Consider the following 257500-nt stretch of genomic DNA (forward strand, 5'->3'; position numbering starts at 1 on the left):
CTTGGAGGGGTTAACCGACGTCAAGTCCAAGGCGCCGATGTTACAAGGGTGAGGTGGTTGTAGCAGTGCGCTATGCTCCAATGAGAACACCCTCTGGTGCCTTTCTTCCAGACTTGGTGATTTGCGAGCCTGCTGCAGCACCCCCGCGGGGGATGGCGCCAGCATGGAAGAGGTAGATTCAGACACGGCTGGACTGCCTGCGCTTTGGCTTTCGATGTCTCCACCGAGAGATGAGGAGTCGTTGGTGAGACAATCCCCTTCTCCCACGCCGTTGGCGGCGGCTTTGAATTCTCGTAGCTCGTCCGCGTCCACGCCTTGGATGATTTCGCGTCCTTCCACGTCGAGGGCGATCGGAGAGTCGCACAGGCTATCGTGGGAAGCGTCCAACGACCTGGGTGTGTCAGGTACGCTGCTATCGGGACCCTCTTCCATCCCTTCCATGTTGTCGTCGGAGAAGTTGTCCAAGTCGTCAAAGTTTCTGTCATCAAACGAGCCAGTGTCGGAGACCATGGATTCTGGGTAGTTATCGGGTAGAGGGTTGTTGGGGATTTGTCCGCCCATGTGCATGCGGATGTGTTGCTGTAGCACTACGGCGTTGGTGAATTTCTTCTGACATATTGGACACGAGTGTTGAACACGAAGAGGAGGCATGGCTCTGTGGACACTGTAATGGGTCTTTAGGTTCCCCTTGGTGGTGAAAGCTCGGCCGCAAATCTTGCACTTGAAGGGTCTTTCCCCCGTGTGGGTGCGATAGTGCATCTTCAGTGCACTCTGGCAACTCAATACACGATGGCATATGACGCATTCGTTGGGGTCCGTCACCTTCCTGTCGATGTTCTCCACCAGTTGCTGTAGCTTGGAGGTCTCCGAGCCGTGTAGGGGGTCCAGGATTCCTCCAAAGGGGAATTTAGCCTTGAATTGGTCTGACATAAGCGGCATGAGTGGGTTGGTTAACATGGGTGGGCTGTTGGATGTGGCGTACTCGGCGGTATTCTCGGTGGCCGAGCCGATTCCGGTCACGAAGCCGGAGGAATGGCTACCTTCATCAGTTTTCCCGTTTGAGGTAGGCAGAGTTGCACCTTCGCCCTCTTCAGACGCACGGCTACTTTTAGCCGAGGGCTCAGAAGCACTCGAGTCACTGGCGGTGGAAGAAACGGGGAGATTCGTTATGGCTATTGAGTGGTCTTCTTTTTTGATGAAATGGGGCAAGCTGGGCATGGTTGGTGGAAGAAGCATACCGACTGAGGAAGTCATGGTAGGCATGATTGGTTTGCTATCAAGCCAACTGGTGACTGGCTTCTCGGGGGGCATGGACATACCGTAGGGGATCCCCGTGCTGGTTGGGATGTTGTCCAAATGCTCGGGAACTGGGTATGGGTTCATCTGGATGTGCGGGTATTTTTCTTTATGCCGTTGAAAGTGGACTTTTAGGTTGCCTCGTGTGGAGAAGCGGTTGCCGCAGATGTTGCACTTGTACGGCCTTTCGCCAGTGTGGGAACGCAGGTGTATCTGCAAGGCACTGTCGCTACCGAACACCTTGCCACAAAACCTGCACTTGTGTTTAAAGAACGCTTCTTCCGAGCTGCTCTTAGCCTCAAACGAGGCTACGTTGGGAACCTTGCCTTTTCTCTGCTGCACCAGATTTGCTAGAGAGTTGAGATCCTCCACTGTGGTTCCAGCGCTTGGAAGCGAACTGGAGAACATGGGGTTTCCTGCCGGCGGCTGAGGTAGAAGGGGATTGACCGCCGAGCTTAGCAAACTGCCGATCCCGAACACTGGCGTTGAGGACTTTGCCATTGGGGCGTTTGTGATGAGGCAAGGCCTTTTTTCAGGGGGTTGACCGGTGCTGGTAGATGGACCCAGGGTGCTAACGCTCTGAGATGTCTCACTGCTGCTCTCTCGGTTCGATTGAGGTAGCTGCGCCGCGGCGGCTAGCTGCTTTAGGCTGCTAATGCTGGCCGATTGGCTAGCCAGGTTCTGCGCCAGGCCCGCGGCGGCGGCTAGCTGTTGCGAGAGATGGGAGCTTAGCGTGGCTAGCGGGCTAGCAGCGGCGGCGGATCCCACGGCTCCCGGAGTGGAGGTCGTGGGCACCTGCCTTTCCGGGGATTGGGATGCCAGACGTAAGATTTGGTGGCGAATCTGCTCTATGAGTTGTAGTTGATGGATTTGCTGCTGCTGGAGAGCTAAGAGCTGCTCCATTAGAGCGGGAACTGCCACACGGGGTCCTCCGGAGGTCCGGGCTTCCTGGGAGAACTGGGCTACAGCCACTTTGGTGCTGTGCAGGTTTTCAATGATCACGTTGCTGTTGATCATGGAAAAGTTTCCCAGGTCGGTCAAGTTGCCCAGTTGCGGGAGAGGGGCGGAGATTGCCGAAGTACCAACGGCTGGGCCGGCTGTGGTCTTGCAGTTGAGGTTGTTTTCCACTAAGTCGCCAGGGGTCTCGTTCTCCACCTGGCTACCATCGTCTTCGTGACCGCTGCTCATCCCAGAGACGTCTACGTCCATGGATTCGTCTTTGTCCAGCGTGCAGGGTTCTGAAAGGTCGCCACACTCTGGGTGATCCGTGGTATTAGCGTGGTCATTCATTAGGTCGTCGGAATTAAGGGGAGGGGAGCCGGGAGAGAAGGTTCCGGCGGGGGAGGCTGGACTTTCATTGACAATCAGGACTAGCTGATTTTTAGTGCAATTCTTTTGGTGCTCCTCGAGCTCACAAAGTTCAAAGAATTCGGCACAACATCTGTTGCAGACGTGGGCGTCGGATTCCTTGCAGGGGGGCTCCTCGGAGCAAAGTTCAGTGTGCCCTGCATTAAAAAAAAAAAAAGAAAAAGAAGAAGAAAAAAAAGGAAACTGAGGATTAGTGACAAAGAAGTGATTTTATCTTTTACAGTTCCATTGTTTCAAATTGTAAATTTCATCAGATCTACACTTGATTTGCTCACAAAAATCAAAATTGGTGCAGTGAGCCTCTGAATGGAGATTCCAACTATTCACATATGGCTTTAAAAAAGTGATCTTTGAAGAGGTATATCACGTCAAAAGCAAAAGGTAATCATTTCCTTCAGATAATCCATTAAAAAAATAGGAGTTGGGATATGTTGAGAATCCTTTTAATGAAATTTCATAGAAACTCATTGATTTCCTATAGAATTCTTCAAAGTCTACTTGTCCAGTCGGGTACAAATCGACCATTGGATGGACTTATTACACACTTTCAATTTGCTGTCAACTTTGCTCATTTTCAGAACCGCGGACAGGTTATCGGCACGGCTACTAAGCTCATTTTAGAAGATTGAGGCAAAACAAGGAAAAAGCAAAAGGAATGGTGGTTGGGGGTTGAGAATAGCAACACACGGTATATTGTAATACTGTTAAATACTCCGAAAAAGGGGGTATGATTGAATTACCTAGACCGGTAAAACATGTCGTCTGAGAAATCACAAGACGTGTGTCACATGAAGAATGATCAGAAAAAATTAACTTAATACCCCCCCCCCCCAAAAAAAACTAAAAACATCTCATTAAAACTCCCCCCAAAAAGTTTAAATAAAGAAATAAAAGCCTCTAAAATATATGCCGTTTTCTCCTTTTAGGGAAAAACCTACTCACTGCTCACTTTTGTCAAATGTCTTCATTTGACAAACAAGTTCATTTACAAATTGCATTTTTCTATGAATCCCTTTCATTGTGACTACAGACCACCCCCCGTATACCCCCCCCCCCCCCCCCGCCTCCCTTCCATTCTAAGGACTTTCATCAGGGCCAAGAATTCATTTGCAAATGAAACCCCAACAAAAGTAGAGCCCCCCTACCCCACATCGAGACAGGATGCCTCCCCATTGTTCACGCAGCATGGGAGCGGCGGGGATGGTCGGAAGGCCGGTCTGTCGGCACCGGCTTCCCCCGAGCGAGCTCATCCCCGCCGGCCGGGGCCCGGTATCACGTCAAAGCGCGGTCCCAAGAAAAAAAAAAGGGATTATATCTTTACTCGGTGTTCTTCCGCACCGCCAGATAAGCATAAAGTTGCCATGACAGTAAACCCCCTGTCCCTAACGGCGACCAACTATGCGAGTACACACATTACTTTTCACAGGAAATCTCCCACTTTAAAGGAAAAAGACGGATATTAGCTTTTTGAGTTGAATTTAAAAGGATAAAAACAGAAAGTGAAAAGATGCCAGATTTATGGAAAAATCAGCAAAAAAAATGAGTTTTAAATAAGTTGCAAAACAGCAAGATTTTAGGGTTGAATAAAGATGAAACTTATGTAAATATACACTCAGGTAATGTGCTTAATTAATTAAATGAATGTACTTTTTTCTTATTAGAAGTTAACCCCAAGTAACTGTTTAATTATCATATTTCATTTATAGTTTCAGTTAAATTATGGAAGGACAAAATTTGTGTAAAAGTCATTTTTTAACAGCTTACAGAAAATATGACAAACATAATAAATAATCTAAATCATTTTTAAAAATCGTTAATGTTTCTCCTTTATTTTTGTCCAAGTTATGAAAAGATAGGGGCATTAAAATATTATGTACTTATTAAATTAGTAAGTAATAAGTATATAGTAATCAAAATTTAAGCAATTAAAAACACGTTTTTTCTTTCTACAAACTCATAGACCACATTTAATCTTTATTTTACATCAACGTATCGTCCTTGAAGGCAACTTTGCAATAAGCATTAATTAAATACGAAGTCAGGGCGTAATAAAAACAACATTTTAACATTTCTTTTCCATTACCAACCTTCATATTTTCGATTATCTTTCAAAATAAAACTATACAACAACATTTATCCTCCCCTTCCTACCCAAACTGTTCTACTTTCTCATCAACAAACAAAAATTTGAATCAATCTCTTTTACCAGCAAAAAAACAACCCAAATCAATAAAAAAATACAAAATAAATCAATGCTAAAGCACAGGACATGGCGCAGATGCTAGTATTAGGCTTAATTCCCAAAATAGGGAGGGATTAAGTCCGAATTAAAATTAAGAATCAAGCCAAAGCTGCAGCCAAGAGAGGATATGCTGCATAACATATGAATCATAGTCAAGAAGGCCTTAAAAATCAAGATTTTATAGATGCAAAAAACAAAAAATCCTACATTCTGTGTATTTTTTTAGTGGGAAATTTCATAGAATCGGCAGCATACCCGACCCCCGGACGGGGGTCCGGCAAAAACCCACTATGGTCTAGTCTGGCCATGTAGTAGGACCCTAGCTGAGCTTTTTTTTTGGTCCGGTGTCATGTCAAGTCAAAGGGAAGCAGGGGAGGGTATGGGGCTAACACCCTCGACCAAATGACAGCCACTTTGTTTGCAGGGGGCACAAAAAAAAGAGGACAGGGGGGTGGGGGGGTGTTTGAGGGGCTGCCCTTGCCAATTTCCCCCAGGGGGGCCACTTTGATAGGGGCTAAATATTGATAAGGGCCTCACTTAAACTCTTAATAGAAGAGGGAAACGTTGTTGTGGGGGGGGGGGGGGGGGTGTCAAGAAGGCCCCGGGTTGGGGGGGCCGCCTGTGGTTTTGGACGAGTTGGGTCAATGGCGACGTGGAGTGGCTCTCGCTGGGCTCTGAACCCTGAGCACCGCGATCCTTCTTTTACACACACACACACCCACACACACAAGGGGATGCGGGCCCTGAACCCTGGTCAACCCTCATGGAGGGGGGGACGCTAGGAAAGGTTAAAAAAAAAAGCACAGTGCAAACATACACACACACACACACACATGGGAGCACACACTTATACTCACACAAGCAAAAGCCGTCCTGATACTGATTAAAAAATATCCTTATTTCTTTAAAAAAACAAAATAAGAGCTGTGAAAAGTTATGATTTTTTTGGGAGCATGTTAAAGAGACCTAAATTAGTATGAAAACGAGCCAATTAAAACAGTAACAGGAATTTGTTTATTTTGCACAGAATAGTTGATGAAATGTTATGAAACATACGAGTGCAGTAAAAGCAACTTCAGAAAAGTGATTTGTATTCATTGCTTTAATTGTTACTTTTAGATTAACGCATTTGACATGTTTTTATTCCTTTTATAAATTACATTTTTAATGAGATGCAGTTTTCAAAAATATGATTTATCATTCATATTTGATCGAATATCCCTTCGCAATCAAAGCTTTTACTTTATTCATTTTATCCTCACAATTCTATTGCAGTTTTACTCTATGGAAACAAACTACAAGAATTATTAAACACACATTAACAGCAATATAAAACACTATATCGTGTTTTTAGTCCCTGAATGCAACATTTGACAATTTATTTCCCGATGATACGTTCACTGACCTTCCAATAAAATCCAATATTTCGTTTTTTTCACAAAGTTATTTTATTTGTCCTAAAAAGTAGTGTTAGTTGAGTCACCCAAAAATTATTTAACAATATCTGAGCGCATTTTATGCGTGTGTGACTCATGATGAGTAAGATATTTTTTAATATCTTGAAAAGACGATAAGCCAACTAAGCTGATTTACGTTATCACGATTATCACGAATGCAAGGAAATGCGACAGTTTTGCACGATTTCAAGTCGACTAAGCACTTAACTTTACTTTTTTTTCCCAATGTGTGTGTGAGTGTGTGTGTCTTCAGTCAGGGTGGTCCGTACCGGTCGAAAAAGGGGTCTCCTTTTCCCAAACCCTATTAAGTTGTATTTATCTCCAAATAAATCTATAAAGTCAACCTAAAAAAATACCAAAAACAACAAAAAAAGTGTCTAAACCAAAAGCGAAATAAATAAAAAGTGAAATCCCCATAAAATAAATACGTATAAATAAGTGTCGAAAAAGTGACAAAGTGTAAAAGGGATGTTGACGGAAGGAAAGGGGAGAGGGGGGCCGGTTGTACTCACCATTGTGGCCGGCTCCGGGTAGCAGAGGGTCGGACTGAAAGTGTTGCGGCTTGGCTTGTTTCCTCCGCGACATGCTGGCTGGCACATGGGGCAAACAGCAAGCGTAGAAAGAAGCGAAGAAGACCAAGAAGGATAAAAAATGAAACAAGAGGGGCCCCCTCAAAATTTCACGCGCATCGAGTCCATCCAACGCGCATGTGCCACGTTATGATTATCAATAATGCCTCGCGATTAATCATACGGGCAAGGGAAGGGAGGGAGCGAGGAGGACGAGGAGGGGCTGGGGTAAGGGAGGAGGGGGAACCAGGGGGGTGGGGGGTGGTCTTTGCAAGGCGATTGGCACCTCGCCAGCCCCCCTCCTATTCAAATGAAGTCTCTTTAATCAATTAGCTCCTGATTTGCTTTGCTGGAAGGAGGGACACTGGGGGTCTTCTTCGGCTTCTCCTCTCCCAGCCCGGAGGTTCCCAAAACGCGGCTTGAGGGAGGAAGGAAGGAAGCCCCCCCACTCCACTGTTAGTCACCCTGATCGCGTCCAAAGTGATAAATGTTCCAGAACTTTTTCCTCCTTAAGCAGGTAGGGATAGGGTAGTCCGATACCACCACCCAGGAAAAAAACGAGGCTTAAAAATCACCTCTTAGGTATGGAGAGAGGAAAAAAAGAGGTGGCCGGTCGCGAAAGTCCACGCGTGGCTTCGTCCCTTCACTTGAATGCAGTCTTTTTTTTGTTGCTTCGAAGGGTCTTTTTTTTTCGGGGAGGTGGTTTTTACACGCGAGCACGTTGTCATTACACACCGCAACGGCGAATAAACAAACTTTTCGAGAGGGCCCCGTGCGGCAGTGGGACAGATGAAAAGCCACGCCTACCAAAGATTGGATTGGCTAAGAGGATGTTCAGTCACCAAGTTGGGAAACGCCTACGCCACGCCCCCCTTTTTGCTTCTCTTTCCATGTCTCCTCGTGGTGACCAACAGTTTGGGACTTGAGTGGAGAACAAGGGAGACAGGTTAATTGGTTATTCAAAAAGAAAGTTAAAATATAGAAAATCATTGATAATATGACTTGGATTACTTACTTTTTGATTTTTTTGTCTGTATGCTGTTATTTGTGCATTGTGGTGAAAGCTTTAAATCTCATTATAGTTCTATAATGACAATAAAAAACATTGAATTCAATTCAAATAAAGCTACAGTAAAAACTTTGTACAGTAATAAGTCTGCATCCATGCAGTGTTTTTTGGTATGATACAGTCAAGTTTTATTTATTTAACTCTTTCAAATGATATATTTTTTTGTAATTAGGAGGAAAAAACAAGTTTGCCCAATAAAGACCTGCCATCCACATATATGAACATCATATTTTGAGTCATATAGGCCACAATATTGACATTTCTGGATCCACATTATTCATATGCATGTGGACACTAGGTCTGAATTAAAATGTCCTTATTGTAGATTTAAAATATTTTTCAATTTTCTAATGAGTATATATATGCATATATATTTATATATATATATTCATTGAAAAATACAAAAATATTTTTTTGTAAAAATAGATATCACGACCAATCGTTAAAGTTAATACAGAAGAAATCAATAAAAACAAATCAATTAAAAACTGAAAAATGATATGGTTATGGCACCCAAAACCCTAGTTGATTTAATTTGAAAAAAATAGTATTTAACTTATTGTGTGCCACTGGCAACAATGGATATCCAATTTATTGAAACTATCTCTGAACGCTTCTGACGTCACTGAACATCCCAAATTATTCGCTGACAACTTCAAATCAAAACAGATTGGACGTCCACAACCATCAATGGCATTCAAAGAGTTAAATTGGAGCTGTTTAAAGTATTAGTTGAAAAAAATACAGAGACACGTCGCAGAATAGCATTAAAAGCAAAATTCCCAAACCATCAGCTGGAGAGCAAACAACACTTTCCACATGATTGTTAAATAAAACTTAAAATATCATTATTAATACAAAGTCTGGGTGCTTTAAGCGGTTGCTTTAAAGGGTACAGAAGGGGGTGAAACAAGACAAACGGAGCACCTCTCTCGCTTACGCTGATGTTGAGAAATGAAGATAATAACGTTTCGAAGGCTGATGCCATTATTTTGCTCTGAATTTTTAAAGAGCAGCTGCGGGGCCCCCGATGGATGTGTTCCCCCGGCTTGTCAGCTATCTTTTAGTTTCGACTAGAGTCTTTACTTATTCATGAATCAAAAGGAAAGAAAAAAAGGGGGGTATGCCATGGAAATGTGGCTTAAAATACGGTTTTAAAGTTATGGGGTAAAAAAAAAAAGATATTTATAGACTGGTCTTTAATTGGTGTGCTTGTGCAATAATGGAGAAGTTAACGTTGCAAAAGAGTCCACATCGGGAATGTTCTGCAAAATTGTAATGTCTCAGGCGGGGGAAATCAATGTGCAGTTAATTGATGTGAGTGTTGGTGTGAGATTGTAAACAAGGTGATTTGCAGCAGAGTCTAGCCGAGGGAGGGACATGAACGTGTTAGTGTGTGTGTGTGTTTTTAATGGCCGATTTCAAGGGATAAAATCTATCAATTGTTTCCAAAATAATTCAAATTCATTTTTCAAACTTTGAGAAAGGGACATACAATATAGGAAACACTAATTTCTATCATATATAAGACTGTGGATTTGTTAAAAAATATAATTTTAACACGGAAAGGTCAAATAGATAAAAGCAGGGGTATCAGACTGAATTTGACGAGGGCCGGACCATTTTTGATATAATATTTAGATTTTTTTTGAATAAATGGATTAAAAGCTCTACATATTCAGTTTTTTTAATAGATCTAAAACAATGTTTATTTGAGCTTTTTTACATATATTTTTAGATTTTACAAAATGATTTTTGAACTAAAAACAGAAAAAAAAGATTAAAAAAATACAATTATAGATTTAAAAGGGGAAAAATCAGGAAATTTAATATACATCTATACTCTTCATTTTAATTTGATCCTAAAAACAGAAAGTCCCCACTCATCATTCACTTTCCCGGGCCACACGAAATGATGCGGCGAACCAGATTTGGCCCCCGGGCCGCCAATTTGACAAAGTATTCCAAGAAAAAAAGCTAAACCTCCTCCATATTTGCCAAAAACATTACAAATAAGTAAACACGAATGATATATAAGACAAATTTATGATCCTGAGTCAAAGAAACCCCGCTTGTGAGAATGTAATAAAATGCCTGGGGAACCTCATTAGTCTCCTCAATGCAAAGAAAAGTGACATTTTTCTTTTCTAAAGCGCAAACACTAAATCATGACCTCACACAATGCAACCAATGTTGACTCAAAGATGTGAATCCCTTAAACCGGACCCCCAATCCGTCCCCTATTCGTCCATCTTTGCTATTGTTTCTAACTGGAAATCCTCATTTTCCCCCTCCTATGTGTGATACAGCATTCAACACGTGGTGGGCTTTTTTTCTTTTAATGCGCCCCCTTCTCTCTTTATGTCAACTGTGCCTGCTGAATTAGAACGAGCTGGATCAGACCCTCATCTGGGTCAGCTGTGTGTGTGTGAGAGAGCGAAAGCAATAGAGAGCGAGAACAAGTGTGTGTGTGTATTTTACCGACAGCCAAGGCGAGAAAACCCAACAGTCCGTTTAAAAAATAACACCAAATCATCTTTTTCCAGAATACTAAACAGTTAAAACTTGATGTACTGAACCTGAAAAGCGTAAATTTGCGATTCAACTGGCAACATGGCCGACGCAAAGTCTGCTGTTTCCAGAATGGGCCGCTGTTGTTTACTGACACGATCAAAAGACAGTCTGCTACTGTTATTCCCCTGCTGGACGTGCCGGAACTGCCTTTAAATGTCTTGTTAAGATTCGATGACAATAAGAGGGCTGTAATCGCTAGCTTGCCCTTCGTCCCCATGACAGCGCTTCTCGGGTTGGCGTGTGTTATATGACCGATTCATCTTTGTCTTGCTCACGTTCCATAATGAGTTTGGTACATAAACTATACGCTGTGAAATGGGGAGACAAGGGAGGTGTGGAGTGGAATACTTTAATGATATTTCCAGGCTAGTGCGACTTTAGCGCAGGCTCCCACAGGAGGAAGCATGTGTCTACTTCACTTTTAAGCATGCGACTCTAACACTGGTGATGCTGACTTGGGATTACCAAGTTCAAAGTTGCTAGCTGCCCAAAGAAGCAAAGTTTGATGGGGATTTCGGTTCAAAATGCGCAAAACACAACAAGCAAACGTGGCCAGAATCGCAGGTGTTTTGGTCGCCGGTCAAACGTACTTAGATATTAAACAGTACTCAGATATGAAACAGTACTTAGATATGAGACAGTACTTAGATCTGAAACAGTACTTAGATATTAAACAGTACTTAGATATGAAACAGTACTTAGATATAAAACGGTACTTAGATAATAAACGGTACTTAGATAATAAACAGTACTTAGATATTAAACAGTACTTAGTTATTAACAGTACTTAGATATTAAACACTTAGATATTAAACAGTACTTAGATATTAAACACTCTTGTCGATATTAAACACTCTCTCGTAGATATTAAACTCTCTCATGAATATTATTTTTAGAGCTGGTTTCAACAGTAAACTCTGTCACCATTTGACCAGCGACCAAACGTCCGAGCACAGGCGAGAATACAGCACTTTGGTCTATCATGTTAAAACCACTAGAACTGATCATTTCCAAGCCCTTCTATTTAGCTATGGTCAAACCTTAGCTTGAAGCTTACAAAAATAGCAGATTTCTGCCGCCAAAAGTTAGCTTTCGTCTTATATTCGGGTACTAAAAGGAGAACTTACTGTCAATAAGAAGAATGAAATAAAGAAATCTCTTAAGTTAAACTGTATTTGAGTCAAATCTTTTGGAAAGTCAATAAAATCATTCAAGATTGTGCCAACCTGAGGCGAGAATTCTATTACTATAGCATTGTTCAATTGCTAGAAGCACATCTGCCACATAGTTCTGAGGTTTTGGTTTTATATCTTGGCTATGGCCATGTATTCATGTTTGAAAATTGCATAGAGTTGGTGGGAACGTGTGTGCCAATGTTTGTTTGAATGGGAAAAATGTCCCAGAATGGAGTGTGTGATAGTTTAGTAGTCTTTCCTATCCTTTACTTAGCCAAAGTGTATTACATCATAAAAAGGTCACAGATAGGGATGCCCGATTTTTCCAACAAATATTGCGATTTGATTTGCGATTCGGAATGAGAGAAGCTGCTACTTTTACAACGTTCTTGCAAAAATTATATTGATATAAATGAGGATATGTGATAGGTCACAACTCCAATGTGAGTGAGTGACAGTGTGGCCAATTTGGGATGTTAAAGCATTAAAGTTCTAGGACGAAAGGACGAATACTAAAATTGCACATGGTCTTAGACATTTAACATTCCACTCACTTCTGTTTTAAACCCATCTCATTTTCCGAACCCCTTTATCCTCATTATGTTCGCGAAAGAGTGCTGGAGCCTATCGTAGCTGTCTCCGGGCCAGAGGTGGGGGACACCCTGAATTGATGGCCAGTCAATCACAGGGCATGAAGAGACAAACAACTATTTACACTCACAATCACACCTAGGGGCAATTTATAGTGTCCATTTAGCCTACCATGCATGTTTTTGGAATGTGTGAGGAAACTGGAGTACCCAGAGGAAACCCAAGCAGGCCCGGGGGTGAACATGAAAACTTCACACAGGTGAACTGACCTGGATTTGAACCCAGGATCCCAAAGTAGTGAGGCCGACGCGCTAATCGAGAAAAATGCATGATGTCATCCAGTCACAATGCGAGTTTGTCAATGATTGAGTGAATGGCATTTAAAAAAAAAAATACATTTTATACATTTTTGTTATTTTTTTTATACTACAGGTGAACACAACCCTCAAAAACCTCACCTTAATACTCCCAAAGTATAGCATTGAAAAAATATAACCACCATGAACTAAGAGATCAAGCCTCTCTATTGTCCTTGAGCATCACCTCCCCTCTTCCCATTAACCCCCTTCTCATAGGACCGCCATTGTGCCCCTTAACAACTTCCTGTAGCATCACCTGGTATCAATGGCATCACTGGTCCCTATTTGTTGTTACATAATCTCTACCGCCGTTACAGACACTCAGTTCACCCCCCAACCCAAAACACACTTTACTTTCCATCCACTTTTTTGAGTCGAGGTGTTACAGGTCACAACCACACACAAACCACCACGCTAGGACACTAACACACAAACACACACTTGGCATGCAAACGATAAAGCGGAGGGTGTCCAAACTACGGCCCGCGGGACACCCAGAAAAAATAATTCAATATAACCCACAAAAGAATCTTAAATACAACCTACATGCACTTCCATTTTGGACTTTTAACAACAATAATACAAATTTCAGCAATTTCCAACATGATAAATTGACAATAATAACAATTTCAGCAATTTCCAACATGATAAATTGACAATAATAACAATTTCAGCAATTTCCGACGTGATAAATTGAGCTAATCGTCAGCGATTTTCTTGACTTTTTGAAGTCGATGGATATTTATTTGTTTTGCAAAGTTTCAGTGGAGTAAAAATGTTAATATATATTACTACTGTGTGGCTGTATTGACATTTTGAAGTTTTAACAACAATAAGAACAATTTCAGCAGTTTCTGATGTGATAAATTGAGCTAATCATTCGCGATTTTCTTGAATCTTTGAAGTCGGACATTTTTTACCTGTTCTGTAAAGTTTCAGTGGAGCAAAAATGTTTTTATATATATTACTACTGTGAGGCTATATTAATAATTTGAAGTTTTAACAACAATAAGAACAATTTCAGCAATTTCGATGTGATAAATTAAGCTAATCCTTCGCGATTTTCTTGACTTTTGGAAGTCGATGGACATTTTTTCTTTGTTTTGCAAAGTGGAGTAAAAATGTTTATATATACACATATATATATATATATTACTGCTGTGAAGCTACATTAATAATTTGAAGTTTTAACAACAATAAGAACAATTTCAGCAATTTCCGATGTGATAAATTGAGCGAATCGTTTGCGATTTTGTTGACTTTTTGAAGCTGATAGACATTTTTTATATTGAGAAAGCAGATTAATCTGCAGCCAGAGTTAACTTATGATTAGTAATGCTGCTTTTGATGGTTTTTAATGAAAAAGCAACATGTACTGGTACACATACGCACAGCCGGTGTGCAGACGCAGTGTGAGGTCCCCTCATGTGCGATCTTCACATCCTGGTGGCCACACACACTCGAATGAGCCGTAACTGTACATTTGGCAGAGTGAAAGAGTCTCTGCGTGCGTCTCTGTTTTTGCTAAAGTGTGTTATTTGGGTGACCGCGGCATGTAAAAGCTAGGAAGGGGGAGATAAATATGTCAGAAATGCAATGAAAAGTCGACGGTAATGGTTCAACAAACTTTTAAGGGAGGTGCAAATGAAACTATAGTTGTGCTCATTAAAACAGTAGTGGATTTAAAAAGTGTGTTACGTTTTTTTTAAACAGCTCTTATATCCATTACATATATATTATTCCAAGTGGAATCCAAATATTTGGTTGTTGAAAAAAATCACTGCAGTTAAAATTCCTATCAATCATTGAACCAATATTGAGGAGGAAAAACAAGATGTGAAAATGACTTCATAACTGTTAAGATTTTTATTTATAGTTTTTAAAAATATTTACAGTAGCAGTGGGAAAATGTGTTAAGAGTTTGCTTCTTTGTGAATTGCTCAAGTAGTTTTTTTTTTTATGTGGAAACAGTTTCCTAGATCTGTTTCCTGTTTTTTTTAAAGTGCAAAAAAGCAAACTGGATGCTTATAAAATAAGCAATTTTGTGTAAATTAAAATATTGATCATCATCATTAATTATGGAAATAATGGAATTCATTGAAATATGCTCCAGTATTCACAAAATTGAGTAAAAAAATTAGTTTCAAAGTATTGCATTTTGTCAAAAAACGTCCTACTTTTTAAAGAACATAGCTACAAAATACTGTTTTATTGTGCCAAATGAAATAATATTGATCACAAAAATCTTTAAAAAGTATTTTACGTCGGACATTAGGACCTAAAAAACAGCGTGGATTATTATTTGCCAACAAAAATCTTTAAAAAGTATTTTACGTCGGAAGTTACGACCTAATTTGGACCTAAAAACAACACATGGATTATTGTTTGCCATCAAAAATCTTTAAAAAGTATTTTACGTCGGAAATTAGGACTTGATTCTGACCTAAAAAAGACCGAATGGATTATTGTTTGCCAACAAAAATCTTTAAAAAGTATTTTACGTCAGAAATTAGGACCTAATTCGGACCTAAAAAACACTTAGTGGATTATTATTTGCCAACTAACTCACTCAAAAAAATGACTTAACATGAAAATGCGAGTTTGGTTAAGAAAACCAAAACTGAAATGTTTCAAAAAAGTACCCCACTCCAAACTAGTAAGGAGCAAGACAACACTTGAGTCTGATGGAGTGAAATCTCCTCAAGGGGGGGCTTGTAAAGTTAGGAAAGGAGGGTGTGGTGGGTGTTTGTCAGTCTTTATTTAGCCTTCTTGTACAGGTCTTGCCGGACGGGCGACATTAGACATGCCAGGGTCTCTGATGACTAGCGAAAAGATGACCCGAGGGGGAAGAACTCAATAAAGTCACCTCTCAGACACCCTTTGGTTTCTCCTTGGCCTGTCGCATCTCTTTTCCCTCTTCCAAATTCTGACAAATCTCTTGTGGCGACTACAGCGTCGACTTACGGGAAACAATCCATTAAAGTTTGCAAGGAAATTGTGGAGGGCATGCAACTTTTTTTTTAAAGGCAACATTCCACACCAGAGTCTATAAACCCCAATAGTGAGCTAAAGTACTGCTTTATTTCATCCTAAATTGAGCCATAAGGCATGACTTTGTGACAAAAACCTTCCAAAAACTGTCCTTTTCAGTCCAGTCACAACAATAAAGTATGACAATATAAAGTTGTCACCAATTTTCCAGTCATTGGTTAAAATAAAAACAAATACTCCATAACAAATAGTCCCATAGACTTTTTCCTAATACCATAAACATCTCCAAGAATCCACATGAACTTTTACCCAGAAATTGACCAAATTTTACAGTCATTTTCCCCCATTTTTCCTTAAATCTTATCTACAAACGACACAACCCAACTGCGCTATCTAAAAAATTAAATGCAGTCCTCCCTCACCAATGATTGTCTACTCCCGCGACATAAGTACATAAAGTCCATTTTTTGTGATTGCGTGCATGTTTAAACCAAACAGTACTACCCCCCTCTTCTTGTTGGTCCAGACAGCATGGCATCAGACTCGCCCAAGTGCCACTTTTCTTCCATTTTGTGGCTACTTTGCCTTTTTAAGCCCAAACAAATACCATCCTACCACGCCTTCTTTGATCCAATAAGATTTCAGCATCTCCCTGTACAACAGGTAGTCATACACATGAATCCCACGCACATATTTAATAACTTCCTTTACCATTTACCATCTTTAGCAATACATTTTTGTCCAAATAACTTCATTTACACTTTCCTCCCTTCTCCATTTCTCTTTAATATTCACATTAAGAGTCCTAGGCATTCACAAGACCACCCTGTCTCGCCTTATTAACACTCAAACGCTGGCCCCGTTAAGTGTAAACAAGCACAAGAGGCCATATTGGGGGGGCACATGTCCTTCCAAACATTTCCAAGGATGTGTCACCCCAACTCGGTTTAGGAGTAGAGCCGTTAACGCCAGTATGTGAGTGCCCAAATGCTGAGGGGTGTCCAGCGGCTATGCTTCCCTGAGACCCACGGCCCCCCTTTTTGTCAGAGAAGCAAAAAAAAAAAATGTACCCGGTCCTCACATCTGTTCGCCACACTAACAGGGTCCAGAACGCAAGGGTATTGCTTCATCAAAGCGGCGAATGCAAATCGGAAGCAAAAACAAAGATGTAAAAAACAAGTGACGTGTGTTTGGGAAATTAGTTCCTGGAGTACTGCAGGATTGAAAAATGCTACCCTGAGAAGACATGTTTCGGGTAGATAGTCTCCAATGGGGTGTTTATGTTACAAAAACTTGGTAAAACTGTTTTTGATAAGAACTAATTGATGGATTAGATTAAGGGTGTCAGACTCGGGTAGGTTCCCAGGCCGCGTTAACGTCAACTCGATTTTTATTTTTATAAATGGATTAAAAGCCCTGAATATTCAGTTTTTATAGACCTAAAACAATATTTACTTTAGTTTTTTAAATATATATTTTTAGATTTTACAAAATTATTTTTGATCTAAAAACTGAAAACATTGGATTAAAAAAATGACAATTATTGTTTTAAAAGTAGGAAAATCAGGAAATATAATATACATCTATACTCTTCATTTGAATTTGATCCTAAAACAGAAGTCAGTCATGATTTACTTTCTTGGGCCACACAAAATGATGTGGCGGGCCAGATTTGGCCCCCGGGCCGCCATTTTGACACCTACAGACTAGACAATACATTGGTATTTGAAACATTGAGTATTCGACAATTTCGTAACAAATAGATGAATTTTTCATCGACAATTCAGCAAAAAAGAGAAGCGTAATTTGGTTGACAGAGCCGCAGTCCCTTGTTTTTTCAGGTGCCGATCTCTTACTTGTTTTAAGCCATTCTCTCGTTTATGCGAGACTTTTGGTCCTTGTTTTATGATCATTACGCAGTGAACTTGTTCACAGTTTTGAGATTCCACATGACCCTTCAATGAACAACAGGTGCATGTCTCTACAGAAACATGCAAAAAAATAAGGTGGAAACAGTTCATTCTCATAACTGTTTCCATCTTGCGGTAAATAAAGTCTACCTCGAAAGAAACTCGTCATGGTTAGCAAAGTCAAAGTTTGGAGCACATGTCGAGATGACAGCTTTTAGCGTAAAACGATTCCTTTCCCTCCAAGTCTCAAATCTGATCCCCATAGTTCCACTGTATAAAACTTTTCCAAGCAAGACCCATTTGTATCTGACTGACATCCTCCTGAGACAAACGACAGGCACACGATGTGTTTTTAATCTCCTTCTTTAAGCCTCGTCTTTCAAGACCATGTTGAAAGTCTTCTATCTTGCCAATATAATCCCTACAAACGTCATTTGGGACAGATTCTCCGGCAATTATTGCACTTGGCAGCTAAGGTAATTCAGTTCAAGAACCAACTACTAGTCCTTTGTTTGACCAGGTGACTGCGACACTTTCCCAGCGCCAGTCGATATCCGCAGAACATCGTCATTAGTGTGAAGGCTCCTGCCTCCCAATAGCCTATATTTAAAACACACTCCAAACATTGATAAAGGGCGTCAGACCCCCCCAGCCGATGAATGCGCCCTCTGCTATTATCGCAGGTGCGATCGCTAACTGCTTTACATCTTAATTACCGGCTTTAATCGACCAGGGGCTGCACTTTGACTCCATTTATGAAATTCGGCTGCCAGATTCGAATAGAACAGTAGGATGGGGGCGAGGTAGAAACGCCCATCCGTGTATATAAAAGGGTAACAAACAACAAAAGCAGAGCGCTGATGTCTTTGGGGCGATGTCGAGAGCTTGACAAGGAGAAAAAGGAGATTTTCACAACAGTCTTTGCTTCTTCATTTTGAAAATGATAAGGTAAATTGGCATGTGGCAGGAAACCAATGGCAGGAGGGAAGGGAAATGAGTGGATGACAAACTGCCATTATGGCTCTATTGATGAAGTCAATGATCAATAGGACGATTGGTGGGAAAGAGGAAGAAGAATTTGAACAACTGAAGAGCAATTCTTGGGGTTGTTTGTCAAAAGCCTTTTTCAGGCTTTCTGGGCAACACAAAATAATAATGCAAATTAGAAACAATTCATTTTTGTTGGTTAGTCTTAATCTAGTTAGTTCCGATCTAAGACAAGTTGGGTAGTGTTCCTAAGTTTTCGCCATTTAGATTGGCAGAAAACATTATCTAAATTGCACATGCATGTACCTAATTAAAAATGAATTCACCGAAATTATAGAAAATGCTTATGCTTAGATAAAAATCTGAATACTATCATTTGATTTATATTTTTAGAAATACGAATCCGCCGACCAACGTCGACCTTGAGTGGCTTGAAGGCGTGACCGGACGTTTGGTCGCTAGTCTTTTCGTCGCATGGTCTTTTCGTCGCATGGTCTTTTGGTCGCCGGTCTTTTGGTCGCCGGTCTTTTGGTCGTCGGTGTTTTGGTCGCTAGTCTTTTGGTCGCTGGTATTTTTGGGCGCCGGTCTTTTGGCCGCCGGTCAAATGTACTTAGATATTAAACAGTACTTAAATATTAAACAGAACTTATATATTAAACTCTCTTTTAGATATTAAACTCTCATGAATATAATTTTGAGAGCTGGTTTCAAATATAAACTCTCGTTCACCATATGACCGGCGACCAAAAGACAGGCGACCAAACGTCCGAGCACCCTTGAAGGATGCTTAAAAAAAGCACTATAATTATTATACACGTTTGTCATTACCCTAAAATGTAATTCCATTTTTCTCCAACCACAAATGTGCAAACCTCATATTCTTAAAGGTAACGTCTGAAGCAAGTCAAAATCGTGACACTGTGCTCTCCCCGCAGAGTGACGGATGACGGCTAACGATGGATGCTTCATCTCGCCGAGCTTTCTCGCGACAGAGACAGATGACATCAGCAGCAGATGAATTACGGCGAATCCATTTATCAAGACAGGTCAATGGGAAAAATACAAATGAACGATTAACATATTTAGGCTTAATTAAGCGCAGGGCACAATAGATGAGCTTGTAACGGAGATGCACGTGTTCGAACAAGGCTTTTCAAAGCACAAGGTTAGCTAGTAGAATATGAACACTAATTAGGGTTAATTGGCTAATTTTGCGGATGTCCTGCCCCATCAAGGTGAACATGAATAGTAGAAATGTTTGACTAATAGGTTCCTGATTGAAATTGAATGGGAATTCATTCACAAGTGTCGTGACGTTTTTTTTTCCCCGAATACATGTAGCACAATACTTAGATTTAACTAATATTTTACCTTATTTACTGTTTCCAACCCTTAATTCTTTTTTTCTAGATGAATGACATTTTGAGACGTATAAGTCAAGTAGAAAACCAAAATGCAATACTTTGAAGATCCCCAAGACCAACAAATCAATCATAAACAAATGGAAATAACTCGGCACCACAACAAACTAGCCAAGAGAAGGCCGCCCACCAAAACTCACGAACCAGGCAAGAAGGCCAATAATCAGTGAGCCTGCACAGAGATCAAAGGTGACACCAAGAGATTTGCGAAAATAGACCCCACTATGAGTGGTCCACACCCAACACAGCTCATCTTCATTCCAAGAACAGCAACCCCAAAGCGAAACATGATTGTGGCAGAATTGTGAATAGTTATACATATATTTTTTGTATTTAACATTTACATTCATTTTCCCTAACACTTATCCTAAGAAAGATCGCGGGGGTGCGGGAACCTGTCCCAGCAAGCCCTGGGCACCCTGAATTGGTGGCCAGCCAATCACAGGGCAACCTTTCGCACTCATACATACCTAGGGAAGATTTAAAGGGTGCTCGGACGGTTGGTTGCCCGTCTTTTGGTCGTTGGTCTTTTGGTCGGCGGTCAAATGGTGACAGAGAGTATACTGTTGAAACCAGCTCTCAAAATTAATATCTAAGAGAGAGACAGTTTAATATCTAAGAGAGAGAGTCTAATATCTAAGAGAGAGAGAGAGTTTAATATCTAAGAGAGAGAGAGAGTTTAATATCTAAGAGAGAGTTTAATATCTAAGAGAGAGAGTCAAATATCTAAGAGAGAGAGTTTAATATCTAAGAGAGAGAGTTTAATATCTAAGAGAGTTTAATATCTAAGTACTGTTTAATATCTAAGTATTGTTAAATATCCAAGTACATTTAACCGGCGACCAAAAGGGACCAAAAGACTGGTGACCAAATGACTGGCGACCAAAAGACCAGTGATCAAAAGACCGGCGACCAAAAGACCGACGTCCAAAAGACCGGCGACCAAATGTCCGGTCACGATTTAAAGTGTTCAACCATGCACAAGCCAAACAGAACCTTTTTATTTTGATTTATTTTCCATTAATTTTGCAGCATTTACGGGTTCACTTTCTCTTGATTTTCAGTAAAGTGTAGATTAAATGTTAGATTTTGAGTACTACTTAAGCATGGGATTTTTAGGCCGTCTCCATTGGATTTAGGTGTACCTAATGATACGGCCGACGGCTGTATATTATTGGGGTGAATTGAGCATAACAAGCAGCTGTCGGAGTTGACATATTGTCGAGGGATATGGGGACGGCGGCAAAGATGAAGAAGAAAAAGCCGGTGGTGGACAAAAAAAAAGGTAAATGAATATATGAGACAAGAGAAAACAAGGGGGGGACGGATGGGTGAAGGAAGGAGGATGCGAGAGGGGGGTGTCTAATGGTTGGGGTGGTGTGTGCAAGTGGGGGTTGCTAAGGTTGCAAGCAATTTCTCTTTGTTATCAAGTGAAATGACTCCGCAAATATGACAATAAATCACGGTAGGAATCAATCTGAGAGGAAGCGACTGTGAGCCGCTGATAATGCATCAATCAATATTTAATGTTTGGACTTTAATTAATCCACACAGGCACCCGGCATTCTTTAAGTGACAAAAGGGGAAGGAAAAGGGAGGAGGTGAGGAGACTACGTGAGGAGACTACGTTTGCATAGACTAGCTCTTATATCAAATGGAGACACCACAAGACCTCATCAGTCGTTGCGCTTGTGCAGCTTTATCACCTATGCTCTTAGTCCCAGGTGCTTGAAGTTGAACAAGTGGGCTCCAAAATATTCAAATACCATACACTAGTAAGGTTTATTACAACATTGGTAGCAATTAAATCACCTTTTTTTGCCCCAAATTGCTGCATTTTACTGATAATATTACATTATTGACTGCTTTCGAAAAGCGAAAAGACCATAGCTGGACAATATTTGACACTAGTTCCACAGGGTTGGGGTTAAGATAACTAGAGTGAGTAATGATAGACTTTGACCTGAGTACTTATATTGAATAATAGGTACATACCTGATTTTTTGGTGAATAATAATAGGTACATACCATATTTTTTTTGGTTGAATAATGGGCACATACCATTTTTTTTGGTTGAATAATAGGTACATATCAGATTTTTTTGGGTGAATAATAGGTACATACCTGATTTTTTTGGAGTGAATAATAGGTACATAACTGATTTTTTTGGGTGAATAATAGGTACATAACTGATTTTTTTTGGGTGAATAATAGGTACATACCTGATTTTTTTGGGTGAATAATAGGTACATACCTGATTTTTTTGGGTGAATAATAGGTACATACCTGATTTTTTTTTTGGGTGAATAATAGGTACATACCTGATTTTTTTTTTGGGTGAATAATAGGTACATACCTGATTTTGTTGGGTGAATAATAGGTACATACCTGATTTTGTTGGGTGAATAATAGGTACATACCTGATTTTTTTGGGTGAATAATAGGTACATACCTGATTTTTTTGGGTGAATAATAGGTACATACCTGATTTTTTTGGGTGAATAATAGGTACATACCTGATTTTTTGGGTGAATAATAGGTACATACCTGATATTTTTTCGGTGAATAATAGGTACATACCAGATTTCTTTGGGGTGAATAATAGGTACATACCTGATTTTTTGGGGGTGAATAATAGGGACATACCTGTTTTTTGGGGTGAATAAAAGGTACATACCTGATTTTATTGGTGAATAATAGGTACATACCTGATTTTTTTGGGGGTGAATAATAGGTACACACCAGATTTTTTGAGTAATAATAGTCACATACCTGATTTTTTTTGGTGAATAACATGTACATACCTGATTGTTTGGTGAGGCTTTTTCTGGATATTTCCTTATCTTATGCCCAAATCAACACAGGAGACGTCCTTGGGGTCAAGATCCAAGACCCAATATAAATTCTGGGTGGGTAAAAATAAGGTAAAATAAGCCAAGAATTAGAAATAAAATGTAGTATGAGGTTTATGCATATAAAAATGGTAAGTATACACATCAGTGAATAAAACAAAAAATCTGTGTATTTCAGGCTAAATTCAAAACTATGTTTAAGTGCTGTGGTATAATAGTACAAAAAATGCCGAATGCACACAATCTTAAAATAATATTTAAACAGTGTTGACAATTTGTACATTTATGCTATAACTTATAACTTTCTTCTTTTTACCAATGCAAACCATACTAGCAGCACACCCTGCAGTAGTTAAACACTTCCCTCCTGGAGTGCTACTGGGAATGTGACTTAAGATAGAGCACCCACAAGGTAGTGTTTGATTTGAGGGGGTTTATTATTAGGAGTAGAAATCTCTTATGAAGCCTCTCTGATCACACGGACATATCCCACAGGTACTAATTATCCAATTCGCTTCACAAAAAAGGCTTGTGGGAGAAAAAAAAAACATGAGACACTCCTGACATTTGGATGCCAGCAGAGATAATTAGGACACTGCTGAGAAGGAGGTCCTCAAGTTGAGAAAATAATAAGACACCTTACTTGAGCAAAGTGTCCGTCCGGTATATCATCACAAGCGAGCCGGATGTGTTTTTGGACAATTATTTGGGAAGGTGGCTTATGAATGTGGATAAAAGGCTCATTGGAGTGACATTCTTGACCACATGTACTTTTGTTGTTCTGTCCCGTAGATTTAAACATCTTTTATCTACAAAGCCATCTGGATGTGGGCAGTCGGTTTCAAAGTCCTTCAAGGTACAGAGCACGAACTAGCAATTTGTGGGAATCGGCCTGTGAAATATTAGCGGAAGCCTTTACCCGACTTAATGACGACTTTGGTTTCGGTGATGATGTTGGCACTGTGGTCACTCTCATCTACTCAACAACTACGATACAACATCCAGGAAATACGATAGGCAAAATGTGTATGTTTGAAATTAAAAAGTACACAACACAGATTTGGATTAGATTGGATAACGTTATTCATCCCGTATTCGGGAAATTACCCTGTTGGCCATGTTGCCAGAGTCAGTTAGGTTAGTTTTACCTTGAAGGACTTTGAAACCGATTGCCCTGTTGGCCATGTTGCCAGAGTCAGTTAAGTTAGTTTTTGGTTGTGTAGATTTTTTTCACTTCAATTGTTTGTCCCATACATGTCAATCTCGGCCTAGCGCTCACGTTATTATGATTACAATTCCCCTTAATAAGTGATAATAAACCATGCAAATGTGGCATATATTTACTCACATACATAGGGCCATACCTGTCAACCTCAGCCAATTGCTTCCCTTATTGATGATTGCAATTCCCCTTATGAAGCGATAAAAAGTTTTAAAAAACATACAAATTCAACGTGGCAAATATTTACTCACATAGGGCGCACGTAAAAGTCTAAAATTTTCTCCAAAGTGGACGGCTTTCTGACTTACTATATTTATATAGTGAAAAGGCAAGGCATATTATGCTTAAAGCATGTCAATTCTAATAGCATGACGTTTTCGTGTGCTACCATTGGCCGAAACGACCTAGATCAGAGCCGAAATAGGTAAAACGGGATCAGTTTTACAAAAAAACGGACAAAAATTTCTGTACAAAAGTTGTTATATGGTTTACACAATTGGCATGACCAAAAAACATATAAAATACGGGCAAAACTTGTAGATTGACAGATATGTTAATCATCCTAACAAGCTAATTCTGTTGTTTTGATCAAAACATTTGACTGAAGCCTGATTGATAAATGACGGGTAGCCATTGAGGGGGGGGGGGGGGGGGGGGGTTGGGGGTATCACTTTCCCGAAAATAAATCAAATAATAGAAGCACCTTGGTTGTTTCAACATTGCAAATGTATTGCAAAGGAAGGCTGAATGGAACAATCCTATTTAACTGACGTTTATAACAGTTGTCAAGTCATTTCCTGCAGTCGTGGTTCATGTTTTTGCAATAACCTCCATGAATGATGTAAAAAGATATTATGATACTTCCTCCTGTTTTTTTATGATCAGACTTTTCTGTCATTTCTACACACTCAAATGGAAGCTCTATGCTATTTTTAAGCAAATAAACAACAGCGGCAATGTGAAATTAGTAATAATTTTTATTGTTGTTCAATTTTTGTTGTTGTGCCAATGAATTTCAATTTCTTAACATAATATTTATCCCCAAAGAAGAAGTAAAGTCTCCACCATGGAAGTTACATACAATGGGCCAGTGTTAGAGAAGAGAGAGAAAGAGAGAGACAGTTGGCAACTTAACATATCCCATTGGTCACGTTCATTAACGGAAAAATGAGACCCGATGTAACAAGCTTTACTGAAAGCGTTCCAGTTATTCTGTCTGATTTATTGGTCTGAAAAACTGCAGCAACAACATGGCCAGACCAAAAAACAAAGAGCAACACTGTCGGTCAGAACATTGTAGCAAGTGCGTCTTAAAAATCTTGCAAAAACTTCTCTTAAATGAAAGTTGGGGGTTGCACTTAAACATATTCAATGCCGTTAAGAGTGATAGGCATCAAATCTGTTAGAACTGAGACAGCTTGCATTGAGCGATCATGTTTTACTGCCATTGACAATCAAATGATCGCTGCCATGAGTTGAAAAGTGTGCAATTTAAAACGTTTTTGTCTATGGTGTGTCAAGAGAGGGGGAGTAAAAAGCAGGAAATCTCCAAATCGGACCACACACACCATTATGCTTCCCTTTAGGGTCAACCGAGTCAAGAACATTTGTCTAAGGGTCAAAGGTACATCCTGCAAAGTTGAACTTGGGGCAAGCACACATTTTTACGATGTTTCTATCAAAACTGAGATTTCTTATCTCGGAGATGTCTTACCAGTCTTTCCAATACTAAACAAGTCAAACTGTTTACCACAGGTGACAGTACACACAGTCAGGGGTTAAGTGCTGTCTAGCTGGACGAGAGCCCGACAAAGATTTAAAGCCACGGCACCCCCCCACCGGGCTGCCCCGACCTGCCACAAGCTGAGAGTTGCTCATAAAAGAGACAGGACTGGGGTCATGCTAAAACAGTCTGACAGAAACCAAGAGCACGTGTGTGATGATGTCATTTGCTTTATTGGACTGATGAATTCCTCAGTCCATGTGTAACAGATTGAAGAACTTCAAAAATGTGCTGGATAATTGCATGTAAATTCTTTATCCTACTTAGGTGGAAGTTTGGAACTCTGCAATGTTGTCAACTTTTTGGTAGCAGCTCAAAACCAAAATGGCCAACAGCCTATGTGATTTCAGATCAGACATGGGCAAACTATGGCCTGCGGGCCACATCCGGCCCGTTAGGCCTATTAATCCGCCCTGCCTGCGTTGTCCAAATGTTTTTTTTATTTATTTTCTCCCAAGATGGCGCCGTCACGCGGAAGCCAGTCCACTCTTATTTGTTTTTCGTGTTTTACAGCCCCTCTATCTTTTTTAAATTACATTTAAATACTTCTTAATACATTCCCTTTTACTTGACTTTGTACTTAATACTTTTTACTTTAAGGATGAATGATGAGTATGTTCATACTTTAGTCCTTTTTTTTCTGTTTGTTTCATATGTACTGTTAACGGATGCACTTTTTTATATGTATCGTATCTTGTGCTGACCCGGCCCATCTGTCAAATTTTTAAAGTTAATGTGGCCCCCGGGCCGAAAAGTTTGCCCACCCCTGTTTTAGACTGTTTTATATAGCTGTCAATATTGATTCTTACATCTGGCTGTGCAGTATTGGCCATTTTGGAGATGTACTAAAACATTTCAACACCAAATTACTGCATCCCTTGTTTTAGGTGCGACCCTTAAAATTATTCCGAACTCCCGCACAATTGCCAAATGATGACTTCCTATGCATTGATTGTTGTGTCCCGTCATGATGACCAAGCGTGCCAGATTACGTCTCAATTGGACATACTAACTGTCTGCATTTGATTAGTAATGCCTGAATATATTTTGATTTTCCAGATAAAAACACTTCCTAAATCTTCACATTAATCCATCTTGATGTGAAAAACATGGATGGTAAACATGATGCAAAACATTTAATTCCTTCTCTTCTTAAAGAAAAATGTGTATTTCCTCTGAAATGTCGTAAAGCAGATGGAAATGTGTCAGTCCGGCAGTAGGGGATAAATTTAATCTGACTAAGATTATCATGCTTTGATTTGACCCCAGATTAAGATTGCGGCCGGGCATTTTCAATAATTATTCTCTGCTTGAATTAAACGTATCCTCTTAACACGGAAAAACATACGCTGGTTGGAACATCTGCACCATCACGTCTTTTAATCTCAAAATATTCATTAAACTACGCAGGAAAGTTCGGCATGCACAGATAATGATGTCAACTGTAAACCGTTAAAGCTCAGTTACGATTCAAGGTTAATTTGATTTTTAATATTATAAACATATATATATAAAGCAGTATAAAAAGAATTACTGATATTACCTTGAAGTTGAAGTCTTGTTTTTTTGTCAATAAAGACCACATCTTTAGCAAATCCATCTCCATGGAACGTTGTTGTAGAAATGTTGTTTAGTAAAACTGAAAGAAAAATTTTTTATTTTATTTTTCTTATTTGTTATAGCAGAGAAAAACATCAATTCAAACCAGTATGTCCAGTAAGTGGCTGCCTAAGATAAGTGCATACATTTTAGCTGCTATTATTTTAGCCAATTAACTCTGATTATTTCAAATTGCCTACCCTTTTAGTATGTGTGGGTAGAACTGATATCCAAAAAATGGATGAGCCTCTAAGTGGTGTCATTTTCTGTTTAAACATTTTTCCATGATCAAAGGTCGAATAAATAATCTGATTGACCATCTTTTACATGAAGCTCATTTATACTAGTCTTTTTTTTGAAGTACATTTACAGAATCGGGTACAAATTCATGGAAAAACTATGGAATAACTGACCTATTTTTTTCTCTAGTGAAAAGATTCCTCTAGGTTTTCCCATCGTATCTCTATGGGGTTGAAATCAGGGTTTCCACCGTATCTCTACGGGATTGAAATCAGGGTTTCCACAGTATCTCTATAGAGTTAAAATCCGGTTTTCCACAGTATCTCTATGGGGTTGAAATCAGGGTTTCCACAGTATCTCTGAGGAGTCGAAATCAGGGTTTTCACAGTATCTCTATGCGGTTGAAATCAGGGTTTCCACAGTATTTCTATGGGGTTGAAATCAGGGTTTCCACAGTATCTCTAGGGGGTTGAAATCAGTGTTTACGCAGCATCTCTATAGAGTTGAAATCAGGGTTTCCACAGTATCTCTATGGGGTTGAAATCAGGGTTTCCACAGTATCTCTATGGATTTGAAATCAGGGTTTCCAGAGTATCTCTATGGGGTTGAAATCAGGGTTTCCACAGTATCTCTATGGGGTTGAAATCAGGGTTTCCACAGTATCTCTATGGGGTTGAAATCAGGGTTTCTACAGTATCTCTATAGAGTTGAAATCAGGGTTTCCACAGTATCTCTATAGAGTTGAAATCAGGGTTTGACCTGCGGAACTTAACTGAAATGAAAATAGCATAGAACACTAATATGACAATGCCTCTTAAATGATGCTTTACATTTAAATAAAAAAAAATACCAAATCCCTCTCATTATTTTGCCTTTTTTTAAACCCGACAACACAACAAACACCCAAAAAAAAGAACAAATTCTGTCTTTCTCAAGCAATTTGAAAAGCACTTTTTCCTTTAAAGACAACAGTCCGAAAATCGTGTAGTCAATTTCATCCTCTCTTTCATTTTGCTACCTTTTCTAAAGAACAGACAGATTGAAAAATGTGGGAAAACTGTCTTTCAGGCTACAATAGTTACAATCATGTCCGCTGCTTCCAGTTGACAGCTTGTATGGCCCTGCAGATGGGATCGTTATGTTATAGCATTGTTGGACCCTTTGGCTTGATTTAATTGGAGTGAGAAAAAAAAGCATCTCTTTGCAGCCAGGCCATCACATGGACAATAGCCTGGAACTTATCTACCATCCCGCCTGCCCCGCGTCAAACATCTATTGTCTTAATTGTATGGAGGACAATCCCAGCCAGCTAGCCTTGTTTGCAAACTGTATTGAACCTCCTTCTTTTTAGAGGTGGGCTCCTCTTCCTGTTATAAATTAGCCCCCCTTTACTTATACCCGGTCTAGTTAAGCTAAAGCGCCCAGTCTTGATTTTTTTCTTCTTCTCTTTTTATTGTAACACTTGGCATTGAAATAACTCTCACGTGATGACCCTCCTCTTTTCAGGTCAGGCACCACCAAATAAGCTGCGTGTAAAAACATTTACCTGCTTCCACAATGGTCCCACTTTATCTGATAAGTGCTAACAAAGACAGCAGGTCAAGCTTAATACCTTCTTCTCAACGGCAGCAGATTCGATCAACTCCTCCCTTTCTTCTTATCACTACAGAAATGACATGGTGTAATTCTATTATGCTTTCATAAAGAGCCCCAAAAAAAAGCGATTAAAAAAGGAAAACATATGTTTTACAAGTCATTAAGCCAAGATCTTTGCCGTGGGCTTGATTTGTACTAAAGCCCTTTGGTGGGTGTCAATGATGAATTCATTTTTAAAGAGATTCTATCTGGCGTTTCAATGGAAAGAAAGAAAAAAAAAACATCTCCATCTGGTCAAGTGTGAAGTAGGACAGAGTGAGATTAGAGAATGTACTACTGTGTTATCTTATCTCAGCTTAATGTCTGCACAATCAATGCTCCCAACAAGTGGTTCATTAAAAGGCAATGTTTTAATTCCCGAGGAACTGCAGCTCAAAAGTGGGTTATGGATTCAGGGTGCCGTCAAAATGGATTTGTGGAAAACTGCGAAATTAACTTCAGCTCACTCAACAAGAACATACATTAAGGCAAAGGTTTCATTCTTTATCTTGGCTGGTAAAGGACAGTCAGTCAGAAAGAAAAGGCTTTTCTTCGAGCAGTACAACACTTATCCACTGATTCTGGAAAACTACGAAGTTCATTACATTCTGTGTTAGCATTGTTAATAAAATTCAGATCCGGGTGAATGTTTAATTTTTTTGAGTATAGTGAAATTTTACAGGTTTTGTGGGCCAATCTGGCAAAAAAATACATGTTTTTAATATAGTCTGATCTTGATTGTTGATCATGCTTCTTCCCCAAGTTTTTTTGTCGTTGTTTTTATTAACTGGGAATTTTATGTAACAGTGTTGACTGTTGTATATTAGCATATAGCTAGTGGGTATGTACTTTGTATTTTAGTGCATAATAAAATAAATTTTAGCTTTACCTGGTATCAGTCAACTCAATAATAATTAGTTAAGTAGTTTGATTCTGCATATTCAGATCTAAAGTAACCAAATAAAGCATTTAGTGACACAAAATATGTTTTTTCTAACTGCTGGAAATGGCTAAACCTTTCCTTCAGATCTAAAGTAACCAAATAAAGCATTTAGTGAAACAAAATATGTTTTTTTCTAACTGCTGGAAATGGCTAAACCTTTCCTACTACTCTAAAAGAAGACCCAATCCACATTAATCAAGATGCTGTTTATCTGGTATTTAACATTTTTTTCAGCTAATATCAAAACCCCCTATTTTTTTCTACCTTAGCAACTTTCCTCCTACTGGCCTCAACTTTTAACGGTTAAAAAGTCAGTCAAAAAAGTTCAACTCTGCCCTGCCACCATCCTACGACAACGTTGATTATACTCAACAACAAAGGACAGTTATTACAGGTAGATCCAAGTGGCCTAAACATCTGCAAATCATGCCCTCGCCATTTTCCACCACCCGATTATGAATCTACATGAGCATCCAAACAGGTGAGAACCCCCCCCCCCCCCCCCACCTCCCATTTACCCTCCCGTCGCCACATCGCCATCAATAATTCATGGCGCTCCCGCTGCCGGCGGCACCGGCAGCCGCCTAGAAGGCCCGCAACGGCATAAAGCTGCTGGCTGCCAATACGGCGTCACGCTCGGAATCGCAATGGCCTGGGCCCTGGCTCCTATCCATCACGTCGAGCTTGTCGGGGTATGCCTCAAATAATATTAAAACCCAAAGCTGTAAATTTAAAGGAGACGGCTGGGGGTGTCGTGTAATTACGCATCGGAAACAAGAAGCGTGGCTGAGCATTCTGCTATGGAGTGAGAAGACTGTGTATGGAGTTAACTCCAAAGGAGGAAGTTGATTATAGGAGGAACTGCATTTTCTGTGGTTGTGTGGTGATGTTGGGGGGGAAACTGGGTGGGATTGCCTACCAAGCATTCCCACAAGAATGGCGTGCATACTCTTGAAAGAAGAAAGTCAGGGTATCAAAATGCACGAGGGTTTTATTATTATTAATTTGCCAGGTCAGGGCAACCTGAAAGCGTAAATGAAGAAAATGATGAGGAAGAAGAGGAGCATGTGCTGTTAAGTGCAAGCAGGCCGCCGCATGACATGTTTGCAGTCTTGTCCTCTTCAGATGTTTCACCCCGCGTTGATCCACTTCAAACGCTCTGCTGATAGCACTCGTTTTCTCCTTGACACTTCATTTCTTTTCATCGAGGCTAAATGCGGCAAAACATGATGGTTTCTTTCAAAAATATTAAATGGAATCATGTTTTTTGTTTTTGTTGGTGTTGGTCGCTAGCAAAGGACAGTTTTTTTTACGGTAAACTCTTTGAGGTATGTAGAAGAGTGGTCTGAAAATGAGCAGGAAAATAATGAGGGAAGAAACTATTTTTGATAAAACACCTGGATGGGGAAAACTTTCAGTTCCGTGATCGTACGTTTGGTCGCCGGTCTTTTGGTCGCCGGTCTTTTGGTCGCCGTTTTTTTGGTCCCCTTTGGTCGCTGGTCAAATGTACTTATTAAACATACTTAAATATTACAGTACTTAGATATTAAACTCTCTCTCATGAAAATAAATTTGAGAGCTGGCTTCAAAAGTAAACTCTCTGTCAGCATTTGACCGGCGGCCAAAAGACCGGCGACCAAAAGACCGGCGACCAAAAGCCCGGCGACCAAAAGACCGGCGACCAGAAGACCGGCGACCAAAAGATCGGCAACCAAAAGACTGGGGACCAAAAGACCAGCGACCAAAATGGACCAAAAGATTGGCGACCAAAAGACTGAGCACCTTTCAGTTCTAGTCGGTTTTCTTATCTCATGTTGGTGTTGTTTGCGAAGAACGGTGACTTCGTAAACAAGGCTAAAAATACATAAATAAATGACTTTGTAATTAATACTTTTCAGTGATAGTTGTCGATTCGAAAAGAAAGCCCTTTCAAAAAAGAAGAAAGTTGACAAAAGTACTTTTGTACGAATCTTTTGCCATAGCCCCAGAAGGTGAAAATTGTTGGGTCTTCGTCAACCAATCCCATTCTGTTCCAGTGTTGTTTACTTGTAAGTAGCTTTTTTTTTAAAATTTATTTTATTTTTACAGATTCCTGACACTACAACCTAAGTGGAAAATTGCAAGTTCTTCTATACAGTGTTGGTTCTGTTTATACACAAAAACAAAAAAACTTTTTACAGGCAATATATAAATAAATTGCTGCCCACGAACAAGGACAAATGCCAGTCTGACTTTGTCCAGCATTGCATGTTGGTGCTGTTTATACCGAACTGTTATATGGAAAAAAGCTGGAAATTATCAACTTTTATAGGCTTCCACTATTCCTGTCAGGGATAAAAAAAAGAAAGTTGGGTTTCTTCAGTCACCCAAACTGTGTTTTGACACCTCCGCCATAGACTTCAAACTTTTTACAAGAACTATCTGCCATCATTCCCTTCCCGGATGTATTTAGCAAGGCATCGCTTGCGTGCTGGCCAATGATGAGATTTGATCCACCATGCTGGATGATCCTCACCTGATATCCTGCGCCAAGGCAGACGCTTAAGCAGGTTAACTTCCTAAGTCCTAAGAGTCGAGGACACCCTACTTCCTCTTGCCCTCGAAAATACGGTGAAACTATGCTTAAGATTGCATTTTAACTGAGGGATAAACTCTTCAAAGTGACAGCAGGTGAGGATTCTGTCATTTTGATGTTGAGACTGGCAATAAAAAGATGAAATCATCCTTGAATTCATTGAGGGGAACGTTACAATTAGGGGATTATTATGGCTTTTCTTGAGAAAATGCGCTTGGCGGGCGAGGCTGGCATCGAGCAAGTGGTGATAATTGATGGGACATCTGCTGAGCTGCAGGTGTCCATTACTTCATCACCTTACTGGGATGACCTCATCAGGTGACAGCCGGGTGTTTATAGCAACAAGATAGAAATATGTCTGCTAGTAAGGCCCCCAATATGTAAGGCAAGGGTAGGGAAGCTATGGCTCAGGAGCCATATGTGGCTCTTTTGATGGGTGTACCGTATTTTCACGACTATAAGGCGTACCGCATTACAAGGTGCACCCTCAATGAATGACATTTTTTTCCATGTATAAGCCGCACTGCATTATAAGGCGCACTGTATTATAAGGCGCACTGTCTATTTTGGAGAAAATTTAAGACTTTTAAGTGCGCCTTATAGTCGTGAAAATACGGTAATTGTTATTGACTTCCAGGTATGAAGCACTCACTGCACAGTCATCTCTAGAGCCAGCCATTGTTGATGTTTTGGATTTTTTTGAATAAAATCTTGCAGTGGGGGAGGAGCTATATGATGGAAGATTTTGTAAACTAAGATGGCTCGACCGCCGAGTCGGCCCCTAATTTATTTGGCAAACACATTTTTCTAAGCAGGAAACGGCAAATGGCAAAGTTTAGGGAGTTGTGGCCAGGAGCCCAAATAGACTTCTACAAGGACAGCGTTGGCAAAAACGGGTGACTTTCTAGGCAGTTTAAGTCCTTCAATAAGCCTATTCATTGGGTATAATATATCGTGTGTAACGGGCCCTCCCTCGAAAGCCCACCGACCGGCCTGTGGGCCCGTAGTCCAATTTTAAGGGAAGTATCATTTGTTTTCAGTTTCCTCGGCGCTTGTAGGCCTGCTAAGAGCTCTGACTTGTGTTGATTTATGGCCTTTCAAGACACAACCACATCTGGGAGAGGAATAATTAGAAGGCTTGAAAATGCTACAGTTTAGGGCCCGTCGTAATGAAATTTGTAGGCCCTGAGCTATATTTTTCTAGGGTGGAGTCCAATGGGGGCAGATAAGGTGAGGAGGCCATTTCAACAAGATTTTCTTGGAGAGGAAAGAGGAATAAGTCATGGGAATATCATTTAGATCTGTTAAGATAATGGAATAAATGTATTTGGTGGAATCATTTCTTTATCTAAGACATGAATAATGACTTAATGAGCTACAAATTAATGTGTAAAAAGTGTCTATCATTAAAAATGGCATATTTTGATATTTGGTGCAATCATTTCTTTTTCTAAGACATGAGTAATGACATAATGAGCTAAAAATTAATGTGAAAAAAGTATTGATCATTAAAAATGGCATATTTTGATGGTCAGTTTTTAAGGGGCCAATCTTACAAAACAGTCACTTTGAATTTCCATAGCAAAGTTGTTTTTATGGTTTTAAAAGGTGGTTAATTATTTGTTTTAAAGCAGCTAAATACTAAAATGTATCATGTTTTTTTTGTTAATGACATCAATAGGAGTTTAAAACTTCAATAACTAAACATGTTTTTATCTTTTAGGTCTAAAAGCTAAAAGTGGTAGATTTTTTAGAAAATGTACAATTATAAATTGGATTTAATAGTTTAAAACGGTCAAGAATTGGAAGTAAAGGGCAGAACATGTGTCCTAATAATGCAATATAATATTTTGCAGCTTTTCCAAAATTTCCCAAGATTATTTCAATCGGACCAATTTGTCTTTACGGTAATATAATCCATCCCTAGGGTACGGCATCAATTACCGAGCAGCCGAGTGCCGCAAAGTGGTCCGAGCCCCCGTAAAGTGGGCTCGACTTGGCCGCTGTCCTGCTTGCTTTCAGCAACACAATCCAGGAAAAGTTCCAAGGCCTAACTGAGAGGTCGTCTTGCATCCAGGTCGGAGGTGGAGGGGCTGACATAGAGGGGGTAGGGATGGAGGTACTGAAGGGTCTACCCTTCCCCCCACAGCTGCTCAGGTTCTCTCTTCTATTTTGTCAAAGTACTTATCACAAGTGAAATGACTATGTCAGATAAGGCGGCAAAGACAAACAAAAACAAGAATAGCGGCTATTACTACTGACAAACAACTATAATCTTGCCCATGCCATCACAGCTTTTTCTATTTGCAGTGGATATTGTTATGTTTTTTGCACAAACAATCTTTGATGGTTGCAGAAACTACGCAAATTCGACAAATCCAACATTTACTGGGAAAGTAGGATGGGCAAAGTTTTCTCCAAAAACTTTTGGTGAATAGATTGTAGGAGAATTTTGATGAAAATTCAAGTGTATTCATGGGAAGAAAATAGCATGATTGATATTTTTTGTAATAATAATTATTGAAATATGCTTGGGTGACTGTATATGAATGTTTAAAAAGTGTATTAGCAGAAAAGTCCAATTAAACATTTTTAAAATTAAATGTTTTTAGTGGAGTTTTTGTTAAAAAAAGTTATTTTATAAATGTCAAACTGCATTTTTAATAATAAAACTTTGAAAAGAAAATTATAATAATTCCTCAAAAAAGCAACAAATGGGGTATTTTGATCAAATGAGACCGTCAAATAAATATTTTGCACATTTTTTAAGGGTCAACAGTTAAAAAAATATATATTAAATTTCAACATCACTTATTCTTGTCAGGTTGGTGGGCCATTGTATTTATTATAATTCCCCCAAAAATATTTTGAAGATTTTTATGGATTTACATGTGTTTTTAAATAAATTTAAAACCAAAACAACCAACTGCAGGCTACAAAAAACAGCACTAAAATCCAAGTGAGACAACCGAGTAAGATAGGCTAACCATAACACTTTAGAGGGCGGATTTTTTTCCTCTTACTGACGTAACCCTAAAAAATCTCCAAAAATAATAGCAATGTGAGCAATTTGAGGGCGACCTGAGATCATTAAGAAAATGGAGCTCTGCACCAAATAAAAAAAACAATGCAAAAACTAAGTCAAGCTAACCATATCATGTGTATTTATATTGTTGTTTCAATCTGGGTATCCTCAAACGTGGTAATTCTCAGATCGGCGAGAAAACAGTGCCACAGCCAAAGGGGAGACTTCAGGGTATAATGTGCTAACACCTTGAAAGCCCTTTGATGTCTCACATGACTAATTCTAACTCGAAAGAAAGCACCAAAGTGGCGAGACTGACGTGAACGCACACAAGTCTACTCCGCACAACAGTGTAACACTTCATTGGATGCGCAGAGACCCCCACTCCAAGCCCTTCCCCTTATTATTTTTTTCCCCCTTCTACATGCAGCCGGCCTTTTTCCCCCGCTCACTTTCTAATCAGGCCAGGGGAGGGTTAAGAGGAATGAAGAATCTTACTAGGATGTAATCCCGTCCAAGTGCCACTGGCTCATTCTTCTCTCTTGTTAAGAGCTCCTTTGTAAGGTTCCACAGCTCGGAGGCCCGGAAGGGAGGAAAGGATGTGCAGTGGATGTGGCATTCAGGGGGGACCTGGGGAGAGAGAGGAGAGGGTGGTTTGGGTAAGGATACATTTTAAACGGACAAATGCATGATGTCATTGAATGGGGAGTGACGTGCTAGCCCAATTCAATTGGAATCAAATTGCACTTAAAGTAATCCACTGTTGTCTTTTTAAAGCAATCAATGTCATTTCTTATCATTTTTTCCCACCATGGCTGGATTGGAACCATTAGCACACGGGTGGCTCTCGAGCCACATGCAGCTCTTTGCGTCTTATCATATTTTGTACATACTGTGGCTCTGTGTCTCGTGACCGGACGTTTGGTCGCCGGTCTTTTGGTCACCGGTCAAATGTACTTAGATATTAAACAGTATTTACATATTAAACTGTCTCTCATAGATATTAAACTCTCTCTCATGAATATAATTTTGAGAGCTGGCTTCAACAGTAAACTCTCTGTCACCGTTTGACCGGCGACCAAAAGGCCGGCGACCAAAAGGCCGGCGACCAAAAGACATCTTGTGTCCTTGTTTCATGTTTCTCTTATTTTTATTCGCGCTAAAAATACACTCAAATTCATCACAGTCCATTAAAACACAATACATTATTTTCATTCATTCATTCATTTTCTGAATTGCTTTATCCTCACTAGGGTTGTGGGTGGTATTGCGGCATATCCCAGCTAACTTTTAGGCACCATTCACGCTCACACTCATACCTAAGGGCAATTTAGAGTGTCCAATCAGCCTATCATGCATGTTTTTGGAATGTGGGAGGAAACCAGAGTACCAGGAAAAAAAAAACATGCAGGCCCAGGGAGAATTTATTCCTGGATTTGAACCCAGGACGCCTGAACTGCGAGGCCGACGCGCTAACCAATAATCCGCCGGGTTGCCCATTATAATAAATTATATTTTAAAACACTATTTGGCATATTGGATTTTTATATGCTGCCCCTGCACTGTCATGTGGATTTCCTGTCTGTGGCTCCAGTTTTTTTTTTAACTAGTTCTACAATGTCTTCTGTGTCTTGTGTCTGCCATGCTACTACAACCGAGAAATTTCCCCAATACAGGATGAAATAAAGTTCCAACCTAAAAAAAAAACCCCAAATAAATAAATTCTAACCTAACTAGCGGGCTACTTCCGGCCCCCAGGCCTCATGTTTGACCCCAGCTGTCTAATGTTTTGCCTAAGAGGAATTCACGCATGTCCAAAACGAGTGTAACACAACACCGTCTTATCATGTGGAACATGTTCACAAACCTTGTGATGAATAGGAATGGATCCAATTAAAATAAACAGACTTGGTGCCCCAAATCCATATACATGTTTTCCATTGCACATCTGTCCCTCCTCTAAAAAATGAATGACTTATGTATCCATATTGATACGCGTACATGTTCGTATATCTTCTTTATCGGAGCTTATTTGTATGACAGCGTTGCCACTTGGACCATCTGTGTACACGGAACGAGACCCTGTCAGCTCACCTCAAAGAAAAGCTGCCTCTGCTTAGACAGTAACGGAATGGGAGGGGTCTATGACTTGGGGTGGCTTGGCAAGAATGTGGGCCCTGTGTATTGTTTGTAAAAATAAACCATGTGGACAAAGATATTTGAGTCGAATTTATATTAAACAGCTGCAAAAGCAGGCTTCTGTGTGCGTGGATGACTGATCCGAGAGGACCACACCACGAGAACTTAATCTAATCATCCTCCAGAGCTCTCAATAATAAAAAGTCATTTACAGCACATTGTGAATATTATGGATGTGTTATTGTACTCTATTTTTTTGTTTTTTTTTTACAATTTCAAGGTGTGGTAAAGTGACTATGATTAACACAAATGCAGTGATAGAATATTGTTAAAGAGGTTAGACAGATTTAGAACTATTGTAATTGTTCGGTAGCGTTCTTAAATTGCGATGAGGTAAATGGGAGGATGTGATGCCGGAAAAATGTATCATTTCAGAACTTTTCAACCAAATTTCCTACTCCACGTTAAACGAGTCGAGATGCTTAAGTCGAATGCCTGCTCTCACTTTAAAAATATGCGAGTCTGGCCCAGAAATATGAAGCAATTATAGTCATAAGATCTCTCTTTCTTATTTGTATTCGACATATAACCAAACATACATAACTATCTTAACATTTTTACAAAAAATGAAAGAATTTGGTGGCTATATAAGCATGGTAACTGAAATCTGTGCTTCTAAAAAGGCATATCTATGTGGTTGTCCTCCTCAGAAATACTATTTCCTTTTCAAAGCACCTCCCATTAAAAGACAAATAATGACCCTCAACCGTGTCGAAAGCTATTCCTTTGTTTTAATTAACCATCTGCTGACCTATTATGAAAGGATACTTAAAAGCAGTAAAGCTCTTGTTCAAGAGGTAACAATCATCTGCCTCAAAACTTTTATTACATTCAACAGCCAAAAATGTTGGCACACGGTATTCGCATATATAGTATGCTGATGACCACTTCACATCTGAAAGTATCTCACTGATCACCTCACTATTTTAGGAGTGTAATAAAGTTTTTCCATAGACATTTTGGAATCAGGACACCAATGATGACGATCTAATGTAGTGTGTATTAGTGTAGTACAGACATTGGCAAACTAGGGCCTGCGGGCCACATCCGGCCCGCTTGGCCTTTTAATTCGGCCCGCTGACATTGTCCAAATACTTTTTATTTTTTAATTTGTTTTTATTTTTCCCAAGATGGCGCTCCTCTGTCCACTCTTATTTGTTTTTCATGTTTTACAGCCCAATTTTTTTTAAATTACATTTTAATATTTCTTAATACATTCCTTTTTACTTGACTTTATACTTTATACTTTTTACTTCAATGATGAGTGATGAGTATGTTAATATTTTAGTCCCTTTTTCTACTTATGTTGCATATGTACTGTTAACGGATGCACTTTTTTATATGTATCGTATCTTGTGCTGACCTGGCCCACCTGTCAAATTTTTAAAGTCAATGTGGCCCCCGGGCCCAGAAGTTTGCCCACCTTTGGTGTAGTATGTAAACTGACAACCACCACTAGCATACTTTATGGTAAAGTCCAAACTTATAGTAGTAGTAAATACGTGTTTCCCATGCAAGCATAAGCGGAGATAACAACCTTGTGTGTGTGTTTGCATGAGCGCTTGTGTGTCGCATATTGCAAAAAGACAGAGCTTTACAAAGGGACTGGATCCCATTTCCCAGGCCGGAGCCGGACCCCGAGGGCATAGTGTGGAAACTGAACTAATTGCAGGATATTGGTGCTTGCTTGATTAGAGGACAACTTGGAATGCCTGGTCTGTGATGTAAGCAGACCAAGGTGAGACTAATGATGGATACTTTTTTATGTTTTTTTTTTTTTGTCTTATGCCCAGGGAGAAGTCCCTACGTTAGTCTTGCAGCGCTCTGACGGGCCTGAGAGCTTCCTGTATGTCCTCAGAGGATGTTGCTAAGCGCTTGCAGGCTTTGAAATCGGTTGAATTAACGGCGCAAATGGTTGGTGTTGCACAGAACAAAGAACTGTCCTTGCAGACATCTTATCATTTTTGGATATTACATCAAATCACGTTGCTATTACATCAAACAGAATATTTCTCAATCTCTCAATGGGGAAATTCAATTGTTTACAGTTAAAAAGTGAACCAGGCAAGTATACAGAATGCTGTACTCGGACGTTTGGTCGCTGGTCTTTTGGTTGCCGATCTTTTGGTCACCAGTCTTTTGGGCGCCGGTCAAATGGTGACAGTTTACTGTTTACAGAGAGTTTACTGTTGAAGCCAGCTCTCAAAATTGTATTAATGAGAGAGGGTTTAATATCTAAGTACTGTTTAGTATCTAAGTACTGTTTAATATCTAAGTACTGTTTAATATCTAAGTACTGTTTAATATCTAAGTACTGTTTAATATCTAAGTACATTTGACCGGCGACCAAAAGACTGGCGACCAAAAGGGACCAATAGACCGGCGACCAAACGTCCGGCGACCAGACGTACGGCGAACAAAACGTCCGCTGACCAAACGTCCGGTCACGCAAATAAACGGTAAGAGTAAATACCGTAGATACCCAATACGTAACATTCATTGGTCAACATTAACTTTGTGTGGCAAAAACATCCCCCTAAAATGTTAGCTAAGACCCTAACATGTTGTATCTCTTATTATAGAGACTACATTTCTGTAGCCACATGCAACAGGTGGCAGTTATCAAACTACAGTTTGTCTTGAGTGTGTCGCGAAATGCTGAGCCCCGTTTTAGACCCATGCAGACGGCCATCCTTTGGTTTAGCGACCCTCTTTTGTCCGCACTTGTTTGTTTGATGTGACTTTTCAAGCGTCAGACACCATTGAGTGGTGGGAGTGTTGTTCTGCTGCGTGCCATTCACGCCTGCTGTAGAGCGCCGCACAGTCAAACACACATCAAGCCCAGGGGCTTATTGTTGACCACTGGAACTAATCACCCTGATGGCACCACCAATAAATCCCATCCCCCTCCATAGCACGACCCAGTCGACAGTGATTGGAGTGTACCTATGTGTGACCGCGGACAATACAAATGCGCCAAAGGCAAATAGAATGGGGGTGCGCTGAGGCAATATTTAGCTTGGCCAGATGGCCGCTTGCATGCAGCAGGCTGCTTGGCTCGCCACATCTGCTCCTTGTGGTGTGCCAGTAACTGCACTACAGTTGCACTTTTACTTGTTGGATCACTTTCTTGCAGGTGATCCCCTTTTTGACCTGGTTAAAATCGGCACTTGAGCTTGGAAAGGAGGGATTCTCAGCATTGTTTGATTTGTTTATTGTGGATTTTAGGTTATGAATGTTTGCGGGATAAAGTGTTTGTGAGGATAGTTTTAATACATAACTGGGAGTTAGGTGATTTACGAGGATAAGATACTTATTGAAATTTTGTTAAGTTTGGTAAGGGTTAAGGGAAGGAAGCTGCAACAGAGATGTGTAGCAGTTCGAAAAAAAATTTAACGAAATTTCAGAAAGCCATTGGAGCCATTCAGGACTTTTTTTTGTGTTGGCAGGAAAGTTTTGATTAATAAAAACGTTGCAAGAAAACATCTTAAACAACCAAAAAGTTGTAGTGTTGGTAGGAAAGTTTTGATTAATAAAAACGTGGCAAGAAAACATCTTAAACAACCAAAAAGTTGTAGTGTTGGTAGGAAAGTTTTGATCTATAAAAGCGTTGCAAGAAAACATCTTAACCAAAAAGTTGTAGAGCTACTAAAGTGAATATGAATTTCGTTAACCATTTGTTAATTATGGCGACAAAATACCTGAAGTACTTTTTCAAAAAAGTAGTTTTATTATTCAATTATTCTGGCGTCTTATTAAAAAGGAAGAGAAGCATTTCGCAGAAATCATGGCTAAATATTAACCAATGACTTTAAAAAAAACAACTGCATTTTCAAGAACTTTTCAGTTTGTACCATAAAGTCTCAGACAAGATGCCAATTTCGCATCAGTCTCGGTCCACTTAACAAATAACAACATCCAACCTATAGTAAAGGCATAGTTCAATGATTACGGCGGTTAATATGTCTGAGAACAGTCTGAGGCAAGTTTGACAGCAGATCCTTTGTGGACCATCCGCGGTTGGAGATTATGTTAGTTTGAAAAAAATAGAACACAGGCTCATGCTTGTTGCACCTATGAACAGATGCACGCATGTTCATCCCAATCACACGGTATCAATAAAAGACCAAGCTTGAGAATGTACTAATTGGTTTATGAATTCTGCCAATTGTGCCTTTGGAATTCCCTCACTTATGAGTCACCTTCACTAATCTGCTTCTGCCCCAACTGCAGTCAAAATTGAGTGTACACAACAAGTGTGCGTGCATGCTACTGTTGTATCGTGTGTATATATACTGTACGAGTGTGTGTGTGTTTCTTTGTTGTTCGTGTGCCTGGGAGATCATGTGAATACGGCCCGAGCCAATTGGATTAGCAGATTACTGCGAGATTTGCCCTATGGCCCCTGGAAGACACCCGGGCACACCCGCAAATTTGGCTGACAGACGCTGACCCAGTTTGGGTTGCATGACCTTGTCGTGTCTGGAAGGTCAAAAATAAATGTAATAAAATAACTACAAGGGGGACTAGAAAGAGGTAGGGATATTATGTAATAGTAATCAGCAGTAGAGTCACACTTCCTCAAAAGGTGACAATGTAGCGAGTTAACTGGTGAGGTTTTGGTTAAAGTAATGAATTATGGGTTAGTTGAACTAAATTTTGATTGCTTTTTGGTCTTTTAGAGTTTTCATTTCCAGAAATGTTCTAGTTTGAAGTTAGTTGGCGGAAATGTTCACCTATAAAATGAACGCAAGAGACAAAATTGTCTTGGCTTCACAGACAATTATAGTCTAAGTTTTAGGGGAAGCAAAGAAAAAAAAATGGAGTGAGCAAAGAAAAGTGAGTGATGTAAAGATGTAAACAGCGATTGATATTTGAACCATTATTCGTGTGACTACAAGTTTACGCAAGAACGTGCGTGAAAATTTCATGTGGTTTCTAAAGCTCTATGCTTTGTTAGACCTGCGGTTTTACTTTTTATTTTACTGAGGGATTGTCTCAGTCTGCAGAAGGTTCCCATTTTGTGGACTTGCTGTGTGTGGCTCCAGTTTTTGACCTAGGTCTACAATGTCTTCTGTGTCTTATGTCTGTCTTACTACTGCAACCAAGAAATTTCCTGAATACGTGATGAAATAAAGTTCTAACCTAACATAAAAATGTATGCTTTGTTAGAGCTGGGTTTTTTTTTGTGTGAAATTGAAAGTAAATAAAGTTCAACTGAGTTATAAAGTCTGTTTGCTATACATTGTAAAGCATGCATATAAAAATTGAGTCAGTATTTCCCTTTAATTTCAAATTTTAAACCATACCAAGCTACTAGTCCCAATTGGAAAGGGCTCTATAGTAAATCATTCATTGAGAAATCTTAATCCAACTCATGCACACAACGCAAATTCTCCCCAATGCTTTTGTTACCCATCTCGCACGTCCCTGTTTGCCGGTAGTTGCTCTATAAACAAACTGCAACCAAAAACCCTTTGAAGCAAATGACTTCCTCTCACATTCGCCTGTTTTAATGGTGTGTGGGAGGACATAAAACAGGTCAGATCATTTGTAGTAAGGGAAATAATATTTCCCTTGAAAACATGACCACTGATTTATAATAAGAAGGTCTAATGGGTATGTTGAATTTTTTTTTCTTCTTTCTTATCCATGGATCAGGTTGCGACTAATCGACGCTGAGCTGAAAGCACTAATTAGTTTTTGTGGTGGAGTGACGCGGGTAAAGAAAAGAAAAAGGTGGCATAATAAATAAGTTCTTAGTATGTAACTTAAAGCCTGTAATTTGAGACCCTGCTTATGTATTAGGTTGTGGGAATCATAAAGGTCTCTAAAAATGCACAAGAGTTATTACTTGCTATAAACTCAATCATGAAAAGTGCTTTGTGTTTACTGTGAGGCTTTTCTATTGAAAATAACGTTATTATCAAACATTTATGCATATTTTTTTGCTACATTTCCAATGAATCAGCCCAAAAAGAAGTCATTTTATTTTTTTCTACTCACTTTGTGTATTCTTGATGTTACCCAAACGAGTACAAACATGTTTCTGTTGCTTTTTGTTGTTGTTTTTTTATTGCTTTGGCGTTACTTATTTTATCATCGTTTCCCAAACAGAAGTTTCATCTGACGCAAATGTTGTTAATCCTGTTTTTGGTTCTTTTTTTTTTTTATCCATGTCCAGCCCAACCACGTCCTATAAATTGTTATTGTTGCGGTTGTCAGTTTGCCCTTACTTTTCATTGTTTCTGAACACTCTTTAAACAAGTACTGAGTGGTTCCACTTTAAATAGAATGTAAAATAAAGAGAGAATGCCAAACAAAGAGAAGAGGATTGAAACGTGTTGCAAAGGGAATCTACACTGACCAGATAAAACATGATAAAAGTGGTAAATAACTATATTTTTACACTTTTAAAACTATTTAGAATGGATAAAACGCAGATATCGAGATTCCCCGTGTTCCTCCTGTATGTAACAATTGAGATATTCCTAAAAGAAACCAAGTTGTAAAGACAAATTGTTCATACTTGTCTAAACATGACATAAATCGTGTAGTCAAATGTTGTTTTTCCTTTCTTGGTGCCCTAACATAAAAGCTATAAAATTATATAAACAGAGACTGTTACCTTATTCTGTCTGCTGTGCGCAAACAAAAGAAGTCTGATGGGTGACCTACGAGCTTCGGAATTTTCCACATCACCCCCTGCCTCCCGTTTTTTTTTTAAACAAAGAGAATTGAACGTGACAATCAGAGGTCAGATCACGTGACCAATCCGACCCTGTGGCAATCTGGCATGGGTAAACTGTGCATATTCACAAACTGGTCTTTTGGATGCTTTTCAAGATGTGGTCAAGGTTCTTCTCTCAGCACGTTTGAGCACCGCCACTGATAAACACAACAAACACGCAGCTTGCTCAACCTCATTGATGCTAATGGTTTATGTCACTCATGAGCTGGTGCTGTTTTCAGCTTCTAGTTGGCAAAGCAGCTGGGCTGGGCCAGGACACCTGATTGGTTAAAAAACTTGCTGCCAAGTACCAGCAGGGACACATTTTTTTTTTAATATCATTGGAGATGACAATGTACCCTAGCCTTTAAAGTTAGTCTTCCCCAGGAATAAACATTTTACACTTGGCAGTATTTGGAACTTGGTGTCAAAGTGGTGGGTCACGGGCCAAATGTGGTCCGACACATAATTTTGTGCGGCCTGAGAAAGTAAATGTTGAGTGCCTACTTTTAGATTTTTGGGAATCATGATGAAAATCAAGTGAAGATTATAGATAGGGAATAGATAGTATAGGGACTATTTTCTGTGTTTCCACTTTTTAAATCAAATGCAGATTTGTACTATAATTTGAATGTCCAAAAATGATCTATCAATCAGCACAATCGGAAAATAACTAACCGATTAATTTTTGGCAGCTTTGTTGGAAGAAATAACATCCCTCGGGATAAAATCGAAACTACAACGCTGTATTTTAAGTGACCGTTTAACTTTTTAAATGTATGTTAAGATATAAATATCTTAGGAACTGTTAATTCTCCTTCAATTCATAGGACATTCTCACCATGAACATCAAATCGAATTGAGACTAGACGGTAAGAAATATTTCGCATTTTAAGAAGTTTAAAATGGATGGTTTTCGGGCTAAAATGATACTTTATTATACGTGGTTGTAGCTAGTCTTTTTATATGAAAAATCTTGCAAAAATCAGCTTCTGGAATGTCTACCACTAACCAAAATGTCTAAATATTTCAAAACATTTTTTCATAGTGATTTTTATAATTCCTGTTCTGGAACAAGTCCCCATGATTGGTCGAGTACCATGGCAAAATATACTTAAAATAGTATTGATCCTCACAAAACAATCCAGGTGTTGTGTTGCAAGGGCGTGCGAACCCTTACAGCCAATTTAGTTGAATTCGGACGGGTTTAACGGAGTCATTGAATAGTTTACAAAAGCCCAGTGATGCAGACATGAGGTCACAGTGCATTAGAAGGTAAAAAGCATCCAAGCAGGACCAAATACTTATTAACCCACACTGGGGAGTTTTACTATTGTGTCTCCATCAACCACCAATGGAGGGGGGAGGCTTCAATTAGGAGGGAGGCCTTCATTCAAGTTTAACATTAAATAAAATAAATAAAAAACACTACAAAACAAAAAAAGGGAGAGATTACTAATTACAACAAGCCTGATAAGTCCGTAAAAACCTGAATTCCGACTCTTTAGGTGCATGATTGTGTTTTTTTTTTTCCGATTAGCAACAAGTACACTTAGCAGTTAATGTAGAGAGCAAAATATTTAACCCAAACAGCGTGTGAACACTAGCTCTGTACACACATGAACACACACGTTCATTCAAGCCAGGCATGCTGAGTCAGAGTGTGAGGTTGCTGGTCTATGAAATGAGGGGAGTACCTTTCATTTCCTTCCCAGTGTGCTTCTTTTGGAGCAGCATACACTTCCCCCACACACATTTCAGGACTGCTTCATGCCTGTGAGTCAGAAATGACAAGGAGAAAAGAATACAGTCAATTCAAGCATGGTCATACACACTAGAAAAAGTGTAGTCCTAAAAAAAGGTTTTTTGCTGGTCATTGTCAACAAGTGGGAAAACATTAGCCAAAAGTGGATGTTGCCATAGAAAATGGGCTATAAAAAAAAAATCATATTTGTAAATTTTGCAGGGCCATACTCCAAATTTAAAAGTAAAAATACAGTAAGATTTGTGCTATTTGTAGTAATATCCCCAATTTTAAAGTAACATTTGTTCTTTGAGAGTTTTTGACAACGTTGTCGCAGTGTAGCTAATCAATGATAATCAATGGAAGAATGTAATGAAGAAACAAATAGCCATATTAAAGCTAGTGTCGGCTTCACAATGATCAACGCTCCTATTGATGTACCGTATTTTGACGACTATAAGGCACACTTAAAAGTCTTAAATTATCTCCAAAATAGACAGGGCGCCTTATAATCCAGTGTGCTTTACATATGGCAAAAAATTAAATGTGTGATTCATTGACGGTGCGCCTTATAATGCGGTGCGCCTTATAGTCGTCAACATACGGTATTCAGGACTGAGCTATCTCAACAGCGGTTCCCATATTTTACCTAACAATTTAGTAGAGAGCCATATGCACCTATTAAAGAGCCACATATAGCTCCCGAGCCATATGCACCTATTAAAAGAGCTACATTTGGCTCCCAAACCACAGGTTCCCTACTCCTTCCCATAGAAGCAGTTTTATCGGAACAGCAAAAACAGCTCATTCATTTTACGTATCAGTTATGCTCACAATGCTTATGAGGGGTGCTGGAGGCTATCTCAGTTCATTATGGGACACCCTGAATTGGTGGTCAGCCAATCGTAGGGCACAAGGAGACAAAAAACTCTTTGTATCGTTATATTTCCAAAATTGGATAGGTTCTAATTTTCATGGTCGGAATGGTTTGCGCAAGGACTAGATTGGATAACTTTATTCATCCCGGATTCGGGAAATTTCATTGGATGATGGCAAGACAAGACGAAGGACTGTAACAAAGCTTTTGGTGATGTCCAAAATGCCTCAACCTTCCCACCTGGTCACATTTCTGTCACCTCCATCGCCATCACCTTGTCACTCGCCATCCGTGCCACCCTGTCACCTATCGCCTGATCCTGCCATTCTGTCAACCGTATTGTCATGCCATCCACCCCCCTCCCACCACCTCAAAACAGACCCCCAATCGACCTTTTGCCTTTGCAAAGACCCAGAAGGGAGGGCGGCGTTGTCCAGACATGCCTATCATTTAGGATCACAGGGACAGAAACATAAATACTATTAGGGGTCTTAGATTTATGATGCTACATAATATTGTGGTTGAAGCTACCCACCCTTTGCTGTTACTGACAAGGGGGAGGATGTCTATTCATGCTTTGAACACACAGGCAAAACATATTTCTTGTTTTTAACGACTATAAGTAAGTTAAAAACAGATTTATTTTCACCATAATTGATATAATTTTGTCTCTTAAGGTCAAAATGCCCCATTTTTTTTAGCTAATTTTCTAATTCCAACATTCTAGTCCACAATAATGCAATACCATAATTGTTATTTTTTTTTACTAAGCCACAAATGGCAATATGTAGACTATATAGACAGGCTAATGACACTACATGTAAGAAGGAAAAACATTCCTGGAAACAAATTAATTGACAGGTACTAACTACACAGTCTACGCAAAGGCAAAACTTGACTAAAGCAGAATGCTATGCTATAATTACAGTGTCATCTAAAATGCTACTGCTGTGTAACTGACGTGATGTCTAATTTAATATTATCACGAGGCATTTTATTCAAAATAAACCACTGCTAACTGAAGAGTTATTTCTCACGGAATCATCTCTGCTTGTCTTACATCACCATTTTACTTGTTCACTATGCTATAGTTTTATTACTCACAACATGTAAGAATGTTGCCCAATAGGCGGAGTCACAGGTATTAATCATTTCTATGAATGTGTGATACCTTCCTAAGGATGAGTTCATTACAAAAGTATGAGCGTTAGATCCGGATATTCCAGTAGTCCCCCGAATATTGCGGTTAATGTATTTTTTTCCGTTTCTTTCTTCTTCAGTAGTGAGTCCTAGTACCAAAAACTGGCTTCAACGTATCAGTTTGAGCATCTATTTTCATATTTTTATGAACTTTAAACAAAAAAAATATATATTTAAAATAATATTAATAAAAGAAGAATAAAATCACCAAAAATGAGTTTGCGCTAATCGAGGAAAGACTGTACAACACCTTTTGATAATCTTTTAGATAAAAACCCAACTCTTATTCAACATTTTCATCACCATCATAACACAACCAGAACAAGCATCTCAACCATGAGCTAATCCTAACGGTTGTCCCAACCAGAACGTTATAATATTTACTATAATGCGATCGTTAATCCACAAGATCATCGAATAGTTTAGCTTATCTGCGTCTATCTCAGATGTATTGACACAATATTTCATCCCAGGAGGAACCATTTGACTTTAAACTACAGCCTTATGCGATACTTTAAGTCAAGTTCTTGGGCTATGAAACAGTCAAACAAAAACACAAAATTGACGTGAGTCAGTTATTTTAATTCCACGTTTGCACGATTGCTATGTGTGGGGAAATCTGCGAGCACGCGACAAGGCGAAAGTGCACGGAACCTTATATAGAGCAGTCTTCTCAGGGCTCGTTCAGACTTGTCTTACTATCCGCCACGTCTCCGGTGTATCTAAAAATTTCATGTATGCGCCAAATTGTTCTGTTTTGAATGTAACTCTGCAAAGAGTCTAGTCTAGGGGTGGGCAAACTTTTCGGCCCAGGGGCCACATTGACCTTAAAAATTTGACAGATGGGCCGGCGGGTCAGCATAAGATACGATACATATAAAAAAGTGCATCCGTTAACAGTACTTATGAAACAAACAGAAAAAAAGGACTAAAGTATTGACATACTCATCACTCATCATTAAAGTAAAAAGTATCAAGTACAAAGTAAAGTAAGGAGGAATGTATTAAGAAATATTAAAATGTAATTTTAAAAAAAGATAGAGGGGCAGTAAAACACGAAAAACAAATAAGAGTGGACAGAGCTACTGCCACTAGCTTCCGCGTGACGGCGCCACCTTGGAAAAAAAACAAAACATTTTTTGGACAACGTCGGCGGGCCGGATTTAAAGGCCTAGCAGGCCGCATGTGGCCCGCAGGCCAAAGTTTGCCCATGTCTGCTTTTGACAGCAATGACCTGGTGGAGCATTGTCAAAAAATTCCTCAGGAATGAGTTTCCAAAGTATTATTTTCAGCTCCCCAAAACAAAGTCACATTGTAAACGATAAAGGTCTCTAGAAAAGTTTTTGCATTTTAACCCCCCGTTACCATTGTCGTGCAAAACGACCCCTGACTCTATTAAAGTTATGCTATATAGTAAATAGCCATAAAGAGCCATTGGGGGAGTTTCTCTTCTGTATATTACATCTAAACATGTCGAAAAGTTCCCCACGCAACATTACCCATAATCCTCTAGGCAAATACGTGCATGCGATACCATAACAACCTTATACCATCACTTGAGTGTGGGATGCATGCGTAGCAACAGAAGCATAATTACACATTGGCTGACTAAGTTCCGAAAGCCCACTAAGCAACCCTTCTAACCCCCCTCAGACCCCCCCTTTTCTCTTCTTCACAAGCTCCCACACTGATATTTAACAAAACATTAATCTTCTTGCCAGTGCCTCCAAAGAATGGGCACTGATCGAGTTTGAGCTCCGAGGCCCAGCTAATAGTCATTCCATTGTCGCGCCCTTTTATTTACGCCTTGGCTCAAGACGGCAGATGAGGTAAGTCTCCTTTTTTTTTCTTTTTTCATGTTATTATTCACAAGTGGTGATACATAAAGCCAGATTACACAAATGTCTCTCTGTTTCAGGCACCTCTCACCCCCCTCTCCTGCACCCCCCTTTTGCTTAATGTCCACCACCTTCTTCCCTCACTCTCTCCCCCATCCAATGGATTTCAATAGCACATTTCCCTTCCCTCCCCCTTCTTTTTTTTCTAAATCACCCTGTGCATTTGCATGTGAATCGCTTGTATATCTTCTTTTATATGATGCACCCACAACAGTGGCAAAAAAAAAAAAAAAAACACCCCCTTATCCAACCCATGACCCCCACCCCATTTCCAACACAGACACATACATACATGGACACACTAAAAAAAAAAAAAAAAGAAAAAAAAAGAAGAAAAAACAAGATGTTACTCTGCACCTCCCCTCTCCCGCATTGGGAACAGAGCAGGTTTTATGATATGGAGACAAGTCTTTTGTGCTGTCCTCAGAGACGAGGCCTCTGTCTGCCCATGTTACTGGGGCGATAATCCTGCTGGAATTTCTCCTAAGCAGTTTTTACTGACATTTCCAATTACTGCTATGCCAGCCTGCGCTAAATGCCATTTAAGAGGGGCCCCTCCACATCATCTGCATGCTGAATCATATTTGGAAATCAGACGGATTGTGTTTGGCTAAACTCCTATACCCTTGGATGGTTGGATGGTTAGATTGTTGGGAATTATGCTACTACTCATGAATACCAAAACTAAAATACAAAATATATATATTTTTAATTCTTTAGTACGGTAATATATACATGGCTTTGTGTGGACCGATAATTGTAGGAGCTAACTTGTATGGGACTTATAGCTCTTGACTTGGCCACCTATGTCAAACAACTCAACAAGGTGAGGGACCACAAAAAATTACCCTCCAAAAAAAATGAAATAATCGTATAATTTTGTTGCTTATTTTAATATATATGGCTTTGTGTGGACTGATAATTGTAGGAACTAACTTGTTTGGGACTTATAGCTCTTGACTTGGTCAACTATGTCAAACAAGTCAACAAGGTAAGAGACTACAAAAAACTATCCCCAAAAAATATAAAATGGTATAATTTTGTTGCTTGTTTTTAAAGGACTTTGCAATGGCGAAATATTAGGAGCTTTGAGTAATATTAGAGGAATGAAAATTGCAATGCATGGTTAAAGTCACGTAGAAAGGAAGCTGCTTAGGTTACGCAAACTTTAATTTTTGGCAACATTTAGGTCCGTCTGGACACAAAATTTCATTTGTGCAAGTGCTATCTATGTTGTTGATCTTTGTGAGGTGGCTGGAAAGCTCCTTAGTGTCTGGTCCTTGGGGACGGATATGTGGGACTTTAACAGAAACCCACATTGCAACAAGAGAACTGAGTCACTTTTTTATAGCACTTAACTACACAACTTTTTTTAGCGTATTACTGCCCCAGGTTAGCAAAGCGGTTACTCACAATCTGCCTTACAGTTTTACAACTTCGTCATAGCCCTGGTAGACAGAATATCCAAAGATTTAGACTTGGAAAAACTCAAAAGACACGCTGACCTCGACAGTATCCGCAGTTGAGTTTGTTTTCTGCTCTCACATCTACACCGACAACACAAAAAAGCACCCCTTTACAATGTTGTAATAACTCAAACATGGATCGCCATTTGCCCCTCATACGCTCCGTTTGGGTGGACGCGCTTCAAAGAATCCACCCTAACAGATTTATAGCCATTCAAGACAAACATTATAGATCATAATAGCTCACTCTAATGGAATCATTTGGTTTAAAAGAACCCAACTGCTGTTGTCCTCAAACTGTCAACACACTGGTTTAGAAGAATTGCGTAATGGTCTTGTTGAACTTCGAAAGCTCCAATTAAGCAGGTCAGACACACCGGCAATGGTTGTGTAGACATGTTTGATAAGAACACCCCCCCCCCCGCGCACCAATGATGATCCAAGAACAGCTGTTTACAAGCTTTTTTTTCTGCCTGCCGTCAAGTTGACATCATACACTGGAACCCCCCCTTCCTTCCTGTCTTGCTTTTCAGATGGGCTTTGTTATGACAGGTTTAATTGAGGGTTGTCAAGGCATAACATTTTTGTAAATATTACACACGTCAAGAGAGTGCATCGACGAGAGGAAACGGTTCGAAATACACATAGAAACACTAATGTAAGTACACACCCAGGCAGGTTTCGGTCATTGCATATAAGTGACAATACTTGCCATTGTACAGGTAGAAATCGCCAAGAGGCATTTTAATACTGAAGAGCCAACATAAAAATGAACGATTGAAAGATAACAATCCTATTTGTAGTCCATGTTAGTGCTTGCTGACTTTTATGGCAAGACCATATTTCTGATTCATTTAATGACAATGGAAAAAAAGTGTTTTTCTTTCAAGTATAAAAGCTTTCACAAGCTACCCCGAACTTTTGCACAATAGTGTGCATGTTTTCAATTCTTACCTTTCTTTGCTACTTGCAGCATTTGGAAAAAAAAAACATGTAATGACGCTCGAACAATTTCTTTGTGAGTGATGATGCACTATGACTCAACAGGTTACCCCGTCCAATCTACAAACCCTGCCCCTTTACCCCCTCCCTAAATTGAGTCAGCTCCCTAAGTGTCGCTTACCGGAACAAGCTTGGTCCCGACACAAAAGAGGACTCGCGGAAAAAACTGTTGTGCGCATGTTTACTTCCATTGAGGCGCTCGCTAATGACTCACGGGGCTACAATAATTCACGAAGACGGTGCATGAAGGGGTCGCAAAAGAGCTCAAGTGTGCAACGCTGTCCAGGTGCTCTTTGAAGCCTGTCAGATGCGTGACAATAACACAATAACACATACATCTTCACGCCTGTCATCGCTTGATGAATGCACACGAGATGAGCTCAGCTTTTTTAGGACACACACACAAACACACATACTTGCATTGTCATTATAACTGAATACTGAAACACAAACCACAAGTGATTAACTTACCGTGATGTTTGCTCTTTTTTCAACTTTCAACTTAGAAAATAGGAAGGTGACAGTACAGTACAGTCGTGACCGGACGTTTGGTCGCCGGTCGAATGTACTTAGATATTAAACAGTACTTAGATATTAAACTTTCTCTCTTAGATAATAAACTCTCTCTAATGAATATAATTTTGTGAACTGGTTTCAACAGTAGACTCTCTGTCACCATTTGACCGGCGACCAAAAGACCGGCCACCTAAAGACCGGCGACCAAAAGACCGGCGACCTAAAGACCGGCGACCTTAAGACCGGCGACCAAACGTCCGAGCACCCAGTACAGTAACCCCTCCAATATCGCGGATAATGTAGACCAAACATGGCCATGCTAATTGAAAAACTGTAAAGTACGATGCTCATTTTATTACTACATACTACGAAGTTTCAGTATTTCAAATTCTCTTCTTTTAGAAGACCAGTTATGCCACAATGATATTAAGAAACATCAGTTTGGAGGCCCTAAAGTATAATTTTGCTTACCCAACGACTTGTATAATCGGATTTTTTACAAAATGAACGCTATTTTGTCTCATAACAGTAAACGTAATCACCATGTTGGAATATCAAAGAAACAGCATAATCATATACACCCTTATTTACTGTTTGAAGTCACTTAACAACAACATCGTTGATGGGACACATCCATTTCAGAGTCTTTTTAACGAGATTCCAAGGTGATGATATAACGGCGCACCCCGGCCCCGCTAAGAGACGATGAAATATGAAAATTGACAGTGCCGCCAGGCTGCCGTTTACGAGAGGGCCCCTTAAACTGGACCCCTCTGTCCTCCATAAGTCATCGGGCACAGTGCTCATCACCGAGGAGAAGGGGGATTTTCGAGGCTGGAGTCTCTCATACGAGTCAAATGCACATCCGCCATTATCATCTGCATCTTGCTGCCATCTATTTCAGGTGTCATCATAAGATTTACAGACTCACTTGCAGCATATGGCTCAAGTATCCAGTAAAAAACAAGACCAACGACCAGCATGTGTAGTATGTTCCAACAGGTCCAGTCAACTAAATTGCACATTTTCATAGAAATTGAGTGCATTACTTGTTCAAAATGAGATAATGAAATATATAATGCGATATTCATTGTTGATTGACAGCTAAGGGAGGCGCTAGATGTCCAATCCATTTTGACTGGGAATGGCAAGTGAATATTCCCAGTCAAAATAGCTTTGACGTGATGTGATGCGTATTGCCTTTTAATGACTTAATTGTATTCAAATTGAATTGTTTTGGTACAGTCGATTTTGTACTTTACTTTGTATTTTTCTTACATACCTTTAATTGTGCAAAACTTTTCATTAAACACTATTATTCAAAAAGTTTCCTATTTTCTGGGACCATTTTAATTTTCACTCAAAAACACTACTTGGGCATGATTTATTTGAAGATTTAGAGGCAAGTTTTTCCCTCATTTACGGAGCAAATATACTACAAATCATTAAAATAAAGATACTCTTTGTATAATTTACTATAAAAGTTGGTTGATCATAAAATTCAGTTCACGTGTAAAACATCAACAAAAACAAAACAAAAGGAACAGTGAAAGAAAGACGTATTCAAAAAAAGTATTTAAAAGCAAATGTTAGACTTATTTGACTTTGCTGTCAAATTTGAAGAAAATAAATGTTCCGTGAAAGAACTGACCATAGTTTGCATTCCCCCAATCGGCTTGCCACAGAACCAAAATGCAGTTACAAGAGTTTGGTTGAGCAGCCTGCACCGCTCAGCATGCTTGACTTTGGTATTTGTTTGCATATTTTTTTCGCGTCGAGAATGTACGCCATTCGACAAACACACCCACACACACACACATGCACACACACAGCAAATCAGGTGGCCAAGGGAAGTGCCAAGGGCAGCGAGCCAAGCAGGGCCAGACAACAGCTATGACAACAGGGGAGGCTGAGGAAGAACATTGTACTACATTGCCGCCGCTGTTAAGGCTGTATGTCATGTTGCCTCTGGGCTCACAGTAAGGGCAACACGACCTGGATGTGAAGCAGAAGCACACATCCAGAGCTTGGACTTCTCAAACACAACAAGACAGGAAAGAAGGAGCAGCAGGAGTGATTCAAGCTATGTTCCAGACAACCTGGAAACAGGAATTTGGATCGCGGATGCGGTGCAAAAATAATAATAGTAATTAAAGCGGAGAGCTGTTATGAACGAGGCTTTGGGCTCTATTTTTTTTTTTTTACAGCAAATCCTCAAGACAGTTGAACCAATCGTCCAACTTCGGCAACACCGTGCTAAGCATGTTACTTAGTTTACAAAAAGAAAATGGTCAATTAAGTGCCAATCATTTTATGCATGCTAAGTGAGCATAATGATGACAATTGCCTAAGAATGGCTGCTTTAAATCAGGATCCTTCAGATTGTCCAATGTAGCCTTTAGGATACTTAAACGTTTCTGTTAAATTTTGCTAAAATGAAATGGTAGTGGTGGTTTCCTTACAGACAAAACGATCAATGCAATGAAACCATGCTTTGTCTATGGTACAAGGCATAGGCAAAAATAATATCCGTATATTTGTTCGTATCGACAGTCCAGGTGCTGGAGCCTGTCCCTGATAACTTTGGGTGAAAGGTGGAATACATTGTCAACAGGTTTCCAGCCAGCCGTAGAACACAAACGGAGACAGAAAACTATTCATACTTACAATTAGACCAACACAAAGTGGGAATCACGCCTGCACTAACGTCGGCCGAATGCATCAGTAGCCTTAAAAATATTTCTATCACATTAAAATGACTCAACAACATAATAACATCTAGAACAGTGGTCTCAAACCGGTTCCACATAGGGCCGCAGTGGGTCCTGGTTTTTGTTCCGACATTTTAACCAATCAGGTGTCTTCTAAAATAAGTAGCACCTGACTCTAATTAATGGATTACAGTTGCAAAAGGTATCCTTGTTGAGTTGAAATGAAAACCTGTACCAACTGCGGCCCTTTGAGGACTGGTTTGAGACCACTGATCTAGAATTTAGGGTAACCATCTAACCTTGACAACCAGGAAAACCATCCAACACCACAAGAGTCACCGTAAACACTACCTTCCTTCCATAATACTCTACCTATGTAAACCACGGCAATACAAATTCCTTAAAAAACCTGATTTTAATGCTCTTAGTCATGTATTTTCTGACACAATGACAAAGCAAGGCTATCTGCACATGTGTAAAATAACACAGTTTTATGCAATGGTAACTAGCATGAGCTCCCAGATCATCTTGGCAGCAAATCAATCTCACTCAGCTTGAGTTCGTGTCCCCGCAACTCTCGGGACTGACGTCCATGCAAATCATAACAGAGGCGATCGGCCCGGGTTCATCGGGCCCCCGCCGACCCACCCCTGAGCTCCCGCCCCGCACCAGGCATAGGCAGGCCGGCAGAAAGACAGACAGACAAGACTGGGACAAATTGGGACAATCGAACCCTCCCCTTCAAACCTTCCATTACCACCCACTCTTCCTCTCTGTCGCAGCAGTCTCTGCTCAGGGGGCTAATTCCACCTTCAGATCACCATTTGTACTTATTATGCTGACATAATTAATCCCCTGTTGTGATCAGTGGGGGCATGAGTGGGGGCCTCCCTTGCTTCATTGGACTACGCAGCCCAGGACAGCAAAAGCACCACCTCCCCTCTCTCTGCCCAACTTGTCTGGTGGCAGAGGTCTATCTCTTCATAATCTGCAGCGTAGCTGTCTGAGTTATTGTTTGAGCCGGCGGCACAACCAAGCTTGCATGCTGACATACTTAGCAAAGTGGGGCGGATTTATAAAAGGCTTTTTTTGGGGAAGGACAAAGTTGATTCATGTATATTTTAAATGATTGATTTCAAATCATTTGTTGTCAAATTATTACTATTTATGATGAAATTAATAGAGGAAATCCATTCCAATATTTGTCAATCATCAAATTAGCTGAATTTATATTGTTTTATTCCTATTGTTTTTGACTGAATTTGATTTTCTATATTATTTTAGGTTTAATAAATTTGGATACTTTTTACATCACAGAGTACTTGAATAGTCCAAAAAAGGTTTAAAGATAATGTATGGTGTGATTTCTGATATTTTTGAAGATTGGTTGGCAACCAATTCAAGTTGTAATAGTCTCCAGCACCCCCGCTAAGTTGAAAATGAATGTATGAATTGATTTACAAAAGGTGTTAGTTGGATTTTATTGCTTTTGTACTTTTTTGAATGATTATTCCACAGTTTAAATTCACTTGGTGTCATGTATTAACTACTTGTGCTTTTTAAAAATTTACCTCAACTACTGTTGTTCTCTACTATAATAAACAATTCTTGTTTATTTTTCTCCACTTCCCCAGTAGGTTACGTTATGTTCCCCCAAATTCCCTAATCAGATTCCAACTGATGGTGTACTTTTAGATATCATTTTTGTCTTGTCTTTTCTCTTTGTTTGTCCAAAATTCCCAAACCAGGTTTCAACAGGTGTTTTATTTAGTTGTGTTTTGCTACTATTTTTGCACTATTTGTCTTTCCTGTCCTTGTTCATCCACAATTAGCCTCGGCCGAGTTTCAACAGTAAGTCTAGAGGTTACTCCTTTTGCATACTTTTTTCTTCTTGATAGTCACATTTCCCAGCCCAGTCCTTGCAGGTGTGAGTGTTGCTTTTGCTGTTAACTCGACTCTTTCTCATCAACGACTATTAGCTGATATTTCACATTTTGCACCACAAAGCTGCAGATAAATTATCACATTTTAATAATTCTTTTGGATGGAGCAATAGTAATTCTAAGTATTATTTTCTGCAAATACCAACCTCATTTAGAGTTACCGTCTAACTTTGAAGGCTAACTAATACCAGCCAATGCTATTTTTAATAAGAAACCCTACTAAGTTCTTTTTCCAAATTATTAGTGCATCAGAAAGTCCATTTTAAATACAATATATAGCATATTTACAAACTCAGCAACTAAATTAACAAACATGACATAATTTAAAGACAAAAATCCAATTAACACAATATTACAATAGGCAACACTTCATTCACTAAGTCCAGCATGCTCTTAGATGAGATTTGATGTCTTCTATTTTTATTTGGATGCATTTTTTTACTGATCATGTCCGTTATCGGTCCTGGAACTCAAAGGTTAATACACCTACCGATACCTATCTAAAAACAAAGGGCTTTTGACCATCCCGGATGTATTCAGTAACTGTCACATTTGAACTGGATTCACCTAGAACACCCAGAACGTGTCAAAAGCCAATGTCGTATTCATATTGAATAACATGTTTACGTCTCTTCACCTGTTGCTGACTGGATCAATAACATGGCTGGAGTTGTTGACCAACTGTAACACGAGTTTGTCCTCTATTGCAGTTTGATGCAAGTCAAGGTTAAAAGGAGATATGAAAAGCAGAACAATGAGGGAGGATGGAGTTTAGATTGGTGGGGTTGTGGGAGTGGGGTGTTCTTGGGGTGGGGGGGTTATCTAAAAACACCAGCTGGATTAATAAATCCACATCTTAAAGTGTCGGTCGGATTAAACGCGGGGTCGTCTCCGTTGAGAAACATATGTTAGCAAGGCTGAATAAACATTGTGCGAATAATAACACACATAGATGATCAGTGGCGGGTGGATGAATACAAGGACGCTTCCGAGAAATCAAAGAGAACGGTGGAATTGGTTGAACTTTGATGCAATGGCGTGCGTATGTACGATCGAGGTCAAAGCTTGGTGGAAAAACACATCTTGTGCAAATATATAATTCAGGGAAAATGTTTGCATATTCAATGGCATCATGCAAGCTTGGTAAATAAAGAGCAGATTGCAAAATAAAATGGTGACAACAAAAAGTTATGTTTGCAAAAAAACTGAATTCTCTGTCAGAGATACTGACTTTCTCTCCTGTTATGGCCTGGAGCCACATTTCAAAATTTCAAAACTTTCCATAATTCAGTTTTATCGGCATTTTTGAAGACTGCGAGGACAGGAAAATCTTCAGATTATTTTTTTCAGTTTTTGCTATCGTTTCTTCATATAAAAGCGTCTTTTTTGGAAATGTTATTATCGAAAAAAAGTGTGATAATTAATGTTAACCACCCCATTAGTATTTTTCATTGATAGGGAATAATGTACATGTCCTAATCGACTTTCAGAAACATCTGCTAGTATGGTTTGAAAAAAAAATACTAGGTTTTGTAAAAGATTAGAATTTCATTTGCTGGCTCATACATCCCATGACTGTTAACTTATTTGAAATGGAACAAATGTGAGTATCGGGTCTCTACAGATGAAGCCATAAAGTATAAAAAACAGTCATTGGTCAAACACTTTATTCCAACTGTTAAAACTGTTACTCTTTCACTTGCCTGTATTATTTGTTTTGTATAACAAAATGATATCGCCTATTAAAATTTGTTTTGTATAACAAAATGATATCGCCTATTAAACCTGTTAAAATATTTTATTTCCAGCATTCTGTTTTTGTCAAACCTGAAACAAACAATAAAAATGAGGCAGGCACCAAACTCCGATTTGTAGTGTATATTTTGCACCCCATTTTTCACATTTTCAAGTACTCCAAAGTTTTCAAAGAACTGTACGCAAATCTAAACTGATGTGAAGCATGTTTCTTGTCTGGTCCGCCACTATTACGAACCAATAATGTCGGCAATTCCCTTTTACAAGCCCGATTACTATTGATGCAACGTTAAAGCCATGTAAATGTGAAGCTGCTACTACTACTTCTAAAATATTGACACCTGAAAGTTCCTCATTGACCACCTCTGTCCTTCATCCCGATAGATGCAAAACACATTCCCAGCCTCAAGGTTGCTTCTCATCGTTATTATGGATGCTATTTCCCGTGCTGCTTTGTGAACATTTCTGTGATCAGACACTACAAAACCTTATTTGACACTTTGCAACATTTGGCATCGCACCTGTTCCAACGATGGGAAGCTGGGAGTGTTATTTTCACCCTCAGAAAGAAGAACGTGTACAGTCAACAGCTGCATGTACCACTACAGGAATTTGTGTCAAAAAAACACTAAATTTCTAGCGTGAAATAAGTTGACGTGACTCTTCATAAGTAATAAAGGAGCCACGACATCTTTTGACTGAACACAGTCTCACATTAGATTTAGACACCCACCACCCCACTACTACCACCACCACCTTCTACTCCTCATATTTACATAAAAGTTCAGCTGCATATTAAAAGGCGCTAAAATATTCACCCTGTCAAAGGTGGTCAAAGGCTTCTGCGTTCACACAGGAGCTGACAAAGAGGCGGCGCCCAGCGCTAAGCCAAAAGACCACTGTTGAAATAAATCAGAGCATACAAAAGACACAGGGAGATAATGGGGCGGGGAAAAGCTGGGCCTGGTCCAGAAAAGAGGGGAGAAAAACTCACATAGCAAGCGAGCAGCTGGCTGGGAACAAAGTCTGCGCATAGATTAATATTTAGTTTGCAGCACAATTTGTACGGGACATACAGTATCACGGGAGGGAAAACATCATAACTCCCACAGGGCTTCAACCTTGCTGTGAATCAAAATCAAACAAATAACATGAAGAGGGGGGGTGAAGAAAATAAAACATGGCAGGAAAAAAAAATTGGCAGATGGTTCGGAATGGAGGTTTTGCGAGATGAGAACAGAGTAACCTAGAAACATCCGTTGATGAGATGTGGAAGTTTTGTTAGAGGCGGTAGTGTGTATTGAGTGTCTGAATTTTGATTATATCCATTCCAATAGCAAATAGATTTGTGGTCAAGTCGGTCTAAGTCAACAAGTGTTCTCAACAAGTGTGTAAACTGTAGGTAGCTTCCCTAACATTGAGTGTAAAGTAGTTAGGATTCATTAAAACAAACACAAACAAATAATAAAATGTAGAGGAAATGCTTTGATATTGATAGCAAAATAATTATGTTTATGCCCAGAACACAAATGTAACCAAACTAATATTTTGTTTGCTTATTTTTCGGATTAAACTGAGTTACGATCTATTAACGATGATAGCACACAACACAAATATAGCAAAGTTTGAGTGAAGATTCTTTGGAGTAGCCAAAATGAGCTGATTTTAAGAACAAGAACATATATTGGAACAAGTGAGCAAAACTTAGTCATAAATCCTCCATTGGTCTATTTCACATTGACAAGATTTGACGTAAATGCGATTTAGTCATCCTTATTGTCCTGAGGTTAAATTAATGTGGCTTTATATCAACGGTACCAGAAAGAATGCATCCCATGCACTGGCTATTAACCCCATGCTTGCGGTTGGTTGTGTTGACTTTTTATGGAATGCTCCTTTAAATCTTTGCGTTTGAAGTATGAGCTCCGCCCCTAAGTCATTTCCTGCTTTGGGTGAGAGCACTGGGCAACCGCTCACGACGTGAGTAATTAAACGCAGCGTGGAAGGTCTCGTAGAACAGACCAATCGGCGGGTGTTACGATGACATAACGCCTCATTGGCGGGCGAGAAGGTTCACTGAATTTTGCTGGGTCGGGGGTGCGTGGCCTGTGACCTTGCGAGCTTTATTTTTACTTTGAAATGGGCCAATGGTATACTTGCAATTTTTCATAGTGCAGATCTAAGGCTAGTTCAAATAAGTAGATAACATTTAATTGCACAAAGAAGAAAATGAAGTATGCAAGCAAGTGTTTCTGGTTCTGATTAAACTAGAGTCAAATGGGCCACCATGGCACATTAATTTCATAGCTCAATAAATTTACTACTTCTTTTTTTACATGCAGATGTGTCACACAGGTCAGAGTCAAGGGCGTGAGGCGCAGTCTTTGAGACACAGCTGGAAACAAGGTCCTGGCATTTGCTGACACTTTACATTGGCCACCAATTAAGACTTCAATCTGGCTCTTGCCCATATTCAGGAGGAAATATGTGGAAAGAGTAAAGTAATTTATTCATCTGAAACAGATATTCGCTCATTTCGCGGAGCATTTAATACCAGAACAACTTCCAAAAATATGCCACATATGCGGCACACATTTTCAATGGGATAAATGTCTGGACTGGTGGCTGACCAGTGAAGTTCTCAAACTCTTTTACGACACAGTTCAATGATTTTTGCGAGCAGGTAAAAAGTTAAGCAAGTAGATTACCATAAGATTTCTTGCTGAAATAGTGAAACGTTTTTTTTTGTATTGTTATTAAAAAGGGAAATATATTGCTAATGGTAACATGGAATTATGGTTTGGAGAAAAAAAATTCTGGAAAGTTTTGAAATTTTCCGGTGGTTATTCCCCATTCTTCCAGCATTTCCACTAAATATCAGTCTAAGCACCAAATATGGAACATCTAATCTGCTGTGTATCAAGAGATAGGGGTGCTGTTTCCTCAGCATGTCGGCATACTTTAGGACATTTCACCAAGTTAGTTAGTAAAGAGTAGTTAATCTGTTAGCTTTATAACCATATACCAGTTTAAGGTAGTCTTTTGAGTTCATTCAGTGGCATTTATAAAAGGGCCAGGGGGGCTACATTGGGCAGTCTCTAAAGCGGAGGGAGGGATTTATTGTGGCTATGTCCGTACAGAATATATTTGCTCTAAACTAATTGACCGCTAGGGCGGGAGGTGCTGAATTAGGCAAATGGGGGTCCAGGATGTGAAGTTGAACTTGATTTATTGCTTTCAATGTGACTCAAATCAATGGCTCTGTTGCATTTCCCAGCTGAAATCATTGTCATGCTCTAAGAAGAGACAGATTAAGCAGCCCTAATGAGTTCCAGTGCTTGAATGTGTCTCGTCGCCATTCAGTGGCGAAATCATATTTAATGGCTGACACTCAGTTCATGGTGGGTCCTTCTTTTTCTCAGTGTCAGGTCACCTTCGTCACTAGGAAGGCCCATTCAGCTATCGAAGGAGGGTAAGGGGGTGGGAGTAAGATAAGTATATTCTGAGATGTTAATGAAAAGACGAGTGTGAGAAATAAAAACGGGAGGTAAAAGTAACTGATTTGCACTCGGTCCGATGACCTCAATGTGTGCCAAACGGCGAGACCTTAGATCCTTTTGTTTCTACAACAAGAGCTTTTAATTTTATTTGGCGACTGACGCGGCGGTTGCCTCGTCTTAAAAAATGTTGCGTGACGCTAATGAATTTAGATGCTCTTTTGCTTTGTTGGTCCAGACTTTTGCGTATTCATTTGCAAATCCACTACTAACAATTAAATTCCAAGAAGTCTAGGATGGCCAAAATTTAGCTTTGACCTGAACAGAACTCTATAGTTTTCTTCAATCATATCCTTTAAAAGCAGAGATTGACAGCCACCTCAATGAACTCTAAAAGCTTGCCTGTATAGGCATGGGCTACGTCAAAACATATTCATTTCCATACACCAATCAATGCGATGGCTGTAATTTGAACCCGTCTATCGAATGTAATACGCACCGATGAGGTTAAAAGGCATTAGGGCCAGCGGGTATGAGATTAACAGTCATTGGCTGACAAATGGAAAAGAAGGGCCGTCTCGGCTTATTCCAGTTTAATAAGCGTACGATCCATCCCATTGATTATTCAAGCGCTAATATGCCGCAGCCAAAATCAATAGGTAGCGTGGCACTCATTTCAAAATGAATCCAATTACTGCTAATGCTGAAGAAGAAAATAATCAGTGAGGAAAGAAGGTCTTGTTTTAATTTGTTCAGATGTGGACAAACTCGTTGGTTGTTAGATATAACGTAGCGTAACATGATGTAGCATGATAGCACTGTATTTTATAACATGACAGACAATTTTACAATGGAGTACATGGATTTTTGTTGGGATTCCTTCAGCCAAAACAGCTACGAATTTTGCCATGTATAAGGTACACAATAATAAATCCAGTTTTCTATGGTTTAGGCTGAATTTCTATACCGATAGTAAAAGGATGGGCTAACAAGCAAAGACGAGAGCATAAAACATCGTCCAAAATTCCAAGCGAAAAAAATAAGACTGATATGTCGCGTGCTATTTGTTGGTGTAGATTGGCAGAAGTCATGCTAGATTGCCAAGCTAACTTGGACGCACAAGTGAGCAAAGTCAAAATCCTTCACATTCCTCTGAAGAATTCTATTCAATCTCCACTTAAGTCTCCCTAATCACCCGGTCAACCAATAAGACTGTTTGCTTTCTTTCAATCATGTCTCATTAGACAGAGAAAGAAAGATAGAGAGACAGATAGAGAAAGACCGAGAGACAGTGTGAGAGCGAGAGATCATGACTTGGGAAATAAAGCATCCATATGGTGTAAATGTTGAGCTGCTGCAAATCCCTTCAGCTTAGCTGCACGGCACCCTGACAGAGAAGGTCAGGAAGAAATGTGTCTGACCAGAGCTTTGTTTCATTTATGGATATTTAAGTGACCATGCTGATAAGTATTGCCATTGTGAACAACATAGAGCAACAATCCAATCTTAAGTTTCCAGTTTGGTTGGGGGAAAACACCACAAGAAACACTGTTATTACTTCAGTGGATGTACAGCAATGAGACAGGAGCACATGTTTTTCAATACTGTAAGGTTTATAGAGGGATGTGAGGACAGGAACAGGCAGATGGCGTGACGTGATTGTCAGTTAACTAATTGATCGCAAATGGGGCGGGTAAAAAAAGGACACGTCTGGAATCTTATTAATAAAGATTTGAGTAAGTGGAATGTCTGCAGGGGTGTCCAAAAAAAGGACACGTCTGGAAGCTTATTAATACAGATTTTAGTAAGTGGAATGTCTGCAGGGGTGTCCAAACTATGTCACAAAGGCAGCAATGGGTGCAGGTTTTTGTTCCAGGTGATCCAGTAAAGACAGTTTTTGGACACAACTGTTGAATGACGAACAGAAACATCACATTCATGTGACAATAAATCTTGGAAGTTGAACTTCAAGATGTCCATTGTTGATGACCAATGACTGAATCATCATACCTGTCAACTGGTACGTTCTCGCCGTAATTGGTACAACTGAAAGCCCATTTTTATATTGGTACGCTGTACACATGAAAATGGTACGCTAAACGGTGATTTTGAGAAAAAAAAATAAATTAAGGCACTTTCTAGCCATTTTTCACCATCCGCCATTGTTTCTTCCCGGAAACGCATGTCTGCCAAGTGATATATGTACCGGCGCCTCTGATTGGCTAAAAAAAAAAGATCATGATAAACATTTCGTTTTGTAACACTTTCACCATGTGATTTCCGTTTCCTGTTCCCTTGTTTATGTTTACTTTCATTTGATCAGCTGTAAAAAAAAGTAAAGTGGTAAGATTTTCCATGTATTTATACATATATGTAAGGGCGAAAACAAAATTTGGTAAGATCACAAATGGTTCGAGGTTGACAGGTATGAATCATTGACTCAAAGACTGGCTAATAAATATTAAAAGTCCTGTAGATTGGTTGCCAATCACCAATATGATACAATATACAGTACTTATATCATTGATGGCTGATACAGTGTACAGTATTTGAGAGTAAGCACACATTTCCACCTAAACACACTGAAAAGTGGCCCCTCCCACTCTCTAACAAAAAAGGACCACTGTGCTGACAAGTCAACTGGAAGGCGGCTTAAACTCTGAACCCACAGGTCAACTCATTAACACTATGGCTTGCCTGGGCCGTCATGCTAACTCAACAACTTGTGAATGATGGACACAACAGTGGTGCTTTGTTACATGGGAATTCATTGGCAATCTGTGAGTTTTCTTAGTTCATGTACATAGCCTGACTAATAGCATAATGGTTAAATTAAATGTCCATCTGGAAAACAATAGCCTTAAACAGTGAATGACTGATCATTGCCTCTAACAGTTATAATGTTTTGCGTTTCAAACTTTGTCCCATACTCCAAAAACAGTTAAGCTACAAATACAACTGAAGACTCAAAATATAATACGACTCGGGTATGGACATCCGCAGCTATTGTTTCCCTTTGACGTGATTATTTGTACCTCTGTAATGTGCAGGTAGTATGATCAGAAGGGAAGGCGGGTGGGTGTACGCTGACAACGGCCGATTTCTCCCGGTGTGCGGGTCGTGTAATTAAAGCTACTCTGTAATTACGGGGTGAACCTTTAGGATCCTGAGGATGCCTGTCTACCAATATGGAAGACCTCTTACCGGAGGGAGTGGGGAGTCAACAACTGTATCTCAGGTTCCCTCTTTAATAGCCACGTTTCAGGTTGACAAGTCCACCACTTGCAAGGTTAACTTTCTACATTCATATGACGTCGATTGCAATAAACCTTATTCCATCACCCATTTGTTGTTGCTTCATGTGCTCACTTGGGTAGGATCAGTAATCCTCTAGTTACAGCAAGTTGAAATACAGGCTTTGTCTAATAGGGATCTGACATCTACTGATAAATTAAGGAACCAGAAGTCAGTAAACAGGGCGGAGACCTCATTGAAGCCTCCTATTTGTCAGTTAGGTAGTTCTGCCCTCGTATTTATCTGAACTATGTGACAATTGATATCCTGCAACACAAAGTTGAAAAGAGGCTCAAGTGTTACTAGAAAAATTCAGGCTGTATTCTAAGAATTCCTGCCCCTTGTATCTCCTTGACTGGGCATTAGAGAGTGAGCAATAGACCACAAGTAAAGCTCTTAATTTGACATGTCAGGGTCGAGACCGTAATTTCAATGGCAAAACTCTATGACATCGACATCGTCATAAGCGATGAAGCTGGGGCAGAAGTTGAACCAAGGTTAAAAAACATAAGAGGATAGAAAAGCCGTGTATGACTATATTTAGTAGTAAAAGCTTTTCTTGTGACATAGGTAAACCCTGCATTGATAAAGACCAACAATTGCCACACACATTCCCTTCTTTGTCAATGACAAGACTAAATCAAAATGGAATAATAGCAGTTTTCTGTTAATTTGGACAACAACTTCACATTACTTGGTCACATCCAACAACTGCCAATCCAATTTCTCAGCATCAGTCTGATAACTGTTTACAGTGATGGTCAACATTTAGATGTCGATAATTTTTTCCAAGGCTATAATTCAGTTTAAGACATAGACATATATCTAATGTAGAAATCTACAGTCAATCCCACAAATCACGGACATGTTTTAGATGGGAGATCCATTTTTGAAAGTGACACCTGAAGGCGATTGAAATGACAAATAAATGTCATTAACTTCTCTGATGGCGAAGGTACCAGAAAAACCATACGTCCTGATGAATGCTTTTAACACTTTTGTCAGGACGCTGGCAGACGGATTGCGCGTCTCGTCGCACGGGGCTTACATAGATCCTCGCCGTATGCGTCTGAGCCCGCCGTGCAATGACGGAAAGCTCAATGGGGGCGTCTGTCTCGGGGTCCCCCCACTCACTCACTTCCTCACTTTGTGATTAATACAAGCCTGCCTCAGTTTAAGCTTACACCCCCTTCTCCTACACATACATGTGACATACATATTAAAACAATGTAACAAGCTCCAGGCTCAGATCTATCCGCCCGTTAAAAAGAAAGCGCGGTGTTAAACATTTCAGGCGCCTGGACGCCGAATGATCGATAACGTCACACGTTTTTCGAAGGCCATTAGTGAGTAACACTTTAGTGTTTACAATGTCTCCTATATAATTTTTACACGGCCAATGATAACAGGCAGTAAATGACAATGCCTGTGTTTGATGAGTTCAAACTTTAAAGAAGGGCAAAAAAGTTCCCCGGAGTATCGAAGTGTTAAGTACTTTTGTCAGGAATTGTGATTGGTAGGTCATAAAGTGTGAAAAATAAAAAGGATTATAATACTTTGCATCGATTCCTTATTGCATTCATTGTCTGCGTTCTTTTGATCCAAGTACCTTACACAAGGGATTTTCTAACTGGAAGAGGTGTAGATTGGTGTCGGTGTAGTTCGGGTGTCCGCAAAGTAGCTAGCAAGATAATATTTAAATTGTTGTTATCTAAAAAAATATGCATCCTTACTTAAAAAAACGGACATTTCGGATGCTTTGTTGATTCATTTTTTTGTCTTTCCATCAGCAAATGAGCCAAACTAAACCCACATCATGCGTCACCAGAATACATCAGTATGTCAAGCTGAGAAAAGGGTGAAACTGCTCCCCGCTCAACCCGAATGCTCCTCACAATTTGCCTAAACTGGTTCTGGCGGCCAGCTATAGGAAGGGATTTGTCTAAAAAAATGTCATCCAGGCAATCAATAATGCTCCAAATTTATGCACCAATGCAGCATCAGAATCAAGGTAGCGTTTCAGTACCTTACCCAAGGATACTTAGGCGAGGTCACCAGGGTCGGTAATCAAATCCAAAATGTAGTTTACCGCATTTTCACGACTATAAAATTCTTAAATTTTCTCCAAAATAGACAGGCCGTTTTATAGTCCAGTGTGCTTTATATATGGAAAACAAAATTAAAATGTGTTATTCATTGAGGGTGCGCCTTATAATGCAGTGCGCCTTATAATGCATTGCGCCTTATAGTCGTGAAAATATGGTAGTTATATTAAAACCCTTCCCAACCAATGTCCACAGTCACAGCAACAAGTCTTGGTCTTTCTGTCACATTGCACAACAGTGAGTCTATTCACATGTATATCCATCAGAAAATCTGTCAAAGACGTCTGTTCACCAGAGCAATTTGTTTGTGTCATAATAAGGCAACTGTTCATAAAGTGGCACCATTCGAGTTCACTTTTCCCATTGCCCCTCCGGTGAATGCGAACCGCATGAAAATGAACTATTAATCTGCACCCCCAAAGGAATTCTGTTTGCCACACAGAAGCTTGACAGCCACAATTGGACGCCGCTTGTCTGGTCAACAAACAATTTCACTGGGCTTCACTGCCTTTCAAAAGCCACTGTTTTCCTTTTTTTCTCCTACTCTTTCTCCAAGCAGGGCCCTGATCATGTGAAAAAATGTCAAAAGCTTTTCTTCAGATGTCAACTAGAGAGAGTTAGAATTTCCAAACATGTTAATCCACGCCAACGTTTAAAAAAAAAAAAAAAAAGAAACTCGAGTCATTCAGCATGCTGGAAAAAGTTCATGTGCTTTGAAAAGTGTGTCTGAAAAGTAAGTGCACCCTGCCATATGGTCTCCAGCACCCACAATGCTGGATTAGTGAATGGTTACGTCTCATGACACTCATCATATAAACTATGCCTTTATGCAGTAAATTAACATTGGCTGATGATTTTTTTTCGTACTTTAATAGTTTTATACTGTAGGCGCACCTGCAAAATCTAATGAGATCCAATACAAGAGCTGCCTTTGCAAAGATGGACTTGAAAGGCACTTGGTAGAGCACAGACTTCCGCCATTGTGTACTAAGGCCTGAATGTAAACACAAAGCATTTCTGGCATAGACCAGTAAAGACAAATCTCTTTTTATTCACATGGTCACGTGTCTATGTGTGTGTATATATGTGTGTTTGTGTGCATGGGTTCATTTAAGAGAGGAAAAAAAAGAAACACAGGTGCTCTGCCAAGTGTCAAGAAGGCTTTTAAGAAAATGTATTATCAACAGAAACCACCTGTAAAACAAAATGTCCTAAAACAGGGTGGTTATGAAACAACGTAGTAATGGAAGATACAAAAAAAGCTCAATATAAGGTTATACAACAACAAGAAATTCTGCTAAATCTCACGTAAGGCTATGAAAAAGTTAACGAGAGAAACAACATAGAACTTAAAAAGATCCAAAAACAATATAACATAAGACCATTGTAACTGCCTGTTTTCGGGTTTAAACTCGCATTAAAAATGAAAATAAGTGGCGATATATGCACCGGCATTCAACTGTATTTACATTTAATCATCGTCTGTTGCCAAGCAGTGACAGTAATGCATTATTTTAAGGGAATGAATGGCGCCACTTTGATTGGAAGCTAATTAAATTAATGAGTTTATGTCATAAGAGTGCAATATGCTCTTTTTCAAATGCCTATGGTGGTTCAAGTTGTAAAAAAACCAAGACATGTTAAAAAAGAGCAGTTAAAACAAACAAACACACGAAAAAAAACAAGTCTAATCCCAAAGGGAAAGACAACCGAACCTGTCGACAGTTTTTTTCGGTATTTTATCGCAGGTCAGTTGGGGGTAAAAAGGTGGGCCAACCCTTAACACCCAAAACACCCCTGGTTTCTTCCGACTAGCTCCTCCTCTCCGGCCTCTCATCATCATAATCATCGTCAACGTTATTTTTCCTGTCATCAGTCTAACATTCCCTGTCACCCGGCCGCCTGACGGACGAGGTGACGTTTGATAATGGCATCAGGAAGCACCAAGTCTTGCCCTGTCATTAGATAGCATCAGTGCTGTCTTATTACAGTGAGGGGAGTGCAAAGTGGGTGGAGGGGACGAGGCACAAGACCCCGGGCAGATGGACGGCTCCGTCACCGCCCATATATGGACGCAAGATAATAAAGGCACCTTCTAAAACAGTACCTGCTCAATGTCATCGATCACATAAGGAAGAACTTCACTGACAAAGTGCTCTTCCGTTCTCACAGAAAAGTCAGGATGAGAAATGGTTATTGTTACCTAAGGTATACTGTATATGGAAATAGACATCTCGTGCTAAAGTATAGCACCGGAATGGGGACTGGCCAATCAGAGTGCAGCATAGAACGTTGGTGAATGACTTCAATATTAGAAAGTCGGGGCTATAACCAGAAATGGTTGTCACAGAAAGACAAATGGGTGTTCATTGTTAAACTCGAAAATTCATAATTTATGAGTAAAAATTAACCAAACATGCATTTTTGTTTTGAAGGGTTTGGCAAGAAAACAAGAGTTCATGGAGAGAACTTTTAAAAACTCTAGCAGAACCTGCAACCTTTAACCAAGAAGGCCAAAACCCAGATTTGAACCTACAACCTCTGAACTTAAAGAGGCCAAAGCGTTACCCTGCCACCTAGTTTGTCTACTTATCAGCGTTCAATTTGTGCCATTGATTGAATTCATTTTGACACGATCTAACAATGCAGAATATTTACTGAAAAGCCTGGAAAGAAATGTTGAATAAACATCTCCAATATGGGGGTCAATGCTTGTTCTTTTTGTTTGACTGTGATAAAGTCGACTTGAAAACAAGTTGAATTATGAGCGATAGCATTATGCCTGATGTGTGTTTTTGTGTGGTTTTTTTTGCAATGCTGGACACAAAAGATTGAGGCAGTGGAAAAGCAAAGGGGAGGAGAGCAAGATCCCTGCGAGGACGGATAAGCGGCTCACAAAAGGAAGGATGAGAATATGTGCGCTGTTAAATTGAATTATGGAATGGTTGCGAGTGGCCGTCCCGTCCTCGTACAGATGGCTGACAATCCCGCTGCCTGTATAATTGTATGGCTAATAAGGAGTAAAGCCAATTAGGCATTTAAGTGTGCTATAATCACTAGGGATTGCAAAGATAAAGAAAGGAGGTAGAAAATCAGGCCAAAGGACAAATGAATAGTTCCCCACTCTACAATGTATTAACCACCATACTGGAAACACATACAGTTATATATGTGTATACGTAACTGAAAAAGGCACTATTGATATATATTTTCAAGGATTTTCCTTCGATTGATGTGTTTGGCAAACAGCTGTAAAGAAAATAAAGAATGCTATGTTTGCCTTTTAGCTTAACGGTTAGTAATGTATGAAAAACTAGCTTGGAAACTCGGTACTATATATTTGAATATGATAACTGTATATAGTGGCTAATTTAAAGCAAATTTGCAGTACAAGGCCTTGATTTTAGAGCTTGAAAATGGTTGGTTTTCAGGCATGTATCTTATCCACTAAAGTTATGAAAAGTTGAGCACTGGAAGGTCATTCTTTCGTGATGAGATATATCCAAAAGGGAGGCCCCAAACAATAAATGGACATTAATTAAGTTGACTTTGATCTAACGAATATGTCTAAACACCAGGTGGTTCATAGATGGTGTACATAATGAAAAATAGTCGTATATTTTTACTTTGTTTGAATAGATTACTTCATGAGGAATAGTCGTAATTTTTGGCTTGGAATGTGTAAAGATCATAAAAAATGTAAATTACTACTAATAATGAAAAGCAAGATGAAAAATGGTTTGATAGTTTGCCTGGTGTGTCTCAATGTAATTGTTATTGCTTTCTGAGATCTTCAATGAGTTGAAGCCTTGTAAGATAGTCAGCGGGGTGCCGTGTGTTACCCTAAAACGGCTTCCAGTTACCCAGTTTTCACAGAAAAATGCTACTACTTCAATACATATACGAGGATGAGCATGTGTGTCGCAGACTTGGGCTAAACACCAAATGCTTTTTGATTCTCACAATAAAAGTGTTTCCATGTACTGTAAAACACCCAAACGGCATCCATCTTTTAACGAGCACAATTTGGAATACCTGCAATAATCCACGCAGCTGTGAGTTTTGCTATAATAGTTTGCCAAAAGAGTGAAGAACAGACAAATTGTAGAGGATATAGGAAGCCTAGTTAAAAAATGGCAAAATGAAATGCAGCGTTAATTGCTGGATCGGGGGTATATCTGCGTAGCTAACCATGTCGTTAAATCCAAATAAATAAAAAAAGGCTCCAGACAATCTGTCTGTCACAACATTTGTTTGCCAGATAACATTGCTTTCCGTTAGGCCAATAAAACTTTGGCAAACCTACTCCGACTGCGCTGAAATTTGTTCACTTTTAGGAATAAAAAGGAAGATAAAGAATGTTTGCTATCGAGACAGGCGTTTCATCAGTGGCGAGCCAATGGGTAGCTGGATGGGGAGTTATGAAGTGGCGAAGGGTAGACAAAAAAAAGGGGAAAATAGAGTTTGTCAAAGGAGGAGGAGGTTGAAGAGAAGAAGGGGGGTTGGAATCTTGAAAGAAAAAGGTCATGAGTGGCAGCCTCGGCCACATCACAAAGGGCCTTGACATCATCAGGTATTGAAGGGAGCGCAGAGGAGTTCTTTTTAAGCAACAGGGGCTGTAATTACATTTGCACTAAAACATGCCCAAGTGGGTTGGGATGGGGTGGGGTCATTCCAAAGAGCTGGGGGTTGAATTAATAAGCACTGTTTGCATTCAGAAGAAAGAATGGAGTTGTCTCTGAAAAGTGGTCAGATTTAATATCGTTCAACAATCGAGGTGGTAATTTATCAATTATTAGAATGGCTGAAGTTTACTAGTGTTCTCAATTCTGGTTTGCAGAATCATTTTGAGATAAATAATAGGAGTTTAAAAGATTTAAATTGGTTCAGTTTTGCTGTTCAATGTCTTTTTATAGTGTTTACTGTCACAATTGATGTGTTTGAGTTTGATTTGTTTAATAAGGGCACATATTGTTGGGGTAAAACCCTGAAATTTAATGAAATAATGTTATTTTAAGGTGTAAGCATTGGTAAAATCTGTTCGGGTTCATTAAATGTTCAATGCTTTGGTCAATATTAGCAAAAAAGCTTCAAAATTTCGGTTTGGTTTTCAGTGTAGGAACTTCCAACTCCATGATACCAAGATTTTTAGTTTTCAGGCATAATGAAGGCTCCAAAAGTGTATTCACTCCACAGAATACTCATCAAAACAGCTATAAAGCTTTTAGTTCAAGTAGGTTGGGCCTTTAAGCAACTAACCAATGAGTAGAAATTTGTCAAATGGTCATTCACCACATTTTGAGGCAATCAAAAGTCTCTATGTACCCAAAAAGACCAACATTTTCCTTTTCATGCGAAAAAAATCAAACAACCAACCTTACCAAATTCTACAATAAATATTCTGAATTCACCAACCTAACAATTTTTCTGGAAACGCACTCTATCGCTTCAAGCATGCTAAGAAAAGCCACTTTGTGACATACTGTCCTGGAATCAAAGTGAAGACTTCAACAAAAGACAAAGGGGTACAAGTGAAGTAAATAACTCTTTAGTTCGGCCTGTCGGAACCTCGTCCATTATCCATCTAGTCCGCAACTTGGAACAACGCACCGTTAGCTGCGCCACTTGTAACACGATGGAGATAAACCACCGCCAGATTACTGAGGGGTTAAGCCGTGTTCTTAGAGGCGAGGCGATATAAATCACACATTTGTAGCGGGTTTCGTGGAGTGATAGGAGGGTGACAAATTCACCAGTCGTATGATATTTGCGGCCGTTCGGGACGTTCCGCGACAGGCCGCAGGAACCCGCCATGTCGGTTCCTCATTATCCCCGGCAGGAACCCGCCGCGGTCGCGGAGCGCTCAGCCGGCAAATCCAATTAGCGTTCCCACGATGACAGCGCTGCGCTGGCGGGGCCAGTACACACACAATGTAATATGATGTTATTATACACAAAAGATTCAATCTGTTTCCTGTGGGAGGCCAGTGTCAAGAATCGTAAAGCGATGCGCTAATTCCGAGCAGACAGCTCAGTCAGTAAAGAGAACGGGAGATCGTGGGTTATGCGCTAAGACAAGTAATTGTCATAGAACTACTTAGCACATAATGGGCCTACTCAGCTAACCGTAGTATTGTGCAATGGAGGATTTTGCATTTAAATGGCGGAGTTAGAAAGAGTAAAGAATGTTAAATTCGCAGTACTTAAGCATTTTCCTTCTGTGACTTATTCATGAGTAAGATATCAAATGATCAAAAGTGGATTACTTTACATTACATGCAGGTACTTTTCCAATGGTTATGGCAAATGATATTTTAGCAATCATATTTTAGTGTTTATATATTGTATATACTTGGCTTTTACCTCATTTTTTGGAAGGTTTTATCTTTTAGAGTATTTTACTCAGTTGTATCATGTGGCGAATAATTTCAAACTCCTGTTTAATTTTATCATTATTTTACTGAATGTTATACAATGGCTGGCTATGTATATGAATGAACTACTTTAGTATATTTGAAAATAAATTACTGTTTTATGCAAAAAATATATATCTTTAATTAATAAATATAAAATTATTTATATGTGTATGTATGCATATATGTATACATATATATGATATATATTTCAGCAACACGCTTATTTATTCATGTATTTATTAATTTATTGACTTATTACCTATCTATTCATGTCTAAAATGCCTTTCCTATATCTGCATTCTCACTCTCTTGCTACTGTTACAAGGAAATTTCACAAATACGGGATGAATAAAGTTAGTCAATCCAATCCAAATGTATTTTTTCCCAACTAACTCAACAACAGTAATACGATCAAAGTACTTGTTGCCTTTCACATAAAAAAGTTGCCAAAGCGAATCGTTTCCGCAAATTTTTTTGATCGTCTTTATTCGGATGCCCTTCCTGAGATAAACTAATCATTATCATTCAGGATTTAGGTTGGAGCCAGGAATTGAACCCATGACCTGCAGAAAAATCAGTGCAATAAGTCAAACTGCAAATTTCTTTGCATTTGGGGGTAGTATCAGAGGCGGAGCCATGGTGGCTGTGAGAAAAGGAATGACAAAAAGCCAAGGCTGTTGTAAAGTTTACAGCTGAAGCCACTGGTAAAAAAGGACACTAGCCACTTTCATACCGCCATTCAAAAGGTGGATATTTTTCACTTTTCAGCATGAAAGGAGAAAGACGTCTCACAAATCTCTTGACTCGTCAAGGAGGGTGGGACTACTATGGCTATGAAAAGGGGAATAGCTTGCCATTTAACAGCAGGGATTCACTTATTCTCCTTTCTTCTGTTCAGGAAAATAATCTCAGTCCAAATAGTATTTTATGTCACATTGATAGAGTGATGTCATGCTCCCGTGTGAAAATGTGCACAGTTGTAGCAATTTGCTGAATTCTGAGTGGAAAAACAAGGCCCCTAAACCACCCTTGGGGGAATGCAGTCCAAGGTTTTGGACCAATAGGTCTGATAGCTTGTTCAGGCTTCAGAGTGAAAATTACTTACAAGCTAACAAGTTCTCACAGCAAGCTAAACATTAGCTCAAAATCCAACAATGATTCCCCAATCGGACTGATGGATCGTCTATTTCCTGGCCTCCTGGTCCATGATCTATTATATGGATGTTCTACGGACATGTCCCGCCATCGACGCCTCCCTTGTTTTGATTTCTCTAAGGAGTGAGAACACCTGTCCGCTTTAATCCCACAACCGTTCCCCCTCTTGCAGGAATGCCGTGGATGACATCGATAGAAACAAGACGGTATAGATTGACATTTGGCAAAAAAAGACATAGCGAGCGAAGGATGTTTTGTCTGCCGACTCGCGGCTATGTGACTCATGCAGAAAATCATAAATGTAGCAGCTGAGGGTGAAAGGAATATAATTTTCATGAGTCATGCCACTTATGAGAGACAGTCATAAAGATGACACATGGATTTTTCCCAGAAGCAGGACTGGTCATCAACTAGCTACCTGGAATACTACAATAATGTGCTAAAATGTTTTTTTAATGAATTATTTCAAAGAGTGAAATCTGAGGCCATACATTGGAGTCCAAATTAAAGCAATGTTTAACAAGTCTTTCTGATCGTCCTGTTTTTGGACCAATGCTGTACTTAAATACATTAATAAATTTCTTTAAAATCTTTTGTCTATTTGCTTTTGCAGTCCCCCGTTTTGATTAGTGAGCAAGAACATGGTTTCCTTTGTCTAATAATAAGCAATACATATCATTATGGCTCAGATTCATTTTTGCGAAAGACCTGTAAGACTCACTATTTACTTTCTGAAATCCCCCCCCAAGCCCCCCCCCCCCCAATCAGCAGTTCCAAATTTGGTCAAGCTGGAAAGGAGCCGTCTTTTCCACGCAACTAACACATTTTCACACGTTATACGACTCCACTTAAAAAAAAACCCCTCAAAGCAGTCAAAACAGTCTTCCTAATCAAAAGGTGAATTTTTACTTTCATTTTTAAAGTTTCCCTATTTCCTGTTTTTTCATCAACGGCATCACATGACGCATTAATCATACACAAAGTGTTATTCTTTCTCTGTTATGATATCAGTTTAGGAAGTGTTTGTGCCCCACAGTCCACCTATTTCTCATTCAGCCAATGAAATCCCAGAGGTCAACTTCATTTGTCCCAATGCGGGTTTTTGGGCAACAACAAAAAAAACCCAATCTACCAGGAAGGTTGAAAAATATTACTCCACTCTGAATAAACAAGTGTTCTGAACTTAAGAAGGTCAAATCAAACTTGGTTAGGCTTTTTGTCTTTTTTAAAACTAAATGCAAATAATGAGTCAAGTTTGCTTAGCAATGAACGGATGTTCTATCAGTTCTTCATGGAAAACAATTTGGCCTTGAATGCACAATGTTTGTACCCATGGACTTTTATGAAAGGTCCCATTTACAATTTCACATGACGCCCCTCCCCCCTTCCTTTAACCTGACAGTCAACCCCCACCACCTCAGTAAGATAAGGACAGGAGTGTAATCAATATCTCAAAACACACAAGCAAAAAAAAAGCTGGAGATAGTGTGTCATTACATTGGCCAAGTGAACATTTTCACATCATCAACAGAAATTCCCTGAATGGTATATGTGTTAAAGTTCACAGCGTTTTGCAGCAATGTCAAAAGTTTACCATGACTCAACCCGCCAACCATGACGCAATATTTCTCAGCCAGTATATTTTGTTGAAAATGTATGGATTTGCAAAGAACCCATATTCAGTAACACTACCTGGAAATCCTGGAAATATAAAACTTGAGAATATTTTAACTGATAAACTCAGAATTACATAATATAATAAAATATTTTAATTCAGATGTTATGTAAGGAATCAGGAATCTGCAAAATATTGAGTCAACTTGTTAAAAATGTCTATCTTTTTTGTTGGGATAATAAAATGACAAGATTTTAGAAAACAAAAAATGTATTCCACAGGACATATTTTGGGTAATTTAATCTATTTCGTTAAATTAGATGAGAGCATAATGCATGTACTTGTTCTCCCTCATGTGAAACTTGAAAAACAGTGTTTTAATACTGTGGGAAGCCTTAAATGAATCCATATTTAAAACCATAATTTAATCATATTGAGTCCAGTTATGTAAAAAAAATATGGGGACATAACATTTTCTAACTGTGGTGATTATTTTGAATTAGTCTGCATTATTTCATGTATTATAAAATCAAGAAAATTCCAGATTTCATCCAAGTCTTCAAAATTCACCTTTTCTGAGAAATGCGATGACCAGGTTTCAACAAAATTAACCATATCCATCAAATTCAATATTGAGAGACTTTCAAGGGTAATTATTATGGGGCGTTGGTAAGCATATTTGCCCAACCAACACCCTCTTCTCGTTCTCTCTCTATTGGTCACTTCTGTTCTCAAATTTTATAGATTTCCTTTGCAGTGTGGCCCGAGATGGGTCAGAAGGTCAGTCCCTACTATGGCATTGTGGGAGTGATTGTTCTCCTTAGGCCTCGTGTGTGGCATCTATCATCATTAATGCACCAGTTCGCTTTTGTTAAACGGCTGGCCAAACATGATAGAGAAGCTACTGGGAAGGCCATTTTATATTGAGGATCAAATCCTTCATTTCTTCTCATAATAGGCCTAAATAGGATGACACCAGGTGGGTCTTGAGGTCGGCAGATTGTCAATTGAAGCCTGAAGTGTTCTGATGTTCCTAGCGATAGGAAATTCGTCAATTTAGTTGTATTGATTGGTTAATTATGAATGATTAAAAATAGGTAGCATTTGAAAAATTCAAAATAAAGATAGAATACTTTTAAAGAAACATCATTCTTGAGTTTCATTTAAAAACATTCCAGACTGTTACACAACCTTGAATGAACATAATTGACATGTAGAATAATTTAGAGTTTGGCAAAAATCCTCAAAATAGTAATTTTTCTGGCTTCAGAACAACACCAACAAAGAAAGTTATACAATTTGGCTCACCAATGGAAAAGAAAGACCACCTGCCCACTGACAATGTCTTAAAAGACCACCAGTACGGCAGTTCACCACCTGCACATCTTCACATTTGACAACATTGCTTAAACGAATGAGTCTGTCGACATGTTTAGACAAAGTTTGTGAACCTGGCGGAGATATTGCGACCCACCACTAACATTAGCGTTCTTCTATCAACCTGGCCTATTAAAAGTGTCTACATGATATAGACGACAGGACCCAGCTGCTAGGGTTACACCCCCAAAAAAAGGATCCAAAAGCAAACAATCTCCCCTTGCCCCCGTTTGATCCTCGTTGCGGTTTAACCTTTGAACTCAAATGGGAAGCTGACTAATGAATTCCATATTTTCCCGATGGTGGACAGCAGGATTGGCTGCTCGTGACCATCAATCAAAGACGACAGAGTCGGATGGTCACAGGTCGAAGCAAAGCACACACCCCTGATTGACCCCACTCCCACCCACCACTCACATTCACACACTGGTCGTTCGTTGCATGAAGACAAACAAACACCAAATCTTGCACCAAATAATGTGTAATTTGCATTTTCTTTGGCTTCTGTTTGAGTTGTTACTCCAGTCAGGAGAAAAAAAAAAACATCAATAAGGAAGCCTTATGAGGAAATGGAATTAATTGTGCTATCAGACAATTAGCCTGCAGACAGTACCCTACGTATAGGTATATAATTCAGTCCTAATAAGAAGGAGAGGAAGAGCAAGGTACGCAATTCAGAGATTTGAACACAGAATCTGAGATTTGTGACCATATTATGTCGGATGTGGATTTTTTTATTTTTATTTTTTTCTGCAATCTGAACTGTCACCCTGAACTAATAATAATACTAATAAAAATAATAATAAGACTAATAATAACAACTACTACTACTACAACCACTACAACAACAACTACAAATACTACTACTACAACAACTACAAATACTACTACTACAACAACTACAAATACTACTACAACAACTACAAATACTACTACTACAACAACTACAAATACTACTACTACTACAACAACTACTACTACCACCACTACAACAACTACCACCACTACAACAACTACTACCACTACAACAACTACTACCACTACTACCACTACTACTACCACCACTACTACCACCACTACCACTACTACTACAACTAATAATAATAATAATACAAATAATCCAAATACTACTACCGCAACTACCACCACCACTACTAATAATAATATCAATAATATTAATAATAATAATAATCAGACACGGGCTTTGTCATCATCATTGACTCGACAAAAGCCCAATTGTCATCATACTCAGCTGCGTATAATGAAATTGGTAACTGAAAAGGGAGTTGAACTACTTATATTTGACCTTAGAGGTTTGGCTATTATTTCATGTGTTCTTCAGTCCAACTTTGCATTGTAGATCTTTCTACAAAACTTTCCCATGACTATCACTTCTTCTGTATTAATTCCTGACTGGAGGAACTTAAGGTTGTGCCTTTGATGAGCAGAAAGTTAAAAGCAGAAAAAAGGAAATAAGTCGGTGAAAGGTGACACATGTCCGTGAGTGAGTTCATTGAGGTTGGAATGGCAGGTGTGTGCTTTCCCTCCACAGCGACACATTTGGAAAGCAGAAAAAAAATGTTCCGAAACTATTGCGGCAGATAAGGAGCGTGTGAAAAATCGATAGGGGAGCTCAGTTTGCGACGTGCTTACTAACTCTCGGAGGAACGAGACGGAGTAGGGGAAGGAGGCTTTTAAAAGACGCCCACAGGAGATAAACCAGTGTTCACATGGGAACAGCAGTAGCCCCTTTTTCCTAAAGTCACCAAATCTTTTTATTTGAGTACTTTGAACACAAGAGAAAAAAATTAAGAGAGGACCTGAGACGAGCGGCGTAATCTCCCCTCCTAAGCCCCTTGCCTATTTATCACAAAGAGGCAATGATAAGAATCTGATTTGGGAAGAGGCAGATGAAAAAAGGTGAACCCCGCAATGGGTCAGAGACTCACGCAGGGTGGTAACACGATCTGCAGGAGAGTGCTGATAACCCAGGACAATACCAAAAGGGAACGCCTGGCAGATAAATAAAACAAACAGGGCTATAAAAGTAGGAGCAGGGTGGGGTCTGAGGGGGGGGATCCACACGTGGTGCCGGCAACATTGGTACTAAGAATAGGGGCACATTGGTGGCTGGATGAAGAGGAAGGGAAAAGATGGATGCTGGGGAACAGATAAAGGTAGTTAATGCGATGAATTATAGGTAGACGGCCTGGATACACAGTGGGAGTGACATAAAGTAATTGACACATTCAAATTCAATAATGATGATTGTCTGCAATTCTTAGTGTTATGCGCAATGGATCACATAGAGAGACTGGAGAAAGGTTCGCCTGAAACCAGAATTACGAAGACAGCAATTACGCACTACTCTCGTCTTCTCTGCACAGCAGCAATCATATGGCGCGCAGTAAATAAAATCCTAACTTTTTTTAACCCTTTCCCCATGATGGCGCCGTTTACGCAGTAGCCAGTGGCAGTAGCTCTGTCCATTCTTATGTTTTTTGTGTTTTACAGCACGTTGTACATGAAAAAATAGAGGAATATTGACAAGCAACTGCTTATGCGAGGTGTGAGACTGGTGTGCCCATAGCGAGCAATGATGATGTCGCTCACACTGGTAGTCAGTACGCTCAGGGAGGTTGTCTTTCTGCCCGGACAAATGAAAAATTTGAGGAAATATTGCCTACAGCCAAGCCAAGATCAAGATTTGAGAATCAAAGCCATGATTAAAACAAGACCGAGAGTCAGACTGGAGGAAGACCTTCAAAAGGTCCATCTCAAGTCTACAACATTACAAAATGTTATACATTTTTGGCCTTAAGTGCTCAACCAACAATCCCCATTAGAAATAAAAAGACATACATTAAGAAATACCTGACGTATAGTAAGCAACTGGACAAAATACACTGCCAATAACCAACAAAAATGTCCAAGCTGTTAAGACAAGGGGCAGGGAATTGCTGAGTAGTTCAAAAAATACAAATAAAGTTAACAGTATGGACAAATGAACCCAGAAATACCGTATAAGTGAAAAATAATTCAACAATTATTTTGCTATAAAAGCTTAAGGATCGAATTGTAGTGCTCCACCAAATAATTTCTATATTTTAGCAAGCTTCCATAAGTGTATTTGAGAGTGAGGAAGAAAGCTCAGTTCTGAGAAACTGCAGAATATTTAAAAAAAAACTCCACTGCTTTTAGGTTTATGCGGCAACTACCAACCTAAGCAACCACCTACTTTTCTCCACTAATTCCACCCAAAACACTACTTTCAAATTCTCATGAGGATACGATACAACCACATTTGCCCCGAGGCTACTGAAGGGTGTCTTAGGCCAAGCTACTTTGACTATATGAGGTCACTAGATGGCCTTCTGGGGCCTGTTAGAAATAACAGCCTGGACCATTGGGAATTTTTTCTCTCTCATGAACGTGTAAGTGAGGTCATGTTTTAAAAAAAAAAAGCTTGTTCTCATGCTGCCGGGCACACGCTATCAATGGGCTTTGTCAAAATACAGGCAGGCAGACACGAGAGCATCCTGTGCCATCGGGAGAGTTAACAATGGACGAAAAAACAGCCGCTGATACTGTACGAGCCGGTCTTTCGGGGAGATAAAAAAGCCGTTGTCCTATGTATGGCTTGTGTTTGCCTCCCACGTACAAGTGGATTAATGGCCAGAGCTGCTGTGTTGAGATGAATGATGACTTTAGAGCTTTGAAAGCCTTCCGCCAACCTTTCGCTGTCACCTCTGTGTCTCTTACGGGGTCGCTGGATGGCGTCACCTCGCTCTTACAGGAGATAAAGGTGACAAGATGACATGCTACAGGCCCGACTGTCAATCGATTTGACTGGCTCTCCTAGGGAGTTATTCAAATAAAAGTGTAAGAAGAATAAGAACAACAAAGAAGAAGAAAAAAGAGCCTTTCCGAACTATTTACCCTACCTGACTCAACTATGATAAGTAGCGTTATCAAAACCCATGATTATGATACCCAACATGCCTACTCATGCAAACATCCTGTATGATTTGGATGTGAATCATGCTGCATTTATGGAAATATTCTTAGAGACAAGGATGTTGTTGTTATCTTTTTTGTTAAACAGAGAACATTGCATAAAGTAAAGCTAAGTTAACTGATTAAATAAGATAAATGCTGCTTTCCAGATTTTTTTCCCCTGTACTTTTTACTTTTAATCATAGTGGACATACTGTTTGTTTTCAACTAAAGGCAGTGCTGTTATTTAATAGCGACCGGGTTAGCGTTTAGTATGAAAAGGCCCATGAATGAAGGAAAATGATCTTATTTACCCGTAAAACCAAAAAGCAGTATAGAAAACAAATGGCTGGATTATTACATAACCTGAAATGTTAATTTATAACCAAGTACAGGCTACACCAGTCATGGGCAAACTACGGCCCGTGGGCCATATACGACCCGTTAGGCTTTTTAATCCGGCCGCCAACGTTGTCCAAATTATATATTTACTTTACTTTGTACTTTATACTTTTTACTTTAATGATGAATGAGGAGTATGTTAAAACTTTAGTCCATTTTTTTCTGTTTATGTTTCATATGTACTGTTAACGGATGCACTTTTTTATATGTATCGTATCTTGTGCTGACCCGGCCCATCTGTTAAATTTTCAATGTCAATGTGGCCCCGGGGCCGAAAAGTTTGCCCACTCCTGGGCTACGCATTCAATTGCACGATCGGTTGCAGATGAAAACATTGTCGTCGATTGCTAATATTGTCATGCTAAAAGCATGTTATATGCGTGCCTTTTTACTATATAAATATAGCGCGTCAGCAAGCAATGTACCCAGATAGTCAAGGTGTCAAGCGTCATACAGCGACATCTACAGAATCTTGAATTTAGTCCATACACAAGTCAAGTAGACTTTTAAGTGCGCCTTATGTGAAAAAATATGTGCCTTGTTGCATTTGTATTGGTTTTTATCACATAATAAGGGGAATTGCAATCATTAATAAGGGGAGAAATTGACCGAGGTTGACAGGTATGCATGAAACATACATAGCTAGTCTCAAAATATATGAAGCAATCAAAGTTATCCAGTAAATAAACAACATTTGAAATTATTACCGACTTTGATTCTTTACCCAATGCTATTCAATTCGATGTTAACTTTCAGCTCTAAAATAAGTCAATACAGTGTTCCCTCGGTTATCGCGGTTAATGGGGACCAGGACCACCCGCGATAAGTGAATTTCCGCTAAGTAGGGATGCCCCTTCAAAAATGCTACTTTTGAATTGAATTGAATTTTTTTATTACCCCCTGTATACAGTACACCATATAGAATACGGGTAGAGAGAGTGAAATTCATGTTATAAAAAAAAAACCTGTAAAATATGTTGTCTAAATGTAATATTTGTATTTTTTCCCCCCAAAAAAACGCAAAGCTCGGAATCCGCGATGGCTGAACCGCGAAGTAGCGAGGGAACACTACCAACTTAACAAATTGGAAGCACTGTTCCTATTCTTTCTGAGAGAACTGTATAGTTGAAAAAAAAAGTGGAATAACGGCTGGTCTAATGTAGAAACACAAGCAATAAACGTAGTCAAACACCCTTGCTACGGAGTGTATCAGTTTTATTTTTTAAGAACCATCTGTGTGTTCACGTTCTCTCTGGGCTTTGTACGCCACAGATGCTCCTTTTGTGCTTTGCTCCAAATCTTAATAAGCTGTTAAAATATTTGCCGAGGCAGCTTTTCTTCATGTCTCTGCCTCTTTTTTTTTTATTAGCGTTATTATTATTTATACCTTTTCACAGGCAAAAAAATGGAGACGTCCACTAAATGTGATTGATTGTGCTTGGAAAAAAAAATGGCCATTATTGCCATTAAGCGCCACATGTCAGCTGCCGCTTTTGTGGCGGCTTTATTTCTAAGCTAACCAGTGATCCATGAGCGCAAGCTGAAGGAGGAGGAGGAGGTGGAATGGGTAGAGGAAGAATGTAACGCCCTGAAAGGAAATGCCCATCTCTCTCGCTTGCTCTATGGATCCGTCACATGATTAAAAATACAGCTGCAGACACGAGTGTATAAGAGGCAAAACCCAGTCAAAGAAAGAGGAGGGAGAAGAAAGGGGAAAAAAAGAGAAAGAAAGGCCAAACTCTGAAAAAAATCACTTCTTTTAGACCACAGAGAAGGAAACATCTTGGGGGCCGCCACTGTGTACAAACTTGGTCGAGTACACGTGAGGAAACTTGACAATCTCCAAATGTGATGGTTAAATTGCAAATTGATATTTCAATTTTGCAAGGTATCATTGAATTACAGTGTTCCCTCGCTACTTTGCGGTCCAGCCACCGCGGAATCAGAGCTTCGCAGATTTTTTGGGGAAAATTTTTAAAAAAAAAAAAAAAAAATAATAATAATAATATATATATATATATATATATATATATATATATATATATATATATATATATATATATATATATATATATATATATATATATATATATATATATATATATATATATATATATATATATATATATATATATATATATATATATATATATATATTACATTGAGACATATTTTACAGTTTTTTTTGTTACAACATGAATTTTACTCTCTCTACCCGTATTCTATAGTGTACTGTATACAGTGGGGGTAAAAAATAAATAAATAAAACATAAAAAAAAAAAACAATCGGGAATTAAATTCAAATTAAGCATTTTTGAAGGGGAATCCCTACTTTGCAGAAATTCACTTATCGCGGGTGGTCCCGGTCCCCATTAACCGCGATGACCGAGGGAACACTAATTAAAAAAAAAAAAATCATATGAAAGGTGGTTTAGAGTTTTGCTGACACATCTGTTCAGATAGAAAAAGTACATTTCACATGCAAAAAGCTGTGATGCTGATCAAAAAATGAAGTCGTAAAAAGTGTCGGCATAGCAGCAATAAAAACAAGAGTCCTTGTCAGAATTTGCATATTAATCCAATGTTACTCGCGCCTCATTAAAACTTTTACAGGACACAATTAAATGGAAAAAACAGGAATTTGTGTCCTACGCCAAGCAAGATGCACAATTTCATCATGGTGGTCTTAGTGGGTTGTTGGCCAAAGAAAAAAATATTAAAAAAAGGTCCACTATATGAATATTTAAACATTTCAACAGCTTTCATTCTGTTACCCAGTCAAGAATATTAACTTAAGAAGGCCCGCAATATATTTTCATTTTAAATGCTTCCCCCCTCTGGAAAAGAAATGCAAGGGTCACATTGGCATTACCATAAAACCTTAAATTATGGCACACAAAGTGTTTTATAGGAGACGTGTCCATATTTTCCTCAATTCAAAACAACTCCCAAGTGTCCTAATAAAAGTGGGCGTCAGTCAGTCTTCCATTAAAATACACAAAGGCTAAAAAAAATGACAATAAAAATAACATCCACTTATTCCACTTGTTTTTTTTTTGGAGAGGTTTCTGTGTTTATGTTGTTGCAAAAACAGTAGAGAACAATAATGCTTTTGTTACTATGACAATGGGTGGTAGGACTTAGTCACGTTTTCTCCCATTAACAAACTTTTAATGAATTGGGGTAGGAAACATAGCCAAGATGGGGTGTTTAAACTTTTTTCTGGGGCTGCTTAAAGAAAATTAAAGGATGACGGCCGGGGGCTAAATAGACGATCGGAATCAGTAAAAAAATAAATAAAAAAAAAAACACAAAATGGGTAAAAGTATTATCTTTTCAATGTCCAATCCATTTTGAATGGTGAATTTGACTATTGAATTAGATTGGGAATCTAACACCATCAATGGCAGGCAGTTAGACATGATGACTAACTGTTGATGGAAGTTTAGTCAGAGGGCTCTAAGCAACAAAACAGTCCTTGGGTTGCTCTGCTAATTGAGAGGCATTGTTTAAGGGATTATTTCATGTTAAAGGAAGGGAGGGCAATTTTTGCGGAATTTAAGCTTTTTATGTGGACCAAATTCAATGATATTTTCATTAATTTCTGTGGGTCAGTAAAAACTGAGTGTGGGGCTGAACAGAGTTGGACCGTGAGCAATAGTTTGGCAACAAAAGCTTGAAAACATTTTTCAAATGATGCAAGAAACAAGTATCGCCTCTACCAGTTGCACAAAATTTCACTCAACAGAAAGTGTTTGTACAAGTTTTGGCCAAAGTTTTGAGCAAAAGGATTAATGACATCCAAAAGAAAATGGAAAATTGTGTAAATACCTGGAATGCAGAATGCAGCAGGCTTGCAAGACTTGTCGCGGAAGTTGTGGTCGACCATGAGTTTGTATCTTGCAGAAACGTGACAATTCAGGTTGTGCCATCTGTAAGAATAACAATAATATCGACATTTAAGATCAGGGAAACCCATCACATTTGTAAACACAGTCCAGAATATGTTATCACAATAAAAGTCTGCTTCTTTTGTTTCTTCACTTTTGCCTTTATATGCTGACAAAAGATAACAAATGAGCCTCCGCCATCTACCCTCAGATTTGATCAGGAATCAATAACCTATCACACCGATACTCGAATCAATTATTGTGTTAAGTATCTATAAATCCAATTCATGTGGATCCTTTGCACTATGAATGGGCCATTGTCTGCCACTGGATGAATAATAGCTGATCTGAAAATTCATTGGATTTGCAACCAGTTCAGCATCAATTGAATGAATGCAGATGTTTTGAAAGAGCTATGAACAGGCATGTCCAAAGTCTGACGACCCGCAAATTATTTTTTTATTGGTCCAGTGCACACTCTTAAAACAAAATTAAGCACAGCTTTCATTGGGATAGTACCAAAGAAGCTTATTACCACACCAACCCAAAATTAAACAAACGATATTGAAAAAAATAGCCACAACAATAAGAAAATAAAGCTTTTTAAAAGATCTGCCACCAGCAATTAATGAGTTCCCAATCACCTTTTTCTACAAATCGGTAACCACCCAAAATACCAGTTTTATATAAAATGGTGGCTTTTTTTCCACACAAAAAGCAAAAATAGGTGAACTTTAGGACATATTTTTCCAATGAAAGTCAATGAATGCATTATAAAACAAGAGGCAACTGAAGAATCATAATTCGCATAAGTGGAATCAATATTGTATTCAAACAATTGACATGGATAACTATGAGCGCAAAGGGATATTGACTGTAAGGTCTAAGTGTCAAAACGCACCCGAGGGCTTAACATAATAGGCAACCACATTGAGTTCTTACTGCTAAGCATCAACAAATTTATCAATTCAACAAATGCCTAGTCTTACGTACTTCCTAGTTTGGAACCAGCACCCCCTATCTTCCCCCCAAAAAGATAATAAAAGGCTTCCATTGTGGAAAGTGTCTGATACCAAGAGGCAAGATATACGGTAAAATGCTCTGTCATTCTTATGTTATTCCAAACATGACATTGTAGGTCAAATGGTAAAACAAACTCATATCCTGCTGATTTGTCAGGGTAGTTTTCTGCTAGACTTACTAAAATATACCAGAAAAATTGCTGATAGATGGCTATAAGCAAAGTTCATAGGTATATTTGTTGTTGTTAAACAGGGATTTTAATGGTCTGATACGATTGGCTTTCATTTTGAAATCTATGGAGATCCTGACGCTGTCATTTGAAAGAATTTGGCTGATTTTAATGTGCCATGGACATCTAAAAAAAAGCTCAACCCAAATCAGCACTTGTGAATCGATTTATAAAGAAATTTTGAAACTGATCATTAAACTTCTTGATCTACTCTTTCGCAAGAAAGCGATTGTTTTGTACAAATCCGATAACATTTAACCAGCTGAATGTTTCTTGTTATTATGAAAGGCAAGAGGTTCACATTCATGCGGCCATCATTGTTATGTGATGGATTTTGAGATGTCCACCTGGCAGGCAAAAAAAGTGCCGTTTGCTTAGCGACATTATTTATTTCTAAGTGGGGTGCTCACACACACATGCATGCACACACACAAACGCAAAGCAGTATCTTGAGTGTGTAATAGGAGCCAAAATAAAAAGGCACTTAAAGTTTGGCCCCAGCAAGCACAAAGACATCCCCTGTGTGGCTTATAATAGGGCCTGACCGAGTTACCCCCTCTTTAACCCGCCCCTGTGTTCACCCCGCATCTGTGTTATGCATGTACAAGTAACTGAGTACTGTAGCGAGACGTAAACACACATTTGTAAGTTTTTCTGGCACATTCCGAAGCAGCAGGTGGCGCTATAAAAAACTGAAATGTAATGTCATGACGCTCGTCTTATTTAGGTTGCAAATTTAGCATCTATTCGGAGATCTCAAACAATTGAGATTAAATTGAGAAGTGTTATGCATGGGACAAATTACCATATTTTCACGACTATAATGCGCACTTAAAAGTCTTAAATTTTCTCCAAAATAAACAGTGCGCCTAATATATGGAAAAAAACAGAAAACCAAAAACGAAGAACCACCACTGTCAGATATTAAAAAACACAAATGCCTGAACTGAAACAATACTGTTAAATATGCAGATGCCATCTTAGTTTACAAAATCTTCCATCATATAGCTCCTCCCCCACTGCAAGATTTTATACAAAAAAAAAAAATCCAAAACATCAACAATGGCTGGCTCTAGAGGTGACTGTAAAGTAGTGAGTGAGTGCTTCATACCTGGAAGTCAATAGCAATTACCTACAGTGAAATTTGGCAGGTATATTACAAGTATGTAAAATTACAATACCTCCGTTATTTACGAACAGATCAGAATGAACTTTAGCAGGTATTTTTTTGTATCTTGTAGTTAATATAATTAATTGGTATTTCCCAGCATATTGTATTTATACTTTAGCGTTGCCAATATGTAAAGCTAATAACAATAAAGCTTAAGTTTTGGTCTGTTCCTGTAGATATGCGTTTGTAAATTAAGCCCAAAAACAAGGAAAAGACCCTTTCTTTTGTTTAAAATGCCTACATTTGTTAAAACAAGGCTTCCCTCATCATGACCTGTTGCACCAAATAAATAAAGCCATGGTAATTCTCTGATCGCTCATTGTCTGCCACACATTATACTTGCATAACACAACCTGTTTTTTTTTGTTTTATCCACCACAAAAACAGAAGGCAAGGCATTAAAATGTATCTCTAGCTCACTGTAAGTGTTTACCATTGTCTCGCTGACCTTTTATTTATTGTTTGTCATCTTTCCAGACTGGACCTCAATCACTTGAACGCTCAATTGGGAAAGCTGTTTGGCTCTTGATTGGCGACGGGAGGGATAAGTGCAAGGGGGACCTGTGGATGTTCGTAGATATGCCTTCCCAGTGTCTGGAGGACAATTAGCCACTATCAAAGAGGCAGCAGGCCATCCTCCCTGATTTGCTATCAGCGTAACGAGGAGGGACGTTCGATTCTCTGAGCAAACTAGCCGAGTGGAGCTTCCTTGGCATCAACAAATAGAAGGTTAAAGAGAGTAATACCTCAACACGGACAGCCTTTTGTCTTTAAACAGGAGGGTTGTATAGACACACTTTGCATTCATTCGCTTCTCCAGTGACTCTCCAATAGTCACGAGTAAACACCAATTTGTCAAGACTGTTGCATTGGTTGGAGAGTTTGGTGCAATAAATGAATGAATCAAAAGTGTTTGCTCAATTGCAATTGAATCATGTATAGAATCATTAGAGGTCAAAAGTATCTGCTACTAAGAGAGACTGCTGGTTTAAAAAGAGAAACATGGTGGTTAAAAGTTTGTCTAACTTTTCAAGGCTTCCCTTTTTAAATACGGACAATATTTTTTTGTTTTTACAGGAAGGGGGGTTGAATTTACAGTTAAATAGACAAAGCACTCTGGCAATTGCATTTATGTCATATGCCATGGTAGCTAACATAGAAAGAAGATCACTGGATTCCAAGGAAAAATGCCAGATGGAATTGGACAGAATTTCCATGTTTATTGGATTTTTATTTTCACAGTGACAAAAAGAAGCCATCTGCCTGAAACAGCTCCCTGTTGAGTAGTATTCCCATGAAAGATCTTCAGCAGCACCACCACTCTTATCAATCTGAAGAAAATTTCTGCCCTAAAATACATTTTAAATTTCATTTTTCTCTTCTAGCTCAATGCTGTTTTACAATTGTTGACACTATTGTATTAATTCATTCATCTTAAGTAGCATCCATCCTCGTAAGGGTTGTTAGAGCCTGTAAGAACTGTATTAAAAATAAAAAAAGGTGATCTTAGTTCGGCCCAGTTCGCACAGCCCCTTCTTATATTATCTATAAATATATATACCACAACATTTATCTTAAATATCCAGATGTAATTTTGACATAGGTGTGTTCAAAACTTGCCACAGTACTGCCTTCAACTACTTCTTCACCAGAAGGTGAGAAGCCTGTTAAAAGACGCCAACTAACTCAACGAATCCCTCGCCGACTGACCGAGATCGTATTTCGTAGGGGTTATCAAGCGGCTCATTGCACTGAGGCCTGGTCACAGCAGGAAGCAGCTGAACAAAGTTACTATTAGCAGTGCTGCTCTCACTCTCCTCTAATTGGCTTTGACTGCATTTGTTTAAATCCAACAGTGGGATGACGAGGAAAGGGGTGAGGGGGTGTCGCTAGAAAACCCAAGTGTGCGCTGTGTGTGTGTGTGTGTGTATATGTGTCAGGTTTGTCCAGACACTGTGCCACAATGGAGGGCCCAGTCAGGCACTGACTGGAACAAGTCCTGCCCCTCCTGTTCTCTCCTATAACGCACCTCTGGTGGTCCCAGCTCATTTCCTCAAATCAGCGGGGAGCACTGACGCGGCGTGCACGGCAGCAGTGCGTGGACACCCACATTGGCCTGTAGCGTACACACTTGTAATCCATGACCCAACACCAGTATAAGCCCACGCCATTCATTTAACAGCCTCCTCCCCACACACACAAGACAAAAAAACATTAACTTGTACAATCTAACCCACTGCCTCTCTCACACACTGACCCGCTTGCTCTCCCTTGATTTCCAAGTTTTGCTGTCTCTCTTTCCTTCAAATCCAAGCATGCATGTGACTCATGTTGCCATAGTTCGGCATTCGAGTCAGTTTGAGGGGTTCCTGGTTGAAGTTTGAACAATTTATTAACATGCTGAAATTTTATGAGAGTAAACATCATTTTTTGGATAGTTACGGCAAGAGATGAACAAGAGTTGACCTAAAGATATATTGAATATGTATATCCAGTGTGTGGCTCCAGTTTCTTTAGCTAGGTCTACAATGTGTTGTGTGTCTTTTGTCCGTCTTGCTACTGTCACCAAAGAATTTCCCAATTACAGGATGAATTAAAGTTCTAATCTAATCTAAAACAAAGTGGCTGATTTTTAACAGAGGACACTATATTTCTAATACTGAGACGGGGGGAAACGGATCAGTGACATTCCTCCAGTTCAAATAACTATGAAGTTGAGTAGTAATCTAATGAGAATAAATAACCCTTTTGATATATTCATACAATAATTCTCACAAATTATTTTGAAAAATCGACATTTTACATAATTGATGAACATGCTGATAAATTAATTAGGTATTTTACATAAAATTTCATTATTATTTCAAAAGAATTAAACCATTTTTAAAAGCATGAAGCTTTATGATTTGAGATTTACATGTTATATTACAATAATACCATTTCAATTATATGGAAAAACATTTTAGTGAGAGTAAAAAATGTTTCAAGAAAAATGTATAATGTCCCCAGAAAAAAAAGTATTAATTTAAAAAGAAAAGTTAAATAAGTCAAATAATTAGTTTACTTCTCTAAGAAATCTCATGCACTGAAAAAAAATCCTAGATATTAAATTGCATTTTTAGATTATCAGGCTGCACTAAATAAAAAATAATGGATTACTTTTTAAGATGAATTTTAGTTTCTGCCAAAGTTAAATTGGAATTTTCAAGAAAAAAAATGCATCCCTCATCTGTATGGTGAGTTCAAAGCAAACATCAGCACCTGCTCAGACCTTCACAGAAAGTTTGGGGGTGGTTTGTTGTACTCTCAAAAAAAGTAGTTTAGTCTTTGTTCTGCCACCTCTTTTAACACACGTTCCTCTTCCTTGTGAATATTAGCACGGCTGTTTCCAAAAGCCTTCCCATGGAAGCGCTAGTAAACTTGGCAACGGCGTAGCGATGCAAAGCTGTCCGCAGTGGCTCCAGGCGGCGAATTAGACCGGCCTGTTTCTAGTTAGACAGTCATTAAAGAGATCTTACAGCCACAGCAAATGGTTTCCTGTCCTGAGTGCTTAACTCCTGTAGTAGGAAATGTCCTGGGCCGTAAAGGCTGAACCCCGCTTCCTGAAGAGTTTTTTTTCTTTTTTTTTTCCTTTCTGACTGACCGCAAAGACCAAGCAGCATGCTCGGACCAGTTAGCACGAGAACCAATCAAATAGGGGGGCCACCCTCTTGACCCCAATGTGGCACTGCCCGTTTAAACAGGTGTTGTCCATTTATTGTGGTCTGGTGTCGCGATACGGGAATGAGAGACTTATTCATTCGATGGTGGGGGAATTAGTGAAAGCTACTTTGCTGACAAAATATCATTCATCACGGCAACCATACACAATGGACGTACTGAGACACTACCGCTGATGGAGAAGCCAGTAAACGAGAAAACACCATTTTCTATTCAATATATCGAAATAAAATACAGTCTAAGCCAGTCCCATGTGTCTTCCCGTCTGTTTTCTGCCGGCTTAATTAAATGAGAAGACATTTATGGTTGTGGAGAACACCTGTCAGTCGCAACAATGCAGGTGACTCCTTCTAGGTTTTGTCTTGAAACAAAAGCTTTGTCTTCGTAGCGCTTTGAGGCTGGCCAATAAGCGGATGCATCATCTATTAGTCATGTGCAAACACATTGAGGAAAACGCAGCTTTGAGGCGCCCTTTTTACCGCCCGGGCTTCACATATGTCGCCTTGTTGTTTGAAGACAAAAGATGAAAATATGATATTACAGCAACAGGCGGAGGGTGAATTCATAGGGAGTATGGCAGGGGGGAGTGGCTGGAGATGAGTACTTACATGACTGTTATGAATCAAAGCACTCAGGAGTGGATAAAAGTACCATAAATGTCAGGTTAATAGCTGGCGGGGACATGGGTATGACTTTTTAAAAGGAAGAGGCCAACAATGTGCACGTTGTTAAAATAAGAAAAGAGGCGGGGTTATAGGCAGGTCAGATTCCTCAAGTCAAGTGATACAAATGTTAGTGGAGGTTATGCAGGAAAGTTATGTCATAAATGTTCCATTCAACTGCATGGAATTGAAACGGGCGAGACAGTGAAAAGAAGGTTGTATAGTTTGTTTAAAAAAGGCCATGAACCTATTGGATAAAAAAAAAAAAAAACAAATGGCAGTGAGGATGCCATTCGTGTTAGAATATGTTCACAGGTTGGAAATCATTTACAGTCATGTGATTTCACTAGAAGATTGAAGTGCAACTTGTTTTTGGGACATTTTTACTTCCACTCTGTCTCTAGAGCATGGGAAAGGTATGCTCTATATGATTCGGGTCAGGGGATTGACTTGATCATTGCATAACTTAGCACTCCACTCCCTCGGAAAAAAAGCCCCCGCAAAAAAACTGTGGTAGATTTTGAAGTACACTTCTGGTTATTGTCCATCTGCACTGTGAAGTGCCATCTAATGTGCTCTGAAGCCTTTGGCTGAAAATGAACAGTAAACAACACTTCAAAAATCATGCTTTTTTAAAGTGATCAAATTCTGGGACCATACTCTTTAAAAGGCCATATTGAGGCATGTCCCCAAATATAGTAATTAAACATTAAAAAAATATTTTAAAATGGACTATTTTCACGACTATAAGGCGCAACACATTATAAGGCACACTGCATTATAAGGTGCACCCTTAATGAATCACACATTTAATTTTTATTCCATATATAAACCACACTGGATTATAAGGCGCCCTGTCTATTTTGGAGACAATTTAAAACTTTTAAGTGCGCCTTATAGTCGTGAAAATACGGTACATTAAGATTTTTCTTTAGGATAAAGGAACATTTTTCACTCTATCACAACTAATCAAATATTATTTTAGCTGTGTTTGCAAGGGAACAGGCTAGATTCATCAAATTGATTTGGCTGTGAATAATTAAGAGAAAAGAAAATGTTACAAGGTAAATTAGGGTTAGTTCAAGTTGGGACTATACAAACTCAATGTGAAGAGATTCACTTTCGAGGGTTAGAAGGTTAACTCATGAGTATTTATTATGTTTGGTCATAGTGTAAATAGAGTTAGATATGTAACTGTGGGGCACAGCGTTTGTAATGAGGCTGTCCGCTCATCAATCACGGGCTCTAGTGAAAACAGGGGGTTCACTCATGGCAGAATGGTCGCCGGCCTTGAGACAGAGATTAGAGCCTCGTGAAAGCAAAACAAAAGATGGACACGGGAAATTTATTAGTATACTTAGCAGGGGAAAAAAAGAGGGGAAAATATGGTGGCAAATCTACAAGGACGAGCGCCACCAAGAAATCATTTTTGCAAAACTGCTGTCTGAGCTCCGTTTCCTTAGCCGATGTGGAGAGGGCGCATATTTGTGGAGTGGCTGAACAAACAGAGATTTGCTCCTATCGTCGTTTTTCCCAGCAGCCAGGAGGTGTGATTGGGGGTGTTTGGAGGGATCCGTGCCATTAACTCAAGGGTCCAAATTTACGAGAGAAATATGGTTGAATTGTCTTCATGTGGAACATTGGCGTATATTGTGAGATTTCAGATTAGTGACTTAATAGGAGGTTTTGAATTAATGGTTTTTTATTTTTATTTTTTAATACTTTTTTTATTTTGCATTTTATACAAGAGCTTGGATAAGAATATGGAGATATTTGATATAGAGGGAGTTTGGAATTTTTATAAGAAGTTGTAATTTTACGAGGAATATTTCATATTTGATGGGGGCATATTTTTTTGGAACTGGATGAATTATGTTTTGTTGTCACTCAGTCGTATTGCGGGAATGTTTATGTTTTTGAGAGAATAAAGACACATTTATGAGAATAAAACAGAGTTAGAAAAAATACTGCAATTTTAAGACAATGAGTAATCTCGAGGAAAGTTAGATTTTTAAGTGAAAAAGGAGGATCAACATTTTTTTTCAGAAAATATTAAGAAAAATAAGTTAACATATTTGGGGGAAATGTTATGAAGTTAACTATATAAAGTAATTTTGGGGAACACTTAAACACCAACAAAATATAATGAATTTTAGAGCTTTTGCCAGTATGATAAAGAAATAAATATCAAATATTACAAGAACATTTTTGAATTTTAGATAACACAGTCATGATAACCTGTTACAGTAAGAATTCATAAAATAAATACAATCTTTGCCATTCTAATGTGAGTTTAGCATACTAATTTGCGACACCAATGCTGCCCGTTCTCATTCAAAGAGGACATGAGTCAAGATAGCAATAGAGATGTCGGGGCTCGTTGCCTAATGTTAACCACGTGTAGTGCGAGCTGGCATGCAGGAAGAGGAAATGGCACTTAAAGTGACCGTTGTTGGAATTCACAACCAAGGCAGAGATAATGATGCCAAAATCAATTGCAGACTAGACAATTAGTGGATAACCTCTATTTTTCCCAACTTATGTTTGTTAAGTCACTCTCATCGCAGCATTCTGACAAACAGATGACTTTATTATGACTTCTTGTATAATTTTAGTCTGAAACATGCACTCTTTCAATAGGCCGCTGTACATAAAATGTCCTTAGAATGAATATATTTAACACAAAATGCATCACAATACTTTGTGCCCTTTTAACCTTTTCAACCAATCTAATGAGAACATTCATTAGCTGCACGCTGGTTTATGTGATAGAAGCGACAGTCTTTTGTTGTTTTTCTCTCTCTCAACCAGTAACCTTTTGACATGACAACTGACAATTAGGGATGATTCCTACATGTGCCCTATGCCCTTGTTTATTTGCCTTTTCTTTGTTTTTCTAGACTCTAGTTGTAACATTATACCAAGAACTTTAAATTATTTACATCACTAAAACAAGCCCCTAGATGCACGAAATCCAACCTTTGACTCTCGTCTTTGGCTACAGTAATCTATAGTTTTCAATATAGATTGATAGACTCAGTAGAAAACGAGACTGTAAGTATATTAATTAAAACTAGGGATCACAAATCGAACTGTTTCCAAAAAAAACATGGCCAAATAAGATGATGCTGATTAGAAAAATCCAACAAAACAACAATGTCACAAAAGTACATTGAAGAAATGACAATCTCATCTCGATTTACCTGTAAAATTTGGGCCTATTTAGTTAAACATGAATCTAAGACTGAAAACAACAGGTGGATGTAAAGGTAAACTTTACTTTTTATGTGGAAAAATGAAATTAGGGATGAAATGAGGGTATGTAAAAATAAACAGTAAAGTGAGAGGGGATAGAAAATTGTTTTTGTTCTTGACATAAGTAAATTGTCATTTATGTGAAAGTAGACTTCCAAATGTGAAAATATTGGGTTCAACTATGCTACCCCATTCTGTGTTGAAGCTTCTTATACAAAACAGTGCCCCCAAAACTGGACTATCAATATCAACTCCGTCAATACTGAACACAATAGAGGAGCTGGAACCTTTACTACATTGAGGAGACTACAATATCCCACCAGGATCAAACAAGTTATGGCATTAGGGGGCACGATCATATGTACTGTCTGGCACGCCCACAAACTCACCATGCCACATCTAATCCCTTCCCGTTAACGGACAAGGAAGCATATGTTTCACAATGGCCTAAACACACAAGTGTCAAATTTTATTTATTGTAAGTGCTGACATCAAGGCCCACAGCCCCGACTTTGAGCAAAAAGCAAGCATGACATTTTGCCCACACTATAATTGTGGCTTAGTGCTTTGATTAATCGCTCTTTAATCTGATCGGTGAATTTATGTCCCTCATCACGGAGAAATAAGTCCGCTGCTGATTATTCCTTCGCTTCATTCTTTTGCGCCGAGGATTGCAACTCAATTATCTTTGCGATTATCCCGCAGGTTTTAATTTAATCAGCCCCAGGCCATATTTCAGCGCAACACGTTATTATAGCACAACACTGTACTGCACTTAAGCCTGTTACGGCTTCAGAGTTAATATTGAGCCGTGGCCGGCAGAGAGTGGAGGTAGGGCGACGAGTGGGGTAACAGATGTCATAATTATGCGAGTGTTAAACATATTTCACACTCGTCAGGCGGGCTCTCGTATTAATCTAACGGCAATATGCTTCACTTGTGATTTGCTGCCACGCAATCTGTTCGGCACGCTGTTTAATTGTGACACGCGGCGCAAGTACTAGCGGGAGACGGGTTAAGGAGGTTCAAGCATCGTCGTGAGATCAGAAGATAATTGCAGCACTTGGCAGCATGAAGGGGCCATATTTCGCAACTAGGATTGCCCTTATTCCATTTTTACTTCAGAGAAAATACATATGAAGCACAAAAAGACTGAAAATATGATCAAATATTTTTTTTTCTACCAAAAGGGTAACGTTATTAAACGGTGCTCAGTCTATGTTGGTCTAAATATACAACTTTAGTTCAGGGGGTTTGCTCAAAGATCGTGTTGAAGACTTTAGAATTATTCCTCTCCCACAAGGTCTTACTCTACTTGCCATCTATACTATCAGGAATGAGGTCCTTCAAGGATTCAAACAAATGTCTGTTGTCAATTGTCGAAATGTTTTGTGGACTCCACATCCATGGAAACCATGGAAATTTTGGTAAATCCGGCAGTCTTTCCTGACTTGATATGGGAGGCCAAAAAACAAGTTTGTCCTCAAAGTAAAGAGTTTCTATGGCTTCTAAAAAGGCAGTTTGGCAGCTATATACAGATATTCATGAATCACTTTTGAATCCATCCATCACAGCCAGGTTTAGTGGTACCTTAAATAGGTACAAAAATCTGCCTGAAATGGACAGTTGAGATTGCCGGAAGGATCAACCACAGGTGCAAACTATCCAACTTTTGAGGTCCCTTGGACACCTACCCAACCCGTCCTTTTCCCCTAAATAATGCACATGAAAATCATCGAGTTATAGTTCTTTTTACCCTTGCTATTATTCTGTAAAACAATTGACTTAATTCCCAGTGACACTTTAAAATTATGGAAAAAAACAAACAAATGAAAGAGAACAATACCAAATCATTATTTGAGGTTACAATCGAGACAAATAAAGTCTTTATATTCAACAGCTAAACTGCCATGAAATAGCACTTTGTCATCACAACAATGGTCTTCAGTTTTGCTGGACAATTCAGGATACCCCTCATGTGGTTTGAACACTCGCATCACTGCTCACGTTGAGAAAGGGGAGCCCTGCAGCTAAAAACTAATTGCACCCTTGTGCTCCATTAAAGTGCGGCATTGCCAACTACTAACGTGGAATGCATGTAGTACTCAAACCTGATCCAGCCTGGCAGCTCAATGAGAATACTTTGTACAGAGTCAAAACAATACTTCAAAAGTTACCCTATAACATAATGAAAATGACGACTGAAAATTACTAAAGGATAAATCGGCCAGCACAAAAATAGTATTACCCAAGTCCAGTTTTATTATTTTTTTCATAATGTTCGACCTAGCCAAGAAGCACAGAAACTATTTTTTAATAAAGATCACATTTTATAATTCATTATCATAAATGTCTAATATGATGGAAGTAGAAATATGAGACTGCCGTTGAGACGATAAAAGAGAATGTCTGTGTGAAAATTATAACCATTGTTGAAGGTTGAAAAACAATTTAGTATGCATGACATGAATCAATGGTGACGGTCAGGAATGAAAGGTTTTGGGGTTTTTGTTTTTGCCTTTGGAGTTGATTTGATTGAAAAGTCGTGGTTAGGCATTAAGTTAAGTACATGGTCAGAGGTGTAGGTTAAGTGGTTAATATATATGTGAGGTGCTAGGATTTGGGGTAATGGTGTAAACTACGGCCCGCGGGCCACATCCGGCTCGCTACGCCTTTTAATCTGGCCCGCCAACGTTGTCCAAATAATGTTTTGTTTTTTCCCCCAACATGGCGCCGTCACGCGGAAGCTAGTGGCAGTAGCTCTGTCCACTTGTATTTTTTTCGTGTTTTACAGGCCCTCTATCTTTTTTTAAATGACATTTTAATATTTCTTAATACATTCCTTTTTACTTTACTTTGTACTTTATACTTTTTACTTTAATGATGAGTAATGAGTATGTTAATACTTAAGTGCTTTTTTATGTTGATGTTTGATATGTACTGTTAACGGATACACTTTTTTTATGTGTATCATATTTTGTGCTGACCCAGCCCATCTGTCAAATTTTTAAAGTCAATGTGGCCCCCGGGCCGAAAAGTTTACCCACCCCTGCTCTAGACTGTAGAGTTTTGGTAGATGGGATAAAATGATTGAGTTTACGGGTTGCGTTTAACATAAATGTGAGGTCATGAGTTGAAAGCTCGTCTTGATTTCCGTCCTTTTTCAAGGTCTTGAGAACGAACAACAATGTTATCACAACAAAGTTGGTGCAACTTTATTTTTCTCTTATCTCCTCGGCTACAATGGATTCAACTGATCAATGTTTGGCCAAAAGAAAAATAACAATTAGTCTTGTTGATTTGTGCTTTGAGTATTGAAGCTCGCACATTGTCAATGAGGCTTTCTAAAAAAGGATCAAATGTTCGTCTGTCAATAAACCCTGAAGCATTGATTTTGTCGTATTTATGAACTAGGTCACAAACTTTCTTGGCGAATTCAAGCAATATGGCCTTTAATTGCAATCAGACAAGCAGCTGAGTGTGTCTCCAAATCCAACTCAGCGTGATGATGCACTAACCCCATTGCCGGGTCGATGAAGCTGCACGCTGGCACGCCAGTGTTTCCTCCCGCTAAAGAAGGGAAAATAGATTACCGATAGCTGTCCCGAGGGGGGATGCAAACAAACTTCCAAATAAAGCTGCAGTCTCGCCACTGATGCCCACCAGATAGGAAACGTGTGGCTAAAATGTGCGCGACAGACTCGCTAAAGCGGTAGCGGAAGACCTGCAGGGTAAATGTTGAGGAAACATGAGGAATTTTGAATTATTTAAACGAAGAAAAGAAAGGGCAGTGTTAGTCTGAATGAAAGTATACCGCAAAAATAATCAAATGAATCATGAGCAAAGTAAAAAGAAAGCTCCAGAGGATTGACCTAGACAATCTTAAATGAATGCTGAGTGCATTGCTGATTCAATCTGGGAAGTATTTGAAGCACTGCTCAATAATCTTGTTGCAATCTCAACGGGATATCCTGGCGACTAATTTTCAGACTAATATGAATAATATGTGTGCAGGGCCTAGAGCTCCCCATAGACCTACTACTGAACATTGTGTTTAGAAAAATGCTCAGTAAAAACACACACAAATACGACATACTATGGTTGAATAGCTCTACGTTCCCGGATCAGAGTGAAAACTTTTAAATCTTCCGCAATTCATGAAACTCAGTGAAATCCCGCATTTCCTTCGAAGGCAGACAGCAATTAAGATCCATGGCGTCATATTTGTATTCCTGTTGACACGTTTATCATCTTAGATTGATGTTCAGCTGTTGTTGTTTTGTTATAGGACTATAGTCTTGAGCAAAAACACCTTTTGTTCCTAACAAGGGTAAGACTTTTATCATGCAAGGATATCTGATTTATGTAACGTGTCAAAATCATAACCACATTTTTAAAATGACAAAACTAAGGAAAAGGAGAATTATGTGGCTTATTGTTCGCAATGTATAAGGTATGCCCTTATTTACATGATATAACAAATTATTTGACAAATGTTTGGCCCCAAAGTGCAATTTACAGACTCCACATTATACTAGACCCCATTCTTCTACTAGTCACAATAGCGCTGGTAAGGGAACCGATGTAATGGTAGTTTTTACAAAGTACTGTATCATTGTATTAGCTCCAGATAGACAACTGAATGACTGTATTTGCAATCCCGAGGGAACTAAAGGAAGATTTGCCTTGAGGTGAGAGGGGGTTATGTGTGTGCCTGTGTGATGCGTGTTTGGGGGATGGAGACAATCAAGGATTATTGTCAGTGACAGGGCTGCACCTTGATGGTCCAGGCGCTGCATTGTTTGTCACCTAAGCAACCTCAATCAATCAATCAATCATCTCCCCCACCTTGCAGTAGTGCATCACTAATCAATCAGCTCGATGCTCTGGGTGGGGCTTAGCGGCCATGGGGTACCCCCGAGTCGGGTGACGCCGGCCAACGAACATTCAAGAACATGACTCAATAGTCAAATTGGTCAGGCGGTGCGTTTTAATTGCTTAAAAGCGATTTTCAGAGGATTTTTATTCATTTGAATTTTTTCTCAGGTTGCAGATGAATAGTGTAAAGCCATATGGGCCGCAGGGTAGCTGTTGTCCATATTGATGCGTGTTAATCAGAATTATATAACAATGTTTTGTGCTGACACACTGGCCTCCACTGAATCTATTTATGTTGGACTCAAAGCTTACCAGAAAGGTATTGTCAGCACTGATGCATGTTTAATGTCCTTTTTTTTCCTCATCAATGAGCTTAAAGATTGTAATGTAGGTTATATAAGAAAAAAAAAAGGAAAGAACCCAATGTAAGATGGTTTGATGCAATGTTTTAGGGACTACAGTAAATTGTTGAATGTAGAAAGTTAGGCATTTAGGCAATATTGAGATTGCCATTTTTTTGTCGGATTTTTAACCAAATTCAGGAAAAAGCAAGTATTTTTTTCTGTTTGTCAACCATTTACCAACAATGGAAAATTCATAGGCCTAAATTCTGTGCAACAAAGCTGAAGTACCCAGAAAAAAACCCACACAAGCCCAGGTTAGCATGCAAACTCCACATAGAAAAATCTAATCTGAGATTTTAATATCTTGGCTAAACATGCTAATCACAATTCCACTATGATGCCTTCACTGAGGGCATTATTGCCATCTACAGGACAAGTGTATTCAAGATTGGAGGTTGTTTTGTGACAGTTTCCTCACAAGAACTCTACATCAAGCACCTAAGCATGCAGTGTCCGTAATAGGCGGTAATATATGGACTGCATCAACATGAAACTCTGTATTGACGCCTTTGCAAATGCATTTGATGTGATGAGCACACATCTCTCCCTCCCTAATGTTTCTTTCTCAGCACATTAGCTTGCCGCCGCAGGGCTCCTCTGACCGGCGGATCAATGGCTCTCGCGCCGCTGTCACCCTTCATTTGGGTTGAGCGAGAGCTGGCTCCGGTGCTTGTCTGCCGCTGGCCTTGCTTTCACCTGAGCTCCTTCTATACTCACTTTCCACCTGAGACCCAGCTCATGACAGTTACAGGGAATATCACAAAAATATGTTGACTTATAGTATTAAGTACAAATGACTACACTACATCCATTTTTCAGTTATTCTTTTACTACTCATTTTCCAGGCAACTTATTACTGAACTTGTCTTATCTTGGCCAGCATAACATTTGTGCAAAGAATAATTTCTGATAATTTTAGGTCATTTTAGATAGAATAAATTCACTTATGAAAAATGGTAAAATGTCTGTTAGTAATAAGCGTACCAATTAGCAGGTTTCCTCACATGTCCTTTAAAGGTATCCAAGGAATCAATATTTCTATGGAGATATTTGTGCAGAGCAAAGGATAATTTCAGACCAGTTTTATGTCATTTTAGAGAGAAGTTCACTTGTGAAAAAGGGTAAAATATGTGTTGGTAATTAGGCGTACCAATTAGCACGTTTCCTTACATGTCCTTTTAAAGGTATCCTCGGAATCGATATTTTTATAGAATTTTTTGTGCAGAGCAAAGGATAATTTCAGATAAATTTAGGTCATTTTAGAGATGACATGTCCTTTAAAGGCATCCTAGGAATCAATATTTTTGTGGAATTATTTGTGCAAAGCAAAGGATAATTTCAGATAATTTTAGGTCATTTTATAGGTTAAAATGTGCGTTGGTAGGCATACCAATTAACAGGTTTCCTCACGTCCTTTAAAGGTATCCTCAGAATCTATATTTTAATGGAATTAATCTTACCCATTAGTAAATAGTCTTAATTTGGTATGACTACTTCTGCCCTAAGTAGAAAGTCTAAGTAGTTTTGTCATTTTTTGATGTCCTTCTGCCACAAGCGGCAGCAGACAGACGAGTCCTTGGGCACTGCCAATGCAAAGGAACACTTATTGAGGGCACATCTGGATGCTGACGCCATATACGCACACCCCAGCCTTTTTATTTGTTCTCACAACACACACCCTTTTTTAACACCTGTCTTTCACACTCTGAATCTGAAAGAGGCTTTGCGGGGGGGTCATCCTTTTCCTCCAGGCATTGGAATCAGTAAAAGGATTAAACCAACAATCTCCGAACTGTGAGTAGGACAGACAGGTCCAGGTCCAACTATTATCTAGCAATATTCATCTTTAACTATAGCCTTTCACAAAACATGCCCATGGAAAATTACCAAAAAAGTCAAATTACACCAATGAAGTTACAATCCCAAACAATTTTATACTAAAACACTATTTACTATTTATATTCACAACAAATGCTTCTAAACACCCAGCCCTTCCCCGCCAGTTATATCGCCCTTGTGCCGAAAGAGAACATATTGCACTGTATGTTAAAAAAAGACCAAAAAAAAAGAACAAACATCAGCTAGGCGTCAGCGGCCCCCCCATTTTATCGCCTGTACTTTATTATGCTTTGCCATCTGCATGGAGGTATGTTAATAGCTCCCTGCAACTATTTACACATATGAAGAAGTGCATCCATCTGCCATGCAGCGTCACTCGCGCGTGAATCAGCCCCGCCTTCTCTCGTGTCTACGCCGGCGCCAACAACTGCTGTTTGTTCACAAGGTGATAGGCAGCGGCAACACCTGTGTATCCCCTTCCTGCCGTCTGACATATGTTGAACACCGACACATAACTTCATATGTTTCAAGGTGACCTATGTATGTCCCTCAGGACTGGCATTCGTGTCAATTGGCCCAAAAAAAAACAATCAATGGGGCTCAGACAAGGAGATAATTAAGGTATTTACCTTATTTTCACGACTATAAGGCACACTTAAGTCTCAAATTTTCTCCAAAATAGACAGTGCACCTTATAATCCAGTGCTCCTTATATATGGAAAAAACAGAAAACCAAAAACGAAAAACCACCACTGTCGGATATTAAAAAAACCACAAACGCCTGAACTGAAACAATACTGTTAAATATGCAGATGCCATCTTAGTTTACAAAATCTTCCATCATGTAGCTCCTCCCCCACTGCAAGATTTTACACAAAAAAATCCAAAACATCAACAATGGCTGGCTCTAGAGGTGACTGTGTAGTGAGTGCTTCATTCCTGGAAATCAATAGCAATTACCGTATTTTCCCGACTGCAAGGCACACTTAAGTCTTACATTTTCTCCAAAATAGACAGTGCGCCTTATAATACAATACGCCTTATAATACAGTGCGCCTTATAATACAGTGCGCTTTATATATGGAAAAATGTCATTCATTGAGGGTGTGCCTTATAATGCGGTGCGCCTTATAGTCGTGAAAATACGGTACTTGAACAGTCATTAGTCCGGCCTCCTGAAGGAGTACTTGGTTTGAGGTGGCACTAGGTGAAGAACAAAAGATGGCAAGGCGGGTGGGTACACTGGGGGCTACTTCCGTTAAAACGATGCACATCCGTAACAATTACTGCCTGTGCCAAAAATTACTGTATGCACATTCCTTACAAAGCGACAGAGGCAGCGCTAAAATGCTTTTAACAACGGCAATAATCAAATAATATACGGTTATGCTGGCCACCATCCTGCTCACTGTCAAATTACAGCATGTTTTTTAGGTTGGCTATATTGGATGAATAATAATCCATATAAAATGAATATCAGATAAAAAAAAACACATCTTGATTACTGTGCAGTGTTCACATTGGAGGCCTTAAGTGTGTGGGTAAATCACCCCAGTGCAGGATGTACGGCAATGCAACAAATAATCTCGCTAATCGGTCTGCTTGTGCAAAAACAGTGTTGTAAAAAGAAGCTATTTTCCATGAAAGCGTCACGAAGATCAGAATGTGTGACCGGGCTTTCTTTTCTTTACACATTTACAGTTTGAGGCAACATAAATGGAAAGCATGATTTTAAGATACCACTTCTCTCTACTTTAGTGGGTTTACTGGGTTCACAACTAGAAGGAATAATAGGAATTATAGAGATACAATTTTTTTTTTGCATTGCTCTTTAAGTTAAGATGAAACATTCCAACCACAAGTCACCCAAAGATTAAAATTTACCTTGTTTGTCCATTAGTCTCAGATGAGTTCTTTTTCCAGACCAATAGACAGGCCAAAATGTAAAGTCTGTTGTATTTATTTGGTTTCTTATTTTCTGTTTTCGACATTTGACTTCCTATCATACAAACTGGATCAAATTAGACATGATAAACGAAACATTTTGCCTTATGGACAGTCTGCATGGGTGGCACAACTACAACAAGAATTGAAATTAGAAAATATTAAGATCAATGTATTTCTCAGAAGAGACCCAGTGGTCATCTCAGTGCCCCCCCCATAAATAATCCTGATGCCAAAACAAATTTTGAGAGTTAGTTTATGACTATTTTTTCTTTTGACGTTGATTTTATTCTTTAAAATGACTAGATTGAATTACCTGGAAAATCCTTTAATTGGGGTAATACAAATCAGGTCATTTTGGGGTGAGGGATATTGAATTTAAAAAAAAAAAAAAATCTCAGTGGAGTAATACTGTAAACAAAATCTAACAGTGTTTAAGCAAGAACAACGTGCAGGTGAAGTACAGTGTCGGAGCAATGAGCATTAATCCCTACCTGACACTAATACTTGATGTATGAATGACCCCGCCCATTACAATCTGGGCCATATGGCAACACATTAGCCCTTCGAACTTTACAGCAGGATAATCTCTCTGCGCTGGCAATGCTTTTTCTTTGCTGATTTCTTTGCGCAATAATTGCATGACAGTATTAACGTATCGGGAGAGCTTTGGAAGGGACGGCCCTGCGTCACTGGACAGAGGAAGGAGGAGCTTTTTATGCCACAGGAAGTCAGGAAACTTAATCTGTGATCAAGAAAGCTTTCTGGGTGTCCACACATGGACACAGGAATATATCCTCAATTCAACAAACATCAAATCATACAACCCATATCACTATGACATTTTTGTCTATTATGTTGTATCCCGTAAAAATAATGTACTTATATATTTAAGCCACTTAAAGAAACGAGTTGCTACAACATATGAGAAACACGTACCATTTTAGGTGAGATTTCTCATTTAAAATAAATGTATAACACTTGAGAATATAAGATATTTTCATTTATCAATATCATTTGTCTCTATTATTTTCAGTACAACAGATTTATCAACAGGGACAATTTACTGTACAGGGCCTTTTTGGACCACCTTTTTCAAGGCAAATCCTCCAAAGGATTATCAACGGATGATGCCATGCTCCACCCACATTAAATGAGGAATGCCAAAAAGCTTGGCAATTTGGTATGTACCATCTGTCTGGGATACCTGCTTGTGATTGGAGCTCTTTTTAGTGATTTCCTGGAGTTCAAAGTACAAGCCCAGAAATCTGCACTAAACAGCTGTTTTAAACCAACACGGCTTACTTTCGTTTGCAATTTGCGTACGTTTTGGGCCTTCCTCTATAAATGCAATTATTTTTGGGCAACACATTTTAAATAACAGTATATTTTTTCATATATAGATTTGTAATATATATAAATATCTATATAACATGTAATTTTTTTCAAGATTAACAATCACTTTTAATAAACAGTGCACTGTAAAAGTCTATCATTGAGCCAGTTTGGCCCTTGTAAGTTATTAATGCATCATTGATGGTGGAAGGGCACTGACTAAGGATATTTTATATAGATACTAACAATATATTTTTTCTAAAATAATCCAAAAACCAAAGATTGTCCCACAGACAACACAAAAGGTTCCTAATCCCGCAGACTGTCCCCTGAACATCAACAAGCCCAACAAATTCCCTATAGACCCCCTGCTCCTGAAACAGTCGTCGATCTACAGTAGCGAGCTGGTGGGCCTTAGCCAGCTCACCCCTCCCTCCCGAGTAATGAACAAATTCACTGCGCATTACTTTGAACTTGATCTCTGGCAAAATAGTGCTGCAACAAACAATTTAGTTTGTCAACACCTTTCTTAGGACTCCTCCATCAATGTCAGGGGTCCAAATTTAAACAGCAAAGTGCATTTGACTGCAGGACCCGGGGCTGATTAGACTTCCCGGCTCGGCGAATTGGTCCAGACAGCGCGGCGGCTCTGATTGCCAAGCCCTTCTTGAAAATAAGTCTCCGCCGGCCGGGATTAGCATGAATATTTTGATATAGATCGATAAGCAATCTCCTCTCCATGAGAAATGCCAGCAGCCTTCATTTGGCTGATCAAAGGCACATCAGCCAGTGGACGACAGCAGGCTATTGTTTTTTTTTTCTGTTGTTGTTCTCGTTGGAGAGAATCCATGGGAGAGGGATCCACAAGCAGGGTCTCTGTCGGTCTTCTCACCTCATCGTGGAAGCAATCATTGCTTCACAGGATCCCATCTTTCAGGGATGGACCCTCTCAAATAAGGGAGAAACAGCCACAGACCAGAGTTCATTACGGGCAGGCCTGTAAATTGCTTGGCCGCCGGCCGGATGGTGTTGACCCGAAAGAAAAATGTTGGGGTCAGCAATCTGTTTATCAACCTCACACCTTAACATGCCTCATTGGATTTAGACTAGACCCACAATGCTTTCATAGCAGTGTTGTAGCACTCCATAAAATGTATTTTCAGGAAATGCACATGAAGAGCTAGCCAAGGTAGGACTCCAGTTAGGGTATGGAGGTTTTTTCTCGGGCTAGTGCTTTGCTGGAAATTTGTGTTGCATGGATACCAATATTAGTATATGAACAGTCACAGATAAAGGCACTACTATGAACAAACAATGCGCTAATATCATAAGTATACTTTGGAATTTTGTTTCCGACAACTATAAAATCACCGAGGAAGAATACTTCTGCTACTGCCATAAATATGGCAACCCTAACCCTGACCCCTAACCCGATAAACTAACTTCGATGAACAAACAGTGCGCAAATGTCATAAGTATACTTTGGAATTTTGTTTCCGACTACTATAAAACCACCAAGGAAGGAGACTTCTGCTACTGCTATATTAGCCGATAAAGGAACTACTATGAACAAACAATGCGCTAATGCCATGAGTATACTTTGGAATTTTGTTTCCAACTACTATAAAACCACCGAGGAAGAAGACTTCTGCTCCTACCATATTGCCAAAATTCGACTACGATTTGGAGTTATAGCAAATAGTTGTTAGTACAATTCGGCCACCCTCAGACATGCAACAGCCTTGCATGCATTTCCTCTGATCCTTAAACCTTTCCTCCACAACATTACAACCAGTGATTTGACAGATCCTATAAAAGAGTGCAGGTGTGACTCGGGCATTTAGTAGTTAGCCCGTGCCGGACCACACGCCACTTTAAAACTGACAAGAGGCTGCCTGCTACCCAGCATTGGTGTATGTGGGGGGCTAAGGGCCAAAGGACCAGCACATGCAGGCAATAGTGAAGCACTTGTAGAAATTGCAGGGTTAATTCATTAGTAAGTGTCACTTTATTCCAGGAAAGCCAGAGCGGTCCGATTAAAAAAGTGCTAATCAGGATTAATTAGGGGGAAGATATATGTGAGGATTAGCAGGCTTTGACCCCGGGTTCTCTCTTCTGACAGTTTGCATCTCACTAGCTATTTGACATGCCACCATATGTTGAGATTTTACCACCACTGCCCCCTATCGATTGTCCGCTTATTTACACGTTTATAAAATATGTTTTAGTTAATTTCTCTATTCAGAGGCTTAGAACTTTCTTCATAGGCAAAGCTAAGAACTGATCACCATTACTTTGGTATAATTAACCAAGTGCCGGCCGGCAACTTTAGGTAATGAAGGTCATTTATTGAGCACACTATTGACCATTAAATACATCACTTTGCTAAATTACTGATTAAACTAGTTCATCTTGATTTGAGTTTAAATATCGATGCAGTGATTGGATGACATGGTAAGCATGTTGAACATTATACTGTAGCTTTCTATGAAAGATTATGAATTTAGGGAGAATAAGTGTGATTTTACGATAATACTTCATTTAAACAAATGTAGAATTAAAAGTGCTGCAAATAAAGTCACATTCATATTTCTAAAGTTTAATTTAGTTGGTTATAATCGGAGTTTATCAAGTAATTGTTAGTCTTTTTACATTTTTTAATAGAATTGTTTGGCTTACAGCATTCTAATCGTTTCTTTAAGAAGTATATAGATGGTTTTAAGTGCAAAAAATAAATAAATCCAAGTATCTAAAGTAGGCACATGCAAACTACCATTTTTAGGCAAAGTATAACATTTCATTTTTGCGTAACTGTAAATTGGAATATACAAATGATGGTCGTGACTATCAACTGGACCTAAAGCAGCAGTCAAATAATAAAGTTCTCAGGAAGCATCTATTGCAAACAATCAGCTGGGATACATTATAAGTGTTTTAGATATTTCCTCCCAGTCCAATACTTAGACAGATTTTACTTGACTGGGCAATTTAACGATTTTTTTTCCCCCAGATTTGAAAACAGGCTAGGGACTTAAATAATAGCAGGAGTGGTATTGAACCTTTTCAAGGGAGATCAAACGCAGCTTTCATTAGTTTAGTACAGCACCGGGGCCTCATTGACGACTTGTCAGACAGTCTTGACTTCAATACGAGGCGAGAGGCTCTAAAAATCATCCTTTTACTGAGCCCCCTCGGCTGTAAATTCCATCCCTGGCTCGATAGCACACCCCCCTTTCCTGCCCGGACCGCCATTATTTCTTCACGTGGATTAACCCCACGGATCTGATCAAAAGAAAGCCTTCCCGTGTATCTGTGCTCGACCGCCCATTAACTACCCATAATGACATCCTCAACTTATTATGATGGAAAAATCCATTGTTTGTCCACAGGTAGCATATTTAGTAGGAGTGCATGATCTTCAGGGGATCAAGGGATGCTATTCGTAGGGAGGTTAGCTGATCTTGGGAATGGAGTAGGTGGGGGTTGGAAATAGTATTTTTTTTTCAAGATATCAGGAGTCTTAAGCTCTGGTTTTACTGAGCATAATAAGTTAATTCAGTACGACAAAAAAATGTTGTTTGTTTTTTATTTTGCAGTTTCATTTGTCTAAGGTTGTGAAAGTGAGCAAAATTGAGTGAGATGTAGTTTTCACGCAGCTTTTCGAGCATGACCTTGAAGGAGTTTACAAATTGGTTGTTCAATGATGTTTGGCACTTGATGTTATTTTGTTTACTTGAGCAGAGCTCATTTGTGCAAGCGTAAAAAGAATCTAGTTTTTGAGTTGTTTTAAATTCTGAATACACAAATGAAAATGAAAATTAAGCATGTTTAACTTTACCTAAAAGTGTTAGCGAAAATCTAAATCTCTACGTACTTCTATTATTTTCTTTGCACTTGTCCAATAAAAACAGGTATATATTTCTTAAAGATACGATAAGAATGATGTAAACCAAAAAAATTCTATTGAAAATGTAAAACCACTACAACAAGTACTTGATAAACTCAGATTATAACCAAGAAAATTCAACATTAGAAAAATGAATGTGAATTTATTTGCTGCATCTTTAACTCTGCATTTGTTTAAATGAAGTTTTATCTTGCCTTCTCCCAATATGTATCAAATATGCAGTTGTCTAAGAAAAAATTGAAAATAAATGTAGCCTATCGTTCCACATACTGTTTTCCAACAAACTATGGCAAAATGTCTGGACTACCAATGTTTCTAATTAGCATATCCTGACCTGCATATCCACCTTGTAAGACCATACTGCTACTGTGATTCCCACATTACCTTTGTGACCTGCAAGGATCATCAGGTGTACTCTGGGAAAACTATACAACTTCAACAAATTGGTTCCAAAATAATCCTCCTATACAATGACATACAGTACTAAACAATTTAATTATCTTCCAATACCCAACATATTAGTCCCCTTATATACTTTTTGGAACATTTTAACATTGTGACTTGCTGTGACATTTTTTTCTACTGTAAAATAAGTGCAGTGGCTCAATAAAGTGAAGAAAACACTGCCTTAATACATCAAGAAGAAAACAATCAGAGCCAGGGATCATATTTACTTGCCGTTTTCCCCAGTTGACCTGAGCGTGACTATTATGCCTTCTGATTCACGTTGCATTAGTCCTTTGCTTTGGCTTTTGAAGTGTACTTACAGTAAATATGATACATACACCGAGCCTAAAAGCTTTACATAAAACTGTCTAGGCGCAGCATATTAACCCATCTTTGTTTACAAGAGGCAGGTCAAAGAGAGCGAGAAGGAAAAAGAAGGGGAGGGGACTAGACAATTTGGCACATTGGTCATAAAACGGTGCATTTCTCCCCCCCACACCTCTGCATCGCTGGCACACAAACATTGCAGGGACGTACCGCAGACATGAGGCTAAATCACAGGGGACGGGAACGTTTAAGATGGGGTGTCACATTTCTCTGTAATAAATAGCAGAGATTGATTTGACCTCCCAGCCTGAACCTGCAGTTTACTTATATACACACCCTGCAAAAAAAAAATGGCTCCCTCTCGGGAGGGACACCTCAGAAAGGAAATGTGATCAGGTCGGAGGACCGCGTGGTGCCGTCTAGCGTCAATACGGCTAACCCGGTAACTCGGGCGAGATGAGAGCGAAGGGAGTCTACAGCTGAGTGGGAAGGTCAAAGGGTTCCTGTTACCGCTTTCTTCTGGGAGCAATCTTGTGCATTATTCACAACACCAGGCTGGGTTGGGCAAAGCTTCATGCTTAAGGGCCACATTTGATTTTTAAAAAGAACGGGTGGGCCATGGAGGTTAAACAAAAGAGGGGAAACAAATGTGTTAAAGGGCTATAGGTCCTATAGTTTCATTCACAATACAATATAATAACAAAAAAATGGCTGTTTTAGGACCTACCGTATCATGCATGTACATCTGTGTATGTATATATGTGCTTATATGTATGTGTATGTATATATGTGTTTATATATGCATGTGTATGTATATATGTGTTTATATAGGTATGTGTATGTATATATGTGTTTATATATGTATGTGTATGTATATATGTGTTTATATATGTATGTGTATGTATATATGTGTTTATACATGTATGTTTATGTATATATGTGTTTGTATATATGTATGTGTTTGTATATGTATGTGTATGTATATATGTGTTTATATATATGTATGTGTATGTATATGTGTTTATATATAGGTATGTGTATATATAGCAAGACGGTTATTTATTTATATATTTATTCATGTATTTATTTATTAACTTATTACCTATCTATTTATGTCTAAAATGCCTTTCCTATATCTGCATCCTCACCCTCTTGCTACTGCGACAACGAAATTTCCCAAATACGCGATGAATAATGTTATCCAATCCAATCCAATAATAGTTCTCAGTGTTATTTTACTAATTATCAGTTTCCATTTTCATGAATACAATTGAACTATTTTCAGGAAACCACCCCCCTTCAGATGTCATACTGGACTTTAGTGTTCCACATCTGTCCCAAAGCATCACAGACCGCCTTGGGAGATGCACTGAAGGTGGTAGACAACAGGTGTAAAAAATAAAAGAAAAAGATCCCAATTTGGAAGAAATCACCAGGAGGCAAGACGCCTCTTCCGCATGTGAGGCGCATATCTGCAAGCTTAAATAGAGGGGGCGGTGTCTCTGTAAGCATTTAGTGTGACACAAGAGGAGGAAATTGTCTGAGACGCAGGGCAAATATGCGTTGTGTCTGGCACACAGCTGCAAGTCCGCTTAAAATCTACATGTACACTTTCTACATTGGCGGGGATGATGGATCTTTTCCTAAAGATGCACAACATGTATGCTAAGTAAATATTTTCTCCAAAAGTATTGGATAGGGTCATAAGATCGGCCTTGATACAAGGGTCGGGTATATGAAGGTGCCTTTTGGCTGCTGTATGTCAAACCACAAGGCAAATATTTCTGCTCTTTAGAAACTGAGCCCGTCATAAGGCATTGTATATATTTGCAAACCGTGAGAGGAGGGACCAGCAGGGCTCAGTTTAATGCAATATAATTTATCCAATTTACAGATTTTTTTCAGTATTATTTTTATTGGTTTAAAAGTATCGGCAAAACATGTACGGAAAATAATGGTAACCATTTAAAGCCAGTTAGCAGCACTCACGTATTTGTCACAAGTTCCCATTAATGCATATTGAAATCTGACTTCAGGTTAAAAGGTGGGCTACAGCCTAAACTAGTCGGAAACTGAGTGAAATTATATTATATTTCTTTACTTTGAGTCGAAAAGGGGTTTTGATCAGGGAATGTTGTTTTTTTTTTTTTTGTTTCCAAAAACTTTTATTGACTACACATATCATATCTTAACGCCTTAAAGTGATTTAAGGCTATAAAAATAACCATGACTTAATAAAATGAATTTATGCTATTTAAAAAATATCTGAATAACATTGTAAAAAAACAAAGGTACTAAAATGTGGACCCTAACATTTGGTTGTAGACTTATTTTTTAAAATTGTTTTTTTTCTTCATTATTGCTGCCCATGTATTGGGGTAATTGTTTAAATATTAATAGCACTTTCTAAAATAGTATTTTTGTCCTAATATTCCACATTAATGTTTGTAAACTTTTCCCTTCCCTACAAAATGTAAAATTTTATCTTACACCTTTTTTTTACGTCAAAAACTAAAGAAATATTAATTCAGACAAAGCCCTCTCTCTGTAAAGCCACTTACATTGAATCATTTTTTCACAGACTTTGTACATAACAAAGATTGAGACTTGGTTATAATTATGGTCCATCTTTAAGCCAACATAATGTATATGTAGGTTGAAAAGACCAAACACATTACAGGATGTAAAGTGGAGAGCGGAAATCCACAGAAGCTGCTTTCCACACAGACGGCAACATGTGGTGACCATAAAGCTTTGCGTCTTATTTTGTCTAATTATATCGCTGTGGCCACATGAATTGTGCGAGACGCCGCATGTAGTGACAGTATCGAGAAAATATGTTTAGCCGCAACAAGGAGCTTCAAGGAGGCTTAACCCATTTCCATGACTCCGCTTCCGATTATGGGCTTGGTGAGCAGTCGTAAACGTGCTTGAGTTGTGTTTAAACTTTGGCTGAAGTGAAAGTAAAGTGATCCGAATCCCAAAACTTTCTTTAGCATGGGGATCAATGTATCATTGTTAATGATTTGGTGCTGGAATATTGTGTCAGGAACTTTGGGTTATTAGCCCAAACAAAGATATCTCAATGATCTGGCATCAGTATGAATGGGTTCTTAAACAAATACATATATTTTGCAAGATCCTTTCACCTCTTAATTATCTTATTACTCATATCTGATCTCATTTCCTGCTATAAACAGTTATAGAAGTTAAATCCATTTCAACTGGAATGGCCGGTATTGTGTGAGCTAAGTACCGTATTTTCACGACTATAAGGCACACTTAAAAGTCTTAAATTTTCTCCGAAATAGACAGTGCGCTTTATATATGGAAAAAACTAAAACAAAAAACACCACTGTCGGATATTAAAAAAACACAAACACCTGAACTGAAACAATACTATTAAATATGCAGATGCCATCTTAGTTTATAAAATCTTCCATCATATAGCTCCTCCCCTACTGCAAGATTTTATACAAAAAAATCCAAAACATCAATCATGGCTGGCTCTAGAGGTGACTGTGTAGTGAGTGCTTCATACCTGGAAGTCAATAGTAATTTCCATATTTTCACGACTATAAGGCGCACTTAAGTCTTAAATTTTCTCCAAAATAGACAGTGTGCCTTATAATACAGTGCACCTTGTAATACAGTGCACCTTATAATACAGTGCCCCTTATAATACAGTGCACCTTATATATGGGAAAAATGTCATTCATTGAGGGTGCGCCTTATATTACAGTGCACCTTATATATGGAAAAATGTCATTCATTGAGGGTGCGCCTTATACTGCGGTGCACCTTATAGTTGTGAAAATACGGTAGTCAAAGTAATGCTTTACGCTTTATTGTGAAGAGGAGAAAAATATCACGGCCGCTTCCTCTACTTCTCGGCGCAAAAAGCAAAGCAGGCGGTGATGAACGATGTCAGCGCAGTCGATGAGAAAAAAAACAGAACCCACACACACAAAATGCTCAGTCATATTGGTTGCTGACCAGAGAAAATAACACAAGACCGCAGCACTTATGGCAACCAATCATAGCGCTTGCTTCTGGGAATCTGCCGTAAATTCTTTGCTCTGATTAAACCGTAAATTGTACATGTCTATCAGGCTCCCATTACTCGTTTAAAAATTGTGAATCGGCCAGAGATATGGCATATTCATCATCGATTCTGAGTGTTTATGACAGCTTACATAACCTTATATCTACGGTGAGCGGACGCCAATCTATCAATTAACCGCTACTGCATGCTAATTGTGCATTTTCCTCTCAAATGCATCGCCTGTTATCGTGGTGCCTTAATGAATCCCCAGCAAATCAATAAATATAAATTATACATGCAAAGATGTACTACTGTGAACATAAAACGTCTAATTAATTGTGCTTGATTAATTTATATACTTTAATTATCTCCGGCAGGCTGCAGATGGCGTCAAACGTTCTGGACAATCTGCCTTTTGGCACGTCGGTCATAAAAATCGGCAGATTGCGGCACACCGGGGTCGCCATGTATTCGCTCGGATATTTGCTGACAAAATAAAAGAAATTAAAACGGAAAAAAACTGTGCTGTGAATTATTCAAAAGATAACAAATTGCCAAATCGCCGATAAGACGGTCATGAAGTCGCATTGGTTGCTATTATACTGAATTGTGTTTCCATTTTATCGGAACTTGTACGAAAACTACTACATTTTTACGTTAGTGGTATTATGAATGTTTTTTTTCCGCTTGCATTTTTAACAAGAACATAAAAGTTATGTCTGGCTATATGAAGCTCCATTTAATATGGCATGACTTTCCGTATTGCCATATTACCATATTTTCACAACTATAAGGCACACCACATTTTAAGGCGCACCCTCAATGAATGACACATTTGATTTTTTTTCCATATATAAAGCACACTAGATTATAAGGCGCCCTGTCTATTTTGGAGAAAATTTAAGACTTTTAAGTGCGCCTTATAGTCGTGAAAATACGGTAGGTTTTTTTGCTAATTCATAATTTTGCTATTTGAATTGCACTTGCATTTAATACATCCAGTATAGGCACCAAATCATCAAGCTACACAACAGGAGCGAGAGAATTCACTGATACAGACACAATTCTTCAAAGTGCATCTCAACTTTATCTCGGCTGTCGGTGGAGGCGAGGACTTTTAATCATGCCGATATGATTGAGTCACTTTTAAACAATAATGATCGCGGAGGAGGCCTCGTTTGGGAGGAGGTGATCAATCAGAGGCTCATTGAGCTTTAATTCATGTAGATGCACACCTAATACTCATTACAAAGATGCAATTTCCAGCCAGTCAACATAGATTAATGGGCCCGAGTGTCTCGGTGGCGGTCGCCTCACGCGGTGCTGTGCATCGCGCACGATGGATGGCGGACGTGACTGGTTATAACCTGCGCTTGTTTAGTTCGCGTTTATGACAAACAACCATCACAATGCGGCAATTGTTGTATTAAAAGTTAGAAAAGGCCTTATGACATGTTCAAACTAATTGGATGGAAACTGAAATATTTGATTGAAAAATATAGCCACTAAATCCATGTCATTATTATTATTATTGTTATTTTAATGGTAGTTTTGTCATTATAATGTTGACATATTTAGAGTTAAACAAATATCGGAATGAATCCTCGTTACTGCACTATATTTCATTAGGATAAAGGAGGCAAAGGTAAAGCACGGGGCCAGATCGGACCCTATACATAATTGTGTTGGCCACAAAAGCAAAACTAGAAATAACCAAAATTTGAGATCGTTGCTAATAAAAATCTTATCTCATCTAGCAGCAGAACTCAATGTCAATCAAATCAAAGTTGGAATATTTAAATCTAAACAGAATTAGGAATCAGAAACTATTTACCTACGTTATTTTTCTTTAAATATGAATTTGTAAGCAGATTTAAAATCGAGGCAACAAGAAACAGATCATTCAACAATCATAAACCCTCAATTTTAAAACATACTCACTGTTGACAATTAAACTTTTCATCAATTAAAAATGATCCATATTGCATGATTTATAAATGAGCAAATCGGACTAAAAAGCCTACATTATACATGTTTCCCCAACACAAGTTAAACGGCCTCGGCACCCCAGTCGGCGTCACCCGGCCATCGCAGCTATCCATCCTGCATTAATTAAATTTGTTGCTGCTTGAATCCCCTTCTCACGGCAGTCGCGAAGACAAGCGCGTTTAGCTCGACAATTATGATAATTGCTGAGGGTAGGCTATGGTAGTCGAGGGTGGGGGGTGGGGAGATAGGCAAATCTGATTAAGAGCCCTTCTGAATGATCAAATATTAATCTGATGCGTCTTCACTCTGACCGGCTGGGAACATAAGAAGCTCTTATGGTCTTATGCATTAACAGATTTGCACGGGCTGAACTCATAGCAACTAATAACAGTGGACATGTCGGCTGGAGAGAGCACATTGATGATGCTGTTCCTGGACAGTAATCATCAAGCACAATCAGGATGAGAAATGAACTCATAAAAAGACAGTTTATTTTAGTGTGACCACTCTAAAATACAGGGAAACCAATTCCCGACCTAAGCGCAAAAGATAAAATTCACGGTGCGGATTATCAGATTTAATACAAGTGATTTTTTATCGTATTCTTTCTCCCGAAAACTTTGAGAAACACATTGTAAGAAAATTCAAGGACTATTAACGTTGTATTGTCACTTTTTTAAACAGAGTTGGGAATATTTGAAGAAATGAGTATGAGATTAAAGGGAAAAATATTGTATATACTGTTGGCAAGTTAGATATTGTACATGTGCCTTTAAGAGGGGATAACTGGTGTAATGGTGTGTGATGTTGATTGAGTGTGCTTGAGAGGCTCTGATCGTAAGAGGCAGCTCAGTGCAAGTGTGCCCATCAACTTGTTTGTAATTAATGCAGCAAATAATTATCAGTATTTATGATTCATTAGGCCTCTGTTATGGTGGTCCTGCTCAATTGAAGTCAAATCTGGGTAAATGTGGACTCAGTTATAGTGAGCACAAACGTCTTAATTTAGGGGTGGGTTATATTTATATTTAAGTACAAATGTGTGTTTGCTAGCAGATACATTATATCGTTAAAAATTAAACATACTTTTTATCATTAAATACTTTGTGTAGATTGGTTTAATAATTGAAATGTTGTTCTGCCTAATAGTGAACAAAATTATGTGTACATTGTCAATTAAAATGTTGATTGTTGTGGTTTCATGAGCATAAAATTTGAACATTACAACAATTGGCCAAAATTTGACACTATAACTTTTACAACACTATAGCTTTTACAACATAAATACTAAATACATAAAAAGTCTGAATTTGCTTTAATTCTTTTAACACTGTGGTTTAATTCCTGTATCAACATTATTTAATTACATTGATTTTTTTTAGCATCCTTACAAGTTGCCTTATTTAAATAACTTTTTTGCTATGTAGCTATTTGATTTTAGGTTTATGTATCTATTTGGTTTTATGTCTATGTATCTACTTGATTTTATGTCTATGTATCCATTTGGTTTTAGGTCTATGTATCTATTTAATTTGTCTGTGGTATTACATTGTTAGAAAAATGTCCACTTTTTCAGTGACTGGAGAAAAGATGTAAAGTTCTAAAAATATAACAGAGGATGGAAAAAAAGGAAGGAAAAATAGCAATGTAACATGGCTCTTTATGTAATTGGTTGAGTAGCTTCCACAAGCTTTAAATACCGACGACGCAGACAACGATTTGAAAGCGATTAGACTGATATTAATGCAACGTAAATAACAACAGAAAAACAGCTTGTGAGAATCATTGGATTATGAATGTGGATTACATCTCTCTCCCTCTTAGCCCTCGTTGCCGGGAGACTGCAAGCATGGTTGGGGAGGGATGAACGTTTTAAATCCAGATGACCTAATCTTCTTTACAAAACATATTTAACTCGCTATGATTTATAAAGACGAGCAGGCTTATTGTAAGGTCAAATCTTAATACAAAACATATTGTTTACACTGTAATAAACGCAACAGATGTCCCTTCTGCACACTGTTGCTTTTGAAATGCGAGGTCCGGTTTGAGGTACAATTGAAAACAAGAGTTACAGTAGTAAAAAAGCGTAAAAATAGTACTCACACATATCTCAATACTCCAATTACTCATTTTCTTACTAGAGCATTCTACGAGAAACGTGGAAGTAATGACATAGGCCATCTTTGAAAGCATGGGAGCCTGACTTTATTCAGTTTTTTTTTTACTACCCCAGGGTTCCCGAGATTGAATCAGTACTGTTTGTTTCGCGCAGTAATCCAGTGACAGCGTGTGCATTTAATTTAGCGCATCGCCCTGCGAAACACACGTCTAAGGTTGTTAGTGAGAATGAACCTTCTTGACTAATATGAGATTAACCCAGAAGCTTTTCGCCAGAATAAAACAACACACATTCACGTACGCACGAATGCATGCACACGCGTTGACACGCACACGAGTATTAAAACGCACCTTGCTTCACACACACGCATAAATCAAAACTAAATGATTGTATTATGAACATTTTGAGGCTAACCTCGTTTCCACTGAAGTGTAAAATGTGTTTTACAAAGTATGTTAACATTCTTAAGTATATACGCTGCAGTGAAGAATTTTTAATCTGCAATTAATATGAATTTTATACTTCTAAGAAAACAAATTAAAAAAAAACAAAAAAATATAATCAATATTTTTTTTCAAATTTGCGTCATATTCGGAATTTTTGCATTGTCTTTGATTGTATAAAAATAAAAATATATACATATATATATACTTAACTTTGAGAAACTGGAATGTAACATTCTAGTTCTTAAAAATATAATTCCTAGAAAATAAACAACTATTTTACACTGCAATCCAAAAGAAAAGTCTAAAAAAAACAACAACGAATAACCCAGAAAAAACCTACAAAGTAAATCAAGAAATTTTCAAATGACTTCCAATTCGAAATTAAAACCTGCATTTCTATATATTTTAAGGAAAAAAAACAGACTGATATTCTAACTTTTGGCATCAATAAGTAATCTTCCTTCTGTTTTATTACTATGAATCGGCTGTACACACCTAAACACACACGAATATGTATGTGAACACACATGTATATGTCCCAACGCAATTGGATTACAGCTCGTAGCCAGCCAGCTCTAATTCAGAGCTCTTTCCTAAAGATTTAATAATATGCGAGTGGAATTTGATATATGACTTAATGGAAATGGAAGCCACATGACATGGCGCTTGTGATTGCCTTGTTGAAAGGCTCATGAACTCCTTGACGTGCATATTAATGCCCTCGTAACCTTTGGAGCACCATCCATTTTCATTGATTTACTTGTTTAAGCGAAAAAATTACGACAATGTTGTCTCTTGGAAAAGGTAAAGTGACAAAATATTTTGGAGCTTTGCTTTTCACAGGAATAATTCGTCTTATTTACCTGCTTATTTGCTCCCTCAAGTTGTCATAAAATTGGAAACAAAATGATTGGAAGAATAACTTTTTAAAAATATTATTATTTTTTTTAATTCGAAGATTATAGTCAAATTGACCTTAAAGCCAAATGAAAAAAAATAGGGGAGAGAAAAAAAATCTACTTTAGGGGTAAATAAAAAATATATTTAAGAAGTTGCATGAAGTAAACATTCATTAAAAAATTCCATAAATAAATCCTAACTAGAAATATATTTCAAAATCAAATCTATACAAAAAAGTAAAGAATAAAATAAATCAAACAACTAAGTAACACTATTGCATTCTTAATTCAATGTGAAAATGCGAATATTTGAGAAATAAACCTGCCTGCAAAAAATATTACAAGACTGCAATATTACAAGACTGTGATATTACAAAAATAAAATAATACCAAGAGAACAAACTCAAATTGGATTAAAATAAAGTTGCAATTCCATACAAAAAAAACGGAACTCTATTTCATTTTAAATAATATTTAAGTACCTTAAATACAATTATTTTCCAAAAGTAAAGTGGCTATATAGAAACTCTAAAACATTTTTAACGAAAGCAAAACGACTATACACAGAATATATAGAATTTACATCAAATTTACAATAGTAATGACAAACTAATCACCCACACCCGTCCAATCCCCAAAATGTGACTTCAAATTGCATACATACAAGTACCACTAACCACACACTCTCTCATAACACAGTAAACATATTTAACTGTGTGATTGATTTTAGTAATAAGAACTAAGTGCGTACTCTGTCACTGTCCCGCATTGCCATTTGTAGGATTTTGTTGCATTGCACTGAATGGTCGCAAGTTTCCGGCGAGGATTACTTCCAGTTTGGCGCCTGGGCAGGTGCAAACACCTCACTGCAAGGTTTCAGGTATCACATATAGAACCCTTTCCTCATTTGTCATGGTGAATGAGCGGTCTGCCTCGCTGCACTTTCTCATTCCATTTCCTCTAGCAGAGGGCCCCCTGCCACCCACTGTACATGCCGTCATCCTTTTAACGATCCTCGACGACTTTTCCCCACCTCGAACTCACCCCCTTTTATCTGCCTCGAATAGCAAGGAAGAAAATGATAATATCACCCCAACAAGTCACCAAAAAATTTCCCAATCCCGTGGAATATCAACCCGATACTTCATGTTGAGTTATTTGCACTTGCCTTCAAGTCCCAAACCTGTTCTTTGACTTAAAAGTGTGTCTATGAAATTTCTCTCAATTCCAGTCTGTATTCCCTTGGTCTGTCTAAGAGTCAAAGATGGAGGAAAGAGAAAGAGAGAGAGAAACAGACAGACAGAGGAAAACAAGAAGGAGGTGGAGGGAAGAAAGGGCAACAGGCAACGGGGAAGGTATCACCCAACACTACCCCTTTTTTCCCCCACAAAGGAAAACCAGGAAATCTCCACTTATTTCAACAAACATTTGCTTCAACTCAGGAACTAAGCCCCAATGTGCCTTTTTTTTAACCCCCCCCCCGCTCCTGAATTGCGGAAGCAAAAGCAGTTGTGTGGAGACATTGCAGCACCATCTGCTGTCGAAAGAAGAGAATCAAGAAGAGATGCGAGACTCAACCCTACCACAAAAGCCCTAAACAAAGTTACTGACACCTTGCCTTCAATTGTATAGTTCAATCTGCCAATATACCATGAATTAAGACCACCAAAAGACTTACAACGTACAATATCTTAAAATTATCTTCCAAACTTCCCCAAACAATCAATGCCTTTCGCATGAATGAAACCACACTAGTGGATTTTTATATTTATCTAAGAATATATTCCCGTTAAAATAAACAAGGCTAAATTCACAAACACATGCTGGTTTTGTGCTTTTTCTCATTGCATTGTTTTGTCCTTACAACACAAATCACACAAAGTGCTTCCCACTGGTCGCGAGGTGAATCAATTTCGATCAAATTTGCTGTATCGATATTGATTTAAGTGAGGGGATATTGCAATATATCGATGAATCAATAGTTTTCTGCCGAACCCTATTACTGACCTCTGAACTTTCCCCCTATGGGTCTGCTCTTAATATTTCACAAACGAGTATTTTAATAAAATAGATTGATTTTTCAAATAGGTTAGCATTGACTTGCTCAAAAAAAATTGCGATTAGTAGACTTTTTTAGCAAGTAGCCAAGGATGGGTACCATGTGACAAATTTGCGTAGGTGAATTTGAAAAAAAAATAGCCAAACGGAAGCAGGTGTGGTTGACTGAATCAGATTTTAGAGTCTCAGTTTGAAAGTTCACAGCGTCCTCCTCTTCATTGGCTGACACAGTGACAGAGCGCCAGATATAAACAACATTTTTTTTCTCCGGCACCCTCATTTCCTCCGGTGGATCCCGAGTCATGGCTAATAATGAGTGCTAAGGCCTTGATTGCACATCCATCACTGTGACCAGAGGAGATGTTTTACTTGGGAAATGAAATATTTCGCGACCCCGTTCCCTTTTCGGCCTGGCGCTAAAGACGGAGGAGGAGAGGCCCCCGGGGCCCAGCTGAGTAAATAGTCGGACAGGTAGACCACTATATAGCAAGCAATGACGCTAGTGTTATTATGAACTTTTGTTAAATAGAAAAAACAGTTTCCTTACCAGCTGTATAGTGACTAATTGTACTTGTCAAGAGTGAAGCTAATACGAAGTTGATTTACTGGTTTAACTTGGTTCCTAATTCTTGTGTGCTAAGTTGGCTAAGGGCTAATACCTATTTAATTCCTATTAAAACCATGAATATGAATGTGAAAATTGTGAATCAGGGGGCAGCTTATACGGGATAAATTGCAAAATTCAACTATTTTAAGGGTGCGGCTAAAATCTGCGGGCGGCTTATATGGGAGTAAATACGATATATGGTTCATTGTTGACGTTTGTGCTGGTGTTAAAATAAAAAATAAAATATTTGTCCAACACACTAATGTGTTGGTCGAAGTTTATAACGAGCTAACAATATTAAATACGAAAGTAAGTATGGCATACCTATTAGTAACAACAAATGACAGTACTTGGTCCACTTGACACAGACAAAAAAAACGTGAAAGACTGTCAGAAAAAAATAAGGACATTTTTGGGACTTTTGTGAAGATCGCTGCAGGAGATCGATGAACATTTCAAATAATTTACGACCACTGGAATCTGTTGAATTCAATAAGCCCGATAGAATCAGTTCCTGCAACATGTGACACTTTGGCAAGTTGGGAGGAAGTGCATAGCTCGGGTGAGAAAACACCTTTTTTTTCGAGCATATGTTCACTGAAGTCCTGTAAATATAATTCAACCATTCATGCACACAAAAAAAAAAAAAAAAAAACGTGAGGAGAACTATTTGTGTGGGAGCAAGGTGTTAAACTTTAAATAATCTGTGCAAGAGGGAAAAAAGCACAAACAAGTATACATGTAGTTTGTGAAGCAAACTATTTTGACAAAATAATGTTTTATTGCCAATAAAAAAAGTAGCATTAACATGAAAACTATTGAGAAGCCTAATAAGTTACAATTCAACAATAAGAAAGTTATATTCTATTAATTATATTAGTGTACTAATGCAGTTTCATTGGAGTGCAATCTAAAAATTCCTTATTACAAGTTGACAAATGATGAAGACGGATAGATTGTGACTGAAAAAGCTTGATTGAATTGTAACCTCTCAGGGCTTCTCAAATGACCAGTCAGCACTAAAGGCAACCATATTGTGTCTAGAAGTACAAATTGATTGATATCACCACATCAGATCAGAGCGAGACAGAGTGAGTGCCATGAGAAACAGATACCTATTCATTTTATTTAATTTTGGGACGATGGCTGCAAAGTACATTGAACAACTGTCCGAGCAACTCATTTGTGTTTAATATTTTTTGTATTTTTGGGGGATTTCGTGAACATTTTAGACTGTTCTACGTCCCAATAACCAAAGGATACGGCTAAAGACTCAAAATTAGAACATACAAGATATCACAACAAAATGAGTATATATTACGAGGCAAAAAATACCATTTTGTGGATCGATACATGCAAACTGTGGATGAGTAGTTTTTTTTAAAGGCCAATCTCACAGGGGCCATACAATATAGAATAAAGAATACCCCATCATTTCATACCTCTAAAGGTAAAGGATATGGCTAAGGACTCAAAATTAGCAGATACAAGATATCACAACAAATACTACCTTATTTATCAAAGAAAAAAAAACCTAAATGAGTATATATTACGAGGCAAATAATACCATACTTTAATTTTTGTGGATCATACATGGAAACTGTGGATGAGTGCATTTTTTTAATCTAAAACTGCGTTGTACGCAAGAAGGAATACCACATTTCATACCACTAAATCTTCCACCTAAGCATATACTTGCTACTTACGGTCTGATCCGTCATTTGTTACCAAACAATTATTTCCATTTTCCATTATTTCACCAAATTAATTCATCGTTTTAATATGCTTTATCGAATTCTCACATTGGGAGCATTGGGATTAAAGCGCAGTATAAACACATAACGCATCGTGGCCCACCGACATCGAGCGCCCTCCACGCTGCTTATTGACGTTCATATGCAAATCTAATTAAAGGCCATATTAATTACCCCGGCAGCCCCATTGCTGACAGGAAACACCCAACGCGCCTGCACTGAGGACTTCCTCCTTATGGATTGTTTTACCGCGCTCGTCTCTCAGGAACAACTCGAATCCATATTAATTTCCTTTCTGGCAGTTATGCAGGGCGGGTTATGAACTGTGCTGTTCCACTTTTAATCTGCCGGTAATTTAGTAATGGGCAAACTAATTGTGCTGCAATATTAATGCACTGGTGGGAGCTTTTACAGGGAGAAAAAAAATCAATGTGAAAGAACCGAGTGAATTAAATTGCAATATTGCATTGGTGCATCAATTTCTTCTTATGCTTTGAAATGACTGTTTGGAAAGTCAATGAACATGTGGTTGGAAGAGTAAGTGGTCATAACATTGCAATAATGTGTTCAACTGGAAATGGATAAGCAAGTCATATTTTGTCTTGATGTTCTTTTCAATAATGCAATTCTTTCTTCGGAGCAACAATTATATGAACCTCTGTTTTTCGTCGATTCCAGGTAGTCTAAAATTGTTCCTAGAGTTAAAAATATTTAAAAAATTAAGTTGAAATATTAAACTAAAGGTCTTGAATGAAGTGGGGAGTAGGTGTTAAACCTGCAATTTGGAATAAAATACTAAATTGTAATCAGTATGTCTCAATGACTGCAAGTATGGATCTAAAATAGTAAGAAAAAGTCTGGTTTATTAAAAAGAAACGTCATTAACTTGATGAAAGACAGACAATGACAGAGCCCTTGATGAGTATATTTATATTGTAATGTACTAAACTTTATATTATTCATGGAAAAAGCTTCATCCTCCCCAAAAAGTCCAATCATCATCATCAAAGTACTACTACTCTGTGAGCTTAGTGTAAGAGGCATGATATAACCTGAAACGGTCACCAATTACAAAGCACATAAAGACAATCATTAGCATTCCCAATTACAGACACTTTCCAGCATTTAATTAACTGGATGTTACTCCGAATTTGGTAGAAACCTGAACATCTGGAAAAAACCCCCACTTTGAATCATGGAACATGCTAATGACCCGTGCACCCAATGCCGCCCACTCTTGACAATATCACATATATTTTCATACTGAAACAAAGATCATTTCCGATTATAATGGCTTCAGCATTATGGGGAAGATGAAAAAACTGCTTTTGAGGCCCAGTTCAAAATACTTGATGAGCGAGATTAGAGTAATTATCATTTGGATCCAGTAAACAAACTTCTTTCAAGTTTACGCGCCATAAATGAAAATAGATGACTATAAATGTGAACATGATTGTTTGATCTAACTGGTACAGAAGCTAGGGATTGAACTGTGTGCTAACCAGCGGACTCTGGAAGCAATTAGGATGCTGGACGCTTATGATGGATAGCCTTTGTTTACAGTGTTTAAAATGGGGTGACATGTACACACAAATAGTCCGGTATAACCCGAAATGCTAATCCGGAGCAAAGGCCCCCACTCCTTACACATCATCAACAATCAAATTGTAATAACATTTCCCATCTTTACCATGAACGTATGCCCGCTTTGCACGCCGACTCATACATCTTAGCCTGACAGCACTAAGCCAACTGTGACCATTACTGCGTAGCTAACTCATCAAGAAACTGGTTTGGACTTCCTCTGGTGTTATTAAACAGAGATTTGATAGATTTTTAATTGGTCTAAAAGGCATAATAAGCATTCGGCAGAAGAATGTAATGAGTGGAGTCTATAGCGGATCATTTAAATAAGCAAGCGACAGGGCAACTCACAATCCGATAATTTATCCCTGGCCCCGCCTATTTGTGATTCACACTTATTCTAAGCGCGATTCACTGAAAATTGTAACATTCGTTGGTGAGAAAGAAGGTTGCGCCAATGAGACAACATACCCACTACTGTGGGAAAAAGTCATAAGCCGCTGCATTAAAAAGCTTTTGTCAGTATCAGTGGATCCTTGAGCTGTGGAGTCTCATGCACTGCCCAAATGACATTAACCCCACTGTCCAGTTCTCATAAATTACTCGTACCACCCAACTAATTGTATGCCTAGATGCTTTGTAGTGTTGGAAGTTCAGCTCGAGGTTAGTACTTGAAGTCACCGACGAGGGCGGACCAAGCTGATTAAGAAGAATCCAGATATTCCACCAGAGAGAGAAATGCATTATTTGTTCCATTTTTGCTAATTTACTGCATAACCAAAATGTGATGTGAGTTGAAAAGAATCAGCGGCATTTGTGTAATCATATTATTTTGTCACCTGAATAATAGTGGAAGTCAGCTGACACTAATCGACAAAAAACAAAAAAAAGCTAATACACAGGAACTAATTCTCATGTAGTTTGAAGAGTTTTGTTTTATGTTTTTATGCTGGCACTCTGGCTTTTTATCGTCTATCTGCAGTGATTTTTAGACAAAAAACATTTGGGAAATTATATATACTGTTTCCTTTAAGGGAAAGTTTGCTGCATGACAAATGCTCAAGCAGCTTTATCCATTGGATTGTTATCTTGTCTAATAAATACCCAGTGACATGTGTACTACACTTACACACCTGGGAGTGTTTTCATATCACACGATGACATGTGGTGGTAAGAATCTGAGTGTGAGTCAAAGGTCAGCTGAGCCATTTAGCCTTTGAGCTGTTGCTGGGCTCTAAAAGAGCGAGCCCGCTGGGTGAATGATTCACTTACGACAAGGCTGCTCCAGCTAAGGATTGAAAGATCTCAGGCCAGTGAGCCACCATTGGACGTATTCACCTGTCTTTGCATACTGAATTTTAACTGCAGAAAACAGTAAATGCCAATAGTTTTATGCTGTCCATCCCACACATTCCACCCTATTCTGCTTTTTTTGCTCCTTCTGTGGTGAAAGATATTTGCAAAAGGGGATGTATTCACTTTTCTGACCCTTCCTGTATGTTCAAGCGATTAACAGTTAGCGCCAGATTAGTCAAATTTGACGAAAATGTTTTTGTATTATAACATTTGTGGAAAGAAAACACAATCTTGAAAGTTAATGTCAAAATTGTTTCCGTAATTTTAAAGTTTGCTGACAAACGAGAAACTAGTTAAACTCAACCTCAAGTAAACTGTATTTGAAATAACTACCTTCCTAAACATATTAGTAAATTGGACTTCGGTTTATACAAAAAGAATCCGAGTTATTTCTACTTAAAACTTAAGTTAACATGGGTAAGAGGAAGTTGTTGTTTTGTTTTGACTATGTCAATGTCTGACCTGAAATTCAATTTGAAGTGTTTTAGACACATCAAATTAGCTTAAGGAGCCTCATGGTTGGCAGTTGACTTGGAATGCATCTTAAAACTACCAATAAATACACAAAATAAGATGCTGACTTATTACACAAGTTAGGAAAAACTATCCCATTAAAAAGGCATGAATGTCCGTGATTAAAGACAGACATATGCACATGTTAAAAAGCCTCGTGACAACTGACCACAAGACTGAGAAAGTGCTTTAGTAACTGGTTGTAGAAGGACCCCCAGGTCAGGATGATGCTAGATTTCCCCTACTCGGTCCAAAGGAGCCAGGCTCATTGATCGAGGCTGTTGAGCGGTGGAAGACGCCATTTAGGCTGCGGCAATACAACTCTGCTCTTATTGATTGATGAGCCAGTTGCCGTTAATATTATTTATAGAAGCTGTGGTCGACACATCTCTATGACAGTAAGCCCACCCCTTTAATAAGTGGTAATTGATGGGGGCCTCCCCTTTCGCCACTCAAACGTTGACCCCGTTGCAGTGAAAGTCGGGTGGATTGCCTCCAACGGCGTTATGATTGATGTCATCAGATTATATAACCCCTCTGTAAAAGCCTTGTGGCCCCACTCAAGTGGGTGCATTGATTTTTGATTAGGACGCCACTCAACACATCTCATAGGGAAACTGGGGGCATACTGTATATCCATCAGATAAGGCCATATTTGTTATTATCTCTGACAATGAAGTTATCTTGTCAGCTATGTATGTTGTAAAGAGTTCCGGAAAGAAAACGGAAGACCGCCAGAGCCCTACATATTGTAGCTTTCAGCGAGCTTTTGATTGATTATTTTACATACTTAGCAGTGAAATGAAAATGGATATGAAAAACTTGCATCAAGGGTCTTTTTAGTACAATTAGTTTAAGGAGTGTAATGCAATGCGATTTATATTAACGCAAAAGTTTTTTTTTCCGACTAAAGCATAACGGCTCCTTTTTACACATACAAAAATGTTATTGTTTCATTTCAGGATGGTGTTGGACCACAGTCAAAGTGGTTAGAAAATACAGAACTTGAATATGGATGTGTGTGTGTGTGGGTGTGGGTGGGTGTGTGTGTGTGTATGTGGTGCGTGACCTCTGACTGACCAGAAGCAAAAGGAACAAGGCTGGAGTTATACAGCTGGAAAAAGGCATCTTAACCCTGAGCAGGCTTATTGCAAACAGAAACACTCATTCAAAGTATTTTGGGCTTCTGCAGATATGATGTCAAAAACAAACCACTTTCAAAAAATGACCAGTTGAAATGTTTGAGCTGAGGGAAAATTCTCATGTTGACTGTCTGCCTGGTAATGCTAAAAAAAGGAGTTAACTACACTAACTGTCCAATGAGTTTTATGGATGCAGAAAATAAATTTAATTATTACAGGTTTAAGTATCATTACAGAATAATATTGACTATAAAAATCCTTTATGGAAGTCAAGTAGAGAAACTGAAGGCACTTGGATTAATTCATAGACAACTTATCATATGAAAATGGATATAATGGGTACCCCCAAAAGATTGATTTTGTTTAAGAAAAAGCCAAGTGATGGGAAATATGTATAAAAAAGACATGATTAAAGTAAAGATTAAAAAAACAAATTAAGTAAGTAAAAAATGAGCAATTATGAAAAGATAATATTTTATGCAACCCCCATAAATTAAAAAGCAATATTTTTCAGGAAATAGTTGAATTATGAAATGTATTTAAAAAAAACAATGTAATGGTAAATTAGTATTTCTTTCTGACACTTGTTCATACTAAAGCCAAGAACAACAACAGCAACAAAAATTCCATCATTTAGTTTTTTTTTTCTCACAAAACATTCACCACCTAGCAGGATACACGTTTAATTTGTTGTATAAACAAGAGGACTGAAGCTGAGCTGTGATACTGTTGAGGCTCTGCACTGTTGTCGCTACGCTTCAATGAAGACAACTTGTAAATATGATAATAACACATCCCCCACAGTGTATTTCCTCCCATTGTCTTATTGCACGTGTGGGCAATCTTGCAGATAGACTCGCATTGATTGTTTTAATGATCTTCAATCCTTCCAGCGCGAGTCCCTCGTTCCCTAATGGTCTCCCTGTAAACACTCGGCATCTTAACGCACACTGACCCCCGCTGCATCGTTAGCACGCCCTTGCTGGGCACACAGTAAAGCTGTTGAATATGAACATTATGAGCTTTGCCTCCAAAACGTAATGGTTCACAAATCAGGCGTTATGGATTTTCTGCTGCCCCAATCAATGTCTGTTGCATGGGGGTGATGATTTCAAGCTTTCAGGTATACTCCTATGCTTAATACATATTGGTCAACAGTGGGAAGTTAGATATAATTTTATGGTACTGACAAACGAGCGTAATACAAAATCTGAATAAAAAAGCTTTAAGTGTCAATGATGAATTGAACAGTGGCTTTCAAGGCCAGTTCAAAAAATATATAAGGTCAATACATGCCTTTAAATAGTATAAGTATGTATAAAATGGAGGAATTGCATATGGAAGCTACATGTTGAATTTTGGACACTTCAAGGCCACTTCCTGACTTTTTAGATTTTGGAGCATTTCTGACTTCAGGGCAGTTCTGTGTCAATTCCTGTAGATTTTACGCCACATGGTGCTGAATTTAACGTTTATCTGGGTTACTTCCTGTTGATTGCGATGAACCAGTCAGATTGTATCTGGGCTAAGCCAGTTTCAACTAGTCTAAACCCTTTCCAGCAATGCAAATCAGACCGAACTAATATAAACTGAGTAGAAATGTGTAGTTTTACAACAGCCAGAATGAAAAATGTCTAAGAGAGAGAAAAACTAACATCGAATCTCAGCAATACAACCAAACAAGCTAATTTTGCTAATGTTGACTATTTAGAGTGTGATCAGCATCTGGTCCACACGTGGCCACCATGACTTGGGTTCCTTGTCCACAGAAGGGACCACAACATGACAGCAGAAAGAAACACTGGGTTGTTCTCAATCTTGCATGATTAATGAGTTCCAATTAGAAGGTGAACACCAGATTTCACGGTTTCTTACGTCCCACGCTTCCTTCAACTAGCGTTAATCTCCTACAGGAATACTTCAAGCTCGCCCACAGACAACATCCCAAAGGGGAAAGTGACCTATACCGTATGTCCAGGACAGGAGCAGTGTTTTGCTTATTTTGGCTGTTTAATTGTGTTTATTGATTCTTTTTTCCCTCTTACTTATGGATTACATGTTACAATATTTACCCTAAAAAAATAACACTGTCACAACCAACTCCTTTAGGTCTAACCGATTATGCCCAAAATATGGAATATTGAAATTTTCAGTCACAACAATGCAAATAAACAATGGGGCAAAAATACCATCTCCTGTAAAGTGTTCTCACAAGTATGTAAATGCTCATTTTATTTAAATGTAGACTATGACCGCGATTAATTTGAACAGAAAAGCTAAATGGAGCCTATGGATAACAATATACTGCATTGTCAACATCTAATGCAGTGGTTATTAACCTCGTTGGAGCTACCGAACCTCAACAGTTTCACATGTGCATAAACCGAATCCTACTTTAATGTAAACTATATATATTTTTTTCAAATTAAGGATATAGTTACCAAGGTTGCCAAGCAATGTGTCCTCAAAATATTCCAATGTGTATATATGGCTACACCCTCAACATGCCACTAAAAATCAAAAAGGCTACCCAAATTTACATTAATCACTCTCCATCTTACTTTTCGCTGGATAGCGACGAAGGGTGCATGGGAAGCACATCGTATCATAGTCGCCCTGCAGGTGGTTTAGCTTGGAGAGGAAATGGGATCTTTACACCCAATTTGAGGTGAAGTGGCTTTGAGATTTCATGTATATGTCATTCCATAGCCCTGGCTTAATGTCTTCCAGACTGCAGGTGGTCTAGCTCTTCTACGGTTCAGTGATGGGTCTTAAGTAAATCGGACGGTCCGGTAACAATCCTTACTTTTCATTCAAATCATAAACAACACCAACTATTTCCTCCTTTATGGAAACAAAATTGCCTTTCCTCATCAACTGCGTTCCCCATCGTTCATGAACCATACAGAAGCATTTGAATCAGTGGGATGTTATTCATTGTGTAGTCTAGAAACCAGAAAGCAGCTGTTCATGCAACATTTAAGGTAAAACAGCAATCAACTAGGAGCTCAGTCCTGTTTAATTCAGTTACTGCATTAGCAGTCACGTCTACTGAAAACAAATGACTGGACACTTACTGTGTATTACTTAATTTGGTACATGATGCATGTTTGGAGTAAACTGTATTGCCCTTTGAGATTACTTCTTTACTTTGGGGGAGCTATGGTGTCAAGTGTTGGAAATGATACTTCAACTATGAGTTGTCGTTTACAACGATATCAGTTTCTAGTTGTTGATATTTTGATAAAACATTTTCTTTATGTCAAGAGTTAGGCTTTAGGGGACGCATATCAGATGATGTGTATTTGTGTAACAAGGGAGGGTGTGGTCTAAAGAGCAAGGTTTGCGAAAAAATAGGTCGGGGATAAATTCTGAAGACAAAAGTGTCTAAGGTTGTGTGGACTGATGAAATGAAAGTGACTCTAGATGTATCAGGTGGATAGAAAAATGTCTGGATTAGTAAATGGACAAAGAGCTCCACTAAAACTCAAACATCAGCAAGATGGAAAGGGATATTGGCCGGAATAATTTAGTAATTGAACTTTATGAGATCAAAATCAACTCCAAAACATCCTGCCAGTTTTAGGAAAGCCCCTTTTTGAGCAACTGTACAATAGAAAAGAAATACTACAAGTTAACATTGCCGATGAAACAAAAGGGAAGCCCATATTTGTTGCTTTGCGGTGACTAAAATTGATGTGCTTCCAGCTGACAGCTCTGAATTATGACTCAAGAGTGCTGCACCACCAGCAGCTCTGGAATGTGTGATAAAATGGTATTAATTCTACGCATTAATGAGATTAATGAAAGTGAGCTTTTTTCCCCTGCACCTTTTTCGTCTGGTCCTGAAATAATAACACAAAGGTAATTATAGGGCATCCATCAATCTGATGCAGGACATTCTAATTATCTGAGCATTTTCTGAAGTGCTCTCACTTCTCCCAAAGCCCATTTGTATGGCTGTGATATGTTATTTTTTCATTAATGGAATACTCCCGGGCTGCTTGTTACAGTGTTGGCGTGATGATGGAACGGCAAGCAGATTGAGAGATCCAAAATGTGTGTGATGGATGAAAATGCCAGGGCGCTAAGAGGTGTGCATCATTGACTAGTCGTCGCATACCCTGACAGAGCACTCTGCTACTTCTGAGCGGAATAATGAGGAACTTGACAGCATATCCTCTCAGTGTAACCGATGGGCCTTCAAATGAATAATCAGCTACACTAATTGAACAAAGAATACCTTCTTAATTTAGTCTCCATGTTTGACATCATAAGTTGAAATTCCCAACCAGAACATTCAACTAAAGATACTCAAACTTACACCTAAGACAGATATCATTTTTCAATTTACCTGTCCATATTTTTGACAAAAAAAGCTTTAGTACTTGCAGAAAACCCATATACTGGGATTCAGACATCAAGGAATGTCATAAAAAACACAATATTGCCAGAATTTTCATGCTTTGGAGTGCAGTGTGAGATTTCGAGGTTTTTTTTTTTGCATACTCTAAATGCCTCAGTGCTAAAAAAAAAAAAAAAAAACAGAACTGACACAAGGCTTTTTCTCCATCTCTTAGACTCATGTTTCTTCTTGTACGATAAATACACTCCCTCATCTCACGTCCTCAACTTCAATTTCAATAAACTCCTTCAAATTTGAAATCAGTCATGCCATTCTATTTAAGTGACTTGTAAAAGGCCCTTAAATGCATGTGTGTTTTTATAAACTCAAGTTCAGCCACTTATCTAGCCCGGGGGCTCATGTCTTTGTTTTTTGGAAAAATAAACAGCATAAAACAAGATGTCAGACTGTCGGCATTACAAGCCCTCGTGGGCACAACTATTTACAGTCTCTCTTAATGGCTTTGAAGCTAATGAGCTTTTTAATATGACACAGACCATGCTGTCGGGTAATGATTCTTTTGCTTTAGTGGGCAAGCCCGTGGCAGATCAGGATTCAATTATGCTTGGAATAAAAATGTATCGGGGTCACTGAAGGTAGTTTCACAGTTTATATATTGACGTGTGTTCAAATACCTTTCTTAATACCTTTTTTACGGTGAGAATAAAAGATCTAATGTGGAGTACTTTTTATCTCATGGATGTATTAGGTAGGATTGGTCATTAAAAGAGAATTGATCAATGCAACCAAGTGGAGAATATGGAGCATAATACTTAACAGTTCCAAGCTTAGCAGGGGCCAAGCTAATCTGAATGCAAAATATACATTGCCTATAAACCAATGTGAGAATTTAGGATCTCAAATGTATCAAAATGTAAACAATATCATATAATAAGAAATCTCTGATCTGAACGATTATTTTAACACAAAATTACAAAATACTTTTATATTTTTAAATTCATTGAATGTCAGTTAAAGTGCCTACACGCATTATTTGTCTTGATATCGTCACACTACTCTGAAATTATCTCCAAGAATGCAAAGGAATAGCGTGCAATTATAATCAGAAGAGTCTTTGTTGTAATTACAAATACAACTGATTCATGTTTGATAACATGAAGCTTAATGTTTGCCCTTCGAAGACCTTCTTTGGTGGAATTGAATGTGTTTCATGTCAGTTTGTTATAGTCATTCAGTCAATTTCAAAGATGATAGCATGTTTCTGAACTGTACAATTGCATGCGAAAAAACAAGCAATCATGAGAATTGGTATTGGAGCAGAGAAGGGTGAGTGGGCATGCTCCTCATAGTTGAAAATGATGACCTCTATTGTATTTTTTTCTTGCAGAAGACAAGTCAAGAAAGGGTTTTTATTGGACTTGATGGTTGATGATTTAAAATGGATTTTCTAATCAGCCGTGTTTTGAACCAAAGTGTTCCAGGGTCTTGGTTGATTATCACCAAGTATTGTCATCAAATGACCGCCTTGTATTGTGACCACTGATCTCTGAACATACGCTGATGCTGTCATAAATTACAGGGTGTGCAGCTGATCCGAGGGGGATGTAAAGAAATAGCGAGCCATATGTGGCCGTGAACACAAGAGTGTGATGAAACTTACAGGGCCTTTTGTACCGATGTGAGATGTAATTACGTCCTTAGCATGTGTTGTGTAGGCTTCTCTTAAATTGCTTCATTTCGATGTACAAAAGATGTAGAACAGGAGTGAACATCTCTCACAACACATTGATATTGAATCATAATTCGTCCTGAGCATACATACTACTATAACCAAGAACAAAGCTCCTCTGGTATTCACACGATAAATAACAAACTAGCTTTTTTGCAAACCTCCCAAAATTCCTGTGCCCCGCGAGGCTTGTTCATCTCCGTAATTTATCTCCCATCTTTGTGAATTTCCGACCTCATGCAATTCTAATACGCGTGATAAGGATTTCACAACAAAGTATTCCTGTCAAGAAATCCATGGTGGTGACAGTGATGCTTGCGGCACAAAGTGCCGTTAAGAGTCTCTGCAGAGCTCCGTCGTGTAGCATTCTAAACGAGCAAGCGGGGGATTTTGATAAATAAGAATTGAATTTAGTTCCAGCTGCGACATGTTGATTGATCAAAAAGCTCATGGCGAAGGCCTTCCTCCTATCCAGTCTTATTTATTCTTTGTCAAATGGTTTTAAAATCAATATGAGTCCTGCGCACAACAGTAACTGCTGCAGGCATTTGGAGAAAGTAAGCAGGAGAAGGGAGGGAGAAAAAGAAAAACACCTGCTCTCTTGGTGATTGTTGCTAATTTTTCCTGTCAAACATCGGAACGTAGAATAATTATTTGCCGTATGGTTACGGGGCACAGCGGTTGATTGTGCAATCCATTTAGATAACTTCTGTAGGGCGCAGGAAAATGAAATTGCCCCAAAGCCCACAAATCATGGCAGGAAAGCGATCGATCAGCTGCGGCGGCAAATAACTTGCCCTAAAAGATGCTTACATGACGAGCCGGAATCTTTGCGTTGGCTTGCTACAGATATTCCGAAAACAGACTTGGAACGCAATCTTTCCATTGGTACCAATACGTTCTTTTCTATTCAAAGCCTGAGCAAAGATATATAGCCCACCCTTAGCTAGAACTATTTAGAGCTACTTATTGAAATCGTTTAACTGTATATATCCCAGATACGAGTAAACCAAAACATCAGGTTTAGGAATAGTTTAAACACATTTAAATTCAGGACCTTTGTTCTAAACACAAGCTGCATAAATTGTTGCATGACTTTAAAAACAGCCTTTTATTACAAACTATCTCACTCCGTTTTCCAAACTGGGAGGCGCCCATTCCACATTAATACAGTTCCACGTATTCACAGCGCAGAAATGGCAAGTCTACTATCACAAAAGATTGGTATTCCCCATCATGTCTCTCATCTGAAATGAGACTGCAATTTATTCAAAGCACATCTTAAAACTCCAAAACAGCCACAAAGGGTGTACTGTGTTGCATTTAAAATGGACACCTCACACACAAAATGAATTGCTGGTGTCGTGGACTGTTTGAAAAACATCATTTGCACTCGCTCAGTCCTAAACATATTCATAACAAGTCACCGAGTAGTTCCACGCAGTTGCAGCACAGAACACGCATACATTGTTGTACTGGTTTCATCCCTGAAGATGGCAAAGTAAAGGAATGATGACATGTTCCCGGGCGTGTTAACCAATAACGCAATTGGCCTATCCTCTATTCGTTCTTCGACTACATTAACTGCTACAATATTGAATAAGAAATACCATCACAAGTCCAACTTATTTCTTCACAAATTTCCATCAGAAATGAACTTTTCATTAAAAAAAAGATAAACACAGACTAAATACATTCTACTAAAATTAAAGCTGTGTATAACAATCAATTGCAGTATTTCATGGGGATTTCTCGAAATGATCAATTTTTTGAAGAAAAACAAGAAAACGTAGCAATTTAGAATTCAGAATGATGTGTCCTGTCTGAATACACATGCACACCCTTATTCTGAGTGTTAAGAATAATTGATATGAGAGGGGAATTTTACAACCCTTTCACGGGATGTTATCAACTGAGTTGTGTCGATGATTTGTTTAAAGGACACGTATAACAGAAACCTTTTCACCATGACAAAAAAATCAGTAAGTTGTGGATGAGGTATTCTCCAAAACCGGCCCTCAGTGGCTTGAAATCAACTGATTACACTTGTAAAACTACAAATAGGAGGAAAGGTCTCCGCTTGATCAGTTGCAATAAAAATCTACATCCACTTCTCCTCTTTGTGGAATAATTTTAACACTCGTGTTTTTGACAGTGATATGTTTTCTCAAATTATCATCACATTTCCTACTTGCCAGTTGATATTTTTCTCCAGAATTTTTTTTATTGATCACACTTTAGCAATTCTTCGCTTATTTGCACAAAATAGCCTGACTGCGTGCCAATCGTATTAGCTGACCATAGAGCAAAAACATTGCACACAAATCACCTCAGACTTTAAACAGCTGACAGGAAATAACCTTAACTGATCTTCCACCTATGTCGTAATTCGGACAGATGTTTTATTTTGACAACAAAGCGCTCGATATGTTTGTATTGACGTTGTCATTTCTCCGGGCGAGTCTGCGAGCAGACAGCAGATATGTTGGGAATCATGTTTCATCTGCCTCCTAAGGTTTATAAGTAGATTACCTTTTGTAATTCGTTTTGTTACGCCAGTCAATAAGCATCCAATGCAAATGTGGTTCATTTGTATTTGAATTGATGTCCTGTCCCCATTAACTTATGCCTCTAATGCTTTCTGGTACATTAGTAAATAGACCTGCCGGATTAATCATTAGTTCATTGGAATCATTTGCTTCGCTTGTGCTTAATTGAATCTCCGACATTGGTAATAAGGGCAGACTTCACCTGCCTCTTTGTACACTCAAAAACAAAGTAAGAGTAAGCTTGTATTATTGGTTTGATTTTTACCTTAGCATTTTTTTTTGGTAAAGTCTCTTATGGTGGAAAACCAATCAATAGTTTCTCTCAAGTTGTGATTTATGTCGTGATTGTCTTGTAGTTTAATTGGTGTTCTAAATTCTACCTGTTTGGCCCGTTTCAATGCAACACTTGCTTATCTCGCCCTTTCACATTGACCCCGGTAATAAATGGCTCTCAGTGTCTCCAGAATAAAACCTGTTAAATAGCACACATTATTTATTCAGTTGTAATTAATCGCAAAGATACCTGGATTGAATTCATGAAAAGACGGGTTGCTTTTTAAAAAAGGGACTTTGTAACCTGCAGGAAGGTTACAGAAGGGAACAAAAGAACCTTGACAAGTGTTGCTCGCTGTCTTTTTTTTTGTTAATATGTTTACAACGTATCATTCAAACAATGGAGATTTCTAAATTCAAGTCAAGATATTCCCTAATTATTTCTCTTAATGCTTGATGATGCGTGTTTTGATATTTAGGGGCAGAGGCCAACAAAATTGTCTGTATGCTGGTATTACATAACTAAAGTGTGAAACTAAACATAAAGAAATAAAATAAATAATAAAGGATTATTATTTATGCATGATAGGCCTTGGTGTGAATGTCTTCCTACCAGGTGTTCAACACAATATTCTTACAATTAGCTTAAAACTCGCAAACAATATGACATTGTTCTCACCATTGCGCATCTCAGTTTAAATGGCCATATTGTAAATGTGCTTGCCAGCTGCCATAAAGGAGGCGGGAGTTTCCCACACTCCCGAGTGCCAGGCAAAGAGCCCAAGTTGGGGGGGTGGTACCACCCGCGACAGGCGACATGACCATCTTCCCAGGGGGGAGTCGAAGAAATGATAAAAAAACATAATAATAATACTACTAATAATAATACCCCCCTGTGTTTGTGAGTGAAAGGCCCTCTCTTAATCCATGCTTTGTTCTTGTACATAACCCAACATGAAAGTGCACTTCTGTGGATTGCTTCTCGCCGGTGCACTACCTTATCAATAAGTGCTGTGCTCTCAACCATTGTCTTACACTCGAGGAAAATACTCCGCAATGTGAGGAAAATCCATCTATCCCTTTATCCTAAAGGTGATGACACCTTCATTTGCTTGTCTACTACGATCTAGTAAGTGAATTTTTTTTTGGTTCCATATATTCTTTTTGATGTATTCGATCTGGGATTGATCGCAAGAGGAAAGACTCCCATTCCTGAAAGTAGGATTATTGGCTTCTTCAGCTTAAAGATCTTCCAGAAGCTTTGTAAAGTGCACTGCCTTCAGGCTGTCTCTGAACTGCTTATGAACCCTTCAAAAGAGCACCTGTCCTCATATTAATGAGGCAACAAAGGGTGCTTGACAAGGGTCCGCTTTCTACAAATACCTGTGCCACCAATACCACCAAAACACAACCCATGAAATCACCGCTTCTATTCTTGGAAATCTCATCCACCAGCATCTCTTTAGAGAAACACATTTCCCATTTAGAAATATCAAGAACAAGATTGAGTTGGACGTCCCCATTACAAAGATTACATGCTTCATACATCACTATAGTCAATGATGTCGATTCATTTTCTGGCCATGCTTTTAGAATGTTTCCTTTAAAGAAAGAAGATAAATAATTATCCAAAGGCTCCAGTCCAATTAACACTAAACCCTAAGTTGTTGGAGGGTTAATTATTTATCATTGTATTGTCTGTGTTTTTGTAAATCTGTAAAGAGTTATTTACAAATATGGAGGTGAAAATCCAGTGTTGTTTTATGTGTTGTGTTAGTGGAGAAAAGTTTTTCTAACTCGCCTAATCTTACTCAAGTGACATTTAGAATCTTGTGTTAAAGATGTCTTATTATAAAGCCAACAAGTAGTTGTTTCAAATTGTGTTTGTCATGTTTACTCCCAAGGGTGGTTAGAGGGTTAAGCCAGTTGAGAAGTTAGTGAGGAGAGAGCGAATGGGAGGGGGGCAGCATGCTTGAACTGTAATTGATAATGTAAAGGCAGATGGGGGTCTCCGGGGATACGGAAAGAATGCAAGCAGATGGCCGAATTGCTGCTTATTTATGTGGAGTTGAGGGCTCGCCCCCCTGGTCCACATGCTATGATTGATCATTACAGGGCTGTGTGCGTAAAGTCCAATATGCTTTTAACAGGGGGAGGGCCAACAAGCTAATGTTGGTGTATTTTAATGTTGCTTTAAGGCTGAGGGGGACCAACATGTTCTCGGAAGAATCAAATTTAAGGACCCTGATTTATTTCCAAGGTGGAGCAGAAGGCAACACACAATGGGGAATAGTTTATCCAAATGATTTCATCGCAGTGCTTAGCTTCTCTTACACTACCTGCTATGCAAAGTAGACATGGTACGCCCTGAAAAGGTTGACAGCCAATCACAAGGCAGAAAAAGGCTAACGGAAGAACGAACACGATCATACCTATGGACAATTTAAGGTCTTCCATTAGCCAGCCATGTATGATTTTGCGTGACCGTTTGGTCGCCGGTCAAATGTACCTAGATATTAAAAAGTACTTGAGATTTAAACTCTCTCTTTTAGATATTAAACTCTCTTTCTTAGATATTAAACTATCTTTTAGATATTAAACTCTCTCTCTCTTAGATATTAAACTATCTTTTAGATATTAAACTCTTTCTCTCTTAGATATTAAACTCTCTCTTTTAGATACTAAACTCTCTTTCATGGATATAATTTTGAGAGCTGGTTTTAACAGTAAACTCTGTCAAAATTTGACCGGCGACCAAAGGACTGGCGACCAAACGTCCAAGCACCATGATTTTGGGATGCAAGGGGAAAAAAATTGGAGTACTCGGAGAAAACCTAAGCAAGTATATTAAATGATGAATTACAAAGGTAATAAAATCTCACATAATAATATTAAAATGAATGCCAACCAACTAAACTTAGTATTTGACTAATTGCAAAGCATTGATGGCATTCAAGCGCTATCAATGGCATCCGATCAGTTAAAAAAAGAGGATATAGCCATTGAGAAAAGGTCAATACAATGATGACAGGAGCCGATATATTAACAAAAGAAAAGAAAAGTTACAACTTGAAGAAGACAAGAGGACAGTGCAGTTGGTCAGCGTTTATCGTTATGTTAATGTCACCCAGTCATTTTCTTCGATCAGCTGTTACAGGCCGACACAGACAGATTGGTTAATATGCCCAAGGCCAATTTAACCGCTCCCGCCCCACCTCTTTGCTGGGTTAACTTCATTAACGTCACCTCGAAGTGGCCATTTCATATTTACAAAGACTCTTTCATCTCCCCATGCGGTAATTGGTCTCCTAATGTGAACTGGGTGCACTCATGGCAAGGGCCATCCATTGGACTGAAATTACGCCACACTCGCCCTTCATCTCATAAAAGACGCTTCGATACTAACCAGCTTTACACTGGACCGGGTTGTAGCTTCCAGCAGCTGTTCCCAATTATTTGTACACATTTGACCCGTTTTGTGGGGAGAAAAAAAAACAGCAATAAAATCAGAGTGCCACCGAAAGCCTGCATTTCAGAGATATACGATGTACAAAGCCAATTTAAAGCTAGAATTTGTAATATTCATGATGATAAGGAGTAGAAGTAAATTCAAATCTGAACTCTTCAGAAAGGGGAAAATTAAAAATAAAAAAAATCAGCCAAGTGTGCCATTTATGTGGATAAAGAAAAACATTAGTGTAAATGTGCCATTAAATGAGGAATGTACAAAACCTCCCTGGGCCTCCCATATTTCACATTCCACACTAACACCAGTTAATATTAATATTTGCTTTTCATTTTAGGCAGCAGTGCAAGTCGGTGCTAGTCAAGAGGACTGAGATGAGGTTTTACCATTATGTGTGGCCAATGGGACTTTCGCACCAGATGTCTTGCTTGATAAATCTGATATTTTCCCACCCAAAACCATATGTACGTATATAAAACCAGAATATGTTCTGTACAAATCAAATACATTAAGCACTATCTAAAACACAAAACGGTGTAACAGGCCAAACAAAATGGAACGTGATAACTTTGATGACAAGACTTGACTTAATGACAACTACTTACTACAAAAGCAAGGGTACAGAACAGAGCAGAGAGTTTAAAGGTTAACAAATATGACAACATTTCAGTAAAATTCTATAATCCAAATAATCCAAAGGGTAACAATTCAGAGGATGATCGCAGTTGTGTTAATCCCAAAATATCAGGACAGAGAATACCCAGTTCATTGCCTTATGAATAAATCTGAACAGCCAAAGAGAACACGCAAAAAATAAAATATAATACTGAAGCAGAAAGCTTGGGCAAACAGCCACAACAAGACCATAACTTCATGGGAAAGTGCTGCATAATCCTTCACGGATTGAACTCTAACACATCAACAACAACGACTGGCAGGCTTTTATTGACAGACTTCGATTGGCAGACTGCGACAGGCATCTTGACTTGAAAGTTTATTTATTCTCTCCGACCGTGCTCCCATGTCAAAACATTCATGAATATTTGTTCCCTGCTCAAATAAGTGGAACTGCCAACGATTTGCTCTACCCATTTCAGCACGTTCAATGCAAAAAAGCGTAATTTAAGTTTTCTTTGATATCCCAGCAAATGTATTTGTTTTCATGACAGCTTTGTCAAAATATGATCATTGTTTAAACATTTTCTCTTCCAAATGTAACTTGTCTTCACAAAAATAAAGTTTGGAGAGGTTTACTCTCATAATACAGTAACCCCTCAGTAATCGCATTTTCACTTATCGTACATTCACTACTTAGGAATTTTTTTTTCGCTATTACTACATTTTTATTTATTTAATTATCTTTTTAAGTTCATAAAAATGTGAAAATCCACGCTGAAACTCGTAAGCGGAAGCCACTTTGCTACTAGAAAAAAGTTATAATAGAGGTAACCCTACTTTGTGATATTTCAATTATCGCAGCCATGTTTGGTCTACATTAACCACAATATTCGAGGGATTACAGTATTGTGGCTATTTTCGCTTTACTGCAACTCAAACCAAGACAAACTTTCCTCATTTTAGATTAGTCACATCTTGAGTGGTGGCATACCCAACATACAAACATAACCATGTATGATTATTTCCTATTAGCTAAAAATGATACAGACATTGAAATCATAGTCATTACGAATAAAGAGGAAAAGAAGAATTCCACATAGAAATAAAGTCTAATCATGAAATGAAATATATTCAGGATGGAAAGTAATGTTATTGCTGCAGATGGTTCTCATGAAACCATAAAAAGATCACTTGAGAGCAAGCTCAATACAATTCATCCTGGTCCTAGCTTCCAGCATCCTAGCATCGTTAGCTGACTATTTTATCTCAATAAGGAATCCTTTCTAATCTTATGTATAGTCAAATCGCAGCCAGGCATGTATTGAGCACATGAAACAAACATGGAGGGAAATAATATCCCGATTCCGAGCAGCACTTCAAACAACGGCTGAAAATTCGTCTTTCAGTGTTGTCAGTGTCTGCACTCAATTTGGCTAATAACTGGCTCGCAGTGAAACCTTGCAATCTGGAAGCAATTTGTCACGCTCCCGCCAAGTTTTCCTTTTCCTCCCGACAAAAGTTATTTTAACTATTGACCTTTTTTCAGGAGTTGACTGGCATTTTGGGATGCCCCTGCCATTTGGAAAACGGAACTTATTAATTATGCGTGTAAACTTTGTTGTTTTAAGTCTTTCTCTACCCAGCGAGAACTGCTTGGACGCATTGTTTCCACAAAGCATAACTGTGTTTTCCAGCATCAATTCCCCCAAACAATATGAATGGTGCACTCTACAAAATCACTGCAATTGTGCTTGAAATGGAAAACTTGGTGTTGTAATGGTCTTAATGGCAGGGGTGTCAACCATGCAGTAAGAGGGCCGTAAGTGGCCTGCAGGGATATCCTGCCTGACGGCCATTCGTACAGTACATACAGAATTAAATACTTTTATTTTTTTCTACAAGGGTGCCACATAACCAGGCGCTTGTGAGTTGTGTGATCAAGTGTGTGCACCCCTGGACTTTGCTTCATTGACTATCCGCCACCACATTCTTTCATTGGGCCCTTACCATTAGAACAGCGCTTTAAATTGCAGCCAATTACTTAATACACCATAAAATGCTTACAAACCAACAGAAGTAACCTGAAAATGCCCAAAAATCAGTGGAAAGACAAATAAATAAGAAGCGTCCTGGAAAGTCCCTCTAACTCAATATAAAATAATCCAAAATTTACCAGAAGTTACCTGTAAGTACACTAAAATGTAGGTGAAACGAAATTAACACAAAATTAACTGCTATTGACATTGATGGATGTCTTTCAGTGCCATTGATGGCGCTAGACATCTGATCCATTTCATTCTTTCACAAGATCTAGTTGGCATGAGTCTGGGCCTCCAACCAAACTGCGTTTGATACCCCTGGTCTATGAAATGAATTTTCCCAGACTCTGCTCTGTAACATGGACAATCTCTTCCTTTTACACTGCTGCACTCTTGTGGTGTTTTCACATATGATACAGTATATCTTAACCATAAGGAACAGTATAAATGATTCATTTAGTAATCAATACATGCCAACACAAATATGCAATAAAATTAGGGATGACTCCAATCCGGTCACATTAGCAAAATGTAGTTATTATGAAATCTCAACACAAAAATGTTAGTTTCGGACCTGGCCATTCTTCACTGCTCACCTCACCTCTTCGTTCTCTCTGTCTTGAAGACAATCAGGCACATTAACTCCAGGGGACTGGAGGAGAAATCATCCCATTAATATTTCACCTGTTTTCAAGCCTGTTTGTGCCATACATCAATGCCCCACCTTTCCTTTTGCAGCCATACATTACAAGTATTTTCAAAATACTTCATTGTCAGCGTGTGGCAGCCTCATTACTTATTAAGATAAGAGGAAAAGGTGCACGGCAGCAGTTCTAAGATCCTTTCGCCACTAGTTTCAACTCCAACCTGGCTGAAAATAAGTCAGGAGTTGACTTTTGTTTAGGAAAGTAACGAGAAATGGTGCTTGTCTGTTTTTGATAACTGAAAACTATTTTAAAACTTTATGAATCTACCATGAAAATGTATTTTCCAGTTCTATGTTGGACACATGGCCACAGACATGAACTAATTTGATCATGTAATAACTATAATGGTCCTGTCACATTTAGACATGACAATTATCCAGCAAGCCAAAGAGTTGAACTTTAACACATTGGTTAAATGCTATTATTAAACCATCATCGCTGTGATTAATTACAGCCAAACTTTGCCAGCAAACGCGTCAAAATGGTGACGACTGAAGGTTTCCGAAATATGTTTACGCATTTGCCTGAATCCACATTTCAGAACAATGAAAATGAAAAACAATGTAATGTAATAAACTGCCATGCAAAAAGAACAAATATGTAGCTGTGTAGTTGTGTTTTGACGATTATGAACGGAGGATGTACTATAAAAATAGAAAGGACAATATTATGAAATATAACTAATGGCATGGTGGCGTCATTGAAATGTCCATCACTTTGAGGGTGCAGCTGCTTAAACTGTGTGTTTTGGACCTGCTGAGTTATTTCAAGAGATTATATTTTGGTTACCTTTTCCCCAAGACATGTCTTCCCCCATGTAATGTTCTCGACGTGAATTTAAAGGTGACATAATGCTGTATTTTAGTCATTTTTCATTACTCTTGTCAGGCAATTCCCGTTGAAAAGGCCTGTTTTAAAATGATAAAAATGTATTATTTCCTAATACAAATGGAAACAATTAAATGTTCTAATTGGCTTATGGTGAGATTTTTAGGTTGCTAAGCATTTGCCTCTACAAAAGCCAAACTTGTCTTTTCTCTAAACAAAAACTTTTGCAGCTTTTTTCTAATGCCAGTTACACAGAGGAACCAAGAGTCCGATGAGTGTTCCCATGTTGCTATCGGCAATTGGATGGTGTACCTGCTCGCTACCGCCATTCGTCATCACAGTACACAAGACAAAAGAGCAATCCATATTCAATGGTGATGAAGTGAGCACCTGTCCACCATTCCATAAATCTTTCAGAGGGAAATGGCTCAGTACAGAAGTTGCCTGCACTTATCTACTTATATATTTTGCTCAAGTTACATTAATCTTTTATAATTACATAATGCCACCCACAAGAAGCACGTCAAAAAAGGGATTTTTTTTCACGTACTGGAATAAAGTGTAATTAGACATCCAGTACAGAAGATGGATCTGATCTATATATATATATAAATACACAATTAGGGGCCCTTACAGAAAAAAAAATAGAAAAATAACACACTAAAGTAACAATTATTCCCTCATTGGATATAATAAGAATAACTTGTAGGCCTCAAACATTGCTTTTAAAATGTGATCTTCATTGAATATAATTAAATGATTCATATTTGGTCACACCAATAAGCCATGACGTAACGAGGACTCACAAGGCTGTAATTGTGTTATGTATTAAAATATTTTTCTCTCCGATAGCTACATTTTACCTTGATTTCCATACAGATTAATGAGAATTGCAAGATATTCCATTAATGCTCACGATGCCGTCAACATACCACAATTACTGTGTCTGTATGCTATTACTATTAATGAGCTTCTACTGCGCTTCGTTTTATCACGAGAAAAGAAAACATCAAGTACTTTCAAAGTGAAGATGTATTAAATATGGATTTTCTGACTAAATACCAGCCTTTAATAAATGGGATACATTACAAAGCTTACAAAATATTCTTAAAAAAATGGCACACGTGCTCATGTGTTGGTGTGTTTAAAGTAATATTAACATTTTGTTACAATATTTCTAATGGAGTAAAACCACTAACAATGTGAACATTATCCAAATTTGAGAGGGATATAAAAAATAGCTTTTTTCTATCAAAACAGTTAAAAGATACACACAAAAACCCTCCCCAAGAAAGACGTAATGAATGAATGAATCATTGAAAAAGTCATCCATTAAAAAAAGTGCTTAGGCACAAAGGCAAAGTATCTTTCATTTAAATGATCTTGATTAAATTACTTTACATTAATCAACAGCTTATCTTGGCAACGGATCAATTTAAAGCTCAAACGCAGTTTGGGGAGAGGAACGAGAAGGGAGAAACATAACTTAAGTGGTTGGGTGGGAATTGACGGTTTTAGTATCCGGACCTTCTCAGGTAGTCAGCCATCACATATGCTTGCTTATTGAGAACTCCACCATGGATACTCGCCTTCCCCATGACCAAAACCAATACTTTGTCTGTTCTGGCTACGGAAATATTATACGTGGGGCCCCCATCGGCATTCTTTGTCCGGAAGTCCATTGTCCAATCGCCGTCGACATTGAGGCTATCTCGAAGTACAGAGCATTTTTTACTGCCCAAAGTCAATCCCTGGGTGTAGAAAGCGTCCCGTTCCTTGGCCACCATTGCGTCGATTTCGGCGGGCGTGATGCTGGAAAACGTACCACCGCTTGATGAGGCCCAAACGTATTTGGCGTCGGCGTATCCGACAATAGCCGCATCCTGGCATGTGCCATCGGCCATCAATCTCTCCACGTAGCTTTGCCAGGACATATTTTCTTAAAACGGCTTGGAGTTGTGAAGTATAGTCAGAAATGTTTACAGGAGCTGGTTGGGCGATGGAGAACGCATGAGAATGGCTTGGCTTGTGGTGGAAATGTTAACCGGATGTCTTGCAAACTCACCAAGCGAGAAGAAGAAGCCACTGTAACCAGGCAAGGATTGAGACGCAATTCTGACAAAATCCCCGCTTGGGTTAATTGTCTATAAATGTATACTTTAATGCACGTAAGGAAGGATGTCATATTGTGTGACATCACATAGTGATGAGGTCACGTGTCATCGCAAAGCTCTATAGTGTAATCATATTGCTTATTTACCAGCATTGAAAGGAATGTTTTTTCTGTTTGTTTTTGTCTTGATCGCATAAACCTTCCTCAAGTTTTTGTTTCCGGCCCTTCAGGCTGCCATTATTTATAAATACCAAACTCGATCTTAATCCGGACCGCAGAATATAGTATTATCGTCATTGTTGACGGAGCCTAACGGGTTTTATACAGATGTACCTGCACAGGAGTTCCCACTACAACCCCGGGGGCCACACATCCGTCTATGTCTTTTTGCCAAATTTGATTTTAAATATTAATCACGGCGCCCATACATCTTGACTGAACAAATTGCCAAGCAAAAGCCCAATTGTCTGCGAAAAGTCGTGGCAAGAAGGATCGAGGCTTTGCGGGGAACATCAATGTTTCATTTGCTGAAATGTACGAGCCACGACAGCATTTTACTGATGATGCAAGTGTCGAACTTTCTATTCTTCTTAAGGAACAGTAGGGATTTAAACTTATATGATGTAATTGTAGAATGTTAAAAGGTGCATTACATTGAAAAAGTATTTTAATTCCTATAAATGTCACACCATGTAGATAAATTGTAAAACAAATCCAGGAGGAAATTGAGTTTCAATACTAATGATACAGATAGTTTGACGTTTAAATGTAAAGCTTAATATCTGTGCAGCAACTCTATATTTCCTGATAACTACCGTATTTTCACGACTATAAGGTGCACCACATTTAAAGGCGCACCCTCAGTGAATGACACATTTTAATATTTTCCCATATATAAACCACATTGGATTATAAGGCAGGCACCCTGTCTATTTGGGAGACAATTTAAGACTTTTAAGTGTGCCTTAAAGTCGTGAAAATACGACATATATACCATATACAATTTATATGTCTGACTAACAGTGCAAGTAGAGAAACAAACATTTCCTGCACTTGTTTTTTCTTCACAAAACTGTCTGTAGAAAACAATATATGGTAGAAGCCTTACTGCAGTGGCAATTGAGACTAATGACAGATTTTTCTCAGCAAGCAAAAAGATGATTCATAGCTTACCTGAGGACAGGAAAAAAGTACATTCTACCCTTGACAATTTAACAGTAACAGAGTCAATAAATATTGCACCACATATCATAGCCGTGCTTCAGGGGCAGTATATTTATTTTCTATTGCTCTCACTTTCTCTCTACACTTTCCCCTTGGTTGACAGGAAATGGATATAAAGTTGTTGTATTTTTAAGGCCATAGTAAATAAAATTTTAAAAGACAATGCAAAAATACACTTGAGATTTTCTAATGTTTTGGCTACTTTTTTTTTTAAATTTTCAAAAAAGTGCCCATAGTTTTGTGTCTGTTTTAATCATTCTTGTCGTAATCTTTGAATATATCGCAATAATAAAAACAAAAATATATATATTTTTTAGAAGCAAGTGTTTTTTTCTTTATATAAAAAGCCAATGATTTTGTGAGCAAACAACAAGAAGCCTGTTTATATATATGGAAAAAAACATTTAAAAATGTTATCATAATCATGTGAACTGTACCGTTACCATATATTGCTTTATTTTACTTAAAGACAATAGTTCAAAGAAAAAGAGGGTGAAAAGCAAAATTTGACTTCGATTTGACTTACTATAACTATGTATATGTCACATAATAATTTGCTACATATACAAAAAATAAGATGAACTTGCCAGTGCAAGTTATCAGAAGACTATTCAAATACTTCAAACTATGACATGCGTTTTATTTGTTTAACTGAACTATACCAGGTCAATAATTTAACAGTTAGGACACTAAATCTCTGGTAAATTGTATGTCTCTTATATGCCCACCAGATGGTAGTACGATCTAGTAACATATTTTACTCTTAAGAAACGCATCAAATCAGTAAGCGGGTCTCCTCTTATGTTCCACTAGATGACAGTAGTGCATCGCTTCACTAATCTGCTTAATAATGCCCTCATTCAAGTCACTACACATTCAAAAGCATTTATGATCAATCACAAATCAATTATTAGAGCATCTGACTTCACTTGCAAATAGATTTCTACATTATAAACGTGAATATTTAGAGGTGCACCAATCCCCAAGTTCCTAATCATTAGCGTGCTCTTATGCCACTCAATATTGCACATTGACTTGAAACATTTTGATTAAGAGACATGCTTAGATTTCCATTCATTGCTGCGGCGGTCCCTGAATGCATTATGTTTAAATATTGTGTGAATCGACAGCAAAGTACACTGGAAGTCATTTCAACCGTATTGAAGGATTAAAGTCCGTATGTTTTGCTTTCTCCTGAAAGATGGACTACGGTGGATTTACACAGCATGTTTCAAGTGGTGACATTTAATGTTTTGCTCAAGAGCAGTGGTAGGGCAATGTACATACATATAGTACTCAGATACTCCAAAACATGTAGACAACAGTTCAGTACTCTATATTAAAACCCCTTTTTTTTAAATCAATTTAATTCCAATTTTGATTTCCCTTTAAATGAAGTTGAAATGTACTATACGCAATTCATATATATATATACACAGTGAAGCATTTTCTTTAAAATAAACATTTGGTCACCTAACATATTCACAGCTTTTACACGCAGAACTAGAAGGTGAATATATTTCTTTTAAATTAAATATTGAAGAAATATAGGAGAACACAACTTTTGTAGAAGGTATACTCTAGCATGGAATAATATACAACCATAACTTGCCAATTTTAAGCTAATAGCGGCAGTTAATTCATCATAGTGTGCTATGTATGTACTAAACAAAGTGATGTAAATCACATGTACAGAATAAGATTGGGGGCCTTTAAAAGAATGGCATTGGAGCAGTTGCTTAAGAGGTTTACTGGCGACCTGTCCATGTATCACCTCACTTAACTAAAATCAGATGGAATATTCTCCAGTTCTCCTGCTACTCTAATGAGAAGTGCTGTAGAAAATGGATAGATGGAAGGTGATTTAGTTGGGGAATTCTTCATTTATGTATCACTCAGGTAAGTGAATTTAAAAATGTACCCTCATTTGCTTGATGCTAACAGTTTAAACTGTGACGACAGCTTGTTTGATGAGAGTAAAGTAGATGATACGCAAATATTATAGAGAGGGGATGATGCGAGAATATAGTTTGACAATTTAATCATCCATATTAAAAATATAAAATGGTCAGAAATGAACATTTTATTTGTCCGGGAATCTAACAAAGAAGAGTTTTTAATTCTGACTCATTCTCATTTGGTCATGATTTACATATATTTTAAAGAATAAATGTGTCATCTATTGTCAAAAGTCCAAGTCGATTCCACTTGTATGGAGTTTGCATGTTCTGCAAAGACCTGCGTGGGTTATTTTTCCTTCTAAAAAGAATTATTTCCCTTTTCCACGTGAAATTGAAACATTAAAACGTTAAATGATTCTCACATTGATGAATCACTTAAAAAAAAAAATCAATATCTATACAGGTAAACATTCAACATAGAATACATATAAGAGCAAATCAATGCCATTTTTTTTAAATAATACATTTTTACATGGTCATTATCATGTTAACAAACCCCCAAGTGTTCTTGTTTGATTGTGACTATTGCAGTGTGTTGTGTTGTGCATCAGCGTGTATAGCCAGTGGCTTCCTTTTCCCACATGACAAGCAGCTCCATTGTTTATTGCTCTGTTTGCATGCTTTGTCTGTGGGCCAATCTTATTTCGCACTTGGACTCCAGCCAGCCAGATATTCATGAGGATTGGAATTGCATTAATTAACTTCCAGTAACCTGATATGTTGAAACACAATATGTCAGATTGAACTGCTGGCATTTCCAGTATGGACTCTTCCACTTTGCAGCCTCGACATATTATTCAGTAAAAGCATTTTGGGAATCAAGAACCGTCAGGAAGAGCAGAGGCCGGCCATTTCTTTTTTTTTTTTGCGGTGCGCTCTGTGTTTCTGGTTCTATAATGACTCCTCATATCAACTCTTGAATGCATTACCATCTGTGAAATGCCAAACAAATTACATGTAACATACACCGATTGGATCCAGCAGTGCTCCTCGTGATGTCCATTAAGGGCCAATGAGCTATTGCAAATATTTTATTGGCAAATCTAATGAAGCTGCGGCTCTCATTAGGAATTCTCAATACGCACAGATGTGGGTCAAGACTATGAAGAAGCCCTTTCAGCATTGATCAAGACACTAGCATTCCTAGCATAAATGGCACTACCACCACTGTTACCGCCAACACGTGCCCATAGATCAGGGGTAGGGAACCTATGGCTCGGGAGCCACATGTGGCTCTTCCAAAGGATGCATATGGCTTTCCACTAACATGTGAGGTAAAATATGGAAACTGTGACACTACTTCCACCACTTTTTCAATCATAATGTGTTTTATATTACTTTTCTGCGTTTATATCCCTGATACCGATTTATTAGCAACTGCATAACATTGTTGTCAAAATAATTCAGAGACTTTTTGTACTTTAAAAGTGGTGAAATCAAACAAAAAATAAATCACCCATTTTCATGTATTTTTACTATTCAAATCTGAGAATGGCTCTCAAGAATTAACATTAGAAAATATGAATTGTTTATGGTTCTCTCTGTCAAAAAGGTTCCTGACCCCTGCCATAGATCCATTCATTCATTTTCTGATTCGCTTATTCCTCATTAGGGTCATTGGGGGTGCTGGAGCCTATCCCATCTGTCTCTGGGCCAGAGGCGGTGGACACCCTGAGTCGGTGTCCAGCCAATCACAGGGCACAAGGAGACGGACAAAGATTCACACTCACACCCATACATAGAGGCAATTTAGAGTATCCATCAGTCTACCATGCATGTTTTTGGAATGTGGGAGGAAACCAGAGTACCCAGAGGAAACCCATGCAGGCCTGGGAAGAGCATGCAAACTCCACACAGATGGACATGACCTGGATTTGAACCCACAACCTCAGAGCTGTAAGGCCCACCGACACGCTAACCACTCGCCCCACCGGACAGCCCAGTTTGCTTAAAGTATGCTTTGTATTTGTGCTTAACAAGACAATGCGAAAGAGTTGTACACATTGAACAAATGACCTACTGTCACGAGAACAAGATTCTATTATTACTTCTCTTCCCCTCCACACACTACCTGTTCAGCTAATGCTGTACTCTTTCTTCCGTATAGCCAAACTATCTAATCAATGTAAAGATGCTTTTCATACGGGCCTGCCTCGTGGCACGTTGCTAAGATAAATTGGCTGCAACCTAACAGCGACCCCAGCTCATGTTCACGAGACCATTAAACGAGAATGCAGTGTTGAGCTTGCCGTGACCGAGAAACACAACAAGGGGAAAAAATGGGAAGGCGGTGGAAAAAAAAGAAGAAAGAAAAAAACTGCAAAAACACAGCAAGTGTTGTAGCTCATAAATATAAATAACTGTTTCCAATGAGCATACCTGTAGCCTTTTTTGTGTGTATAATAAAAGCGAAAGGTCAGAGAGAAATACTATTAAAATGTAGAGCTGTTTACTCAGGATGAAATACAACTTCAGGGAACTTTTACAGTACAGGAAAGAAACATTATAATTGCAGTAAAGGTGTAGAAAGTAATTCCTGGGGATAGACAATGGAAAACAGTAAAATAGTAAAATAGCGTGTGCAAAAGAGGGTAATGCACTTCTTTTTTTTACAAATTGCTACTTGCATCAAAATAGGAATTGGCTAATCTTGAAGGACAACTTCACCAAGAGAACACAACTTCAACATCAATACCAATTTTGAAATGTAGCATTAAGCAAAGATGGGTTTCTGTCGATAATTATCCAAGAAATAATTAGTTGTTTCGACTAAGATGTGTTCCTTAGATCCCTGAAGGAAGATTGATGGAACTCCAACCAGATCTCCCAAAAAATAAACCCAAATGGCACAAGCAACCTTTCCCCGGCAAAGGAAAGTTTCATTTTAAGCAAGGCCACAAAACAGCATCCAACTGTACAACGCTGAAAAATGACTGTACACCCATTGGCACTGCAGTGACAATCATTAGCTGACATTAGGCACCAGACAGTGACGCCACATTGCCACACAATGGAGACTATTATTCCCAGCCTACAATCAAGAGCGCTGTGTGTACCAAATGAATGTCTTGATCCCGCTAATGGATTAGCTCAGAGCACAGAGAAGTCAACTGGTTTTTGCTATGTAGCTTTGACCCCATCGTATTATAACCCATCACAAGGCGTTCAAACGTGTCCTCGCATCGCGGTGGCTTTGTCGTGTTAACATAATCCAGAGTGACGCCTGCTTAATTTGTTTCGCTATTCTAATAACCTTGCTTATAAATAGTCACGAGCAATACCGCTTGCATTTTCACCTCAGAGCCTCTGAGGAAATTAGCATTGGAATGTTTAATCACACGCCCTTTTGAGTTGCATAAGCTGGTGAAAGTAGGGATAAGGGATGGTGAAAATGATGTCAAACTGCAGGTTTATTGGGGTTTTATTCTGGTGGTGTGAGGGCTACAGTGTGCTTTATGATGAGATGCATGAAGAAGCACCATGTAAGCAGTGGTTTCCCTTCTTAAAAAATGCAAACCACATCACTGCCACTTCCAAATTGCTTTTGATTTAGACAGTGGCCTTTTAGAGAGAAAAATGTCGAAAAAATGTTGAGATTTATATCAGAAAATAATTGAGTGGTTAGCGCATAGACCTCACAGTTCTGGGTTCAAGGATTCGAGGATCCGGAAGGTTCGAAGGATCCGAAGGTTCCGAAGGATCGAAGGATCCGAAGGTTCTAAGGATCCAAAGGATCCAAAGGTTCGAAGGATCCAAAGGTTCGAAGGTAGTCCGGTTTCGGACATTTTTATCGTGGTGAAATGACATTTAAGGACAAGTGATGGCATTTCAACGCAAACCTAAATTCAAGATAGCCTTAACATGTACTGTGTTTTAACTACCTTGGTTTAAATGTAATACTTTATAATGTAGCCAAGTCTTGACTTTCGTTTTCAATGTTTCGATTTCAATTGCAAGCACGACTTCATTATCATCTTGCCCTCTCCTTACACTTCATGGTGATAATCTACTCTTCAAGTGCTGGTCTGCATTGAATAAACAAACAGGCCAACAGCCATTTTTTTGCAGATTGAGCACAAATACATGGAAATATCTTCAACCCTTATAAATACTTCTTTTCTACTTCTTCCTCATTTAAAAAGCAGCAGTGCACTCATATGCCAAGCCTGTCACGTTGTACTACAAAGTAAAGCCAGAGGGACACTGAAGCGACTGTATTATTTATAAGAGGAGGAGAAAGAACATTATGGCAGCAAATTGAGCTTGTGAGTAGTAAAGTGTCACAGAAATAGGTCATTAAGATTGGCCAGAACGAAGGACAAAAACGCAAAATACCAATTGCAGTACAAAACCCTTAAAAAGAGTGCACAGGCTTCTCAAAAGAAACAATAAGACAATAAATCATGTTCTGTGTACAAAAACTCAGTCCACACAAAAAAGCATGATATTTCCAATCTTATGGTGAAGGGAAAAAGTATATAGGAGACAAAAAAATAATAAAACAGCAGGTGCACTAATGGTTTTTGCAAACATCAGCCAAGGACTATCAAGTGGTTCAAGAGGCCCTTTTGGGGCTGGTGGGGCTCTACAGATGAACTGGGTACTTCGGAGAGAACAGCGTTCACTGAATAACATTCACCATGAAATACGGAAAGAGCAATAAAAGCTACTTTTTTCCCCCCCTAAAACATGCTTAGATGATTAAGTCTCATTCTAGTTAATGGAAAGTAAGTATTGGACCTAAAAGTAGAGTACCTCTTACATCTGAAAAAAATGTTGCTCTTAGTGCTGGTCCATATGATCACTCTATTTTCCTATGGAGTTATTGAAGAGCACTCTGGTTTCTTGTTTTTTTTTCTTTCCAATTTAGGTATGGTAACAAAACAATGGAATGTTTTTATATGTGGAATATACTTTAGATTAGTTTGGATGACTTAAAATGGACTAAAGTGATATTAAAATGCAATGAGACTGAAATCTGGGATATACTATTAAAGTGCAAACCATCTGACCCATTGAAAACAATGTGTCATGGAGGGTTGATTAAAATGGAATAGTTAAGTATATAACTACCGTATTTTCACGACTATAAGGTGCACCGCATTATAAGGCGCACATTTGTTCCATATATAAGGCACACTGTATTATAAGGTGCACTGTATTATAAGGCACACTGTCTATTTTGGAGAAAATGTAAGACTTTTAAGTGCGACTTAGTCGTGAAAATACGGTAATTGCTATTGACTTCCAGGTATGAAGCACTCACTCACTACACAGTCACCTCTAGAGCCAGCCATTGTTGATGTTTTGGATTTTTTGTATAAAATCTTGCAGTGGGGGAGGAGCTATATGATGGAAGATTTTGTAAACTAATATGGCATCTGCATATTTAACAGTATTGTTTCAGTTTAGGCGTTTGTGTTTTTTTAATATCCGACAGTGGTGGTTTTTCATTTTTGGTTTTCAGTTTTTTTTCCATATATAAGGCGCACTAGATTATAAGGCACACTGTTTATTTTGGAGAAAATTTAAGACTTTTAAGTGCGCCTTATAGTCGTGAAAATACGATAGATGCTACAAGCATGATTAGCCTTTCTGTTACTTGATATCAACAATGTATAGTAAATTATCATAATTGTCATCTCTAAATAGATTTCAGTAGCAGTTAATAAACTGGAAATGCATTAGCTTTGACTTGATTTCCTTTTAAAAATAGGCAACCTATTCAAGTAGATGTGAATAATTCAACAGTAAAGCACAGTACATGAACAGGAAAATAGTTTACAGCATGCTGCAAACTTTTATCACAATCTCATTTGTACAAGAGTGGAAAAGAGATATAATCTCTTGTAAGCCAATGGAAGAAAAAAAAATGTGTGATCATTATGCATGGTGACAGCGTATTAAAAACCCCGAGCACATTATTCGTTTGATAACACAGCACATTGATTCTTATATTTATGAAAACCTGCGCATGAACATAAGAATCTAAGAATCCATACACAAAAAGTTGCTGAGAGTCAACATTATAAATCAGCTTTGTTAGTTTTTCTGTGATAAGAAGTAAGGGGGGGGAAGTAATTTCCGAAAGCAAGATCTGAGTAATAAACAACTCTTTTCCAGCCCATCTGATATACAAATCGTACCTAATGAAGCTTGCAAAATCAATTACCTGCCTGATATTTTGCATTTAGAGGAACGTGCACAGTCTGAATGTTAGATGCATACATGAACACACATTACTCCCAGCACAATATTTTTGCTTCATTTAAACTGTGGCGAGCACTCAAAACACTTCTCTGACAACTGTGCGCCAGAGACAAATAAAGCAAGTTCATAATGACTTGTTTAAAAGTGAAGTGCACTAAATGTTTTATGTGATCAAACAAGACACGTACAAAGGAAAAAAATGCGGAGCTGTGTGTTGTCAGAAAAGTAGGTCACCAAATGTTAAGAGAACCAATTTGGAGTTCAATCAAAATGTTAAGTTAAATGTTCCTAAAAAATAATTATGTTTTGCCTGTTCGTTGGGTCTTTTTTTTACTGGTTTGTGTGGCCAAGAGTATCAATGTTCGTAACATGTGAACAGACATATAGATAACCATTTTAGTCTAAATGTAATATAATTAACTTTGGGTGTACAGAACCTTTGTTATCAATTTACTTTCAAAAGGGCAAGAAAAATAGTCACAAATAAAAAAGGTAAATGGTCCTGATGGATTGTTTACTTGTTGCACAATGAAAGCATGAGATACAGAGAACTCAAAGACCAATACATGTCCATGATTGAAGGGTCCGAGGGGGAGGAGCCATACTGGTGGGAGGGGCAACAATTAAAGTGAAGACTGTGATAAGTAGGTGAAGAACCCGATGAAAGCTGGTTGGAATGGGTGTTAAGGAGTAAATGCCGATATGTTCAGGTTGACTATCGATATACAAAACATACGGATATTCCAATATTTTCCTGATAAAGTGAGAGTAAATGTTGAGTACAAGTCTAAGCTAAATTTGACATTTCACAAGATATGTATTGATACTGGCTGTTTTTTCAGTGAACTCGTTGCAAGTCACATTAAAAGATGTAGATATTATTTTGAAATCTATATATGGCTCAACTCAAACCAGGAGGCAAAGAGTTTGTTATGAGACACAAAGCAAGCAGTCTCTCTCGCGAGAAAAGTTAATAACCCAACGGTGAAGCAAACCATGATGTACATATTACTGAAATGATAAGATGAAGAAGAATTGGAGGTAACAGAAATAAGGATGTTGCCATTTTGTTGAGGAATGACCAGGGTTAAATGAGATTCGAAAAGAACTCATCAGACTTAAAGCCAAGGTTATATGTTTTGGTGACAAGGTTGTACACTGTGGGTTTTGATAGTTTGGATATATCAAGATAGTGAGAATATTGGTTGAAGGGCGATGTGGATGGAGTTCGAAGAAAACCTCAAGTAAGGTTGACATATATAGTGAAGAAAATATGATGGCAGTTGGCATTACAGGAAGATTCAGAAGATATCGTACGATTATACAGAAAACAAAAAGGTGACGCCGCCGCGAATGGAAAAACATGGGGGGAAAAACAAACAATTTCATGTAGGATTATTAAAAACATTTCTTGTATTTCTCATCAGTTCGTAACCAAACCCGCATTGATCATTATGCATTAGAAAAGCTTACTCGTAGTTTTTTTCACAGAAGAAAAATGATTTTATGACTAACCACACGCCCTGCACTGCGACAAAGTGATTGGTTTAGTGCTTAACAGAAGAACAGTCCATAATAAGGGGCAGATAGGTTCTTCGGATGGTCAGTGTCTATCTTCACCATGGCAACCAGCAGATGAAGGTAAGCGAGGGAAATGAGAGAACCTGGCTTGCCATATTAGATGCAAGCTCAGATTTACCTCGCACGAATATCAGGACACAATAATAAGTGTCAGAAGACAATGAATAGCCTTTTGCAAAATTGCTTTTGTGCTCCGGAGCAGCATTTATTCATGACAGTTTATCTTTCTAATCCAAGTCACAATGGTATTTCAGATGAGAGTCTTCAGTCTTTTTATGTGACTTCCATCCATTTAATTACAACAAAGATAGGTTCACCGATGCTTCAGTAAAATGAGAATTTACTCCTCAAAAGGATCATGATTAATTTGTTTGGATTTGTAAAAGTCTACCTCAGGGATATTGGACTGTTTGGCACTTATTTCCCCTTCAAAGCATCAAAATAAACAACCATTTTAGTTTTATGTGTTGATATAAAATGAGTCTTTTAGTGAACCATTATTCAATGTTCCCTCACTGTTGCACAACAGTGGGACCAATTTACATATACACCGATCAAACTCAAGAGAATTCTCCGTACACGATCAGCTAGGCGAGCCAATGAACCATAGCTACTTTCCAGTAAAAACCAATGAAGTGCAGTATTTGAAAAAGTGTCATGCAAAGGCTCTATCTTACAGAAACAGCCAAATTCCAAACAAATGCAACACTATCATGTCAAAGCCAGAAGGTAAATGTGGCTACACTGACTTGTGATGGATTAACAGAATAGTGTTAGCTTCAGAAAAGCGGTATTTGTGTTTGGTGATGTATTGGGTGAAAAAGATTGGGTTTTTAAAATGTATTAATTTTTTTAGGGCTATGTGAACAGCAGCATGGCTTGGGTTTTTGGGGCAAAAAATAGATTTACAGGACTCTATGAACCCTTGTGTGGCAGGAACCAATAATAACCTTGATCTCAAGACCGTGAGGTGGACATGTCAAGAGTCAAAATTAAAAGTACAACCATTTTGACGCTGTATAACTATAATCAAACAATGAAACCCACCTCAGACATATTTGTAAATCCGCCAAATGTGATGCTATTCTATCAAGAGAATCATTTACAATGTTTGGACCCTATTTTAAAATGAAGAAAAAATGTGAGCTGGGGTTGATCATAATTTTCCGTTTCATCTCAATCTCTCCACTTGAGTAAATGTGTCTATAAAATTCAGAGAGAAATATAGGTTGCTAAAACCCACTTAATTTGGCATGATAGATTGAGTCCATGCTTCAGTGGCTGTAATTGAATCTGTGACCTATTTCTTCTTCACAGAGAAATTGTCTCTTGGGTTAGATTTCAGCAAACGCATTTCAGAGGGACAGACAGAAACTGATATACATTTTTGTGTGATCATTTTCATTTACCTTCTAAAATAAGAATTCAAGTAACACAGACCTAAGCGGACCTTTAGAACCCCCATTTCTATTCATCTGCATTTAGCACTTCAATAGACACTGAGATAAACAGATAATGACCAAATGTAATAATTGTTCTGCTGATGTTTTTTTCCCAAAACTACAACAATTCGATTGCAATCAATGATTGATTGTCTTATAACAAAGGTCAAGGTCAGTACATCTTCTTACCGCCAGAACAAATGAAAACCAGAAATAACAATTGTAAAATTGATTCATTTTAATCCTCTCTAAATTGGTGATCTGATAATAAATGTGCACAATATTGATTGGTATATTGGGAATGTTGTCTGGAATACATTGTTGCTGAATCAGGTCTACAGCAACATGTCAAAGCGCTGTACATTTTATGCATCAATATACCATTAATCATTTTGTCACACAGTATGAAATTTACATTAGATTATTTTCCTTAGGAAATAAGATTACTGATTTAGCTATCCATTTGTCTGATATTGATCCTAAACAGAACGTTTTATTTCTCTAGTGTGTGCTTTATATTGGTTTTGTTTTGACTCGCAAACATGTCCATAATATCAAACGTAACATGTTTCTACTTTTTTGCAATATGCCAGTTGATTTTCTGTGAGCAAACATGTATATAATTAAAGTGTTACATGTTTATTTTTGCTGATTGCATGAGCAGTCAAAAAATTGTGAAGTGAGGCAGAAATGTTTCCTTTGAAGGGAAATATGAGAGCACACACTCAGATCCATAATTATGCCCTTCTTTTTAGTAAACTAGCTAGCTGTTCTTTGATGTCATAACTGCCATAACTCTTGAGGAAATAAATGCAAAAATGAATATCCCAAAAACATGCAGGGTGGGCTAGTTGAAAACTCTCAATTACCCTTAGGTATGAGTATGAATGGCTGTTTTTCAGTTTTTACACTGCGATTGGCTAGCCACTGATTCAAGGCGTCACACGCCTAGTGGTCATAGTCAGGTGGGATAGGCTCCAGCACCCCCTACGACCCTTGTGAAGATAAGTGATTCAGAAAACAAATTAATGAAAAATGATAATGCTATTCGCATCTTAGGATAGTATGAGTAATTGGATTGGATTGGATTGGATAACTTTATTCATCCCGTAATCGGGAAATTTCTTTGTTGCAATAGGAAGAGGGTGAGGATGCAGGAATAGGAAAGGCATTATACACAAATAGGTACTTAATAGTAAGTTAATAAATAAATACATGAATAAATATATAAATAGGTAACTGTGTTGCTGAGATATATATATATATATATATATATATATATATATATATATATATATATATATATATATATAGATATATATATATATATATCTATATATCTATATATCTATATATCTATATATCTATATATCTATATATCTATATATCTATATATCTATATATCTATATATCTATATATCTATATATCTATATATCTATATATCTATATATCTATATATCTATATATCTATATATCTATATATCTATATATCTATATATCTATATATCTATATATATATATATATATATATATATATATATATATATATATATATATATATATATATATATATATATATATATATATATATATATATATATATATATATATATATATATATATATATATATATATATATATATATATATATATATATATATACATATATATAGAAGCAAGGTTAGGTCTTAGATTGAAATATTTCTATTTGGCTAATTGGGCGCTCTAAATTGCCTCGGCAGCGACTCTAGTGAGGATAAAGCAGTTCAGAAAACGAGATGAGATGAGAGAACTATTTCTATTTCACTTCTGCTTACTATTTACATATCTGAGGATGCGATATCATTACATATTTAATCGAACAAATGCAGATTTATGGCAAGTTGGGCAGAAGTTATTTTTTTACTGGATAACTCCAGCCCGCCAATGCACTAACAGTATTTAAGGTACGTTATCTGATATTTTTAACACACTTGCAGCATAGTACGACAAGCTGTATATCAACAAATGAAGACATTTTGCAAGTATAACATCATTTTAGTCAACAAAGTCCGGTCACCCTATTATCTTTAACAGACAACAACAAAAAAAGACCAATCTTGTAACTATAAACAGCATTTTCTAAATGAATTGTTCCCATTATAACAAATTGGAAAATGTTTTAAATTGTTTGTGCAATGGTGGTGGTGATGGTGGTGAGGGGTGAATTGCCTTTTGAGCATATTGTTATTGTTGTACAGCAAAAAATGCTGTCATACTAGAAATGAAAAGATGTTTCTACTGCTTGGAGCGCTATAATGCTCCTATTTTCCTCGACTGTTCATGGAGCTCAAAGGAATTTTTCTCATCTTTCATTCAGAATGGAGGGTGAGCAGGAGAAGGAGGAGGGATAGGGGGGGTGAGAAAAAGTGGGTCACCACTGTCCTTGTTAACATTTAGGTAAATAGACACATTCCCACGCCAAACTCATCAGAAAAACAATTAACAACCACTGAGGATGACGAGTAATTTCCCCCACTACCTTCATCCTAACACCACGTGGCATACAGATGAGCGGATTAATGGCGCCTTTCAGTTCCATTTGCAAAAACCACCTATCAAATAACCCCCAACCTGTCATCCCCTGACAACATCACACACTCAATTAACGCCATAGTCATCTTAGTGTATTATACCATTTGTCTTTTTTATTTCATGGTATACAAAAAGCGACACTTGTGAACAAATAGTTCTGACAACCAAACAGTATTTGATGTGGAACCAGGAGTTTATATTCTGTGAGTGCCATATAAATATGATTTCTTAACATCAAATAAACTCAGTGTGCACATCATATTCTCACTGCTATGAAAATAACCCCCGAAAAAGAAAAAAAAATCAAAATGGATTCGGGGAGCGAAAGGGGGGGGAAGGAAATCGCGGCATGTCAAATCAATTCCTGCATTATGATGAGGTCATGAATATCAGTGTATGTGTGGACCATAAAAATGGAGGAATGATGACTGCGGACTGCGGAAAAGTAGCCCTAGCTGGAATGGATACATTTTTTTTTTTTTTTTACCTCAACGGACGCCGACATTCATCTGCACTGCAGCACAATCTAATCATGTTCAGCACAGAAGCTTGATGTAAAATGATGCCTTTACAAAAGATGATAAAGCTGAGTTTTGATTCACGCTGTCAGCAAGATACAATTCATTGAACAGCATATTTGTAATTATGGTTATGGTTTGCTGGAATGTGTAAGTGCATTTTGGTACACTGCAGTTTGTAATATTGTGGTCATTCTATTTGGGTACATCAGACGGACCATGATTTGTTTAAGAGGCAGAGACATTATTGGGTCGGGAGTAGAATTATTTTCGTTTCAAGACTAAAAAATGATATTTTTAAATTGAAATTTAACTGGTTTCAAATAATAGATAAAATTTGGGATTTGGGTAGGTTTTTTTTCAATAATTCTAGGTAAGAAAATCCCATGTGTATTAAAATATGGCTACAAGTCCTGAATTCAGGTCTTAAGAACCATGAAATCAAGGTCTGATGTCATTGTTAGTGTTTTGGGCTCAAGTTGGTTTGAAATGGGAGTTGTTAATTGTCGTTTAAAATTTGGGTTTGATTTAAAGATTAGAATTAAAAGCTAGAGTTAGCGTAGCATAATACAAAACCGAGGTCAGAATTTCAAGTTAGGTTTACGAGTAGTTACAAGTTTTAAAATCTGACTTACTAGCACTATTTTAAACATAGCTAAAGCTTTCTACATAATTATTTATTTACATGCTTATATCTCCAAATTAATGTGGAGATTTTACAAGTTAGAGTTGCAACTCATGTTTTTCAAGTTTAAAGGTCTCAATCTAAGGTTAATTCTTAGCATGCAATTCCCTGACCATTTTAGAAATCCTAATTGTAAATGAAAATAAAAGGTCTGGAACATGTACTATGCAATATATTTAAGTTTACAAGTCTCTCGTGCAAACCTGTAATTTAACTACCTGCCAAACATTTTTAAAGGCTTCCAGAATAAATCCTGAATGAGCAGATGTTTTCATTTTTATAGCAGCCGTTGAGGCCAAGCTTGGGCAATTCTTTAACCAGCATACTTGAAGTAGATGAGAGGTACTTTTGCAGAATTTATATTTAAAACAAAAAACAAAAAAATTCTAAATGCGAAGAGCAAGATAATTTTAGTTGTAAATAATGTGTATAAGTAAAAGTATAAAGTATACAACAATTGTTGTAAAGTGTTTGTTCCAAAACAGTTGGGGTTACACTTTGTTTGCACTTCATTATTTAAGCGATGACATCATAAAAGATTGGTGAACTTTAATGGTATGAAGAACAGACTTAGCAGTTCTTTGCTAATATAAGCTTCGATAATTATTTCCTTTAAGTTTAATGGGCTTCCAAACTGACATTTTTTGTCGATGATGGTATAAGAAAAAAAAACAGTGTTTCATAATAAAAGTTTCAAATTTGCTGAGGTGGTGCACAGGGTATGAAACCGCTGCAGCAGTTTTAAAGGTGGAACACAAAGTTCTAATAATGAGCACTTTTTTTTTGGAGTGGGGGATCTGGGATGTAGAATGTCTGGCTTAATAAGCATGAAACAACTAGCTTTTGTGACTTCCTGGGGAGTGCCAACTCTGTTGTGATGCCGAAGATTAAAGCATCTGCAGTAAAAAGGCAGCGATAAAAGCTTTTCCTGACTTGTTTCTTAGGGCATTTTGCACAGAAGATTGGGTGCAGAACACAGAACCACATCGGGACATAGAAACCCGAAGCCTATCGTCGTCGTCTCCTGGGAACTGCTGTGCCGAAATGGGGCTCAAGTTCACGAACGACAATCAAAAACAAATACAATGGGGACGCAAGACACCTGCTGCCTGCCGAACGAAAACAAGTGGAGGAGATACTGGGTTGGCGTGGGTCCACACAAAAGAAGCCACGCACCGTCAATAATGGATGAAGAGTCATAACCACGCTTATTGACTTGTTGCTTCTTGCTCTATTCAATGCCAACCAGCTGTGTTGTAGGAGAAAGTCAAGGCAGTTAATTGAGTCGTTTATCTCCACCTTGACTCCACTAAAAATATTCTGGGATGGTGTTAAACATCAGTTAGGTAATTTGTTTGTTACTGGGTTAAATTGCTGGGCCATTATTTGTTTGAAAATTATTTACGTTATAGCCCATCGTGTCTTTGCTAGTCACTTTACGAAGACGTCAGTCTAACTACTCTTAAATGACTCTTGGTACCTAAGAGCAATAAGTGTGGTAAATGCCCTGACTGGAATAGCTTTAGTTGTCGCATTCGCAATTTATGGACAAAGGGAGTTAAATGTCACATTTCCTGGTGCTATAAAAAATACATTATTTGTGCAGCGAGTAATTACTTCTCTCATATATTATCACCCGGTGTCACATGTATGTAAATGAGGGGGGTGTTGCACCTGTCCTTTTGTGAACTGCCCCACCAAAAAGCTTTGTCTCACTACAGTGATACATTTCAATAAAAAGCAGACAAAAGCCAAACAAATTTACAGCACCATATCAGTTACACTCGTGTGTATGTGTGTGTATGTAATGTGTTTAGGTTCATTTTTAACTGCCTGAAATCATCTGCTTGCCATTCCTTTTAAAAGCAGCTTCGACTTGTTCACATCTCCCCAGAAATGTGAATATTTTTCCTCCATACATTCTATTTAAAGTAGTCATTAGAACTCAAAGTGAAATAGACCACTGTTAAGTGTATACCAGCAGGGCATAGTATTTTTTTTCCTCTCTTGGGTCCCATTGTAGTGATGTTAAGGGAAACTGTTTGAATATATAGCAGACTTTTAATGTATGATTGGACCACAAAGTGATGTATATTTAATTTTCAATCACAAGTCAAGGAAACTAGCTGGCTAACTGTTGTTGATATGCTTTAAAATGGGTTTGGAAGCAAGAAATATTGGGGATATAGAGAAGAGGTAAACACATTACTGCGCAATTTGCTCTGTGCAATATGGCCATATTGACAAAAATGATATATTTGTCTGATTTTATGTTAACAGTGGTTAACAGAACCTGCATTACTGCTGTATACACATTAAAAGAGAGTGAGGACTTGGGCCTCGAGCCAAGCACATTTATTCTGCAAAGAAACCCACTGATTTAAAGTGGTGAACAAGAAATCAATGGAAGTGAATTGGATACAGTAGAAAGGATAAAGTGGGCACATTATTAAGATGCAAACAGCATCTCAACGCCGCCCCTTCGCAGAAAGAAGAAAAAAAAAAAACAACAACTCTTTGCAATCTCTTCTGTGGCATGTATATAGAAGGCCTGTGAGATTGGAGCTTTAGGAATAAAGAAAGTATCTGTGCTATCCCGGGTCAGCCATTCCCTGCTTGGGAAGGTTGGAATTTGAGATCCAAGGATAAACACTGGCTCCAGGGAGAGAAAGCTTTACTCTTGATGGAACACTGCAGAAAGGAGAAATGAGCCTTTCAATAGAAAATGCAACTCCAAATAACGATGAGGAAAGGGAAGTAGAGTTAATTTTTCAACTGATGCTTCAGGCTACAACTGTGCTTCAGAAATAAAAAAGCAAAAATAAACACTTCAGGTTTTGCAACGATAAACCGCAATGGGTAGTACGCCAGTACCTAGCCCAATAAAAAAAACATATCGTAACCAATTCTTCGTACAATTGGCAGTAAAGCACATTACAAAATGAATCCCAACAACCAGTGACTAACAACCTTGCTGATTGACAAACTAACTGTATAATAATGGACAGACAATTTGAATAGCTGACTGAGCATTTAACTGACTTACTAGCTCATTGACTTTATATCATTTAAATAAGGCTAAACTAAGTACATAATGTAAATTTGTAGTTCAAATCGCTAAAAATATCTTAGCATAAAATACAATGTGTTGAATAGATGGATGATTTCAATGCTACTCTATTTAAAAAGGTAGCTGTAGCGTAACCGTGTTTAGGTGCTGGTTTCATTTATTCAACGTTATGTTTTGAATGCAAATTCCCAAATCTACTTTAATAACAACTCCAGGAACATTTTTCCTAGCTGTCAAACAACTGCAGACAAATAGCTAATGATAAACAGCCATGAAGTTTCCAAATGTTCTTCACAAGAGAAGTAAAGACAGACTTTAATCTTCTGCACACCCCCAAGTGAAAACAATGGTTGTGATGCTGCCAGTTGTTGCCATATTGAATGATGCCCCATAACGGCACTTTAAAAAGAAACCTCCATCATTAATCATCCTCCTCTTCCTTCATCGCCGTGACAAGTAAGACAAGCAAATCCATGTTCGTGTATGTGAGCTCACTCACAATAAATAGGGCAGCCTAGTAGATTAGTCCCAGAAGAACACAATGGATCTTTTTTAAAAGGGATGCTTTTACCTGTCATCCTTCAACTCACGCAAACGAACCAATTATTTTGTATGAAACAGTATGCCAATTACGAAAATTTCCCGATTCGAAGTCATTGATGCTAAAAGCATGGGCATTATTGCATGACAACAAGAGGGGAAAAAGGAAATTGGAGCTTAAATTGAACCTGAGTTTAGATGAAAGCTATAAATAAGATAATATATAACTAAATGACCCACTCCGTTAAATATCCTAACGTGGAGAAAAAGATCACTTGCATTATGCTTTTGTAAGTAAAATGATTAAAGAAAAATACATGTAGTATTTTTTGTCATACATTCAGAGAACTAAAAAAAATATATACACAAGAATAAAATAACCTTTAACGGTGATGAATGTTAGTTTAAAATTGTACTCGAACAATGTTGAAAATAAGGCAATTTTAACAGAATATTATTTTGTGGATATATTTTTAAGTAAATTTGTAGTTTGAGAATACAAAATATGAATCAATAAATATAAAATGCTACTTTTTAAGAATACAAGTTGAGGCCGTACTAGAACAGATACATTTTATGAATGAACAATTGTCTTGTTTTATTTTTCAATAATCGAATGGTAGTTTGTAATTGTGATTTTGTCTTAAAAAGGCAAACATGTCTTCAAAGTTTTCTTTTTAAACAATATTTATCTGTATTTATCGGTAAATGTACGTTTAAATTGGCTTTATCTTCAGTATAAAATGTGTGGCAGAAACCTATGCTGCACTAATTGGGTCCTAATGTCCCACAGAGTACTTTTAATGTCCAAATGTAGAAAAGGGGCATACAAAAACGCACATTGAAAGCGTTTTAAATACAAAGAGGCAAAGCCACGCAAGCTTCTCTTTATTTTCCCAGTTAAATACACATTATTTGATATCATCCCCAAGCATAATTCAACACGAGCCTTGCAGTCTACATGGAATAAAACGGATATCTAAATAATAATTCTAATCTCCCCTTTAGGATAGATATAATAGAAACTTTGCATGTAATACTTTTCCTTTGTTTAACCACGGAGGCTCCAAACTATTCATTTCTATTCTGAGATAAAAGATCTTTTTTTTTAGTTTGTGAGAACAAGCTGTGACTGTGTGGGCTAACACACTAAGCACTGCATGTTTTTTTTTTTTTTTTTTTTGCATGAATGTAATGTGGTTACAATGCAGATTGAAGTTATTATTAACTCTATGCTGCTTTATTTTGGTCTTTATGCTTACACTGAATGTACAGCTGGAGGTTAAAAACTGAAAATGTTTGCATTTTTACACAAAAATCCATATTTAGGACAGATAAATCTGTTCTAAAAATGTTTGTCTTTGAATCCTTGTTAAATAATGATTGTTTTGTCAATAAGTAGTAGTAGTTTTAGATGTTTTACAACTCAGATAGGGTTACTAGTTTAATCGTACGTAATATGTTTTCCAAAACTACAAGTATTTTGATACAGGATTTGGATTTACCGTCTGTTTAAGCTCCACCATATAAGAGTTAGAAGTGTCAACTTCCTTCAAGAGTTTTGTTTTTAACTTCAAACTTGAGAATTGTTACGCCTGTGATTTTTTGCTAGATAAAATAATCTCCTTTGTCTATATAAATCAAAAAGCTGCTAAATAATTCTATGTTTACTGTCAAATTAGAAGACTGAATGTTCTCTCTAGCAGATCAATTGAGTGATGTTACATAAAAGCAACATTTCTTCTGTCTGTGCTAGCGGAGGGAGATGTGAGGAAGATTGCAGTCACCCGAGTTCTTATCCAACACGAGTAACAACAACAAGCAGACGCTAATGAACATGATACTTCAGCCTCAGGGCAGCAGAAAGAAAAACGACTTATTCAAAGGCCATGCAACAATAAAGGCTTACAAGAATGAAATGATCAAACTGTGTAGGCGACACTTGAGATTTGCTCCATTTTTAATTAATTTTTGAGAGCTGCATGGAAGCAAAACTGGAGAGCTGTGATTAGTTGTAAAAACAAAGACAGAAAATTAATTACATTCTTACTCTGACATAAATAATCATTTATGCTGTAAAACTTTTACTCCAACTACCCTACCACTTGTCTAACATGTCAATCATTAGAGCAGTGGTATGAATTGCTTATGATTCTGTCACAAGCAAGTCTATAGCGCAAGACAAAGAAATATTTCACTGTTTTTCACCCACATACATTTCCAACTCCTGTCCTGTTTCGAGTGGTCGCAGCGGTCATTCTCTATCAACCTTTTCTGAAGACTTCCTTGCAATCTTTTGGCATGCGACCATTCCCCAAATTCTTCTGTCACTGTACCCACTCTGTAATACTTCCCCCTGATAAGCTTATTTACCGTATTTTCACGACTATAAGGCGCACCGCATTATAAGGCGCACCCTCAACGAATGACATTTTTCCATGTATAAGGCGCACTGTATTATAAGGCGCACTGTCTATTTTGGAGAAAATTTAAGACTTTTAAGTGTGCCTTATAGTCGTGCAAATACGGTAATTGCTATTGACTTCCAGGTATGAAGCACTCACTACAGTCACCTCTAGAGCCAGCCATTGTTGATGTTTTGGATTTTTTGTATAAAATCTTTCAGTAGGGGAGGAGCTATGTGATGGAAGATTTTGTAAACTAAGATGGCATCTGCATATTTAACAGTATTGTTTCAGTTCAGGCGATTGTGTTTTTTTTAATATCCGACAGTGGTGGTTTTTCATTTTTGGTTTTCTGTTTTTTATCATATATAAGGCGCACTGGATTATAAGGCGCACTGTCTATTTTAGAGAAAATTTAAGACTTTTAAGTGTGCCTTATAGTCGTGAAAATACAGTACTATATAATTATACCCAACTTAGTCACTCCTGAAGGAAACCTGAACATCTCCATTGCTTTTACTTCAACCTTTGCTTCTTGTTGTCGTTTCAATGCCGCTGTCCCTAATCCGTACATCATAGCCAGCCTTATCACCGTCTTTGCCCTTCATCCTAACAAAAGCTCTTCTATCACATAAAACACCTGACACTTTGCACCAACCGTCTCAACCTGCTTGGATCTGTTTATCCGGCTCCATAACACACCATTGCTTAGGATAGTATATTCTGTCCCCAGTCAATCCAAGCTCTATCATTTAAGTCTGCATATCAGCTCTTAAAAAATGTCCACCTTCACATTTAGCTCCATTGGTGAGACATCTTCTCGACTTGAATAGGTCCATTAATGTTAAACAATGTGTTTAAAAACCAAACAGTGCACTTTGCTGTTTTTCATAACACAATAAGTGCAGTATCTTCATTCTTTGTAGGGACTTTCTAACTTTGTCCTTACAAATTATACATTCTGGTGAACCCCAAAATAGTTCTGTTCTTCATTCGCTTGCAATTTTCGTTATTCATCAACTTGTCAAAGTAACCCCTCCAACTCTTTACCAAATAACAACCTTTATTATGCAAGTAGGCATACATGATATGCCTGTTGTTGGCCATCAACGCCATCTTCTTGGAATCTTGTCTCAAATTACACTACCCTTACAACCCCAATTTCAATTTTCAGCCTAATCACTCCATCTCTTCACCTTCTGATTATATGCTAAGATAACCCTTTCTCAATTTCTCTTTTCATCGATACTCTTTTAAAACAATATGAACCTCGCACTAATCTTTGAGTCTTATTGTATATCGACCTAGCTTTTCCTGTCATGGTCCAAAATTTAAAGTCTCCACTTTCAGAACCAGCCTCTGTGCTTTTCCTCTTCACATTCCACCTTTCCTTTGTCTTCCATCTAAAAAACAACAACTTTCCAACTGGCACCATGCATATTATGTTATTAACCAGAGAAGTGAATGATCCAGTAAAAAAAATCATTGGATGAGCGGTCATAATTTTTGGCAACATTTCAAGCAAAAGGCCCTTTTTAAATGAATTTATTCCGGGTTGGAAATGGCTTTATTCTTTACTTGCATCTGTTAAACTGTTCAGTGAGTAATCATCATTTTTTTTTTTTTACAAAAATAGCAAATAGACGTACTGTGTGCAACTGTCCATTTCTTTCATTCCAATTTACATATTTAATCCATTCTTGTGTTTCTATCCGAATGTGAATGGTTACCTTTCCTGTTTCTTTTTGTGCAATCATTCACTGTCTTATATGTCAAACACAACAGCACCACTACTGATTATTCTCAACGCCATTTGCAGTGAAAGAAAGGGCAAGGGTCGTTTTCTCATTGCATGGTATTCAAACTCTTGATATGATAACCTTTACATTAGACCCACCAAGGGAGCATTGGCAAATGTGGACATAATCTAATAGATATCATCATATATATAGACGTGGCCATCACTGCCTCACATCGATGGTTGTAATTGGCTGACACAACAATAAAATATGAGTCATATAAAAGTAACATATAGGAAGCGAGCTAGTTGTCATAGAAAAGGTTGTAAAATGTCATGAGCTGCAGCATGTTCTAGCAATAACAAGAAGGTAGCATGGCAAAGAGCATGAATAATGTATTCACATACACACACACACACACACACACAGCCACGGGCACATATTAATGGCAAAAACACACAAAACAAATCACATCAAATAAATGCTTGATTATAATGTATGAAATGTTTCTGATCAGTCAGCTGAAAAACTAATTTCATTTTCTCATTAGAGCTCTTGCCCCGGGCTCCTTCTCATGTCAATGTTTATTACTTGCAAAAATAGAAAATTAAAATCATCCTACATGCTTACAATTGGAGCTGAAAGCTAGGGTTTACTTTGCAATAGAAAAAGAGGAAAAATAGGTGAAAAGCGGGCAACAATTGAAGGAATGCATCTCTTTTTTTTCATTTTTTTCTTTTTACAGGCAGTGGGTTTATAGCTGCTTTGACCTTTCCCTCTCGGGAGATTTGCTACTCGGCACTCATCCATCATCTTTATAATTCACTGTGAATTGTTTGCGCCAGGTGACCGACACCATTAATGTTTACCATTTCATCCTATATATTAGTGGCTTCTCTAGGGACTATATACAACCCAAACATATCATTATGTATTTTTCTGTATTAAGAATCAGACAATTGAAGCAACGCCCATTAATAGTATGTACTACCTTACAACACAGTATACTTTTCCACAAGGTTTTTTATTTAAAGCATGTGAGAAGACTCAATTATACTCTGAGTTTTTACATCCTGCTGTTTTGGTTAGCCAAAGAGTTCAAATGCCTTTTCAAAAGTGTTTGATCATACTGGCAATAACAACAATAATGTTCAAGGGGAACGCTATGTTTACAGAAATAAATGGATACATCAGTTGTTGACTTTTTAATCATTTAGGCGGTTAAAAAAAAAGAACTGGTGGGATTACTTAAACGTGACTGTATACAAGCTTGTAGAAAAAATACTTAAGGCAATCACGTAAAAGAAGATTTTAACCTTATTAAATATGATGGCAGTTATACTCTGAAGTAAATAAACAACTGCGAGTGAAATGTATCATCACAAAGAAAAAAAACTGAAGGAATCACTGCCCATCTGCCAAATTAGAATGACAGAAATATACTTAAATCTACTCACACTTGAAGAAATGTGAAATAGTAGTTCTTTAGGTGCGGTTTAACTGAGTTTTAAGACTCAATGTCACGTGACGTGTGCTTTTCAAAACCACATTTCAAGAACATGTGTCTTGACCTTTTCAATGGAAGCTTTTTTTCATTTACGTTCTAACATGCTTTCCTTTGTGAGGATTTCTGTTCACATCATTGTAGGGAAAGGTCAAATAGAGTGTCCGTCATCATCCTGCTAAATTAGTTAAATGCTGTCTCAAATTTTGCCACATTTGCATTTTTTTCAATCGGGTAAAGTCAATGCAAGCAATTAAACCTTATCAGTCAAGACATTTTCTTTAAAGAAACTGATGACAGTTTGTTTTTCTGGTTTTGAGGATTAATGAATAATTTAATTCATTTTCTGAGCCGCTTGTCCTCACGGGGGTCATGGGGGTGCTGGAGCTTGTTTAAGCTAGGTATGAGCAGTAAGGGAGGTACAACCTGAATTAAAACTTTCTTAGCAGAATTACTCATTAAGAAAATAACCTTAATATCCATGGAAATTGAGTTTAGAGATGGAATCTACCTAGTAAACTTTCCTTAGCAAGCTGTACATGGTAAATACTTTTAACAATCATACTTTTTAATACAGCATTAGGGTTAACATAATTTAGTCCTCAATGGGTGCATTTTTGTTTTTACTGTGATTCTAACTCAGACATGGGCAAACTATGGCCCGTGGGCCATATTCGGCCAGCGAGGCGATTTAATCCGGCCCGCCGACGTTGTCCAAATGTTTTTTTTTTTACCCCAAGATGGCGCCGTCACATGGAAGCCAGTGGCAGTAGCTCTGTCTACTCTTATTTGTTTTTCATGTTTTCCAGCCCTTCTATCTTTTTTTAAATGACATTATATTTCTTAATACATTCCTTTTTACTTTACTTTGTACTTTATACTTTTTACTTTAATGATGAGCGATGATCATGTTAATACTATAGTCCTTTTTTTCTGTTTATGTTTCATATGTATTGTTAACGGATGCACTTTTTTATATGTATCATATCTTGTGCTGACCCGGCACACCTGTCAAATTTTTAAAGTCAATGTGGCTCCCGGAAGGAAAAGTTTGCCCACCCCTGTTCTAACTGATCATAGAAATTGTTCCAAATCGTTAAACTGAGAGGCCACCAACTAACAATCTTTCCTGGAGACTGCAAACTTCAGAATACAAAGTGAATCAGCTAAATGCTTTACGTCTAAGCTTTGAAAGTCATGTCAAAAAGCCATGTAGTAATAACAAACAAGAGGATATGTGGACTTCCAGGAGAGGAAGGCCAATCTAGGTGCATTGCATTAGACCCCTCAACTCCCCTTTGGCTAGCCCCTCTCTGCACTAAACAAAGAGAGGATTCAAACAATGGTTCACTCTGAAAGCTGAATGGATATTCGGGTCGAACACTATAACCCAACCCCCTTCAATTCCCATATGCTTTTGACAGAAACATACTTGTTCTTCCCAGTGAAAAACTAACGAAGGCAAACTGGGCAATAAACTGACATTTAAAAAAAAACACAGAGGGACTGAAAAGAATTACCAGATAAATTCTCTCTAATGGTGCATGAAAAGAGTCTTGTGTCCTCGACTGTACGGCGTCTGGGAGAAAGCACAGAAGCTACATAGTGCAGCTGTCCAATTTTACCATCAAATCAAGTCGGTCAAGAGCATCTTTCGCAATTTGTTAGGCAAACACACTTGTCAACAAATGTGTGCATATTTGCATGTCTGGAAAACATGTTGGCAAACTAGTTAACACTTTTACATTCTCTCAAAAATGCAAATGTTGAGAGATGATGCAGCCAAGTCAAAGTAAGACATTGATGGTGTACTTGCATGCTACTTAAAGTTGAAGTACACTACTCAGAAAAGGGTACAGCTATCCGGCTTTCCAGTTATATTTCGGGATAGAAATTCTATGTCCATTGGATCGGTGTTTTATTGATTTCCTATTTTGCTGTTGTTTTAGCAAGGAGTGATTGACAAAATCTCAACAGATGTCTGATCCAATTGCTATGAAAACAACCCTCTACACTGTGCGATTCACACTTAGCCATTATACTGCATCTAGTATGTTTGCAAAATCGCTCAGATATTACTTAAAAAGACAAAAAGACAATATAATAATAACAATAATAACAAATGGCAACAATTATAGTTACTCGTTGTAGTTGTATAAAGCAGATGCTTCATTTTAGCCTCAACTAGTCAATACTGGCACACAAATCTTAAATGATATGTCATTATAACAAGATAATGTACAAAAAAATATATATATTTCAGAAGCAGCACATTACTTTTTTTCTATGATGTATTCAAATATGTGCATGTCTAGCGACATTGTAATAGTACATTTTAATCAGAGTGCACCAAGCCTGAAGCCTGAATGCATTTGGGTTATGTTAAAAGAAATAACTTTACTTCATAAGTTAGAAGTAAAAAAACTAAAATAAATAAAAAATACTACATTGGAACTGAATGTTACTATTTTTCCAGTCTTGGGTTTCTCTCACTCTCAGATGGATACAAATATTACAACAAAAGCATACATTACATAAATATGATTGTTAAACGTCACCTAATGTACAGTTTTCATGATTGTATTCTAGCTCAATTTCATAGGCGAGTAAATTGCTTTTGAATGTACCGTGACAACTGCATATCGAACACAATTGAATCCTTGCCTTGTACAGTTTTAACCCCTTTTAGCACGCCTCCTACGGCAAAACGGTAAATGTTTATAGTGCATATAGAGTAAATGAGTCATTATTGCTCATCTCTAACCTTTTCCTACCCCCACCACCTTTTGTTTTGCACCAGCTGTTATCATAGATTTCTTTTTTTTTTTTCTTGGTCTTTCTTTTTTTTTCTTTTCTCGGTCAGCTGCGATTGCTGGGGGGCAAAATAGGAGCAGATGGTGTTTTGCTATGCATGAATGGAGCGTTGGAGGAGTTTGCCTTGAATAGGGGCAACTTTTCAATAGTGTCTACGCGCCACCTGCCTCTTGTGGCACGACACGGAAGAAAAAGAGAAATGCTCACCGGGCATCGTCCATATGTATTGATTATCATTGCGAGTGCTGGCGTAAGTGGCAAGTACGGCAGACTTTGATGTAATTGGATGTGACATGGTGCGCTTTTGTGTAATCTATCACTGCTACTGCGCTTAATCAGTTGAGTTGCCATGGAAACGTGTTGGCCAAGTTAATAGCTTTTTATGATTGTGAGTCCAAGTGAGCTGCATTAAAAGGGAAGGGATGATAAAGTATAGATGGAATGGAGGTTGCTCACTAGTGGTGTACGATACTGCGAGATCTGTGATCGATAAAGTATCAAGTCGATACAGGATCAGTACAACTAATAATATTGCTTCAATAGTTCATGTGGATATGGATGGTGATGAATATTCATGTTGGGAAATTAGGACTTTTTAATCATGTTAGACTGACTTAAGTGTTGGTACAAAAGGTGTATGATAGTTAAAGTTCTACTATATGTGGAATATAATGTATCTTAAATATTGTATGATGTGATGGTTGATTATACTTTTTAAAGTGTTGATACTAAAGGTGTACGATACCGATATTTCTACAGTGTGTGGGATATAATATATATTATATAATGTGATGCTTGATCATTTTCTATTAGAATTTATCACAATATGGGAGGATTGGGTGTTTGCAACATGTCATTTTTACATTGGGAAATTAGGACTTTTTATCACCTAAACTGACTAAAGTGTTGGTACTAAAGGTGTATGATACTTAAAGTTCTACTGTATGTGGAATATAATGTATCTTATATATTATATAATGTGAAACTTGATCATATCAGTTTTTAGAACTATAATTTATCACAATATGGGAGGATTGGATGTTGCCAAGAATGTCATCAAAACAAACAAAGTGTACAAAACATTTGACCAGGTCTTACAGTCTTCATTAAGTCTAAAACTTACCTTGTGTGCATAGTCTCCAAATGTTTAAAAACGTTGCCATTTCAGTCGATAAAGGATCAGTGCAACCAATAATAATTTTGCTTCAATCATTAATGTGGATATGGATGGCGATGGATTTCCATGTTGGGAAATTAGGACTTTTTATCACCTTAAAGTGACTAAAGTGTTGGTATAAAAGGTGTATAATACTTAAAGTTCTACTTTATGTGGAATATAATGTATCTTATACATTATATGATGTGATGCTAGATCATATCAGTTTTTAGACTGATAATTTATCACAATGTGGGAGGATTGGATGTTTGGAACATGTTACCAAAACAAACTAATTGTACAAAAGATTTTACCAGGTCTTACAGTCTTCCTTCAACCTAAAACATTCCGCCTTACCTTGTGTCCGTAGTCTCCAGATGTTTGAAAATTGTTGCACTATCCTAAGTAACTAACTAACCAAAAATGTTCCCAAATATGGGATTAATTCAAGTTCTAACCTAACCTATACAAACATTTGACTATGCAGAACTACAAATAGCAGTGAAAGCTAAAATGATCTTACCTTAATCATGGGTGCTTCAGTATTGTATTCCAGACATATTCTGTCTGTTTTTTCCATTCTCATCAATCTACCCTTGGAAAAAAATATCACAACATTTGAGGATACACAGCTCGGAATGTAAATATTAAAAGCCAATTCTGACGTTTTTACTTACTTTGATGTTATTGTTGCGTTGATATCAACTGTCATTTCAACAGCATGACATTTCCAGTTTCACACCATCTTCAGTCTCCTTTAAGATACAAATTGCATCATTACTTTAGTATGAAGACATTTTGCTAAAGTTAAAGAAATGGTTATGACTTTTCATGAAAACCAGTCATGTTTTTTTTCTCCCCAATTGAAATCAAGTTGGTATACTTTTGTAGAAATGTACCAGATCCAATCATGAGGTGAGAAATCGGCCAAATTGCATAATTTACAGAGGATTCGGTAAATATATGCTATTTTAATAGACCTAAACGGGGCCAAATCATTGCCCACTATTGTTTATCATGACCGACGCATTCAACATTTTTGTAGCTTACAACAGGGACATTGAAACCTCCAAATTGAGGAAGAACATGAACAGCACAGCCACATTTTGTGGCCTTTATTGCCTTTGTTAATAGTGAACTTTTCTGAGTATAGAGGGGCTATTTGCTCACATTAACAGCTGGACGAAGCATATTAAAACACTATCAATCACTACTCTGTTCCCACGTGGCGGCTTTGCTCTGCACTAAACCGACAAGAATACAACATATGAATTGCTCCACTGGCTGGTGACAACATGGCCAACACCATTCATTCAATATCATCTTATCTTAGATTTGTGGTTCAAAATATTGCAATGGTTCTCTATCAATTTGTCCAGCTACTGTCCTTCACTCTTATTCCCAATAAATAATTGCTTTCAACTGTAGTTATAAGTTATGTATGGGATATAGACAGCAACCCCCCACCCTCATGGCAGATTTTGACAGAATAAGGTCTTTCATTATAGGCAATACAATCACAGGATGACCTAATTGTACACCCTCCCCTCTCACATACACACACACTTAAAGTGGGAGTGCAGAGTCAGATGTGCAGGCAAAGGGATTTTCTATTTTAATGATTTATTTGACTCCTTTGTCACTTTTCTGTCGGTCGCACACAAACAATGGTTGCCACAAAAGCCCTGCTGACACTGACCATCTGACCACCAGACACACACACACACACCTGCCGCCTTGCTTGCTTACTCACATAGAAACTTCATCAGAGTACTGCTAACTCAGCATTTTGTTTGTTTTTGGTTGGGTTGGGGGTGCAAAAGCTGACTGACTTTAAAGCAATTCATGAGTGATGGGCTCCATTAATGAGACTATTGACCTCGTAATTGAGTAGATGATGATAGAGGGTTGAAATAGGATATGTTTGAGCAGGTATATGGGTGGAGTTAAAGAGAACACCTGAATTGTCATGTTAATGGAAAATACGTCCTGATTTAAATTGTATCCTATGGGCGATGGATACCCTGAATTGGTGACCAGCCAATCGCAGGGCACAGGTCGATGGATAGCCGATTATAGAAGGGGGCAATTAAGTGTTCAACCAGCCTAGCATGTATGTTTTTGGGTGCTCAGAAGTTTGGTCGCCGGTCTTTAGGCCGCCAGTCAAACGGTGACAGAAAGTGTATTGTTGAAACCAGCTCTCAAAATGATATTCATGAGAGAGAGTTGAATATCTAAGAGAGTTTAATATTTAAGTACCTTTGACCGGCGACCAAACGTCCGGCGACCAAACGCCCGGCGACCAAACGCCCGGCGACCAAACGCCCGGCGACCAAACGCCCGGCCACGATGTTTGTAGGATCTGAGAAGTAGCTGGAGTACCTAGAGAAAACCCATCCAAGCCCAGTAAAAACACACAAACTACAGACAGTGAGGGCCAATCTGGGATCAAACGCGCTAATCACTCACCCACCTGTCTGCCGCCAAATAGTCAATTTCGAACAAAAATGAATAAAAAATCAAGTTGTTAAACGAACTAGAGGGTTGATATTTTTTTAATTGACTTGATTAGTAATAATTCAAAGCTACCGCATGCTAAAAACTGTTCATTTTTAGATCAACTCTGGTTCATCTATCACCATCAATGGCAGCCAATGAGTTAACACACATTTAAATATGACTGACTAAACCAAAACATTTTAATTTTAATTAGTTTTACAAGTCTCCGCTCCAATTAGAGTGAATACATTTCAAAGTTATTTTTCTCAAACCCTTTTAAATAACAAACAAGTACATGACCACTATGACTTTACTGTTTTCCATTTATTTGTAATATTTCCGCATTTGATTCAGGCAACGAGAAAATCGGGGTGAGTTGTTCCGTAACTAAATGGTTTGTGTTGAAACAGAGCAGTAACCTTATGATTGGGGCGGCTGTGAGATATTTGTCCACACACTGACCAGTTCAGCTCTGAGGACTTCCAGGCGTAGAGAAGGAGCTCTTCCATGCATTATTTATGGAGCCTCGGCTGTGAATCCGTTCGGAATAATAATAACAGCTATTTCCCAGAGGCTCATTATTGTGTGTTTTTTAAAAGCATGTGTTCGGTCGCCATGGACACCACAGTTATCTCTCTCTCTCTCAGTCTCTGTTTCTCTGTCTATTTCTCACTCACTTACTCTCATTTGCGCTCTCTCAATACGACATTGACATTCAACTCACGTGCTCGAGCTCTTAATTTTCATCACGTCATAACGATTTTTTTATTTTTTTTACTCGGCGAAAGAAATTAGCATTTTTAATAGATTTTTTCTGCCCTCCGAACACACAGAAATGAACAGGAAAACAAATTAGAAACGTTTTTGAAGTCAGACTCAATTCACTATGCTGATTTGTAAGTTGAAAATCATCTCAGTTGCCTTTTTGGAAGGAATAAAAAGAAAATGGAGGGGGGAAAAAGGCCCTTTTCTGGGCAGCCTATTGTGAAGATATGATAATTATTGTTTGCCAAGATCCCTGACGCTAACCCTCCACCACCCCCCTCTTCCTCTTTTCCAACCTTGGGGACATGTTGGAAATGATGCTATTCTGATGGTAGGGTGAAGAGGGGGGGGGGGGGGGGTGCTGTTATTATGATGATGAAGACAACTAGCAGTTACATGCTGACCTTGTACAGGAACAAACACAAAAGACAAAAAAACCTTCAGGTCATCACATTTCTTCATACAAATAGAGTAGAATGTTGGCCAAATGCTCAGAATTCCAAAAAATGTGCATGTTTAGTTGTTTAAAGACAAAAAAAGGGAGTGGAAACTTTAAATTAAACAAAAAAAACATCAACATTCAAATAACAAATGATCTTAAAAAGCCAATAGCTGCAAATGATTGCATATATTTGCAACATAAATACAAAATGACAATGATTGAAGTAATAGACTTAAAACGGTACCCAAAAAATTCCAAAAACATGCATGGAAACCAAAACAACAAAAGTTGGCTCCTGCACCCCCGAGATCCTTGTGAGGGTGGGCCGCTCCGACTACTCAGGTGAGAGAATAAGTAAGATCTATCTCAAGCATACATCGTTTTATTTAGTTTTCTATCACTGAAAGATACATACTTTAATAATTTCAATAATAATAATTATAACGTTAGAGCAGGCGGTCTGGGTTCGATTCCCTGCCGATCGATGACCGATTGCGAGCAAGAGTAGCAAACAATTAAGGGTTTCCCCCCGCCAGATGCCCTTGATTGGTTGGGATAGGCTCCAGCACCCCCCTCGATCATTGTGAGGATAAGCCACATACATGAATGAAACAAAACATGCAATCGAGTGCACATCTTAATTATTTTCGGCTTTAATAAATGCACTGATGGCTGATGATCACGTGCGTGTAAAAGCTGATTTTGTTATAAATCCACGTGTTGTGGCCACTGGGATTTGTGCTTTCTTTTGCAAAGCGTTTACTTGCGAATTTTCCGACGTTTCTCGCTCAAATTAAACGAGAAAAAAGCAGATTATACTTACACACGTGAGTCCAAAGGCACGAATATACTTGTCAGGTGAAGTCAGTTAATTTTGTCATTCTTTATCACTGCATAATATTTATTTATTTGGCAACTTATCGCCCACTGCTGGACTGGAATGCACGTTGCAGTGTTGTGCATAAACGGGACTGAGTTGATTATTTTTATTTGATTTTTTAACATTCTACTAATGCATAGAAACGAGTAAAAAACGTTTCTAGATTAGTTAAGAATATGGGTTGATTCATGCCATATTTATTATTAGTAGTATTATTGTTTTCATTATTATTATTAGTAGTAGTAGTAGTTGTAGTAGTAGTAGTAGTTGTAGTAGTAGTAGTAGTAGTTGTAGTAGTAGTAGTAGTTGTAGTAGTAGTAGTAGTTGTAGTAGTAGTAGTAATTGTTTTAGTGGTAGTATTATTAGTAGTAGCAGTATTAGTAGTAGTAGTATTATTATTAGTAGTAGTATTAGTATTATTATTAGTAGTAGTAGCAGTATTAGTATTATTATTAGGAGTAGTAGCAGTATTAGTAGTAGTATTAGTAGTAGTATTAGTATTATTATTAGTAGTAGTATTATTAGTAGTATTAGTAGTAGTAGTATTATTAGTAGTAGTAGTAGTAGTAGTAGTATTAATATTAGTAGTAGTAGTATTAGTAGTAGTAGTAGTATCAGCATCATTATTATCATCATTATCATTATTATCATTATCATTAATATCATTATTATTAATAATAATAACAATGTTAAGTGTTCCTTTATTTCATTATATTTATATGTTATATTATTATGTTTTCATAAGGTAAACACTGGTATTTTTTTTTAAATCCAAAAGGTGATTCTTACCAATAGCAACATAAAATGTACATTTCTTTAAAATGAAATAAATATAATTATCACTAACATTTGAAAATGGATTGAATAAACACATCTGGCTCCGTTCACTTTTCATCAGTGTGTTTATTTTCAGTAGCTAACAAGATAGAGGACAACTCCTGAAACAAAAGGGACCCTTTCCAATAAATATTTGTGATTGATAGTTTAATTCTGAACACACAGAAATATATAATACTTCATACAAAAAAATATGGCTACTGTTAGATGCGATGGAATGTTTCTGGATTTGTTCTTGACTTTTCTACTTGTAGGGCAAAGCGAAGGAAGTAAGAAAAAACTGATTGTTGCTAATTTGTAACTCATAAAAAAAGTAGAAAAAGAGCAGGACATGTATGATGTGACATAGCAATCCACGGGTCATTTGAACAAATGTTTTTTCATTAAAGCCTCACATATTAAAACTTTACAACAAGTGATATGAAAAATGTACAACATTTTCTTGTTTTTTTTCTGTTTGTAACTTACATTATGGTTTACTGTACAACTGGAAAAAATACCTCCAATGCCTTTTTTAATTATTTTTTTTAATTACTTTGCATTTGGCTTGGCAGTGCAGCAGAAAACTGTCTCTGCTTTATTTGTACTATTCATTTATTTGTCATTTTGTTTTTTACGTTAAAAATACATAACTTCTCTCCAAAGTGTCACCCTTGGAAAAATGATCCAAAAAACTTCGTTTTTATAAGGAAAAAAAAAACATTTTTTGAAGTGTTGTGAAATGTCAAAACGGAGGACATTATGAGTGAAGGGGGCGGAGCTGGGGGCGGAGCTCGGGGCGGTAACATCCCTGCCTCTACACAAACATATACAGCAGATAACATCTACACTTGGACAACAATGTGACATAAACATGATCTTTCAGGTCAACTCATGACCAGTCCAACCAATCGCCACCTTTCACGCAAGGTGCGTCCCTTTCATTTGTCCGGTTATCATCGCCTGTGGTCTTTATAAATAAAGCTTCAGCGTTTAAATAAAACAGTGACAGACACATGGCGTACACACGGACAATTAAAAGATGTCCCAAACAAACGATTACAGAAACTCCCACTATTACGAACACCTCATCAGGCAAATTTGAGAAATTTGAAGACTTGACCATGTATTGAATAAAGAACTCCGGGTCTACTGGAAGAGATGCGGTGACACTGAGAACAAAAAGATAAGGACCGTTTCTCATGACTCATGCACGAGTATGACCTTGAGTTCTTGGGAAGTAATTCATGATCATGTACACAAAAAGTTCAGACAGTGCAAGAATAGGAGAATGATCTGCATGAGTATTGGAAAATAAATGGGTGCTAGAAGGCGACATAGCAGTCCATCTACAACCGATGCTCAAGTGACGATTTCTCCATTCCCAGAGAACGGCGAGAATATTTTGACGAAATGGAAGAGTATTCGGAAAATGTTTTACGATCCCTCAAGATCATGAGAACATACCCACAGACGAGAAGACATTAGGAAATGGCCAAGGTATCAATTCGCTAAGATAGCACGATAATAACATTTTGCGTCATACAGATAGGGCCTAAAGTATCAGCTGTTTTTGACTGTAAAACGAAAATTTAAAAAAATACCGATGTTGAAGAAAAGGGAAAATTTAGGTAATTTCTCGAGATTGTTTTCTACTCCAATGTTAGAGAATCCCAAACAATTAAAGCCTAACTCATTACATAATATGACAGATGCCAAAAATATGTTGACGCCTCTTTTCCTCAGTAGTTATGTCAAATTATTTTCATTAGATATCATTAAAAGAGCAATAAGTAAGACTAGTGGCCACATATGGTACTGCAACCAGAATCAATAAATTGTTTCTCACCCCATTTGGCTGATTAGATCATAATAGAGAATCAAGCTGCATTATTATTCCAATGTGTTAGTTCAATGACAAGCTAAAATATGCAAATCTTACATATGGCTCCTTTAATGCACAATATCGTGTGTTTTAAGTTGTGAGATTATTACACTAATGAGTGTGAACATGCTAAGATCAGGTACATGTAGTAATATCTGGAGAAAAAAAACGGAATAAAATTACCGTTTAGGCTTCTGGCCGTTACTCGTTCGTAAATTTGGGAGTGTCTGTAAACGCTGCTGTAACTTGGACGATACCCCCCGTCGACCCCATCGTGGCCTCCCATTTACAAGTGAGAGCCTATCCGTCTATAACAATGGACACCGGTTCTTCTTCGTATATAACATTCTAAAATGTGACACACTTCTTAAGTGCAACGCTGAAAAGCAACCTGGACTGATGCTTTTATTCTAAATGTCCTTGGAGGATTTTGGCTTAGAAAATGCTGACTTGGGAAAGGACCTGGGCATGAGCCTGGATCTGGGAGGGGTGTTGCGGTGGCGGTGGTGGAGGGTTCTGCTGCTGGGGGGCTGGTTGCGGGCTTCCGAGCGATGCCGAGCCTACCGAATGAGGCGTGCCGGGTGAGTGGTGCGGCGGGGAACACTGGGATTGGTGTTGTTGGAGGTGTTGCATCTGCTGCTGCTGCATTTGCTGTTGCATTTGCATGTGCTGCATTTGCAAGTGCTGCTGCTGCTGCTGATGTTGTTGTTGTTGTTGTTGGTGCATGTGGTGCTGTTGGAGCTGCTGCTGGAGATGGTGTTGGAAGTGCTGATGCTGCATCTGCTGCTGGATCTGCTGGTGGTGCATTTGCTGCTGCTGCATCTGATGGTGTTGGAGGTGCTGTTGCATTTGCTGCTGCATGCTATGTTGCTGTTGCTGCTGCTGCATGGGCGGGCTCATTTGCGAGCCGGCTCCAGAATGCGCCATGTTCCCGCCGGACCCCATCTGGCCGAGCATTTGCGGCATCACCGGGGACATGTTCTGGTGGGACACCGTGACCGAGGTGACGATTTGATTGCCTCCGAGTCTCATTTGCAGAGGTTTGGGCGCGATGGCTCTGGGTATGGCCTGCTGGAGGGCCTGGGCGGACGAGGGCATGGAGGGGTGCTGATTGAGTGGGGAAGGTAGCACCAGGCCTGGAGAGAGGCTGGTGGAAGCCAGGGTCTGCTGTACAGAACGGATTGTCTGTGCTTCAGCAGATTCCGCCGCAGCCTGAATACAAGGAAATTCAATTTAATAAAAGGAACAGATCAATCATATGAGTGTCACAATACAATATTTGTTTCGGATTAAGAAAGCAATAGTTTACCTTGGATACTAGGCTAGCACGATATGCAGCCAAAGCCTTTAAGTACTCTTTTTTGGCAGCTTCGGTTTTGCTTTTGTACACCTGCAATATTACATAAGAGAATAGATCAATAAGTGAACAGATTTTAATGTCACAATAAACTAAAGCTGGACAATCTGGAGAAGAATCAAGACATCTGTGCTAGCTGTTGGACGTACCTGCTTCTGTTCCTCGCCTAGTCCGTCCCACATGGACGCCACTATCTTCGAAACTTCGCCAAACGTGGCGTTGGGGTTTTGACCCTTGATAGCAGCCTGTGTGTCTCGGAAGAACAGAGCGTATGCCGATACCGGTTTCTGAGGCTCATTGGGATCCTTCTTCTTTTTCTTTTTGGGCGTCTTGGGTTTTTTCGCGGGATCGATGGGTGCCGGTCTTTTCTCGCCAACCACCTGCACCAAAAATGACAGATCGGACTCAGACACATTTACTTATCGACGGAAATGCCTTGAATTTAGGCTTTTCAGTAGATATATGACTTATTCCTTACCCTGTTACCGTCGTCCTGCTCGTCTTCATTGATGGAGCTAGAGGGCGATGGTGTGGCGGACTTGCTGGCTGGAGGCGATGGCGAAGTGTGGGCAATGTTGTTTCCGCCCATGTTCAGGTTTAACTGTGTGTTGAGATGTGATTGGTTGATGGTGGTCAGCTGATTACGGGAGATCATCCCATTTGGGCCACTCATGTTGGCGATGGACTTCATGAGCATGGCTGGGTTAGCCGCGTATTGGCGGATATGAGCTGGTCCAACATTCTGGAAGAGAGAAAATAACAAAAATTATTGTCTATATGGTAATGGGGGATGGGAGTGATTTCATTTTAAGTTGGATGATGTGTTGAGTTGGATCTTGTGATGCAGGTAGCTAGAGATTTTATATCTCTGTTCAAGAGAGGAAACGGGGTCAAGAATGGTGGATTATGTGGTGTCACCATAAAAACAAATCTTAAAGAATGACTTGGCTAGTAAGCCATGATAAATGATTGTGACTCAAATCAGTGATAGATCAGCCACTCCTTTCTTACTTGAAGGATTTTTGGATTGAAATCTGTAACAAAGCTGTTAAGTATGACAGAGACTCCTTATCATCCATGTGCTTTTTCATACCTTATATAAAATGAGGAACCACAGCTAATAATACAACTACTGACCAATGAAAACCATTTTCAACCCAATGATGCGTCTAATCCAACCCATCTTCATCTAGAAGAAGCAATAAAGTGAAAAATATCCAATACTAAATTCAGTTTCTAGGATAAGACCAGCCAGTTTGTGTGGAAAAAAGTATTTTGCTTTTTCTTTTGTAAGCATTATGGGAAGCCATTGTTTTAGACTTCTAGTCAACCATAGTGTTGGAGAGTCTAGTTAAATTTGAAAACAAAAATGTTATCCAGTTTTTGGGATCTTTCAGAAATTCACTTGACATCTTTAATGGGCATTTAATCATTGAAAAGCCCTGGATGACCTGTTATTTCACACCAAAAATGCATTTTAAAGGCTTTGGCGAGTGTACTAAGAGGGACTTTGTTTTCTTGAAATGGACTTAAAGCAAAAATGTTTCTTAAGTTCAGGCAAAAGAACTGTTTTTTTGTGAAAATCTGGCGGGAGGAAAAAGCCAGTTCTTTAACAGATCTAATATATAAATGAGTTTGTTCAAAGAGAATACGAGATCAAGAAATATCTTGAAAGTCTTTTTGCGGAGGACTAAAAACATGGAAGCCATGAATGAGAAGAAGATACAATCTGTTGTTGAAATATATCTTATTAAAGTCTTTATAGTTTAAGAATGGGAGAACCCAAGCTTGGAGTTTTATGAAAGAAATTGCAGATGATTAAAGTAGTATTTGAAACTAAACAACTGGCTTTTGAAAGAGTCTGTGAAAGGGTATAACAGGTTCTTGAAAATGCTGTGTGCAAGGTGCTTGTTTGCACAGGTTAGCATTGATTAGAGCTAGGTTGAAACCAACAGCCTTCCCCAAAGGGCTACCAGATCAGAGAGCTGAAATGGAAGAGAGGAGGAGATGTGAGTGCAACACAAAAAGGTGATTTGTTCCTTCTGGTTGAGTCCATCTGGTATTCAGCAGCACAAACTCAATCTCCCCCTTTATATCAACACATCATAAAACAACGCAAGATTTATTCAACTTGCCTGTCTTGCAGGAATATTGTAACACCTTTTAAGGAACATGAGAAATTGTTGTCACTTTGCCCTCATCATGAATACAATCTGTGGACTGATGGAAAGAATCTATTTATTTACATGTGACAGGAAGATGCTATGGGCGAAAAAAAATCAAAGTTTTCCTTCAAATATTTTTAAAAATACACAAACATCCCTGCGAGTGTATTTGCATATGCATCTCATTTCCAATTGTTTTTGTTATTACTGAAAACATAACGGGTTGCCTTTTGAGCCATAAAAAAAGACGCATGCTGAGCTCATTAGTCGAGGCCATCTGCATGGCAATGATGCAAGCCGGGCAATGAGCCTTTGCGCCGTTTGTTTGGAATATTCTGATTATATCAGAATGGTCCTTAAACATTATTTTCTTTTGTTTGTGTGTGTGTGTGTGTTTAATGCAAACCAACAGAGGGGAATCTAAAAAAATCTTCCTTAGACTGTTTAAATTGTTTATTTGCTTGTCTTGTTTAATCATCCGTAATATATTCATGATAAATAGAAAGCACTCTATTTTAGAAATAATCTGATTTTAATTAAGTGTTTAGTAATATTTTACACAATGAAAATAATTAATGTCTGGATAATAAAGTCATTTTCCATTGTAAATTAAGGTAATTTTTCATTGTAAATTCACTATACTGTTCGGCAAAAATTAATTGGTAGGGATTTATTTGGTTGGGATTTTTTTTTAACATATTTTTTATGTTAAATCCTCCACATTCATTCGTTATTATTAAGTCAATGATAAAATGATTTTGGCGTAATAGCAGGATCCAATCTGTTGTCTTTGCCAGCCAATCACAAGGCACTGAGAATGATAACTTCTAGTACAAGGTAGTTCTATTGAATATTTTAATATTACAAAATTGGCACCAATTGCATCGCATGCGTACTATTTGAATCACATTGAATACCAATGCAGGCTTCTGATTGGCATTCTTCGGAAATAAGTTCTTATCTCTGGTTCACTATGAGCAAAAAAAATGGAATGAATTAATCAATAAATGTAAATTCACTTTGTAACAATCCACAAATAACAGTGGCAAAAGAAGAAAAGCAACATTGTTTATTCTACGAGTTTCCGTTGCAAAATGAAAGCAATAAAATGAAAGTCATCTTTCTAGGTTTGGATGACACTTGTGGGATATTCCTCTGACCAAGATATCACCAAAATAAAATAGACAACATACCTGTCAACTGGTACGTTCTCGCCGTAATTGGTACAACTGAAAGCCCATTTTTATATTGGTACGCTGTACACATGAAAATGGTACGCTAAACGGTGATTTTGAGAAAAAAAAATAAATTAAGGCACTTTCTAGCCATTTTTCACCATCCGCCATTGTTTCTTCCCGGAAACGCATGTCTGCCAAGTGATATATGTACCGGCGCCTCTGATTGGCTAAAAAAAAAAGATCATGATAAACATTTCGTTTTGTAACACTTTCACCATGTGATTTCCGTTTCCTGTTCCCTTGTTTATGTTTACTTTCATTTTCACTTGTTGTTCGTGATTTTTTACAAAAAAGTAAAGTGGTAAGATTTTCCATGTATTTATACATATATGTAAGGGCGAAAACAAAATTTGGTAAGATCACAAATGGTTCGAGGTTGACAGGTATGAGACAATCAAAACTTGGTGTAGAGTTTATGAACTGTTGCTGTGTGTGCTAAGCTGTAAGAGAACTGAAAAGAATGTTAACAAGTTCAATTTCCATTCAATCAATGAGTAGAGCTCTTGGAAATGTTCTGTGGCAGCAGAGGGCTAAAAATCATCTATATGGTAATTATGGGTGGATGAATCCCCCAGTAACTTTTGCCAGCATGAAAGGTCACTCCTATTAAAGATAGTTTATCAGCACTCTGCACATATTTCTTTAGTAGACCTCTAAACGGCTACATATATACATATACATATATATATACATACATATATACACACACACACATATATATATATATATATATATATATATATATATATATATATATATATATATATATATATATATATATATATATATATATATATATATATATATATATATATATATATATATATATAACATGTATATGTATATATATTTTTTAATCTCACCATTGAGTCAACTATTTTATATCTGTGAATAATTAAAAAATACAATACATAACAGGAAAACAAATGATTGTTGCCTTGCTTGCTTGGTTAGTTGGTGAGTTAAAATCTTCCTATCATGAATAAATCAAGCTGGCAATGTAGCAGCTGTGCCTTGCGTCTGATAAAATTACAACACGATGCATTGCACGTGAATTTCATTATACATGCGTGAAAGGCATGGCTTTGCTCAGATACAACAGATGCAATGAAGGTGAAGAAAGAAAGAGTGACCGCGGACCGGTATAGCTCTTACTGTTTTCTTGAGGACTGGCTAATGGGTAGGGGGGCAACTTAAGGACAAAATTGTGTGGGGACGGGGTCGGTACACGAACAACACCCAAGACGGCAACAAAAAAAAAAAAACACGTCCCAAGCATAATAGCTATTATTTATTATTGGATTTCATTGGATTGGGTATCTTTATTCATCCCATTTTCGGGAAATTTCGTTGTCACAGTAGGGAGGTTGTTGTCACAGTGTCTCCATTATTATTATTATTATATCAACTGTTCTCATTTCAACTAGGAGGGCAAGATTAAAAATGTTTTGACTCTGACAGCCCAGCACTAGGTGGCTCGCAGACTGGTACCGTTCCAAGAACCAGTGGTTTGGGACCACTATTCTAGGATACCTGCGTTCCTAATGAGATCAGCGGTTAACGTGGCCATACGTCATCCATTATGCAGGTCTGTCCACCATTTAAAGGCCTGTCTATCTCCAGAGTCACAAACCCTACCATACTACTCTAATAAGATGAGTGTATTTAGAAAACCTTTAAGACATTTTTTTTGCATTTTTTTGTCAGGAGGGCCACACCATTCAATCTCATAAATGAAGCCCCTTTAGCCTTTTTGTAAAAGCAATAATTTCCAGCCAATTTTCTGTATTGCTGTTCCGAATGAATGTCATTCTCTTGAATTACACCCGCCAACTCTCCACTCTTCCTAATCTTCCAGATGCATTATGGACATTTAAACATTTATTGTGATTCTATGGTAAATCATAGAGTCAATCACACAGAAGGTCAGACCGAGACTTCATTATAAGTATTGCATGACTGCATGAATATCTATCATTTCTGACCAAGCCCACGTGTCACTTGGGCTCTTCGTCAAGGAAACCAAAGGAGTAGGGGGGAAAATCCACTCTCTCAAATTGATGTACAGCTCATGTCCGAGTTTCATGGGAGGCTGCGGCAATGGTTTTTATTACAACACTTCTGTTTAGCTTGTGAATTGCAATACTACTGTATTGTCTACATTTCGGGATTAGTGACAAACCAATCTTAATTCCAGATTTTTCTTAATTGGTACAACCACATGGTTGTGTTGTTGTTAAATATAAATGGTGAAAAAACGTTAATCCCTCTTCCTGGTTTAATTGTTACATTTTCATGTATTTCGGTTGTTAATGAAGCTTTTAGTGGGGTATTTAAAAAAGGCACTACCATGGAAACCATAGATTTTTAAAGATATATTCGTGTAACAGTCACGTCACCCATAGTGGCCTGTTAGCATGAAAGAAAATGTCACAGGAAATATTAAATGCCTTGGACTTCATCGGGTCAAGCCAGAATCTAACCCTGCTGACAGTAAATTCCAGCTTTTCTGTAGACCCTGAACAAGATGATTGGTAAAGAGCATGGATGGGTTGGATGGACATGACAGTGGCAAACAGAGATTGCATTACAAGACAACTACTGTATGTTTGTAATCCAATCAAAGAACAGACTGAAGCAATTTTCTCTGTGTCCTTGCACATGTCAAAACACAGTAAAGGCACCAGGTGTTCTTTGGAAATAGAGTTTAGGAACCTCGCTGAGTCAAGAAGGGAAGCATAAATTGTGAATAAAGCAATACTGACAAGCCTCGGTGCAATTGGGTTTGATCACAAACCAAGAAAAATGGAGAGTTCCGAAATTGTTGCTTGATTTACAAAATAGAAGACAGACAGAAGGAATTAGCAAAATATTTGGCAATGTGATAGGAAGGTATGAACAGGGACAGACAGGCTAGCTCTTCCTCAGCTTTTTTATTAGTTTTTATAAGAATGTGAAAAGCTTCCTTAAAACCTAACTGTAAAAGCAAGTCTTTCCTGACTTATTTTCTGTGTTACAGTCCTATATAAACTGCAGCAACATTAAATAGGATTCCAAGTCTCCTTGGGGCCTTCAAACGTAGTATCGAAGCCTCTTTTCACTGTTTTTTAAAGTCTATTTTTCCTGTTCTTCTCACTGTTCTATATGCACTGTACTCAAAGAATTGGGTGACTTTGGGGACTGTCTGTACATGCAGATATTTTCCAGAGTTTTTGCTCTAACTATAAATTGAATGTAAAGTGATACAGAAAAATGAATTTTCTGCGAGCTATTATCAGAAATGCCCCGGTGTGCCAGTATAAAAAAAGTAAACTTTCTTTAAGCTATTTTTCATGGTTCTGCAAGAACTCAAATGTGGAAAAAGCAGTTTAATCAACAACCAATTTTCCTTTTTTTAGAAGATGAACCAGAAACCGCTTTCACACTGCCACTAAACATAAAACTAGAATTTTCCAGCATGTCACTATTCTACATACGGCAACGACACGAAAATGAAAATTAAATTGTCTTACTATTTTATATTCAAACAATATTTGAATTTCAAGGTATGCCATGATGCCATAGTTGTATGTTCTGCAGTACTATTGTGTTAATCCAACACATGGCATTCACTCAAAAACTCATTTAAAATCAAAAAAGCCAAGTGTCAAAAGTAATTGCGGCTGTCTGACAAGCCTTTTATAAGTGACACCAAAAACCGGGGGTAATGTCATCTAATTATCTGGTTGTGGTATGCCATGTGGCCTCATGAAAGCACACATGCTGTCGTTGTGGTAATACACCACCTTTCCTGGGTTGAGTGTGAAAAGCACATGTGGCTAACTGCTGTATATTCTGTTACAACCCAGATTTTTGGAGGGGTTCTTGACAAAAGTGAACAGGAAACAAACACAACAAATGAAAAAATGTAATTGCAATATTGTGCTGTTTATGCAATGGCCCCTACGGCCATAACAATGAAATGAGCTTGTCATCATGTACATAAGCTTGTCAGTCCTTTATCAGCGTGCTGACAACAATGACAAAACACCCCTCTAAGGACCTCGTAAATCACTGTCTACAAACTAAGAACAGCACTTATCTTATTTAAAAAGTTCCTTCTGGAAAACAAGGCTGAAATAACCAGGTGAAAGGAGTGACAAGACTCATTTTGGCAAGACTTTTATGGAATCAATCCCATTTCAGGAGAAAATGAAGAGCGATTCCCACTTTTTCTTTTTATCGCAATAGAATGAAGCCGATGGCCGATAACGAGCGGCTTCCTACTTTCTCAGATTTGAAATAAGAGTCCAATCAGACATATGAGCCATGCAAGTGGTCTTAAAGGAGGAATAAATGCAAGGGAATCAAAATCTAATCCTCCAGCAAGTCATGAGAACCGTCCAGAATGTAATTGTGTCAAGGTTCTTCCAGATGTACCAAGCTTAACTGACCGTGAAATGAAAATTCTTTAGGCACAAGCCTTGTGGGGCCCTCACTTACTGTACGGGATGTTTTAAGAAAGCAGCAATTATATCATGGACCCCGGAGCACCAAGGAAGGAAAAAGAAGCTGTTAAGAGTTTATAGACCTTCTCCCCTTATGGAATGTAAATAAATGCAGTGGAACCTGTAAAAATATGACTCAAAAGTCAAACAACTGGAAAAGATGATAGTATCTATGGGTAGCTTCTTGTTTGGATACTTTATGATGTCCCCTATATGATGTTGATGACTGAAACGACCAATTTAGCGATGAGCCAAAGTGAAATGAGTCGCATGCTACTTTTGCAAAATGAACTTACTTGTTTATTATTTTCTTAAAGACAGTTTGTGTGTTTGCACGTTAGTATAGCAGTGCGATTTAACAAATGTGTTTAGATAAAGTACCTGAACAAGCTTTTGCTGATACGGAAGACATTAAAAGGGTTCACAAGACCTCACTATCATGATAATCTGGGTTTAGAACACTTTTGTCCTTTCTAGTCTAAATGAATGTCTCAATTATTTTTCTAATAGACAAGCAGTCGTCCAGCTGACATTTCCATTTTTCCTTCTCAATGCTTCAACCTGCCATGGCGTTTACAAACACATTTTATACGATTTCTTCTCCCTCTAAAGATGTTACAATGGGAGCAGGAATATCTGAACAGTGTGACAGCTGCACGAAATGAAGAAGCTTTCCCTATAAAACAATATTTTCACTGTTCGACTGATTGGTATTGGAAAAAGATAAGATATTTCTGATAAAGTTCAATTGAAATTACCTCAGATCCCAATGAAATATAAGACGGGAAATGGATTGAAAACCAAAACATACATGCTGTTCTTGCAGACACTTTAATAAAGTTACACTCACCAATTGTTGGCCGTTGCTTAATGCCATCGCTTCTTGGTCCATCATGTTGCGTGATATCGTGATGGAGGGCAGATCCAAGCTCTGAGGAGGGAACTGAGGGATCAAAGAGACCCTCTGATGGGCTGGAGGGTCCGGCATGGTGTGGAAAGGGGAGTCCCCATCAGACAGACCGAGGCCAGACTCGATTTCGGGTGGAGGTGTGATGGGGGGAATCTCAAATTCCTCATCCCCGAGACTTGGTGTGTGAAAGGTCTGCGAGAAAAGAGAGGAAACATTGGTTGAAGTTGTGATAGAGTTTTAGAAGCAAGGGAATACACTTGCCTTCAAAGTAGACTAAATGTTACATTGAAGCTGATAATGTGTACATTGAGGAACAAGAGCTATTCTAGATTAAAAAAAAACAGGAATTAAACTCAACTGGCAACCACAGCGGAGCGGGAAAAGCCGCGATAACAGCACCTAATCTTAGGGATGCTAGATGATAGGTTGAGGTTTGTTGCAGTGTACACATCACAAACTAGAATGCCTTAAAAAAGCATTTTCAAAGATGATTACACTAAGGCAGAAGTATTACTTTTTTGTTCCCTCTGCCTGTACCCTTAAATCTGATCATCAAACAGCCTAATCCTTCTGCCTCTGGAATTAAAGATTTCCGACACGCTTAATTTGCTTATGTGGCTTTTCAAAGATGGGAACATTCATACACTCTTTTTTTTCATGTGCAATGTTGCATTAAGCCAATTGGAAGGAGTGAGCTACATTCATAAGCTGACAGTGATTATACTAACACCAAGGGCCATGATGATGTCAAAAGGTGCCTTTTCATTTTATCCAAATTATGAATACAATCATGCCGATTGGAAAAAAATAAAATAAATATTAGGACGTATCCATTTATTAAGGATGAAACTAAATGGAAACAATTACAATTACTATTATTGAACTGCTCTATTACATAAAAAAATGCATTGCGAGCCAAACCAAGGCATTTATGATCATCATTCAGCGCACTAGAGTGCCTTTTCCAACAATATAAATTTTAAAGAACTGCAAGTCCGTAACATGAACATGATCTGATGACAACCTTGCACCATTTCAACAGGTGTGGAATCTCTCAGGGAATAAATAATCGTTATTTCTCGCACAATAATTTGAGATAAGATAAGATGTAAACCACCTCTGATGTAGGCCACATTAATAGTATGACAGCATTAAATATTAATAGATGCTTCAATTAGCCAACCATGCATGTTTTTGGGATGTGGGGAGGGAACATAAATACCCAGAGAAAACCCACGTCAACCTGGCGAGAACATGCTAACTCCACAAAGTAAGGACTAACCTAGGATTGAACCTTCGACCCTAGAACTGTGAAGCCGATCCGCTAACCAGTCGTCCACTGTGCCGCCACTGAGACTCTTAATCAGTTAGCGAGTAATATTAGTAATAATTATAACTGCATTTAGCATGTGAAAGTTTAATATAACAAAGTTTAATATAAACAACTTATACCTCATATTCAATTTTTTCAGGTAGTACTACACATATCAATACTAATAACCAATCAGCAACCGACAGCAGAAACTGTTAATACAGCTTTCATTCATAAAACCGAAGCAGTTCACCTTCAGTTCACAAGAGCTAAAGTCCAATTTGTCAAAATGCCAGCCTCTGGCTCCCTGAGTGCTGAAAAGATTACAAGCACTTCCAGTAAGAACTGCTTGCTGCAAGCTCTCTGCTGTCATAAGCTTCAGCCCTCTCAACAATTCCCAATGATGCCAGCATGCCAATGAAAATTTTTTAAAAAATTCCCAAATTTTAATAAACTAAACTGACAGGAAACAAGTACGAATGAAGTAGTCATAATGGTATCAGTAAATAAAGTATTAACGATAAGTTGTGTGTATAAGTAGGAGTGTGCTGCAATAAAAGATAAGAAATTCCTTATTTTACTTATAAGTGTGAACATTTTCTAGCAATGCTTATGTTTGTTTCACTTGGTTTAATTATTTTCCCGAGGCTATATTTATTGAAGCCTATTCACGATATTACTATTGAGATTAATGAGAATGTGGATTTTATACCTAATATATAAAAATTCGTTCTCGAAAGGTTTTTCAGTGTGTAAATTTCAAATTCTCTTTCCCGTAAGTGACTTTCTTGTGAGACCAATAAAGTTTTGTTTTCCAGTTACTTGATTAAAAAATCGAACATTAGTGAATTTTATTGTAACATGACTAAAATTGGACGTATCTTTGTTTGAATTTTTAAAAAAGTTGATTACATTGCAGGGATAGTTGTCCCTGTTTTTATCACTATCTGCATTCTCCTCCCCATGTTAATAGTGACCCAATTCAACCACTTCAGTGCATTCAAATCTTATTTAAAACACAGGGTTTGAAATATATCTCCTGAACAGTGGGGAAAAAACCCTCTCTGGGGCGTTTGAGCAGAGGAGGTGTCAGATCCTGCTGGACGCCGCTGAGTATAACGGTGTTGCAAGTCACTTCCAATAAAACTGAGCTAAATCCACACCAGGAGCAGCTGAGAGACAGGTTTGGAATGTATTTGAAAATTAAGAAACACACAGTCAAATTTATTTTCAATGCTGAACTATTTCTGCATTCAAACGGTTCTTGGAAGCTCAGCCGAGCCAAGTGCCCAAGCAACTCCTGGCACAGGATGGGCGGTAGATATACAGTACATGTTTGAGGAGTTGGCAACATTGTCAGCCACAGGATTATGAGATATGTGATATGCCTAGCTTGAGCACTCTTTATGCCTGTGGTTGAAAAGGATATTTTGGTGTTCTTCAGGGTTTCATGAACCAAACAGTAAGCAGGAGTGTTATTAAAAGAGTATGCAAGCACACAAATTAAGGAGAAATTTCCATGGCTACATGCATATTGCATAAGCTCTCTGCTAGTTTCAAGTTGGAGTCTCAAAAGTGCAAGGATGTTAGTTAACGATAAAAGATTTAACGAATTGAGAACCAGGATGCTTTCGTAAAAATGTGACCACATCAACTGTATTTATTTTCAGGTATCTATTACCGAATTAATAAGTTCAGAAAACAAAATGTGAACACAAGTAGAGGAAACATCAACGTAAAATGGATTAAAGTTAATAAGACTTCATATGTAGGGGATAATATATACATTTTTGCCTGTTTGTGTTTAGTTGTGTAGGAATAACAATTGGGTTTCCAATCAGCAATTGGCCAATGCCTTAAAACATCTTCACCCTAAGATAATATTCCTATTTTGGCAGTAAACGGAAATATTTTCAGTCTAGAGAAAAAAAATAATAACTTCACCAACCCTACCGTTATAATGGTTTCACAGGAAAGTGTATTATTTTTTAAAAATGCAAATAATCATCCATCTAACCCGAGTTAGCACACAAATATATTTCCAAAATGACGAAAAACATCTATTACAAGAAATATTTATATTACTTTGGCCTGGTACAATATAAACTTTGAATACTATTTACCATATTCCTTCAATCTATTTAACCTCACTCTAAACAAAATATGATTTGGTCCATATTGTTTGAAGAGCAATAAGAAGATTACAATAATACAGAAACAAACAACGAAAGAAGGTTAAATTGTTATCTGTGGATTTGCAGTTGCATACATTTTTGTTTTGTTTAGTTTTTATCCAAGAGCCATCAAGCTACTCTTTCAGGGACAGAGAGAGAGAGAAAGAGAGATAGAGAGAGAACAAAAAGCTTTTCAGGCAATACTGCCAGCCCTTCAATAAATGTACTAATGCAATTCGCAGATGCAATAACCAAGACATGTTGAAGGCAGCAGCATGTAATTACTGAATGTAGCTGGCCTGAGAATCAATGACAGGCAGGATTAAGGATCTAGTTTCAAATCAGCAGACAGCCAGAGTGCAACTGCTCAAATGACAACATCAGCCACGGAAAGCCCTAATCAACATTATTTCAAATTTGTAGTCCATTTCTACATATTTATAGTTCATTAGCTGTCTCTAATGTAATTGGCTTAGTAAAGTGATACATCTGAGTGGAAGACAATCTAAAAGGGACTGTATCTTTTTCCTCCATGGGTAGTAGTTAAACCTTTTTCCTTGCCAGGATGTATGCTTTAAACAGACAAGTCCAGGTCATCCTATCTCATTCTCTAAGTGCATCAGGTAAATGATACACCGGGCATAAAAAATAAATAAAAACTAAAGCAAATGTGAAAGCACTCTAAATATATGCAATAACTGGCGATCAATAGCATTGAGATTGAAAGCTTTGTTGCCTGTCCCTCAAATACTGCGGGTTTAAAAGACAATGTCATTCACTTTCATGGTAACAGAGTATTGCTGCTTCTTCAATAAGTCTTAAAGAGGGAAAGCAGGCAAGCACATTGTCATATTTCTAGTATATTAGAGCGTTTTTTACTGAGTGCAGTCATATCACATCAATGTCAGTGGAAGACAATTCAACATGGGAGAAGTAACCTACCTGTGTTGTCTCGGGGTCTCGGAACAATAGATGAGGAATAAATGTTTCAGGCAATTTAAATAACAGAGCGGGATAGAATACCGAGAATTCATCAATATGACAAGAAGGGAGAGCCTTGTGGCTTTTATATTGGAATCGGTGCTAATAAGGAGTGAATTATGAGGCCCAAAGAAATGAAAAAGAGCTCTATTATTCATGGAATGCAGCCAATGAAAAGAACCGATGGAGTGGAAATGATATCAATGCCAAGGAAGCAAAAGTATGTTCTTTTGACTTGTTTTTTTTTTGAATAACTGCTTTTCAATTTCACAGACAATTCATCACAACTGAGCAATTTTGAAAATATGTTGTGAGAAAATGCTTAGAAAGTCAAAAAAAGGATGAATTGCCATCAGTGAATAGCTTCTATTTTATTTTTCTCTCAGTAGCTTTTTTAAGGCACTACAGTATAATCCCAATGATGGTAAAAATGAATTACCATATAGCAGAAGAGACACTGTGTCCATAAAATGAATCCATTTATTTAAATAATGACTCAAAGATATGTATACTCACATCACCAGCGGTCAGCAGGGTGCCATTTGCTTCTGACATGTTCATGTAGTTGTTGTTCTGGAACTGAATGGGGAAACAGATGAGAAAAAAAACATAATCAACTTTCTGAGCTGTTCATCATGGACAGCTGTCACTCAAAATCAGTCACGATTTACACATCGGCCTCGACCCGATTTTTTTTTAACGCTTTCACAAGGACACGACACGACTTTTCCTCTCGAAGATTGTGTCACTCAAAGTGGAAAGTCATGAAATGCCGGACTGCCTATTCATCGCTTTTGTGGGTGACAATTAAGTCCGTTTGCATGACAAAGACAAGTAGCATGGCACACTCGCGGCTTGTTAACATCAAATAACCTGTGGGTGAGTAGTGATACTATACAGGAGGTCGAGTGTGTACATATGGGGAGAGTGCGATGCTGGGTAATCAGAGTGAGTTAATGTGAATGTTAGCATTAATAGTTGTTATTACTGGCAGTCTTTTTCAAACTCCCACATCTCCACACCCACTTGAACATTAGGTACTCCCCCTGATTGTTACACATGCAAAAAGTCAGAAGGGTTGGTTATATGTAATCCAGAACCTTAGAGCCTTAAATTAATCAAAATACCTTTCATTGCTAACCTTTTCTGCAATGGACTCAACAAAAACCACAAAGTACCTGCCATTTATTGCAAGCCACAAGCAGAAAGAAATCTCTGTATTTCCAGACCACCCTTGTCCATGAAAACAACCTCAAAATAAGTTTCAAAAAGGCAGTTTTCAACACACTAACACACATCACAATTTTCATGGTCTAAAATTATGTCCCCTTAATAATGTCATCCGCTAAAATTAAAAAATACCGTATTTTCACGACTATAAGGCGCACCACATTTTAAGGTGCACCATCAATAAGTGAAACATTTTTTTTTCACATATAAAGCACACTGGATTATAAGGCCCTGTCTATTTTGGAGACAATTTAAGACTTTTAAGTGTGCCTTATAGTTGTGAAAATACGGTATAAATCCAGAAAGTCTAATTCACTTTTGACTGGGCGTCCATTTTAGTCAAAGTAGATTAGACGTCCAATGCTGTCAATGTAGGCCAATGAGTTATTTATTTATTCTCCAATGGAAAACATAACTATGATGTTTACATAATAGCAACACATCACTTTTAATATATCGCTAGTGTTGGTGCGCCAATCCTTCCCTTTGAATAGTTTGGAAAGCTTTTATGAAAAACATTTAAAGCCCTGCACGCCGGTTAACATCCAACCAAGGTTGGTACGCACACTCAGTTAATTACATATCATCGGAAAAAGACAGAAAAGCATGCATTTCAAAACAAAACATGACAATGCAGTTGCCCTACCCTTAACCAAAGCAAACATCTGCCAAAAATTAAAAAAAAAAACAAGCCAAGCCACAAGTTCAAATAATTACTCTCCACATGCGTGTTTATGGTGCTAAAATCAAAGACTTTGTAAGTTTTGTTTTCACAACCTCCGAACCCCCCTTCCTGACCTGCACACTGCCCGCTGAAAAAGTGGCCTCGACTTCCTTTCTTTAGGGACACAAGCGTGGTGAAAGGTCGGAACAATAGGACATAGAATGAAGAATTATGGTCTAGCAGCTGGGTCTGGCAGCACAATGCATCTCTGTGTGGAGTGGACCCAACCCACGCGAGACCCGATTTGCTGGTGTAAGTGAGTGTGTGTGTGGAGAGGGGGGTTTTTAGTCTTAGAATTGTTAGTTCTTCATTAAACTTATTCTCCATCAGTCTCAATACATCACCAGTAACTCCACTTGATGAGAAGACAGAATAAAACAATGTCTTATCTTTGCAATAGGGCCAAACAATAGGAGAAATAAATTAAGATCAGAGACAACGCATAAAGTGCATTCATATATTTTCCAGCCTTTTGTGCCCGTTTGTTACCCATCTCCTTTTATTCCGAGCGGTTAGTATGCGAATGTAATTACCGAAAAGACTTGGGCTAATCAACTAGGAATGGTGTCCATTAATTAGTCTGTGCCCTGGAGGGAACGAGAGAGGGAGGGTGGGGTGAAGATGGAGTGTGGGAGCTATGTTAACAGAGTTCCGCATGAAGGAGGAATTGGTTGTCAGAGCAGGTGGTTCACAGCCTCTGGTGCCATCGTACCAGAAGATGTCCTGGTTGACACGTGTACTAAGGGGGTCCCGCTTGTACCAGGTGGCCTTACTTCCCAAACTAGTAATTAACCCAAAGATAAACTTATCTTGGAAAGGGTTACTCAGTCATTTGGATCCTTGTCACTCAGACAGAAGAACATTGAAGTCGATAGCTGGGCCGAATTAGTATCTGAAGTCCTTTTTTACACGGTCTAAAGAAAGCACATACTTTTAGGCTTTTAAACAGCCTGGTATGATAACTGACAGGAAATGGATGAGCAAAGTCAACCCATCAATTCTTCACTTTCAGAGGAAGCATAAGCTCCCCGTATCACACTGCCTAAAATTCTTTCAGTTTTTTTTCGAGAAAAATTCCTTGTGCTTTTGAAAATACTGACATGATTGGAGGGGATTAAGTCGATCTGGATTTTTTTTTTTACGACTATGGTGGCAGTCCCAGAAGTGCCGATCATAGTGAGTGTACAATGTAAAAGCAACATAGGACATTTTCTTGTCTTGCTCTTTGATGTAAGGCCCGCTAAAAACCATGAGGGTTATAGCTAAATCCACTGGAATGAGCATTTGCAAGGAAAAATGCCCAGGCACAACAGAAAAATGGTGACCCTGGGTCAGGGTTTGAGACTCTACATTTATTTATTGACGTATTATACTTCATTACTCTCAATGGAACACAAAAATGTAAGCATAAAACTCAAAAACCTTTTCCAAATGTAAGGTGCAAGGATCGTCTACTAGTCTACTGAGATATTCTTTCTCAATAAATGTAAAAGTTCGTTTCCACTTTATTTTCTCTCCCACTTTTCCGTAAAAAAAGATGCTGAAAGTTAAACGGTGCTCGCAATTTGCTACTTTTAAGAATACTATCACCATGCCTTTGAAGCCAAACATTGTTTTCAGGGTTGCTGTTGTATATAAACAGAATTGACTAGAAATGGGGAGCCAGCTTGAACAGACCATTTTCTGTCTTCTCAGTACTCCAAATAGCCTGTAAACGCCACACTGTTCTTTTACTTGAACAGCACTGACACATAAATAAGGCAAAAATTCAATCTAGAAAAATACAGTCCTTGGAAAGAGATAGTCGCAAACCCTGAAAGGAATTCGGGAATACTTGAGTGACAGGGGAGCAGTCAACATAATTACACAATTGCAGGGCACTGATGTGTGGCAGGCTAGTGCAGTTGCGAAAAATGTATATATATATGTATGTATCCTTCCTAAAACTGTATAAATACAATCCTGTTGCATTTAAAAAAAAAAAAGCTTTTACTGAAACACTCACTGTTCATCCTTTCCGAAAGTTGGCGTTTACGTGCACATTTTCAAGTGGCATCTGAAGTAGTCGAGACAATTACTCAACATGCCATACGTGAGAGGTTAATGAGGATGACAACTTCATCAACACACGACTGTTTATACATCAGTTTGCCATGTGTCATAAACACAAACATCAAGAGGGCAGTATTGTTGAGTTGTGCAGCGAAAACACTGACATCGATTAAGATTTTCATTAGGGGTAAAAAAATAAATACATTTAAAAAAGCCAATAGTCCAAGTGATAATTAGCAATGTGATGTCCCTACTGGGCTATGTTTTCATCGGCTTTCAAGGGGGTGCTTTAAGACGCTTACTAATCTCTTCGGTGAAGACCTTGAGAAAACATCCCTTGCCACATGTATCAATCTTCGCCACTAAAAGCTGTTCCTTGTCTGGGAACAGAGGGGGCCAAAATGCCTCAATTGAGATTGGATTGTTATTGCCATTTTTTTTCAGAAAGAGGAGGAGGAGCTTGTTCTTGGAGTTCAATGCCAGATGAAATTAAGTGTGATTGGAGGGGCCGTGCAGCTGACGGTAAAATGGGTCAGTCCAGACAATGAAGGCTATGTAATTAAAAATAATGGGACAAATGAATGTGTGTCTATATAAGTAGAGTGGAGGGCATTATTTTCTCTCTGATGTACTTTTTTTTTTTTAAACTGCACAGAGAACATATTGGATGGGGGTGGAGGGGGGTTGTTATTGGGTCAAGTTTCTCAGTTTAAGTGATTATTCGGGTTGTTTTAAATCGACCATACTCATACTGTCTCTTGGAAAAGTCAAATCTCGATCAAGTGGTTAGGTAAACACTCTTAATAAAAAAAATATTGGACACAGTGTGCATTGTAATATAAAATATATTGAATTTTTTAAGAACCCGCCAGCTTAATGATGATAAAGCCCATTATGTAAAAAAAAAACACAAATCCTTCGCCAGAATAAAAAATAAGAAGAGTTTGATACCGCAATGCGATTATTCATAATTAGTCTAGCTCTTTCTATTCTGAGAACATGTTGGATACTACTATTATTTCATTTATCCTCACAAGACAGTTTTGATATTAATGCATATATATCTGAATGGAGAAGACTGATGATTTTCCACTACAGTATATAGTCGTATTGGTCATTTAGAAACACAAACAAAATATCAAATTTCTCCCTGTAAAAGGTTATTCTGTCTATATATTAGATTTTTTTTGCTGCTACCAACATGGCAAGAGTAAAAAAATATGAGAAAAGTCAATTTATTTTCTTTCAGCACTCCTTAAATTCATTCAACTGAAATGTCAAGAACCAATGACATTATGCGCTTTGACTAAAAATGCATTACAGTTTTAATAGAAAAATGTTGGCTTATAGCAGATGTGGTTGATGCAATTTTAAAGCATAAAGAAAACACCACAAGTGTTTTTATTTCTTTGTGCACAGACTTCAATAAGAGAGAGTCTTAAGAGCTCTAAATGGAGGATGTGTTTGCGTGAATAGAAACCAGTGTCTATACAAACCCAGCATGCAGTAAAGTATATGTTCTTTTGTCTGTGTCAATTTTGATTTGTTTTCTGGCCTTTTCTCACCTCCCTCTTAAATCAAAGCAGAAGAATATTTGTGTGAAAGAAAGCCCCGGTGGGAAATAAGGTGCTTTGCAGCTATTATCCCGTGCAAAATTATGTCAACCTTTGGGGTGAACACAATATTGCAGCGATATGACCCATCCTCACCCCAAATCTGATGAAGTAGCAGCACATTGGTGAAGATAAGATGGGATGGCAAAAATTTGCAGCTGAGGATCATCAATGTCTGCTTGCATTAACATCATTAGAAGATCAAATATTGCCTTGTCAACTGCGCATGTGAACGAAGAAATAACAGAACGCTTGCTTCTCTTTTTTATATTGTAGGAGCATAATCATTATTTTCTCGTCTATAGTCAAACTGTCATGAGAGGTTAGCAAAACTAACACATATGTTGCTGAGGAATGTGTTCCAGCTGAGTCGGGTCCTCTGGAAAATGACATGATATCATTTTAGAACAATTGCATACATTGCAATTATTTCTTTTAGCACGCATTTGACAGCCAATTAACTGCCTAAAATTTCCTAAAACTCAAAAGCGAAATGGTACTTGTTTCTATTCAACAATACAATATGATTAATTGCCAAATTTATAATTGGTTTCCCATTCAAAACCTATATTTGAGACTAAAAGTAGCGGAAAATTATTCAACCAGTATAAGGGACATCCTTTGTATTTTGGTTGAATAACTATCACAACAAAGCCTTCTCTGTCAAGCATATTAAAATAATATATACATTGCCAAATAAATATATAAATCTCAAATAGTTTAAACTTAAAAGCTACATATAATTCCGCTCAATTTTACAACATGAATAAATAACAGTCAGAAGATCAAGAAATAGACAGTAAATTCTGGTTGTGTACATGATTTCAAATGAGTCAATATGTGGCATAGCTAACCACAAATGGGAAAGGGCTGATTAAAGTTATGTTATTAAAATAAAATTAAAGATAGTGATAAAAAAGGTGAAGAATTGTTATGTTGTACTGTTGATGCTGGAATGGTTTGCTGTCAAACAATCACCGTCAACAACCTCTACAGAATTGTTTTTTTTTTAAATCTATTAATTCAAATATTGATTTTAAGAACATGTTCCAAATCAAACAGCAAACCCATTCATGTGATACAATTATAAAAAAAAGAAAAACATCCTGGTGGGAAACAATGCCACATTTCATCACCAAAATCCGTGCTCATCTACAAGCTCATTTAGCATCAACACAGCGCAGCTGCTTCTGCATCCCTCACAGGGCCCATTCGCACCCAGCAGGCTGGCAGAGATACAGTGCTGAGCTGACATATATGTATGTACTAGATCTTCTCATACGTGTGTGTGTAGAAAGAGCTATGTTTTAAAAAACCAAATCCACAGCACAGCACTTCCACACAGCAGGTTCTGCGACGAGCTGCTGCTGAATCAATAGTTAATTCAGTTTAAAGCTAAAATCATTACTCCCCCGACCCAGCAATGTCTTCCGCTATTAGGACAGGCAGTCTTCAAGAAAGGCAGCGCCAAGGGGAAGTATGTTACGATTATCACTATATGTTATCTCAGTGGTAGGGCTTGGACTCAGAACAAAAACGGTTTAGTTCAGTTGGTAAGACTGGCCGATTAAATAGTGTCATGCGGTAATTAGTAAAACCGACAACCAAAAACCTACGATAATACGGTTTTCATTGTTTGTGCTGGGCCTGTAGCTTGTTTCGATGAGTCAACACTGATTTAACGTCATATATCCTTGTTGTTTCGAATTGCCTCCAATCTTTGAGATGAGACAATCCTACAAGAAAGCAACTCGATAAATGGGGTGCCATCTTTGATCTTGTGGGGTGTGCAGTCATTGGCCGGCAGCCACAAAAGAAGCTTAGGAGATGAAGAGGGGCCTCAGAAATATGGTGTAGTCTTCTCACAATAGCTGGGGCTAGTGCATGAGGACACAGGCTCAAGAGGCAGCGACATGAGAGGTCTGATGGTGGGCTCTTGTCGAAGCTTGAGCCTCCACGTTGTCTTCAGGCTGTTTGTTCCTATCACTATGAATAAATTCCAAGACTTTTTCAGGACTAAACTTGTTTTGCTGTGAGGTCGAGTAGGGCTATCCACCAAGAATAGGGGCAATTAATTTATGGTAAAACACGTTGGTGTATCTACCCCCTCCACCCGTTGCTTACTTCAGACCATGTACAGGTATCCCAATTAAAGGTTATTGTCGCTATTTTTAAATATTTACGTTCCATGACAAGTATCAAACCAGGTTGGGCACTAAAACTGATCATAATGCCCCATCAATGCCGCAATACAAAGAGAAACTCTGCCAGGGGATCCTAATTTATATAAGTATAAACATCCGTCCTTTCAGTGTGCAGGTGTTTCACATCACTCTCTTTCGCCCCAAGTTATTTACAAAGATATACATAGTTCATAGATATGTCATACTATAAATCCATTTCGAACTACATTTTCTGAGACCGGGGGCACAACGACGCAATGCTACGGTGCAACTGCACACTTCACACATGCCAATTACTCCCTTTCACACAACTGCCGCAGTTTCTCTCCTACTTTTGGCGATTCACTCATGGAAGCCACGGATTCATATAAAGATCCAAAAGTACACAAACACACATTGCTATTTTGGAATAATATATCTTTTATAACAGGCTTAGAGACTGCAAAATAAACATAGCCCATTATTATCCATGGCAGCAAAGCAGGACGTAAGCAAAGAAGCAGATCTTTGTCAACCTATTTTTAGTTCATGCTCATTTGGGATGCAAAGTCATGTTCAATCCAGTTAAACTACTTTAGTATGAAGTGTTGTGTTTGCTTTGAGTGCTTCAGTGCATCATTGAAGGTAAAAATGGGAAGAAAAGCACAGAATATCAATAAAATCATTCAATTGTGATCTGTTTTCTCTTCTTCAATGAGTCTTTTCTTTAAGTGACTTGCAGTGCCGCTGTCTGTCCTTGCTAGTATTCAGGACATAAACCTGAAGCAAACATTTAAGGGCGACCAGTTGTTCAATCTCTATAATCTGAAACACACAAACTGCTGAGTGACGACTCGTATATCAGTCTATTATATAGCACTGGGCTCAACTGTCTTAGACAAATAGCTAGTGCCTGCAGCTGGAAAAGAGAAGCAATATGGAGAGAGCAGAGGTTATTGTCTAATTTAAATGTTGGCGGCGTTCCCGGAGCTGTGCCACATTCCAATTTGTGGCTGTGTTGCTTGGCAGTCCCCGACAGAGGTCCGGCACTGCAAATACTCTCGGGCCGCTATCCAAAAATGTGTCTTTCAAAAACTGACAATCAACAAGTTGGCAGGGAATGAACGGCAACAGCCGGGCCAAATTAAAGTGAAATCATGACAATGTGCAAAATGCAGATTGTGACACAACTTTTTCCTGCAATGTGTTCGATAACTTAATTGCTATATCTCTCCAGAGAATAATAAGTTAAAACATTTAAAATTCTACATTCGTTGAAATCCCACCTGGTTATTAATTGACATATGTTGGCATTCAGATATTCCCATCTTTCTCTATTTCCTCCTTTCCAGTTGGAGATTCAACATGAAGACAATCCTGAGTGTCTTTTAATGACATACACTGTGATAATATAGTGAAGAGACTTGGACAGTAGTTCCCCAGTGGGAACCCTATTCTCAGATTATGGCACACAATTTCAGGTTTCTCACATTGCCATGTGATCTAACACATGCAGTTTACACGGTAATGTAATTTGGGGAGAGATACATCGTAAAGAGGCCAAGAGCAGGAGAATTTATCTGGATCCTGGCAGTGTGGTGGATGAATGGGTTTTCTAAATATGGTTGGACGTTCGAGAATAAAGAATGTATTTGTATGTCTGATGTTGAGGTTTTTATGTCAACACATCAATTTAAAGACATACATTTCCACCACTAAATTTGGAAATCCAATAGTTAGGCCTTCTGAGTATAAACAATATGACGACAATATTCTTATAGATACCAAAACCTGTATTGGAAATAAAATGACACACTGGAATACGAAATCACAACACTAACAATGTTATGGTAAACCACTATTCCTACGTTGATTGGATCAATCATAAAATTAATCCAAGTCAGTTGAACACAGCTGCCACAAAAATCAGAATTAAATTAGTGATCATGAACGAAGACCATTTTGATCCACACCCGTCCACATACAGGGCCATCATTATACAAATTGCTCTTGTTCTTCTGCTATTACACCATATTGAAATAACCTTGTTCTACATGTCCATCACCCCTTTGCAGAAATATTGATTTCCTCGTCCATCTACACCTCCCGTTAGAGCTCTCACCCTTTTACTTTCCCCCTTGTTTCTACAAACCAAGTAGTTTTAAAAAGAAAGGGTTCCATTGACATTTTCCGTACTTGAGCCTTGACCTGAATTTTTGGACCAGGAGGCAAATTTCTCTTCTCAAATAGACGAGATAAGTTCAGTCGGTTCATGGACTTTATTGACTCAAATTTTGTTTATAGCTGAGACAGAATGACCCTAAAAAAGTGCAACCTCTTTCAGCCAGACGGTTGGCCAATAAGCAATGGAAGCTAAACCCAAAGAGTTTTAGAGACTAAAATCTCACTGCAGGCTGTCATTAACTAGTCAGAAAGACAGATTCACCGGAAAAATGGAGAGTTCATCTTTTTTTTATAGTAAAATTGATCACACAAGTCACCCCACCGAGTGACATCCTTGATTTTATTGCCCGGATTTTATCTCAAATTGGTAGAGGATAGATCATGAGAAACCCTACAAGAGCATGAGATGGCTGTTTTTGCATATGTCCTCTGTCTGATGACCAGTCTTAGTCTGTCATCTGGTAAAACTGGTACAATCTTCCTATCACTGGTAGTCAAGTCTTTGTAGACGGGTATGGCAGCTCCAGCCTTGAGATCAACATACTGAAGATTAAACTAAAGATATCGTCTTGACCTTTTCACCGAGACATATAAAATGCGACTACAGCTCTGGTTACCATAATTCAAAGGAAGATCATTGAGATTGTGGAGGAATACAAGTACTACTCGGGAACTATTTTTATGAAAATATGATCCAGTTTTGCGGAAACAGAGAGAACATAATAAATAGTACCATTGGAGGCAGTACTTACGAAAGAAGCTTAAATACTTTACAGTCAGCAAGATCATTCTCATAAGATTATATTATACTTTTATTGAGAATACAATAACCTTGGGTTTTATATGAATTTTTATTCCATGACGCTACAGTACAAAAACTGCCGGTTGGATGTGGTGAAGGTCTGCAATGAAATATAATTGAGCAGCCCATCCGTACACTCATTTTTCTGTGTGATCATCAACAGACAGGAAAAAAAAACGCACTCAGGATTTTAGAGGACTCTTCTCATATTCTGTGCCCTGCCTTTAAGTGGCTTCTCTCCCTACACAGATCAGGCAGCAGAACACAGAGGAACAGGACAGGCTTCCACTTCTTTTGACATTCAGAAGATGAATGCATTTTAATATTTTAATTCAAATGCTTTATTTAAAAAAAAAGTTATGGATGCTGTTTTAAGCTAAGATTTAGGATAGTAGCAAGCCATTGCCCTAAAGTGATATAAATTAAATATGAGTATATTGTGATTGTTTTTTTATGCATCTATGTTGTGACCGTAGATAAATCCATGTCACTTCGGAAATGTCACCCATACAAATTGAAAGACCAGTAACAATAACAGACCCGAGGACAGTCACAATAGCCAAGTATGATGAACAAAAGTACTGCTATACCCATCCGAAAAAAAAACTTTTCTCACAGGAAGATTAAATTGGAAATCACAAGACTTTCAAATTCCAAAACAGCCACTTTTCACCATGAATCTCTCTAAGCATATTCATATGCAATCATCCAGCATATTTTGCCTACATACTGTAATTCCATGTACAAAAGCCATGCAAACAGTAAACCGTCACGATAATGTCTAATAATTCCTTTTAATCCCATTTAAAGAATGAAGAGATTAATTTACTATGTCAATCCTGTTTTTTTTTAATGTTCTCCAGACAGGAACAGCAACAGAGTGCTGCGAAAATGACTCCCTGTCACATCTAATCTAATGCATGCAACACAAAAGTAATAACTTTGCTACTCTTGAAAAAAATAAATAAAATAAATGACCAAAAAAAAGACTCTTAATGCTCTGGGGTGTGATTTGTCATTGTAATTCAGTGCTCGCTCACCTACACTTAAAACATGATCCTTCTGGATTTTAATTAAGGACCGAGGTAACTCCCAAAGGGCTCTGACTTGCCAAAGGAAACCACTTTGATTTACTACTTTGTTGTTTCCACTTGAAGTTTCCCTCATATGAGAGCGTATCACTGATGAATGAAAGAACCTAGGCAATGTTATTTCTGATTTGGTAATTAGTTCCCCCTCTGTTCTTCTCCAAGCATCAAAATGTGTGAATATCTATTGAACATGAAAGTGCTGGGTTGAACATATACATAACTGGATATATTTATCTTTAAAAATCTGCTAATGAGATTGAGCACCACAATCAACATAACTGTCCGTATGCTTAAAATCTTAAAAGTGCGATGGAAAAGGGACCAGGTCAAAAAAGTATAGCACTAATATAATTGTACATGTAGAAAGTGAAATTGACACAAAAACGCAGGAAACTGTTCCTCAAGGGCCACTGTAGGTTCAAGTTTTTGTTCCAACCAATCCAACACAAGCAGTTTAACCAATGGGGTTTCAGCTGGGAAAAGATGCACCTGACTACAATCCACTGATTGCACTTCGAAGATACCAGATTGGTGGAAAGGTTCCCTCTTACAGAAAACTCGCACCCACTTCATCCGTTCTGGAATACTTTGGGAAACACTGAATTACCTCATAAAACAGGTACAAAATTGAACAAATGTTCTAAGCAAATCCACGGAAATCAACCCCATCACACAACTATAATGAGAATGGAAAGAAATACTTGTGTCAAATAATAATGAACAGAACCCAGTATTGGATATGAAACATTAATATATGAAATCCAGATGTTCAATATGTAGAGGCCCCATTCCATAAAACAACTCTAGTAACACAACGTGCTTCTGATTATGGCTGTCCAATTTGGTACTGTTGTTAATCCCCAAACAGATGTGAACTGTAAGAGTTTACCTCTGTTCTCAGGATGATCAACTGGTAGGAATTTCTTGCGTCTTTTGTTTGGACAACTTTTTGTTCGTAAAAAAGAAGATCAGCCCCAAGGTGAAGTACATCGATGACCTTCAATAAAATAAATGAACACATCTGAAAGTTGTGTTGGCAGAGAGAAAGGAGATTCTCTGCTACAGAGAGTGCTTAGCTTCGATTAATCGGTGGAACTGCTGAAGGTCACCACTGTGGAGCAAAGCAGCCAGCAGTAGGCCTTCATAAAACCATGCGGCGTATCATTATTTTCAAAGTGTTTCATTATGGATGGTTAACCTTGGCTAACTTTGACCTAACACTGTAATCAGCTGCCAGTAATGCCTTCCAAACAGCGCAATCACACCAACCCTACTCTTTGTTTATCATCCAGGAAAATACATCAAATGTACAATTTTACTGCCAACATAGGTATTAGGAATGTCAGTTCAAATAGTTTAGGGAGGGGGGCTGTGACATTAGGGGCAAACTGTGCCAATGTCAAGACCTGCATCTGCAATCGTTCAGCTGCCAAAAGAAACAACTAGAACATGTGCTGACTCTTAATAATGTCAAGTGTTATCAAGAAATTAATGGAGGAAGCCTTTAGACCACTATGACAATTGGTATTTTAGGAACTATGCTGTCTTTTTGGTTGGATTTGATAATTAGCGTCTAAAATGCGACGTTTCATTGACAATATAACAAATAAAAGCATCAATCTTACTGGAAATTTTTCAATCTAACAAGTCAGACTGACAAGTTTGATATGGCTCACTTCTCACAGGAGATTTCCTTAAAAATTAACATAATTTACTACCCCTTTTCAGTATTGTTAAGACTTGTTTCTAGTGCAAATTACTGTAATTCCACAGCCCAAATAAAAGTACCAGCTCCGACAGTGAAATTGCCCCTTCACTACCTGGTGTTTTAACCCAGATCCAATTTATTTATGCAAATTACTTTCACAGAACTGTCTGTCACCATAAATAAGGTAGAAAAATGTCTCACGAAATGATCATGCTGCAGCACAAATACTGTTATCTTTGTGGTATTTTCATTACACCAGTCTAATCCTGCTTGGAAATACTGTAAAAGGGAAAATCAAGATGGGTCAAAAGGCAGCTGCAGTAGTGTTAGGACATACTTATGTTCAGGCCTGTGGTTATATCAGTGGTAATTTTCCTTGTGTTTCAAGTTATGTTAAATAGATCCTTTGAAGAAAAATGATTTTGTTCACTCAATTGCTATCTCCTTATTACCTGTGTTCCTTCTTCATCTCTGATGCATTATTAATTAATGGTAATGTATGTGGGGATGTTAAGGAGTAAAAATGTTGGAAACAGTATCGTATTTTTTCGGACTATAAGTCGCAATAGTCAAAAATGGCACATTAAAAGGGGGGAATTTTACTTAAATCCAAAACAAAGAACAGATATGTCATTTAAAAAGGCATTTGAAACAAAATTAATAATAAAAATAAGAACAAGTTGACCTACTGATTATGTTAAAATTATCAACACAGACCTAGAGTGCCTTTTTGTGGTCAAATGTAAAAATACCACGTGAATTGATACAAAAATGTGTTCATAATTTCAGACATTAGTCCTACCCCCAAAAAAGTATGAAAAAAATTGAAATATATTCTGGAAATTATGGCAATAAATGTCCTCCATCAGCTAAATATGAACTTTTGCTAAACAATTTTCATAGCAAGATGTTTTAACAGTGGATCGATTTCATTGTACTTATTTACAACACTCCCACACTATCTTTTCATCGCAACAATAACCAAGCTTCATGGTCGACCATGCACCCATTTGCCGATTATAATGAGAGCGTTTTTTTATTTAAAGCTAATATTGAAGCTCTTTGTTCAATGGCTCTGAGAGATATTTGCACACCTGCTGCTTTTGTCAGTCCTTTTGAGTGCAGCCTGGTAACACGTTGCATTATGGGAATGTGTCATGTGAGGGTAAAAAAAGGGGGGTTGGTTGTATTGCTAAGATAAATCATACAAAACACACCTGCAGCCCGAGAGGAAGAAATTGTAGCCCTTTTAGCTGGAGAGGATGTTTATATCTTTTTAAAACTGGCTTGACAGGGACCATTTACAGTTTATTCCATATTCATAAAATCACATATTTATCATGATTACAAGTGGACTTGAAAATACCCTGCAGGAAAAATTAGAAGAATGCAAGAAATAGGAGCAAGAGAAGAGAGAAGGGAGAGCATTTATCACAGACGAAGGGGGGACAGGGTATAAATCAAGCATGTCAAGTTAAAAGACAACTGTTTTCATATGACCCATGAGCCCATTAGAAGGATTGGATATTACAGCTATGAAACATGGGAGTGCTGCCCCATCTGGAAAGCTTTAAAAATGGATGTGTCCTAACCACTGCAGGGACACACTTATTGAATAAGCCAACTAGAAGTGATTGACTGGCGCTATTGAGAGAGGCTTCTTGATTCAGGATAAAAGCAGTTTCTAGGGTTGGACAATGACTTTTCTTACCTTTAAACTAGATTAAGACTGTGTCAAAGATTTGGAAAGCCAAAGTGCTTTGACAGATAGTTTATTTCCACTTGAAGATAAAGACAAAGTACCATAAATAGAAGCACTTTATCAAATCTTATCTAAATAATCCTAAATGTCATTCTACCTTGGCCCATGCTTATGTTAGACTTTCTGGTTTCTTGAAGGAGCTACAGGCGAGGTTAGCAACATTACCATTGACTTGTATTCTATGTGTTAGTGCATATTCAATACACAAAACTGACAAGTTGTTTTAGGAGGATTAACGTTTAATGTTCAACGACTTAAACTGGAATAAAGCCAATGGAACTGACACTTTGAAGTATTGATACAAAATCAAGACCAAAGATTTGTGAAGTCATGTTAGTTTTTTTTTTTGTAGCTCGCACAAATTTAGTCAATGCAAAGTTGTTGGGATAAAAAGAGAATTTAAAATCAGTTCTGTATCAATTCGTGGACAAGTGTATTGTCTTACTTTTGCACCAATGGGCTGCCATTTTTAAGTCTGCCATGTTCACATTCCATTTCTTGCCTTAGACATGAAGAACACAGTTTGCCTGATGCTCGCCAAGCAAAATCAAAGTTGGATCGTTGGAATACAACATTTTACAATGGAAGAGAAATAAATGTACTTAAAAAAGTGCCAATATGAGTAGATAGCCATTCCTCACATTGAAGGACCAATGCAAACTAAATTGTTCAAAGATGCAATACATCAGTGAATCAATACTTTTCCTATACCTAATCTTAAAAGCAATATTTACATTCATTCTGAGCATTACTGAGAGCTCAGCACTGGTGTCCATGGCAGCCAACTTAACAACCATCTATCAGCATTGTACAACCACACACCAGAGAGATAAGCGGCATAATGCGGGCAGCAGACTTATTAGACAGCTGTGGGTTCTCATGTACGCTCGGGCGCAAAAAACACTCAATCATCATGTGCAAACATCATTTAGCAGCTTTAAAATTTGGATTTAAGGAAGTGTTTCAAATGATTGATGGAAAACTATAGTGTGTTTGTGTTTAATCATTTTCTGTCCTGGTTCATTTGTGTAAGAGCAACATATATTACCCATTGTCAACACATACTAACTATTTTTATGAGAAAAACAACAAATGCAATTTCTTGGAAAAACGCTGGTAGCCACACGAAACTAAACGGATGCAGGCGGGCCCAATGCGTGAAAAAGCCTATCTTTGCTTAAATCACTTCAGGTAACAGACTCTGGTTTACTGGCCAACAGCGAAATCTGATTTAAACTGTGTTTCACACTGTTTTAGTTTGTTCTACAAACAAAAGGAATATGGGTTGCGGCTTACTGAAGTCCAATCTATTGGATTCAGTCAAGTATCCCCTGACAGTAGGATTTTAAACCCAGTTTAGATTTTTCAAGTTAACCATTGTTACCTGTAACTATTTAATTGGGTTATCTACAAACAATGGCTGTGTTTTTTGTTGTCAATAAATGGAGTTTACCGACTATTGTGATCCTTGATCCTATAAAGCAGTGGTCTTAAACCAGTTCCACATAGGGCCGCAGTGGGTCCTGATTTTTGTTCCAACCGATCCAGTGCCGACATTTTAACCAATCAGGTGTCTTTAAAAAAAAGTAGCAGCTGACTCTAATTAACTGATTGCACTTGCAAAAGCTATCCTTGTTGAGTTGGAATGAAAACCTGCACCCACGCCGGCCCTTTGAGGACCGGTTTGAGACCACTGCTGTAAAGGGACTACAATATGATCGCAGATAAACCCACAGAGATCCAGTAAAAACTCCAATTGCGCAGAAAGTTAGTAACAAATCCATTTACAAAAAGAAAAAAAACTGATTTTGCAGAATAATTCAAAATAATTTATCTTCATACTGTATCTGTTGCAACCTGAGTAACTGTTGGCTGTTAGGATTTTTGTCCAAGCTGAGTAAATTGTAGCGGGTGGTTGTATTTCATCTGGGAATGCGAGTTTGCTATGTTGCTTCTTTTTCAAATCCCAAAATAGTGCATACACTGAGTATGACTCTTAAGAAATTTAACAGGCACATCGTTACCAATACTTGACCCTGTACTGTTCAAGAAGACTGTGCTGAGTATCATTACACTACACAGTTGCCAGTTTTCGTCTTCATGGAGAAGTTCAGATATGCGAGCTTAATGTGAGAGTACTGTGGCAATGACGGTGCACTAAAAATAAACTCTCTCTTTCTCATCTCAGTGGGAAAATTGGGTGTTTAATAAATCCGGCAAACTACATTTCCTGACAGGCTACAATTAAAAGGCTGCGAAAGAAAGAAAAAAAATAGCGTCAGCTATTCACGTCTTGTACAATTACACATTTTACACGCACCCTGGAGTCCTATCTGTCAAACGTGGGGCTTGAAAAAACAGCTTGTGAGGTCACACACACACACACACACACACACACACACACACACACACACACACACACACACACACATATACACACTTGTTCTGGGCACACAGTTTAAGTTGTGTTTGGATATGTATGTTTAGAATGTGTGTGATGAAATGGCACCAGCTGTGTACACTGGAGGGATGCACAAGGCCCACTGGTAAAGGCGAAGATTTAACCCCTTCACTACTAACTGCAGAAGGCAGTACAAAGGACACAAAGGAGCTGGACAGAGGAGGGAGAGTGCTTTTGCAACTATTCAGTGTCAGGATCAGTTTCTTTTTACAACCTAGTAAATGCCTCAGGTAATTACAGCTGCAAGCCTTCAACGGCCATTTTTTTACAGCACATATATATATAAACAACTCAATGGGATTATTGGTGGCTTGCAAAAAAAAATAGGAATGGAAATTAAAAAAAGAGTGATTGAAAAAGTGTGCATTAGGAAAGTTCTATAAACCACAAACAGACATAAATCAGTAGGCAGAACACCTTTTAGAAGAATGTGCCACCTTTGGCAATGTATTTTTATGAAATGTAATTTAAACCGCTTTTCCCAATAGTGCCTGTAAAACTGTGATAAGCTTTTTTTGTGACACATTATTATATGAATAGTGATTTTAGGAGCAGTGAGAATATGAAGATAAAGCCAAGTAAAGTATAACATTTCGGTTAACTTTTAAGAAACAATGCTACTCAGTCAAATTACGATGAAAATTGTCTTTAAATCAGAAGACTAACATTTTTAAAGCACATAGGGCTGCTCTAGGGAAGTAATCGAGTATAAAATGTGTCATTCCAAGCAGTGTACACTCTAATTACACACATATATTTGGCCAATGTATTTTCTTTTATTTGTAACAGCCCATCGTACAAAGTTAAACATGCCAGTCCATATGTTTTAACACTAGTGGAGTTCATTTTCATTTGAGTATTAACACCAGGGCAGGTGAAGAGTTTGCAAGAACATCTGTTAGTAATTTCAATCTCTCTTTTCCAGGAGGCAATGAAATCCCACATTATATGGATACTGTATCTGTAACATTATTTTAAAAAAAATGTTTAAAGGCATACCAGATGGTCATTAATCTAAGGTGTACTCTGCCTGATTTTCATTTGAGTTGGTCACATCTGCCTTTAGAATATGACAAGAGGCCAAACACCCCCTAAACAGTGCCTCCCTCATCTTATACTGAGTGCTGAGACATCAACACGTAACCGCATAACCTTCGCTGTCTGACATTGTGTACTTAAAACGAACAAATCAACACTGAATACATGGAACTCAACTCCAGTGTGTTCATTTCAAACTTTTCCTAGCAATGAAAGCAGCTCTGTAAATGACTACAAGTGTTGTTTCACGTTATCCAAAGAGGCATTTTTTTTTCACTTTTTAAAGTTGAGTCATGATGCCGAGTCAGCAGTACAGCAACCAATTAGTGAAATGATGTCAACACTTTGGCATGCATTTGGAAATAATAAAAAAGGGCTAAAAATGTGTTTTGAGTCAGATATTCTGAGTTCTGCCATTCAAGTTCAGATCTCTCGGACCTTTCCAATTAAATATTTCATGTTCAAATCATATTTCTCTCACCACTGTCCAAATACTGTATATGTATGTTAAGTTTACTCAAAACTGTTGCTTTGGAAATAATAAAAAAGGGCTAAAAAAGGTGTTTTAAGTCAGAAATTCTGAGTTCTGCCATTCAGGTTTAGATCTCTCGGACCTTTCCAACTAAATATTTCATGTTCAAATCATATTTCTCTCACCACTGTCCAAATACTGTATATGTATGTTAAGTTTACTCAAAACCGTTGCTTGGCCAATGTACAGTATGCCAAAAAACACCTATGCCAAAAAACACCTACTTTTCTGACAGCTCTAGTTTCCCAAACTTCTTTTTATCTTTTAGCAAACTGAACTACATAAGGTACATTAAACTTGATAGATTCCAGTTAATGATGGAATTCCCACTCCAAATCGTTTTACAGAAGACTTGTTCTCCGGTGTAAGTCACGGCTCGTTCTGCTTCCATTTCATCTCCATTAGTCTTCACTAGAGTGCCTAATTAACTCTGTGTCACTCGTTTTGATTTTCTGTCAATTTAAAAGAGAACCACTCATGTCACTAAAGAACTGCTTTTCTGTGTTTCTGTTGTTTAAGATCATATCAAAGTGTATTGATAGATTGAAGGGGAAAAACATGATTTATTAATAACCATATGATGATAAACTATTTGCAGAGAAACACAGAAAATACAGTTTGACTTAGGCATGCAAAATTGAATGTACTCAACATGCAAACTGTAATAATTTGCATGTAAAACTTGCTTTGTGCTTGTTCTAACCCACTTTGAGTCTTTTCTATCATAACTGATAAACATGTTAGTATATATGATGAGCCACTTTTTGTATTTTTGGTTAATTAACTGTCACAAATGATTCAACTTCACCTGAGGAATTTAAGAGAAAATGTAAAGCAAGGAATAAATCTGAATCAAAGCTTAGTACCCTGGGAACTGATGAAGACATGATGAAATTGGGCACATATGACAAGTTGGCCACCATTCAGCTGATGAAACAGTACGACAAAGCCGGCAACTGTTTCTTTTTTTTTTTTTCCTCAGCAGCTCCAAAAGACTTGATAACTTAGAAAAGCATAATTATTGTAAGGACTTTTTGTTTATTAAAAAAAAATGCAGTTGAGAGATTATTTTTCTTTCAGAGTGATGGATCACCATTGCCACAGCACTGACATTATTAAAAAATAAAGAAAAAACAGAAGCTTACATAATATTATTTGGCTAAACTCGTTGATGATGCTAACATGGATGCTGTGAGGTTACTCTTCAAAATAATGCTGGCATATAACATAAAAATGATCTTTTATAATTATAGTCTGAACTTGAAAGAAGGCATATTGTTGTGAAATTGGAGTACTTTACTTTGAGACTGAAACTAAGGAAATAGCTACACAACAAGCATTTTCTGCTCAGGATTTTAGATTCATTGCGCATATTTATTTACCCAAATATTTCTATGATGGCTTGAATCAGGGTCTGTCTGTCACAGAGGGTTGTGACTCTTTGTAATTCTAAATTAAAGGGCTTCACAAATTAAGTTCTGGTAGTTGTGCAAAAGAGCTTTACTGCTTGTTGCAAATTTTATTTGGTAAATATCTTATTTAAATGATTTTAGTGGGGAGCATGATTGAAAAAAAAAGGTTGGTTGCCCTTGGATTTACAAGAGAAGTCAAAGAAAGAAACAGAGAGGAAATGATCGTTAATATATATACACAAACACACCAGTGTTGTTTCCTTGGAAACAATGTTTGTAAACAAAAGTCAAGTCGATGCATAACATTTTGACACATGTTCTAATTGTTTAGTTTGATGTCTTAATGACATCCCTTCAAGTTCAATGTTGATCAAACAAACTATGGTTTTGGGTCCAAAAATGGATCAAATTTGATGTGTTGTTCTTTTTTTTGCAGATTTTTAAATGCTGTGACACTGTTTTTGGCTTAAAAAAATGTTTTTAACAGATATTGTATACTTCTTGTCCTAATATCTGCAGCTCTTTACTGATTTCAACTTGCTGTACTAAAGTTTGTTCAACTTTACTTGTGTGAACACCTGAGTTGCTTTTTTTTGCAAATAGTGAGATTAAAAGATCTAAAAAAAACAAAAACAAAAAAAATAAAATCAAAACATGTCAGTTTGCATGCATGAATGCACCATATTTTACCACTTTTAAGGTTAACATCACCAAACAAACCCACTCACCTTGTTGAAATTATAGTACCCCAAGCAGTGGGAGAAATCCAGATTTCCTGGTTCTCCGGGAATAGCATTTCCACCAGCATTGGGGTAAAAACGTACATCCATGACCAAAGTCCGGAGAGGGGGGTCGCGCGACTAAGGCGCACCGGGGTATGGGGTACCTTTTTGGGCTATACAATCCAAAACGCACCGCTGAACCTGCTGGTGCTTTGCAGTAGTAGTAGCAGTAGTAGAAGAAGAAGACTATTTACTTGTCTAAGTTTAGGGTTATCCCTCTCCTACTTGCGAGGAATCCCTACAGAAAGACTGAAAGAAGGTGCCCCTCATGGAGCGCCAGTGGCCGAACATGTACACGCAGCTGCCGGATACAAAAGACCGGGTGGGAGCGAGCGGGTGGGTGCTTGAGCCAGGCTCCAAGTAAGCGCGAGTCCACCTCCTCCTCCTACTTCTTGTCCTTCGCTCACACGCAGCGATTACAAGTGAAAAGTTGCTCCTTCCTCCCGAAGCATTGCCGAGTAAGTTGAAACAACTTGGGAGGTGAAAGAGGGAAAAGGACAAGCTATTATCTTCCGAAGGGGCTCCGCCGACATGCACGCTGGGAGTGGAAGGGGATGCGTTGTTGTGGTTAAAGCCTTCAGCTCTGACTGCACACGCCAACGGAGAACAAGGTAAAGTGTGCGGAGGAGACTCCACGCCAAGACACGCCCATGCTAACATGATGCTAAATGTATCATTGTTTTTAAACACTCCCCTTGCTACTAAGTTGATTTGCACAAATATTACAGTCACTATATATGGTAATATTTCCTTCTATAAATTGTTCTGAGGTGATGCATACATTTTCTCAACCGCTTATCCTGACATGGCTTGCAGGGGGTGCTGGAGCCCAGCCAATCTAACTATGGGGAGACACCCAGTCACATTCATGCTCACACTCATACCTCATTAAGAGTGTTCACCCAGGCTAAGATGCATGCTTTTTGGGATTTAGAAGGAAACTGGAGTACCCAAAGAAAACCCACACAAGCCCAGGGAGAACATGCAAACTCCATAGGACCAACCTGAGATCGAAACCTCGACCCCAAAGCTGTGAGGCCGACACCTGCTCCACTCAACCACCGTTCCACCCATTCTTAGATTATTGACTAATTCATTAACAACCATATCAAATATTTTCACGTCATTTCAGGCCTCTGGCCCAAAGTCAGATGTGATTGGCTCCAGCACCCCCCGCGAGCTCCACTGTGCCACCCGTTCTTAGATTATTGACTTATTAATTAACAACCATACCAAATATTTTCACGTCATTTCAGGCCTCTGGCCCGAAGTTAGATGTGATTGGCTCCAGCACCCCCTGCGAGCTTAATCTCATACACTAATGACTAAAGTGTCTCCACCGTTTGAAACCGTTACCATCAAGCACCCCTTTTCTTTAATTGTCATTTTACAATGCAAGCATAAAATAAAACTGCATAAATCTACATTGGAAGTACTAGGAAAAGTAGCACTGGTACTTCAGTCCAAAATTAATTGTAAGTTATATTTTATTTACGCTACCTCCATGAAACTTAATGCTATAGTTGCATTTACGTGCCTATTCCAATATTTCAAATCATACACAAATACAAGTGGTTAAACTAGAAAGTTCTGCAAACATTAATAATACATTGTCTGAAAAAATAGGTTACTCCTCTGGAGGAGTCTCAGATATTTCTTTCCTGGATGTTTCAATAAATAGGTCACTGCTTTTAATCCAACATTTTAAGTGAGATGAAGATGATAAAAGAAAATGAAGAGTATATGTGTTTTTAAAAAGCAAATAGTTGGAAACGACCAAGAAAAGCTAACAACAGACTACTATATCTTTACTCTATACTCCTTGTCAAATATATTGACTGATGATGCTTTTTTTTAACAGATGCCTTCCTTTGCGGTTGTCACAATTGACTATGGCGGTAGAAAATGTGTGAATAAACTTAAATATTAATAACATAAACCTTGACAATCACACACAAGAAGAGCCTTGTTGTTTTTCTGAAAAAATATGATATATTTGTATAGTCATATACATTTCAAATTTATCCGACTGTATATGGGGATACCTGTGACAATTTTACCGTTGTAAGCTTATATTGGAGATTTTACAAACTTTCTGAGCCAAAGTCAATCTCTTCAGTGCCCATGACAGAGTTAGCACACTTAAAAAATAACCAAAAACAAGGAAACAAATTTATTTTCTTTTTCTTAAATTATTTTTTTATTTAATTAATTTAGCATTTTTTTGCACCAGACACGTGCTAGTCTTCGATATATTTAGGCTTTAATTTTACATATTTTTAGATTTTACGAAAGGATTTTTGAACTAAAAACACAGAAAAAAATGATTAAAAATACTATTATTGATTTAAAGCGGGGGGGGGGGGGGGTTCAGGAAATTGAATATACATCTATACTCTTCATTTTAATTTGATCCTAAAACAGAAAGTCAGCACTTTACTTTCCCGGCCCACATGAAATGATGCGGCGGGCCAGATTTAGCCCCCGGGCCGCCACTTTTACACCTGTTTTAAAAAACATGAAACATAATTATTATAACCTCCCTAGCAGACATAGCTGCAACCAATCTTAAGATTGTAAAACCTTCATTTTTGAGCCTCACTATACCCGTTTAACTGTTGTGAGATTTTTGTCATCATTTTACTTTTCACATCCTATCCATCAATGAACTACATGTCAAAGTTGCAGTGCCTTTCAAACATTATAGCACAAGACAGAGAGCCGATACAAGTGAACACGATACATTTTGGCATGTTTATATGTGAGCGTAATCAATGTCGTACAGTGTGCTGCTGTGCTCCAGGCAGATAATCCCCATTTGAGCACTCTCCAGCACTCCTTGCTCAGGAGATGGTCAACAATCCGAAAAGCGTCGCCAAGAAATGTGCTTTGTAATTACGGACACATTGATATTGGCCTACATGCAAAACGTGTTCTTGTTTGATATCCCCCCCACCCCACATTCCACCCATCCACACGCATAACCAAACACTTGCAGATACGCCCACCCAATCAAATCCCATTCAAGTGACACATAAAACATCCCAAACCGTCTCCCACACAGCACAAATCAGATAAGCATGCTTTTTCCACTTCATGCCTGGTTATTGGATGTTGTGTTAGTCACATAACACAATCATTTTGTATCTCTTTTCTACACCTTATTCTGCATTTTTATTATTATTACTTTTGTTGTTGTTGCTTAGTCGTGCAGCCAGCTGGTAAAATTAATTTCCTTTTTTTTTTCTTCTCCTCTGCTGTTTGGGAATAGCTAAGATGAGTTACTCTTCATAACCGTATGTTATTTCCGCCTCGGTCGGGCAACACTGTTAGCGACATGAAAATAAATGATCATCATCCACTGGTGCTTGCTGCAATTAAAGCAGAGCAGGTGTGATTAGGACCATTTAGAAAAAAAGTGATAAATGTAATAATTTATTAGTCTAATAATGTTTTCTTTATGGTGAACATCCACTACTTGTTGATTCTGTGTGGCAACTCACAAATTGCTTTTTAAATGAAAACAATAAAGGTAATCAATTGTATGCTGGTTTTAAATAAAACAGTCCACAATTATGAGGATTTTTATACATTTTTATAGATCAGAAAGCGAATAAATATGGTCAGAGGTTAATGTTTGGATTGCTGCTATAACTGAAAATGATGCTTGACACAGTTTGAAAGGATTTTTTGTTTGTTTTGATTGCAAAGTTTGTGACATTTAAGCCATCCAATGGTTCCTGTGTTTCTTTTATTAATATGAAATTCAGCAGTGGAATTTTCAACCAACCGTCTAATCTTTTTAGCTCACTCCCACCATCATATTGATCCACAAGGGGCCGATTTGGAATGTCACAAGTTATTGCAGTAATAAAGAAATGTAACGGCTTTTTCCAAGCCAATAACGTCAGTGCTTCTCTTTTCCGTATTAATCTGAAAAAGTTATTGGTCATTTAAAAAGGGAGGTCACCTAAAAAAAATCAAAGCAGAAAATGTAAGTTAATCCTACTATTAAGTTTTTCAGGAACGGCATGTTCTTGGCTCATTTGGTTCAAGGAGGACTTGGTATGGCTTAAAATATAAACAAAGAATGAAAAATGACAGAACATTTAACATCCATTTGTCACACACGGGTGCAAATCATAGTATGGTTTTTACAGAGTGATGTCCATTTCATTCTTGATATTTTTGAAACGTTTCCAACCCTCCAAGCGACTACTTTGAAAGAACAGTTATGAGTTCCCTATCTCGCAAAGTTTTGCAGTCTTATTGGAGGCTTCGATTATAAGAGTGAGAGTCCCTTTATGATGTTCAAATGCTACTCTGGAAGCTAATGGGCGAGAAATTCGGAGCCTGAGGAACTTATAAGTAAAATCAGTTAAAACACGATTGCTTACTTCTATTTAAAAAAAATCAGCTAAAAAACAGATGATAAACTTCGCTAGTTGGATTCATGACCGGATGTTTGGTCCCTGGTCTTTTGGTCGCCAGTCAAATGTACTTAGATATTAAACAGTACTTAGATATTAAACGCTCTCTCTTAGATATTAAACTCTCTCATGAATATAATTTTGAGAGTTGGCTTCAACAGTAAACTCTGTGTCACCATTTGACCGGCGACCAAAAGACCGGCGACCAAAAGACTGGCGGCCGAAAGACCGCCGACCAATAGACTGGCGGCCAAAAGACCAGCGACCAAAAGACTGGCGACCAAAATACCGGCGACCAAAAGACTGGCGACAAAAAGACCGGCGACCAAAAGACCGGCGACCAAAAGACCGGCGACCAAAAGACCGGCGACCAAAAGACCGGCGACCAAAAGACCGGCGACCAAAAGACCGGCGACCAAAAGACCAGCGACCAAATGTCCAAGCACCATTGGATTCCATTGCCTAACACTTACAAATCTTTACTAACACCATTTAACTTTTCACCATAGGAACGGTTAGCACAATTGCTTAGGCAAGGATTCAAATCTTCATGTTTAGAGTTTTAGGGAAAGAGGGTGCTGGAGCCAATCCCAGCTAACTACCAGGCGGAGCACACCCTGATTTGGTGGCCAGCCAATCAAAGGGCATGTTTCCAAAACCAACAGTGGCACATAGATAGCCAATATGGTCCAAGGGCTGCAAAATGACAAATGCAGAACACATTGTTACATTACTTCCAATTAAATATCTGTCCTTAGCCACGTTCGTCATTTTAGCGCTCACCATTCCTACTAATTAGCACCAGTGTGCTGGGAAAAAAGGACATTTCAATATTCCATTAAGCCATTCCAAGATAAAGCTTATATTTGATTGACATTCCATTTAAACTCAGAAGGGTATTAAATTATATTTTTACGTACTTCTGTTTTTTCTTGCACGATTTGAGTTTTTGTTAAAGTTCAAGTTGCGCTATTCCAAGCAGAGAATAATCAATTTCTTATGTTTACATTTGATTTAAAGTGGCTTCTTCATTGTCAAAGCGCAGCTGTGTGCAGTCATTCATCTAAATTGAACAGCATACATCTGCCTCTGTTAAGCGTATAAAATTAAAATCACAGTTGCCGAACAGTTACTTGGATCCATGTCTTCATTCCGCATGGCAGTTTTGGCGTAAGGAAAGGATTGTGTGAAATTTTAATGATTTGCTGATTTAAAGCTGTGTAAAGCAGCTCTTCTGAGCTGCAGTTCACTCTCCCAACTTAAATTAAAAGCACATGTAAAACATGCACGCGCTTTCGCAAGCATTAATTACCTTACATTTTGACAGGACATCTGTTATTGCGGAAATGTTGGCTGGCAAGAAAACATTATACGTGTCTCCTGTGGTTGTGTATGCACTCTAAATGCTACGTTTTAATGAGTTTTTGGTAATGAAATTTCAATGCGGGATGATTAATAGCTCTTAGCTAGAACACAGTCAATTATTCTGCAAGCAAACATTTCTCGGTATGCCTAATAGGATGGAGACAAGAAAGATTTTTTTTGCATATGTGATTATAAAGCTGAACATAAACACTCCAATACTCAGAATCACATATTCACTTTCTTATTGTCTGTAAAAGCTTGCCCGTTGGAGCAATTGCTTCATGACATATTCAGTATAAATAGCAAGAAATAAAATATCAAATTGGTTAGAATTTTCCACCGTAAAACAGAAGCCATTTTGCCAAAGGCTGTTTAGTCTGCCAACATTGGAACGAAAATTTAATTCTTCAATTGTAAGTAGTCAACATCATCTTACCGTTGGCATCTTAGATTTCAAGGATTTTCAAGGTAATGGCCGCTATCTCAATGAACTCATTTGTAGATCGTGTAGTGGTCCAATGACCTGACTACAGTGCAGACAGCGTGGGATTGATTCCCGCTCAGTGGCAGTGTTAGAATAAATGCTTGTCTGTCTCTAAGTGTGCCCTATGATTGACTGGTAACAAGTTAAGGGTGTAATCTGCCTTTTGCCTGGAGTCAGCTAGAATAGGCTCCAGCACCCTGCGGCCATGACCAGGATAAGCAATGTTGGAAATGAACTAATTTATTTGGATAGTATTAATTCACCGTATAAAAGCAGTTTTTTGTATGGGTAAAAATGGCCTCCTCCTCTTTTTTGGGAGAATTTGGCTGCACATGGGCCGTGAATAAGTGGAAAATAACAAAGTACAGACGTGATGACAAAGCCACTTCTTCTGTGTTTTTTTTAAATGGTGATTAAGATCCATGTACAAGTTGTATCTTCACAAAACCAAACCACGAAATGTAAAATCAACATGCTGGATAAACTCTATTAAGCTTACTTTGTTATTTCTGGTACAATCTACTATTTTCATTGCTGTACCTGGAATGGGAGGTCAAAGTCAACTCAGCAATTTTCCACAATCTGTAGTGCGCACACAGCACTTTTCCATGTCATTTTTTGGGTAGAAATGTCACAGAAAAGAGACGTTTGACTCTGCAAAATTTTCCTAACTTCTATAAAGTAAGTTGTACTATCAGTATCATTTAAATGAATGACCTTTGTCACATTATCTGTGTATTTTATCATTGCAAGCTATATTGACATATCAAAATGGCAAGATTCCAAAACTCTTTTTTTATTTTACTCTTGTTCAGCCCTGCACCAAACACATAACTCAATTAAAACCAATATGAAAACGAATTATTATACAAATTCCCAAACTTCCCAGACCCAGCAGTTTGAGTGCTAAGCACATTGGGCTAAGTGGTTAGCACGTCAGCCTCACAGCTTTTGGGTCCTGGGTTCAAATCCAGGTTGGTCCACCCTGAGTTTGCATATTCTCCCTGGGCCTGGGTGGGTTTTCCCTGGGTACTCCAGTTTCCTCCCACATTCCAAAGACATGCATGGTAGGCTGATTAGACACTCTAAATTGCCACTAGGTATGAGTTTGAGCGTGAATGGTTGTTTATCTCTTCGTGCCCTGTGATTGGCTGGCAAATAATTCAGTGTGTACCCTGCCTCTGGCCCGAAATCAGCTGGGATATACTCCAGCACCCTCCGTGACCCTAGTGACGATGAAACAATTCAGAAAATGAATGAATTAAATGAACAAATTCTTGCATAACCTTGAGTCATGTTCCTTTATGAAAGCAGTTCATCATTATAATGATTACTGAAAACTGCATTCTCCTTTGTGTTTAAGTTGATGATTAAATTGATCGGTCTCCAACTGTCTTCTCCTTCTTCCCGATGAACTCATTCGTTGTTTACACAAGATGTTGTGTGTCATTATCAGTCACATCATACAAAAGGAATTATAGCGTTACCGTTCAATTGCTTTTGGAGGCATCAATGAGACGTAATCATCACAGTACATTACAGCATAAAAAAATATGCTTTAACAAGTCCTATTTGTGCCTCATACCGATTCTGTAATCACAGTAATGATGCCGACGCCTCTGTAGTATCAAAGACAGGTTATTCTATTTGATCCACTATGGCCCCTTGCTCACTAATGCCTGTCACTGGCCATATTCCTCTGTTTACATCACTAGAAGAGTATTCCTCTTGCATATGTATGCCCTCCAGTGCAACTGTACACTCAGCATGAAGTGAAATAGTACGCTGCTTGGACAAATCTAAATCTCCATATGGCCCGTTGCATACAATTGGACACAGGCAGAACCTGCAGGCTCTTTTTTTACCAACCAGTCTCATCTGATATTAAGGAATAGCTTTCTTTGTTATTTTCAAGGTGCACACTTTATATCTGTTGTGTTCCCTCTGTTTGGCTTGCAGTAAAATACATATTTTAGATAGGCAGAGGGGGGGTAAAAGGCTTGGGGGGTGTCATTTTGCCAATGCACATTTACAGACAATCATGTTTCTTGACTCACAATCACATCAGGCTCAAAGCATGGAGACAGACACTATGAACACAGAGCACTTTTCACCGGCTATATTAAAATAACTGCATTTTCTCTTCCATGCTCCAATAACTGAAGAAAGGGGCTTGATTTGTTTTCCCCCATGGCTGCAAATCTCATTTTTATAGCGGTCTGATATTATGTGCAAACCAATTCCAAATCCACTTTTCCAGTCTACTTTTCCATTATCACAATAAAATTGGGGTTCTTTTTTTCTTTTTTTTCTTTTTCTTTTTTTTTTTTTTTTTAAACAACGGCTGAACATTGAAACACATTAAAACGTCTCGGAGAATACCATTGCCCTCTTGAACGTTGTCTTTTGAATTAAATGTCAACAAAGGTGTAAAACTAAATGCAACCTCATCTCTGACAGAATATAAATGTGCCATTCTGCTGATATAGATGAGATGTCCAGCCCAGAGAGAGTGGGACTCATCTGCTCGCTCATAAATTAATAAAAGAGGGTGTCTGCACTTGAGTGACACATCTTTGATTTGCAGCAAACAGTTCATTTCAATCCGCTATAATTCCTCACGGTTTCTCACTCCCTTAGCAGTCATTCGAAGAGAAGAGTAATATGCCGACATCTAATAAGTGAAACTTATTTGCTAATGTAAGCCGAAGTAGATTCAAGTCGACAGAGCGTGATTTAAATCAACCTAATTTAACGAGTCAAAACAAATTGCTGATGGTGCTGATGATAATATTTCTCTAATGGAATTGATTTTGGCTACTTAATTATTCAAGGACGTGTTGGAGTCTTTTCAGAGGACAAACTAAGTCTTTTTATTAAAAAAAATTGAATTAAACCAAGTATTTTAATATAAAAAAAATATGTAATTTGCTTATCATAATGCCACAAGGATTCACTATAGAATTACAGAATACTTTGCAGTCCTGATAAAATGAGATATTTTGAAAGGATGACCTCTTATCATGCAATAAGTGTGTACGGTAACAACAAGCTACAACTAGTAGTCAGAGAGAGAAGTTAAATTAAAATAGTCATTCAGATTTGGAATTGGTTTGTATGATGACTATGACTAAAAAAAAACTGCTACTAGAGGTTGAAAGCTGTGAAAAAATAGCATATTCTTTACAGGGTAACTTAAAACAGGTAAATATGAGTTTTAAATGATTTTACGGGGTTTTCATTATCAGCTTCAGATGCTACAGTTCCAAAATTAACAGGACCAACCACTTAAAAAAATAGCTGTATTGTAGAGTAATATTATTTTAGTACCGTATTTTCACGACTATAAGGTGCACTTAAAAGTCTTAAATTTTCTCCAAAATGTATAATCCAGTGCACCTTATGCATGGAAAAAACAGAAAACCAAAAACGAAAAACCACCACTGACGGATATTAAAAAACCACAAACGCCTGAACTGAAACAATACTGTTAAATATGCAGATGCCATTTTAGTTTACAAAATCTTCCATCATATAGCTCCTCCCCCACTGCAAGATTTTACACAAAAAAAATCCAAAACATCAACAATGGCTGGCTCTAGAGGTGACTGTGTAGTGAGTGCTTCATTCCTGGAAGTCAATAGCAATTCCCGTATTTTCATGACTATAAGGCACACTTAAAAGTCTTAAATTTTCTCCAAAATAGACAGTGCGCCTTATAATACAGTGTGCCTTATAATACAGTGTGCCTTATAATACAGTGTGTCTTATATATGGAAAAAATGTCATTCATTGAGGGTGCGCCTTATAATGTGGTGCACCTTATAGTCGTGAAAATGTGGTATATAGAATATACTGTATTCTTAGCATCGGATAACATATCAACTTCTTGTGTGTCTGCATTTCAATCAATCACAGTCCAAAAAAATAATCTACCCCAAGAAGATAATATACCATTAAAATTACATATTGGTTTCAAGACATTTGAAAGTCAGGGTTGTTCATATTGTGACTTTAATCGTTTGATACGACTTAGTGTAGACGAATAGAAGCCTCGACCCTTTTGCCATCTCTCTCTGAAAGATGTCATTTCCATTAGTGTCGAGCTGCCAGTGCCCTGACAAACTCTCTCAACTCGATTCGATTGGACATGCATTGGACTGTGTCCTTAAAGTCTTCATAAATGACAGCACTTTCTGAGGCATGAATGCCTTCACTGTGCTGCTAAAAGCCATCGCTACGCTATATACAGAATAATGTAAGGTGCCGGAACTTCCATTTTATCGGCATATGTAATGATGTTTAGAACTGGTTAACATGGACATTACGTGGTGATAGCCTGGTGTCTTGATGGGCCAAAAACGGGTTGCGTATGTGCAGTGTGTGAAACAGGCAAAGTGTTTTCTTGTTTTTTTTCTTTCTTAGATTAAACTAATACGTAAGATGCAGTCATATAAAAGAGAGGGGAGTAAAAGTGTGAGTGAGATTGAACAGAGTTGAAGTGCAGGGGATGAAACGTTCTCACAGACTATCCATTTACTCTCCACAACACACCTTGGTGATATTGCGAAGGATAACAATGCAGGCAAGGCTGTTTGGAGCGCTGCTACACAGCACATAATTGCCCTGCTCCTGTTGTATTTTCTAGCCAGGCAACATCAATCTCGCTTGCTGTTCTTGTCAGAGCTGTCGGGAGTTTTGCGGAGTGAAGTTGGGCTTTGGGGAAAGTGTCAGAACGAGGATGAGACACCATCCAAGTGGCTCAACTTAAACACTCGCTCGCATGTCACTGTGTGCAGTAACAATAACAAAGTGTATTATAAGTGTATCAATTTAAGAACAGTAGGAGTGGTTGCACCCTCTGTAAAAGTCTTGGTAGTTTTCAGCCGAGGTTATCCATTCATCCATTTTTTATTGAACTTTTGATGCATTAGGCCCTGCTAATGAGTTTTGGTGAAACAGATTGAGCGTCAATTGCAGGGTGCATACAGTAATATGCATATCATTGGTTCCAAAATAGGACAGTGATTGCATAAAATAAGCAATCAGCTATTTTATGACAACATGATGATATCAAAATTTTTGGACAAATATACCATATTTGGAATTTGCTGATATTACAAAGTATTGCACGATTAGATTCGATTCAAGAAGCTTTGATAATTTTAATAGATTGCGTACACATTCTAAACAATGAATTCCATTGAAACAAAATCATACAAAAAAATCATAAAAAAATAAAAATTATATTAATGTGTTTCACTCTTTTTGGTGAAATGTATTTATTTGTATGATTTTTTTTTATCAAAAAAGCATAGACAATACTTTTTTTTAGATACTAAAATAGAAAAAACATTGGTTAATAGTCACTTAGGGTCAATTTAATCTCACTATTTAAATATTTAAAGTCCTGTATGAGTTTAAGAATTGAGGGTAATATCCCGAATATGGGATGAATAAAGTTATCCAATCCAATCCAATAATCCCTACCTATTTATTTTTAAGGAGGAATCAGAAAATGACGTAGTAATCTGAAATTGAAGGAGTAGCCATTTGGGGAACGTCCCAAGTCAGAAGGAAATCATCATTTAAGGAAATAAAGTGGTTTTACTCATCTTTTCTATTTTCTAGTCATAGTATGCTAACACCTTTCCTTTTGCACTTGCTCCCATGAGTATTTTTACACTCGGCGGTTGTCACATTTCCATAAGCAAACGCTCATTTGAAAACTTTTTTTTTTCCATCCGTGCATATTTGCATGCTTGGCTGACTTAGTGAAGCCCAACCTTGAGAGTAAGCATAGACTAATCACTGTTTGCAAACATCTCTCGCAAGTTTCTTTTGCCATGAGAAAAGATGGTTTGAGGGCGAACGAGGCAATATTTCAGCGGGCCAAAGAGGTGCAGGCAATCTGCCTTTGGAGTGGAAAAGGCAGCAGTGTTTTATAATGGAAGAAATTCAATGTGACATGTAGAGAATGAATTGCTCAGTCAAGCAGAAATATCCCTTGTTCTAATGGCTTGGGACACTCACTGGCATGTACTCTCCTCCTACTTTTACCCATCCCCCTACTCTTTGCTCTATCTCTCTCCCCTTTCAGCAGTGCAATCACAACAGACTGCTGTCTGCAGTGGATAAGAACATAAACAGTCAGACTGCAGAAACGTATATAGAGAGAGACGCCAAGGGACGAGAGCCTAAATGTGTTGAAAAGAAAACAGCTCGGTTGTGAACGTTGATAGTACATTAGTACTGACATAGTGCTGATACAATGTGGACGGAGTGTATTTGCACAAATAGAGGCCTGTCATCTACCACAGATTAATAAACACCTCCCTAGCCAAATAGGAACCATATAGACCTCAGTCCATATGCTGTAATATGCTCCCTTGGGTTAAAAATTAACTGCTCATTTGCTCCAAGTTGCTAATGAAGACAGCAACAACATGTAAAATGCTCACTGTAATAATTTGATTATACTATGACATACTATATGTTGTCTTGTGTAGTTAATTGTTCTTCAGAGTCAGTTCCAGTCCCTGTTTTATAAGGTTTCTCTTTGGCCTTATTGGCCAATTAAAAGATAAAAAAACAGCAAAAAACACAGAGCTGAAAGTCTCTAGGGATGGCCTCATGCTATGAGATGAGTTATATTTATATATGGTATTTGGTTGGTGACCATTGCTTTAAAGCCCAGTCATAGTAATGGGTATGACTTGAATAGGAAAACTTGAATAGAACAGCCTTTTTCTCACTGCCGACCAGTAAAATTTCTTTCAATGTTACCGCAGATCGGCTAATTGCTAATGGCTAATGTGTGGAGGTGGGGTAGGTGCATGAATGACATCCACAACGGCAAAAAAACGAATAGTCTCAAGCATAATAGCAATTATTATAACAACTTTTCTCATTTCAAGTAGAAGGGTGAGATTGTAAACGATAATATTAATCACTTTGACGGACCATCAAGTTGCTCGCGGACCGGTGGTTGGGGACCACTGTCGTAAAACATCCAATCACATTTGATCACGCAGCAATTTGAGCGGAAAACAAAATGAAAGAGTTCACATACATTTTTCTTGAGACAATATGAGCTAACGGTTTAATAAAATTAACTTAATTAATGTGTTTTGCAATCCACTTTTAAGACATTCCAAATCTGACACACCAAGACCAAGCAAGCTCTTTGTAATATGTTCTCATGTGAAACATCCACCGCTTTGTTATGTTGTCTGTCATATTTGCTGTGCATCAACAGAAATGCATTTTCTAGGGGTCAAGCCCATACACTATGTATGTATCCCACACGTCCCATGAGGCTGCATGATACACCTCCATCTATCCTTTAGCTTTGTTGGCTTTGGAGTGTTTACACTTTGTGATTGGCACTTTAGATATTCCGCCGAGCATGTCTTCCCTTACATGAAATATGATTTCTTGAAAAAGTGTGAGTTCGGACGGCTAGGAAGATTGCTTTCTATTATCCAAGTGTGAAAATGATGAATTGGTGTTGGTAATATTTCAGATGTCGCACTCACACACATTGCCATTGTGTCTGGCAGAATATTCTCACCTTTTCATCAGTGGCTTTTTTACAAAAGCCAACACATCACATAATCTGCTGTAAACTGTATACGATACAAACATTATTTAATGCAACACCCCCAAACCCCCCTCATGCAATTTAGCCCACTGTCATGGTGTAGACAGGAAATCACTCCCGAGAATGAAATATCGCAAACACTGAGGTTTTTATCTCGCTGCTGATAACAGGTGACAAAATGTGTTACTTATTAACCTCACAAGCACGCCTGTCGTTTACAAGGCACAATGTCTGCAATGTTCTTTTCCATTTTGACTTAAAAAGTCAAACACTGAAGCAGTGCATACTTTATCAGAGCAGTACTCATGCTGGTGCGATTAAAAAAAGTCTCTCTAATTGTCCTGCGATCAAAGGTCTAGTAGTTTATTTTCTGTTATCTATGTGAAATGAAAAATGCAACTTTCAGCCATTTTGAAATGTACCAGAATCCTAAAGCAGAAAAGCATTCAATAATTAATTGTTTTGCCTGTCCACAAAACAACTCCAAAACTCTAAACTACAACATCAATATCCAACCCAAAAAAATCAAATAATCAAGACACACAATAGTCACTAACATTGCTGATTATTCATAAATCAAAACCGCTATCCTCCTTTCTTTGTTCCTCGGGCTAATTAGTTCACTGTGTAGTCGGATCCAGTTAGTTTAACCGTGCCTCTTCCTGATTTAAATTTGTTTACAAGAGTACACACATTGTCCAGTTTTTTTTCATTAAAGGGCCAACTGGAAAATGTTTTTTTTCTTCCAAATACCCAACATTTGTCCTTTCCTGTCACTGATTATACATATTGCAAGACTTTAGCTCAAAAAGTCAAAGGATTCAAACATGTTGGCATCTCTCCAAGCCCAAACGGAGACCACAAATGTTGAATTTGAAGTCGAACGGTCTGAGACACTCACTCAACCAATCACATCCATCCATGAACAAAATGTAGACTGCACCCAAAACTGGTCGCCAGTCATTGTAGGGTCCACATAGAGACAGACTGTTCACACCCACAATCACACTGCCACTGAGTTGGAATTGATTTCATAGCACCTGTTCCACAGTCAGACGAATACACTACTATGCGATTACTGACTATGAAGACAGGTGAGGTTGTGAAAGTAAATCAACCGATAAATTAGGAGCCAATCCACAATCCACATACTTCACTCAAGATACTTAAAGATACTTGAAGTACTCTACATAAGACTTTAAACCAGTGGTCTCAAACCGGTTCCACATAGGGCCGCAGTGGGTCCTGGTTTTTGTTCCAACCGATCCAGTGCCGACATTTTAACCAATCTGGTGTCTTTAAAATAAGTAGCACCTGACTCTAATTAACTGATTGCACTTGCAAAAGGTATTCTTGTTGAATTGGAATGAAAACCGGCACCCACTGCGGCCCTTTGAGGACCGGTTTGAGACCACTGCTGTAAAGGGACTACAATATGATCGCAGATAAACCCACAGAGATCCAGTAAAAACTCCAATTGCGCAGAAAGTTAGTAACACATCCATTTACAAAAAGAAAAAAACTGATTTTGCAGAATAATTCAAAATAATTTATCTTCATACTGTATCTGTTGCAACCTGAGTAACTGTTGACTGTTAGGATTTTTGTCCAAGCTGAGTAAATTGTAGCGGGTGGTTGTATTTCATCTGGGAATGCGAGTTTGCTATGTTGCTTCTTTTTCAAATCCAAAAATAGTGCATACACTGAGTATGACTCTTAAGAAATTTAACAGGAAACATCGTTACCAATACTTGACCCTGTACTGTTCAAGAAGACTGTGCTGAGTATCATTACACTACACAGTTGCCAGTTTTTGTCTTTATGGAGAAGTTCAGATATGCGAGCTTAATGTGAGAGTACTGTGGTACTCTTGTTGAGTTGGAATGAAAACCTGCACCCACTGCGGCCCTTTGAGGACCGGTTTGAGACCACTGCTTTAAACCCTTCAAGTGAACGTTGTGCATTTTTGCCTTAAGCCGCCAAGAGAAACACATTGTCTGCAAAAACCCAAAGACATAACACTTAGGTCACCAAAATTGTACACCTTTTATACCTTGCTTCTGCTGAGAAATTCTTCCCACAAAGGGTAAACACAAAATCAGAGACAAAGAGCAGTCCTGTCAGATTCCGAGCCTTTCTGTAAATGAATCCAGTGCCCCCATACACTTAAACTTGCAGAAAGCTACCCTGAGTGACAAGATGGAACGCCTCTTCCAAGTTGTCAAAGCACATGTAGACTGTTCAACTGTACTCCTTTGCTTCCTCGAGTTCTCCATGTAGAGCTTTTCAACACTTTTAGAGCCTAGACGAAAACCACGCAACGGAAATGGATGAAACTTTATATCAGGCACTCAAGCGGTATAATGGTTAGCACGTCTACCTTACAGTTCGAAGGTTGGGCCTTAGATTATTGTCTCTGGGTTTTATCCAACTTTTCTGGCCAACCTTCCATGTTACAAAAACACATGTTGATTTCATTTAGGATGTCAAATTATTGTTGGTATAAATGTGAGTCTGGATGTTTCTTTTGTCTATTTGCCCTTGGATTGAATGGAAAACCAATCCCGAGTAAAACATGTCCTAGAATGAGTTCTGGCTCACCCAACAACCTAAAAAAGAAAGAGCATGATAGAAATGAGTCTTTATCAAAGTTTTCATCACAGTACACTAACCTAAATGTTAAGCGTTAAATGCAATTTGTTCCACCATGAGAGCTTTTTATATATTCCAGCCAAACTAAATTCTTACTCTGCATTACTAGACGTCCGAAGCAAAAAAACCCAATGAGTGTTTAAAACCAGGGTCCTTGGGAACAGTAATAAAAGAAAAGTCAAACGTCCATTTCTGCTATTGTGGCTGTTTAACTGATCTTGACAGCCAGTCATCAAGAGTCCACTGCATCTATGAAGTAAGGCAGATAAATCTTTGAGGTGTCTGGTGCCCCTAATCCCGAAGAACCCCCCTCTTGTCCCACCACCCTAATGGACCCATACGACCCACGCCCCCATAACACACTGCTTTGTCATTTGTTGTGCGAATAGCGCTGTAAGAAGAAGAAAAAAAGAGGAATAACAGCGTGCTGAATGACCTGGATGTTGGCGATGGGGGGAAGGAAGAGGCAGAAAGATGTAGGCCTGATATCCCCCCCCCCCCCATTCCTTGGAATAACCTTGCACACCAGGACACAGACAATGGAGTCAATTGGCCTTGATGTGGCTTGACAAGTGAATGACGTGCTGAATGGTTGCCATGGGTACAAAGTTGTTAAATTTAATGCTTGCATATTCAGTTTATGATCTGGCTCACACATAAGGTGCTTATGTTACACAAACCCTAACAGTAACATCTCAAAGAGTATTAACTTTGTGTTGCACTCTTTTAGATTAATACTATTTTTTTAAACCACAAAGATAATAAAACCAGACACATGATGTCCTTGAAAATCAAATGAAAAAGTTTCTTTTAATTAATGTTTTTTTTCAACATTTCATAAGTTAAAGATGAGCGGTTTTGAAGTGAGATAAGATAGACTAAAGTGTCTGTGATTTTTTTTCCTTTAATGAAGCTTGTGTCTAAAAGAGGGGAAATAATTTTTAATTAGTTCTTCAATTTAAGAGCTTTTGAATTGAAGTTGCATATCAAATAGATCTTCCACTTGTAAAAGTTTCACAATTCCCTTACAATAGTGTGAAAATACCGTCATTTATTGATCACTAAATTGCAATAATCCAACAATATATTTAAAAAATAAATAAAAATAGAGCTATTCAACCTATAATTTACATCACAGATGCTAAAATTAACATTAAGTGAAAATAACTTCCCAAATTCAAGACAATGACTTGATTTTCAGAAAAAAAATCATAAAACTGCCTTTAATATATCCTGTTATGATTGACTGACCTGTTTTAATTTGTAACTTCTCAGTTCTGTTTCTAATAATGAATTTACGAAGAAAAAATAAGCGCCACACTTTAGCATTAGGCATTAGCAGCAGACATTGTGCATACTCTCAATTGTATATAGCTTAAACATATCCTAAAAGGAGCTTAATCTTTATATTTTTTTCTGCATGGAGTAAATGAAGAAAACAAACACAATGGCATAACCATGGCCTTCGTGTGAGGTACAAGCCTGACACATGCAAGAATCCAGTCCATAGAACATTTTGGAAGGACTGAGGATAAACGCAGGCCTTTTTTTGGGAGGGTATTATTTCTGCAATTCTCGGGTGTGGGAGTGGCGGCCTTGAATAGGTGCTGCCTACCCTCACAGCTAGTGTTGAGCCAAATGAGGCATTAATAGGAGGTGTGGGTTGCCACTCTATGTCAGAAAGCGTCGGGGTCAGCAAAGCACAATGAAGACGAGTACAAAAGACAGAGGAGGTAGTGTCACTCACAACTGTACGCTCAGCACTCACTTAAAAAAAAACAACACTGACAGGAGATTTGGGCTATTTTAATGGGTGGGTGGTTGGGAAATAGGCTTTTAATGCTTTTGTTCGTCAATTTTTGGCTCTTTTTGTTTAGTTTTTCCAACCAGCGCTTAACCTCTGACTACAAGGTTGAATGATTGGTCAACCATTAGCCAAGTGAAAAGTACAACAACAATGAAAGCTATGCTATATTTATTTTTGTCATAACTAATAATGTTCTAACTTAACAAGAATGTCCAGTATGTGGTAATTAGGATGTTTTCTAACATTACGACATAATGTAGTAAAGTTACTATTGTAAAAAAACACTAAAATAAAAACTGCTACATGAACTTGTTGAGTTTAATTCATTGATTTTCTCACATGCTAATAATCTGCATGCCTTTTAGTGTAAATATCACATATTTAATGGACACCTGCGGCTTATATCGGAACAAATACATGTTTATTGTTAAATTGGGTATGGCTCCTAGTCAGGTGTGGCTTATAGGAAACATAAATTCTCCGAAATACGCTTCCAAATCGGTTTGATGAATTCATCAAGAATAGCCTTTGAAATGTCAATCATGGGAAATAACTGCGCTTGTCTTCCCAAGCAGTAAAATGAATGCAAAGATGGGGAAAGTGAGCTATAAATACACCAGGGAACAAAGAGCAATTCACTGTCACTGTGTAGGTGTTTCACCATCTGTTAAGTCTACTCAACCTCTCACTACTGTCATTCTATTCATACTATTCTTGGTTAGTGCGCAACATCTTTGCTTTACTCTTCATGGCTATAAACATCTTGACCTTTGAAAGCAGACAAATCGAAATGTCATTTCATGAACTTGTTTTAATTTGCGCTTTGAAGCAAGACTTTTTTTGCTCCTCTTTCAGATGGAAAGATAAATGTAATACACAAACATAACGTTGAATGTCATTAGTTTTGTTTATGCATTTCTAGTGACAATCTATGTTTTTGTAGATTTAAAAATCATTTGATTGATTGATTCAACAGTATGACAACCTAAGAAATCAATAACCTTGTGGGAAACAAAGTATTGCAAAAATATTTCCATATCAAAATATCGTTGCGCCTTTAATGGTAAAAAAATTCATTAAAAACACAAAGTTTTCCTACAAAACTGAGCCGGGAACAAGAAAAGTTCAGCGCCAACGTCTAAAGTAACAAACCGGATAAGAAAATACTGCCATTTTTAAATTAAGATAAACAAAGTATCATGTTTGTTATACGTATCCTTTTAATGTAAATTTGTATTTCATTGGCAAACCATTGAATCCCTGAAAATTCAGTGGTGAAGCCATTAAGAGTCCCTGAAAAACAGTGTGAGCAAAGTTTCTATTCAAGCTCAATTATCTACACTTTGCTTTACGAGTTCACGCTAAATATATCCCAAGTTTTACTTTCTTTTTAGCGACCAGATGCTTGTTTCTGTCCAGCATTTGGAGAGCTTAGTGTCTGATTTATTTGTTACAATAACCAAAATACCCACCATTACATGCTTCTCTGCATTATGATTGTATGTGTACACCTATTTTGGAATACTATTAAAAAAATGCAGTCAGTTTCACATTAAGCCATCTCTGGTGAAATCCAATAAGTACATGCGAGAAGAAGAAGAAAAAAACCAATCTGATGGGAAAGCTAAGTGGTAGAAAAAGGGGAGGGGATGCAAACGTGTAGATTTTCCGGAGAATAAAAGATGGTAACCAAGCCATAGAGAAAGCGATTATAAAAGATAGACCTAGTAGGGAGGGGGTGTACTGGGGGGGTTGTAGTGCAGTAATATCCATTAGATTTATTGTGCCGCAATTCCCAGTCCCTGCAGTCGCACCCGAGGGTGACTATATTACATTTCATCACGCTTTCATTTTCTCCCACAGATGAGAAATGGGACTTGTGTTGTGCCGTAAAGTAGCATGTATGTGCTAAATCTCAACGCTAATAAAATCAAACAGAACTCCTGGCACTCTTTGACCACAAAATGAAACACCATCTGGTATGGCATCGACAGCGCCTTATGAGAGGAAACAAAAGATGCCGATGTGCTTGCAGAATATCAAAAAGGGGATTGGACGCAATAATAAATATCTTTGGTAGTGATGGAAAATGTGTTTTAAAATGCCGTCTCATCAATATTCGGTTAAGTCTATCAGGTCATGCGGGAAATAACCTTGAATGATGCTATCGTAGCATGAGAGTCAAGAGTCAAAGCTAAATTGTTGTTATTATTATTCCATTAAAATGGGACAGTCATTCGCCTCATAATGTGGCTCGTTAGTAAAGGCATAGCAACATGGTCTATAACTTTACTTTGTGATTGTGTTAGAGTATCAAATGGCAATGGACAACAGGTGGGGAGATTACTGTCATGACTATGATACTAATAATACAGATGCCTTAAACGTATCACGTACCAGGAACACAATGGGGTAGTTGCGGTGATGTCGTTAAGCTTGATTTTGTTACGTAAATGCTTGAGCGGGTTATTTTGAGCACATTTTTTAACCGATGAGAACAATTAAATTTGAAGTCTGCACTTTGCACCTAAAAGGAAATTAAAAGACCATTTTCCAGGATTTTCAAGGTCCCAGTTTAAAAAAATGTTTATACATTTTTTCACCAGTTTAGTGTAGTGGTCAGTCCTATTTATTTTATGTATTTTAATTATTTTTAGTCAGGGAGCTCTAATTAATCTGTTATATTTTGTAATGATCATAATTAAGTATTGCAAAATAAATAAAAAAATCATCTCCTTCACAGAAGAACATTGACATCACCATTTTTTTTACCAATGTGAGCCCCATCCCACCCAAAAAACTAAATAAATTCATTTTTTTTCAGGAAAAAAACTCCACTTACAACTTAATGCTACCATTTCTCGAAACAAACCTTTTTTCCAAATCTACCTGCATGCTAAACTCCCCCCATTTCTCCACCTCATTTTTTCTTAAACATTTCAATATGATGAAATTAAAATGTCATCTTCTAATTGTAGTTGCTTCCTTGTATTCATCAACAGCTTGTTTTTTTTTTACCACACCTTCTGAAGGTCTCCCAACAGTCGTTAAATAAGTTGCGCTGTTGTTTTAATTGTCCTTAGTAAAGCAATCTGTTCATAATTACAAAGGTTTGCTTGTGGCAATTACAAAGGAGTGGCTGTGAGCACTTTTCATTTGCCTCCACTCTAATCTTGTCTGTAATTAGAGCACACACAAGTAGCAAGACCACTCACAGGCAAACAAGACCAGAGTGAAATTCCCATTAGGACAAAGTGCTGAGTGCCTGCAGCAAACATACACACACACACATCCACACAATTCACTGCGTTGAGCAGCAACATTTCATACAGTGCATTCTAATCCATTTGTTTAGCTTTACAGCATGGCAGGATCTCATTTCAGCCTCCCAGCAAAAACAAAGTGTGCAGAAATGGAAAACATGTTTCACAATATGACAGCAATATGGTCTACTCTGCACGTGCGGTCTATACAATGTTTTCATATAGAGCAAAGATCAAAGATATGTAAGGTTGGAGATGTAAATATATATCTCACGGGACACCCTCTGAATTTGGATGTTTTCCAATACGTTAAGGCAGAAAAGAAGCTGTGGATATAATGTTTTATAGTGTAGAGTTACTCAATAAGTACCCAAAAGGCATCAAGTACACTTAGTGTCCATGACTAAATACAGTGGTACCTATACTTACCAAAATATTTGTTTCCAGAACTTGGTTTGTAACTTTTGATTTGATTTTCTTAAATAGAACAGTATTTTGAATGTAAATTCTCTAATTCATTCAACGGTCCTAAAAAAAGAGAAAATAAACTACCAACTCTTTAAAATATTTAAAGTTTTCCAATTTTTCATGAAATATGTGAGAAACACAAAATGAGAGAACATTAGATGGAAATTATTAATTAAAGGTTGCCTAAAAATGCCTGAAAGAACAAACAATGTTTCTCCAAGTGTTTCCATTATGTGTCAATCAATTGTACGTGGAAACCAAACTTAAGTCAAATATTTCCATTTAACCGACTCCATAAACCTTTTTTTCTGCATGAAATGACTAACATGGAGACTAATTGCAATTTTAGGCTGCAGCAAAATGAGGAAAAAAAGCCACCAGAAAAATGCCTGCCGATTACAACAACAAAACTGAGGATTTTAAAAACACCAATACACCTAAATTACTTTAACGCACCTGCTTGTCCACTCGAATAGTACTGCGATAACAATAACTACATGCAGTGCAACATCCTTCACTGTCACTGCAGTCTTCATTCCGAGTCTGTTCAAGACCCCAAATTTACCCCCCCTCACACCAAAGCCATGAATTCCCCTCATAGGCCGCTTGATGGAAGGCTAACAACGTTTCATATTGTTGATACACTTCTGATTCAAGCTGCGTGTTCTCAATTACAGATGAGAGATAGCTAGTAACCTGGTTACAAATAGCCTTCACCGTGGGTAGATGATGTCAGGCACCTTTATCAAAGTCATGTGGAAAGAGGAGAAAGGAGGAAAATTTTTTCCTTCTTCTCACAGCACTGATTTTATCTAATGCATACACTATGGCTGTATAAATTCACACTGTTCATTTTGCAACCCCCCCCCCCCCCTATCCTAGTCAATTAAAGAAGCACTAATTTCCCTCTGGAGAGCTGCTGTTTGGATGTGTTTGCATGAAACATTGGTTAGTTTTTTCTCCACAGGAGATTTTGGGAGTATTTTGGAGTCATGTTTGTTTACACGTGATGTTTTGAAGAGTGATTGCGTAAAATTTCGGATGGGTGGGTGGGGGTGGGGTGTGGTAACATGTAAACAAGGCAAACTTGAAAGCGTAACTCCCTAAGAAATGGTTTGGGAATGATGAGATACATTGTCAATGAGCAAAAATATCTAGAGATGAAATAAATTGAGGATCAGAACAGAGTATAATAGCTAACATATTGGACTGCTAATTGCTGCATACAGAATTATTGTAGTTTTTGATACTCCAAAAGTAAGCATTCAGATGTATTGTAGTTTTATATTACTCCAAAAGTAAGTATAAGTTCATTGTGGCAGAAAAAGTGGACAATAAAGACTGAAGAGTAGAAATAATGACAAAAAAACATTCAATTCAATAAAATCAACGAGATAACTGTCTGTTAACATCACATATGAAGTCATTCACATCACCAAAGTCTTAATCTCACTGCCAAATCTATTAAAATCAACATCTCCCTTTTGCCCTTTAGTATAAGCCAACTGTGAACAAAAACGTGTCATATATAGTAAGAAAAATATGGTAGTCGCCAGACAAAACAAAGACTGGTGCCTCGTCTGACAAATGGAAACTGAAATACTTCCATTCCTAGTTCAGTATGTAATAAGTGACAGGTTGACTGACCAATTTGTGCATGAAAAAGCACTGTACGCTGGAGCACTGCAGTTCTGTGGCCTGAATTCAAATGAATGGTGTGTCTTACATAATGAATGAGCACTTCACTTTGGTTCTAAAACTTGCTTGGTTTATTCCTCTTCATGTCACCATCTTATTTTGGCTTTTTTTGGGAACAACCAGAGAAACTTAAGCATATAACAAACCACACATGGACATGGATCTGCGGAATGTGGAGATTTGTTTGGTTGAAGGGTCAAAGAAATAAAATCAATGGGGATAGAATATGATGAATAATTTATGACTCCCAATTCTAATGCTTGACACACACTACCCTTGAACACCTGTTATGTTTCTAATTTTATTATACTTAAAATGATTAAGTATGATTTTTTTTAGGTAGCTATAGTTTGGATAACAAGAGTAAAAATGGGGAATTGGTGGAATTTTTGTATTATGCAGGTGCTAAAATGATTTTAATTCGTTAAATAATGGTGTAATTGGTGAGTTGATCTTTAAAATCTTTGCAAGTTAGGTCATATTTTTCTCTTTTTTTGATGGTAGTCTCTTTGAGTTAGGGCATTTCCTTTTTTTATCTTATACATTTTAAAGTTAGATTGATCAGTTGGAGGTGATGAATTCAAGCTGTGAATTTTCTCTTCGTGTTTCCTTTAAATTGGGAGCTTTTTCGGGGAGAAAGTGGAATAAAAAAATGGAAGCCAATTAGAGTTTTTTCGGAAGGATCTGCAATGGTTTGAATCAGTTTGGAATTTATTATGCAGTGTTTAACATTGGAAAATATCTCTAAACTCATTGTTTCTTTAAAATATCACTAATTTCCATTTGAAAATTTGATTTAAATTCACTAAATAATGTTGAAACAAAGTGAATTTCCAAGTTATCACCAAAAATGAGCGTCATTTTACTTTATTAGCTGTTTTAGAACCCATACAAGTTACAATCATAATTACGGCAGGCGTCCATTCAATTTTATTCTTTTGATCGCAAAGCGATTGCTCGCCTGTGCCACACCAACCTCGGAATGAAACATTCACGCCAGCAATAAATAACATTTATCACGACAGGGATCTAATAACGACATAGCCCACACCAACGCTGTGGTGTGATTACAGGCAGCAGCTGTCGGTGACGAGAGCGTCTAAATCAGTCTTCTTATTACATTTGTCTCCCTCTCATAACCTAATTACTCTCCCCATCATGAATATCATTATGATGCCATTAAAGCCTCTTTCCAGTATATCACGATGGAGCAGAAATAGATGATGAAATATTTTATGCAACCTTTCTCAGTTCTCATCTCAACCTGGATCAAGTAATGACGACAAGTAATTCCATCTGATATGATGCACAATGGACATTCGTGCTCAAGATTTGAACCAAAACGAGACCAATAGATGAATCAACCAGCGCTCATTAATTGGAGTAGAACATTTTTTTCCCTTTATCGAAGAGATAGTAAACAGACCTTTGAACTATGAAACCAACTGTCATCGGCTATTACCGTATTTTCACGACTATAAGGCATACTTAAAAGTCTTACATTTTCACCAAAATAGACACTGCGCCTTATAATCCAGTGCACCTTATATATGGTCCAAAACAGAAAACCAAAAATGAAAAACCACCACTGTCGGATGTTAAAAAAACACAAACGCCTGAACTAAAACAATACTGTTAAATATGCAGATGCCATCTTAGTTTACAAAATCTTCCATCATATAGCCCCTCCCCCACTGCAAGATTTTATACAAAAAAAATCCAAAACATCAACAATGGCTGGCTCTAGAGGTGACTGTGTAGTGAGTGCTTCATACCTGGAAGTCAATAGCAATTACCATAATTTCACGACTATAAGGCGCACTTAAAAGTCTTAAATTTTCTCCAAAATAGACAGGGCACCTTATAATACAGTGTGCCTTATAATACAGTGCACCTTGTAATACAGTGCACCTTATAATACAGTGCACCTTATAATGCGGTGTGCCTTATAGTCGTGAAAATACGGTAGTCTTATAATTTCACAATTGTGTGTGCTTAAGTCAGATACATGGCTACAGTACATTTAATAAAGAGGTTAAGAATAACAAGATGTTACTCAGAGTTTAGACGACAAGAAAAACAAGTTGAAATAAACCTCAGCTGTTGAAAAACATGCAATAAAAAGTGTTCTATCAATCTATTTTTCTAAAGTTACTCCCAATGCACTAGAAGGCCAGCAAACATCTACTTTGATTGACAGCAGCTTGCTCAGAGTATATAGCGCTACCTTCAATTCATTGGACTTTTCAAAGGGCCACTTAAGTGGAGAAAGGAGACAGACGCCTGAGGAGAATAACTTTGACTGCATACAAACTAGAAGCGCACCACTACTGGGTTATTTTGCCATCAAATTGAATACACCTTTCGCTAGAGTGCAATTCGCGTTATATCATATTATATCGTTTATAAAGATTTTGGTTGAATTTCCGAAAAGCCTTTAAAATACATGAAAAAATAATTGGTCCCTTTTAATAAGCGTTTTTGTATGAATACCGTATTTTCATGACTATAAGGCGCACCACATTATTACATTTTTCCATATTTAAGGTGCACTGTATTATAAAGTGCACTGTATTATAAGGTGCACTGCATTATAAGATGCACTGTCTATTTTGGAGAAAATTTAAGATTTTTAAGTGTGCCTTATAGTCGTGAAAATACGGTATATCGTTTATAAAGATTTTGGTTGAATTTCCGAAAAGCCTTTAAGATGCATGACAACATAATTTTCCGAAGTGAACTTTGTTTGACCTTCTTTAACTGATTAAAATGTATGAGCTCCCTTTTAATAAACGTTCTTGTATGAATACATGTTCTGTTACAATTAGCATTGTAAGAGTTACTGTGCTAACATGGTAGCAATTCATAGCAGACCCACAGGGATTATGTATTCAGGTCCTTGTGAATAATTTGTTCATCTAAAAGCATTGTCGCTTCTTATTGTCTTGCAGCCAGTAAATAAAGGAGAGCTTACATGCAATCAATCTTTTCATGGGGATTTGAAATAACAATATTGAACACGAGTGTCAGCTGTGTCATTAGCGTGATTCATTTCTGCCGTTTTACATTTGCAATTTTCTCACAAGAACATCGATTCCCTTTGTGCGTGTGTTTGTGCCTTTAAATGCATGCACACAACCCACTTCCCCTCATGATTTGCTCACATATGCATCTGACACCATTTTCTTCCTATTTTCTTCCATAATTTGAATTTGTGAAAATGTATTAATTTTTCCGCAGGGTGGGAAGCGGGTGGGGTGAATGAGAGTAGGTCCAGTAAATAAATTGCCCCCCTATTATTATTACCCACAATGCCCTGTCAGGTCCATACATCATCTCAGCACATCATAATTAATTGCACACTGAACTATTCTGTTCAATTAACCATGAGGGAATGGATGGATGGAGGGAGGGAGGGAGGGAGGGAGGGAGGGAGGGAGGGAGGGAGGGAGGGAGGGAGGGAGGGAGGGAGGGAGGGAGGGAGGGAGGGAGGGAGGGAGGGAGGGAGGGAGGGAGGGAGGGAGGGAGGGAGGGAGGGAGGGAGGGAGGGAGGGAAGACGGTAGGGGTGGGGATGAGGGGGCTTGTGGATGTGTTGGGGTGTGGGTCTGCATGCATGTTTGTTGAGACCTTTATTACCAATGCCAATGAGGTCATGTTTTTAGTGCACTCTTACTACTCAAGGAATAGTCCATGTAGCTTTATAGTCGTTTCATTATATTTTTTTACTATAGAAAATGCAAAATAATATGATATGAAGAGAATATAGAGGATTGTTTTCTGTTTTTCTGTCTAAATTACAATTGGATCTGCCAGGACACCTAGCACTTGTGGCAGAAACTTGCGAATATGTTCGTTTTAAGCATAACGATTGTAAATTCGCATAAACTTTTTAACATTCTACATTTGGAATAATAAAGTTTTTGGTCCTACCTTTTTCCATCGCGTCTCATTTTCTTTGGAAGGATGTTTTGTATTGTTTTCCGTGGATGGTTGATGTTTTTCTTGTGTTTTCTTCTTCTTGGCCGCACCTGAAATGTGACAAAATCCATGTTAGCATGTTACCATTCAGTTTTACAGTCACAGTTTAGACTAATTCGACCGTAAATGACCTATTTAACATTGCTGTGGAGTGTTATGTTGGCTTGTGGAAGAAACTTGCGAATGTGTTCGTTTTAGCATGACAATTGATCGATCAAACTTTTTAACATTCTATATTTGGAATAATAATGTTTTTGGTCCCACCTTTTTCCATTGCGTCTCATTTTTTTTGGAATTTATGTTTTTTTTTTTGTTTTATGAGGAGGGGTGGTGTTTTTCTTCTTCACCGCATTCACCTGAAATGTGACAAAATCCATGTTAGCATGTTACCATTCAGTTTTACAGTCACAGTTTAGAATAATTCGACCGTAAATGACCTATTTCACATTGGTGTTGAGTGTTACATTGGCTTAGGAAAAGGCGAATATATAGTACTGTATCGTTGCCATGGTGACTCAGAATTGCCGGCCTTCATGATCTGTACTGGTGGAACTGCCAGGACACCTTTCATGATGAATTAGCACTCAAGTTGACAAGGGTCGCTTGTTGAATTTTAGCATTTGTCATTTAAACCAACTGTGACTCAACATCACAAATCTTCCAATGTATTTATGGTTACCATGACAACTGAGTCTGCTGTGTTACCATAACTTTAATCCAGTATTTTCTTCCTGAGGCTAATCCAAAATGAGGTCAGATTGGACACCATCTTTCCAAGACAAGATGTATTATACCTGCAGTAATCTTTTGTACTCAATTTTTAAATGTAAACAAAATAAAAAAACAACAAATGTTAATGTAATGGACAAGAATATGCAGCATTTTTTGTAGAATTACTTTTCCCTGTGTTACTTATGTTGCATTATGCCAAGTTATATTAGTCATATACAGTGTTCCCTCGCTTATCGCTGTTAATGGGGACCGGGACCACCCGCGATAAGTGCATATCCGCGAAGTAGGGATTCCCCTTCAAAAATGCTTAATTTGAATTTAATTCCAAATATATATATATATATATATATATATATATATATATATATATATATATATATATATATATATATATATATATATATATATATATATATATATATATATATATATATATATATATATATATATATATATATATATATATATATATATATATATATATATATATATATATATATATATATATATATATATATATATATATATATATATATATATATATATATATATATATATATATATATATATATATATATATATATATATATATATATATATATATATATATATATATATATATATATATATATATATATATATATATATATATATATATATATATATATATATATATATATATATATATATATATATATATATATATATATATATATATATATATATATATATATATATATATATATATATATATATATATATATATATATATATATATATATATATATATATATATATATATATATATATATATATATATATATATATATATATATATATATATATATATATATATATATATATATATATATATATATATATATATATATATATATATATATATATATATATATATATATATATATATATATATATATATATATATATATATATATATATATATATATATATATATATATATATATATATATATATATATATATATATATATATATATATATATATATATATATATATATATATATATATATATATATATATATATATATATATATATATATATATATATATATATATATATATATATATATATATATATATATATATATATATATATATATATATATATATATATATATATATATATATATATATATATATATATATATATATATATATATATATATATATATATATATATATATATATATATATATATATATATATATATATATATATATATATATATATATATATATATATATATATATATATATATATATATATATATATATATATATATATATATATATATATATATATATATATATATATATATATATATATATATATATATATATATATATATATATATATATATATATATATATATATATATATATATATATATATATATATATATATATATATATATATATATATATATATATATATATATATATATATATATATATATATATATATATATATATATATATATATATATATATATATATATATATATATATATATATATATATATATATATATATATATATATATATATATATATATATATATATATATATATATATATATATATATATATATATATATATATATATATATATATATATATATATATATATATATATATATATATATATATATATATATATATATATATATATATATATATATATATATATATATATATATATATATATATATATATATATATATATATATATATATATATATATATATATATATATATATATATATATATATATATATATATATATATATATATATATATATATATATATATATATATATATATATATATATATATATATATATATATATATATATATATATATATATATATATATATATATATATATATATATATATATATATATATATATATATATATATATATATATATATATATATATATATATATATATATATATATATATATATATATATATATATATATATATATATATATATATATATATATATATATATATATATATATATATATATATATATATATATATATATATATATATATATATATATATATATATATATATATATATATATATATATATATATATATATATATATATATATATATATATATATATATATATATATATATATATATATATATATATATATATATATATATATATATATATATATATATATATATATATATATATATATATATATATATATGGGTAGAGAGAGAGTGAAATTCATGTTATAACAAAAAAAAAACTGTAAAATATGTTGTTTGAATGTAATATTTGTATTTTTTTTCCAAACAAAATCTGCGAAGCTCTGAGTCCGCGATAGCTGAACCGCGAAGTACCGGGGGAACACTGTATTAGATAGCTTTATGTTATTTAGTGGTATGTTGTCTTCTATAGTTTTCATAATGTAAGCATTTGTTCAAGTGTTACAAAATAAAAAAAAATAGTTATGTAGCATAGTAAAGCATTACATTGTGTTACATTCCGTAGTGTTGTTTTGTTTAAGTTACCTTGTGTGATTACAATAAAACAGCACTGCATAACGATGGTGTCATTGATTTGGACTTTGAATGGATATGTTTGCACCATATAGATTTCTTCTTTTCTTAAAGTTATCCAAATCAAGGTCGGAAGATATATAAGCTATAGTTGAATTTTTTCTTCTTTTTGAATGAGCTGTACACTTCAATTTACTGTCTCATTATTCCCAGTGTGCAAGTGGAAATTGGAGCCCTGAGCATTTGTGTTTGAACAAAGAGGAGGAAGCAGATTATGAATGGCACCCAAAAGAAAAAGAACTTTCTATTACACTTTAATTATTCTTACTTTAATCACATATCCATTCAGCACGCTCATCACATAATTATGTGACAACTTATAATATACTGTATATGTTTTAATCACAGCTTGTGCGATTTGACAAACAGCATTTAATTACATCGGCAAGTGACTAAATAATCATATTAAACTGCAATATCTGCGAATGAAAACCTACATATCATCCATTTAAATAAATACTCATTTTTTTAATAAAGACCAATGTATGCTGATATCTCTCGAGATGATTTTTTTTTCCAATCAGGGTGACAAAGTGTCGATGAAAGCATTTTTAAGCCTGAAAAATGTGCAGCGTAATAACATAGATAAGCACAGAAAACTAATTTATCTCCTGGGGAAGAAAAAAAAAAGACTCTTGCGGAGTAGTGATCTGAATAAATATTCATAAATCCTCATTGTGAACAGAAATCATTAAAAAAAATGTACCATTCGAAAATTCAACTATCCGAGATTTTTTTTATGTGCTCCATCAATGATTTATTAAATGAGATCGATACTCTTCCATAATGTAACATCAGGGATCGTATAGCTGTTTGTTGGCAGTTTGATGATCTAAGGCTTGAAAAGAGAGACTTGCATTTTAGCTGGTATAGAACTGTATGGAGGTCTTGAATAATGGAAGAGTCCAAGCGATAAAAAAAATGAAAACAAGTTCAAATCATTAAATGTGAAGCAAGTAATATGATGACATGACTATGAACTCTGGAATAACAAGTTTTCTTAAATGAATATGATGTCCTTAAACACAAAATGTTTGTTTTCTGCGAAGGAATGGATTTGTAGATGTAACATATCCACACCCACACCCACAGATGCACATAGATATATAAAAAACCTTTTTGTGAAATAATGATATCCATTTTTGAAACCTGAGTCCATTCCATTACAAAGACTGGCTTTGTTGGAAATAGTCAGGATATCCATCTGATGTCAAACACCTGCAGCCAACAAGCATGTTATTGTAGCTATCAGTATTGCTCTGTGCCCACAGCTACATCTTTGCAATCATTTTCCCTGAATTTTCACATTGGCTTCCTCACTCTGGAGAGGAGCGGTAAAACCTTCCGTCTTCCATGAAAATATCATCTGCAGTATATTAACGTGGATGGACATGAGCGCTCGGACACAGTGTGATGCTTACTGAAGTTGTTTTAAAGATCCCCTGAAGCGCAAATCAGAGCTGAGGTCATAAGCCGTACATGTGATATAAAAAAAATAAAAAAATAAAAGAAGAAAATATGAGAAAGCTGTGGGCCAAACTGTGCTCAATTTTATCTTGTAAGCAACAAAGCAATAGTAGCATTTCTAACAAAAGCCGATAATGAAATATTCTTGGATGTGATCAAAATATTACATCCTGTAAAGCAGTATTATTTGGAGCTTTTTTAATCAACTCCCTGACAAAGTATGGCTATAAACCTCAGGAAAAAATATTTCTTATTCTTATTTTATTAGAAATTGATATAATCCCAGATATCGGAATTTCGACCTCATGTTTATTGGACGTCATGTTTATTTAATCTAGTTCTGTATTACAAATGGATACGGATTGATTTCTTAAAGTATTCATTAGAGAATATCGATGATCGTGAGATCCTTAGTAACCATTAAAGTGTAAACACAATACTACTACTAAAATACTGGCATTGCAAAAATCGGAAGCTACGTTAACGAGGTCAAATCCAATCTGAATTGATGTCAACGATTTTTTTCAATGAAAATACAAAATTGCAAACCATCTTCAGGCGCAACTGAATCATTCATGAATGTTTACGTAGCGTCCAGTGCACAAAATGCGTCAGTGACACGCCTGACATTGTCACTGCATCGCTACGCTAGACCCAACTTTTCAGATACATCAATAATGAAAAGCTACAAAGAGAAGGCTAAGGAACTCTTGATGCATAGCCGCTGGACAACATATGTCACCCTGGCTTAACAGCAACACTCCGACCTATTTGCTGTACGCAAACACGGAAAAACATTGTCCGATGATTACTCACGGAGGACTAATAGTCTGGCTCGACCACTTTCGCCTGGCATGTGCAATAAATTCCGACATAGAAGTTGTTGTGATGGAATGTTTCCAACATCGATGCATTAGTGCTGCACAACAACCGATTAATGGGCGGAGGTAAACAGTATTGCACCATGGCATGAATCAAATTTTGTCTACTTGCTAAAGCAGGACTGTCCAGACCTTCATTTGAGAGTTTTGTGGCCCGCTTTGTAACACAGTGCTCGGTCGCCGGTCTTTTGGTCGCCGGTCTTTTGGTCGCCGGTCTTTTGGTCGCCGGCCTTTTGGTCGCCGGTCTTTTGGTCGCCGGTCTTTTGGTCGCCGGTCTTTTGGTCGCCGGTCTTTTGGGAACCGCTCTTTGGTCCCCGTTGGTCGCCGGTCTTTTGGTTGCTGTTAAAGTTAGGGTTATGGTTGTCAAATGTACTTAGATATTAAACCCTAACCCTAACGGCGACCAAAAGAGCGGCGACCAACGGGGAACAAAAGAGCGGCGACCAAAGGACCGGCGACCAAAAGACCCGCGACCAAAGTACCAGCAACCAAACGTCCGGTCACGTATAACGCCGAGTTGTCCAAACTTTTCTGACGCAAAATGAGAAAACCTTTGTACTTTCATTTGTTTTTAAACAGAGTACAAGAACCATGTATTTTAGCCATTGTCACCCTGGCTTAACAGCAACACTCCGATGGGATAAAACCAAATAAGCAGTAACTCAATCACCAGATCTCATCTTCATTCCAGCCTCGTAGCACAACATTACCGTAAACCCTTTTTCAGATAAGAACTGAATGAGTACTCTAACAATCTGTTCTGGAAAGGTCTCAAAGTATTCTGGAGTGCAAGGTTGGGGCTCGACTTGATGAGACGACAGGATAGGTATAATTAAGTTTGATATGCTGCCTTGAGACAAGAACAAAAGTGTCTTGAAGTTATAGCCTGTCATCTCATGTTGTACATTCCAACTCTATACTCATAATAAATTCCACGTGAACCTGGAATTAATCTTCCAACATCATGGCCGGGTCTTGTTTTGCATGACAACAAATGAGAAATGGCGGTGTGTATTTTTCTTGGAATGTACCTGCATATTCATCCATCAATTTTCCAAACTTGCTTATCCGGTGTAGGCTCGCTAGGGGAATGGAACGCCTCCAGGGAGGACGGCTAGAAATGAACTCATTTACTCATG

At 37.8% G+C, this 257500-nt stretch overlaps 2 protein-coding genes, 1 long non-coding RNA gene and 1 pseudogene across 9 annotated transcripts in view; all 4 read right to left on the reverse strand.

The window, feature by feature from the left end:
* sall1a (spalt-like transcription factor 1a) overlaps positions 1–7592 on the reverse strand; it is a 15245-nt gene extending 7653 nt beyond the window's left edge. The window contains exons 1-2 of the mRNA XM_077713149.1: positions 6876–7592; positions 1–2801 (exon numbers count right to left, since the gene is read on the reverse strand). The exon at positions 1–2801 is cut by the window's left edge and continues 660 nt beyond it. Of these exons, the coding sequence (XP_077569275.1) occupies positions 1–2801; positions 6876–6948 (2874 nt within the window). The 5' untranslated portion in view covers positions 6949–7592. The remainder of the gene's footprint in view (positions 2802–6875) is intronic.
* A 21564-nt stretch (positions 7593–29156) lies between these two features.
* On the reverse strand, positions 29157–184091 carry LOC144194573 (uncharacterized). Of its 6 annotated transcripts, XR_013325921.1 has the most exons (7): positions 183969–184091; positions 180117–180194; positions 179963–180029; positions 87613–87713; positions 46510–46586; positions 36382–36513; positions 29157–29368 (listed from the first exon to the last, which is right to left on the reverse strand). It is a non-coding gene; the product is annotated as an uncharacterized LOC144194573 (long non-coding RNA). The 6 variants fall into 6 exon arrangements; XR_013325922.1 differs by lacking the exon at positions 29157–29368 and having other exon boundaries at positions 36338–36513; XR_013325919.1 differs by lacking the exons at positions 29157–29368; positions 36382–36513 and having other exon boundaries at positions 46165–46586.
* Positions 148917–150051, reverse strand: LOC144194401 (profilin-2 pseudogene; annotated as a pseudogene). Its single transcript, XR_013325881.1, has 2 exons — positions 149968–150051; positions 148917–149890 (listed from the first exon to the last, which is right to left on the reverse strand). The product of XR_013325881.1 is annotated as a profilin-2 pseudogene (transcript).
* An 817-nt stretch (positions 184092–184908) lies between the features above and the next one.
* Positions 184909–223488, reverse strand: tox3 (TOX high mobility group box family member 3). Its single transcript, XM_077713877.1, has 7 exons — positions 222850–223488; positions 201867–201929; positions 196824–197075; positions 188562–188825; positions 188233–188463; positions 188036–188116; positions 184909–187938 (listed from the first exon to the last, which is right to left on the reverse strand). Exons 1-7 carry the CDS (start codon positions 222949–222951, stop codon positions 187162–187164), a joined length of 1770 nt encoding a protein of 589 aa, XP_077570003.1. The 5' UTR covers positions 222952–223488; the 3' UTR covers positions 184909–187161.
* Positions 223489–257500: the final 34012 nt, after the last annotated feature.

This window comes from Stigmatopora nigra, chromosome 3, assembly GCF_051989575.1.
Source record: "Stigmatopora nigra isolate UIUO_SnigA chromosome 3, RoL_Snig_1.1, whole genome shotgun sequence".
NCBI classification, from domain to species: Eukaryota; Metazoa; Chordata; class Actinopteri; order Syngnathiformes; family Syngnathidae; genus Stigmatopora; species Stigmatopora nigra.

What these genes read in the sequence shown, in the direction of transcription:
- tox3 (XM_077713877.1), bottom strand. Translation starts at nt 222,951, where the DNA reads ATGGATGTACGTTTTTACCCCAATGCTGGTGGAAATGCTATTCCCGGA. An exon ending in TAAGCAACGGCCAACAATTG is followed by an intron (nt 188,826 to 196,823) that starts GTGAGTGTAACT and finishes TCTCTCTTCCAG; the next exon opens with AATGTTGGACCAGCTCATAT. An exon ending in TAGGCGAGGAACAGAAGCAG is followed by an intron (nt 188,117 to 188,232) that starts GTACGTCCAACA and finishes GTAATATTGCAG; the next exon opens with GTGTACAAAAGCAAAACCGA.